General features: G+C 34.9%; 1 long non-coding RNA gene across 1 annotated transcript; it reads left to right on the top strand.

Moving 5' to 3' along the window:
- Positions 1–5,519: 5,519 nt before the first annotated feature.
- On the top strand, positions 5,520–175,848 carry LOC132352588 (uncharacterized). Its single transcript, XR_009498798.1, has 3 exons — positions 5,520–5,567; positions 14,986–15,095; positions 175,776–175,848. It is a non-coding gene; the product is annotated as an uncharacterized LOC132352588 (long non-coding RNA).
- Positions 175,849–243,793: the final 67,945 nt, after the last annotated feature.

Genomic DNA, 243,793 nt, shown 5'->3' with positions numbered 1-243,793 from the left:
GACTTCAGACTATACTACAAAGCTACAGTAATGAAGACAGTATGGTAGTGGCACAAAAACAGAAATATAGATCAAAGGAACAGGATAGAAAACCTTATCTTTGATAAAAGAGGCAAGAATATACAGTGGAGAAGAGAGAGCCTCTTCAATAAGTGGTGCTGGGAAAACTGGACAGCTGCATGTAAAAGAATGAAATTAGAACACTCCCTAACACCATACACAAAAATAAACTCAAAATGGATTAAAGACCTAAATGTAAGGCCAGACACTATCAAACTCTTAGAAGAAAACATAGGCAGAACACTCTATGACATAAATCACAGCAGGATCCTTTTGACCCACCTCCTAGAGAAATGGACATAAAAATTAAAATAAAAAATTGGGTCCTAATGAAACTTAAAAGCTTTTGCACAGCAAAGGAAACCATAAAGAAGATGAAAAGACAACCCTCAGAATGGGAGAAAATATTTGCAAATGAAGCAACTGACAAAGGATTAATCTCCAGTACAAACAAGCGGCTCATGCAGCTCAATATCAAAAAAACAAGAAACCCAATTGAAAAATGGGCAGAAGACCTAAATAGACATTTCTCCCAAGACGTTATACAGATTGCTAGCAAACACACAAAAAGATTCTCAACATCACTAATCATTAGAAAAATGCAAATCAAAACTACAATGAGGTATCACCTCACACTGGTCAGAATGGCCATTATCAAAAAATCTACAAACAATAAATGCTGGAGAGGGTGTGGAGAAAAGGGAACCCTCTTCCACTGTTGGTGGGAATGTAAATTGATACAACCACTATAGAGAACAGTATGGAGGTTCCTTAAAAATCTAAAAATAGAACTACCATATGACCCAGCAATTCCACTACTGGGCATGTACCCTGAGAAAACCATAATTCAAAAAGAGTCATGTACCACAATGTTCATTGCAACACTATTTACAATAGCCAGGACATGGAAGCAACTTGAGTGTCCATCAACAGATGAATGGATAAAGAAGATGTGGTGCATATGTACAGTGGAATATTACTCAGCCATCAAAAGAAATGAAATTGAGTTATTTGTAGTGAATTGGATGGACCTAGAATCTGTCATACAGAGTGAAGTCAGAAAGAGAAAAACAAATACCATATGCTAACACATATATATGGAATCTAAAAAAAAAAAAAAGGTTCTGAAGAACCTAGGGGCAGGATAGGAATAAAGACACAGATGTAGATAATGGACTGAGGACACGGGGAAGGGGAAGGGGAAGCTGGGACAAAGTGAGAGAGTGGCATGGACATATATACACTACCATATGTAAAATAGATAGCTAGTGGGAAGCAGCCGTATAGCACAGGTTGATCAGCTTTGTGCTTTGTGACCACCTAGAGAGGTGGGATAGGGAGGGTGGGAGGGAGATACAAGAGGGAGGGGATGTAGGGATATATGTATACGTATAGCTGATTCACTTTGTTATACAGCAGAAACGAACACAATATTGTAAAGCAATTATACTCCAATAAAGATGTTAAAAGAAATTTTAAAAAATAAAATATGAAGTCCTAAGTCATCCACATGACTCGCTATTAATAGTAAGTTCTCTCCCTTTAGGTTTCAGTTATGAAGGATGAATAAGTTTTGGATATGCAACAGACAACGTGGTTACTATAGTTAAGAATAATATATTTTATACTTGAGTGATATATGAAGCCACTGGAGGATTTTAATGGTAATATGATATATTGTGACTTATTTTGTTGTTCTTGTTGTTATGGCTGTCTTTAAGAGCTTAACTGAGGTATAATATACATATCATAAAATGTACTCATTTAAGTGTCAGTGTACATACTGGTATAACTATCAACACAATCATACCTATATTTGGAATATATATGGAATATTTACATCACCCCTAAACATTTCCTGCTGCCCATTTTCAATCAAATTTCTGCTCCCTACCTTTTGCCAAGAAACTACTGATCTATTTTTCTTTCTTTAGGCTTGTTGTTTTTAGAAATTTCATATATTTGTACCATTTTTTTTAGAATCCATATATAAGCAGTATCATATGATATTTGTCTTTCTCTGTCTGACATACTTCAATCAGTTTGACAATCTCTAAGTCCATCCATGTTGCTGCAACTGACATTATTTCATTTTTTTAATGGCTGAGTAATATTCCATTATATATATATATCACATCTTCTTTATCCATTCCTTTGTCTATGGACATTTAGGATGCTTCCATGTCCTGGCTATTGTAAATAGTGCTGCAATGAAAATTGCGGTGCATGTATCATTTCGAATTATGGTTTTCTCCAGATATATGCCCAGGAGTGGGATTGCTGGATCATATGGTAGTTCTATTTTTAGTGTTTTGAGAACCTCCATAGTGTTCTCCATAGTGGCTGTATCAATTTACATTCCCACCAACAGTGCAAGAGGGTTCCGTTTTCTCCACACCCTCTCCAGCATTTATTGTTTGTAGATTTTTTGATGATGGCCATTCTGACTCGTGTGAGGTGATACCTCACTGTAGTTTGACTTGCATCTCTAATAATTAGTGATGTTTAGCATCTTTTTATGTGCTTTTTGACCATCTGTATGTCTTCCTTGGAGAAATGTCTACTTAGATCTTCTGCCCATTTTTTGATTGAGTTGTTTGTTTTTTGATATTGAGCTGTGTGAGCTGTTTGTATATTAATAATTAATATAGAAATTAATTAATCCCTTGCCAGTCGCTTCATTTGCAAATGTTTTCTCCCATTCTGTGTGTTATCTTTTCGGTTTTTTTATGGTTTCCTTTGCTGTGTAAAAGCTTTTAAGTTTAATTAGGTCCCATTTGTTTAGTTTTGTTTTCATTTTCATTACTCTAGGAGTTGCATCATAAAGATCAAATGAACTTATTCACAAAACAGAAATAGAGTCACAGATGGTGACTCTTATGGTGACTAGGGGAGAATGGGAGGGGGAGGGATAAATTGGAAGATTGGGATTGACGTATACACACTACTATATATAAAATAGATAACTAATAAGGAGCTACTGTATAGCACAGGGAACTCTACTCAATACTCTCTAATGGCCTATATGGGAAAAGAATCTAAAAAAGAGTGGAGATATATATATATATTTATATATATATAACTGATTCACTTTGCTGTACACCTGAAGCTAACACATTATAAATCAACTATACTCCAATACAAAGTATAAAAAAAGAAATTTCATTTAAATGGGTCATACAATAATAATCTTTTGTGTCTGGCCTCTCTCTCTTAGAATGATGTTTTGAGATTTATCCGTGTGTTAATATTTCATTCCCTTTTTATTTCTCAGTAGTATTACAATTTTTTCATAGATATATAGCAAGAATCAGAAAGATAGACTGAGAAGTTTCAAGAGATCTATAAGTCTCATTCTCTAATATCACATAAGGTATTTGATATTCAGAAAAGTTGTGTCCAGACAAAACACTAGTTGGTTGCCAAGCCCTCTGACACTAGTAGCCAGTTCTCCTAACTTTTCAAAAAATGTCGCCATGACACTCTCTCTTTCTACATCTTCCTACCTTGTGTCCTTAATCTTATATCCATGAATCATTTTAAACAGGTTTTCGCTCTCTTTTCATGAGTCTAGATTTCCCATTTATTGAAAATACATTTTTTGGAATTGAATCACATCAACATTTATAATGAAGCCATATCCTTCTTTCTGTTTCTGTTTTACATTTTATCTAGTTCTTATTTCCATCAGCCCAGAAAAACATATCTCTTTAAGATTTTCAACTTATGAAACTATGATGGTTTTTATTATACATTTTTATATGATTTACATTTTTATTTCTCATCTATTTTGCTATTGTAATAACATTTACATTTTAAACCCTAGTACTCTATTTACTCCATTTGTTGAGGAAATTTATTTTTTATCACCTATTTAATTTGACTTGTCACTCTCCATCATTTAAACTTCCTACTTTATCATCATAATCTTCATTTTACAGACTAAATTTCTTTACTCAAGGATATCCCCTTTATTAAAATACCTACTGACATAAATAACTCTCGCACCAATAATACACAGATCTCAAAGTGGCAACGAGTAGTTTGAAATGAGGACGCTGACAGGTTTGATTTATCTATACAGTTTTCTTATTTTATTAAAGCAAATACATAAAGATTGATAGATTTCCTCTGTTAATAACAAATCTGACAGTACTTGGAGAAAAATAACTGCATAACAAATGTAACAGAGTCAGACATCAGTTTTTAATGTTTGAATGTTGTCAGATTTCAAGCTTCGCCATCCCTCTTCCCCTCCTCTGCTCCACATTTGCACAAGCAGAGAACAAAGTCTACACGCTCCCTCTCTCAGCCCTGGCAGGGATGTCACACCCACAATCCTCTGCCCACAGTTGGAAACGTGGCCCTACCCCACATCACAGTAAAACCTCCAAGCCAGTTTCCTTTCCCTGCTCTCTCAAACCATTTGAGACCAACTTGGGAGGACTACTCTGTTCTCCTCTGAAACACTTATTTTGCAACTCCAGGCATACCTCGTTTTATTGCACTTTGCAGATTAAGTGTTTTACAAATTGAAGGTTTGTGACATCCCTGCCCCAAGCAAGTCTATGGGCACCATTTTTCCAACAGCATTTGATCACTTTGTGTCTCTGTGTCACGTTTTGGTATTCTCAGAATATTTCAGACTTCTTCAATATTATTACTTTGTTATGGTGATCTGTGAGCAGTGATTTTTGATGTCACTATTGTAATTGCTTTGGGATGCAAACTGCACCCATAAAAGATGGTGATCTTAATTGATAAATGTTGTTTGTGTTCTAACGGCTCCACCAAATGGCCATTCCCCTACCTTTCTCCCTCTCCTCAGGCCTCCCTATTCCCTAAGACACAACAATAATGGAATTAGGCTGATTAATAACCCTACAGTGACCTCTAAGTGTTCAAGTAAAAGGGTCAATAGGGAGGGCAAACTTCACTGTTACCTGATTTTAAGAAATTAGCACAGTCACCCCAGCCTTCAGCACCACCACCCTGATCAGTCCGCAGCCATCAGCATGGGCAGGATATTCTACCAGCAAAACGATTATGACTTGCTGAAGGCTCAGATGATGGTTAGCATTTTTTACCAATAAAGTATTTTAAAATTAAGGTATGTACTTTGTTTTTGAGAAATAATGCTATTGCAGACTTAGTAGACTACAGTAAGTGTAAACTTATATGCATGTGAAGACAAAAAATTTGTGTGACTTGCTTTATTGCACTGGTCTGGAACCAAACCTGCAATAACTTTGAGGTATACTTGTAATAAACTTTGCACTCCTTCTTGGTGTGTATTTGGCATCATCATTTCTGACATACACACCAAATTTTGTGTGGGTTCTGTTCCACTTTTGTAGAATGTCCAAAAGTGGAAGAATCTACAGAAACTAGGAGACTGCTCCCTTAGTGCAATATACACATGGGTACTTACGAGTCTTCTCATTTATTCATTGTGTGCAGATCTCAATGGACACTGAATTTTGCAACAGATAACCATGAAACATATGGTAAGTAACTTCTTTATATTATATTTGTCATGATTATTGAAAATGATCTATGTATTTTCCAATGATATCAAATGGAACCACAAATCATTAACCAAAAAGTAATGCGTAGAAGAGAGGATAATGGTATTGATAAAAATGAAGAAGTTTGTTCCCTAAAAAGATAACTATTTAGCTTATATTTTTCTTTTAGAACAATTTTGAGGGCTCTGTCTAGGTAACATTTTAATTTGTAATTATTACACTGGTATTTTTGAAAACATTGAAAAGTATCAGAATTTTTTTTAAAAATCAGTATTTTGTACTCCAATTCTGCAAGAGAACTGGAAACTCTTTCATAGAAACATGTACATCCAAATCCAGGATCAGTGTTCTAGTATCTCAAAGTGGTAAAAAAGAGAAACATATTTGAAAGATTGGATAAATTTAATGTCCAAGTAAATTTCTGGGAAAAAATAATAGTAATTTCAGCATTACCTAATTACTGAGTTACTGAAAATATTTATGTTTTTATGAATTGTAACATATCTATTTTTTCCATTAATAGAGATGAGAATAAAACATAATTTTGAAGAAAAACATATTTGTATAAGAACAGGATGAAATATGGACCAAATAAAAGATCTTTTGATATCCTAGGTTATTATGAGAATGAATCAATGAATTAACATATATAAAGAGCACAGGATAATACCTGGCCCATAAAAAAACATTCAATGTTGCCTAATATTATTAGAATTTTTATTGATATTATTGCAATAAGCATGGGGATAGGCATCAGACACTTACTATTCCAGTTATATTTGAATTGTGAGGAATGTCTTTCACATTTTCTGGACATGTATTTCAATTCAATTTAATTTTTATAAAGTTTTTCACTACCAAAATGGGCCTTATAATACTAATTTTTAATTATGTATGAACTGTCTTCACACTTCTCTCTTTCCTTTTTTTCCTCTTCAATTAAAGTGCAGTGATTCCTTAGATGTTGCAATTGGCTTTGACAGTATTGCTGAAACACCCAGTTTTGAGGTAGTTAACAAATAAATCAAGAAAATAGTCAGTGCCAGCCACTGACCTTTGTGTCATCAGAGTCCAGGGAGACAAATCCTGCTTTTTTTTCAGTTTTTTGTTTGTTTGTTTGTTTTTAGATTCTGCATATAACAGTGAGATCATACAGTATTTGTCTTTTTCATCTGATTTATTTCACTTACCATAATACCCTCAAGGTTCATCCACTTTGTAGCAAAATGACAGGACTTTCTTCTCTTGTTATGGCTGAATAATATTTCATTGTAAATCCCTGCTCTTAATTGCCTTGTTGTCCAGTAGGTTAAGATAGTTAATAAAAATATTTTTTCTTAATTCTTTTTTTTTTTTTACACTCGACACTACAAGGAGCATTTATTTCAGACATGTGGCTACATCAGTTAAATGTAATGTGTATTCACAACATTAGTCATTTCACACAGCAGCTCATTATAATGCATGTGCCTTGCTAAAGCAGCCAAGATTCATTGAGGCATAAAACCACAAAGCATCATTATAGATCATACATCACTATTTTTAAAACACATGAAATTTTTACAATAGTTTTCTTCTGCAAATTACTAATAATGGTCCAAATAATCAAATATTTTCTTCACTTACTCCATTTGACCCTGCATCCTGATTATATAAATTAACCCATCACTACCTTAATTCAACAATAATTTTTTTTAACATCTTTATTGGAGTATAATTGCTTTACAATGGTGTGTTAGTTTCTGCTTTATAACAAAGTAAATCAGTTATACATATACATATGTTCCCATATCTCTTCCCTCTTGCAACTCCCTCCCTCCCACCCTCCCTATCCCACCCCTCTAGGTGGTCACAAAGCACAGAGCTGATCTCCCTGTGCTATGCGGTTGCTTCCCACTAGCTATCTATTTTACATTTGGTAGTGTATGTATGTCCATGCCACTCTATCACCCTGTCACATCTTACCCTTCCCCCTCTGCATATCCTCAAGTCCATTCTCTAGTAGGTCTGTGTCTTTATTCCCATCTTGCCACTAGGTTCTTCATGACCTTTTTTTGTTTTTTTTTCCTTAGATTCTATATAAATGTGTTAGCATACTGTATTTGTTTTTCTATTTCTGACTTACTTCACTCTGTATGACAGACTCTAACTCCATCCACCTCACTACAAAAAACTCCATTTTGTTTATTTTTATGGCTGAGTAATATTCCATTGTATATATGTGCTACATCTTCTTTATCCATTCATCTGATGATGGACACTAAGGTTGCTTCCATGTCCTGGCTATTGTAAATAGAGCTGCAATGAACATTTTGGTACATGACTCTTTTTGAATTATGGTTTTCTCAGGGTATATGCCCAGTAGTGGGATTGCTGGGTCGTATGGTAGTTCTATTTTTAGTTTTTTAAGGAACCTCCATACTGTTCTCCATAGTGGCTGTATCAATTTACATTCCCACCAACAGTGCAAGAGGGTTCCTTTTTCTCCACACCCTCTCCAGCATTTATTGTTTCTAGATTTTTTGGTGATGGCCATTCTGACTGGTGTGAGATGATATCTCATTGTAGTTTTGATTTGCATTTCTCTAATGATGAATGATGTTGAGCATTCTTTCATGTGTTTGTTGGCAATCTGTATATCTTCTTTGGAGAAATGTCTATTTAGGTCTTCTGCCCATTTTTGGATTGGGTTGTTTGTTTTTTTGTTATTGAGCTGCATGAGCTGTTTGTAAATCTTGGAGATTAATCCTTTGTCAGTTGCTTCATTTGCAAATATTTTCTCCCATTCTGAGGGTTGTCTTTTGGTCTTGTTTATGGTTTCCTTTGCTGTGCAAAAGCTTTTAAGTTTCATTAGGTCCCATTTGTTTATTTGTGTTTTTATTTCCATTTCTCTAGGAGCTGGGTCAAAAAGGATCTTGCTGTGATTTATGTCATAGAGTGTTCTGCCTATGTTTTCCTCTAAGAGTTTTATAGTGTCTGGCCTTACATTTAGGTCCTTAATCCATTTTGAGTTTATTTTTGTGTATGGTGTTAAGGAGTGTTCTAATTTCATACTTTTACATGTACCTGTCCAGTTTTCCCAGACCAGTTATTGAAGAGGCTATCTTTTCTCCACTGTATATGCTTGCCTCCTTTATCAAAGATAAGGTGACCATATGTGTGTGGGTTTATCTCTGGGCTTTCTATCCTGTTGCATTGATCTATATTTCTGTTTTTGTGCCAGTACCATACTGTCTTGATTACTGTGGCTTTGTAGTATAGTGTGAAGTCCGGGAGCCTGATTCCTCCAGCTCCATTTTTCGTTCTCAAGATTGCTTTGGCTATTCGGGGTCTTTTGTGTTTCCATACAAATTTTGAAATTTTTTGTTCTAGTTCTGTGAAAAATGCCAGTGGTAGTTTGATAGGGATTGTATTGAAACTGTAGATTGCTTTGGGTAGTATAGTCATTTTCACAATGTTGATACTTCCAATCCAAGAACATGGTATATCTCTCCATCTATTTGTATCATCTTTAATTTCTTTCATCAGTGTCTTATAGTTTTCTGCATACAGGTCTTTTGTCTCCCAAGGTAGGTTTATTCCTAGATATTTTATTCTTTTTCTTGCAATGGTAAATGGGAGTGTTTTCTTAATTTCACTTTCAGATTTTTCATCATTAGTGTATAGGAATGCAAGAGATTTCTGTGAATTAATTTTGTATCCTGCTACTTTACCAAATTCATTGATTAGCTCTAGTTGTTTTCTGGTAGCATCTTTAGGATTCTCTATGTATAGTATCATGTCATCCGCAAACAGTGACAGCTTTAATTCTTCTTTTCTGATTTGGATTCCTTTTATTTCTTTTTCTTCTCTGATTGCTGTGGCTAACACTTCCAAAACTATGTTTAATAATAGTGGTGAGAGTGAGCAACCTTGTCTTCTTCCTGATCTTAGTGGAAATGGTTTCAGTTTTTCACCATTGAGGACAATGTTGGCTGTGGGTTTTTCATATATGACCTATATTATGTTGAGGAAAGTTCCCTCTATGCCTACTTTCTGCAGCGCTTTTATCATAAATGGGTGTTGAATTTTGTCGAAAGCTTTCTCTGCATCTATTGAGATGATCATATGGTTTTTCTCCTTCAGTTTGTTAATATGGTGTATCACGTTGATTGATTTGCGTATATTGAGGAATCCTTGCATTCCTGGAATAAACCCCACTTGATCATGGTGTATGATCCTTTTAATGTGCTGTTGGATTCTGTTTGCTAGTATTTTGTTGAGGATTTTTGCATCTATGTTCATCAGTGATATTGGCCTGTAGTTTTCTTTCTTTGTGACATCTTTGTCTGGTTTTGGTATCAGGCTGATGGTGGTCTCAGAGAATGAGTTGGGGAGTGTTCCTCCCTCTGCAATATTTTGGAAGAGTTTGAGAAGGATAGGTGTTAGCTCTTCTCTAAATGTTTGATAGAATTTGCCTGTGAAGCCATGTGGTCCTGGGCTTTTGTTTGTTGGAAGATTTTTAATCACAGTTTCAATTTCAGTGCTTGTGATTGGTCTGTTCATATTTTCTATTTCTTCCTGGTTCAGTCTCGGCAGGTTGTGCATTTCTAAGAATTTTTCCATTTCTTCCAGGTTGTCCATTTTATTGGCATAGAGTTGCTTGTAGTAATCTCTCATGATCTTTTGTATTTCTGCAGTGTCAGTTGTTACTTCTCCTTTTTCGTTTCTAATTCTATTGATTTGAATCTTCTCCCTTTTTTTCTTGATGAGTCCAGCTAATGGTTTATCAATTTTGTTTATCTTCTCAAAGAACCAGTTTTTAGTTTTATTGATCTTTGCTATTGTTTCCTTCATTTCTTTTTCATTTATTTCTGATCTGATCTTTATGATTTCTTTCCTTCTGCTAACTTAGGGGTGTTTTTGTTCTTCTTTCTCTAATTCCTTTAGGTGCAAGGTTAGGTTGTTTATTTGAGATGTTTCCTGTTTCTTGAGGTAGGCTTATATTGCTATAAACTTCCCTCTTAGAACTGCTTTTGCTGCATCCCATAGGTTTTGGGTCATCATGTCTCCATTGTCATTTGTTATTAGGTATTTTTTGATTTCCCCTTTGATTTCTTCAGTGATCACTTTGTTATTAAGTAGTGTATTGTTTAGCCTCCATGTGTTTGTATTTTTTACAGATCTTTTCCTGTAATTGATATCTAGTCTCATAGCATTGTGGTCGGAAAAGATACTTTTGATCTTGATATGATTTCAATTTTCTTAAATTTACCAAGGCTTGATTTGTGACCCAAGATATGAGCTATCCTGGAGAATGTTCCACGAGCACTTGAGAAAAATGTGTATTCTGTTGTTGTAGGGTGCAATGTCCTATAAATATCAATTAAGTCCATCTAGTTTAATGTGTCATTTAAAGCTTGTGTTTCCTTATTTATTTTCATTTTGGATGATCTGTCCATTGGTAAAAGTGGGGTGTTAAAATCCCCTACTATGATTGTGTTACTGTCGATTTCCCCTTTTATGGCTGTTAGTATTTGCCTTATGTATTGAGGTGCTCCTATGTTGGGTGCATAAATATTTACAATTGTTTTATCTTCTTCTTGGATCGATCCCTTGATCATTATGTAGTGTCCTTCTTTGTCTCTTGTAATAGTCTTTATTTTAAAGTCTATTTTGTCTGATATAAGAATTGCTACTCCAGCTTTCTTTTGATTTGCATTTGCATGGAATATCTTTTTCCATGCCCTCACTTTCAGTCTGTATGTGTCTCTAGGTCTGAAGTGGGTCTCTTGTAGACAGCATATATACGGGTCTTGTTTTTTTATCCATTCAGCCAGTCTGTGTCTTTTGGTGGGAGCATTTAATCCAATTACATTTAAGGTAATTATCGATATGTATGTTCCTATTCCCATTTTCTTAAATGTTTTGGGTTTGTTATTGTAGGTCTTTTCCTTCTCTTGTGTTTCTTGCCTAGAGAAGTTCCTTTAGCATTTGTTGTAAAGCTGGTTTGGTGGTGCTGAACTCTCTCAGCTTTTGCTTGTCTGTAAAGGTTTTAATTTCTCCATCACATCTGAATGAGATCCTTGCTGGGTAGAGTAATCTTGGTTGTAGGTTTTTCTCCTTCATCACTTTAAATATGTCCTGCCACTCCCTTCTGGCTTGCAGAATTTCTGCTGAAAGATCAGCTGTTAACCTTATGGGGATTCCCTTGTGTGTTATTTGTTGTTTTTCCCTTGCTTCTTTTAATATGTTTTCTTTATATTTAATTTTTGATAGTTTGATTAATATGTGTCTTGGCGTGTTTCTCCTTAGATTTATCCTGTATGGAACTCTCTGTGCTTCCAGGACTTGATTGACTATTTCCTTTCCCATATTAGGGAAGTTTTCAACTATAATCTCTTCAAATATTTTCTCAGTCTCTTTCTTTTTCTCTTCTTCTTCTGGGACCCCTATAATTTGAATGTTGGTGCATTTAATGTTGTCCCAGAGGTCTCTGAGACTGTCCTCAGTTCTTTTCATTCTTTTTTCTTTATTCTGCTCTGCAGTAGTTATTTCCACTATTTTATCTTCCAGGTCACTTATCTGTTCTACTGCCTCAGTTATTCTGCTATTGATCCTGTCTAGAGTATTTTTAATTTCATTTATTGTGTTTTTCATCATTGCTTGGTTCCTCTTTAGTTCTTCTAGGTCCTTGTTAAATGTTTCTTGCATTTTGTCTATTCTATTTCCAAGATTTTGGTTCATCTTTACTATCATTATTCTGAATTCTTTTTCAGGTAGACTGCCTATTTCCTCTTCATTTGTTAGGTCTGGTGTGTTTTTACCTTGCTCCTTCATCTGCTGTGTGTTTTTCTGTCATCTCATTTTGCTTATCTTACTGTGTTTGGGATCTCCTTTTCGCAGGCTGCAGGTTCGTAGTTCCTGTTGGTTTTGGTGTCTGTCCCCAGTGGCTAAGGTTGGTTCAGTGGGTTGTGTAAGCTTCCTGGTGGAGGGGACTAGTGCCGCCTGTGTTCTGGTGGATGAGGCTGGATCTTGTCTTTCTGGTGGGCATGTCCACGTCTGGTGGTGTGTTTTGGGGTATCTGTGGCCTTATTATGATTTTAGGCAGCCTCTCTGCTAATGGATGGGGCTGTGTTCCTGTCTTGCTAGTTGTTTGGCATAGGGTGTCCAGCACTGTAGCTTGCTGGTCGTTGAGTGAAACTGGGTCCTGGTGTTGAGATGGAGATCTCTGGGAGATTTTCGCTGTTTGGTATTATGTGGAGCTGGGAGGTCTCTTGTGGACCAGTGTCCTGAAGTTGGCTCTCCCACCTCAGAGGCACAGCCCTGATGCCTGGCTGGAGCAGCAAGAGCCTCTCATCCACACGGCTCAGAATAAAAGGGAGAAAAAATAGAAAGAAAGAAAGAAAGAAGGAAGGGAAGGGAAGAAAGGAAGGAAGGAAGGAAGGAAGGGGAAAAAATAATATATCTTGCTCCCAAAGTCCACCTCCTCAATTTGGGATGATTCGTTGTCTGTTCAGGTATTCCACAGATGCAGGGTACATCAAGTTGTTTGTGGAGCTTTAATGCACTGCTTCTGAGGCTGCTGGGAGTGATTTCCCTTTCTCTTCTTTGTTCGCACAGCTCCTGGGTTTCAGCTTTGGATCTGGCCCCGCCTCTGCATGTAGGTCGCCTGAGGGCATCTGTTCTTAGCTCAGACAGGACGGGTTAAAGGAGCAGCTGGTTCGGGGGCTCTGACTCACTCAGGCCGGGGGGAGGGAGCGGTACGGAGGAGGCGGGGCGAGCCTGCAGCGGCAGAGGCGTCGTGATGTTGCAGCAGCCTGAGGCGCGCCGTGCGTTCTTCTGGGGAAGTTTTCCCTGGATCACGGGACCCTGGCCGTGGCGGGGCTGCACAGGCTCCCAGGAGGGGAGGTGTGGAGAGTGACCTGTGCTCGCACACAGGCTTTTTGGTGGCGGCAGCAGCAGCCTTAGCGTCTCATACTCATCTCTGGGGTCCGCGTTGATAGCCGTGGCTCGCGCCCATCTCTGGAGCTCATTTAGGCCGCGCTCTGAATCCCCTCTCCTCGCGCACCAGGAAACAAAGAGGTGAGAAAAAGTCTCTTGCCTGTTTGGCAGCTCCAGACCTTTTCCTGGACTCCCTACTGGCTAGCTGTAGTGCGCTAACCCCTTCAGGCTGTGTTCACGCCTCCAACCCCAGTCCTCTCCCTGCGATCCTACTGAAGCCCGAGCCTCATCTCCCAGCCCCGCCCGCCCCGGCAGGGGAGCAGACAAGCCTCTCAGGCTGGTGAGTGCTGCCCGGCGCCGAGCCTCTGTGCGGGAATCTCTCCGCTTTGCCCTCCGCACCCCTGTTGCTGCGCTCTCCTCCGTGGCTTCGAAGCTCCCCCCTCTGCCACTCGCAGTCTCCGCCCGCGAAGGGATTTCCTAGTGTGTGGAAACCTTTCCTCCTTCACAGCTCCCTCCCACTGGTGCAGGTCCCGACCCTATTCTTTTGTCTCTGTTAATTCTTTTTTCTTTTGCCCTACCCATGTACGTGGGGAGTTTCTTGCCTTTTGGGAGGTCTGACGTCTTCTGCCAGCGTTCAGTGGGTGTTCTATAGGAGCAGTTCCTCGTGTAGATGTATTTCTGATGTATCTTTGGGGAGGAAGGTGATCTCCGTGTCTTACTCTTCCACCATCTTCTCCTCCTTTTTTCTTAATTCTTAACTTGGATTCTCATTTTAGGAAGATTCAAATTTGTGCCATGAGGTATGAATCTAAGTATAGCGACTGTCTTTTTTTATTCTTCCAGTTGTATTCCTTTCCTCAAAAGAGAAAATTCAGGAAATAGATTGCACAGTTTCCTACTTTCTGATTCTCTAGTGGAAGCTCAACATCTCATACTGTAGGGATTTTCTACCAGGATGACACTCAGAACCTGCCAGCTGAATAGTTTACTATCTTATTTACAAGACAATAAATAAAATTATAAAGCTAATTATTTGTCTTTGAATAGTTTACCAAATTTTTTTCTCATCAGTTGAAAGAAGAATTGAAAAAGTATAATTAGTATAGATTAAGATACCCCATTGTTGTAGGTGAAATATTTAACAAATTCAGAAGTAGTTTTATATAAATCAATACCTAATCACAGAAAGCAGGCAGAGTAATTCATAGTGTTCAAAAACCTAGGATTATATAAAGACTTTGGAAAAATTATTTTCCACGTTTTATGGACTGAATATTTGTTTTCCCTGAAAATTCATGTGTTGAAGCCCTAACCCCCAGTGTGATGGTATTTGGAAGTGAGGACTTTGGAAGGAATTAGGTTTAAATGAGGTCATGAAAGTGGGGCCCTCATGATGGGATTAGTGTTCTTTTAAGAAGAGGAAGAGAGTTTAGAGCACTCTCTCTCATTTTCTCTTTCTCTCTCTCTTTCTCAGCCATGTAAGGACACAGCAAGAAGGCGGCAGTCTATAAGCCAGGAAGAAGTCCCTCACCAGGGACCAAATAGGCCAGCTCCTTGACCTTGGACTTCCTGGCCTCCAGAATGGTAAGATTTAAATTCCTGTTTAAACCATGCAGTCAATGGTATTTTGTTATAGCAGTCTGAACTTGAGAAAAGAGTATAGAAGGAATAAATAATCCAAAAAGTAATCAAATGCAATGTAGTTTTAATACATGTAATGTTATTAATGAAAATATGATGTCTTAATGTCTCAAACAAAACCCAAAAATCAAAAAGAAAAGGAAACTGATACATCACAACATTACAAGATAAAAAGTTAAAACTGATATTGTGTATTGTGGTATTTTATAATTAGTTTGTCAAAAGGAAAATACACATATCAGATATTTCTAGGCTACAATCTAAACTCAGGAATAACTAGAATATGTGATATTTTCTTCAATAACTAATTTTCAAAATTAACAAATATGTTTTAAAATTAAATATATATATTGTTTTCTTACATTAATTTTCTGATTACTAAATATATGTTCATTATAGCTATTTTAGAAAACATTAAAATAAAAGAAGAAAGGTTATTGTATTCTCTGTGTTTCTTTAGTTATATATATTCTTTAATACATCTTTTAATATATTCAAATTATATTTAATATTTTATTTACATAAATGTGAAAATGTCCAAAATTAAGAAATAGTATCATTTTTAAAAATCAACTAATTGACATTAAAAAACTTGATATTTCATTGCCTTAACTTGAATTTCTCATTAATAATATTAAAAATATGTGAATATAGAACTTTAGAGTTTCTAGTACTTCTATAAATTACCTAGTCTTGTTCTTGCCCATTTCCCCCCACACTGGGGATATTGTTTGTGCAGTTTTTAGTAAATTATAAGAAATTTTCATAATTAAATGTCATTTTCTTGCATTTATATAGCAATTTTTTCCAGTTCACTTGTGTGTCTTTTAAAATTTTCTTCATGGCATACTGTTGATGATTTCTAGATGTCAGTTTGTTATGAGCAAATCTATTTTCTTAAAACCTTTCTGAGAATACTTTTATTTTGATGATTTTATTGTTTTGAAATAAATGTAAGTATTAGCTATATAATTTATTTTTTGATGATACACCCCGTCCCCTAACACACACACACACACACACATACACACACACAAATACACACTCAAATAGATGCAAAATATGTCTTGAATTTCATCATTGGTGTATTTTGCTGATCTTTTCCTTTCTTCCTCTGGGTTCAGGTTTCTCTCCCCAATTCCTTTATTCCTTTGTTCTCGGGTAGAATATTAAAAAGGTTTTTCCTAACTGTCTCATAATGACTGTTAACACCAACCTGACTTAGAAATTAATCCTTAGTTTCTATTCAGTCTCTTTTAGTTGTAAACTAATTCCATATGCTCCTAAATCAAGCCCTGGAGCGCCAAACTCCAGACTGAATCACAGCCCCTGTAGCTTATCAGGGAGTTTTATTTAATGACCAATTTGGGTGGGGGGTATTTCTCTATGAAAGCAAGAGATTCCAAGTATTGTTTAAATAAAAATGGCTTTCTGTAGGGGGGTGGTTATCAGTGGGGAGTCTCAGTTGAGTCTTATCATGGGATTCACATTACGATCCTGTTAACTTTGGTAGTGTTGGTAACTTTTTTTTCTTTTTTGGTGTCTTTTTTATGAGATGATAATTATGAAGTGTATATTTGTATTTTTAATTTATTGTTTGTTTCCTTTAATTTTCAACTAACAGACAAACACTGTGATAAGATTTGTGATATGCATGTAAGACACTGGGTGGAGGCAACAAGGGATGGGAGTCAAGGGTGTTGTCACTTAGGTAGAACCATAGAATGCTGTTTGAAATCCTTGACTGAATGGTTATAGGAAAACAAAAAAAGCAGCTGCTTCCCTTCAGGCAACTGTAATTCTTGGCACACAAATGGTGCTTTTCCAAAGATGTGCAAAAATGCTAAAAGACTACAGGGAGAAAAGGAATCTCCTCATTTCTGATACAAAAATGTGAAGTTCTCTGTCATCTATGACAGTTGGAGAGAAAGCAGTATTTTTGTCACATTTTGAATGTCACAACTTTGGAAGACCCACAGCAATAAGTATTCCAGGAGGTTAATAGTGATAGAAGCCATGGAAGAATACCAGTTGGAGAAGCTGGTACTCAGCAAAGGGGCATTAGGAGAGCAAAACCAGCCATTGGGCAGGACATATGTGTGTTCTTATAAACAAGGAAGAAGCATGCTGAAAATTCCCAGTAGTCAGGGAAGTATAAGATGAGGTAAATATGTGTGGTTTGGGAAATTTTGGTTACATAGCTGGGTGACACAAAGGTAGTAACAGTTTATGTGCCCTGCAATGTTACTGATGTTTACTGAGTTTATATTACATTTTGATGGTGATAATAGAATTGTGCAGAGAAAAAAGTGAGATTAATACATGATTGCATTTGCGGATTTAGTTACACCTTTAAATTCAACATAAATGCAAAATATATAATTTCATTATTTCACAACTTCTTTCAGAACCTACTCATTTCTACTGGCTCTTACTTGTCCTGAAAGTGAATTCCAAACCACATTTAGTTTTAAGAGAAAATAGAAAGAATAGGGAGAAAAAACACTTTTAAAAAGAGATGAAAAGAAAGCATTGAGGAAAATAACAAGAATCACCAGGGACATGAATAAATAAAGTAATATTTTGGCTAATGTCTAAATCATCTTCAGGTTGAATTCCACACAAGATAAGCCATTCTTTCTGTTGCATAATCTCCAATATTCATTCTTTCTCTTGCCAATTATTTTGTTCTTGAAAACCATTCTTACTTTTAAAATGTAAGGCTACAATACCAGAAATTGAAGTCTTGGAAATACTACTTTTGGGAGAAAAAGATTTATGTTCTTCATTTTTCTAATTTCTTGAAAAAAATAAAATCAGTGTGTGTGTGTGTGTGTGTGTGTGTGTGTGTATGTGTGTGTTTGCAGAAAATAACTCATACACATCGCCTAGCATGTGCAATCCTATATGTTATGTTACCTCAAAAAAACCTTTAATTTGAAGGATCTTTGTCAAGATTGATACAGAGCAAAACTAATTTTTAAAAAATCTGAACATAGTGATGGAAAACCTTGACAGTCAAAGGCTGTGATAAGAATGTTCAAGGAACTGTGTGAAGGGTTCAAAATGAATAAAAATGTGATAGAAGAATTATCTTCCTGTTTCTTTAACTTGATACTGAGAAAAGTAATGGCCACAGACATAATAAAAGAAGCCCTGCTATGTGGAATAGAATGAATGACCTTAGATTTAGAAATGATATTGACCTCTCATCTTAGACATTGAAGAAACTGTATAAGGGTGGGGGAATGGGGAGGAAGAGAAGAAAACAGATTATTCTCTTAGAACTTCAGTTTGTCTGAAGTAATCACATAGTAGGGGAAAAAAAGTGGCAATGACTTCTAGTGATCATCAAAGCTAGAGATAAAAAAACAGACCACTAAGAATAGAAGAAGACATAACATAAGAGAATTACTGCTTCTCAATTTGATAATGACTTCAGTAATTCAATTTTTAATTCAAAATCTATATACTCTCTATTCTTTTAATGTTAAATATTTAAGAATATATTAAAATGTTTAAATTATAGATGGAAGATAAAAAATTTTTAAATAGCTGGGCAGGTTTAAAACTGAAAAGTAAATTTGTGGTGATATTGAATCACTTTATTACAATAGGATTAATACACCTAAAGTGGATTTCATATTTGAAAATTAATTGAGAATTTACAAGAAACATTTATAAAAATATTTATTGAAAAGTGATCAAGAAATACAAATAAAATGTGGAAGTATCATTGCATCACAGGCTGTACATGTAAAGTCAGTGCCAATACAATTCATATTTTAAAATATATAATTATCTACATGAAAAGATTTTACTCACCTTTGAGGCCAGTTTCAAGGCCTATTATCTCTGAGAATTTCTCCAATATTTCTCCTTCTTAGATAGGCTTTAAAACTCCTTATTGCATACTATTTACAATGATATCATAATGGCCAGTTTCTCCATTTATTTAATTAATAATCTTTGAATGCCGACATGTGAATAAATACATGTACAAATTACTTTCAGGTTGTGATAAATCTTTTGAATTAAATAATATAGTTAACCATGATAAAAAAAATATATGAACTACTACCCAAAGCAATCTACAGATTTAATGCAATCCCTATCAAATTACCCATGACAAATAATCCTAGAACAAATAATCCTAAAATAATATGGATCCATAAAAGACCCAGAATTGCCAAAGTAATCCCAAGGAAAAAGAACAAAGCTGGAGGCATGACCCTCCCAGCCTTCAGACAATACTACAAAGCTACAGTAATCAAAACAACATGGCATTGGCACAAAAACATATATATGGAGCAGTGGAACAGAAGAGAGAGCCCAGAAATAAACCCACACACCTACGGTCACTTAATCTTCACAAAAGAGACAAGAATATACAATGGAGGAAAAGTCTCTTCAGCAAGTGGTGTTGGGAAAGCTGGACAACTGCATGCAAATCAATGAAGTTAGAACACTGCCTTACACTATATACAAAAATAAACTCAAAATGGCTTAAAGACTTAAATATAAGACATGATACCATAAAACTTCCAGAAGAGAACATAGGCAAAACATTCTCTGACATAAATCATGGCAATGTTTTCTTAGGTCAGTCTCCCAAGTCAATAGAAATAAAAGCAAAGATAAACAAATAGGACCTAATGAAACTTATATAAGCTTTTGCACAGCAAAGGAAACCATAAACAAAATGAAAAAACAACATAAGGACTGGGAGAAAATATTTGCAAATGATGTGACCAACAAAGGCTTGATCTCCAAAATATACAAACAGCTCATACAACTCAATAACAAAAAAATCCACAAACAACCCAATCGAAAAATGGGCAGAAGACCTAAGTAGACATTTCTCCAAAGAAGACATACAGATGGCAAATAGCACATGAAAAGATGTTCAGCATCACTAATTATTAGAGAAGTGCAACTCAAAACTGCAGTGAGGTACCACCTCACACCAGTCAATGGCCATAATTAAAAAGTCTACAAATAACAAATGCTGGAGAGGGTGTGGAAAAAAGGGAATCCTCAGTGCCAGCATCCTGAGCCAGCCTCGTGGGCTTCCTCCCTGCACAGCCTGTGAGTGACAGCCCTTCCCTCGCACCTGACTGGGGATCTGGGGCGAGGAGCTGCTGCATGAAAGGAAATCTGAGGCACAGAGAAGTTAACTGCCTAGTCCAAGATCATAGAACTAAGCTGTGAGACTAGAGTTGGTGTCCTTCATGCATCACATCTTCCACATCACTTAAGAAGCCATTGAGATACTTGCATATTTAGCTGTCTCCTAGCAACCGTGAGGCTGACAGGGTGTTGGTGCTCTGGCCAGGTGTCAGACCTGAGCCTCTGAGGTGGGAGAGCCAAGTTCAGGACATTGGTGCACCAGAGACCTCCCAGCCCCTTGTAATATCAATTAGCGAGACCTACTTCCAGAGATCTCAGCCTCAGTGCTAAGACCCAGCTTCACTCAACGACCAGCAAGCTCCAATGCTGGACACCCCATGCCAAACACCTAGAAAGACAGAAACACAACCCCACTTATTAGCAGAGAGGCTGCCTAAAATCATAATAAGTTCACAGACACCCTAAAACAAACCACCAGACGCAGTCATGCCCACCAGAAACACAAGATCCAGCCTCATCCTCTGGAACACAGGTACCATCCCCCACCACCAGGAAGCTTAAACAACCCACTGAACCAACCTTACCCACGGGGGGCAGACACCAAAAAAAAAAAACGGAACTATGAACCTGCAGCCAGCAAAAAAGAGACCTCAAACACAGTAAGTTAAGCAAAATGAGAAGACAGAGAAATACGCAGCAGGTGAAGGAGCAAGGTAAAAACCCACCAGACCAAACAAATGAAGAGGAAATAGGCAGTCTACCTGAAAAACAATTCAGTGTAATGATAGTAAAGATGATCCAAAATCTTGGAAATAGAATGGAGAAAATAAAAGAAGCTTTTAAAAAGGACCTAGAAGAACTAAAGAGCAAACGATGAAAAACACAATAAAAGAAATTAAAAATTCCCTGGAAGGAATCAATAGCAGAATAACTGAAGAAGAAGAATGGATAAGTGACCTGGAAGATAAAATAGTGGAAATAACTACTGCAAAGCAGAATAAAGAAAAAAGAATGAAAAGAATTGAGGATAATCTCAGAGACTTCTGGGACAACATTAAAGGCACAAACATTGGAATGATAGGGGTCCCAGAAGAAGAGAAAAAGAAAGGGAATGAGAAAATATCTGAAGAGATTAGAGTGGAAAACTTCCCTAATATGGGAAAGGAAATAATCAAGTCCAAGAAGCACAGAGAGTCCCATATAGGATAAATCCAAGAAGAAACACGACAAGACATATTTTAATCAAACCCTCAAAAATTAAATACAAAGAAAAATATTAAAAGCAGCAAGGGAAAAGCAACAAATAACATACAAGGGAATCCCCATATGGTTAACAGCTGATCTTTCAGCAGAAACTCTGCAAGCCAGAAGGGTGTGGAAGGACATATTTAAAGTGATGAAAGGGAAAAACCTACCACCAAGATTACCCTACCCAGCAGGGATCTCATTCAGATTTGAAGGAGAAACTAAAACCTTTAGAGACAAGCAAAAGCTAAGAGAATTCAGCACCACCAAACCAGCTATATAGCAATTGCTAAAGAAACTTCTCTAGGCAGGAAACACAAGAGAAGGAAAAGACGTATAATAAAAAACCCAAAACAATTAAGAAAATGGTAATAGGAACATACATATCAATAATTACCTTAAATGTAAATGGATTAAATGCTCCAACCAAAAGACACAGGCTCACTGAATGCATACAAAAACAAGACATATATATGCTGTCTACAAGAGACCACTTCAGACCTAGGGACACATACAGACTGAAAGTGAGGGGATGGAAAAAGATATTCCATGCATATGGAAATCAAAAGAAAGCTGGAGTAGCAATTCTCATATCAGCCAAAACAGACTTTAAAATAAAGACTTTTACAACAGACAGAGAAGGACAACACATAATGATCAAGGTATCAGTCCAAGAAGAAGATCTAACAATTGTAAATAATTATGCATCCAACATAGGAGCACCTCAATACATAAGGGAAATGCTAACAGCCATAAAAGGGGAAATCGACAGTAACACAATAATACTAGGGGATTTTAACACCTCACTTTCACCGATGGACAGATCATCCAAAATGAAAATAAATAAGGAAACACAAGCTTCAAATGACACATTAAACAAGATGGACTTAGTTAATATTTAGAGGACATTCCATCCAAAAACAATAGAATACACTCTTTTCTCAAGTGCTCATGGAATGTTCTCCAGGTTAGACAATATCTTGGGTCACAAATCAAGCCTTGGTAAATTGAAGAAGATTGAAATCATATCAAGTAACTTTTGTGACCACAATGCTATGGGACTAGCTATCAGTTACAGAGAAAAAAAACTGTAAAAATTATAAACACATGGAGACTAAACAATACGCTACTAAATAACCAAGAGATCACTGAGGAAATCAAAAAATACCTAGAAACAAATGACAATGAAAACACAACGATCCAAAACCTATGAGATGCAGCAAAACAGTTCTAAGAGGGAAGTTTATAGCAATACAATCCTACCTCATGAAACAAGAAAAGTCTCAAATAAACAAGCTAATCTTACACCTAATACAATTAGAGAAAGAACAAAAAAACTCCAAAGTTAGCAGAAGGAGAGTAATCATAAAGATCAGATCAGAAATAAATGAATAAGAAATGAAGAAAATGATAGAAAAGATCAATAAAACTAAAAGCTGGTTCTTTGAGAAGATAAAAAAAAAAAAAAAAAATTGATAAACCATTAGGCAGAATCATCAAGAAAAACAGGGAAAAGACTCAAATCCACAGAATTAGAAATGAAAAAGGCGAAGTAACAAGTGACACTGCAGAAATACAAAGGATCATGAGAGATTACTATAAGCAAATATATGTCAATAAAATGGACAACCTGGAAGAAATAGACAAATTCTTAGAAAAGCACCACCTTCTGAGACTGAACCCAGAAGAAATAGGAAATATAAACAGACCAGTCACAAGCACTGAAATTGAAACTGTGATTAAAAATCTTCCAACATACAAAAGCCCAAGACCAGATGGCTTCACAGACAAATTCTATCAAACACTTAGAGAAGAGTTAATACCTATCCTTCTCAAACTTTTCCAAAATATAGCAGAGGGAGGAACACTGCCAAACTCATTCTATGGGGCCACCGTCTCCTGATACCAAAACCAGACAAAGATGTCACAAAAAAGAAAACTACAGGCCAATATCACTGATGAACATACATGCAAAAGTCCTCAACAAAATACCAGCAAACAGAATCCAACAGCACATTAAAAGGATCATACACCATGATCAAGTGGGGTTTATCCCGGAAATGCAAGGATTCTTCAATATACACAAATCAGTCAATGTGATACACCACATTGACAAATTGAAGGATGAAAACCACTTGATAATCTCAATAGATGCAGAAAAAACTGTCAACTTAATTCAACACCAATTTATGATAAAAACCCTCCAGAAAGCAGACATAGAGGGAAGTTACCTCAACAAAATATACGCCATATACGACAGACACACAGCCAACATCATTCTCAGTGGTGAAAAACTGAAACCATTTCCACTAAGATCAGGAACAAGACAAGGTTGCCCACTCTCACTGCTATTATTCAACATAGTTTTGGAAGTTTTAGCCACAGCAATAAGAGAATAAAAAGAAATAAAAGGAATCCAAATCAGAAAAGAAGAAGTAAAACTGTCACTGTTGGCAGATGACATGATACTATACATAGAGAATTCTAAAGATACTACCAGAAAACTACTAGAGCTAATCAATGAATTTCATAAAGTAGCAGGATACAAAATTGATGCACAGAAATCTCTTGCATTCCTATACACTAATGATGAAAAATCTGAAAGAGAAATTAAGAAAACACTCCCATTTACCATTACAACAAAAAGAATAAAATACCTAGGAATAAACCTACCTAAGGAGACAAAAGACCTGTATGAAGAAAACTATAAGAAACTGATGAAAGAAATTAAAGGTGATACAAACAGATGGAGAGATATACCATGTTCTTGGATTGGAAGAATCAGCATTGTGAAAATGACTATACTACCCAAAGCAATCCACAGATTCAATGCAATCCCTATCAAACTACTAATGGCATTTTTCACAGAACTAGAGCAAAAAAAATGCACAATTTGTATGGAAACACAAAAGACCCTGAATAGCTAAAGCAATCTTAAGAAAAACAGAGTTGGAGGAATCAGGCTCCCTGACTTCAGACTCTACTACAAAGCTACAGTAATTGAGACACTGGTACTGGCACAGAAACAGAAATATAAATCAATGGAGCAGGATAGAAAGCCCACAGAAAAACCCACACACATATGGTCACCTTATCTTTGATAAAGGAGGCAAGACTATACAATGGAGAAAAGACAACCTCTTCAATAGTGGTACTGGGAAAACAGGACAGCTACACGTAAAAGAATGAAATTAGAACACTCCCTAACACCATACACAAAAATAAACTCAAAATGGATTAAAGACCTAAATGTCAGGCCAGACACTATAAAACTCTTAGAGGAAAACATAGGCAGAACACTCTATGACATAAATCACAGCAAGATCATTTTTGACTCACCTCCTAGAGAAAGGGAAATAAAAACAAAAATAAACAAATGGGGCCTAATGAAACTTAAAAGCTTTTGCACAGAGAAGGAAACCATAAACAAGATGAAAAGACAACCCTCAGAATGGGAGAAAATATTTGCAAACGAAGCAACTGACAAAGGATTAATCTCTAAAATATACAAGCAGCTCATGCAGCTCAATATCAAAAAAATGAACAACTGAATCAAAAATTGGGCAGAAGACCTAAATAGACATTTCTCCAAAGAAGATATACAGATTGCCAACAAACACATGAAAGGATGCTCAACACCACTATTCTTTAGAGAAATGCAAATCAAAACTACAATGAGGTATCACACTGGTCAGAATGGCCATCATCAAAATTCTACAAACAATAAATGTTGGAGTGTGTGGAGAAAAGGGAATTCTCTTGCACTGTTGGTGGGAATGTAAACTGATACAGCCACTATGGAGAACAGTATGGAGGTTCCTTAAAAAGCTAAAAATAGAACTATCATATGACCCAGCAATCCCACTACTGGGCATATACCCTGAGAAAGCCATAATTCAAAAAGAGTCATGTACCACAATGTTCATTGCAGCTCTATTTACAATAGCCAGGACATGGTAGCAACCTAAGTGTCCATCAACAGATGAATGGATAAAGAAGATGTGGCACATATTACAATGGAATATTACTCAGGCATATAAAGAAATGAAATTCAGTTATTTGTAGTGAGGTGGGTGGACGTAGAGACTGTCATACCGAGTGAAGTAAGCCAGAAAGAGAAAAATAAATACTGTATGCTAACACATACATATGGAATCTAAAAAAAAAATAGTTCTGAAGAACCTAGGGGCAGGACAGGAATAAAGACGCAGACATAGAGAATGGACTTAAAACACGGGGAAGAAGAAGGGTAAGCTGGGACAAAGTGAGAGAATGTCATGGACATATATACACTACCAATTGTAAAATAGATAGCTAGTGAGAAGTAGCCGCATAGCACAGGGAGATCAGCTTTGTGCTATTTGACCACCTGGAGGGGTGGGATAGGGAGGTGAGAGGGAGACGCAAGAGGGAGGAGATATGGGGATATATGTATACATTTAGCTGATTCAGTTTGTTATACAGCAGAAACTAACACAACATTGTAAAGCAATTATACTCCAATAAAGATGTTAAAATAAATAAATAAATAAAAAAGGAATCCTCCTACTCTGTTGGTGGGAATGTGAATTGTTGCAGCCACTATGGAAAACAGTATGGATGTTCCCTAAGAAGTTAAAAATAGAGTTGCCATATGATCCAAAAATCCCAGTACTGGGCATATATACAGAGAAGACTCTAATTCAAAAAGATACATGTACCCCAATATTCATAGCATCATTATTTACAATAGCCAAGACATGGAATGAACCTAAATGTCTATTGACAAATGAATGGATAAAGATGTGGCATATAGATACAATGGAATATTTCTCAACCTTAAAAAATAATGAAATAATGCCATTTGCAGCAACATGGATGGACCTAGAGATTATCATAGTAAGTGAATTAAGTCATACAGACAAAGAAACATGTTATATGGTATTACTTATATGTGGAATCTAAAATACGACACAAATGAACTTATTTACAAACAGAAACAGACTCACAGACATAAAGAACAAATTTATGGTTACCAAAGGGTAAAGGGGTTGGCAGAGGGATAAATTAGGAGTTTTGGATTAGCAGATACCTACTATTTATAAAATAAATAAACAACAAGGGGGAAAAAAGCAAGAAACTAACCTGGTTCTGTTACGCCATTAAAATTAAATTTAGTTGTTAGAACAGTGTGTATAGGATACTAAACTTCATATATGAAGAGGCTAATTTTGTTAATAAAAAATATATACTAAAACAAAAAAGTATACGAGCAGGTTGTCTAGATGAAATTATCAGGGGAAACTCTTAGAGGGGGTGATAATTGAGTCCTGAATATGCAGTAGGAAGCAGATGAGTAGCACAGGGAATGGTGTTGGTGAAAATCATTTCAGTGACCGTTGTAAGGCGGTTATCAGTACTGTCTGTATGACTTTTTTCTATTGGCAGTTAATGATGGCAAGAGAAGTTCCAACTGAAAGAGAGAACAAACTATAGAGACTCAAATTGCAGAAAGTCCAGCGCGAGCGTTCATGGAGTATAGTCGATAAGCATACTAGTTTAGCTGAAAAGTATACTACAATTTAGAGGAACTATGATAGAAAAAACTGGAAGGACAGATATGAGGACATATTGCATCCAGCCTTGAATACCAAATGCATCATTTGTAATTAATTTGGTGAGCAACAGGGGAGCAAATGATGGTATTGAGCAAGAGAGTAACGTGAACAGAACTGAGGTTTAGAGGAGATTCACTTGGCAGCTGTGAGAAGTCTCCTTTGAATATTTGATATTAATGTTTCACTGCTTGTAATTAGCTGTCATTGTTGAAAGAGGATCATGTTCATTTTGACAAATTTCTCTTGCTGAAACATAGATTTAAAATAAAAAAAGACCTAACAATGGTGTATTGATTTTGTTTCTGATTTGCATGCTAATCATAGATTTATCATTTTTTTAAAAAATATGAATGAAAACAATAAAAGCATGCAGTATGGGTTGAAGATTTCTGGACATGTGGTTTTACAAAACCATAAAATGATAAGCATAGTATATAACTATATAAAACAGGAAACTTTTTTATGGAATTGTCTCAAGAGCTCATAAATCATATATTGGTAAAATATATGTTGATAATTGATCATAGAATTTGCTTAATAATTGGTCAATGAATACATTTCTTTGTTTATCTTATTTTTTAACTTCATTGAGGTATACTTGACAATTTTAAAATGTATATATTTAAGGTGTACATGATGATTTGATATTTGTATACATTGTGAAATATTCCCCACAATTAAGCTAATTAACCTAGCCATCGCTTCACAGAGCTACCTTTTTTGTAGGTGTGGTGAGAACACTTAAGATCTACCCTCTTAACAAATTTCAAATATATGATACAATATTGTTAACTCTAATCACATTGTTGTACATTATCGATCCAGAATTTATTTGCCTTGCATAATTGAAATTTCGTACCCCTAGGCCAACCTCTAGCCATACTCCTCTCCCATCCACTGCTGGTAAACAATATTCTACTCTTTGTTTCTATGAATTTGACATTTTTAGATTCCACATACAAATGAGATCATGCAGTATTTGTGTTTCTGCATCTGTCTTACTTCATTTAGGAGATGTCCTCAAAGTACATAGTGTCATTGTCTGTGGCAGAATTTCATTCTTTTTTTTAAATTGAAAACTGTTTTAGTGTGTTTGTGTTACATTTTCTTTATGCATTCATCCACTGACAGACATTTAGTTTGGTTCCATGTCTTGACTACTGTGAATAATGCTGAAATGAACATGGGAGTGCAAATATGTCTTCAAGATACTGATTTTCTTTCCTTAGGATATATACGCAGAAGTGGAATTGCTATATCATGTGGCAGCTCTATTTTAATTTTTGAGGAACCTCCATATTTTTTCCATAATAACTGTACCACTTTACATTTCTTCCAACAGTGTACAAGAATTTCTTTTTCTCTATATCCTCACCAACACTTGTTATCTCTTGTCTTTTTGATAATAGCCATCCTAACCTGTGTGCGGTGATATCTCGTTGTGATTTGGATTTGCATTTTCTTACTAGTGAAGTTGAGCATCTTTTAATATGCCTGTTGGTGATTTTTATGTCTTCTTTTGAGAAATGTCTATTTGGGTCTTGCCCATTTTAATTGGGTTATTTGGGCTTTTTGCTATTGAGTTGCATGAGTTCTTTATATATTTTGGATATTAATCCCTTATCAGATATATGGTTTGCATATATTTGTTCCCATTCTGTAAGTTACCATTTTCACTCTGTTGATTATTTCCTTTGCTGTGCAGAAGCTTTTTATGTTTGATCCAATTCATTTTGTCTATTTTTGCTTTTGTTATCTGTACTTTTGCTGTCATATACAAAAAATTATAGCCCAGATCAATATCAAGAAGTTTTTCCCTATATTTTTGGTAGAAGGTTTACAATTTCACTTTACATTTAATTTTTTAATCCATTTTGAGTTGTTTTTTTGTATGTGGTGTGAGCTGAGTCTAATTTCATCCTTTGGCATGTGGATACCCAGTTCTCCCAGCACCATTTATTGAAGAGACTTTCCTTTCCTTCATTGTGTGTTCTTGGCAGTCTAAAAGATAAGTAGGCCTTAGATGTATGGATCTATTTCTGGGCTCTATATTCTGTTCCATTGGTCTATATGCCTGTTTTTATACAAACACCATACTCTCTTGAGAGTAGGGAAAGGGGGAGAGCACATATGTCTCCAAAAGATTTGAGAAAATTCCTTTTAGTCTGCTGGAATGTTGATGCAGAGAGAAAGAGCTCAGACTCTTCTGCCGTTTTATAACATTGGGCTTCCATTTGGGGCCTTCAGCTGCACAAGAAAATTGCAATAGTGCCACTTGGTTTCCATGTTAAGATGCCTTAAAAAATCCATAATTTACTGAGTCACTGAATCCATAACTGCTGATGGACAGCTGTCTTGGAAATCTCCCAAGAAAAAGAGTTAAAAATTTTTGTAACACAATCCCCAACCAGAAAGGAGGAAAAAGCACATTTTTGCAGCTCATGATCATATTATAAATTATATATTAAATATCATACTCCACATTACAATATTGCATATCATGTATTATACATTTCATGTAACATTATATATTACATATTTAAACATGGAATATATACTGTAGATCATGCTATTTAGTATATACAGTATATTTTATACTACATATAATGCTATATATTATAAATTTCATACTCTATATACTAGACCCTTGCATAAGTGCTTTAATTCATTTAATTCTTACAATAATCTTATGAGTTGGAAAAGTTTATTGCCCAAATCCTATAGATGAAGACTGAAACTAGCTGTGAAATGCATATTATTCTCGTTTTCTAGTCTAGAGAAAGCTTAGAGTTAAAAATATGAGATAAGCTATATCCAAAGGGGAAATGTTATGACATCACTTGTGAATTTCTCTTATATGGCAAGTAGAACTACTGCCAGTGTTCCAGTGACATTCAGGTGACCTTGGCATGCCCTTTAGTTTTCGGTTCTACCCAAGGTACCTTAATTTTCTGCCGCTTGGAGGCACGCTTGCACCATAGGACAGAACTTTCTGGCTTTGAACTTGGCTTCTCGGGAACCTCAAAGGTTAAGACGGAGGCTTAAGCAACAATCTGTAAAATCTGCACACCTTAATCAATGAAGTTGGTGATCAGAACCTGGCTTTACCATCAGGTCACTATTTCAGCTGTGTGCTGAACACAGAAACTACTGATAGATCTCATGTTCTTCAAGTTTTGGGACTCTACCAATCCTTCCCTTCCAGACAGGTGGTAGGTGGCCTCGAGCATTCCAGGCTGTGGTGGGACCTGCCTTCAGACTGCAGAGCCTGGAGATGACTGCCTGCTAGGATGAGGCAACGTAGGTAGAAAGACCAAACACGGAATCAATCAGAAGGTCCTAGGTTTAAATACAGAAGGAATACGTAAGGGGTGAGAAAGTACCCATCTTCAGGGACTTTGACTGGACTGTGGGGAATTACACCTGGTTAGCTTCCTTGAAGGACTAAAGCTACAGGACTTTTTTTCAGGTTCCCCTGGCTGCTGATGGGGAGGTAGCAGTTAAGGGAGCTAATCTAGCTGAAACTGAATTAGAACTATGATTAAGAATTGGGAAAATTATTCAAGTTTTAGGGTTATTTACAATACTACCTGTACATATAATAGTAAAAACATATTAAATATTTGTTATATGGAATCATTTTTAGAATCATATACATTAAAACCAGTGATACACTATCATGTACTCTTAAGTTTTTAGTAAAAACTTTTCTTGTTAAAATTAATGGGAAACACCCAAGTACAATCTGCAAAAACAATAGAATATTGTTCTTCTGTTCCTTATCTGCCTGTGTGACCCTGAGTAGCCCAATTTATAATATTCTAACTGCAAAATGTGCTCAAGGATCTCTAATATCCTTGTAGCTTTAAATTCTTTGGTTTTTGTAAACCAGGCACAACCGCAAAATACGTTTTTTAATTGGCATGAGATTATATCTCCTCTAAATAAAATACAAGAAAGACCATTGCTCCTAAATGTTTGATATAGTGACTTCTCTTGTTTTTCCTCTTGCTGCAAGATCATGGCTTAACAACTGTGATGTTTGATGAAAACTGAAGGCTTTTTTAAGTCAAAAATAAATAAATTGGAGTGCTTACTCAGAACTGCAACAGCTGTGTTTCAATGTTTACAACCACAGATGTTAGATGTTTCCAAATGGCAACAAGGTTGTCAGTCTTCAATTTCCTCGAGAAAGAACTATATAATGATGGGTAGTTAAAAACCAGTTTCATAGTTTTTTAGTGATGCTAGTCATGAAATTCTACAGTTTGCTTGAAATATATGTCCAATGTAGCTTTCATCTAGTTGTACACATTTAGTTCAAACATTTAAAACAGTGTTCATTTAATTTTATTCCATACCAAATACTGACACGTAGGTTCACAACAGTTTTTTGATTAAGGTCACCATTTTAAAAATTCTTGAATATTACCTAGCTAAGTTATGGCTATGGACTCAAAATATTAGCAAATAGAATGGGGAAGATTTTTTTAAATTTATGCCCTTGAGTTATTTGATCAATCTCTGCCTAGACTGTGTTTCATAAATAACAGTATTTAATACCTGCTGTATTTTTACTTTGTACCCAGCCCTGTGCCAAATACTTTATATATGATTCTATTTCACATGCAAACCTGCAACAATGCTATGAACAAGTTACTGTTATTACCCTCATTTTACTGGTGAATAATTGAGGCTTAGGGAGGTTATATAACTTGCCAAACTTCATACCACCAAGCAAATGATAAAGTTGAGTCAAATCCAGAAATCCTGATTCCACAAGTCCAAGTTCTTAACCAAGATACCCTACAATGTCCAAGTATGCCATCTTTGTGGGACATATGATCTTATCTCATAATCATCACAATTGCATGAGATAAATAATGTTTTTCTAAATTATTAAAGAGAGGAAACTGAAACATGGAGATAATCGAATTAAGATCAACAAGGAGCACTTCAATGCTCCAGACCCAAAAGATTCTAGAAGTCTTGCCCCGAGTACTCTAAAGCTGCAAATCATGAGGAGTCCCAGAGGTCTCCATCATTTCCTATTACCCCATGAACAAGTAAAACCCCTTCCTAACATAATAGCTGGCCAGGCATGCTTAGCCTCGCCTGATCCACCCCAATTATATGCTTATAAACTAAATCATTGATGGAATATTACAGTTGAATGAATATAGTTTAGACATAAAAGTTCTCCAAAATTTACCTGCTATGCATCTTTTTTTTTTTTTTTTGGCTTTTTAGTTTTCTCACTTTTTCAGCTTTCTTGAGGTGTAGTAGACAAAATTTTAATATATATAAAGTCTACAATGTGATGATTTGAAATGCACATAAATTGTGAAAGGATTATCTCTCTTTATTCAGTTAACACATCCATCACCTTACATATTTACCTTTTTATTTTTTTAAGATTTCACTTATAAGTGATACCATGAAGTATTTGTCTTTCTCTGTCTGGCATAATGCCCACCAGGTTAATCTACGTTGTCAAGAATGGCAGGATTTCCTTCTTTTAAAAGGCTGAATATAATATTCCATTGTATATATGTACTGTATCTTCTTTAATCTGTAGACAGACACTTAGATTGTTTCCACACCTTGGCTACTGTAAATAATGTTGCAATAAGCATAGAAGTATAGATATCTCTTCAAGACAATGAATGATTTTGTTTTTTTCAGTTATACCCGGAAGTGGGATTGCTGGATCATATGGCAATTCTATTATTAATTTCTTGTGGAGCCTCCATGTGATGTGATATCTCATTGTGGTTTTGAATTTGCATTTCCATGATGATTAGTGATGTTGCGTACCTTTCCATGTACCTGTTGACCTTGTCAACATTTGACATTTTTGGAGAGGCTAAGTTCTTAAAATAAGTGTTAAGGAAATATCTATTTTTTAGATCATAAGCCTTTATACAGTATATTATGCTTGAAGTCCTAATATAGAACTTCTGTGAATAATTAAATAGTACACACCTTCACTACACAGTAATTACTAAAAGCTGAACTAACTGCTAAGTAGGAAAATAATTGTAACAGAGAGAACCAGTATTCAGGAACAGATGTCTTCTTTGGGTTATTTATTGGCTTTAGAGTGCCAAGAAAAGTATTGAGGCTGCTAAAAATACAAAACAAAAATATTGCATAAGTTTGAATCACCTGGGCTTCACTGAATGTACAGACGTGTAAAGAATGCGAACACAACCTTGGTAGAATTTCCTGATGGTATTAGTTGTTCTTTGATCCTACAGGAAAATAATGAAAGATTTGGAAGATATTTTTATGTCTTCATACTTCTAGTGTTAATTTCTGCAAAGTTTGTATCTGTTAACAGATGTGACTCAAGAACTTGGGTGGGAGAACCTTAAATTTGGGCATGTTGTAAGAATCAGAGACCTAATATTGGGCAATAAGTGAAGTGACTGAGTTTCATGAGTAACAAAATCTGAAAATGTTCTAGGGAAAGCTTAAGTATCCAACATTTGAAATTAATTTATTCTTACAGTATATGCAGTTTCAGTAACAATGGACAAATATTTGAGAATATTTGAGCTCATGAGGAAACTAGTCACTTCATAGTCTAGGTGAATAGCACCTCCTAGAATTGTGCCATTTCTAACTTGCATGGCTGTATGTGGCACCTTTTCATGCAGGGATGTCAGGATAAAGTGGTCTTTGTGCTTGCCCTAATCACTAATAAGAGAGTAGGAAAAAAAGGAATCCCCTTTCATTTTAAAGTGGAAGACACTGTAACAGAAGACAGGATAAAAGGTAAGGCTAGTTCAAGGAAACATTAATATTAAGAGCAGTACTCCTGAAAAGCACATTTTATTAAAAACAACAGTTACCAAATCACAAACAGCCTTTACGCTATCCATATTATAGAACGCAAAATGTGAAAGATGAAAACCAAGTCAGAGAAGATAAGGTGACTACATAGAGGCTCTGGTAACTTCTGCAAATATGGAGCTAGATGTGTATTTCTTGCAGAGATGTGAGTGTATGTGTGTGTGCATCTGTGTGTGTTCGTGTGGTTTGTCTCACATTTCTTCCATTTCTAATTCTGTTAAAAAATACAAACCTACTTCCCAAAGTCAGGAGATAAACATGACCCAAATCAGGACATCTGATTCATTCTCCAAGATTTTACTAACTAAAACTAGTGGGGAAGGTTTTACCTGACAGGCCATGGAATTATAAGCGTGAATCCAGAGCTACCAGCACACGTCCCTCATGTAGATAGTCCTGACTGCCCTAGAATATAGCTAAAATAATTTAGGAAGAAAATCAGAAAAGACTGATGTAGAGAGCATCCTGAAGACATTCAGTTCCCTGGTTCTATTCAACATCAGTTTCACCTTTGCCCTTCCTGGACATGTGAACCAATATATTTCATTTTGAAGTTGAGCTAGTTTGCATTGCTCATGGTACATTTCTGTCATGTAACACTGTTGACATTTATATTCATAATAGTGACTATTACAAAGGAATTAATACAGCAGTGGAAACTGTGACCATGGCTCTATAGGCTTCCAAGTAAAATACATGTATATGTGTGTGTGTGGGTGTGTGTGTGTGTTTTTTGCCAGTTCCAAGGCACAGAGAGCTGAGAAAAATATAAGTGGCCCAGAGAAACAAAAGACTATATGCAAAAAATATGGGAGTTAAAAAGAAATCATGCCAGGCTTCCTGAGTTGCAGAAAATTGCAGAAAGCTCAGGAAAAGGTGAAGAGGTCTGGTGCTCACAAGAATAAATTCATGCCAGGTAAATGTTCCAACCCTTAGGCCACATGGTTTGGTGAAGCATATGGCAGTGGTGTCATGTAGTGGATGTCAAATAATTGTGCTTGGAAATTCTTTATGGCTACTGTATTTAAACCATATTCCATTGTAATAATCGTGTGGATTGATATTATTCATTTCAAGTAGATAAATATGTATATATCTTGTTTGCAATTACATTTGTAAACTTGTAATTTTATGGATTACTATTATAAATATGAATATATGGATATAAAGGAACCCATGCATTCAGCCCTGAACAAGAACTGGGACTGGGTCCCAGACCCAAGGAGAATAGAATGGATGACCACACTGACAGCGCAACTCTGATATGTGTAAACTATTTCTCCAGACAAGTGGGCAAGAAGTTGGGACAGATATTCTGAATCCACATCCTTGATATTGAAACTAAAACAGCGGTAGGACACATTACCTATGTATTACACAGCCCTGAAATTGTTCTAATCTAATCCCTAATAAAAGTTAGAAAGCTGGCACTTCTAGAAGTCTCTCCAACGTATATGGTACCTAAAATATCCTGCAGAGGAGGAAGAACGAGTCTGAAAATATCTACCATTCTCAAGTCACCAGCTTGACAAATGAAAAAATTTCTTTTGGAGTTAGGTGCTTATCATAGTGTATTTATGAAAATCTACTTCAGGATTAGAAAGCCATAACTCTTAAATATTTGTTGATCAGGAATCCCATATTGAGAGAATGAAATAAATATAACATTCTAAGTAACATTCTAAGAGATAAAGGCTGAGAAGTTTTCAGAACTAAACAAAGGTGTGACCATTCATGTTCAAGTCACATAGGATCCTGAGCAGGAACCCTGAGCTAGGGCTAGTGCAAGAGCAACAAAAGTGCTAGAATATAAAGTTATAAACACACTTATAACATATATTTTTAATTATTTTAAACATAAATATAATATAGAGAGCTGTGTAGAAAATCTCATACATCTGGACAGCTCTACTGTTCCAAAATCTATCCACAGACCTAGTTTTCAAATCCTTCTTTCTATTATCTTCGTTCGCATTACCATCGACTCTCATCTGATTTTCTGCAACTGGTCTCCCTGCCTACATTCTTGCTAACTATAAACCTGTTTTCTACTTTACAACAAGAGTGATCTAGCTAATACACAAATATCATAGAGCTGTCGCCAGTGATTCTGTCTATCCTTGGAAAAAGGAAGTCCAAGGTCTTCACACATTATACTAGGTCCTCCTTGCCTGTCCATACTCATGTCCCTATTTATACTATTTATACTTCAGCTATACTTAAGTCCTATTATTTCTTGATATCTGAACCGTGTGATCTCTAGCCTCTTACTGTTTTCAAATACTCTTGCCTTTGCCAGGGACCTACATCTGTAGCTACCATAACACACACATAGAACTGACTCTGCTTAGATATATAAGTAACCAACATGCCGACGACAGGCATAGGATGTGCTCTCTGTCATTATTCTGATGCTACGTTGGGAATATCTCTTTCATAACATTAACGGAAAACATGGCAGTGCCCATGCCTTTGTCTGTTTACCTGTCTAACCTGAGAGCCTCTTTGGAAAAAGGATTTTATCATATATACTCTTATAATTTTTAATATTTTGTGTTTTTAGCGCATTCTACTACATGCTCAAAAGTCACTTATTGCATGGATAAACAAATGAGCATATTCTGTATGTTTATGCACCAATACCCATATCATACCTTAATTGATTCAGCAGACATCATTAAAAGTGTGATCTAAAAGTGATCTATATTAATGTTAAATCTGTCACTGTAGTATGAAGCTATTCCAAATGATGTTAGAAAAACTCATATACTGAAGCTCTTCTAATTTTGTTGGTGTTTCTACTGATAAAGTATTACATACATATGGATGAACTACTTAACATTTCTGAATCTCTATGGGTATGCAAAATGTATATACTCATAGACATCTCACTTACTATTTTGAGAATTAAACATGAAACACATGTAAAAGTTACTATCCTATCAACTCCCTATTTGTAGGTGCAGATAATTATCATTCTCTTTTCTTGATTGAAAAGTTATTATCCAACATCTCTCTCATCTCAGAGAAATAAAAATTGTGAATGAACGTGATGGAGTGATATGGTAGAACATTCCTGCCAAAGCCTATCACGCTAGATCAGCTTTACTGATCCTTAAAATTTGGCTTAGGAATACTTTTATTCTTGTTTTATATTGGTTTCAAGGGACCATAAAAGAAAAAACGTATCACAAATATTTAGCATAGAAAACCATAAGTTTCCTCTAAAGAATTTTATTCATTTGTGGTAAACATTATTAGCTGCTCTCTCTCCTTCCTTGCCAACAAAACCACTACCTTGTTTAAGGCCATCAAGTGCCTGGTCACAGGGATATATCCTGATTAATCTTAGCCAGTCATAGTAAGCACACTCTGCTCTGCCAGATATCCACTGGATACTCAAGTTTCCAGTTTCCTTTTAGTCAGGGCTGGCCATGTGACAAAGTTTCGGTCAATACAGCATAAAATGAAATCTTCAGGGTGTAGGTAGTCTTTGGTTGGAAAGCTTTTGCTTTCTGATAGCAGATGTATCATGAGTATAACTAACTCCTACAAACCCACTTTGCTTCTCCTCTTTGACCACAATGTATGGATGTGATACCAGGAGATAATTACAACATTCATGTGATCCTGAAGTAACAGGAAAAAATGCCAAGTCTCTGAGGATTTTAGAATAAATACATAAAGGGTGTTTGGTACCTTGACTGCTTCATGGAGCTGTTGCATCCAAACTAGAAGCACCTACCTGCAAACTTCATGTGAGTGAAGGGTAACAAAACATTCCATCCCCAGAATGGGCCCTTTAGTTATATTGATTATTTTGATCTGTACGTACTTGAAAAACAGCAAATTCAGGCAGGGATTCTCTCTGAACTCCCATTATCTGCCTAAAGACATTCTCCAAAAGGAACTCAGTTGTCATAAATCGCCTCCACAAAAGTTACATCAACCAGGGAAGGCTGACTCTTATTAAAGGAGAAGAGACTAGACGTCCACACCACACTCAGACCACTTTGTCACAATCTATCTTGCCTCACATCTGTTCTTCTATGGCCCATTCATCTTTCCTAAAAATCATTTACTCTCCCCTAATAGGCTTTCGTCCCTCCTCCTCTTTTCCTATTAAGATGGTATTTAAGCTTGAATTCTAAGCTTTCTGGAGAAGTTACTAATATTTCCATTGGTATCTCCCATGTATACATGCGGTATACACGTTAACAAACTTCTGAGTTTTTTTTTTTCTGTTGTCAAACTGTCTTTTATTATAGGAGTCTCATCTAAGAACTCAGAATGGTAGAGAGAAAATTACTTTTCCTCCCCTACATGTGAAAACTTAAGTTTCTGTTATTTAGTTTTCCTATGACTTGTGATTAAAAGCCTTCCTACCTGATATAACATCCAAATAAAGACAATACTGAAGTAGAAAAAGAACTGTGTCTGACACCAGTGTTGCAATACTGTCCTGAAGAAACTTTTTGGGTGTGTATGAATTAATTTGGCAAGTTATATAAAATTAATTTAGACATATTGGGTGCATCCGATGTCTGTTTTATTTTTGCCTTTCTGCTTATTTCTATAGTATTGACTTCACTGATTGCTCTTAAAAATGAATTAGAGTTTGGGGAAACTAGGAAATCTTTACTAAAACAATATTAAGATTATAGAAACATTATTCCTTATTTCCCTGTTCATACTTTCAGTTATTTCATGAGCCATGCAAATCAATTTCTTGTGGATTATTTTGTGGCTGATTTACACACCATAGCTTTCAAAGACACAACTGACTTTAAAAGAACTTCCAGCACCATTCTCCACATACGCAGGGCCTTCTAATTCTTATAAACAATACTTTTTCAGGAAAAAAGATCCATTGTTTCATACCAGTGGATAAATGACTTATAAATGTGCTCATCAGTCTTCATTTTTAGCGATGTGTAATTTGAGTAAATGATTTAGTGGAAGCCAAGCATTTGTCACAAGGAATAGGGAGGCTTTTGTTTTTAAATGAAGGTGGCCTGCCTGTTACCTTTCAAATAATTCTTAGGTGGCAGCTTACTCCTGAGGAAAGCCATGCCTAGAACAGGTGTCTAACTATGTGATAAAGGAACTGTCATGTCTGGAGGATGAAAGATGAAGACCACTAAACATTTTGGATAATGATCCAAAAAATCTGAAGAAGAGCAGATAATCCCAAAACATGAATATTTCTGAAAATAGTTTTAAAAATGTATGAAACTGTTGCTTCTGCATAATTTCCACACCTTTTGAAGTAACACAATCAAAGGGGTATCGTTCTTCCGGATTAAACATATTTTATTGATTTTTATCTTCAATGGAGTGAATACTATTGAGGTTTCATTTGTACAAGTTTGAAATATTTGATGAAAAGTTATATTTTGGCACTGTGGACTTCTCCCAAGGCTACATTGATCAAGTAATGCTTTTTTTTTTCCTTTTGATTTGCTCTGCTTTATCAGTCTGTTCATATGGGTACTACCAAAAAAAAAAATAGACTATTTTTTTGGCATGCACTCAAAATAGTGAAAGTTACCATGAATTTAAGTAAAGTGAATTAAACCAAAGAAAATTTTGAATAAACCAGAATCTGACTATAATAACAGGATGAGGGCTGGAGTAATATGAGCAAGAAACTAATAACCACATGACTTAACATTCTATTTCCGGCTGTATATCACTCATCTATATCCTGAATAAGTTCTAAACTCCTCTAAAATGCTACTTTCCCGTATGTAAAATGAGAATAATCTTACCATAACTGAACTATTTTAGAACCATAAAAAAGTGACTACAAGGTATTTCTTAAATATGTTTTAATAACTTCTGTTTTTAAATCCCTCTCAATAAGGTTCCTCTCTCTTTTGGCTGAAATTGCTTAAAATTTCAAAAATAACCTTCTACTTATTAGATTCATCTAAAACTTTGAGATATTTGCTATAGCTAATCGCTTCATATTTAAAGTTTTTATCCTGTTTTTGCCTTCTAATATTCTGTTTTCTTTCCTTGACCCTCCCTTCTTGCCTTCCTTCCTTCCTTCTAGTTTTTAAATTTTAAGTCACAGAAATACTTTGAGAAACATAATATCCTTGTATCCTCTTTCCCCAAAAAATATTTGTATTCATCTCCATGTATCTTTGAAAGTGTTCATGGACTGTCTGTATATCTATACCCTGTTTATGCTGACAAGATAAGGAACACTTGTCCTAGAAATGTATTTAAAAAGGGAGAGGCCCAAGACCAAAGGGGATGCAAAGGAACATCTGATTTCCAATTGTATTGCTCAGAGTGACTCTGACTCTATCACTTCTCTTTTCCCCGGCACCCCAAGAACATTTTCCAGAGCTATTGAACTTAATAAAAATTAGCAGTGTATTTGTTTAGACTGATGAGTCTCTGGCCTCACTGGGATGTCGATAAGTCTGTTCTTATAGACGATCATCTTTCCTTTCATTGAACTCCCGCACAAGCATGCTTACATTTTGAAACAGATAAGTTTAAGAAGTGTGACATCCTTGTAGAGCCAAAAAGAATAGTTGTCACAAAAGAAAATTGCAGTGCTATGTGAAGAACAGTCACTTTAATTATCTTAAAGGCAAATCCTTACAAAGAAAATTAACGAGTGCTTATCTCTACAAACTTATACCTGTAAAAACTCATGTAAGTAAAGTTATGAATGTAAAATTAAGTGGGTTATTTCAGGAACTGAAATGTTAGCTATTTTTATAAAATGTACTAGATAACAACTTAGCATAGTAATAATTCCAGAATTGATATGACATTATTTCTTCAAACTGTAGATACTGCTATCAAAGACATCAGGGCCATAATGATGAGGAATGTGGGAAAAGATATAAAATTAATTAGTTTAAAACTGCTTTTTAAACCTCAAGCAAACATTCAAAGAGTTGCCAAGCATGCATATTTTTATAAATAGCTATATCCAGAGTTATACCTGGCAATATAGTTGGTAATAGAATTTTGTAAAAAGAAATTTTACAAAGCAGATAATTTTAATTATTCTGTGCAATAAACAATAAAGGTTTTTAAAAATTTTGTACTTTAAGCTTTAATTTTGAAGATATTCAAATTGAGTTTCCCCCCCTAGTTTCTAGAGCCTTATGTTAATAAGGTAACTTCACACATATGCCTGCAGGAACCCAGGGAAAACAGAATAGAATTTTTAAAAATTAATGTGAGCTACATTTTAGAAATGAAGACAGGCTGAAATGGCTATGTGACTTGCCCAATGTCACATAGTTAATAATTACCAGGAGTGAAACCATCCTAATTGTTTTTTTCTATTATTACATAATGATATATCATCTCAGAGAAACATTATTATTATAGGATAATTGTTTGCATATTTGAAAATTTATTCATATACTTCTTACATTCAGCCAATAAATATTGAATGCCAACCTTGTCCCAGGTCTTCTGCATACGCAGACATAAATCCCTACCCTTCACAGAGATTATAGTCTAGTATTTCAAATGAAGTTGCATTTGTTCTAAGATATCACATTAGTCAGTTCTAAACAGTAAACACTTTTAGAAACATAATCTAGAATCCACATTTGAATTTGAAGAGCTAGACATGTCTCGGAGGGATCTCGGGTGGCCTCGGCCTGCAGCGGCTTGAAGCAGGATTTCGGTTCCCGACCAGAGAATGAGGTCGGGCAGTGGCAGAGCACGGAAGCCTAGCCACCAGACCACAGGAACCAGTGACCAGTGACAAGGCCCTGGCCCGTCAACTCTGAAGAAATGAATTTCCACATAGAGACGGAAAGTAGTGAAGCAAATAAAGTGTTTATTAGGAGGAAAAATAGTACAGTACGTGTGTATAGACACACGGGCGGGCTCAGAGAGAGAGAGAGTTGTGCCCTCGTGGTAGTTTGAATCACTTTTATGGGGCATTTCTTCCGGGTTTCCTTTGACTGATCATCTTGCTTTGCCTGGTTCTGAGTCTGTATTTGGTATATCTCAGGGTCCTCCCCTGTGTGCGTGCACATCTCTTAGCCAAGATGGATTCTAGCGAAGAGGCCTATGGGTAGTTGGCATCACTTACTCTGAGGTGGCGCCCCCCTCCCTCTTTGACCTCCAAGGAACCTTTCTGCGCATGTGTAGTCAGGGAGGTCTCCTTGACTTTGAGGAATGTGTGGTCTTTTATCTCTTATCTGGGCACGGCCCAGCCTCCTCCATCATCCTGCTTTTATGGAGTTTCTGCTATTACGGAGATTCTGTCCACATGGGAGAAACTGTTCAGCCTGGGGCCCATCTATCTCCTGCCTCAAGAGTGGTAAATACATTTGAAATCATATCTCTTGCCTCATGTAACAAAATAGAGAAACCCAATATTTGATATTTACGTTGTTCTATTTGCTGTTATCATTTAGGTAATGAATGTTTTCACAATTAGCTTTGCAGGTGCATTATGAAATAGACACCTATCATGAAAATTTTTCACTTCTGTTACTCATTTTTCCTTCTGATTTTTTTCCTGAGTAGGTATATTATTATGTATTTTACAACTAGAACTCGTTATTTTACCTTTTCCCTAGAATAAATTTTTAATGAATACTATTCCTTTCTGATAATTTGAAATACAGACTATCAATATATTTATTATCTGACAAAGCCCCAAAACAATTTTACATCATATATGTTTCTTAAAATAAATTATAGTTTGGGTAAATATATACATATATTTATTCATGGCAGGTTTTGTTCAAATTTGGAATTCAAAAAAGCTGATATAGTCTGTAATCACAAAATAAAATAAGATCTACAAAATGACTACTCTGCCAGGCAAAAATAATTGCCAACTGGCTGAATATAACCAGGTATTAAACTTAAAAAAAAAATCATATTATGCTCACCAGTGCAAGCTGACTGAATCTTTTCAGGCTAGATTCACTAGGCACAAGGTCATTTATAATGCTCTCCATTAAGTGTCCAAAGGGCAATTTTCTAATATTCTCCCATATGTTTTAGTCTTTCTAACATAACTGACCCTTTGGAAGACAGCTCTTTCCATCTACGTGTGAAAAGTGCCAAATGTTTCCTTTAGTGTGATTTAAATTGCTTTTAGCAGGTCAGGTCATCTCATTTAATAGTATCACATTACTTTATTCAACTTGCAACTCTTGGAAACGCAAAACATTTCACTCCAATTCCCCTTTCCAATGGAATTTAATATCATGTTTGTATGGTTAAAAAAAAATAGTCTCTGGTATATGTGTTTCATCTTATCATAGTCTTCACTGTCCCGTACACTCGGTTTTAAATACTGAATCAAACTTTAGAATTTTAGGTTTTAAATATGATTGATGGTATAGGGGAGGAAAAATTATTCTTCCTCTAGCTTTCTGAGTTCTTAGGTGAGATCCCTGTAATAAAAGATTGATTAACAAGAGAAAAAAAAACTAAGAAATTTGTTAACATGTATACCTCATGTATACATTGGAGAAACTGAGTAACTTCCTGAGGTGGCTTAGAAATCAGGCTTACATCCTATCTTCATAGGGAAAGAGGAGGGGATGTAGGCCTCCTAGGGGAGAGTAAATGATTTTTAGGAAAAATGAATGGGCCCTTACAAGAACGGATGGGAGGCGTGATAGATTGTGACAAAGTGTGTCTGGGTGTGGTGTGGACTTCCAGTCACCTCTTCCATGAGATGAGTCAATCTTTCCTCGTCGATGAAACTCCTAGGGAGGGGATTTATAACAACTGAGTTCCATTTGGAGTCTGTGTGATTAGGCAGATAAGGGGAGTTCTGAGAAAACCCCTGCCTGCATTTGCTGTTTCCCAAGTGCCTATAGTTCAAAATAATCAATATACCAAAGCAGCATATTTGGGGGTAGCATGTCCTGAACTATAGTCATAGAGGCGTATCCTTTTGGGGTGGCATATTCTGCTACTCTTCAATTGACAGATACCTTTTGTCTTTTTCCTACATGTTGTGATATCCCACGGAGATGCTGTGGAACTCATTTATTGCTATTTAATTATAAGCATACATTTAACAACAATCAGGGCAAGATTGTCTTGAATTAACTTTTAAAGTTTGAATTTCTGAATTGCCTTCTACAGTGCAGGCATTGCTTCCTGAATTTCCCCTTCTCCCATAGCGGTTTAGGAGCATTTGAATTAAATGCCTACCACTTTAGGCTTTAAAATACTTTTACATTTCATAGGAAATTCCTCCAGGAAGTACCTCAGGCCTGCCATAAAAGTGTACCTCTAGAGGCTCTCAGCCCAGGCCTGCCTATATTAAACAACATTTTCTGAAATCTCTCTCTCCAGGTATTATTTGAACCTGGCCTCAAGCACTGTTTACTTTCCACTTCATATTTTTATTATCAACTTGCCTCTTGTCTGCCAGTCACAAGCCTGTGGAACTTCTGCTATTAAGATCATTCTTTCACTTATTAAGAAAATAAAGTGAATAGTGATATGATAATAATAAAATATAATAATAAACCATCTTTCCTAATTCATGTAAAGTGTATGTGACATTTTACAAAGCTTTTCGAATTTGAACAATTCCTTTATATTCTTTTTAAAATGAATTTTTAAAAAATCTGGTTTGTAATAAAGAGGACTTAGCAAGCATCTACCACACGTGTTCTGAAAAAAAAAAAAACAGGTAAATTTCAAAACAAACTATAGCTAAGAAATACATAAAGTACAAATTCTATAATTGCAGCAGTGGTTGGAACTTTTTGCTATATCTATTGCATTAAAAATACTTGTTTTTTTTTTTTCATATTTAAAGACTATTTTTCAGACCAGTTTTAGGTTCACAGCAAAATTGAGAGACAGGTACTGAGATTCCCCATATACACCCTGCCCCCATACATGCATAGTGCCCCCCATAATCAAAATCCCCATCAGCGTGGTACATTGGTTAAAATTGATGAACCTATACATTAACATCATTATCACCCAAAACCCATAGTTCACCTTAGGGTTCACTCTTGATGTTGTATATTCTTTGGGTTTGGAAAAACGTATAATGACAAGTGTCCATCTTTATAGTATCATACAGAATAGTTTCAATGCCCTAAAAATCCTCTGTGCTCTGTATTCATCCTGCCTCTCCAGAAACCCCTGGCAACCACTGATCTTTTTAATGTCTCCATAGTTTGCCTTTTCCAGAATGTCATATAGTTGGAATCACATGTAGCCTTTTCAGATTGGCTTCTTTTACTTAGTAGTATGTGTTTAAGGTTCCTCCATGTATTTTTGTGGCTTGATAACTCATTTCTTTTTAGTGCTGAATAATATTCCATTGCCTGGATGTATCACAGTTATTTATCCAGTCACCTATTAAAGGACATCTTGGTTGCTTCCATGTTTTGGCAATCATGAATAAAGCTCCTATAAACATCCGTGTGCAGGTTTTTGCATGGATCTAAGTTTTCAGGTCTTTTGGGTAAATACAAAGGAGTTCAACTGCTGGATCATATGGTAAGAGTATGTTTAGTTTTGTAAGAAACCTCTGAAGGGTATCAGATTATGCCACATGAAAATATGCCTCTTTGGCATAAGGATTATTTTGAACAGATTTTTTTGAGAAACTACAGACACAGGAAAAGCTCTGTACACAGATTAGGAGTTACCCTTCTGTAAGGGAAATTTATATTTGAAGGGGGCCCTGTACCAGGAAAAGAGCTAATACCAGAGATAAATTTTTCATGTGAGAGACTTACCTGCAAGGCAGGACAACCTTTGTTTACTAAACATCTCTTCTCCTGTTCCCACAAATTGCCTTCCCCAGTTTAAAGCCCCAGATCCCTATCCCTTTCTTTAGCTCAGGATAGTATATAAGCCTCAATCGTCTGGCCACCTTCTGAGTCTCATATCTTTGTGGGGCTTCTGTATGTACATAGGTATGCAGTTGAATTTTTTTTTTCTTATTAATCTGTCTTTTTTACAGAGGGGTCCTCAGCCCAAAACAATGAAAGGTAGAGGGAAAATTATTTTTCCTCCCCTACACCGCCAAATTATCTTCCAAAGTAGCTGTTCCAATTTGCATTCCCACCATGAAAACCATTTTTAAAATTCCACAACATATATTTGTAAAACAATACCTAATATGTCCTTAAAAAAGGAAAAAGTAAAGTGCTATGATGTGGGAATATAGAAAATATAGTTAGGGGAGAAGCCACTGACATAAAGTTGTGTGGAAATGGAATTATCTAGGGCTGAGAGAGTCTATAATGTGTGAAGGTCACTGGCTGGAGAAACAGTCAGTGTGGAACTAAGGAATCAGCCAGAGAAGCAGGAAGAAAAAGAGAAGGGTATTATCAGATAAGTCCCAGGAATATGATACTTGCATTCAAAAAGAGTAGAGAGGAAAGAATTCACCCCTTCATAATTAAAAGATGGGCATGTCATATACCCAATCAAAAACTCAAAAACCCCAAATATTCTTTTTTTTTCATTAAAAAATTTCATTACTCTTTATAATATGCTTAAATAGCTAAAATATAATATCTTTTCTTCAGGCTTCCATCCATTTATACAGTTTAAAATATTTTTTTCAATTCCTTAAAAATGAACCATGAAAATTAATTTAGTTTATATAAAAAAGTTTACTTTCTTTGACATGTAGAATTATTTGATTTGTGCATTCTTAAAAATATACAATATGCAAGAATTCTTCATCCTAACAGATAGGGCTAAAAGAATGAGTGCTTAAATCACAACTTCATGTTATTCAAGAGTTGGGAGATTTCAATTCAAATACAAGAACAATCACATTGACTTATATTTCAGATATCAATGCCTGATTGCCAATGAAAATAATTGCGTCTACTTAGATTTGCTTATCTTTTAAGTCCTTCTCTTTAGATGGTCACAGCCATTTGGTTGAATGCAAATTAGGGTTTCAGGGTCAGAAAACTTAAAAGTAAATTTAAACAGTTTCTACATTCTTTCACAGTACTGGACAAAGAACATTGCCATAACTAAGCAGGCTTTTATGCAAGAGGGCGCACCTACTGCAGCTCTGATATATACGAAACAGTTCTTTCCACTCCTCGAGTTACAAATATTAGAATATCTTATAGGTAAAGCTGGATGTTGTGATTACCAGTAAGGATTTTAAAATGTGCAGTTCCTGTGGGTCAAGAGAACTTTGATAATTCCTAAGTATGTATTTTGGGGGAAAAATGTTTTCTTTTGTTTGAATGGAAGTGAAGGTAGGAGTAGGTGAAAGACTTAAAATCTAGTTGAGGAAATAGCTATTATTAGGGAAATGTAATGGTGAAAGTTAGGATGAAATATATACTAAGGGAAGATACTGTACACAAAAAATGCTGTGAGTTTCTATAGCACCTGTGCCAGTTAAATATAAACAACTATAGTCCCAGTACTAGAGTCTAGTTTTCATGTATTTCTTTTGTGGGAAGTGAACTGGTTGGGAAAAGGTAGTCTGCAAAATTCATATACATTGTGACCTGTTAAAAAATTTCTACTGAGAGTTAAGGGTAGAATCTGTAAACAGGAATAGCTTAAAAGGAAAGTTGGTATGACACAGAAGAAAAAGAGTAAATATGTTACCTCTAAAATCTTGACCATACATTTGTTTGTTATGTCAAATATAGCTCTACATGGACTGTTAAGTTTAAGGGAATATGGTAAATTTAATTTATGCTAGTTTTTTCTCAAAATCAAATATGACTAGAATAGCTGGGGCTTCTTTCCTCTATGTATGAGTAGGTTTCACACAAGTTTATAAAAGTATTTTCAGAATTATATTCTGTAACTTCAATTCCAGCATATGCTACAGATCAGATTTATGTTCCGTTTATAGGATTTTCAAATATAAAAATAACAGAAAAAAATAAGGGTGGGACAGGGAGCACAGGAGGGGGGAAGTCTCTTTTTATTTTTGTTTTTAATCATGGCTGTTAGAGACCCACGATTAAAAAAGAGTTGAAGGGACTGTTAGTGCCTCTCTTTGGGCTAAGAGCAAGGTAGAGCTCAGCTTTGTGGGAGTTGAAGTTTATACAATTATGGGAGTTACTTTTAAGAAAAATAATACAAAATTAGTTGTGAAAGTAAACATTTATTTAGACAGAGAAATCAAAACAAATTATACAATTAATTAAGCTGGAAATATCACACATGTCAATATCCAGAAAAGTAACATACTATATAATTTTAAATTCTATAAATTAATAGATTTGTATATAAATATAATTTATAATATGTTGACAATACTTATAATTAACTGCCTGATCTAGCTCTATATTATTTTTTCTATATAGTTTATGGCCACATACTCCTTCTTCACTTATTCAAATTTAAAATATTATGGTATTTTCTTGCAAGTTAGAAAATAATTTAGTCTTTTTCTAGTGTGGTTTATCAAAATTTATTTTTGTTTTTACTTGATAGTTTAGGAAAGTGTCTTTTGGTTTCACAGCATGTAAATGGTAGCGCCACGTAAGTTGAGATTACTATTGATTTTACGGAAAACATTTCCCAAGTTTCTTTCGTATCATCTCCCTGGTCAAAAGAATGGCAAGTGCAAAGGCCCTGGTTCAAGGGTTCACTGTGAACAGTCAAGGAAGAGAAAAGGGGTTACTATTCCTGGCATGTTGAAGGTAAGGGAATGTGTCACAGGAGGTGAGGTTAGAGATGTAGGTGGTCATGTGAGGCCTTGCAGGCCACCATAAAGTATTTGTTTTTACCTGAGCAGGATGAGAAGCCAGTGGAGGATTGTGCTCCAAGGCCACTCAAACAATTTAACTTAACATTTTAACGTTCTGGCTGCCGAGTTGTAAAGGACTATAAAGGGCATAAGTGGAATAGGAAGATCAGTCTAAATGTAAGGACAAAAAAATGATTGCAGCAACAAAACCACAAACATTTGAACTAGTTATTTTGAGAACACAGAATAGGGAGCATCTTAAACACAACAACAAATAAAACCTTTTTACTAACTGAAAATGGTAACCGGTCTTTGACCTCTCCTTATCCAATGGAGGTAATCTCTATACTATTATTAACTTGATACCTTGAATATTCAACTCCCTATGGTGATAATGGAAAACACAACACTACTTCAATATCTTTGTAGAAATTTAGAGCTGATTAATGAAAAATTTAAGAGTTGGGCTTTTCTTACAGTAAAACTAAATACTCAGCTTGATAGAGTAAAATTAATATCTGATATTGAAATAAAGAAATGACAATTTTATTTACTAAAATTCTGAATGTAAATTTTGGAAAGCAAAAATCTCCTTTGTATTAATTGGCACTTGTATTTATTCTATAAATTTTTGCTGGAATTATTTGTCTGTTCTTATCTGTGGACTGTGAGACCCTTAGGCAGAGAGCCAGGTTCATTCCGCTCCGTTATTCTCAGCTTTTACATAGTTATTGGCACATAGAAAATATTTCATGACTATTTTAAATAAAGGAAGGAAGAATGGTTTGGACAATCATTCAATCAGAAAACAAGCACTTACAGAAATGGAGTGAATGGATCTGCTGTGAGGTAGTCTGGCATCAACCTCTCAGCAAACTGACAAATTTCGCTAATTTCTTACCCTTTAAACTTGCTGTCAGTAACTCTAGAGGAATGGGACCTCCAAGCATAAAGGATAACATAAGAATCTTTCCCTACTTCTTACCATTCAAGGAGTTGACTTAACAATCAGGGATATCTATTATATTCCAAGAAGTTCATCAGGTAAGTCATTGATGCCAAAATGCTTCTAGTAAGCTGAATAATTCATTTAATAATGGCCTCCAGAGATTGCACTAATAAAAGATTGGAAGGCAAAAAATAAAAACAATTGAAGTTTCTTTACCATACTGCTGAGAGGTTTTAGGGAATAATAATTTCAAGAATTGGCTTTGTATATAGATCTACCCCTTTTTGAATCCTGGCTTTGCCAACTGACAAACAACTTACTAATCGATTTACGTAGTGTAGAAGAAACAAAAATCAATCAGTCAGTCAGCCAACCTTTTTCTCAGATGTAATAGACTTCTTAGGCACTATATTCTCGATGAATATTTTGGTATTCCTCTTTTCTTGAAAATCTTTAAAATGAAAAATTCTAAAGCTGACTCATTCAGAAAACATACTACAGGAAGCTTTCCTCCAATGACCCTTATAAACATCTCTTCACTCAGCTATGGTTTGCATGAGTAATCGTGTAGCAACTGAACATGCAATATTCCTTATCATCTCTGCACTTTGCTTGTTTCAGTTCTTCAAAGAGCCTTCTTAATTTTGTAGCAAGTATGTTCTAAATGTGTGCATGAGTCAAACCAATGCATCATCACAAGGGCAGCTTTTATTACAGTAGTTCTGATGAGGCATCATTATAGGATACCTTCACAGTGGTGTCCCAGTAATGATTTATTAGGATGCTACATCATAGTATTGATAGAGTAGAAATTGGCCAAAGAATGAATGGGTCATTTATAATGTTAAAACTATACATTATATCTGGAGCTTGTCCCTACTTTTAGGAATGGAAATATTCATTTATGCCATTTTTAAAATAATGTATTACCCACAGACAATAAGTTAAACTGTGTTTAATTCAAACCAGTATGATGTAATATTTTACTTTCCCTATATGTATATTACATAGCAAACTAAATAAAACATGACAAAAAAGTATATATAATTTCTCACCAAACTGAAAAGATGATAGTGTAAAAGAAGACAACACACTATTATTAAACTAATTATTTATGCTTTGTGACATGCACACTGAATTCTTTTATATTAAAGGATAACTTGCATGGATGTTACTATTTTTCCAGAAGAAATCATGGTATTGTATTTAAGCTTTTTTAAGAAATCAAGGTTTATTTTTCCTATAGTTACTCAGAAAGTAATAAAGCATTTACATATTGGAGCACCTGAATTTTTAATTTGTTCAAGTAAAAAAAAAAGTCAGATGTGACTAATAGAAATGTTGTATTAGATCTAATGTTCTACCCAAGGAGTCAGGGTATTTTTTGCCAATAATAAGATTCTCATGGTTACAATCTTGATGTCTAATTCAAGGTCAACTTGTAGTTTACTAATTGTACTCCCCAAACCAATTTTTCCTGGTTTAATGGCATTCTATCTTTGTGACTAAATTTGGGGTAAGGTTTAAGCAGAAATAATATGGACAACTCTCATGAGATCCACAACTTAAAACCAAGCCACTTAGGTAAATGTGGGAAGAATTAACATCTTTACAATATTGCCTCTCAGTTCATGAAAATAATATATTTTCATATATAAATTTTCCTTACTGTCTTTCAAAAAAACTAAATTTTCTCCAAAATTTCTTTCATAAATAGTTAAAAATTATTTCTAAATATTTATATTTATATTATGTAAATATGTATCTTTTTACTATACTTTCTAAATACAGTCATCCATTGGTGCCTACAGGGATTGGTTACAAGACCCACCCTGGACACCCAAGTCCGGGCATACTCAAGTACCATAGCAGGCCACCCGGGTCTGTGTTTCCATGGATTCAACCAACTATGGATCATGTAGTACTGCATGTATTTATTGAAAAACTATCCATGTATAAGTGGGCCTGGGCAGTTCAAACCCATGTTTTTCAAGGGTCAACCGTACTTCTGCCAATACCAAGAAAATAAATTGTTTATTTTTAATATCACATAACCAGCAAACTAAATTTATTAACTCTAGCAATTTGTAGGTTTTATCTTGGATGGTCTGTGAACAAAATTATATCATCCAGGATAAATGTTAATTTTGTTGCTTTTTAAAAATCTAATCTTTATGCCTTTCTTTATTTTGATTTACTCTTGCATGGACTAGAATATTCAGTTAGAAAGTAGGATCCTGGAGGTAGAAATCATGAAAAAGTTTTATTTATAGGTAATGACAAGTTTGAGGTTATGACCAAAGACATAAGTGGATGAACTATGAGAGGAGATGAGAGTATGATTATCCAGATGGTCAAAGAACTGAGAAGGCTGATTATTGCAGGAATCTAGATGAAAACTAAAATCACAAATGATGTTGACAGGCTTAGTAATTGAGAGAGTATCTATAAGCCAGAAGCTACGAGCTTTAGGGAATAAAAATGAATGGCTCTAGGGATAGTAAATTGCTTCTCTTAGAATATTCTAATGTCATACAATTCAAACCTGAAGGTTTTAGGGAGGAGAGAAGAAGAATAGCCTGGAAGCTGTAGTGAAGATTAAAGAGGACACCTGCCCCATTCTCAGTATATGAGGGTATATTGAGAAAACATCCAGCACTGGCAAGGCTCTGGGGAAGCAGTGTCCAGCGGAAAGCTACATTTCATTTAACACAAGAAAGTAAAGGAAATTTCCAAGTATGTGTTCCCAGTTATAATGGAATTTACTAAGTACCGACTTCAAGTTTCAGGAGGCACAGTGAAAAGGTTTCAAAGTTGATAGGGGGTGGAAAACAAGTTAAAAGAAGGAGATATGCAAAACCACATGATAATTAGAGTCTTAGTGATGAGCGTCCCAGTTTTTCTGTGGTTACTGACATCAAGAAATTAGTACTAAGGTCTCAATAGAGATGTCGCTGTGTATGTTAAGGGTAGAGAGGAGAAGAGATCTTATCACGATAAATCAGTGTTTGGGGGAATCCCATTTTTTTCCCTAGTGATCAATTCATGATTGGGGGATGTTGTCATATTTTGAAATAAAAAGTTCCTGAAATGCATATTGTCTCTAAAAGAGGAGGAAAACCAAAATACCCTAATTATAGAAAATTTGTTTCCTAAGTGTTTTAGATTAAATACAGATATATTAGCTCCTTTATACCACCAATTAAATACTATAAGTAGCGATAAGATAAATTTTAGTTACTTCTTTGATATACGTTATTATTTGGGGTACAATTTATTCTTAAATATATATTTTTTAAGATAGTGTATGGTTGATGTTTTAGTTCAGGTTCTTTAGAAAACAGAGCCTGAGGCAAAACTTACATGTTAAAACTCTATGGGGACCTGCAATCCCATGGAAGCAGGAGTATAAGGGCAAAAGGGAAGTCAAAAAAGCACAAAGAAAAAAGTATATTTGTCTTTTGTTTATCTTTTTTTTTTTTGTAACAAACATGACATTGCTTGGTCTCAGATGACATTTTCATAGATGTCAAATGATCTGACTGTGTCTTGGAATGTTTATCTAAATGGAAGAAGAAAAAGAAAAAATAAAAATTAACCCATAGATCCCTGGAAACTCTCATTTCCCAGTGGTTAACCTCCAACCCATGGAGAACTCACTCTTCCATGCTTGTGGGTTGCCTGAGCTTCTAAGTTCTTGCCCAGTAAGTAAGGAGGCACAGAGGTCTTTCCACTTAGGTTGGTGGCATGAAAGGCTCCTTGATTTGTAATTGAGATGGAGGCAGCAGTAGTAACCGGGCTCTTTAGACTCTGGAACTGTGAACGCTGGGTAATACCAGTTAGGCGAGATAGAGCAAGTGTCCAAGACCTGAGATGATGATCTCCTGAGTGAATCATAGCTTCTCTTTGGGCATGTGTCCACTCACATCCTTTTAGAATATATGGATGTTATATGAGAACAAAAGACACATTTCTTTCCTAAGAGGGTTGGTACAAGTGCAATCCTTCAACGTCAAGGCCAATTATATTCTCTTGAAAGATTAAAAAGGATGAGCAAAGCAAACTGCAGTCCTTTCCAAGGCAGGGATTAATGTTACTCATCACCTTACCTCTGCTGGTCTTTCAGTCCGGATGACCCAGACCTCCATCTGCCATACAGTTGTTGAGCCATGCTTGCTGCCATTGACCCTTTATCATTATTTCAAGATATAAAAAGCATCAAAACATACCCAAGAGCATTGTTTGGGTTCTGGAAATATTCCTCTCCGCTCCTACTATTTATCAGTAAACTTAATCACTGAAAGTATTTAAAGTTGTTTTCTCCGGCATGTACAATAATTCCTTTCTTTGCATGTTAGTCCCCTGGCTAAGAGAATTCAAAAAGGCTAGGTTGCATTTGTATCTTCCAGTTCCGTGAAATTTTCATGCTTTCCCTTGAAAAGACACTTTCGCAAAGTGAAACCGGGTTTCCTTCACTATAGGGCCTAAGACTGTGGAGGTGAGAAGCACACATTGCACAAGTGAGGCACTGGGAATGATGAAGAGATGAGTCAGTCTTACACTTTGGTTTCCAGAACCCAGAGTACTCCCAAATGCAGAAATGCTGGTCACTGCTCAGTGCTGGGATATTGGAGTAATTTGTAACAACAGTGAATTCTTTTGTCATGTACTCATTGTCTCTACTCCTTCTTTGCTCTAATGGGTTCCTCTGCCTGATGCCAACTTGCATGCTAAGTTGATGCATTAGTCATTCTACAAGTAGCAGTGTAGGTGGAGATCTATTGGGCAAAGAAGGTAAATCCATGTCTAGAGTATATATTTATTTTGTTGAGGAAAATTACTGACCCACCAAGGTGAAAGAATTCCCCTGTAATAAATCTGTCACAGGCTGCTGGCTGTTTTACATGAGGAATGGCAAATAATGAGGGCTCAGTATTAGCTTCTGCCTGCTGACAACTAGGTCTAGTTAGCTAGATGGAGCTTTAGTGGGAAAGCATTGACTCTTTGGGATCTAAACAGAGCATCATTTCTGCTATCATAGCCACTTTCTTCATGAGGACCTCATGCTGGCACTGCAGTTTTTAAGGAGAAAGGATGGTTGATTTCATAGAGTCAACCTGTCCACTGGGTTGACAAGACTAACCTCTGCAGTGGATATTTTCTGGAAAGCATTAATGTGAAACACAAAGTCCCACATGCTTTTTTCTCATTCCCATAGGTTTTATCCACATGGAACTTCCCCAGATGCCCTAGACATTGGATTTCTAGGCTTGTTCTTTTCAGACCCCGGAAGCATAGCCAGTCATTTTCCCCTGCATGGAAGTCAGTGTGTATCCCCAGGAAAGGCTACATTTCCTTTATATAAATTAAATGGTGATTGTACTGCTTGCAACTCTACCCACTGAGGGGATTCCTCTTTACCACATCTCTTTAGGTCTACCTCAGAAAATGACTGTGTTGTGACAACTGTATAGTTTCAGCTAATGCTAAGGATTTACATCAATCGTCTATAAGCCATGCTCAGTTTCTTTCCTCCTCCATGTTGCCAAAGGAAGTCACCTATGGGGACACAGAATTGAGTTGAGAGAAAGGTGCCAGTGTAACATAGATAGGGGTCAAGGCCATTTCTTCATGCAATTTACTTATGCCTTCTGGATCTGCTAAGGAAGATACCAAATTGACCTGACTAGACTGACTCATGGTCTTATCTCAACAATAACTGGATTTATAGTCACTTGGTATCCTATGACATTATGAAGTTGTTTTTCACATGAAGCACAGTTCTCTGCTGCAGAAGGCATAGCATTGTTTCAGAATCATTGGGGTCTATGCATATCCCTTCTGTTAGGACTTCCTAAAAACTCTACATTTTCATCTACCAGAGGCAACTTAAAAGATTGTATATGTTGGGCAAAATAGCAAAAGTGGAAAAATCTCTTTCTTCCTGTCCTAGATATGCTGCAAATCCTGCTTTGCAATCCTAGATTGCAAAACTATTTTCAAGTGTCATAATCCTCCCTTAAAGGTACAGGGTGATCCTTAAACAGTTGTGCCTCCTTCTTATAGAGGTATGAGATACAAAACTCTACCTTTACCCTTGTAAACATGTCCTGGCATGTTCCAGATCACTTGATTCCTAAAAACTTCACCATTGTGGAAAGCCCCTGAATCATGGTGGAATTTTTCTCCCACACTTTGGCACACATGTCTTACTGGGAAACCTAATGTACCTGCTACTTTCTAATCAATGAACATGGTAACATTGATACTGTGATGAGTATGCTGTTCAGAAGAATGCCAAGAAAATTAAGGGGGATGGGCAAGCCATGAGACTCAAATGCCAGTAAAGATTCCACGATAAGTTACCAGGTAGTAACTAAGATCAACATTACTGTTTTTATATTACCTCTCCAGATGACCTTGAGCTCATCTAAAGAAATGGAGATTATTGAGAAAGACAAGGTTTTGTCAGTCAAGTAGTTCTCAAACCTGGTTGTCCATTGGAACTACCTCTAAAACTTTTGATACCAAAGCCCTAATACTCTAGAGATTTTTATTTAACTGATTTGGAGTGAAGCAAAGGTATTATTTCTCATACACACACAAGAGCTGAGAACCACTTTAATTAGACTCTTGGAGAACAGAGACTAAGTATCAAGACCAAGAATATAATTTATACATTATCCATACGTACCTCTGCTTACAGACTGGAAAATTATACATTTTTAACAGTGATAGCCAATCACCTCCAACCCACCCTCTTCTAAGGGACAAGTAGTCAATTTAATTTTAAACTGTATTAATGGAGTAATGAGATTGGCCCTTAGGAAGTCAGAGACCTAGAAGCAGATAGAGCTCCTGGTAAAACTGTACCCCATTACCTCTATGTGGCTTTGTAGTTAAACATGGGAAGGGGGCTGGAAGAACCAATGTACATTTATATAAGTGATTTTTTAGTGTTTGCTGTTTTTTCAAGGCTTTATGGCATTTGGAGTTTATTCTGATTTGTTTACTTAGTTTTCAGTATTCTAATAATACACAAACCAAACTACAGTGAATAATTAAATTCAAAAATGCATACAGTGCATAATTAAATTCAAACAATTTCCATACTCAAGCTATGTTTTAGACACTGGAATAATAAAAGATCAAATATTTCCTATTTCAAGATATTCACAATCTAGTAAAGCCAACTGAAATTTGAGGAAACAAGGTCCTGTTTTATTATTATAGTTGCTATGTACAAGAGAGTTTTCTTATATAATCCTATATCACTTTAAGAGCTATGTATTACTGTCCCCAACTTACAGAAAGGCAAACTAAGTCTCAGTGAGTTTAGGTAAATCAATAATTTTATGTCTATTTCACAATAGACATGAAATTTGAATTCAGCTTCTTTTGGTTTCAAAGACCATTGTAATTTCACTGTGCTATACTGCTTCTAGTTATAGGGCAGTAGGGGCCTACAATATAGTAAATAATAATAAAGTAATAATTTTTATTGGCTGAATACATCTGAATCACTCAAAATATTCACATAAACCAGTTTTTCATTAGTCTTGGAATCATTCAAAATTTTGCCCCTAGAATCCATTAAATCATCTCCAATTTACTGAATTCAATTCTAGGACAATTGTTCTATAGACAGTTATGTGTTTATAGATGCATTTGTCTAAGCCTTTTAATTCATGTGAGAATTTATCTTTATTAATTCTTAAATTCAAAATTGCTTTTTAAAAATTTAATTTTTTTATTGAAGTAAAGTTGATTTACAATGTTGTGTTAGTTTCAGGTGTACAGCAAAGCAATTCAGTTATACATATAATATATATTGTTTTCAGATTCTTTTCCCTTATAGCTTATTACAGAATACTGAGTATAGTTCCCTGTGTTATACAGTAGATCATTGTTGGTTATCTATTTTATATAAAATAGTGTGTTTATGTTAATCCCAAACTCCTAATTTATCCCTCCCCCCTTTCTCTTTTGGTAACCATAAGTTTGTTTTCTATGTCTGCGGGTATATTTCTGTTTTCTATATAATTTATTTGTTATCATTTTTTTAGATTCCACATATAAGTGATATCATATGATATTTGTCTTTCTCTGTCTGGCCCACCCCACTCAGCATGATAATCTCTAGGTATGTCCATGCTGCTGTAAATGGCTTTATCTCATTTTCTTATGGCTGAGCATTATTCCATTGTATAAATATACCACATCTTCTTTATCCATTCATCTGTCGATAGATATTTAGGTTGCTTCCATGTCTTGACTATTGTAAATAGTGCTTCAGTGAACACTGGGTTGCATGTATCTTTTTGAATTATGGTTTTCTCTGGATATATGCCTAGTAAAAAATTACTTTTTAATGCTGTATCTCTGAAGCAGAATCTGATGGATTTTTTTTTTTTTTTCAGTTACCAAGTTAAAACTTTTTCCTTTTCGGATTTCATTGTTGAAACATTAAGTTCAAGGACAAGTATTTTTTAGCATCTCTCAAATATAGATTTTTCTTACAAAAGTACTTTGCTTTAATGAAACAGTTTTAAGAGAATATGACCTATGTCCATTTCTCCTTTATCATTTCCCCAGAGTCCCTTTAATTTACTCAGAATTCACTGTTTCCCTATCCTTAGTGCTCACATGGAGAACTGTGATGAGCTCTATCTACGGCTTGCCTTTAATTCAAATTTCACAACAGCGACCCAATTGGTCATTCTGTACTTTTAGGTTTGTTCTTATTAAGAAATAAACTTCCTAAAGTGTTTGTTATTTCAAGTATACGAATGGTAGAAACAAGCCACATTGTAGTTTATTTAAGCACACTAATTTTGTTCTACCTTGCTCTCCATTTTCCCCCAATTTTGCTTGATTTTTTATGTTAGGCCTTTAAGAGACTTTTTTAAAAATATATACTTATTGAATGACTCAAGATCTGTGAAAGAAGAGTATAAGTTTTATAAACTCTCTCTAAGTTTAAGGACATAAAGTCTAAGGCCACTACTTTTTTTTCTGAGGAAATGTCTCCTGAGATTCATAAAACTTGACTAAACTAGATCCTGAAACGTAAATGTAAAGCATTTTGACTTTCATATACCTATCTTGGAATGTCTTTTATTTTCTCCCCCATTTATCTCATATTTTCTGAAAGTCTAATAAAGATCTCTTCTCCTGTGGACTCACATTTGAAGACAATTATTTTCAAAAATAGAAAATTCTCAACATAGCAATAATGAGCTTTGTCATAAGATGTAAGATGGAACACATTTTAAAATTTATACAATTCTGATTCTTCTAAAAATCTCATGTACATTTTATATTTAACACTGTATCAGTGTAAATAAAAGAATTAACATTTCATATTTCATCTCATGTTCAAATTTTCAATTCATCTTTACTTTGTGCCTGCAGGATCTTTTTCAAAGATATTTCAAAATACTAACCTCTTTTGTCATTTTAATGCTAGAGTTTTATGATTATATTTTCAGTATCTATATATTGCCTAAATGGAAAAATTAGCATTAATGGTCTTAGTATCACTAGAGTAATGCAAAATAACAAAATCACAGTTATATTTATTTAATTTACATTTCTATGTTAACTCATACTAGAGCTTCAAATTCTGATGTTGAAAATGTTCATACAGATAATGAGTTTTGCTTAAAATAATTATTGTACAAATGATAGATCTATATTAGAGGGATTTGCTAACCCTGGTTCATATATGTGAGAATGCTGATTGTTTCTGTTTTAAACCATGAAGATCTTTGCAATTTTGATTTATTTTATTGACAGTCCTAGACTCCTTTTAAGAATGATTTATATACCTTATGCTAATGAGTTATTCTTTATTTCAGTCAGTATCTTTTGCTGCCTTTAAAACATTTGTCCTGTGTTTTAAGAAACTGTGATCTGCCATTCTGTAGACAACTAATTAATAATCAAACAAAATCAATTTTAAAGTTAGTATAATAATTTGAATGTCATATTGTTTTTTTATGTTTGATATTTCAGCTCACAATAGAATTCCTTAGTGTGTTGATAGCTGAACACTTGATAATTTCTGACAACTCTTTTCTTAAAGACTTTATAAAGTAAAATATTAAAAGTTCTGTCATGATAAGTGCACATCCATTAGTGGCAAATATACAGAATCTCCTTAGAGGATTTTTCAACATTGCTTCTTTATTAAAAAGAAATCTAATATAGGATGCCCCATTGTTGCAAGGAGAATTTATCAACTATCATTATTATAAGACTGCTTAATCTAAAATGTTTCAACAAAAAACTTGAACACTCAAGTTACTAATATACATTTGCAAAATGTTGAAATGAAGGAAAAATTCATATGATCATCTCAATAGATGCAGAGAAAAGTGTTTGACAAAACTTAACTTGCTTTCATAATAAAGGTTCTCAACGAATTGTGTATAGAAGAAACATACCTGAACATAATAAAGGTCGTATATGACAAGCCCACAACTAACATCATACTTGATGGTGAAAAGCTGAAAGCATTACCTCTAAAAGCAGGAACAAGAAAAGAGTGCCCACTCTTGCCACTCCTATTCAACATAGTACTGGAAGTTCTAGCCAGAGCAATCAGGCAATAAAATTAAATGAAAGGCATCCAAATCAGAAAGGTAGAAGTAAAACTGTCTCTGTTTGCACATAACATGATCTTTTATAAAGAAAACCCTATAGAATCCACCAAAAAAATATGAACTAATTTAAAAAATCAATAAAGTTGCAGGATACAAAATCAACATACAAAAACCAGTATGCAAACAAACTATCCAAAAAGAAAATTAGGAAAACAATCCCATTTACAATGGCATCAAAAACAATTAAATACTTAGGAATAAATTTAACCAAGGAAGTGAAATATCTGCACACTGAAGACTATAAAACACTGATGAAAGAAGTTAGATACAAATAAATGGAAAGATATTCCATGCTGACAGATTGGAAGAATTAATATTATTAAAATGTCCATACTACAAAAAGTGACCTACACATTCAATGCAATCCCTATCACATTTCCAATAGCATTTTTCACAGACATAGAAAAAAGATCTAAAAATTCATTTGTAACCACAGAAGATCTTGAATAGCCAAAGCAATCTTGATGAAGAACAAAACTGGTGGCATCACACTTCTTAATGTCAAACTATACTAAAAGCTATAGTAATTAAAACAGTATCATGATGACATGAAAACAGACAGAAAGATCAATTGAATAGAGTAGAGAGACCCAGATAAATCTATACTTATATTGTCAACTAATATTTGACAAAGGAGCCACAAGTACTCAATGGGTAAAAGATAGTTGCTTCAACGAATGGTGTTGGGAAAATTGGATAACCACATGCAAAAGAATGAAATTAGACCCCTATCTTATAACACTCACAAAAATTAACTAAAGATGTATTAAATACTTAAACATAAGAGCTGCAACAATCAAACTCCAGGAAAAAAATAAGAAAAAGCTCCTTGACATTGGTTTTGGCAGTAACTTTTGGGATATGACACCAAAAGCACAAGTAACAGGAGCAAGAATAAACAAGTGGGATTACATCAAAGTAAAATGCTTCATCACAGCATAAGAAGCAATCAACAGAATAAAGAGGCAACCCGTAAAATGGGAGAAAATATTTGCAAATCATATATCAGATAAGGGGTTAATATCCAAGATATGTTTATAAAATAACCCATTATTTTTAGCATTAGATATGAGCTGAGTATAAATGTAAATGTAATTACAAAATGAAGTTTATTTTGAATACCCTTGCTGTATTCTACGGTACAAATAAAGGTATTTAAAAATTCATGAACAAGGTTTTAAGAAACATTTTGATTTTAGCTGTACCAAATCTTATTATTATGAATAATATTTATTAAAGCATATTATTATTAAAGTAAAAAAGCAGAAAGTTTATTCTAAAAGTGTTCTGGAGACCAATTTATAGATTCTAAATCCTCAATCATGAATTTCTGTGAAGAGCTTTTGAAAATAATTGAATGACTCAGTAACAAAATTAATTTATTAAATAACTAAATAAATGTGAAAAATGTCATGTAACAAAAATTCCTCTGTATTTCCCATTAACATCCAAACTTTTTATTTCCTTAAAGGGGAATGGGAAAATAAATATGTCATGAAGAAAACAACTTGTAATCAAGATGAATAGGGCAATAGAATAAACCTCTTCTGAACTTAACACTTGAATTTGTTTATTCAACTGAACCAGATCCTATTTAAGAACATAGATACTAAAGAAACAAAACCCAAAAAATCAATGACACATCTTTACAGATGTGAAATTCACAAATGGGAGAGAAATATATACCCAGTGATTTAATTCTTAAAAGCATTTTTTTGAAAATAATATCAAAATACTTTCCACTGATTTAATTCTTATGAATGAATACAGCAGGAACAATGTAGAATGAAATATAAACCAACAACTTTGAGAAAAGAATTATGAGCTTAATACAGTGAAGATAGTCAATAATTAATTTTTTTCAGGCCGAAACCTTGAAAATTTGAAATTGGACTTGTTGTAAATTCTAAATTATTTAAAATAACAGCAATTTCTGCTGTTGGAATACTGATAAGTAACAGTTTTAAGTTGGATCTAGGCAGTTGAGTTTTACAGATTAGAAATATTTTGGGAAGGACAAATTAAGTGATCTATACAAATCATTGTCAGCATAGATAATGGTAATGAATTTGAAAAGTATAAACTTTGTAAGACTTTAAGCCACAAATAAAACAGCAAGGCAAACTTTGTTTGAAATTTAAAAGTTACAAGATACGAACATTTTATTTCAAACACACACACACACACACACACACACACACACAAATAATCAGGGAATCATTGAGTCTTATGATATGGTTCAAGCAACCCCAGAGCTCCCTGAGAGCTCCAAGATCATTTTCATACTAACTGTAAGACAGTATTTGTCTTTTTCATTATACTGATTCTTGCAAAGTTATTGTAAAATCCAGGTAGACAAAACTGCTTACATCTTGAAATTAATAAAGGCAGTCTTTCCAAAGTGAATTAGAGTTTATATTCTGCACTGCCATGGACTTGCTAGTAGGAGGATGGGGAGGAGTCATTTTCAATTAAGTATCTTCCTAATAGAGCAGGGAAATTATCCATTTTCTTACATCTCACATCTGGAGTACTTTACAAAAATATTCTATGTGACAAAAAGAGAAGTTCTTAGAAAATTGCAATGGTTGTTTTCAGGAAACGCATTTTTGTGATTGAGTCACAAGCTCAAGTAGCTGCTTTTTTCACAGAATACCCATTTTATTTAAAAGAACGAGTGACAAACTATAAGCTACCAGATTTGGGTACTGGGCAGTTTCTTGAAAATGAACCAAGTGAGACATCTACTTTAAGAAAATTGACAGTTCTGCTTCTGATTATAAAATTCAATCTTTGAGGAATAATGTAATTTTATGAAGCTTGTATCTGCCACTGTAACTTGGACAAATTTGCAATACTTAAGAATCTTCAGATGAGATTGGTCATATTTTTATATTAAATAACTAAATGTGTCAACTTTTAGAGCACTTCCGTAACTCAGTGAACCAATATATTCCAAACGACCAATGCATGAAGATACAAAAGCATTTATGAGAAAAAGATTCTTTTAAAGTTCAAATTAGGTCAATAAATTTTAATGTGTAAGTGCACTCGAAAAAGTTCAGTTATGTTCGAAGATTCCACATTACAGATAACTTTTGAGAAACTACCATCTATCATGTTTTGTTGTAGTACCAAAGAATATTAACAATTACCTGAAAAGTATTATAATAGTTTTAAATCTAGCTGACTTGTATTTTTCAGCTAAAATAAAGATATGTCTATAAAAATATATAGCAATATCACTCTTCTCACTAATTTCTTTTTGGTTTTAAAAATGTAGTTATATTACTGTAATTATTTTTCTTAAAAATATGTTCCTATGCTAACAAATAATGGGATTATTTTTTAAGTGAATAAAATATTTACAAATTTCTCAGTTTTATTTTCAATACAGAAAATATAGATTAAAAATAACTCATCAAATCAAAACTCATTATCTTCAAAACTTTTTTAAAGCTCTAGTGAATTTATAAGATGAAATGTTTGAGAATTGCTATGTACATACATACATTTAAGGAGCTATATCCATCTATCAATAGATAGATAGCTCCTTAAATATTTAAAGTGTTTCTGATTTTCTGATGGAATCCTATTAAAATGGTTTTCAAACAATATATTTTCCATTAAGCAGAACTTTAAAAATGAAAATTTCAGACTAGTTATAAGTTTAGATATGAGAGTCACAATGATTTAATCATCAGAAAAATGGGATTCCTACAGTGTTAGCTCATAGTAAGCCATGCAAAATATTTATTTAATCTATCACCTATTAATCCTGCTTAGAAAATAAAATGTATATCTAAATCTAAGTATACAGCTACAAAGATATGGATGTTCTAAATTTGATAAATAACATGTGCATGTACGCATTCACACATATATTAATGTACACACAAACATATGTACATGTAATATTAAAAATCAATGTTAACTATTAAAGTATATTGATATAATAGCAGTTTAATTTTAATATTAAAGCATAAATTTTAAAAATAAATAATTTTAAAATTATTATCATTTTTAAAATTTTAGGTAATCAGAATATAGGAAAGCAAATTAGAAATTAATCGAAATGGTTCCCTAATGTCATTGAGTGGAAACTGGGTGGAGAGAATAGGAATGGATGTAAGACTTCTAGTTTTTTGGGGTTTTTTTTTTTGTAATATTACCTTGATTTTGGACCATCCAAATAATTTATTTGAAAAAGAAACATTAATGAAGAGCAAAAGCAAATTCTAAAACTGTGCACAGAAGCAAATATACCTAATGCTAAATCAAATTGAAAATATAACCACATAGAAAATATTTTTTCAAATAACTTGAATACAGTAATCATCTAACCAGGATATATTTTATGCCCAATAGCAATTGCAGAGTAATATTGAATTTCACCAAGGAACTTTATTCTAGAATAATTGTATAATAATTTTTAAAATATTTATGCTTTTATAATATAAACAAATAAATACATGAATTAAAGCTGAGAAAAGGCTTTTTTGAAACTAAGATTTTTTTAATAATAGAAAAGAACTGTACACATAAAATTAAAGAAACTCAGAAAAGTTTTATAATGTTAATTTCAAAATGGACATTTCAGCTTGAAATTAAGAGTAATGACAATCCTACTCACAAAGAAGGATATAAGGAAGCCGACAGCAGTCACTGATTCATAGCAGTTTTGAATTTCAGCCCAGCAGATATTTCCATTTCCCTAATTTGGACCCAGTCCTGCTGCCTAGAAATGAGTTGCCATAGCTCTTAACTCTATTGTCTGTGAGAAATCCCACCCACTACAACTCATCCTTTTCTAAGAACAATTCCTTTTTTTTCTTTTTCTTTTTTCTTTTTGCAGCTACATAATTTTCTTAGTCTTATCTGTAACAGATAGTGGGTACAAAGTGCTATTTCCATTTTGAACAACCTTTGTCATTTTTCAGTCCAATTTTAGTTACTTCCTTTAAAAATATCAGTAGTTTCCTATTAATCAAATAATAATGGACTCCATTAGAAAAAAGCCAAACACACAAATCAACTCAGATAAAGCCCTTCTCAACCCTTTGATGCCTGAAAATCTATGATGATATGACACCTTTAAGATTCTTAGAAGGTTTATTATTTAACAGAGCTAGTCTATAATGTTTCACTGTTATGATACTGAGAAAGTTTAATGTAGCTAGAGGGACTATTACACACCACCTTAAATCTTTCTGTAGTCTCTGCACACCTTTGCATCCACCCTTGACTTCTTTACCTTTAAACTCTATGCTGTGGATTTGATATTTGCCCGATGCCATTACTTTCTTTGAGACGTTCTTGCTCTCTGACCAAACTGTCTTAGACTATCTTGTAATGCCAACACATTCTGTTTAAAAACTGAACATTTCCTTACAAGTTTCACCTTCAGTTCTCATGTTTTATCATAGGCAGTGAGAAGAATCCAGTAGATGATTTCAAGAAACTGCCCAGATTCAACAACCTGCCCAAGTCAATTAGGTACCCTTTCTATTTTCCAATAAAACATTTTGCTACTATAAGCATTGTCTTTCTCCACTCCAATAACATCTTGCCCACTGTCCTCCAAGTCCTTACCAACTGTCTCCTCAACACCCCTCCAGCTTCTGCCTGCTGTCTCATCCCAAAGTCAGTTCCACATTTTTTATGTTATGGGTATGGAAGTAGCTCACTTCCAGATACCAAATTTTGCTGTAGTCATCTATTGCTGCAAAGCAAGCTACCCCAAAACTTAAGGCTCAAAATGACTATTCTATTTTGCTCACAATTTTTGAATCAGAAATTCAGGAAGTTTCAGCTAGGTGGTTCATTTTTGACCCACATATCATTAGCATCACTTATCTTATTGAGCTAGAGTACTGTATTGGTTTCCTAAAGAAACTATACATAATAAATTACCACAAACTTGGTGGCTTAAAATGTCAGAAACTTATTCTCTCACAGTTCCAGAGGCTATGAGTCCAAAATCAAAGTGTCCATCTAGGCCGTGCTTCTTCTAAAGGCTCTAGGGAAGAATCCCTCATTGCCTCTTTCCAGCTACAGGTGACCCTCCGTCATCCATGCCATTCCTTGGGTTATAGCTATAACATTTTAATTTCTGCCTCCGTCTTCATATGGCATTCTTCTCTGTGTCCCCTCTTCTTATAATGCCAGTCATTGGATTTAAAGCCCATCTTAATCCAGGATGATTTAATCTTGAGTTTCTTAACTAATTACATCTTCAAAGACTCTCACAATGAACTATCACAATGTCTAAATCACTACTTTCACATGGTACAGCAACAACAATAAAATAAAAACAACATATAATTACATATAGTTGATTTATTAAATATAGGTAATTGATTAATCTATAAGTATATAATAAAGAGAGAGCAAAGATTATTAAAATCTGCTGAACCAGGTTAGGAAATATATGGTTATTCACTGTACTCAAATTTCAAATTCTGTATGTTTGAAAATTTTATTGGAAAAACATTGGAAAATAACTAAAACTTTAAAATAAAAATAGCACAGCTTAGTTGCATGACAGAAGATCAAATGGCTGTTTTAATATAATGTTAAGGTAGAAACAAACATTAATAAGGATTGTAGATGAATTGGTTGCTCACAGGAAGAAAATAAAGCTTCAAAATCTTTGATGAGGCCATACAGACTAACTCAATCATAAATTGCCCTAAAACTGTCTTTTATGTTATCCACCTGGAAGACCATTGTATTAATAAAATTAAATTCTTGTTTAAGCTTGCAACTTGAAAAATAACCATTCATTTACTTCATAGCCTCATTATTCCTCTTCTGTGAAAGGCTTCATTCAAGAGTGAAGATGAATTAAAGATATTTTCAGGATAACAGAGATAAGAGATTTCTGTCACCAGCAGAGCCATAGTAAAGAAAACACTGAAAGCTGTTCTTCAGGCAGAAGAAAAAGGGATCCAAAATGGAACATAGAGATGCAAAAAGTGACAAAGGGCAATGAAACATTTATGATAAATGTTATCGTAAATGGGTAAATCTAAGTAAATGTTTACTATATAATGAAAATAATTTTAATTTCTCATAGCATGTGTGTGGGAGGTGATTTTCATTTCTAATCATGGCAGGATAAGTGGCTATAAATGATTTGTAAACTGGAAAATCATATGGGATAACTATTTGCAAATCTGAAGAACAAGAAACAGAGAGCTATGATACCTAGGAGAAGGGAAACAGGCAATGCAAGAGCCATCATGCCTCTTCTTACAGGAAGCACTTTTCTGACAGCAATGCAGAGAGGGGAAGCATGGAAAAACACAATGGTCTCCTTGAGGTAAAGAGACAAAGACTGACGTTTGGAGTACTGAGGTGAGCAGAATTTGTATGGCAGAGCATAAGAGAAGAGGGAACTGCGTGGAAAAGGAGCTCTAGAAATCTGCATGTGGGTTCCTTTGAGTCTTTGGTCAAATATTAAACTGAATATACTCTGGGTAAAACTTCACGAGACCAGGCAAAAACAACTGCTGGGGAAGGAACAAATACCAGGGAGTAAAAAGCTGAAAATCTACAGGAGCTCACATGGGGCCAACAGGTTCAAAAAGCCACAGATTAGAGATATTATTGAACAACATAGGCATTCAGCAACATCTACAGAAAGGTTATGCTTTAGGAGTAGTGCTAATATAGGCTTAAAAGGATGCTTAAAACACGCAAGAACAAAGTTTTAATATATGCTACAAAAGTGTCAAGCTGATAACAGGGAGTCAGCTACCAGCTGGAACAAAACTGAATATTAAGGAAGACAGTAAAATCCAGACATTCAACAACATAATGTTCATAATGTCCAGCAAACTCTAAAATATAAAAGAACAGTAAATTTGAACAAGACATCAGAAAATGTCATTTGTAAGAGTGAGAAAAAGAACTGAACAAAAATAAAATAGTAAAATATATAGTAGGTTTAAAATGTAATGAGGTATAATATACAACAAAAATAATGCAAAGTATGGAAGGAGAAGAAATGGAGGTCTTGTTTTATAAACAAAATGCTATAATAATTTTTGAAGGTTGACTGTAATAAGATAAAAATACATGTAAATTCTAAATGTATAAGTTTTCTATTGCTCCTGTAAAAATTACAAATTTAGAGACTTAAAACTACACTCATCACCTCACACCAGTCAGAATGGCCATCATCAAAAAATCTACAAACAATAAATGCTGGAGAGGGTGTGGAGAAAAGGGAACCCTCTTGCACTGTTGGTGGGAATGTAAATTGATTCAGCCACTATGGAGAACAGTATGGAGGTTCCTTAAAAAACTAAAAATAGAACTACCATATGACCCAGCAATCCCACTACTGGGCATATACCCTAAGAATACCATAATTCAAAAAGAGTCATGTACCACAATGTTCATTGCAGCACTATTTACAATAGCCAGGACATGGAAGCAACCTAAGTGTCCATCGGCAGGTGAATGGATAAAGAAGATGTGGCACATATATACAATGGCATATTACTCAGCCATAAAAAGAAATGAAATTGAGTTATTTGCAGTGAGGTGGAGGAACCTAGAGTCTGTCATACGGAGTGAAGTAAGTCAGAAAGAGAAAAACAAATACCTTATGTTAACACATATATATGGAATCTAAAAAAGAAAAAAGGTTCTGAAGAACCTAGGAGCAGGACAGGAATAAAGACGCAGACATAGAGAATGGACTTGAGGACACGGGGAGGGGGAAGGGTAAGCTGGGATGATGTGAGAGAGTGGCATGGACATATATACACTACCAAATGTAAAATAGATAGCTAGTGGGAAGCAGCTGCATAGCACAGGGATATCAGCTCGGTGCTTTGTGACCACCTAGAGGGGTGGGATAGGGAGGGAGGAGGGAGGGAGATGCAAGAGGGAGGAGATATAGGGATATATGTATATGTATAGCTGATTCACTTTGTTATACAGCAGAAATTAACACACCATTGTAAAGCAATTATACTCCAATAAAGATGTTAAAAAAAAAAAAAAAAAACTGCACTCATTTATTATACTACATTTCTGTGAGCCAGAAGGCTGGGACAGGTATCACTGGACTAAAATCAAGGTGAAAGAAGGTCCTTGTTTTTGCTGTCATTTGAGGGTCATTCCCCGTTTCTAGGGGCCATCACATTCCTTGACTCAGGGCCCTCTTTCTGCATCCTTAAGTCAGCAAAGGAAGTCAAGGGCTTCTCATGCTGCGTCTCTCCAGCTCTCTTCTGTTGTTGCAGCTCTCTCTTTGACTCAGCTGGGGAAGTGTCTGGATATGAAGTTGCAGGTGTTTATATTGGCCCCACCTGAATAATCCAGGCTAACTTTCATATCTCTAGGTCCTTAACCTTAATCACATTAGCAAAATCCCTTTTACCATGTAAATTAACACATTCACAGGTTCTGGGGACTAAGGCATGGACATCTTTGGGGGCCAGTATTCTACTGTACTAGAATAATTATTAAAGTTCTAATAAAAATAACTACAGAAATAAAACAAATGATATAGCCATGGTCATACTTGTAACTTCAAAATACATGAAGCAAAAACAGAAAGAAATAAGGAGCACTAAATAAAACCACAGTTATAGTTGGAGATATTACCATTCTCATCTCAGTAGTTAAAAAAACAAGTAGACAGAAATCAGTAAGATAAAGAAGACATGAATAGTGCTATCATCCAACTTGGCCCATTTGACATTTATAAAACACCACACTCAACAAGAGCAAGATGCACATAATTTTCAAGTACATTGTGCTAAGTTTCAAGTGCACAAGATAGATCCTATGATGGGCCAATGCATCTCAAAAGTTTGAAAATATAAAGAGTATATTCCCTGACCACACTGGAATTGCATTAGAAATGTATAATCAAATGGTACCCAGAAAATCCTCAAATAATTGGAAATTAGACAACAAAATCCTTATGAATTAAGGAAGAAATTGCAAAGGAAATTAGGAAATAATTTAAACAGATAATTAAAAAGTTAATCAAAATCTGTGGGCTGCAGCTAATAAAATGATTAAAATAAATTTATAGCTTTAAATGCTTATATTAGAAAAGAAAGGTTAAAAATAATAACCCAGGGTTCTTTAAGAAGCTGGAAAAACATGAGTTTATTAAACGAAATTCAGTAGAAGGAAGGCAATAATAATGATAGAAGCAGAACTTAATGAACTAGAAAGCAGACAAATGAAAGAAATTTTAAAAACCACAAGCACTGAAAAGTTAGTTTTGAAAATAGTGGTTAAATTGACAAACTTTTAGCTAGACTGATCAAGGAAGAAGCAACAAAATACAATTTACCAAAACTGACACCAGGAAAATTAGAAAATCTGAATAGCCCTATATTGATTGAAGAAATTGAATTAACCATTAAAAACAACTTCTTTAGAAAACTCCATGTTCATATTGCTTCACTTCTATCAAACACTGAAGAAGGAAATATTACGTAAACTTTTTTCAGAAAAATAGAGGAAGAAGGAGCACGTCTAAACTTAACCCTGAAATAAAATTATACAGAAAGGCAAAATGTAACACACTGGTTCCAGTACATATAAAGGAGGTTTTACTAAGTGGGTTTATGCCTGAGATGCAAAGGCTGTTTTTTTAACATTTAAAAACCAATGAATGGGACTTCCCTGTGGTGCAGTGGTTAAGAATCCACCTGCCAATACAGGACACACGGGTTCGAGCCCTGGTCCGGGAAGATCCCACATGCCGCAGAGCAACTAAGCCCTTGAGCCCTAGAGCCCGTGCTCTGAAACAAGAGAAGCCACCGCAATGAGAAGCCTGCGCACTGCAGCGAAGAGTAGCTCCTGCTCACCGCAACTAGAGAAAGCCCACATGCAGCAATGAAGACCCAACACAACCAAAAATAAATAAGTAAATAAATAAATTTATTTTTTTTAAAAAAAACAGTGAATGTAATTTATCGCTTAGTAAATAAGGATGAAAAAATATATATGATATCTCAAAGAGACAGAAACAGTGTTTGACAAAATTTAAAAAGCATCCATGACTAAAAAATAAAAACAAAAACAATTCAGAAAACTGCAGATAGTAAGAAAATCTTTCAACCTGATAAAGACTATCAACAAAAAATCTAGTGTTACTATTGTATTAGGCCAACAACAACAAAAACCCAAAAGAAAGTACAAAGAAGATAGAAATATAAAACTGTTAAGAAGAAATCACTTAGTAAAAAAGTAAGTTGAAACCAAATAAATGTAATTTTCATCATCTAAACCCTTGGTATGAAACCTCAAAATTTTAAAAAATGTCAGATGAACTTTTGAGATATCTCTTGTCATTTTCATCTTCATTATCTGAACTCTCATCATTTATTATCTAAACTAAGTAGCTTATGCATTTAGATAGTGATGGATTCTTGTACATTAGTACTTTTTTATTTTATTTTATTGAAGTATAGTTGATTTACAATGTGTTAGTTTCTGGTGTACAACAAAGTGATTCAGTTATATATATATATATATATATATGTATATATATATATATACATATATATAATTTTACATTATGGTTTATTACAGGATATTGAATATAGTTCCCTGTGCTATACAGTAGGGTCTTGTTTATCCATTTTACATATAATAGATTTCATCTACTAGTCCCAAACTCCCAATCCCACCCTCCCCTACTTCCACTCCCCCTCGGCAACTGCAAGTCTGTTCTCTATGTCCGTGAGTCCATTTCTGTTTTGTGGTTAAGTTCATTTGTGTCATATTTTAGATTTCACACATAAGTGATATCATATGGTATTTATCTTTCTCTTTCTGACTTACTTCACTTAGTATGATAATCTCTAGGTCCATCCATGTAGCTGCAATTGGCATTATTTCATTCTTTTTATGGCTGAGTAATTTTCCATTGTATATGTATACCACATCTTTTTCCATTCATCTGTCTATAGACATTTAGACATCAGTACTTTTTTTAAAAAGATGCTTTAAATGCTCTGTAAAAAAAAAATTTTTAGACTGGAAATACATTTTCAACTATATGCACACCTCAGACATAAGAATGCACAAAGGTTGAAAGTATAAATGGAAAAATATATTCCATACAAATGCTAACTAAGAGAAACTGTTTTACTAAAATTTTTTAAAAATTAACAAAAAACTGAGGTATAATTCTTTCCAGATATTTTTAGGAGGTTAAATTCTAAATTAAAGCAAGGTTTTATTTCCATAAAAATTCAATATTGGTGACCTTGAGGGCCCAACAGAAGACATATGGAGTGTTTTGGTCATAAATGTTTTATTTTGGCCTGAATCTTGATTATTGGGTTGTTCTTTATGTAGTACTTGTGTTTTATTGTATAGTAAAAATGTTTACAACAATGATGCATGTATGGGATTCATCTTACATCCCCCTTTTGAGTCACTCATTTGACCCACTTATAAGACAGAGGAATCATAGAGTATGACAGATTATAATAAAGTTAATCCATAAGTGGTTTCCTTACGATAACAAATTAATGTAGCCCTGGTACCTAAGGCAACATCAACTCTCTGGCAATCTGTCATAATCTGGACACCTTGACTATCTCACAGTCCCATGGGACATTATGCCGGTTTACCATGGGACAGAAGTCAAGCTCTGTATGCTCAGAACCTGTGTCCAGTAGGTGGTGCTGTTTTTCACACAGCCAGGACACAGGAAAAGGAATGGGGTGGAGGCCTTGAGGAGGAAAGAGGAGGGACTCCTTTCAATTTTTACGTTAACACTGTTGCTTTCTGTTCTACACCCTGGGCTTTTCTGATTTCGAATTTTAGTTTCCAAATACTGACTGTTTCTTCAAGTAGTCACAATAATGGTTTCTTTGAACTAGAATTTGAAATTGCTATTTGCCACATTCATAATCCTCACAATACCGAAACAGCCAATGAAAGAGATTAATCTACCGGCTGGATGATTGATCTCAGTTAGAAAGGTAATAGAGACTTTTTTAAAAGGGGAAAAAGGATTCATGTCTGTTGATTTCAATAAATGAAAAAAAAGAATAGAAATAACATAATTTGAGCTCTTTCTGATTTCTTGAAAACCAGCTGTGATTATCCCTGACTTTTGCCCCTCAGCACTTCGCATAGTCTTCTAAGCTTCTGATTCCCTGTCACGAATCCCTTACTCATTAAATGCCTAGAGTCATTGCTGACTAATAAACCTCCAACAACACTGTAGGTTAGGTACCTATTGAAGATATTAATTATGCTGCAGATAAGAGCACACCACAGTCACTGCATATCCTCTCCATGGTTTTCATTGCATATTCAGATTTTTTTAATGCTTTGTTAAGTAATAAGTTCTATTTTTACCTTTATCATATAAGAATTATTTGGACTGTATGTAACCAAAAAACCAACTAGCAGTGGTTTACAGCATCATAAAGACATTTTTTGGCTTTATAAAAAAGAACTTTTAAGACGGGTTGACCTAGGATTCATTTAAAAGCTCTGTGATATCATCAAGCACTAGGCTATTTCAATCTTCAGCACTGCCATCCATAGTTATTGTACTCAGAATTGATATCATACATACGAGATAGTGGCCATAACTCTACACATCACATCTGCATGTAAGACAGAAAGGAAGAGAAGTGCATGTGGCCAGTGAGCTTTCCTCTTATGTTTATCCCTTTTATAAATGGATTTTGCATACCATCCTAAAAGATCCAAAATTAACTAAGATTCCCCCACACCCCGTTTTATAAATAAGTAAATTGATGATGGAAAGGAGAGGTTAGGCAAAACTTGTCAGAGTTAAGATGTGAAATCAAGTCTTGAAACCATAACTCATGTACATTGCAGTACAATTATATAAAATGTTATTGAGAGGCCATAGATGCAATGAACGTAGTATATAATAAGGGTAGCAATTTGATCAGGATATAATGATTGGAATTTGGGACTAAAACTAGAATAAAGGCATAAATATGGACAAAGTATGATGAATGATGGGAGGAAATACTTTACAAAAATATTTCCCTATCAATAGTGAAATACCACACTCTGTCCACTCAATAGTCCTTGTTTTCCCAACCAAGTTCAGACATGGGGGGCAAGAGCTGATTTGTATTCCGTGTTTCAAATCTTTAGTCTTTGAGTTGTGCTGGATGTATCAACCATGTATTTTTCTTGTCTTCCTTAAAAATATTTGTTATAATTCAGCACCATGAATGATGAAAAAAGGTTAAGAAATGAGAAGAACTCACCAAGTCAAGACTAGTCTCAGAATAAATGGCAAAGTCTCCATTCACATGGGGCCCAGATGACAGTGGTTGGTGATGATATTTGGAGATAAAATACAGTTGAGTAGTTTTAAGACCTAGGTATGAAAAGCAAAGACAGTAGGACTGAAGTGCAGTATGAAATTCATAGGTGGAGAATTCAAATATGACAGTGATATAGGAGTAGTGGAGAAAGAAGGGCCAATGTCCCTGTTTTTCTGTGACAGCTTAAGTGTCTTACTATTGCCTAACCTTCCACACCCAGATACTGAACAAAAACAAAATAAAATTGTAATACCCAAAACTGCAGGCTACACGTTATGTGTGGAATAATTCTAAACAGGAGTTCAGGGAATTCCTTCTTGTGCCTTCCTCTTTTTCTGCCCAGACCCTCCATGCTCCTGATCTGCCTTCAATTCCCAGCAGCTTTGCTTGCATTCCCCATCTGCAGACTACCCACTAGTGATGCTGACCCAGAAACTCCAGCTGCAGATCCTTGGTAAATATTTCTCTCCATATTCCCCTTGGGTTTATGTGCCCCTACTTCCTCTAACCCCCTCCACCAAGACAGATATTCCCTATTATTTTCTGGAAGTAGCATATTCTTCATTCTCTGACCTTGCATGTGTTCATTTGGTTCAGGCTGATATCTACCTTTTCTTTCTATGCTCCGTGTCACAATGACCCCCTTCAAACAAAATCTCAGCATTCACAATGCCAGAAACACAGCAGAGACCCAGCTTCCATTGTGGTTTTGCCTGTTGCTCTGCCAGTTTGGCCCTGTTCCTTGTGCCATTACCATTCTAACTTCTGCACAAAATTACCAGTTACCTTCCAGCACAACAAAGTAAACATGGATAATTTTAAATAACACAGATTTTGAGTGGCCACAGAGCAAAGTGAAGAGAGATCATAAGGTAGTAGCTATGAGAATGAAGTCTAGAACTAGACTATATTCTCTGTCATGTGTGAGGTTGGGAAATTTGTTTAATCTGTCTGTACTTCAGTTTTTCGTATTTCTAACGAGGGTTAATAGCAGTATCTACTTCGTAAGACATACATGAAAATTAAATGAATTAATCTTTATACAGTGTTTGGAAGCATGTGGTAAATCCTATACCTGTATTAACTAATACTTGAAGAAATAAATGGAATAAAAATTGTACCGATGACAAAATATCTGTGGCTGTCTTAGTCCACTACAGTCAAAAACCATATCTTTAGAGGTAGGAGCTTCCCTGAAGGAAACTGAACATTCTATTAGAATTCATTTTTAGAAAAAAGCAATCTTGGGGATATATTTTTTTTTTGCATAAAGTGGAAGGAGGGCTCTCAGGAACAGGGATTGGTCTCTTTTTTCCTAGAATTTCCAAGAATAGAGAAGGTCAGTTAAATTTAGAAGTGGTATCCGCAACTCCTGTACTATTTAAGGGCAGATAAAAATGAGAGAATAAGATGGTCTTAGAAGAGACATGAGGTTACAGCTCAGCCTGGACAGTAATTCTATAGATCCTTGTTCTATAGAGTAAGGTCCCTGGACTATAATTATCATCATTACTTGGGAGGTTATTAGAAATGTAATATGTTGAGGCCCACCCTAGCCCTACAGAATCAAAATTGCTGAAGTGGGGTCCAGCAATTTGTCTTAACAAGCTCTCCAGGTGATGCTATGCTTGCTAATGCTGGAGAACTAGTGCTTTTTTACTGCACTCTGCTTCATTATCATTGGATTGTCAGAAAATACTCATTAAAAGTTATATCCAGTTATCAGTTTGTGCTTTGTGGAATTAGGAGAGATTGTATTGAGTAGTATAGAAGAGAGAAATGGCCTCTCTGGGTTCTGATGGAGAAATACAAGTAGCCCTGACAGGGAGAGAGCGGCTGTGACTGGGCTGTTGGCTAACAACAAAAACATCAAGTTTGTAGAAAATAAGAAAGCCTGAGAACGACCTGAAAGACTTATTTTCTTTTCTTTTTTCTGGACACATATGAGGCTAAAGCTTTGAAAACTCTCACAAATTGCTGGGATAAAAATTGTTGCTGGAATTATTTTTGACAAGTAGGCTGTCTGAGGCTTAGGTATTTCTATCTTAGTTATGGAAGGAAATGGGACCTTGTTTTTCAGTCACAGAGGGATGAGGCCTGGTATAGACAGCATCTGTCTGTCCATCTGTCTGTCTGTATCTATGTATCTATGAATCTGTCTATCTTCATCATCATCGTCATCATCATTATCTATCTGGTATCTGGTCTATATACCATACTCTTTGTTCTCCTACTCTTAATCTTACCCCTACTCAGTTTACCTTTCACATGACAAAGAAACTTTTCTAAAATCCGTATCTCATGCACCTCCCTTTGTCCTTCAGATAGATTGAAAAATATCTTGTATGTTAAGTATGACATTTTTTGGTTCCTGATATTTTCCAGCTTCATATTTTACCATCCCCTTGTATTTATCACTTGTAGATTGTTTTCCAGGCCTACTGCACTACTCAGACTTCCCAAATGAGTATGTTCTCTCTGATTTTTAGGTCTTTTCACCAAGGTTGCATTCTCTAGTCCTTTCAAATAGAAAACTGATAATTTGCTTTCAAGACCTTGGTCAGGCTTCATCTCCAAATAACTTTGTCACCCCCAAAGACTGGACTGAGTACCCTTTCCCTGTGTCTTCCTTGAAATTGTGTTTAAATACATCACACTGTATTGTAATGGTCTGACCAAAGGTATTCTTCTTGAATATCTCACCTCATTAAATAAGCAGCTTCTTAAAAACAAGTATTGCATTTAATTCATTTACAGGCTCCTGGTGCATAAGTCAACACCTGGCTGAAAGAAGTTGCCCAATACATATTTTATATATAAACAAATGAAAAAATAATGGATGAATTTTGTGTCCTCTAATTAGTTAATCTTGTATGAGCACAAAGAGGAGTAGCGCCATAGGCAGGCTCAGGTTTCAGGCCAAACACTGGCTCCGGAAAGGGTAAATCAAGGAACTTTAACCAACCCCATATCTGCTCAGTTTACACTATGGCAATCTTATGCCCCATACTGCCAATGTATTTATGTCTCATTTGCCCATGTTCATGTTCCCTTCTTCATGCCAATGAAGTGCTCCCCGTTATTTATTTGTAGTACCTCCTTAATTCATGCTATTCTCCCTCAGGAAGATTATGTCCTCTACCATACAGTAAAACCCCTGCTAATATCTGAGAGGCTTTCCTAAACTCCAGATGCATAGTTGTCTTTTTGGATTTCTGATTTTATAATGGCCCCGGGATTTCCATCACAGATGACTCATATGTCAGGGAACACACTATCTCTGAATTGATCCTTCTAATTTCTTCAACTCCAATCCCCTTCCTGCTTCAACTGCCATGATCCTGTTTGTAAACACTATGCCCTGCGTATCTCATTTCCATGAGCCTGTCTCTGGGGCCTCCACCACTGTTGGAAGTGAGCTGCTTTCCAGATAATGCTCCCACAACTCCACCAAGCCACTCCAGTATAGCAGCAAACAAATTTACTGTCTTTATATTCCTCCATAACACTTAGAACTCAAAACATGGCCACTGTCCAATAGCACCTCAGCATATATCCTATGAAGATTTTTAATATATATATAATTTTATGTATAATGTATAATGTAATTGTACAAAATATATACAATGTTTCTTCATCTTCAAATTGCTATTTAATTTAAAATAATTAAAAATACCTCACCATGTGGAAATAGCATGGTACAGTTTGCCCTCTGTGTCCTTGAGTTCTGCATCCATGAATTCAACCAAACATAGATCAAAAATATTTGGAAAAAATAATTCCAGAAAGTTCCAAAAGTTGAATTTGCCACGGGCCAGTAACTATTTACGTAGCACTTACATTGTATTTACTACTATTTACACAGCATTTATATTGTATTAGGTAGTATAAGTAATATAGAGACGATGTAAAGTATATGGGAGGTTTAGATAGATTAGATGCTAATACTTTTTAATTTTTTTATTTATAAAATAATTTTATTTAAGGGACTTGAGCATCCTTGGATTTTGGTATCCTGGGGGGTGTCCTGGAATGAATCCCCCACGGATACTGAGGGAAAACTGTATTTTTAATACAGTATGGGTTTCAAAATCTGCTTTGTTATTTAATAGCTATGTGACATGCGGTACTCACTTTATCTTTCTGAGCTTCATCTGTGAAATGGTCATAATAACAAGTGTTTCTAAAGAGCAGCATTAAGATTGAACTTTAAATTCTGTAGGAACAGAATCACTTTTCCAAGTTTATACAGATAAATATTGGTGGAGAAAAGACTGGAGCAGAGGAATATCTGACATCAATACCTGTGCTAATTCTGGCTAACTGTTAAAAGCTAAGAGATTAAAATCAAAAGGTAGAAAAAAAGAGGAAAATGAACATGAAGGGAAGGGTGAGAAAGAAGGATAAAAAAGGAAGATCTCTTCTCCCCTGAAGAAAATTCAATCCATTAAAAAGTGTTACAGGAATAGTTTAATGTTATTATTTCTTCATTTTATATATGCGTAATATGCATGGATATACATAATTGCTGACTCAAATTGTGTATCAAATTATATCACATCATTTCTAAAAAGCAATTAATAATTAATTAATAAGCTTAATATCTTGTGGTAAAATTGCATCTTAATATGAAATTTCAGAAATTAATCACCAGTTAAACACATTAAGCTTTTGCAAAGTCTTTCCTGATCTCATCCACATACAATTTAGAATTTAAGTAATATAAAATGCATTGAGGGAAGAAATGTCAATGAATATAGTAAGGTAATGTTTGACTTAGATTATTTAAAAGAAAATAGCAAAAAATCAGAAGTCAAAAATATGGTAATATGATTTGCATTGAAATATGCAAAAACCATTTGCTTATGAAAAAAAATTTCAAAAATGCTTTAATACAAAATAAAAATGACATTTGTGTTGCTTATGGTGCATCAGAATTTATAATCCAAAACTATTTTCAAAGAAGACAAGTACTTAAAAGTAATACTTATGTACAATCATTTGGATCACAAATGATATAAGTAAATATAACTCCAAAAATATGAAATGATGTTTACTGAAAGTTTATTTCCACTTACTTATTTTCTTAACTTAAAATACAAAAGTTATTTTTAACTTACTGTGAAGATTTAATCTTTGTTAAGTCATTTTAGCTGTCAGAGCTGTGAGTTATTCAATTATATAGAGAAAATCTTTAGTTAATAAAAGTTTAATACAATTTAAGCTTCCCAAGACTATTAAATCTCCCACCCATAATGTATCAAAAGCACATGTCACTGTTAGATATTCAAAGGTAATCTGTAGGCATTCTACCATAAAAATGAATGCAAATCTCTGTAGGCATAAAAGGTAATACAAAAATCAGGTAGAGCACATTATAAGCCAGGATGTCCAAAGTTTATCTTCACAGAGCAGCTTCACGGCTACTAAAATAATACCAAAAAACTGAATTAAAAATACATAATGTCCAGGCACTTGCTCCTGATAATGGGTGGGAGCGAGCTTAGCCAGATAAAATAGAAGGATGCCAAATGTGCACTCTTGGCCTACTTAAATAATTGGCAAACAGCCTCTACTGAAATTCCAGGGTGTGTTTAAAGATAAATACATTGACAGTGTCATAACAAAAATTTGATAAATTATACTGAATGTTGCTGAGTAAAAATAAAATTTAACCTACTTAAACTTGATGATGATTTTATCATTGATTAACACTTCTGAAAGAATATCTATTCATTCATCTTACAAGACTCTTACATTCTTTAAGAGGAGAGGGCATTGATAAAATGAGTAAATTAAATATTAGACTTTGTAAAATTTGTATTTTGATCCTAGGAAAGATATATAGGAATTTCAAAATATAACCTATGGCATGGTCATAAAATGGATACAAAAACACTAATATTTTCTCAAATAACAAATTTATAAGAATTGATAATATGTTACTTGCAAACACAGTTGAGATGGTGATGAATTAAATTAAAGTTCTGGATTTTCATTATGCATAAAATTATTGGTAAAAACCATTTGACAAAAATGAAGAGGAATGTAACATGCCTTTTGATTAAATATGAAAAAAACTGAGGAAAAGTTTAGTACTTCTACTGCACCTTATCAACAATGCTAAAGAGATTGAAGCTCATTAATAATTGCAAATGTAAGTTCCCTCTTTTTTATTCTTGTTAAAAGGAAAGGTCTGAGACATAAGTAGAAGGTGAAGGAGAAAGAGAAAGAAAAGAAAGGAAGGGAGGAAAGAAGGAAGGAAGGGAGGGAAGAAAGAAGGGAGGAAGGAAGGAAGCAAGGAAGGAAGAGGAGGATGAGGAGGATGGGAAAGAAGGAAGAGAAAAGAAACTTTAATATTGCAATGTAGCACTATATAAAAACAAAGGCTTTGAAAAAATATAAACTCTAATTTGAATTCTAGATCAAGACTAAATTATGTGATGCAAAGAAACAAGAAAAAAAATACTTTCCTCATCTGAAAATACCTCATAGGTGTCTGTGAGAATTTTTAGATATTATGTCAGTAAACACATGGTACACTATCTCAAGGAGTAGAAGCTATGTAATAATGATAATAATAAAATCTTCATAACTAGAAGGCTGCATTTCAGCAGTGACAATAAAGATAAAAATCTTTGCCTTTAAGAACCTTACACCAAAGTATTAGTTTCTTAGGACTGCTGTGACAAAGTATGACAGTTTGGGTGGCTTAAAACAATAGAAGTTTATTCTGTCAAAGTTCAAAGAGCAGAAGACTGAAATCAAGGTGTTGACAGGGTGGATTCCTTCTTGGGGTCTCAGAGGGATACTGTGTTCCATGCCTCTCTCCTAGCTTCCCATGGTTGTCAGCGATGCTTAACATACCTTGGCTTATGGCAGTATAACTCCAATTTCTGCCTCCGTCTTCGGTTGGCATTCTACCCGTGTCTTTCCTCCTCTTACAAGATTATTTGCTTGGTGATCCTCCTTACTCCAATACAACTGAATCTTGATTTAACTAATTACATCAGGAATGACCCTATTTTCCAAATAAAGTCACATTCTAAGGTTCCAGGAAGGACATGAATCGTGGGAGCAGTATGCAACCTAGCAAAACTCTGAGCGGATGGAAAGAAATCATACAAAGAATGTCTGGAATATACAGTATATTGGATAATGCAAATTGCTGTGAAGAGAATAAAGCACAGAAGAGACAGGGTTGTTATCTTAAATAGAGAGGCCAGGCAAGTTACACTTATGGAAAACCATAGAGGATGTGGGAGAGGGGTGTTGTGTGAATACATATACAACCACTTAATATATTGATTTGTAAGTGTGCACATACTTAGAAATCAAACTATTACTTTTATATTTACAATAGCAAAATCCTAACTATTACTTCCACAGTTAAAATAGCAAAATCTTAACTATACTAACTAACTCAAAACTTGTTGCCTTTGCAATTTAATCAGAAAAATCTTTGAGCGGGGAAACCTTATACTGAGCGTCAGGCTTATTTCATTGCATTTCATTACCACCAATATCTTGGTCGCTCAAGACCTGGCTGTACTGACAGCCCTAAACTGCAACTTTTATCTCCGCTTGGATAGCCTAAACTATTCTGGCTTCTGTCTGCTAGAGCCCTTTTTCTACACAGATTCTCATCAGTCTCTTTCTCCATAGAAGAAAGAGCAAATGCCCAAGGGGAAGAGTGGTATGCAGAAGATTGCACTCAATGAGCTTCTGTTTTCATTGGCATCTGGCCCCTGAAGTCCAGGCTTTCTTGGAAGCTGTTTGTTGTATTCAAACAGTTGTTTCCTCTATTTACATCTGCTTCAACGGTGGAAACATTAGACTTCTCTGACTTTTTCCTATTAAGTGAAAGCTGAAGTGCTATTGAACTTTGAAAAATATCCACTATGATGGCTTTGTTATCATCTCACTCTGTTTTTTTTTAAACTTTTCCCTCCTTCCCCAAACTAATTTTGTGATACTCTTTTCAGCTTATTATTCTCTAGCTATATCTTCTTTCAGTTCTTTGAACATATTGGGCTTTTCCCATATTGTGATATTTGCCCATGTGTGGCTTCCTTTTCTGGAAATACCTCCCTACCTGGTTCTTCCTATAGCTTTTTACTTTTTATTCTTTAGATGTCAGCTGAAATACAAAATTTCACTGGAGACCTACCCTGGCATAAATTTTAAGTAAAGTAGACCCTCTCATCCACCAGTTGTCTTTCTCAGACCTTGGTACTTTCATTAATAAAGCTTCTTATGATTTTTATTGCATTATTGATGTTTTCTTACTTGTCCTTGCCATGACATGAAACTGCCATGAAGTAAGAAACTCTGTCTTCATTATTTTCCATTATATCACCAGTGCCAGGTACTCTGCTTGGTATAGGTATTAAATAAATATTTTTAGAATTAATTTTAAAAGCCTCATGAATGAATGAAACATAAGCCAATTCAGATATGTGAATATATCCTTGTTTTGCATAAAATTAAGTAATGTAATTCATCATTTAAGAAATGGAAGAGTTTGATTCAAACAATATAAGAACCTCCATTTCAGAAGCTAGAACAAATTCTTTCCCTTCTCAGGTTACCCCATGGAGTCATGCAATCTCTAAAATATTGTGAAATGATTGAGGAATTTTGAGGCAATAATAAGGAATTTTAAAGTGATGTGAGTAGAAATAATGATCTTAATTTCCTAATAATATTTTTCGAAAAGGCAGAGACATAAAATAATACAGACATTATATATGCATTATTTTTTAGGGAACATGATTTTATTTTCTTAACAAATTAAATATAGTTTAAGACCTCTTTTTCTGCACACTCCCCTAATTTTAGCTTTTACTCATCATGTCAACAATGTCTTCTAGAAACTCTGCTCTATAGAGTCTCAATTTCTAGTACTCAACACATTATCTCAAAAATATGTATCTTTCCTCTCACTCTTCTCTCCATCTGAGTAGTCTTTCATCCTCTTTAAACCTCCATAATGTGCACATTAATTCACTAAATAAATATTTATGTAGCAACTGCAATGTGTCAGGATGGTGCTAAATTTTAGTGATAGTATGTTGAAAAAAATATTACCTAATTTCCACCTTCATAGAGCTTATAGTTTGTTAGTTGAGGTGGACATTAATAGAAAATATGACTTAAAATAGGAAACTTCATTGTGAAAAGTAATATGAAGTGTATATGCGTATTATTATGCGATAACAGATAATTTCATTGTCAAAGATGTTGAGAAAATCTTCTTTAGGTAATTAACATGTTAGTTAATGTATTATTTAATGAACACTAAGATGCTATGAATATTAAGAGGCAGCATTGCTTTATACCCCAAGAAAGAAACTGTCTGTAAATTAAACTTTAACACTATTCTTTATTATTTAAAATTTTTATTTCATACTTATTGATAGAGTTGTTTATATATATAGACAGCTTTTAGCATATAGCTATTGTGCATATATGAAAAAGAAAGAAGTCTTTAAAATTTTTATATTGAGTCTAACTTTTCTAAATGATTGCCTGATTATTGTCATCAATAACATTTTTTCCTACACAATATAATATTTGTGTCATCAAGGGATAGTTGGCATAATCTTTTTGGCACAATCCAAAAATTGTTGGTAATGTAGCATTTCTTAAAATAGTGCTCCATCTATTTTTTTCCAGAATGGTTTTCCAAGACACTAACACCCTATGCTATAAATTTGGATACTGGTACTTCCTATATTCTAACACTTTTCACCTTTTTTCTCAATAGATTCGCATATATCTAAACTTTAAGCCCTTTCTGCTTAAGGCACAGGAAGTCTCTGACAAATTAATATTCAAGTTTTAATGATGATCCTGAGCAATATGTGACCAGCCTCTCATTACTTTGTGACAAGATTAGAACACATTGACTGGTTTCCCATCTGGTGTTTTCACCTTCGGAGATCTTGCTGAGTTCTCAAATAACACTGGTGGTTGGGGACTGAGTTGGGGATGCAGGGACAATTATCCAAAGTTCTGTCATCCCGACCTTTAAAACCACAGGTGAACTTAGGTCAATTAAATATACATCCCAGCCCTAGCCTAGATCAGTTCCAAATGGATCAAAGTATTTAGTACCTTTACTCTATTTTCCTAATAGAAGAAGCTTGCCCACTCTGTGGAAAGAAATAACAAAACCTTAGTTCCAAGGTTCTTTTACATGGAAAGGCTAACATACAGAGAAGAAGATAAATGCAATTCAGAATCAAGAGAAACAAATATGTCAACACAGGTAGGCTCCAAGATAGCCAAGTTGTTGGAATTAGTCAAAAGAACATTGACTGACTATTAGTTAGACTGAATGAATAAAAAGATAAATTTCAACAAAAAATATAATCTCTGAAAAAGAGCCAAAGGGGTATTCTTAACTGAAAAAATTAAATATTTGAAATCAAGAAGTCATTGTTGGGACTTAATAGAGTTCAGCAGAACATTGAATATAGAATCAATGAAATCAAAGGCAGGTTGATAAGAATTATATGAACTAATGCATAAAGAGGAACAAAGGAATGACAAAAGAGAACTGAACATAGGTTTATGGGACACTATAAAAAATTTATGAAGATTTGTATACCAAAAAAATTAGATAAGCCAAATGAAATGGCAGGTTTCAATTCTAAGAAACACAAATTACCCAAATGGACTCAAGAAGAAATAGAAAATAAATTTCAAATAGAACTTTGAAATTAAAAACATACTAAAACAAGTAAAGAGACTGAATAAGCAAAAGTCCCCAGCGAAAATAGGTGCATGATCCTATATATAGAAAATGAAAAAGAATCCATAGGAACACTCTAGAGCAAATAAATGAATTAAACAAAGTTGCATGGTACCATGTAAACACACAAAAATGAGTTGTGTTTTTTATTCCCTAGCAGAGAAACTTTACTGATTGATTGATTGTGAGGAAGTGGCTCACACAATATGGGGGCTGAAAAGTCCTACCATTTGCCTCTGGTAGCTGGAGATTCAATAAACCTCGTGGTGTAATTCAGTCTTGTCCAAAGGTCTGAGAACCAAGGGAGCCAATGGTGTAAATTCCAATCTGAAGGCAGGAGAAGATGAGATAAGATATTGCAGTTTAACAGTGAGACAGGCAAAGTTCTCCTTCCTCAGTTTTCTGTTCCATTTAGGCCCACAATGGATTGGATGATGCTCACCCACATTGGGGAGGGCAATCTTATGAGTCCACCCATTCAAATGCTACTCTCACATGGAAACAAGCTCACAGCCACACCCAGAGCTAATGTTTAATCTGGGTACCCCATGGCCAGTGAAGCTGACATGTAAAATCAACGACTGCACGGATCATTGTTGAGATTTATCACTTCCTGGTATAAATGCAAGGATCCTGGGAATAAGATGGGGGTTGGGGGGGAGACACAAGGATACATGGTGCACAGAACCAAACTGATAAAGAGTGTCAGAACCTAAAGTCATAATTATAGCAATTGCCTATTGTGGTCATGGTCATAAATTGTTTTCACACTTAAGTATATTTATTCAACTATAATCAAAAAGATGTTAGGCTTATGCCATTGTTTTGGAGCATAAATCAGTTTATGAAAAAATCTAATAGAAATTTAAATTAAATTTATTTTAAATGTTAAATGAGGACAGAATGAAAAATATATGTATATAAGACAAGAGGACAAGAGGACAAAAGAACAAGTGAATTTTTGAAAGAACCAAGCAGAATTCTAGAAATGTGAACAGATATAAATGCAAAGAGAGTAACTAAATTGGAATATAGGAATGAAGAACAAAGCAGCAGAATGAGACACAGAAAGGAAGAAAAAAAGGTTGAAAACTAAAAATAAGTTAAGAAATGTAGGTGTTATGCTAATAGTACGAAACCAAACTTGGGTGTGCTCCCCCTCGCGCAGTAAAGCCAATCTAGTGATATCAGGTTGTGGTGAAGGAAAGTGCAGTGTTTATTTCAGGGCGCCAAGCAAGGAGTTCTGGGCAGCTAGTGCTCAAAAGCCGGAACTTCCCACGGGTTTCAGCAAAGCATTTTTAAAGGCAAGGTGAGAGAGGGGAGTCCCAGGGTTTGTGATCAGCTTGTGCACAATTCTCTGAATGGTTGATGGTGAGGTAACAGGGTGGAGTCACAGGGGAGGACATTATCGGTCCTTAGGCTCTGGTAGGCCTGGGTCAGATTATACAAGACATTAAGACCACAGTGGAAAGTTTGAGTTTTTTCCTACGTGTAAGTTTGGGAGGTGCATAATTCAATTCACATTTTAAGAAACTCACTCAGACTTCTGAGTGGTAATGGATTAGCATAAGGATCAGGGAGGCTAATTACTAGCTGTTGTAAAAATCCTGGATCTATGTTATGTGGGCCAAGCCTAGGATGGCAGCAGTGAAGATAGATTTAAATAGCTTTAGATATATTTTGAATCAGGCTTTGATTAGAAAGTTAGGGAAATGGAGAAATCAAGGATGACTCTTGGATTTATGTCTTGAACAAAAGGGTACATTAAGATGCGCTTATAAAAATGGAAAACAAAATGGGTGGGAGGTGAACAAATTCTGTGAACAAATATTTGCATTTTGGACAACTACTGTTTGAGATTTGGCATATATGCAAGTGGAGGTGTTAAGAAAGCAGCAGGAATTTGAGTTCAGGGTTCAGAGAGGATTCAGTTAGATGGATTTAATTAGTACCATGTTGCAAAAGTCTGACGTTCAAGATAACCTAATTCTTTAAATGAAAGATATTACCTCAACACCATGAGAATATTAAACCATAGTGTTTAAAAAGCAGGTATCCTACAAAGATTAAAAACAAACAAACTGCATTTAAATAAAGATAGAGTCAGATACTGAATCTTGATTTCCTTTTCTCTAAAATCATCATATTAGTTTCCTATACACTAAGTAGTTTTGCTGTAAAAAATTGAGTAAATCAAAGTATTTAAAATATTTTTGGAAATTATAAAGCCATATATAAATAAGAATTATTTAGTAAATAGGGAAAATAAAGCAGCATAAGAAAATAAGAATGACTTATAGAAACTGCAGATAGGTCTCTCTGCATAAACGTGTTGAATTTTCCTAAATAGATGGTGGAACATCCCATGCTCCTAACATCATTCTTTGTAGCTTCAGCATCTACATAGTCAGTTTTTCCAAAACCCTGGGTTCTTAATTCTTTGACGCCCTCAACCTATCTATTCTTTCAGTGAACTTCAGCCAACAAATTATACCCTAGACCTTGTCAACACCCATAACTGCATTGTTACTGGTACTTAGATTACAATCATCTTATTCTCTGAATCCCAGCTTTCTGTCGCTATGAACTCCTCTCCCAAAATTCCTTGACCCTATTTGGACAACCTGTTAATTGACTTTCTACTCTCCGTGGCCTTGGTCTTTATCCTCTTGGCTCACCAGATTCCAAAGTCAATTACTATATAACCACTCTGGTACATATTCTAAGCTTTCTTGTCCTTACTGCCTTCCATACTCTCACCCCCAGCCGTGACTAAATCTACTTTCTGCCTGTAAATAGCTAAAAATGGCTAGAAAAAATTAACCATGTAGACTTGTCTTTTTTTTTTTTTTTTTTTGAATGATGATCCTCTTCACTCTCCTACACTCTTACTCACCTATTTGAAATATCTCTTAACTCCTTAACTCCTAACACTACCATGAAAGTCTCCCTCCATCACTCTCAGGGACAACCTTGCTTCTTATATCACCGAGAAAATAGGAATGGTCCTTTATCACCATCGTCATCCTCATCATCCTCATCACCATTTTTCTAAACCTACAAGGCTACTTAACTTTTATCCATCTGTGTTCATATATAAAATTATATTGTATATAACAGAGCAGGATGCGATGGCAATTTGCCTGAATTCAAATCCTATGTGAGATTATATATATATTTTTACCTGTGCAATATTTAGTGAGGAGATAAAGATAGATGGTTTATGTAGAAAACTCTTCTTTCATAGAACACTAAAAAATATTCATACATTGATAAAAATGACCTTTATATTTTAATGAAGCATCTTTCTTCACTGACTTCAGCTAAAGTAGGTCATAACAAAGATACATATTGATAAATATGAAATAATTACAGTTAATATTCATTTAAAATTTACTAAATAGACACTTTTCTATTTTATTGTACATGCATTATCTTATATAAATCTCCTAATGCATTATGAAGAAGTAATAAACTTTGCTGGTCATCTTTTATTTGTTCACAGCCTGTTACATTCCCTGAATTGCAATTTACGTAGATCATGATGAACAGTGTCATGAGATTGGGTTGATAGTTTTCTGAAAAGTCACTGTAGTGTTCGCCAGAAAAGGATTTTATTTTATACCAGCCTAATTCTTAACTATCAAACAGAAGCGATAACAGAATTAAATTAAAACATGCAGTGCAGTAGATTGGTTGATTTTCTGAAAGTACTATTTTCTGAAAGCACCATTAGGGAGTACAGACATCAGGTCTCCCTACTCAACTTCCAAGGAATCAAACTGAGATAAAAAGAAATTGAACTCCTAGAGCTTGCTGGCTCTGAGTCACCTAACCTAATCAGCTTTACAAGAATGGTAAATTATAATGACAACAAGTAACAAGAAAAACTGAAATTAGCAAATTAATATATGATAAAGTGGTATCTATCCCCTTAAAACAGACAGAATGACTTAGAAAAATACTGAAAAATTATTTTCAGTATTATATATTTATCTTAGCTCTTGGCAGCAGTAAAAACATTTCCTTGGAAAGTTAATTGGATGTTTTCCCTTTTTCGGCAATACTGTGACCAAAATACCTATTACTTGACAATTGCTGTGCTAAGACATAACAGATAAGCATGCCTGACAAACCACTCTCTTCAAAGTAAACTGCAATAGACATAGCTGATTTGATTTTTTAAACAAGTCTTAGGAATTCTGTGCTTAATAGTCAATTCTTAAAATCTTCGCTCAATGTATTTTCAGTGTAGTTTATTTTTTCAATCAAATATTAGACAAGGACTTTAAAAATTAGTATGCTGCTATTTATTAGTCAGGTAGGACATCATAGCATGTATTGCTGACAAGATTCACATAGTAATTGGATACAGTGAAATTTAAAAATGTTTTACTGTGAGTTTTGCTTCATTTTTTTCTAAGGATCATGTTAGCTACAGAAAATAGGTGTTTATTACCAAGGATAGACAGGTGTCTCACTGGAGCTTGAGGGTAGTGGTTGTGATTTTCCACTGGGCTTCACAGAGATTATAACTGAAATCAGGGCACCCCAGAGGACACTGCTAGAAGTTACTTGTAAATTATGATTATCTTGTATCACTATTAATATAGCTAAGTTACTGTTGCCTAATATCCCAGTACTATTTAGTAGATTCTCTTGCTGTGTCTTAATCAAAATTCCCAAGAAAGAGTTTTTCTGTGGTTATAAAGAGATTTTTTTATAATAATCTTTTTCATAAGCCACAGACAAGTCTAATAGCTATGGGTCTAACTTATAAACAACAGAAAGTAAAGTTTATATAAAGATGGTAGATGCAACAGAAATTGTAACTGAGAAGTATAGTACAAATAATTGGTCTTAAGAGTTCAAATTGCCACTCAGTATATCATTGCAACAAAACAGTCTTAATTTAAATTAACGGTTCAAGGAAAGCTCATACCAGAAAAGCACTAATTCATCGATTCAGCACTACTGGAGATATTCTTACATCATATATGGTGAAATATACATTAACGTGTTAAAACTATCATAGATATTATAGTGTTTGTAACTCCCTAAAGAGAGAATCATTAATGAGCTCATTGTGTTTTTAAATGGGATTTTCCTCCAAAGCAATTAAAGATATGCCTCTAGTTTGAAAAAAGTTACCATCAAATTCAGAAAGATGTTGAAACATCGAAATGGGACTGATATTTTATAAAAAATGAAAGAGGCAACCTGAAGGGAATTCCTACTTAAAACTATCTTTTACCCATCTTGTTGTCTGAAAATTTCACCATTAATATCTCTGTGTTTCAAAAGCCTGTATCTTTGGCCAGTCCTAAGAGATGGTTATGGTCATATATTGATTTTTGAAATCGTATTTATTTACGAGGGGAAATCTCAAATATATCAAAACTCGAAGAGGTCTAAAATGATTAATCAAGCAAATGAGGATATGATTCAACTTGTTATTTTAAATATTTGTTTGGACTCTGAGCTGAATCATTTTAGGTATATTTTACACAATAACAGAAACAGTATATTTTATTGAATTACCCTATTTTTAAACCTAAATTTGTTAAAATACTCTGTTGCACTATAGGAATATTGCTAGTATAGAAATACTTAGATTAATTTGCAATGTATGTATATGTAGAAAATGTGGGAAATAATATGTCATACTTTTATCATCAATATTCTGAAGTTTTAACACATGCACAACATAGTCCATGTCTTAATTGCATAGATGACCTTCATTAAATGTCACCAAATAAAAATGTATAGTTTTTATATAGCTTCAATGCACATGAGGGTATCTGTCTTATTTGGTTCTCTGTTGAATTAGGCAAACAGGATATAATACAATTTTTAAAATCTTTAAGATTTTCTGGAAATTTTGGAAAGTAGTTGTTCTACATTTATCTAGACAAAAGATTCTTCAGAAGTGTTTTGGGGATCTCTGGCTCTATGTAATATTAGGTGTTCTTTGAACAAAGCCTACTTTAGTTGAATAACTTTGAGAAATTAATATTCACAAGAGGTTATCCTTCTTGAGACACAGTCAAGGTTCACAGAGGTATGGAAGTAAAACAATCAAATACAGACGCACCTCAGAGATATTGCAGATTCGGTTCCAGACCACTGCAATAAAGTGAATATTGTAATAAAATGAGTCACATGAATTTTTTGGTTTCCCAGTGTATATAAAAATTATGTTTGCCCTATACTGTAGTCTATTAAGTGTACAATAGCATTATGTTTAAAAAAAGTTCATAACAATTATAAAATACTTTATTGCTAAAAAATGCTAACCATCATCTTAGCCTTCAGAGAGTTATAGTAGTAATATCAAAGTATCACAGATCACTGTAACAAATATAATAATAATGGAAAAGTTTGAAATATTGTGAGAATTACCAACATATGACACAGAGATACAAAGTGAGAATATGCTGTTGGAAAAATAGTGCCCATAGACTGGCTTGACACAGGATTGTGACAAATCTTCAATTTGTGAAAAACGCAATGAAGCAAAACACAGTAAAACAAAGTACAACTGTACATAATTCAACAACAACAAACAACCAAACACGAACAGAAACAGTTTAATCTAGTGTTGTCCACGTGTATTTGATCAGGGATTATTTTCTTTCTATATAAAATTTCATTTTGTAAAATGCAATTTGGGGACCAACTGAGATTGAATACATTAAATTTTATGTTGTAGAAAATGAAAAGCTGGTTTTCATGTACGTGCGCAAGCCTGTACCATGCCACAGTGAAAAAAAGAAATACTACAAAGCAGTTTTCTCAGAGCAAAATGAATACTGAATTGATTCCTGAACATAAAGAAAATAAATATTAAAGACAGTTGGTACCACTCGAGTTCATAATTAGGTTCTGAACAATGTGCTAAATAAGTTATATTTGTTTCATTTTACGTTATCTTAATTTAACATCATTTCAGATTCAATGGAGCCCTTAAATGTTCTCTTTTGATATAGTCTAAAAATTAACATTTTAATACAAAACACTGTATAATTACTCTATTACATTAACATATCATATATTGTATTTGAAAATATATTTGCTTTAACACAGGCTAAATATGCTTTAATTCCTTTTATTTCAAAAACATGAGTTAAATTATATGGTACTTTTTCTTGTAGCTCATTCCTTGAAAATGCAGAAATATTCAGAACTGTAGAATGCTCATGAGAAAGAGCTCAAGGGAAATAATTGCATGCATGGTATTGTAATGTTATGTAATGGCCGCGGTGATAGCCCATCTCTGCCAGAATCTATTGGTTAGAAGAAAGTCATATATTCTGCCCACACACAAAGATGGAGATTCTACAAGGGAATGAAAAAAGAATAACAAGAGGTCTCTCTGCCACACCCCAGTGTTACAGAGGAAGATTTCGGAGAGACCAACAAGTCCCCTGGCATTTTCTGCACTTTTGGGAAAACCAGAGCTCTTCAGACTTACTGGGACACAATAGGGAGCTGTAAAGATTAAATATCTTATCTCCCTCCCTCCAGGATCCTGATGAAATGACCTAGATGTTCCAGATGTTCTAGATGTTCAAATTTTCATTTCTCTCTTTAAAGAGAATTCACATGAAGCTGAAGAAGGTAATTGGAAAAGATAATACAGTGCTGAAGAGCTCATCCTATGACTCTACCCCAGGCTTTCTCAGCTTGGAAAGTAGACACTTCCAACACCTCACGTAACAGTAATTTTTATGTCAGTGAAATTCTTGCTATACCAGTTATTGTCTACTGACACTCAGCATTCATTCCCACCACTTTATCCCACTCTCACCATATTGCAAGAACAGACAGGCTAAAAGCTACAATCCCGGACTCTCTTTCCCCAAAAGTCTGAGATGTGATTTAGGTTGTTCCAAGTAAATGAGCCCATGCCAGATTGGGAAGGCAAAGGAGGCAGAATCTATTCATCCACCAGCTGCAGTGGAGACTGATATTAATTTGCACAACAGAAAGCCTCTGTGTTTCAATGTGTAAGGGCAAACTACATGGGTATAGGACAGCTATGAAATTAGCAATGGTTTCCTGCAGCGTCCTGAATGCTGAGTGGTTGCAACAGCTGCTTGTTGACTTCTGGATTGCGGCAGTAGCTGCAATAGCATGAACTTGAAGCCCAGTTGCAGGGCCCTGACTTCAAACCCAATCTTCCAGCAATTGTAATGTGTTTGAAATATCTGTAGTAGTTTTTGTTTCTTATGACAACTAAAGAATGTTTCTCACTATCTGATTCTACAAGAGTGAAGTCACTAGCCCCTGCAGTTACTGACCTTTGACACACCCTGAAAGGCGTTCAGGATGGAGATCAGGAATGAGGCTCTCTGTGCTCTGGGAAAAACTGGCAGAACAGGCCTTCAGATAGTTAGATGCATTTTATGAACCCAATTTCTTGCATCTTCTCATACCTAGAAAAACACTAAAATCATTAACAGAGACATCTGCTCCTTGTGACTAGCAGCAAACTTCTACTGAGATGTCTACTTGATTGTACATACCTCCTTCGCTAAAATCACATATTGACCTCCCTTCCTACCTCTTCGGAGCACTTCCTAAGAGCTATCTGAGAGGCTATCTCCTGGGCAGTAGTCCTCAGTAAGTTCCCAAATAAAACTGAACTCACAGCTGTCACATTGTGCATTTTTTTCAGTCAACACCTATATTAAAAGTTTTGTCAACATCTTCAAAACACAAGTCTAGCCTGAGATTTCCATAAGACTATTGGTCTTGCTTTGCGAGCTTCCTGGTTTATGAGTGAAGATGACTGTAAGTTTTCTGGTCTTTTGCTTGTTCAGTGGAACAAGTACTGAATTCCTTCTGAACCTAACACCTACACACTTAGTAGTAAAACACGTATCTTTGATTACAGTTATGTTTGAATATAGCATAATTTCCCACTTTCACTGCATTTCATGCATAGATTCATATTGTGTGGATGATTTCCATAAACAGTTGGCAAGAATTTCATAAACATGGGACTTAAGAAAAGTGAATATACTGTGTATGTTGTTAGTGGTTTAATATTTTTAATGAAAAGCTCATTTTAAAAGGTGTCAGACTATGACCAAAAATGGTTGCAAACCTCAAATCCATTCTGTAATGAAGTGTTTAGGAAATAACAACCTGCAATACAAAAAGGTCTATTTAATTAGTTTTAATAAGAGTAGTCAGAAGAGAAATGATCGTATAGCAGTTTTACCTAAACACAGATATATTGCAGTACATTTAAATTTGCTGAAGAAAAATTGATTGTGCAAAGGAGATTCTGCGTCAAATGACAAGGGGAAGAAAGCTGTAAGCACAGCACCACTGACGTTATTAATCTGAGTGACAGGGAAGAAGAAAAAAGATAACAATAGATGCTGACAGTGCATAGTGTGAGCCATGAATTAATTTGCTCTGACAATGACACCTTTGAAAGGACTCTCGTTGGTCACAAGCCATAAGATTTTGCTCAGAATATAAAATGCAAACATAACAGAATCATTTCTTTAAAAAAAGAGTCATGTTAGGACATATTTATTTTTCTGTTAGGTTTGGTAGTATATATGCCACTGTTGATAAAGAAAATACAATTTTCAATTCCTTGTGTTGTTACTGTTTCAGATTAACAAAATTTAGTAATACTGACCTCTAGAAAAATGATATAATGCTAAGATAGTCATCTCTATAAAACAATGGTTGAAGCAGTTTTTTTTTAAAACACCTCCCTCTGAGAAATCAATCCAGGATGAAGGCAGTTTCTGTATTTTTAAAACAGAATATGTCTATGTAAATAGGCATAGTGAATTCAGGAACAAATGTGTCCCAACCAAGATTAAAACAGTGTCATAAATTGGGAAGCCAGAAATGGGTTATTCATATCCGACATATACCAAATTATCCTAGGAGGTTTAGATTGACTAAAATCACCTGTATTCTTTCATATCTGGCAACAAAGTTGGAACAAGTGTTAACCTCACTCAGTTGTATCAGCACAAGTTTGAATGGGTGGGATTTACTAGCCTGATTATTTGCATATTTGCAACAGCTTTCAGAGTTGCAGTCTTTATGCTAATGGGTAAAGGGCTCCTTCACTTGTCTACTACTCTGCCTGGGAGTAATAGTCTCCCAACAAAAATATTTTTACTATCCAAAAGCATTGCTAGTGTCACCAGCAAGGTAAGGTGAGACAGATCAGCATCAAAGAAAGCAAGGGATTTCATCAGCCTCAGAACAACACAACCTAATGAAATACTTTATTGATTTAAAGTGAAATTCGCCACGCACAATGACCTTAATCTTAATTGAGTTTCCTTTATTTAGTCCTAGTGAGCAGAAAAAGGGAGAAGAGAAAAAGTAACTGTATACACACTTACAAAACATTAGAAAATACTTTCACATCAACATTTGTCACTGGAATTCCTCTTAAGAATCTGTGTATGTTTGCAAAATATCCTGAAAAGAGTTTGGGCGAATAAATTTATCTTGTATGAAGCCTAGATGTAGGAAGAGTTGATGGGGAAAAATGTGTGGTGGGTGGTGGGAATATGTTCTAAACTTGGAGACAATGAAGGAAGGAGAGGATGGTGAGACCTGCAAGATCACTAGCTACTTATATATCCATAGACATTTTTGATATTCATGTGCCATTTCTTTAGATGAAAATTGCAATAATCTTAGAAAAAATCTTAGATGGTATCTTGTTTGCATTGTGTTTTGTTGTTTTACTGATGTACTAGAAGGAACAGAACTAAAATTTACCATATATACACTCTTCTAGAAATAGAAGATAAAATATTTAGTGAAGATTTGGGACAAAGATCCTTAAATAAAGCTACATCTTAAAAGAAAAGTTAGATTTGGAGAAAAAGAATTGCCAAGTAGCACAAGGAACATTAACTACTTTTTCCAAATGCATGGGTAAAAAGTTAATTCACACTTAGAATTCATAACTAATGGGTTGAGCATCATAGGTGTTTGAGGTTGAAATATATACTAAATACTTAGTCTAGAAATCTTCCAAAAAGAAATCCACCTCCCCTCCTACCCATTGCCAAATTGGTTCCAGGGCAATAAGACTCTTAGCATATATGCAAACTCTAAGGAAAAAAATGTCAGTTCTATAGGGACACACATTCATCCCAGGCCTCTCAGTATTTCCACTTGAAAAAGCACTCTTAAACAGGAGCTCACTATTCAGAAGTAGAGGGTATATGGACAAGAGGTAGTATTAAGCACACAAATTAAAAGTACTCGTATGCCTGAACTCCAGAAAATGGCAATGTTAGTATACTGCCTAAATATCATATGCAAGTAGAGCTTAAGGCCATAGCATTTATGGGATTAAAAAGTCAGCAGATCATCAACAAAAGGGAAATTTCACAAGGAAGATTTTGCAATTGAAGAATCCTTTACTTTATTCACATAAACTCACAGTGAGGCTAACCCCCCATAATTTTGACCAGGGCATATCTTTGTCTTTTAGGACAAGTCTTCAAGAGTAATTTTTTTTATTTTAACTCTGTAAGATTACTTCTAGTCAAAACATGTTATTATTTCAAGCTGTAAAAAATAAATAATATAGAAAACAGTACAAGCAAATTGGAGAGTGAGCTCTTCTTTCATTATTTCAGACTGGTTTATTATTCTATTACTGGCTGGCTTAAGTTAAAAAAAATCATCTGTATTGCCTACATTAAGAAACCAAAATGAACACACACACACACATTCTTGTTTCTAACTAAGAAACAGAATTTAAAATTTTTTTGATACCTTCACATGCAATTTTGAACATAGATTTATTGTTGACTTATGCCTAACATTATTATATATGAATGCAACAGAGACTGGTATAAAATTCTTGCTTTATGATAATCTTAGCTCAAAATTCTGCAAGTATTGTCCCATTTTAAAAAGTTGATGCATGAAAAAAGTATGAAGCTAGTTTTATTGTTTTATAGTAATTTATAAATAGATATAATTATATTTGTTCACATACGTATGTATAGTGAAGTAGATTTAAAAGCAGATGTATATATATAAACATGAGAGTAGATACAGATATATAGATATAAATGAAGAGTGACAGAATACGCCACTCCAAAATATGCCATGTTGGCATAATAATTATTTTAAATTAGAGGCACTTTTAAAAAGCAACGCAAGAAAAACACTCTGACCTTCATTCTTTTTCTTAAAAGCAGGATATGAAATTCCCATGTTAAAATGTCCCCCCAGTCGAAGTAACATTATTATTATCAAGGGCAAGAAGTTGAGACACAGATAATTTCATACAAACAGACCCTGTGAAAATAATGTGTATCTCTCTTTACCCTCTCCACCTAGTTTAGTTACTTTCCACAGTGCCTCTCTGCTCAACATGCTATAAAAGCGTGTAGGTTCCACCGTTCCTTTGGGTCTTCATTCCTTATGAGGGCTCCCATGTCATGTAAAACATATAAATTTGGATGCTGTTTTCCTGTCAATCTGTCTTATGTCAGTTTAATTCTCAGATCCAGATGAAAAACCCTAAGAGGGTAAAGGGAAAACCTTGTTGCCCCTACATAGGTACAGATAAATAGTGATACATTGATTCTTACTAAATATAAAATTATATTCTCATTTCATCATTAAAATTGTCATCAAGGCAAGTTTATACATTTTTCCATTATAAGGAACAAGTGGTGTCACCTGTAATTTGTTCCTGTATCTGTTTATTTTAAATAAATTTTATCAGTTATTTAATTATTCACTACACAACAATATTATTGAAAGATTACCAGGTGCAAAACATCATAATAAATATGAAACCTTTCAATATAAGTGTGACAAGAGGGAAAATTATACACATGGGAAAATATTAGAATATTACTAATGGAATAATCTAAGCCTTAGATTCATTACCTATAAAATGGGGATTATTGTGATCTTAACCTACCTTGCAGAGTGGCTTTGAGGATTAAACAGAATATTGTATCCAGTGTATCATCTGGCCCAGACTACATGCTCACTATATGATGATTAGTACTATATTGATAATTAATAATCCTCAGGGCAAACACTGGAATCTCCTGCCATCCAAATGCATTAAATACATCTTGGTTTGGCTGCTTGTTTATTCCAATATCATCTTCTCTGGGAATCACTCTTAATACGCTAGAAAGTACCTCTAGCAGCTATTTCCATAGTTATATGGAAAAATAGAGATTCAGACAATTTAAAGGTAGAAATATATGCTGCATCATGACTACCATTCATTTTTTTCCTCCCCATTAATGTAGAATATTAATCCAAGACACTTAGAGCCTGGGCTTACATCACTTAATAGCCAGGCTTTAGGAGGAAATCTTCATGTCCTGTCTGGTCTTACAACAGGCCTGGTCTTCTAAGGTTTAGTTCTTCAGTCTGGCCTTAGACTCTTTCAGGTATTCTGGGAGCTATCCATTATATTTGTTGGTGCCTTTGCTACTGTCATTTCGGTTTTATTTATTCCTTTATTTTATTTTCTAAGGCAATACAGAATTTATTTATCTTATTTAAAACCAAAGGAAACTAACTAATAGAACTGACTTTATATTCAACAGAAATTTATTACATTTCATGAAATATGTTATGGTTTTTACTCTTCAGTAGCTTGGTGTCTAAATTAGTGGAGGAGGAAGATCCATTAACACATAATTTTAACACAGAATAAAGCCTGTTACCGCAGAGTGCAACTCAGCTTTTATTACATGACATAACATAATATCTGTGGGATAAAATGGGATAGAAGACTTAGAAACATATTAAAATGAGCCATAATTGTAAGACAAATAAGATTTTAAAAATATTTCTAAACTTTATGTGTAGTTTTCTCTAGGCATTCACTTGTCCAAACAAAAGTAGAAGATTTTTTATCATACTCAAGAAAAATCATGAAAAAAAAGAACATGAATATGCAGGTTAAAAAGTGATTAATGGTATGGAGGTGTCAGGTCAGGAATGATGTGAATTAGGAAGTGAGAAAACTAAATGTAAGGTCATTGTTTACATATGTTTTTATTCAAATAGATAGCAAGTAAAACAGATTTGTTTACAGTGCCAGCAAAATAGTTTACATAATTTTATGTGGAAAAAAATTAGGTATCAAAATGTGCTGGTTTGATTTAAATATTTAAATCTGTATGAAAAAAAATTAACATAAAATTTTAAAAAGCCACTTTTTCTTTATTCATATGAAATGAAAACAAATAATCATTGAGAAATTTGTACAGTAAACTCAATAAATATCCAATGCTTTTTAATGTTAATTTTAACAAAAGGCAAAGAGTTAGAAGCCTCTATATTATTTAAAGTCTGTAAGATATTTTAAATTAAAATGTAAGATGTATTTCTGGTGAAATGGGTAAAAACAATGAAAGTTGTGTTGCTAGTCATTGCAAGATTAAGGGGAAACATTCAGGAATTAATTCCTCTAAAACATCAACACTTTGGCTTATATAAGGAATGTCATCATATTATCTCTAGAGTTGATATATGTATATAAATATATAGTATATACAAAAATATATATGTATATGTAAAGAGAGACAGAAGATGGAGTTAATTTGTTTTCTCAGTTCTTTCTAGAGATAAACCAAGGCTCTTTTAACCAAATATGGGTGACCTTAGAATGAAAATGTAAGCATTTCATAATCAAGTTGTATGATTATTACAGAAGAAACCAGCACATTTTGATACTTAAATATTATTTATGTTGAAAAGGAGAAGAGAATAATTTCTTGCTATGTTCTATAGAAGTACATTTGTCCCCTCCAAAAATCTGGAAAACAGAGGTTGCCAATGATGATATTAAATTATGACCAAAATGCAGAAGCCATAAGGTAAATGATTAGTTAATATCAGTACATAAAATAATTAAAAATTCCTGTGTGAAGTAAAAACAAAAACTGCAAAGAAATATGACAAAGGGATAATTAATTTACAAAGTTATCTTAATACTCAGGAGGAAAGGGTCAACAACTCAGTTTTTAAAAATATAGGGAAAAGCTATTAACAGAGGTATCATAAACAGTGAAAATACATTGAAAAATAAGCATCTGAAAGCATGCCACATTCATTAGTAAATAAAGAATTTCAGAAACAAAACTCTTAAAGTTTGATGGTAGTATACTAAAAATTAGAGAGATGGGAGTATAATTAGGCAATATTTTGTGGGGCAGTATGACATCGATCAACCTTTGAAGTACACATTTTTTGCTTAAATTTATTATAGGGATATTATTACAAAAGCGTGTCATTTATAAGTGTGAAGCTCTTCACTGCAGCATTGTGTGTAATATCAAAAAGTCTGGAGGCAAAGTAAGTGTCCAAACACCATTTACATAAAGAACACAGTATTCATATAATGGAATATCAATATTAGCCTTAAAAAAGAATGAGAGCAATGTAAATGTGATAATGTCCCTACAGTCTCAAGGTATATTTTTACGTTAAAAAGAGGAACAGGGAGAGTAATACTTACAGTTTCACGGATGCCACTGTTACAGGCATTTTCCATTATACAAAAATGAAAGTATCCATACTGTGACTGAAATAATGATTACACTATAATACATGAACATTTGACTTATAGAAGGAAAAAAAAACAGAAAGATTATTTTATTTTTTCAAATTAATTTTCAGATAAATTTGGTTCTAGTGAAACAAGAGAAGTTGTTTTAAGGAAAAAATATATACACCTTCCATTCACACTCCAATGAAGTGACCAGTTAATCTCCTGGTGTTTTTCTCCACCCTACTTTTGAATAGATTTATAAAAACTTGTACACACAGAGATTTTGCTCTTGTTCCTTTGTTTCGTTTTGTTCCTGTCACTGTAATTCTTTGCTTGGCACATTCCTAAATCTCGATGTTCCGAGTCCTTGATAGGACTTCCTAACTGATGATAGACTTTGGTATTTAGTTCTTGTTTAGTGTCTGATCCTAATTTCATTAAAAATTTATGCATTTTATTTTAGTTATACTTTTACATTTTAAATTTGAGATACGTTTTACACAATGAGGATTCTACTTGTCTCAGATGATAATGCCAAAGGAAAATTGTTCTTGATTTGCACACATCCTAATAGGATTAAATTCCTTTGCCATTTGGTGGGAGCTAAGAATAAAAAACCATAGCTAGTCTCAAAAAAGACCATTCTCAAGAAGATTGTGCTGGCTGTCAATATTCTTTCTGCACTTTAAATTTGGAGAGCAGCACATTAATTTGAGTAATGGCATAATCAATTTGAAATAGGAAGAAGATACGGATAATTTAATCATTTTATCTACAATAAATGAAAGACTAGAGGGGGGTAAGAGACAAAGTGCCGATACAAAATTACTGAAATACTTGTTTAATATACGGTGCATGATGATTAAATCTATGAATACATGAAGCATGAAGTAAAAGAATTATCAGGATAAGCAATTTGCCAATTTGCATCATAAAATTTTTTAAAATATATGAAAGTATTAATTTATCAGTAATTTCTGAAGTACATGAGGTTCAAGGAGTCTTTTTAATTTTTCAATATTCAATAAAGCTGGAAACTTAATGTCTAATGTCTGTTCTTAATGCAGTGTTGACCCTAGATTATATAAATAATAAAGCAGAATTCATCGTTCCCACATTATTTCATTATCTTCCAAAGTATTTATTTATTTTTTTTTGTAAGGCCTTTCCATGCAGTGACATTATATAATCTAAGATGTATTATAGATCCTGGTTGTACCGTATATTCTGGAAAATATTGACAAAAAGTATTTCTCCAAATTTAAAAAAAAAATTCTCCTAATCCATCTTAGTAATGGTTTTTATTACTTTTGAAAACTTTGAAGTTAATAAAATGATTGCTTACTTGTTAGTTGTCATAAAGCTAAAATTTGGGCTTAGGTTACGGTTACCTGGTAAAATAAACAGTTAAATGAGTGTGTGTGTGTGTGTGTGTGTGTGTGTGTGTGTGTGTAATCTCTGTGTGTGGGTAGATGCTATTTAATTTGACACCTTAGAACTTCATATTTGTTTCTGTTTAAGCAATAATTACATTAATAGGTTTCTTCCCTTTAAATATTTAAGAAAACATAATAGAATTTTTGTTATTTGTATAACAGTTATCAGTACTATTTGGTATAGGAGTGGAGGATACCAACATGTGATTTGATCAAATGTTATCCTTAGCACACCAAATAAATAGTACATGCTCCCTAGCTTCTCTGTATTAATTGATTTAAAAAATTAAAAATTCAATCCCAGTTTGGACTCGTATCTAGAAATATCCAGTTATTGAAAAAAATCAAGCTTGTAAATTGTCACTTCAAATATATAATCATGTCTACTGAACCCATATAAATCAAGTTCACTATTTCCTTTACCTGAATGTAACTTTATATCCCTTTCATCATCTTGACTCTCAATGATTAAGAATTTATTTCACCATTTTAATGGAGTGCTTCAGAAATACTAATAAGCTTTCACTTTTTCAAACTTCACTAATTTCTAATATCTTATAATTTGAATAGTTTCAAGACCTTCATTTAGACCTGATTTGTGGATATTGTCAACAAAGATCAAAATTAATGTTTCTGTGAAGTTCTCTTCAAGCACATGCAAGCACATTAGAAATCCAATTATATCCAAATTGTTCATAGAATGTTGAAATTGAAAAGTATTAATGATATAAAATGGTCTCTGTCAATCTACCATGTTATTAATGAATAACTTTCATCTCAGGGAGCATAAGATCACAGAATTTATCAATGTCAAAACCAGAAATTGAACCCTGGCATATTTTATCTATTAAATAGAGTGAGTGTCTTACAGACGTTTTAGCAACATATCTTAGTTGCATTTGGTTATAATTATGTAAAAGTAGTAAAACATTATGAAAATATTTAATATATATAAGACTCACATTGCAGGCAACCATGTAACAGTCATCTAACTTTATGATATTCAATGTCTTCTGCATTCTTAGAATTAAAAAAAATAAAACAAACAAGAATAATGTGCTACTTGAAATCTATTTTAAATGGATATATTCCTCCCTTTGTATGAAAAAAATCTAGATTATTTTAAGTGGTGGGAATTCATCTTGAAAATAAAATTCATACTGCATATTCATTGTATTAAATGTATATTTTATTCTACCAAATGCTACTAGTGAACACATTTGATGAATCTTCTTATAATGTTCCATTTTTGCCCACTATATTTACTAAATGATTCATTTTTCTTAGGGCAAATGTAAATTGAATTAAAAAATTAATTTTTAAATTAAATTTCCCTGAATTATCATAAAAGCATACACATAAAAACTCTTATGTTTTGTAAATTATTTGATTTGAACACATTCACTGTGTTTATTATTTATTTTAGTAAAATATTCATAAGCTTAAAAATCCTAAATAACATTTGTTTCTTTAATATGGTTGTTATTTTAAAATATATCTCAAATGTTAGTTACTAATATTTTTCAAATTAGCTTATTGCATTATTAATAATACGGAGGTTAACTTTCCAAAGATTTATTTTTGTCTTACTTTTTTTTAATGCAAAACCATATTCCCCATAGAAAAATAGGATGCATTATGTTATAAAGATTTCATTTAAAAATTGGAAAAACTACATTCCTATTCTTCACAAAATCATATATTTTGCAGTTTATGTATTACATGACCTCTAACGAGTTGCAAATGCTAATTGTCAGTTTTAATTTTATACAATGAAGGACATAATTATATATCATTAGTAAAAGACTGATTCTAGTCGCTGTTGATTTCTAATCTTTTTTTTTATTAATTTCAAGATCCATATAGGTAAAACATTTAATGTCCAAGACTCTCAGTTTCTTGAGCTTCTCTCTTAAAACGATCTTTATCTTTACATTTTCACAGTGTCTTCTTCTCACAGTCACTACCCTCTCATTATCAGTACTCCAACCCTTCCATCGCTTCCAGTTGCAGATTTCTCACTCTCCATTCACCACCTCCTCTTTTTCATACCTCAACTTTAGCAACCCTTTGATTTTCACTTGGTTCTTCAATCCACTGATCCTGCTATTTTCACTCTCCATCAACTTTCTCTTAGCTTAAATTCCATGAAACATCACTGGACTCATTCTATTGCACACACATCAACTCTTTTGCTATCTTCCTACTTAAGTCCAGTTTTTCACTGAATCCAAACCTACAACAGTGCTGCTGAATATGACTGAAGACATACTTGAAATACAGCATTGCCATCTTAAATGAATCTTTACTGCTCCCAAGCATTGATGCTGAAATCTCCTAGCTCAATCTCTCCTGATTGCTTCCACAGCTATCTCATTTTTCACAGTAATTCTCATACTTCTTTCCTATTCCCCACTCTCAAATGGCAGCCTTAATTCTTTTTCCACTGAGGGTTTTATAGTAATCTGAAAGACCGTGAAGGATGTTTCTTTTTCTTCTTTTTTTTTTCTTTTCAGTAAATAGCATATATATTAGTTAATTCACTTTTAGAGAGTCTCAAAAGAGATATAACTGGAAGTCTTGCAAGCAGCTTGACTCTCCAGCTTTCTCAATTGTGAGACATTACAGACAGTTTATGGCGTTTCACTTTATGGCAAGCATAGGTAAATGAGTGTGCCTACCTTAAGAGTAATCACCTTAAAAAGCAGAGTGTTTGCAGCTATTGTGTGGAACATCCGTTTTCAGAGTTGCAGTAAACTTTGAAGATATCCTCAGTAATAGTAGGTTTTCATCCCTGAAAAGTAGATTTGTCATTTGCTTTAAGAATGACAAAATAGGTTTCCTCCTATGTAGTGAGAATTGGAGGATATCTACAGCATATTTATTTACTGATCAAGTATTCTCTTGTGTGTTTAGAAGTCATTGATTGACTTATCAGTGGACTGCTAGGCCCTTCTATAATATCATGGCTTGAAACTTAAAACTCTTCTTTTTCTTAATTACTTTATTTTATTTTTATTTTGACTGCTTTTGATCATTTGTGGTGCCTAATATTGTGCTAGAGGTAGGTGAATAATTAAGACACTATTTCAAATTCAAGAAATTTATTTTAACTTGAAGACTATTGGTCCCAGATGTAATTCATTTTTAGTAGTTTTGAGAGAACTAAGATGTAAATATATATCTGTGGGTCGATATGTGTGTGTTTGTTGTGGGGGAAGGATGCGTGTATAATCTCTATCTATCTATCGTCTATCTATCAATATATCTATCTATCATCTATATCTATCTATCTAATCTATCTATCTAATCTATCTAATCTATCTATCTATCTATCTATCTATCTATCATCTATCTATCATTATTTCTATACAGTCTGTCTATCCTCTGTTCTTGGAAGGATTTGAGGCAGGTATCAATAAAACAGAAGGGAAGTCAGTTAGCAACATAAAGTATTTTGCCCTTCACAGGGTGCTCTTGAAATTCTGTGGAGGTCAGGACATCTGTTAGGGTTGAATGCCAGTAGTTTGTGAAGCTCTCAGGACCCACAGGGAATACAAATCAAAATAGTTCAAAGAATACTTTTTTTATTGCTATTTACCAGGAGTTTTACAGAATATTGAGTGACTATTTAATCTGATGTGAAATGGGAAATTAGCAGTTGCTTTCTAACCACATGTGGTGATAAGTGAGGCCACAATGTACTCCAGATGCCGTTCATTGCTACATATTTCCTAGTACCCATTTTGTCTGACATCTGTAACTACTCCAGTATGGCACAGCAAAGACAAAATAGAGAGAGAGAAAGGGAAACTGTTGCAGCCATGATGAATAAAGGGAATAAGCAAGTCTATTTCCAGTGAAATAACATTTTCCATGATTTTAAAAAGTGAAATATGCTTCTTCCCTACCCCCAATCGACTCTCCATTTGGCTAGATTTGCTTTCTTGTTCCCTTAAGAATAAATCTGTGATTCAGCATTCATTTTCATAGTCCACGAAGAACTTCTTAAAATTATATTATTTTAAAGTTAGCATGACCGATACTAGATTTAACAGTTTAAGTGAATATTAGCTAATTTCTAAAACAGCAATTCTCCTCTCTATTGTTTGCTTTATTGTTAACTTTTTTAGCAATTCAATTCCAATTCTTACTTGCCTTTTGAATGTAGATATACATTTTGCTAAAGCCTTTTTTGATTCCTTCTTAGATAATGACTTAAAAATCTCAATTCTGTAGAGTATGTTATCCTGTAAAATTCAATTCATATCTCTTGCTTCTTACTTCCCAAAGCATGCCCTTTAGTATTTATAAGCTTTTTATTTTCTGTTTTTTAAAAGTACTTACAAGATTAATGTTCTGTTCATTCTGATTTTTTTTTTTTTTCAGAAGACACCCGGAACACATTCCATTTACTGTAGTTCCCTGTCTGTGATACTTGCTATATTATGTTTGAGCAAGAAACATTTTTGGAAGAACTCCATTTCTCATTAACGTCTGCTCACGTTTCACATTAATCCACACCTCTTTTTTTTTTTTTAATTAATTTATTTATTTATTTATGACTGTGTTGGGTCTTCGTTTCTGTGCAAGGGCTTTCTCTAGTTGTGGCAAGCGGGGGCCACTCTTCATCGCGGTGCGCGGGCCTTTCACTATCGCGGCCTCTCTTGTTGCGGAGCACAGGCTCCAGACGCGCAGGCTCAGTAATTGTGGCTCACGGGCCCAGCTGCTCCGCGGCATGTGGGATCTTCCCAGACCAGGGCTCGAACCCGTGTCCCCTGCATTGGCAGGCGGATTCTCAACCACTGCGCCACCAGGGAAGCCCTCACATTAATCCAAAATAAAAGTATAGAAGTTGAAAATATTTTGAGTGCTCCAATACTAGAACTCAGCGCATTCCTCCAATTTGATATTTATCATATTGAATTTTGAATATTGCATTGTACATCTTATTTCATGTACATGTCTTATTTATAGATATTTCATTTCCAGCATGCCCTCTTAATGCCAACAATGAAATATTTAGGGGGGATTATATGTACTGTTGACCTGAAACAAACAGACTGCCAGATACTTCTTCAACAAAGATAGGTTTACTCTGGATCAGCAGAGAACTGCAATTTGGGGTCTGCAATCATAGGGAGCCACGTGCAAGTCCCCACATGGCAAGGAAAGAACACTTTCATAGAGGGGAAAAGGAAGTTGGGAGGGCTATGGTAAACAGAGTCCATAGCTTTTCGTTGGCTGAATCCTTGCCAGGGGAGGAGTTTTTTTTCTTCCTGTTGGCCTCTGCTATTATTAACTGCAGGGTATAAGAGCTCTCCCTTCTAATGTCCCAACTCTATTTAATTGAGGTTTCTGTGTATTAATGTTCTTACATTTCTCCCTTTTGACCAAATTTTTCTCTGAAAGCATCGCTGATCAAGGGTCAGGATTTCCAGTTTCTGCAGCTTTTTGTCCCTTAATGTCAGGAAGGACCTTTTCTGGGGGCAAAGTCTCACATCGGAGGGAAAGTGCATGTTGGAAACCTATTCAGGTCACATTTGAGTAACAAGGAGAGGTAGGAGGGGGGAGTACTCAGGCACTTTCTATCTGAAGTCCACATGTTATCAAGATCATGGATGTTGGAGAGCCTCTGAAGTATTATGTTATCATCAAAGGTTTGGTGACAAACTTCCAACAGGCCTGGTCTCGAGATCTTGGGAAAGCTATCTCATCAGATGTCTTCTACTTCAGTTCCAGGAAATCTTTACTTTCAGGTCACCAGATGACATGCAGATCTAGTCAGGGTCTAGCACTTTCTTTAGGTGTGTCATGTGAACACATGGAGTCGCAGCACCAGGACTGTTCAGCAGTACTTGATGGGCTTTTCTAGCGACGTTGAAGAGAGTTCTTCTGGAGGGGTCCTTTTCAATAGATGAAGTCTCCACGTTGCACAGTGTGATGCTTAAGGTCTTCATGTCCCAAGGGCACACTGTGAAAAGATTGCTCTACCAAAACATGGTTATTTTTAATAGAAGCAATTAGGTATTTTCAGTATTGACCTTTGTAATATCTTTCCATTTATCAGCTGTGAGTCAAAAGGAACAAGAGCCAAGTCACTAGGCATCCTGTGACTATCTCAAAGGGTGCGAGTTTATGAGTTCCGAGAGGGGTGGATATGAGATTTAGAAGGACTAATGGCAGTGCTTTTGGCCAAAGTATTTGGAGGACCTTCACAATTTTGCCAAATGAGACTTAATGTCACTGGTGCATTCAACTAAACCAGAGGATTGAGAGTGGTTAGCACTGTGAAAATGTTATAAACGTGGCCAAACAGTGCAGACTTGTTGAAGCACCTGGCCAGTAAAACGGGGTCCTTGATCACTATGAAGTTCTCAGAAAGTTCCCCAAGTAGGGATAATCTTTTCCAAAAACGACTTTATCCACAGAAGAGGCAGTAGCCTGTCAGCAAGGGAAGGCTTCAGTCTAGTGTGAAAATATACAAACCATAACTAAAATATATTTATAGCCATTGATGGAAGGAGTTGTATGAAATCTATTTGCAAGACCTCAAACCGTCCATTAGGCAGTTTAAAATGTAGGGGAGCAGAAAAAACAGACCTCCCTAATGGACTGTGGGCAAGGGGACAAGTGAGGAAGGCACTTTTTTCAGCCTCGTTAATGTTTCCCTACCAGTATTGATTCATGAATGCTATCATTTTGTCAGTAGCCCAACCGTTTAATGCATGTACATTGGTGGTGAGTGGGAATTTAAAGCCTCTAGTAGAACTGGGTTGTTATTTGGTTCTAACCAGAGCTTTCTTTTTTTTATCAAGCCAAAAATTATTGAATTTCCAATCTTGTTTTTCCTTTTCTGAAGTTAACTGTTGGGTTTCTGTAGCCAGTTTTTCTAAGTTGTCATTGGGGAAATATCCCTTTAAACCATGACAGAGATTTGGCTGCTCTTGTTCCCTTTAGGGGCAGCACTCCTTGCAGAAATATTAGCAAGATGATTTCCCCTAGCTTCCAGACAGTCACGTTTAGCATGCCCAGAATGGTAAAATAATGCAGCAGGTAAAAGTATTGCATTTAGTAATGTCTTATACAGGGGGATTTTAAATTTTATTTCCACTGGAAGGAAGGAAGCCACATGGCAACATTCCAAAATCATGAGGTATTCCAAAAGCATATATATATATATATATATATATATATATATATATATATATATGCCAGTATAAATATTGATAGTTTTGTCCTTGGCTAAAGTACAAGCCCCTGTAAGAGGGTGTAACAGCCTATTGGACCAAAGTAACCATAGATAAAGATACTGCTTCAATAACATCAAAAGGAGTTGTAATATCATACCCAGAATATTTGCCATTATCACCTTTTAAATAAGACCATCAATAAACCATGAGAAGTCAATGTTATCCAATGGAATTTCACAATGGACCATCACAACGAGCCAGGAGGTGGTCCATCAGTGTTAAGCAATCTTGAGGTGACAAAGGAAAGAAGAGTAGTCGGGTCAAGATTATTACAAAGTAAAGAGGTATGTGAGGGACAGTTAACAAAAGGTTAGGCAGCTGGCTGAGAAACATCGAGTGATGAGAATTCAGGAGAGTTTCTACTGCATGAGGTACAAAAATGGTTAAAGGGGAATCCCACAGTGATTTCCTCATTGACCTTAACCAGAAGGGCAGTGGCCATAATGGCTTAAAGGCAAGGGGGTGGGGAGGATCTCCATGTCACAGGGTCCAGTTGATGGCTATAATATTGTATAGGTCAATGGTGGTCCCCGTGTTTTAGAGTGAGTACCCCAAGGTCATTCCCTTCCTTTTCATATACAAAAAGGAAAAACAAAATCTGATAACTGGGATTCCCAAGGGCAGGTGCGTTCATCAAGATCTCTTTTAAGGTATTGACGTCTATGTCATCCGGTTGTTCCCATTAAATTGGGTTGGGATTGTTACTGTTGAGTGAAACGTTTGGCCATGGAGAGAAATTTGGAAACTAAATTTGGCAGTAACCAACTAACCCAAGAAAACCTTGCAGTAGGCACTTAGTTTTGGGTTTGGGGAAACTTAGAACACCGTGAAATCTATCCGGATCTAGGTGTACCCCTTGTTATTATATTAGATGCCCTAAATATCCAACCTGGGTTTGGGCAAACTGCAGTTTTTTCCCTTTGGCCACTCTATGCCCCTTTAAGGCTAAAAGCTATACAAATGGATGCTGTGTTCCTGTGAGGAGGTTTGAGAAGGAGAGTAAAGAAGAAAATCATCCACAGAGTGCAACAAAGTAGAACCTCTAGGGAACTTTATGTCATCCAGATCAGACTTCAAGATTGGTAAGAAATAAGAAGGCTTCTAAGTATAACCCTGAGGCATTACTGTCCAGGTGAATTGTTTTTCTCCCCAAGAGAAGGCAAAAACATATAGGCTAGCTTCATCGACTGGAATACTAAAGAATGCACTGCATAAATCAATTACAGTGTTTACTTCCAGTAGAAATGGATGTTAGTAATGTATAAGGGTTAGGGACAACAGGGTATTGAGGGATAAAAATGTTGTTTATTGTTTGGAGGTCCTGGACAAAACTCTATCCTCAGCCCTTAGGTTTTTCTCACCAGTAAAATGGGAGTGTTACAGGGACTAGTACAAGGGATAATGAGACCTTGAGCTTTCAATCTTCTGTTATGGGCTTTATGTCTTGAAGGGTTTCTTTACTTACAAGGTATTGATTAATTCTAGGAGGAAGTTTTGATAAATGTATTTAAATTTTGATGGGAGATGCACTGTGGATTTTGCCAACATCAGTTGGGGATTTTTCCTGTAAGGAAAATGGTAGTTGATTCAACAGGGACAAATGATCAGTATTTCCAGAATCTGCTCTAGTACTATCAGAGACTGAACAAATACAAAATGTCAAAGGGTCATTTAATTCACCTGATGGATTACTTTGATGATTACTGTCAATTTCTAGAATTATTTCCCCCTTTGGAGAAAGAAATTCTGGCATGATACTTCTGTAAGAAGTCTCAAACTAATAAATTAATAGGGGCAGAAGAACTAAGGATAAAACAGTGTGTATCTCTCAAAGGACCTAAACAAAAGGGAATAGATTCAGAGAGATGAACCCCTTAAGGTTCATTAGAGATCCCCATTATTCAAACTATTTCAGTACTCTGGGGCAGGGTCTGTTTTATAGTAGTGGGGTTGGGCACCAAGAGTATGGTTCAAGTGTCAGTCAGGACTGGAAGAGATCCATCCCCAATCTGAAGAAACGTGTCCCCAAGCCAACTAAGAGAGAGGATTGGGAAGAATCCTTCTGGTTCCTCAGAGCCCTTTCATTGAGAATTAGGAGGTCATTGGAAAGGCTGATTGAGGGCTGAAGCCACTGAAAGCTCTTAAATTTGTAACAATCTCTTTTTCAATGTCCTGCCTCTTTACAATAATAGCAGAAACTGGGAGGGTTTTGGTTTTATTTAGGAGCCTTCATTTGCTGGAGCTGAAGATTAAGAATTTCAGCAGTCTTCCTTGGAAGTGACTCATCTAGAGTACAAGAGAGCTGGTTTGCCAAATTAACTAAATTTGTGGACATAGTGGACCATTCTATCCTGTCATTTTCACTAGAAGGGAAAGGTCCCAGTTCAGTCCATTAATAAACATAAAATTAAAAGCTACTAGGGTGCAATCAACATCTGAAGATCAGAATTTTCTTTTTTTCTTTTTTGGCCGCACCAGGTGGCATGTGGGATCTTAGTTCCCCAACCAGGGATCGAACCCATGCCCCCTGCAATGGGAATGTGGAGTCCTAACCACTGGAGCACCAGGGAAGTCCCAGAATTTTCTTTAAAAACAATCTGAAGTCGATTGTAACAATCATGAACTGGTTCGTCAGATTTCTGGGTGTAAGGCTGCATTTTGTTCCAATCAACAGGTTTTGGAAAAGCCCTAGGACTTGTTCAATGATATTGCCTAGTGATCACCTGAGTCTGATCATATAGTAAGTTAGAAGGCTGGTCTGCTGGTTGTAATTCTAGAAACCTTTCAGGACTTTCCTAATTGGTGGTTTTCATCCAATACTGGCCCTGGCCTTCACCAACAAGCATACGAACTAGCTGATGTAAGTGAGAGAAACCAGATTGATAAGTTTGAATGACTATATTAAATTCCTCAGCAAATCTGTGAGGATCTTCGGTTACATTGGGAAAATCTTTTACTATGCTTGCAGTTCAGCTTTAGTCCAGGGAGTAAAAGAAATTAAGGGTGTAGCCTCTAGATCCTCAGGAGGCTTAATTTTAAAGGGACAGGTTCTGAGGGAAAGGGAGTGGGGAGAGATTCAGAGAAAAGAGGAAGTTTGGTGACAGAACTAATATGGAGAAATTGAGGGTGTAGTGGAGGCACAGGCAGCGGAGAAGGGAGGGAAGAAGATGGTGCAGGAGGGCAGGGCTTGAGACAAAGAAGCCAAGGAAGAAGAGCCTGCAGTTTCCAGAGCCATTTTATTTTTCTTTAATCATTTGTTTGACTTAGTTAATCTTAAAATCTTATTTTGCAGAGCCAATTTTAGGCTTCTGATAATGCTGGGAAGTCTCAAAATACCAATTGAAATAAGCATCCCACTCAGTTCTGGAAATTTCTGAGTTATTGTAGTCCATTTCAGGTTTAAGGAAATTAAGTTTGGGGATTTCAACCGTTCCCCACAATGAACACTGATATTACAAATTGCCTTTGGTCAGGTCAGTCCATTTGGTTAGAAATGTGCATGAGGAAGGACCTCAGGATTTTAAACATAAAATTGGAGGAGGGGTCTCAAAATACTGTGATAACTGGAATTGCATTTCCTAGATGTTTTTCCTCTGGAGTAAAGAACAATCTTCAAACAGCTCAAACAGCTTACAATACAAAAGGCTTAGTTGAAACAGCTTTCAAGCCAATCCCAGCCACTCCTCTGAAGACAGCTTGGTCTTGGAGGAGCCATGCCAAAGGCTTTTTTTTATAGCCAGTCTCCAGAGGGCAGCCCTTGCAAAGGAATAGAATGAAGTCTGAAAAACCTGGCACTGTTTCAGAGAAACAATCCCTGTTACCCAAGGAATGGGTTGAAGGCTAGCCAGCTTCAGTGAAAGAGCCTGATCTCAAAATCAGACCAAAGAGCTAAATGAGTATTCACATACAGCGCAAGGCCTTAACCAGAAAGATCAAACCTTTGAATAAACCCTGAGTAGAGCCTGGAGAGCTTCAAACACAAAGAGGGCACAAGATCAGATCCAGAAGAAAGATGTACCTTCAGACTCCACGGTTGGCAGGAAAAGCAGGGAACGACAATGGGCTCAATTGTGGATGCTGCACCTGTTTGCTCACCAACCTTGAATCCATTGGGAGTCTTCTCTGGTCCCTGTATGGGCCACCAAAATGTTGACCTGAAACAAATAGACTACCAGATATTTCTCCAGCAAATATGGATTAATTCGAGATCAGGAGAGGATTGCAGTTCTGGGTCTGCAACCATGGCAAGCCACCAAGTCCCTGCATGGCCAGGGAAGGAGAATGCTTTTACAGAGGGGAAAAAGAAGTTGGAAGGACTGTAGTAAACAAAGAGTCCACGGTTTTTCATTGGCTGAGTCCCTGCCAGGGAAGAAGAGGGATCTTTCTTCTTCTTGTTGAGCTCTGCTATCCTTCCAGAGTGTGAGAGCTCCACTTCTGCTCTTTCAACTCTATTTAACTGAGGTTTCTGTTTATTAATTTCTTACAGTATATATATATCTGTGTATATATATATATAGTATATATTATATATGTATATATAATATATATTTTATATGTATATATTTAATATATATTATAGATACTATTGTATCTATTGCAGTTAATAAAATTGTGTTAATTATTAAAATATATATATATATATTTCCAATATATGCCAGTCAAACACACACCTTTTTCATGTGCTTCAGTAAGACGTGGGAGTATTTATACATATCCCAGCAAAATCTCATTTTCCTTTGTGCTTGACCCCAGAACTGCCTTAGTAGAGGCACTGCTGGCATTTTGCAGCAGTTCTGGCCCTTGAACATTAAGTAACAATGGTACTTTAAAGGCATTATGACAGTCAAAATGGTCCTTCAGGACTTCTACTTCCACTCAGGATATAGAAAGCTACACATGTAATGTTGTTCTCATCCTATAAAACCTTACAGCTAATTTCATATTTGATAGTGAAAGGCTGTGTGCTTTTCCTCTAAGCACTAGAACAAGGCAATAACATTCTGTTTAACATTTTACTGAAAGGCATACAGATTAGAAAGGAAAAAAACAAAAACTGTTGTATTCACAGACTGTGTAATTGGTTATATAGAAAATTCTGAAGATTCTCCAAAAATTCCTACTACAACTAATAAGTGAATTTAGTAAAATCCAAAAATATAAATTCAATATACAAAATTAAATTACATTTCTTTAAACTGGCAGTTTGAAAAATGCACTAAGCAATATGTACATATATATTTAATTTATATATATTTAATTTAAATACCGTTGATAAAAATGAAATACTTAGAAACAAATCTATGCACAAGATGTATATGCTAGAATCCAAAAAACTTGATGGAAAAAATAAAGAAACCCTAAAAAAATAAAGAAATCTATCAAGTGCATGAATCAGAGGACACAATGTTGTTAAGATGTCAACTGATCTATAGATTCAATGCAGTCTCAATCAAAATTTTAGCAGGTTTTTTTAGAAATCAACACTCTCTTTATAAAAAATAAATGGAAGAGCAAAAGACCTAGAATTATCAATACAGTCTGAAAATGAAGAAAAAAATGGGAGCATTTATACTATAAGATTAAAAAACTTGTTATAAAGTTATATAACCATGGCACTGTGGTATTGGCAAAAGAATGGAAATATCATTGGAAGAAAGAATCAGGATAAATGCTCACCTATTTAGAGACAATTGATTTTTTGAAAATGGCTTACAATTCAAGGGAGGAAACATTGTTTTCAACACATGGGATTGGATCAATTACATATGCATATAGAAAAAATGACATCAAACCATAATTTTCATCATATTTAAAAATGTGAAATAGATCATAGAACTAAATATAATAGCTAAGATATAAAACTATTGTAAAACATAGGAGAAAACATTTTTAATTTGTCTTTATGTAGAATTACTTAAGCAGGGCACAAAAATGAAATATAAAAGGAAAAATTATAGCTTGGACTATCAAAATTAAGATTCATTTTCTTCAAAAAACACTGTTAAGAAAATGAGAAGATAAGCTGTGGACTGACAAAATATTTGCAGTACACATTTCTGATAAGGGACTTGCATGCAGAATTTTTAAATAATTCTCATAATTCAAAACTAAGGAAATAGACAGTTCAGTTAAAAATAGATAAGTAATTTGACCACTTTACCTAAAAAGAAATATGAATATAAAATTGGTACATGAAGTGTGATTCAAAATTGTTCATTATTAAGGAAGTACAAATTAAAACCACAATGAGATACTACTACTCACCAACACCTATTAATATAGCAAAAATTTTTTAAAAGTAAAAATAGAGCAATGACTATACCAAGTACAGCCAAGGATGTGGAGCAACTACAACTCTGTCAAGACTGGTTGGGATGCAAAATCACACAGCAAAATTGGAATACAGTTTGAAGATTACTCATAAAGTTAAATTTGCTATATAACTCAGAAACGCCAATTCTAGGTATTTACCCAAAGATGCAAAAATTGCAGTACACACTAAGACCTTTATACATAGTGCCCCATATTTAATCCCTAATATCAGCCGCTTAAAATACTTTTTATCTACATACTTAAATATATGATTTTTTAAATGGCCAATACTAAAAAGAATACTGAAAAAATAAAGAGACGAAGTTTGAACTTAATGTACCAAAACCTTTAGGATATGGTTTAACGAACCACAAAAGAAGGACATTCATGAAAGAAAAATTCCAAGTAGTATATTCATATAAATATGGTATGCAGATGACTACTTCTGGAAGGAACAAAGCTGAGCCAATTGTTTGTGTAATGTCAACCTGAGGTACAGATGATCAATTTATTTATATATATATTGCAGTACATGATGATATATTTTGTGATGATGGATTTCATTAGCTTTGTAAAGAAGACATTCTATATTATTTTCCTTATTTTAGAATATTTTGATGTGCCTTTGTTTGTGACAAAATAGCCGCTGGAATTACAGAATACCAACTCTTCTACGTGAACTTGGGAAAGTTAATTAAGCTTATCAGGTGCCTTATGGGCTGAATTGTGTCTCCCAGAATTCATCTGTTAAAAGTCCTAACCCCCAGTAGTTGAGATTGTGACTGTTTTGGAGATAGGGTCTTTAAAGAGGGAATTAAGTTAAAATGAAGTCATTAGGGCCCTAATACAATTATAATTGGTGTCCTTATTAGAAGAGGAAATTTGGACAGAGACATTCACAGAGGGAAAACCAGGTGAAGACACAGGAAGAAGATAGCCATCTACAAACCAAGGAGAGAGGCCTCAGAAGAACAAATACTACTGACACCTTGATCTCAGACTTCTAGCCTCCAGCACTATGAGAGAATAAATTTCTGTTTTATAAGCCACCCAGTCTTTGGTACTTTGATATGGCAACCCTAGCAAGCTATTATAAGATATTAGTATTTTCAACAATGAAATGGGGATGAAAATAATTTATCTCATAAGGGATATAAGCTAAAATGATATTTTCTTTCCCATCTTTATTTCTCTACCACTTAAACCTGTATTCTAGGCACGGATAAAACAAAGTTGAGTTAATTACATATTACATTTATGCTCACCAAATATATCACAGACTACTAACTACTACTAAAAACAATGAACGAATAATATTGCATATAACAAAACATAGTTCTCCTTTAGAAAATCTCTTTCATAATTTTGTAATGACCATATAATGGTATGCAACGTTTTTCTCCCCCTTTTACCCTTTGAATAGGATTAGGAAGTTAAAATAGTTTCTCTATGGAAACTAATACTTGATTGTCTTAAGCTACCAGGATAAATTTCAGGACACAGTCATTAATTGTGTGAGTGTAGTAATTAAAGTTTCTTTGCTCTGTAAAAAAACAAACAAACAAAACCACTAATTTCCCTAATTCTATGGAATGAAATATAAATCAAGCTTGAGTTTCTGCAATCCTACATAAGTATCTTTTTCGTATTAATAATAATTTAAATATAGTAACATGAAATTATACAGAAGAGGAAAATATATTCATATGCTCACTTATTCAGCATAAGTTTTTAATTTTTTTTAGATTCTACTATTTTTTCTATTTGTTCATATTTTCATATAAATTTAAACTGTTTATATACTCATACTGTCTCATTATTGCCATTATTGTTATTCAAAGCAGTCTTTTCACATGTCATTAAATAGTTATCTAATTAAAAAAATATTCAATCAATTGAACAAACTATATTTTATTTAACTATTTTTACTATTGAATATTTATGCAAATTAATTGACTAAATACAATTAATTATTTTTCAACTTTTCAAGGTTCTTGTAATAAAGCATTTCGTGAAGTTTTCTTATTAATTATATAATGCTGCAACATGTCTTCTGTGAAGCAGTTTGCTAAGCTAATACCTAAAACATTAATTCTTAATAGCTTTGGAGCTATAATTGATTTTAATTACAGGTCATATTTTAGAGTAAACAGTATGCTGTACAGAGAGCTTAGAACAATCACTGATGATTGATGGCATTGGCACTATTTTTTCTAGAGTACAAGTAGAAGATCTTCCTTTAAATTTTTGACACACAAAATTTTCTTTATCTAACACATCATGAAACACACCATTACAAATTCAAATTTTCTATAGGAGCACATTAACTTGTATCTCAAATCACTAAGGTAAAAATCACTGCACAGAAAATAAATTATTTTTTTAAAGTTAGAAGTATATATGTAGTAGCCATCTAGTGTATATACAAGGGGAAATTGTAGTGCTGAAACCTGCAATAAATATGTACACTAAAGTGCATTAGTTTTTGATTATCTCTTTGAAAGCAACTTCTGTTCTATAAGAAAGGCTCTGCTTAATTATAAACTCAATTTCATGCAAGTCACTATGATTTTGATTCAATGTTCAATCCCACCTGAAAATTTGCAATTATAAATTAACTCTCAAGGCTTGTGTATTTTACCCTGAGATATTAACCACTAGGTTCATAGACACAAGTGCCTCCAGTATGATGTTTTGTTCACAGTATCAGTAGCATGCATTTGTATACTACTATTAATTCTTAATAACACAGGACTGCTGAGATTTTGGCAGTTTCTCTTTTTATGTGTCTCCTATAATGGTTTGTCAATGGGAAATATAAAGAAAATTAAAATAATCTTTAATTCACTAGACAAGGCAAGAGTTATTCATCTTTTCTGTTAGATACAGGGACATATCTTTTGCTCTTGTATACATTTAGTGGCATGTCTGTGCCAGTCTTGAACCTTATATCTGTTTTTAATGTTCCCCAATATGAATGCTACTGTTATTTTGAACAGTGGTCTGAGGATACATACACATGACATATGTCAAATCATTAATTTAAATTAAGTCATTTGCTGAACAAAATGAGTTTTTAGTTCAGTGGTGCTAAATGGTCATAGGACTGATGAAACTATCATAGTGACTTCAGCAATGGTGAAAGCAGCTTAGCCAATATATTCCAATTAGACTGATTTATATTTCAAATGAGGTGTCTAAAACCATATTATTAACAACTAGATTGCACAAAGGAATATTATAAAATGTTGAATTAACACAAAAATACTACTGACATATTAACAAGAATACAATTGGAAATTCATACATAATATATTTAAATATTATAAATCCAATCAGAAACTGTTAAGTAAAATATGTCATGCTGCCTTACCACAACATATATATCTTATAAGGAGAAAAGTTTAAAGCAAAGGCCATATGTAAAACTACGGCTTTTATTATATATGAGTGAAAGTATGCAAAATATCAAAGATGACTGAATTTGATTATTGGAAACATCTGGATGTTCTGTTGATGAGCAGGGAACATTTGAATGAGCAAGTTCTTTTAAAAACATAACTGACGTTTAAATCTTTTCTATAAAGTTTAAAAGTTTTATTCCAGAAAAAAATTAAGTTGTTAGAATCAAGATTTTAACATATTTTACATTTTAATGTCAGTAATGATTATTGGGAGACTACCTTCCATGGATCTCTCAATTTTCTGTACATTCTGGAAGCAGAGGCACTGACTGTCCTTTGCTCCAGACTATGTTTTCAAGAATATTTGTAGAGAGAATAGCCTTGGAAAATTGTGTTGTTCACTAAGTAGTGTTGCAAAGGTCAGGAGTGCTCACTCTCATTGTTAATGATTTTCTGTGCTAAGTTTAGGGCTCCTTCCTTCTAATACAGCTCACTGGCCCTCTTTGGGTCACCCTGTGGGAAACTGGGTTTGGGTAACCAGCACAGAAATGCTGATACTCTGACTACCACCAGTGTTATGAGTAACAAAACACTTTTTGTCTCTGACCCAGGAGTCTCCTTACAGAAACTATGAGACTTTGGCCACGTAGCAGTTCACCAGTAAGGTAAAATCTCTTGAGCTTTCAGAGGCATGGGGCAGTGATCTAAAGTACTGAATAATAATAGATAAAATATATTTGAAATTCTTAAATAATGAAATATAAAATGGAAATGTGTTAGGGTTCATTCTGAATAATTATTAACTATATTGCTATAATCAATATTTTAATGTAATATATAATTATTGGCAATCACCAAAAGTATTACATAATAAATAATGAAATATATACTGTTAATAACTATGTTATCAAACATGTAAATTAAAATAAAACTCAAAATTAAAACTTTTAATTATTTCCATATTTGAGCAAATATTATCTTGCCCCCAAATTTTAAAGTATCTATTAAAAGTTTAAATACAAATTCTAATTAGTAAAATTAAATTATAATATTCTAAATCATTCTGAATAATATTTTTTAAAAAAATTAAAGCTTAATAACTGTCAAATTCATTTTTATAATTCTGTGGCCTGATTTCTATTAATTTCCAGTATGAAATCCATCTTAGACTTTATGCAATTTATGTTTACCCATGTATACAAATTTAAGCATATAATGTATTGATTACTAAAATATTCCTCTCTACTGGAGGAAAAGGGGAGAAGAATAAACAGTATAGAGCACCTCTGAAATATTCACAATCACCAGAATTAAGCATCCAAGAAATTAAAGGTAAACACTGGAAGGAAAACGTAAATCTATGTCCCCTTTCTCCTAATTCAGCTGCCGTGACAGCATCTGTGCTTTTCTTCAGCCTAACCTATGAAACCCAACACTGATTCAAAGTTCCTAGATTCAAAGTTTTTCAAGCAGAAAAAGGATGCCAATGTATTTAAGTTCTAATGGAACAAATGATGTATGTTGAAATTTATCATGTCTCCCTACTTATTTAATATTAGAGAAAGGGCTCATAAGGGAGAGGTAGAGAGAAGTGACCAATCTGTGTTATGATCTTAGCTGTACTCAGAATAATTTCACAATAGCGCTGACACTATTCAGCTACCCTTTTCTCCTAACCTGCTTATTCAGCAGGTTTGACTATTAAACGTATAAAGACCTGGCCCCCTTGCCTTAATTTGGGACCACTCTAAAGGACCATCTGAGCTCCAGGCTGTCTGTGAAATTGACTAAGACCTTGGTTATGACTGCACTGCTGTCAGTGCCTCGCTCTGATTGGTCCTACTTCTTTCACTCCCTCACAGAAGCTGATCCCAAGAGTATTCTCCAGTTAATTCCCTGTGCGCAAACATCAGTCTCTGAGTCTGTTCCCCAGAAAACCCTTCCTAAGAGATAGGTGCCTGACAAGGTCTAAGGAAACAGATTCTAAAATGGGATTTTTGGAGGTGATATATACTGGGAGCTGGTAATACTTATTCTGTCACTGGTGGTAGGTGTCACAATGACTTTAGCATATCACATGGTACAATTGTTAAACTTTTTTTTTCAAGTGGTGAAGTTGGATGGAATACCAAGGAAAGAGAACGCACTGGTGGTTGATGGGTAGCTTTAGAGAGGTTCAACTGCATTAGGTATTGCAAGGACAATAACATTGATGCACTGGAGACAGACAGTAAAATGCTGATAGTGATTAACTAATTAAATGAGAGTTAATTATGAAAGTCAGAGGGCCTCTTTTGCAGTATATAAAAAGACTCTTATTTCCTGTAGCAGGAAGGCAGAAAGAGCTGATGATAAAACCTCACACTTAAAGTTAAGAGTAGAAGAGCTCTAGAGAAGGTGGAATTCTCATTTTTAGCTAGGGCCCTACACAAACATAGGGCTTGATTGGAAGAAGCAAGATCCTGAGACGGGATGGCAATGTTGGGTCATTCCACTTGAAAGGTCTTAAAACCCCCTCACGTATGAACCCTCTGAATCTGTAGCAGTGTCCTACTCCTTTCTGTCGGAGACTTAAAGATGACACAGAACATCATGCTTCAGAAAGGCACCCCACTCCATCATTTATTCCTTATCTTGGCCACCTGTAAGAAAAGTCCTATCACAGCATAATCCAGCCAGTTCTCTACTACTATTATCCTAGTGCTAAATTAGCTGTTCTAAACTCTATTAAAATATAGTCCAAAGGGACTTGAACTCTCTGGACATTCAAAAGAATATTATGGAAATTAAATTGCATAAGCAAGAAGTGGCAAGTAAGTTAGAGGACTTGGTAAGGCATATGTGCTCCAAATAATGGGAGATAAATTTATGAAGGCTTCAGAGTCTGAGTCAGAAGTAGTTTTTAGAAGTAGACTGTAGTCTGGGGAATACCAGTACATCTGCTCCAAAGCAAAGGACATATTATTGTATTTCACACCTCCTACCACTAAGAAGGAAACATAATACCTGGTAGGCCTTTTATGGAGATAGCCTATCTCACATCTTAGAACATTCCTCCTCCTAGTCTGTTGGTAACACACAAAACGCTGTTAGCTTTGAATTCGGCTAAGAGAAGTAGGCTTAGGCAACAGTGCAAGTGTCACTGCCAATTGGCCCAAACACTCTGCAGTCCCTATGGTATTAGAGGTATCTTGGAAAATACAGTGTATGGAGTTCATAGCAAGCTCCAATTGGACAATCTAGAGTTTGACCAATTGGGCCTCTAGAGTTTTTGAGCCTTGGTAAAGATGGAATACCTGAAATGGAATATCAGTGATGATCCCATCAGAAATATCTCTCAGTGGTTTCATTCTGTCAGATCCACAGATTCATAAAGTAGGGCCAGCGCACACAGTCCGTCATAATTTGGAAGTGGTACAGCTGGGATTAGGCAAGAACAGACACAAAAATCACAATCACCAGCATGAGTTGGTGGCCCTGACTCTAAAGTCAACTTCTGGCCCTCCCACAGCTCACATCAATCCCCATCTAAAGGAGTCTTTTTTGACTTGATGGTAGAAGAGAAAAATGGAAGTCTGTTTCATGGTAAATATATGGGTGCATGCCAAAAATGGAATGCTTTGCATTACAGTCTTCTCTCTCATGGATGGCTGTGAAAGGCAGAAGAGAGGAGAATTCCTACTAGTGAGCAGAGCTTTGGAATGAACACCTAGACATCTACTATGCGTGGAAAGAGAAAAGGCTGATAGAAATACATATGGGCTCAGGAACAGTGATAAATGAGTTGTTTATTTGGTCAGAAGCTCAGAAAGGGAAAGATTGAGGTCAAGTCCATCTGTGGAAGCAGGACTTGGTGGACCTGTGGGAATGGGCACAAAGTGTAAAGACCTTTGTCTCACATGTCAGCATCCACCAGAGGATATACATTATAAAAGGCAATACACAAACAAATGGTAGAAGAAGAAGTCTACTATCATCTATGTCCCACTTGACTTTGAAGAATTTGTGCTTTCTTTTCCCATTACTCTGGGTTATAGAAAGTCTGAGGTCCTGATTTTCAGAGAGGAAATGTTTCCACAAGAGAATACAGTAAGAGTAAAGTTAAAATTTAAGCTAAGGCTTCCACTTAGTCACTTTGGGCTAAGAAATCAGGAGACAAGGAAAGGAGTCCCAGTCATGTTAGGTGTAACTGACCATGCTGATCTGAAGGATGGAAGAGTGTTGATAAAGAGGAGGGCAGACTTGTTTCACCTGGCATAATGTCCTCAAGGTTTTTCGATGTTGTCTCATATGGCAGGATTCCTTTCATTTTTAAAACTCAGTAATATCCCATGTTTGTTAATACCACATTTTTTTATCCATTCATCCATAAATGGATATTTAGATTTTTTTCTACATCTTGAGTATTGTGAATAATGCTGTAATGAACAATGAACAAATAATGCTGCAAATATCTCTTTGACACTCTGAACTCTTTTTTTTTTTTTTTTGATAAATACCCAGAAGTAGGATAGCTGGACAATATGGTATTTATATTTTTAATTTTTTGAGGAACCTCCATACTGTTTTCCACAGTAGCTGAGTTATATTAAGTAAAATAAGTCAGTCACAAATGGACAAATATTGCATGATTCCAATCATACGAGGTAGGTAAAATAGTCAAATGAATAGAAGCAGAGAATAGAATGGTGGTTACTAGGGGCTAGGAGAAGGGGGAGATGGGGAGTTGATATTCAACCGGCATAAAGTTTCAATTATGCGAGATGATTACATTCTACAGATCTGCTGTACAACATTGTGCCTATAGGTAACAGTACTGTAGTGTATACATAAAAATTCATTAAAAGGGTAGATCTCATGTGAAGTGTTCTTACCACAATAAAAAAAGAATAAAGCAGAGTGTGAAATTTTTTTAAAATGAGAGCAGTTAATATCTTTGGCATTTAGGTGATTTACAGAGGTGCCCTTGATATTACTTTGTTCAATTTTGATAATAAATGAACAAGTGTAGCATTCATAGATTGAGAGGTCATAGTGATCATAGTGACCCAGATCTCTCAAAGTTGAGGATTCTGGGTCTCCCCACCAGGGAAGCCACCTAGGAGGTGATGGAAGTCTGAAAAGAGCAGAAGAGAGAGACAATGAGTATCAGTTGCAGCCTCTAGTTTGTTTCCACTGACTGTCCTCCTGTAATTCTCCCCAAGAAAAGAGAGCAACAATTCTGAAGAAGCTCCTTCCAGAATTATGTACATAAGGGATATAGAGTACAGCAGCAGAGGAATGGATTATAATGTGTGTTGCAGTACTATTGAGCTCTGCTCTTGAAGACTGAGGTTGTCTTTTCCCCAACTGCTGGAAGCACTGGCAACTGAGAGCTCAGCAGAGATGATCTGGAAGGATTGACTTTGGCTAAAGAGAGCCTCCTTATCCAAGTTTATCCTGTCGCCCTGGGACAGTGCACATTCAAAGACTGGATGCTTTGCCTGAAGGCAGACTAACTCCGTAGGGCCATCCCAGCCACAGAAGCTCCCCAGGGATTGACTGACTGGTCCCTCTGCCATGACCATGTTGAAGTTCAAATCCTCCCTCTGAGCAATTCTATGTCCTTCACTCTCCAATTAACTTGCCTGCTTGCAAACCTCCCTCCCATAGTCTGTTTCTGGAGAAGCCAACCTAAGACAACTAATTTTATATAAGATTAGATGTTAGATGATTTCGTTAGTTTTAACTCTTTATTTCAGAAGTCTTATTACATATACTCATTGTTTGTAGTATTTTCCTTTGCAAAAAGCTTTTATGTGGAAAAGACCTCAGAGACATAATCCTTTATGTTTTAGGACCTATGCTAATTCTACAGCATTTGTACTGTATTTCTACTTACATAATTACTGGGTAACTTGCCTTTGGGGATTTAGTACACTTTATCTCAATTTCTGTTCAACTGCTCAGCTTAAATTCTAATTGTAATTCCAAAGGATAAATGAAGTCTGTTGCTTGACAGTGAAGATTACTGTATATATTATTACTGTTCCCTGACCAGAAATAGACTGGATGAAATACCCTTGACTTTATGTTGATTAATAATCACTCTTCCAGGTGTTCATATTACAGTATACTTTGAATATAGGGCAAGGGATTCTTGAAGAGTATTTTTCAGTTTAGGAGCCTAGTTACAAGCAAAACAAAATAATTCTGCATGTATAATCAGAAAAGGAATTTATCAAAAAGGCATGAAGTATTAAACACACACACACACACATAAATATATATATATAAAACACACACACATATATCTGTATATCTATACATACACATATATCTATATATATTTCCTTATTCTCAATTAATACTTCTAAAAAAGAGGTCCACACTGAATTTTTTTTTTAAATGCACACTGAAAATATTTTAGTCTTTGTGGGCCATACAATCTATACACTTGTCCAAATCTGCCTTTGTAGCATGAAAGAAGTATAGACAATATGTAGACAAATTAACATGGCTGCGTTCCAACAAAAGTTTATTTATAAAAATAAGCAGCAAGTTGGACTTCCCTGGTGGTGCAGTGGTTAAGAATCCACCTGCCAGTGCAGGGGACACAGGTTCAATCCCTGGTCCAGGAAGATCCCCCATGCCTTGGAGCAACTAAGCCCGTGTGCCACAACTACTGAGCCTGCATACTGCAACTACTGAAGCCTGTGCATCTAGAGCCCCTGCTCTGCAATAAGAGAGGCCACTGCAATGAGAAGCCCACGCACCGCAATGAAGAGAAGCCCCCGCTCGCTGCAACTAGAGAAAGCCCACGCAGAGCAACAAAGACCCAACACAGCCAAAAAAAAAAAAAAAATTTTGATAGTTAGGATTATTTAAAAAAAAAAAAAAATGCAGCAAGCTGAATTTGTCCCAAGGCCTAGTTTACCAACTCCTGCCTAAAACAGTGAATTTATTCAACTTTCCAAGTATTCTCATTCCCTCCTACCCATCATATTTCAAAATAAGTCTATCAGATCTAGGTTGCCAAGAACATGAATCAATTATATACTCTTCAATTACCATTATGTCTACCTTCTGAGTTCTAAAAAAATATTTATATAATACCCCTCTGGTCCCTTTGAGAAATCTTCTCCAATCATATTTTGGTTCCCTGAGTTTCTGCATGATGGTAAATGTTGTTCTGTGGCCTTTATATTTGAAGGTCTATTTGATTACACATAACATCCATGGTTCACATTTTCTTTCCTATTTACTCCAGTTTTTGGCACCATATGTTGCCTTCAAAATGCCTGACACTAATCTGATATTTTATTCCGTAAAAGCTCCCAGGTCTTTTTGCCTGTATGGCCGAATTATTTTTTTTTTCCTTTTTTCTGTAGTCCAGTATTTTTACTAGATTTGACTCAGTGTTATCCATTTGGTATCAATTTGCTCGGTAAACAATGTGCCTTTTTAAAAAGTTGGTCAATTTTTTTTTACTTTGATTTTTTTGATTATGGTTTTAAGTAGATTTCTTATATTGCTTTGATTTGTCTTCTTTGGGAATTGCTGTCATCTGTAGAATAGGTTTTCTTTGCTTCTATATCTAAAATCTTCACTCAAAAAATTTTATATCTCTTTTTAAATTTTTGCTGGAATTTTAAAAGATTTCCTTTATCTCATATTTTTTTCTTCAAATACTGTATTTGAAGTATTTGCTCAAACTGCCATAACAAAATACCACACACTGGGTTACTTAACCAACAGAAATTTATTTTCTCACAGCTCTGCAATCTGGAAGTCCAAGATGAAATGCTGGCAGGGTTGGTTTCTCCTGAGGCCTCTCTCTTTGGTCACAGGTGGTGCTCTTCTCCTTGTACCCTCACCTGGCCTTTCCTCTGTGCAAGGGTACCCTGGTGACCCTTCCTTTTCTTACAAGGACACCAATCCTCCTGGATTAGGGCCCCACCTTTATGACCTCATTTAATCTTAATTAACTCCTTAAATGCCATATCTCTAAAGATAGTCACATGGGGGGTAGGACTTCAACATATAAATCTTTAATTAACAACAACAACAACAAGAACTCATGCCAACAACCTAAATACATGGGAATATATGAATTCAGAATGCATTTCCAAGTGTGCTGCACTTGTTAAATCAGGTGGAAAAAAAAGCATCATTACTTAATTTGGAACTATTTAGTATTTTTCTTAATGCAGCTTTTTGTGAGTGTTGTTCAGAGCAAGATGTGTGGTATATCAATTGCTCAGTACCTACTGTTACTTGTGATTAAGAGACAGATACTGTTCAAAGAAAATTGTCTTGTAATTACAACAAAAAGCAGGCAATCAACACAAGTATTGTCTTTTTATATTTTAAAGAGAGAGAACTAAAGTAAACCAGAAACTTTATTTGAACATCACAACTCATTTAACTTAAAATTGTTTTCACAAAATATCTACCACCCATGGTGTTGTCTCCCCGGGATGTTAGCCATCCTTATGTTTATAAGAATCTAACCTGACCTTTTAAAACTTTTCATCATTCTGAAAAATAGCCAAAAAAAGAATATAGAGGATTTTAAAGATTAACAATCTCTGGATTAATGTTTTTCGATAATTAACATATTAGTAGATTTAATCATCTTCAATGTTAAAGTTTTAATCTTGGTTTTGTTTTCCTAAATCTCCTAAATTTCTATCTGTACACTTACATCTTTGAAAGAGTGGTAGAAATCATCCTGGAAACAAAAGCACAGGTTTCTGAAAATGAAAAAAAATCATTATGATTATTGTCTATATGTATTTTTTAATATGCTAACAGGAACACATTTTAGGGAAAAGAAACTAGAAAATTTTTTGTTTCTGTGCTTTTAATGTTTATATGGGAGAGTCCCAAAGGATAAAGGTAATATGTTATTCTGTTTATTGTAGGGAAGATAGACAGCGCTTGTGGAATCTAGCAACAACTAGAATAAGAGGCTGTATTTTATATTCAGATAGGTGGACCAATTAGTAGCTTTAATGCAAGCATTCAATAACAGTTAACCATTATTTTTGTTATATTAGTCTCTGAGACTATGCGTAAAAAGAGACAGAGTTCTTTCCTCAAGGACAGGGCAATGAGAAAAGGCACAGGCAACATGGTAAATATCATAATTAAAGAATATAAGGGAAGGCCTTGATTGCATAGATTAGTAATTAAGGATTCTAGGAGAATCAAGGAGATTCAAGACAACCATCACTAATGAAATTCTACCTTAGTGCATTAATGTTTAAAAGAATTAGCCTGATTTTTCACAGAACTAGAACAAAAAATTTCACAATTTGTATGGAAACACAAAAGACCCCGAATAGCCAAAGCAATCTTGAGAACGAAAAATGGAGCTGGGGGAATCAGGCTCCCTGACTTCAGACTATACTACAAAGCTTCAGTAATCAAGACAGTTTGGTACTGGCACAAAAACAGAAATATAGATCAATGGAACAGGATAGAAAGCCCAGAGATAAACCCACACACATATGGTCACCTTATCTTTGATAAAGGAGGCAAGCATATACAGTGGAGAAAAGACAGCCTCTTCAATAAGTGGTGCTGGGAAAATTGGACAGGTACATGTAAAAGTATGAAATTAGAACACTCCCTGACACCATGCACAAAAATAAACTCCAAATGGATTAAAGACCTAAGTGTAAGGCCAGACACTATCAAACTCTTAGAGGAAAACATAGGCAGAACACTCTATGACATACATCACAGCAAGATTCTTTTTGACCCAGCTCCCAGAGAAATGGAAATAAGAACACAAATAAACAAATATGACCTAATGAAACTTAAAAGCTTTTGCACAGCAAAGGAAACCATAAACAAGACCAAAAGACAACCCTTAGAATGGGAGAAAATATTTGCAAATGAAGCAACTGACAAAGGATTAATCTCCAAGATTTACAAGCAGCTCATGCAGCTCAATAACAAAAAAACGAACAACCCAATCCAAAAATGGGCAGAAGACCTAAATAGACATTTCTCCAAAGAAGATATACAGATGGCCTACAGACACATGAAAGAATGCTCAACATCATTAATCATTAGAGAAATGCAAATCAAAACTACAATGAGATATCATCTCACACCGGTCAGAATGGCCATGATCAAAAAATCTAGAAACAATAAATGCTGGAGAGGGTGTGGAGGAAAGGGAACACTCTTGCACTGTTGGTGGGAATGTAAATTGATACAGCCACTATGGAGAACAGTATGGAGGTTCCTTAAAAAACTACAAATAGAACTACCATACGACCCAGCAATTCCACTACTGGGCATATACCCTGAGAAAACCATAGGTCAAAAAGTGTCATGTACCACAATGTTCATTGCAGCTCTATTTACAATAGCCAGGACATGGAAGCAACCTAAATGTCCATCGACAGACGAATGGATAAAGAAGATGTGGTACATATATACAATGGAATATTACTCAGCCATAAAAAGAAATGAAATGGAGGTATTTGTAATGAGGTGGATGGAGTTAGAGTCTGTCATACAGAGTGAAGTAAGTCAGAAAGAGAAAAACAAATACAGTATGCTAACACATATATACGGAATCTAAGGAAAAAAAAAAAAAAAGGCCATGAAGAACCTAGTGGCAAGACGGGAATAAAGACACAGACCTACTAGAGAATGGACTTGAGGATATGGGGAGGGGGTGGGGTGAGATGTGACAGGGTAAGAGAGTGTCATGGACATATATACACTACCAAATGTAAAATAGATAGCTAATGGGAAGCAGCCGCATAGCCCAGGGAGATCAGCTCGGTGCTTTGTGACCACCTAGAGGGGTGGGATGGGGAGGGTGGGAGGGAGGGAGATGCAAAAGGGAAGAGAAATGGGAACATATTGTATATGTATAACTGATTCACTTTGTTATAAAGCAGAAGCTAACACACTATTGTAAGGCAATTATACTTCAATAAAGATGTTTAAAAAAAAAAAAAAAAAAGAAAAAAAAAAAAAAGAATTAGCCTGATCTCACTAGAGTCACTAGTTGATCTTTAAATTTCCACTATGTTTAGAAATTTTAAAAATCTGATTTTATGTATTTAGAGATCAAAAAATATATGTAGTAACTTTTAAATTAACATTGCTTTTTTTTTACTTAGTTGAATAACTGAGTACCAATTTGTTCCATATTTTTATATGTATTTTAAAACTTGGCCTCATTTCATATCTGCTACACAATTTTCATAATGCTATAATCTGAAAATTTACATATTCATGTTAACATACTACAGGGGAGGAAAAAGTTTTCCTTGACACTCTAGGGTGTCTGGCTGGGTCTGAAAATTAAACTGACAAGGACAGATTAACAAGAGAGAAGTATAGAAATTTATTTAATTTAAATTTTACATGACACAGGAGCCTTTGTAAGGAGTTGAAAACCCAAAGAAACAGTTCAACCTGAGTATTTTGATGCCAGGTTTGATGAAGAGTGGGCAGTCAGGGAGGAATATGATTGGCTAAAGAGTAGGAGGTAAGTGTAGAAAACAGAGAAAAACAGCAAAGACTATTTGTTTGGATTCTTCTTGGGGCCCAGGTATAGGGAAGGCACATTTCACCATGAGAGTTTTATGACCTATTTCAGGGAAGAAGGGCTGGAAGAATGTCAGAATAACCTTCCTGCTTCTGCTAGTTTCTCAGACTCCTTCAGCTTAAAGTATTTAATATGCCAAAGTGCCATTTTGTGGCAGTGTGTCTTGAACCCATTCAACACACACACACACACACACACACACACACACACAGGAGTCTAATATTCATGTAAAGTTTGCTGAGCAACATGCATTTTTTGTTGTTAACTTTACTGCCAGAAGTTGTTGACAAAACAAAGCAGGCTGTGAAGCTTTCTATTGTTTGTCTAAAGTTAAGTTATATATCTATCTTTTTGTTTCTTTTGCCAGCAGGCATTTTATGGTTTCTCTTCTAAGGATGATTGCAAACTCATTTTCTACTGCAAATGAGGGAATGAAACCTCCTATTTTCACACAGTAGGGTGAGGTTTCGACATTACAGCAGCCCTGGGCTTTATCAAAAACAGCACTTAAAAAGTCAAACATTTATAAAACTCAACAATGTTTAAATACACTAAAATATTACATATTCGGTACATGCAAGAGATTGAGAATTTCTAGACAAGAGTTTTCTTGGTAGTGGTTACCCCTCTGATATCATACACACATTAAAACTTACAAACACACTATTTCTTTAATAATTTAGATGAGAATTTTAGATGAATGATTTCACAGACTTTCTTGCATCCATAAGTAAGGTTTTCTCTATTTTTTTTTTTTAATTTTTATTTATTTATATATTTTTAATTTTTTGGCTGTGTTTGGGTCTTCATTTCTGTGCGAGGGCTTTCTCTAGTTGCGGCAAGCGGGGGCCACTCTTCATGGCAGTGCGCGGGCCTTTCACTGTCGTGGCCTCTCTTGTTGCGGAGCATGAGCTCCAGACGCGCAGGCTCAGTAGTTGTGGCTCACGGGCCTAGTTGCTCCACGGCATGTGGGATCTTCCCAGACCAGGGCTCGAACCCTTGTCCCCTGCATTGGCAGGCAGATTCTCAACCGCTGTGCCACCAGGGAAGCCCAGGTTTTCTCTATTTTTATGACTTGACGCGAGGTACAATTGTTTGGTGGTGTCTTGAGATTTCATTATCAGGTCTAGACTTTTAATAGACCTGCATTAAATATTCTCTCCATGTCTTGGTCACAGAATACTGTTTGTTTTTTCTCAAGTTAATGTGCCCACTTTCTTTTTCTTTTTTTTTTTTTTATATTACTTTTTTGTCTTTTCTTGCTGCCATTTCCTTTAATATCTTATATGTAGTATATATGTAAGCATTTTATGTTTTCATATGCTTAATTTTATTGTTTTTAATGTAAACATCAGGAGTCTGTACATAGTCTTTGATGAATAAAATCCCTAAAGTCCAATGTCGACTATTGTCAAGCATATTTCAGGGTTTAGTAATATTTTTACTTTATTATTAGTTTTTAGATATATTCAGGATATAAAATATCCACATAATGAATTCCAAAAAGGAAATGACATATTTTAGAATATAGACTATAACTAACCCCTGGTCAAATTATGTTTCAGATGGTTGAAAATAAATGAATAAATTTGGTCAAAATATTTCTGCATATCATTGCATCATTCTCATTTATTTGGTTTTAGGTAGTAATTCACTGAGTTCACTTTTATACCAAATAGTATGCTAAGGTACTTATGTATATAATCACATGGATTCCACAAGAGTCTAAAGATCTTTAAAATATATTTGAAAAAAAAAAAGATTATCTTGTCAATGTCATGCAACAAGGAAGTGAAAAACTGGTATGTGAATTTTTGCTAACTACAGACTTAAACATGTTTCCTTAAGAGGTGCCCTACATGATCATTTTATGTGCTTGAAATGTGTATGTAGTAAGTGATAACAATTGCAATAACAAATAATTTAGATTTTTGGCAAATCTTAACTAATGACTATTCTTTTTTCATTATAACTATATCTGGTTTAAAATAACCGAACTCATACGTACAATCTTTTAAATACGAACCAATACCTAGATTAAATCCAGTTGGTGCTAAGTCAATGCAATTAACGGTGATTAAAAATAAAAGCGTTTTTAGTTAAAATGTAAGGTGAATAAACTAAACTAAACCAAACTTTATAAGTCACAGAAAAATAAGCTTACATATCAAGAAAAGAAAAAAATTACAATTGAGAATATTACAGAGATGTTTTATTATGTAGGAAGTGTACACGTTAACAAGGTACATTGGAATGTGATACTAATTTTGATTCAAAATCATTAGCTATTTTTCCAGAAAAGTTAGTTGAAAAGTTTGAAGGTGCAGATTTGTGATAAATATTTAACTTAAATGAAATGAGGATTAAAAACTCCCTGAAGAGGAAGAAACTTCCTCTCACTCATGGTTTACCATTTAAAGACATTCAGAAGCATTTTTGAACAAAAATTTTACACTGGGTCAGATAATTCAAATGTTGAGCTTTTTAAAATGCTTTTGGAAAAATTAAGAGTATCAGTGCTTGTTTAAGGGGCACTAATATGAATAAAAATCATAATTCCAAACTCACTGTATTTGTACTTTAAGATATTTCATGCAGAAAAATCACCCAAAATGAACATGCATGGTGCATTGTTTCCATTGTGTTTAAATGTTGCTAAATATGTGTACCTTTTTGGTTTTACTTTCTTTTCCTTGATCTTCATGAACAAAAACTGGTCTTTGGTGTATGGAATGCATTCACAGATCTGAAAGCCTGGGTTATTGTTTTCTTGTCTTATTGGTAGACCAATATACATTATTTAAAACAAATTAAGACAAAAGTTATGAGTAATTCATATTATAATAAAAAGCCATCTTTTCAGCAACAAGCATTCTACACATGTAAACTTAATATCAAAATTTATTTTGAAAAATTGTAAGAGGCGGAAATTAGAACATTTAGCAAAAGAAGTTACTTGATTTTAGAGATAATTTTAAAAGGCAAGCATTTATATTTCTATACAACTTAACTAAACATTTTCAAAGCAAAGAAACTTAGCAGATGGGCATTCTTATACAGATAAGAGTTTTGTATTATAGCATTTCAGCGACTCGTGTAAATGATTCTCTTAAAATAATTGAAAACATGAATATTTTGAGGATAATAAGATTTCTCTATTCAAGTTTTTTCCCCTTAGAAAACTCTTTCTTTGAGAGGGGGAGTGGGACAGGACGACAAAAGTATTCTTCAGTCCAGCTTGAATATCATGCATTCGAAATGAGCAGATCTGAATTAATAAGGTCATGAGGTCTAAGTGAAATACAAAGATTTTCTGTGAATTTAAAACTGGATAAAAAACAATTGCTAGGCCATTTTTCCTCTTAACATACATTCTCTGACATAGGAACATAAAATGTGGTCTAGATGATTTTTTTTAAATAGACCTTATTTTTTAGATCATTTTTAGGTTTACAGAAAAATTGAGTATAAGGTGCAGAAGTTTCCCATATACCCCTCTCTCCTTACCCTCCCCCACCCCAGCCTGCCCTACTATCAGCATCCTATACCAGAGTGGAACATTTGTTACAACTGATGAACCTACGTTGACACATCATTATCACCCAAAGTCCGTGACATTAGAGTTCACTCTTGGTGTTGTATACTCTATGAGTTTTGATAAAAGTACAACGACAAGTATCCACCATTATAGAATCACACAGAAAAACTACACTGCCCTAAAAATCCTCTGTGCTCTATTTTCCCCTCCCTTTTCCCCAATCCCTGGTAACCAATGCTCTTTATACTGTCTACATAGTCTCACCCTTTCCAGAATGTCATAGAGTTGGACTCATACATTATGTAGCTTTTCAGATTAACTTCTTTCACTGAGCAATATTAATTTAAGATTCTTCCATATCTTTTCATGGCTTGATAGCTCATTTCTTTTTACCACTGAATAATATTCCATAATCTGGATGTACCACAGTTCATTTATCCATCCACCTGCTGTCTTGGTTGTTTCCAAGTTTTGACAGTTATGAACAAAAATGCATCCATGTGCAGATTTTTACATGGACATAAATTTTCAACTCCTTTGGGTAAAACCAAGGGGCATGATTGCTGGATCATATGGTAAGAGTATGTTCAGTTCTGTAAGAAACTGCCAAATGTCTTCCAAAGTGGCTGTGCTATTTTACAATACATCCCCACCAGCAATGAATGAGAATTTTTGTTGCTACATATCCTTGTCATCATTTAGTGTTGTCAGTGTTCTGGATTTTGACCTTTCTTATAGATACGTATTGGTATCTCATTGTTTTAATTTATATTTCTCTGATAGTGTATGATGTGGAGCATCTTTTCATATGCTTATTTGCCATCTGTATATCATCTTTGTTGAGGTCTTTTGCTCATTATTTAGCTGAGTTATTCATTTCCTTATTATTGAATTTTAAGAGTTCTTTGTATATTTGGATAGCAGTCCTTTATTATCAGATACGTCTTTTGCAAATAGTTTCTCCCAGCCTATCAGCCCTCTATTTTTAACAGGAACAAAACTCGTCTGCAAACTCCATGATGTTCTAGCTCTGAAGACAACTCATTCTAGCTCTGGGTATTGTGTATGTTTCATTTCACAGCACTGAACTCCTTAAACTGTTCCAAAAATCTGTGTACATTCTGAGAACCCACAATCTTTATTCTGTCAATTACTTTATGCTTTACAATTTCTGTTGTTAAATTTCCTTTATCAATTGTCCGAGGAATTTTAGAAGCTCTAGGAGTCTCTAATGTGACCATGGAGTAAGTGGAGATCTTTCTCTAGAGGGGGACTGAAATTATCAGTAGGTTAAAGAACCTAAGTGGCCAGGTCTTGAATGACTTGAATGGATTATGTTAAACTAAGTAATCTGTTGCATTATATTTCTAATACCAACTGATAAAATTTCCTGAAATACTAACTATGAGCATGCCAAGTATGTGGCATAAAGGCTGTTGCTCATCTGATAACCCCCACCCCAGACCCAAAGGCAGGTATTTTAATTAATTAAAGTCTTTCCATCTTAGCCAGGATGACAAGTTTCTTCTGTGTAGCACTCCAGCTGCTACCGAGAGTAAGAACAGCATGACAAAAATAACATTTGTCATTATTGCTGGGTCGCTAAAATTCTCGATGCTTTCTTTAATTAATACCCTTCACTTTCACCTTATAAGCATATAAAAATAAAGAGGAGCAGTTATTTACTTAAAAAAATAATTTTTTCATTTTAATTATCAGAAAATTTAGCACCCCTAGAGTATTAATTCATTTATGGTTAAAATATTGAGCCTTTACAATGTCATAGGGACTTCTCTGAGAACTGGGTTCTGACAGACAACAGATACACAAAATCTACTATTTTCATGGAGTTTACATTCAAACTGGGGAGACAGTGAACTAGATGAATAAATAAAATATTAATATATTAAAGAGAAGTAAATTCTAAAATAAAAAGAAAGCATGAAAGGAAAATAGCAAATATGGGGTGGTGGAGGTGAAATCTTAGATAAAGTGACCAAAAAAGGCAATACTGTGTAAATGACTTTGGAGTAAGACTTGAAGAATGAACATTTGTTTGAGGCTGAAGGAATATCTAGTGCTAAAGCCCTGCTCTCTATTACCTGGGATATTCAAGGAACAGTAAGGAGGCCCGTGTGATTGCAGAAGAGTTAGCAAGAAAACAGTGTGAGATAATAGGATATAACACTTCACATTTCCTGCATTGAAGTATTTCAGCAGCCTTTTAGCACAATAGGTATTAATACACCATTTGATACAGGTGAAGACAGAATCAAAATTTATATGATTTATCTAATGTCTAATAATTAGTAAATCACACCATTCCCTCTGAGATCCAGGTCTTTGAAATACAAATTTATCACAAATTCTGTTACAGCACAGATGCCATTTAATTTTGTTGTAGTTTATTGTTTGTTTGTTTTGTTTTCTATTGCATTCTTTTATTTTTAACATCTTTATTGGAGTATAATTACTTTACAATGGTGTGTTAGTTTCTGCTTTATAACAAAGTGAATCAGCTATACATATACATATATCCCCATATATCCTCCCTCTTGCATCTCCCTCCCACCCTCCCTATCCCACCCCTCTAGGTGGTCACAAAGCACAGAGCTGATCTCCCTGTGCTATGCGGCTGCTTCCCACTAGCAATCTGTTTTACATTTGATAGTGTATATATATCCATGCCACTCTCTCACTTTGTCCCAGCTTACCCTTCCCCCTCCCCATGTCCTCAAGTCCATTCTCTACGTCTGCGTCTTTATTCCTGTCCTGCCCCTAGGTTCTTCAGAACTTTTTTTTAGATTCCATATATATGTGTTAGCATATGGTATTTGTTTTTCTCTTCCTGACTTACTTCACTCTGTATGACAGTCTCTAGGTCCATCCACCTCACTACAAATAACTAAATTTTGTTTCTTTTTTGGCTGAATAATATTCCATTGTACATATGTGCCACATCTTCTTTATCCATTCATCTGTCAATGGACACTTAGGTTGCTTCCATGTCCTGGCTATTGTAAATAGAGCTGCAATGAACATTGTGGTACATGACTCTTTTGGAATTATGGTTTTCTCAGGGTATATGCCCAGTAGTGGGATTGCTGGGTTGTATGGTAGTTGTATTTTTAGTTTTTTAAGGAACCTCCATACTGTTCTCCATAGTGGCTGTATCAACTTACATTCCCACCAACAGCGCAAGAGGGTTCCCTTTTCTCCACACCCTCTCCATCATTTATTGTTTGTAGATTTTTTGATGATGGCCATTCTGACTGGTGTAAGGTGATATCTCATTGCAGTTTTGATTTGCAATTCTCTAATGATTAGTAAAGTTGAGCATCCTTTCATGTGTTTGTTGGCAATCTGTATATCTTCTTTGGAGAAATGTCTATTTAGGTCTTCTGCCCATTTTTGGATTGGGTTGTTTGTTTTTTTTGATATTGAGCTGCATGAGCTGCTTGTAAATTTTGGAGATTAATCCTTTGTCAGTCGCTTTATTTGCAAATATTTTCTCCCATTCTGAGGGTTGTCTTTTCATCTTGTTTATGGTTTCCTTTGCTGTGCAAAAGCTTTTAAGTTTCATTAAGTCCCATTTGTTTATTTTTGCTTTTATTTCCATTTCTTTAGGAGGTGGGTCAAAAAGGATCTTGCTGTGATTTATGTCATAGAGTGTTCTGCCTATGTTTTCCTCTAAGCGTTTTATAGTGTCTGGCCTTACATTTAGGTCTTTAATCCATTTTGAGTTTATTTTTGTGATGCCATTTTATAATTAAAGGAATAGCTGATGTTTAAAATGGAAACTGCCCTGCCACAGAATATCTTTGGCACCTGACTCAAAACAGCATGCAGACCATGTCTTGCCAGTAAAATTACTATTCCAGCAGCTTAAATCAAGCTGGGCGTCTTATTTGTGGCTTTGTTCATCCATGCCACATCTGCTTGATATGTATGTCAGTGAACCTGAGTCAAATTTTTACTAGTGTACACAGTATGTTCCTAAAAATACATTTTTAAAAATGGAATGAATGTTTGTCAAGTTGTAGATGTTCTTTCTCTAAGGGGAATGTGAGTCACAATTACAAAATTAAGAGAATTTATAGTTTAGGAATTGTCTTTAATTTTTGTCTTCTTATTGCTTGAATACATAGCAGATGGGCTGAATCCCATGCACGCTTAATCTGCAGATAGAATTTAACAGCTTTTTTCACATTTAATTATTTACAAATTGTTTCAACTGAATTAGATTTGTAATACTTATTATATTGCTCTTCAACAGAATCAATAATTTTAATTTTCTACTTATTTAAACAAAATAACTAGGAACTCTTCTCTAGGGTTGCCTATAGGGAATAATTTAAAACTTTTGGATCCATAGTCCTTGGGTAAAAATATTTTTAAAAGTAGATTATTTTTATATCAGAGATTAACTTATGAAACTGACAAAACTGTCCTCCTGACCATGCAATCTCTCTCAAGTCATTCTGCACCATTTAAAAAATCAGATGTTGACAGACTCTGGGAGGCCTCACACCAAGGAGTACTTCCCAGAACTTCTGCTGCCAGTGTCCTTGTCCCCACGGTGAAACAGAGCCACCCCCCGCCTCTGCAGGAGACCTTCAAACACTAGCAGATCATAGGTCTTCAGATTGTGAGGAACTGTACTCGAGAAGCAGTTCTCTAGGACACCTGAGGAGTCTCCTCCGCACTTGTACCTGATTTAGTACCAAGATCATGGACTTCAAGCTGATGCTGGAAGAAGCTGATTGATGCTGAAGTCAGAATCCATCCAATTTTGTGATGGTCTAAGTACTCCATCCAATTTTGTGATGGTCTAAGTACTCCAGGCAATCGCCCTGCAGCTGCCAGTGGCTATCTTAAGCCCACACCAGAACAACCACGGTTTCAGCAGGCTCATTTAGAGCTGCAAGGAGGTCGGAGGTGTGTGCTAGGTGTGCATGTAGGAGGTTGTATGCACCACGTGTCTTGAACAAATGCCAAGGTCAGGAAATCTACAGAGAGTAGTCCTAATACTTCCTCTTTGATCTGTGTCAACCTGCCTTTGTGCCACCTGGGGAGGTGCTGCTCCTGCCTGTTGGCATCGCTCCCTCATACCGTCTGTCTTGACTCAATGCTTGTTTATTATTCAATTATTAGAGTTATTGGATGTGTTCATGGCTTATTACCCTCTGGGTGCATTTACAAGCAGGATAGGAAAAACCCACCGCAGCTTAATTTCTGTTGTAACCACGAAGTGTGTACTTACTGTGAAACATAGTCTTTGTTTCAAAAAGCTTTTATGGCATATTCAGCCTCTCAAACCTTGATTTTCCTTTTAGGGGCTACCTAAAATGTATATATGCATCTTCTGTACAAAGTAGGTTAGAAGCAGGCGCTACTGATCAACAGGCTGGGCTAAGAGCCAAGAGCCACAGTTACTGGGAAGAGGACCCCATGAAATAAAACCTGCTCCCTGAAGGTGAAAAAAAAAACAAAAAAAAATAAAATAAAATAAAAAATCAGATGTTGAGGAAATAACATTGACACTAGTTTGATTTGGTTTAATAAGACAATTTAGACATTTTCTTTATTGATAGAAATTTAGAAAAAAGGTTAAATAATAAATAAAATAAGCTTTTCATAATTCCTTAGAACATGCAATTATATCTTACCTCTGGATTCTTGTGCTTTAATCTACCTGGGAGTTTTTCTTTTTTCCTTGTCTGACTTTCTTAAGTCATAGTTTAGAAATTATTTTTCTGTGACATTTTAAAAGATTGTCCTAGGATTGGGTTTGTTGTCATTCCTATGTATTCCTTTAGGAATCTGTATGCTAGAACCTGTCAGAGCAGTCACCTGATTGAAAATGATCCATTTTTCTGACTCAACCACTAGATTCTTGAAACTGGTTTCATGTTCACCAAGGTACTCCCAAAGTAAAAAAAAAAAAAGAATCTTTAATATATAGTAGTTTAAAAAAATATTCTAATCAAATAGCATAAATTAAAAAATATTATCTAGACAGATGTTTTAAAGTGATAGAAATAGTTATAAAATCTTTTTATAGACTTGACATTATAAAATGTCATTAGTAATGCAACATATTCCATTGTACTTTACAACATACAAAACGCTGATGTAAAATGGGATGTTCCAAGAAAAATGGGCTGTTTCTTTGTTTTTAAAATATAATGGAACACTGATATTTTTAAAATGATTTTTTCTTAATAAAAATAATTTTATTTAAGAATGCAAATCATAAGTATTCCCTCATACATCCTCCTAAATAGTAGAAATATATGAACATTTATTTTTATGTAATTATAATTAAATCACATCCCTGATTTAATATCGATTCCTCTAAGCACATTTTATATATTAACTCATATTCTTATGAATCTATTATTTCTAAAATTGCAACAATTAAAATAGTCCCGTTGCATAATCTATGTTCCTAGGCCTATAATTTGCTAAAAAATTAAACTAGAATTTATTATCATTATTAAACTTAGCAGTAAGTGGTCAGAAAGGCAAAGTGTCAGTCATATGAGTGAGCTTGTGTAAATGTGCCAATTGAGAATCAGGCAAACAAAGAATTCAGCCCCATCCTTTTACAGATACTGTTCTTAAGAACAGAGAGTGTGGTATGCTCAGCGTTAAAGTATAGTTCCTATCACATTTCCCATCATGTTACAGGTATTCATTTGGTGTTTGTTAAAATAATTCATAAAAATTAAATTCATTGCTTTTCTTAAGGCCTCAGGTTGTCTGTGGTATGAACTCATACTGATTCCCAGTTCAAGCTGTTTTGGCATTCTGTTCTTGGTATTTGAAGTGAGTCTTCTTCCAAGGAATAAAGATAGAAACAGAATGAGCAAATTATAGCTAATATTCAAGGAAGTATCATGAACTAAAACCATGTAAACTAACCAAAAAGAGCTCCTGCATCTGTCAGACTTGATTGAGATGTGGCAAATACTGCTGTTACTGTTCAAGAGAGCCTGGACAGTAATAGAAAACTGCAGAGATAAAGGGACTATGGCAGATTTGGGAATGAAAGGCTATCCATATGTAAAAGAAAAGTTTCTTCATACTAACTCCATGCCAAACAACCTAAGAAGACTCCCATTCCCAAGTAAAATAGACTACAGATTGAGAATGTGCTAGATATGCCAGCAAAAGTAGTCAGGTAATTTTAACGGTTACACAATTCAATACAAATGGGTTGTAATATAAGTTAATACTGGCACGCAGGTTTTAGATATCTGTTTTTTTACTTTGATGCCTCTGGCCCTGAGGAATTTCTTCTTTATAGGCTGTCAAATCGTGTTCTGACACTACATGATTGAGAGATAGACCCTGCCGTGTGGCACATTCTCTAAGTTAAAGAAGACCACCTAAGTCCACTTAAGGTACAACCAAGCCATATTCTCCCAAATTAGAAGCAAATCACATTTCCTGTGTGAAATGTCAAACTATCATCAATGTGAACTCTTCCTGGCTTTCTGTATTCAGTCTGTTGTCCAGAAGGTCCATGGTTTAATCAGTTAAGTCTCTTGCCTAGAACTTTTCTGGCGCCCAATTGGTACAACATTGGGACATAAAGGATAGTACACCATAAGAGAAATGAGATCTCTTCTGACAAATATCCTTCTTCTGCCTTAAACCCAGGACAGATAAGCTTCCGTATTGTACTTCCTCTCTAGAGGAAAATATGAATGCTCATAAAATTATAATATTCAAAAAGTTAAAGACATGACTCACACAAATTATAAAATATAAGTTAAAATATGCCAAATATTTTATTCAACCCATTAATAATTGGGGAAAACTGATTCCAACATCATTTCTGTAACTGGGTTTTTATAGACAGGAAAAAAATTGTTAAATTAAGTTTGCTCACTACATTAGAACCCAGACTAGTAATGTCCTTCAGGGCAATAAAATCATAGATTATCCTACCATATATTTGATTCTCTGACAATATTCTACAAGCTAACATTAAACTTCGTAATGACTGACATCCTAGAAAATGAAATAATCCTTAGGTTGGTCTATTAAATCACTATGACAACTAAAGAAAATGCTTTCATCTTCCTTGCTTATTTACACGTCTTAAGAAAATAAATGCACTTTAATGTGGTAATTAAGATACCATATATCTTTGTCTGGAGATAATTTTGCTAAGGATAAGTCCTTTCAGCCTTTTTAATTGACATAACAGTTAGTCCAAACCAGCTTAATTCCTTGCTTTTCAACATGTATGCCCTGTGCTTTCTCTCTCTGTGCCTTTTATTTTCCTGATTTCACTGGAACTATTGAAATGCCCTTTTAAAAACTTGTCTAAACCCTTTCTTCAAGTTTCCTACAAACACAGTATTGTAAACTTTTTCTTACACTATCATAAATCTGGGCTATAATAAAATTCTTAATCCTCATTTAATAATGCCTAGAATGACTATTTAACATAAATATTTCTAAAGACATATACAAATAAATGAAAATGACAAATCATATATACAATGTTAAGCATGAATCTTTTCTGGATAACAATACATAAAAAGCAGAGAGCAACTGAATAAAATTATTATATAAATTCCCAAACTTCTTATTTTTGATATTTAAGAACACTTAGCCAGCAGTGTCTTTTTGTATTCTGGTCTGGCATCATTTTGCTGATTCTTATTCTAAGGATATTCTTCAATAAAACTTGTGCTGCCTTTATCCCAAACCATTCTCATTTGTGTCACTTCCTTAGGCTAAATGCTTGCTAGAAACTGGAGAAAATTCTTAATCTATGCATAAGATCAAGTCAAAGTTCACTTTCTCTACAGAGTCTTTGTTGATCATGTTCCTCAGAGAGTTTGTTTTCCTCTAACGCAGTATTCTACTTCTTTACAACCTGTGACCATCATCTCCCTCTATTTTCTTCTGGATTCAGCACTGCTGAATTTTGGTTTGTTGCCTACTATCTCCATATTTTGCTCTTTTTACTTATTTTGCATTCAAATGGGATTATGCAGGGAACATTATTATTTTTGTTGGACAGAGGCTTTTTTGATCTGGGTACCAAATGGGAACATACTTCTTTAGAAACATGAAACTATATACCATTTAATTTCCTCGGGAAAATTCTATTTTAATGTATCTGAATTTTATTTGAATAATATGAGTGACAGTGTTTCTGTTCTAGAAGATAATAAAACCTCAAAAATACCTAGGAGGAATTATGTTTTTAAATAAAATTAACTTTTGTGCAATAATGTAATAATATATAAATGATTTCTTACGTTATTCTGCTTTTTTCTGACTTCTAAGGAACTTTATTATTACTTGATTGAACTAATTGGTTTGAGAAAAGAATATGAGAAAGCAAGAAGATTAATATTTTCTGAGGATTTATGATGTACAAGGCATGGGCTAGATCTATGATATACAAGGCATATCTATTTACTCAATTAATTTCCCCCCAAATCTCTCAGGGGAGGAATTTTTGTCTACCTTTTATAAAAATGTCATATTTTGTAAATAATATCCTGATACAGGACTTAATTCTCTAAACATAGGCTTATGTTAAAGGTAGGTTTAGAGTAGTGGGAAGGGAGTGAACACACTTAGTTCTCTGCTATCCCATGAGGGAGCCAGCCAAAAATATATTCCTATATACACATTACCTAGTTTCTTTGATTTGAGAGAGTTTGATATAATTATAAAACATGAATGCTTTGATGTAGCTCATAAATCTTAATAAATGAAGCCTACTGATTAATTTATAGAATGTACAGCCTATCTTCTTAAATCAACAATACTGGACTATTTCATGAGTTGTGAACACTCATCTTCACATCTGGAACTTCATTAGTCAACAAAAGCATCCACTTACCAAGATGCCTTAGATTTGCAAGAGGTGTTCATTGTTTACATTCCTAAGTGCTCAGCCTCTCTGAAAGCACCTGACAAGCCAAATAAGGAGGCTATTCCTCATGCAGGAGAGTGTGCAAGCATGGCTTTTGTTCTTTCAATTGCAAGAGATAAATGAAAAAAAAGGGTTCTTGAAAGATTTGTTGAGGTGCAGGTTTTATTTGATAATCAGGCAGCATCTTACCTGAATAGAAAGAAAATGTACAGCACCTTATATCCTTTATGGGATGAGAATATTTTTTGTCTTCCTCATCCTGAAATGGCCAGTCAAGTTAATTAAAGAATTCATAAAGACAGAATGGTATTAGTTTTTAAGTTTATTTCTTTTAAACTCTGGTGTAATAAGTAGTTTTACGATATAAAACACTTTATTTTAGTGGTGATCATTATTGGTATTTATGTATGTCTAAAAGTTTATTCTTTTCATGTTTTATGGCTGGATTATAAGGGCATGTTTTTGTCCGTGATCATGAGTTTATAGAGTTCTGGGAACTAGGCTATATAATTTGGTTTATGGAATGCCAGCAGGGCACCACATATTTATGGACGCTCGATGTGTTATTGTGTTGATGGATATTATGGTGATGGCTGATGTCTTTTTTATTATCTGTACAGCAATAATCATCTCTTCTTTAATCCCTCAATGAAACAAAATGACTGTAACAGGAAACTATATGGAATATACATGCTTGCTTAACATGAATATTCATTATATTTTGTAGAATATGAGCAAAAATATTTATAAATTATCCTCAGGGGTTAAAACAATAACAAAATAATACGTAAATCTGACAGCACACTGAAAAATATACTGTCAAAGCCTAAACTTTATGTTTTATGATATATTTATTAACAGAATATCTGTACCTCGGTTCGCTGAGAATCCACTGTGATAAAATAGTAAGTGAAAGAAAATGAGTAGCATGTAACTAACTTTTTCAAATAAACCTAATTAGAAGTAAAATAGCCACAGAGTAATGCATATGAATGCTGTAATTAAAAAGAATAGTGCAGATAATCCTACAAAAGTTACAGAGAGATTTGGTCAGAAATTTATTGTTGGTGAAATGAGGATCCCTGACTAAATTTCAATTCCTGACTCTACTAACAGCAGAACAATACAAACTATGTTTCTTTTGACAATTTTAAAAATCATTACGCAAATGTGTACATAAAGTACTTAACAAAAGTTACAAAAATATTGATAACAAAATTATTAATAATTTGCTCTACTTGAGTAAGCATGCAGGATTATCTTTATCAATTAGAAAAACAGACAAGAAAGTGTTTTTTCAAAACAACTAATGTCCTACCCAAGCTAATATCCACCATTTTATATGATGAATACCTACAAATATTTTTTCCTCAGCTTTTTTTTTTTTTTTAAACATCTTTATTGAAGTATAATTGCCTTACAATAGTGTGTTAGCTTCTGCTTTATAACAAAGTGAATCAGTTATACATATACAATATGTTCCCATTTCTCTTCCCTCTTGCATCTCCCTCCCTCCCACCCTCCCCATCCCACCCCTCTAGGTGGTCACAAAGCACCGAGCTGATCTCCCTGGGCTATGCGGCTGCTTCCCACTAGCTATCTATTTTACATTTGGTAGTGTATATATGTCCATGACACTCTCTTACCCTGTCACATCTCACCCCACCCCCTCCCCATATCCTCAAGTCCATTCTCTAGTAGGTCTGTGTCTTTATTCCCGTCTTGCCACTAGGTTCTTCATGGCCTTTTTTTTTTTTTTTTCCTTAGATTCCGTATATATGTGTTAGCATACTGTATTTGTTTTTCTCTTTCTGACTTACTTCACTCTGTATGACAGACTCTAACTCCATCCACCTCATTACAAATACCTCCATTTCATTTCTTTTTATGGCTGAGTAATATTCCATTGTATATATGTACCACATCTTCTTTATCCATTCGTCTGTCGATGGACATTTAGGTTGCTTCCATGTCCTGGCTATTGTAAATAGAGCTGCAATGAACATTGTGGTACATGACACTTTTTGACCTATGGTTTTCTCAGGGTATATGCCCAGTAGTGGAATTGCTGGGTCATATGGTAGTTCTATTTGTAGTTTTTTAAGGAACCTCCATACTGTTCTCCATAGTGGCTGTATCAATTTACATTCCCACCAACAGTGCAAGAGTGTTCCCTTTCCTCCACACCCTCTCCAGCATTTATTGTTTCTAGATTTTTTGATCATGGCCATTCTGACCGGTGTGAGATGATATCTCATTGTAGTTTTGATTTGCATTTCTCTAATGATTAATGATGTTGAGCATTCTTTCATGTGTCTGTAGGCCATCTGTATATCTTCTTTGGAGAAATGTCTATTTAGGTCTTCTGCCCATTTTTGGATTGGGTTGTTCGTTTTTTTGTTATTGAGCTGCATGAGCTGCTTGTAAATCTTGGAGATTAATCCTTTGTCAGTTGCTTCATTTGCAAATATTTTCTCCCATTCTAAGGGTTGTCTTTTGGTCTTGTTTATGGTTTCCTTTGCTGTGCAAAAGCTTTTAAGTTTCATTAGGTCATATTTGTTTATTTGTGTTCTTATTTCCATTTCTCTGGGAGCTGGGTCAAAAAGAATCTTGCTGTGATGTATGTCATAGAGTGTTCTGCCTATGTTTTCCTCTAAGAGTTTGATAGTGTCTGGCCTTACACTTAGGTCTTTAATCCATTTGGAGTTTATTTTTGTGCATGGTGTCAGGGAGTGTTCTAATTTCATACTTTTACATGTACCTGTCCAATTTTCCCAGCACCACTTATTGAAGAGGCTGTCTTTTCTCCACTGTATATGCTTGCCTCCTTTATCAAAGATAAGGTGACCATATGTGTGTGGGTTTATCTCTGGGCTTTCTATCCTGTTCCATTGATCTATATTTCTGTTTTTGTGCCAGTACCAAACTGTCTTGATTACTGAAGCTTTGTAGTATAGTCTGAAGTCAGGGAGCCTGATTCCCCCAGCTCCATTTTTCGTTCTCAAGATTGCTTTGGCTATTCGGGGTCTTTTGTGTTTCCATACAAATTGTGAAATTTTTTGTTCTAGTTCTGTGAAAAATGCCAGTGGTAGTTTGATAGGGATTGCATTGAATCTGTAGATTGCTTTGGGTAGTAGAGTCATTTTCACAATGTTGATTCTTCCAATCCAGGAACATGGTATATCTCTCCATCTACTTGTATCATCTTTAATTTCTTTCATCAGTGTCTTATAATTTTCTGCATACAGGTCTTTTGTCTCCTTAGGTAGGTTTATTCCTAGATATCTTATTCTTTTTGTTGCAATGGTAAACGGGAGTGTTTTCTTAATTTCCCTTTCAGATTTTTCGTCATTAGTGTATAGAAATGCAAGCGATTTCTGTGCATTAATTTTGTATCCTGCTACTTTACCAAATTCATTGATTAGCTCTAGGAGTTTTCTGGTAGCCTCTTTAGGATTCTCTATGTATAGCATCATGTCATCTGCAAATAGTGACAGCTTTACTTCTTCTTTTCCGATTTGGATTCCTTTTATTTCTTTGTCTTCTCTGATTGCTGTGGCTAACACTTCCAAAACTATGTTGAATAATAGTGGTGAGAGTGGGCAACCTTGTCTTGTTCCTGATCTTAGTGGAAATGGTTTCAGTTTTTCACCATTGAGGACAATGTTGGCTGTGGGTTTGTCATATATGGCCTTTATTATGTTGAGGAAAGTTCCCTCTATGCCTACTTTCTGCAGGGCTTTTATCATAAATGGGTGTTGAATTTTGTCGAAAGCTTTCTCTGCATCTATTGAGATGATCATATGGTTTTTCTCCTTCAATTTGTTAATATGGTGTATCACATTGATTGATTTGCGTATATTGAAGAATCCTTGCATTCCTGGGATAAACCCCACTTGATCATGGTGTATGATCCTTTTAATGTGCTGTTGGATTCTGTTTGCTAGTATTTTGTTGAGGATTTTTGCATCTATGTTCATCAGTGATATTGGCCTGTAGTTTTCTTTCTTTGTGACATCTTTGTCTGGTTTTGGTATCAGGGTGATGGTGGCCTCGTAGAATGAGTTTGGGAGTGTTCCTCCCTCTGCAATATTTTGGAAGAGTTTGAGAAGGATAGGTGTTAGCTCTTCTCTAAATGTTTGATAGAATTCACCTGTGAAGCCATCTGGTCCTGGGCTTTTGTTTGTTGGAAGGTTTTTAATCACAGTTTCAATTTCAGTGCTTGTGATTGGTCTGTTCATATTTTCTATTTCTTCCTGGTTCAGTCTCGGCAGTTTGTGCATTTCTAAGAATCTGTCCATTTCTTCCAGGTTGTCCATTTTATTGGCATAGAGTTGCTTGTAGTAATCTCTCATGATCGTTTGTATTTCTGCAGTGTCAGTGGTTATTTCTCCTTTTTCATTTCTAATTCTATTGATCTGAGTCTTCTCCCTTTTTCTCTTGATGAGTCTGGCTAATGGTTTATCAATTTTGTTTATCTTCTCAAAGAACCAGCTTTTAGTTTCATTGATTTTTGCTATTGTTTCCTTCATTTCTTTTTCATTTATTTCTGACCTGATCTTTATAATTTCTTTCCTTCTGCTGGCTTTGGGGTTTTTTTGTTCTTCTTTCTCTAATTGCTTTAGGTGCAAGGTTAGGTTGTTTATTCGAGATGTTTCCTGTTTCTTGAGGTAGGCTTGTATTGCTATAAACTTCCCTCTTAGCACTGCTTTTGCTGCGTCCCATAGGTTTTGGGTCGTCGTATCTCCATTGTCATTTATTTCTAGGTATTTTTTGATTTCCCCTTTGATTTCTTCAGTAATCACTTCATTATTAAGTAATGTATTGTGTAGCCTCCATGTGTTTGTATTTTTTACAGATCTTTTCCTGTAATTGATATCTAGTCTCATAGCGTTGTGGTCGGAAAAGATACTTGATACGATTTCAATTTTCTTAAATTTACCAAGGTTTGATTTGTGACCCAAGATATGATCTATCCTGGAGAATGTTCCATGAGCACTTGAGAAAAATGTGTATTCTGTTGTTTTTGGGTGGAATGTCCTATAAATATCAATTAAGTCCATCTTGTTTAATGTATCATTTAAAGCTTGTTTCCTTATTTATTTTCATTTTGGATGATCTGTCCATTGGTGAAAGTGGGGTGTTAAAGTCCCCTACTATGATTGTGTTGCTGTCGATTTCCCCTTTTATGGCTGTTAGTACTTGCCTTATGTATTGAGGTGCTCCTATGTTGGGTGCATAAATATTTACAATTGTTATACCTTCCTCTTGGATCGATCCCTTGATCATTATATAGTGTCCTTCTTTGTCTCTTGTAATAGTCTTTATTTTAAAGTCTATTTTGTCTGATATGAGAATTGCTACTCCAGCTTTCTTTTGATTTCCATTTGCATGGAATATCTTTTTCCATCCCTTCACTTTCAGTCTGTATGTGTCTCTAGGTCTGAAGTGGGTCTCTTGTAGACAGCATATATATGGGTCTTGTTTTTGTATCCATTCAGCCAGCCTGTGTCTTTTGGTGGGAGCATTTAATCCATTTACATTCAAGGTAATTATCGATATGTATGTTCCTATTCCCATTTTCTTAAATGTTTTGGGTTTGTTATTGTAGGTGTTTTCCTTCTCTTGTGTTTCTTGCCTAGAGAAGTTCCTTTAGCATTTGTTGTAAAGCTGGTTTGGTAGTGCTGAACTCTCTCAGCTTTTGCTTGTCTGTAAAGGTTTTAATTTCTCCATCACATTTGAATGAGATCCTTGCTGGGTAGAGTAATCTTGGTTGTAGGTTCTTCTCCTTCATGACTTTAAGTATATCTTGCCACTCCCTTCTGGCTTGCAGAGTTTCTGCTGAAAGATCAGATGTTAACCTTATGGGGATTCCCTTGTGTGTTATTTGTTTTTTTTCCCTTGCTGCCTTTAATATGTTTTCCTTATATTTAATTTTTGACAGTTTGATTAATATGTGTCTTGGCGTGTTTCTCCTTGGGTTTATCCTGTATGGGACTCTCTGTGCTTCCAGGACTTGATTAACTATTTCCTTTCCCATATTAGGGAAGTTTTCAACTATAATCTCTTCAAATATTTTCTCAGTCCCTTTCTTTTTCTCTTCTTCTTCTGGGACCCCTATAATTCGAATGTTGGTGCGTTTAATGCTGTCCCAGAGGTCTCTGAGACTGTCCTCAGTTCTTTTCATTCTTTTTTCTTTATCCTGCTCTGCAGTAGTTATTTCCACCATTTTATCTTCCAGGTCACTTATCCTTTCTTCTGCCTCAGTTATTCTGCTATTGATCCCATCTAGAGTATTTTTAATTTCATTTATTGTGTTTTTCATCATTGCTTGATTCCTCTTTAGTTCTTCTACGTCCTTGTTAAATGCTTCTTGCATTTTGTCTATTCTATTTCCAAGATTTTGGATCATCCTTACTATCATTATTCTGAATTCTTTTTCAGGTAGACTACCTATTTCCTCTTCATTTGTTAAGTCTAGTGTGTTTTGACCCTGCTCCTTCATCTGCTGTGTGTTTTTCTGTCGTCTCATTTTGCTTATCTTACTGTGTTTGGGGTCTCCTTATCACAGGTTGCAGGTTTGTAGTTCCCGTTGTTTTTGGTATGTGTCCCCAGTGGCTAAGGTTGGTTCAGTGGGTTGTGTAGGCTTCCTGGTGGAGGGAACTAGTGCCTGAGCTCTGGTGGATGAGGCTGGATCTTGTCTTTCTGGTGGGCACGTCCACGTCTGGTGGTGTATTTTGGGGTGTCTGTGGCCTTATTATGATTTTAGGCAGCCTCTCTGCTAATGGATGAGGCTGTGTTCCTGTCTTGCTAGTTGTTTGGCATAGGGTGTTCAGCACTGTAGCTTGCTGGTCATTGAGTGATGCTGGGTCTTGATGTTGAGATGGAGATCTCTGAGAGATTTTTGCCGTTTGGTATTACGTGGAGCTGGGAGGTCTCTTGTGGACCAGTGTCCTGAAGTTGGCTCTCCCACCTCCGAGGTACGGCCCTGATGCCTGGCTGAAGCACCAAGAGCCTTTCGTCCACACGGCTCAGAGTAAGAGGGAGAAAAAATAGAAAGAAAGAAAGGAAGGAAGGAAGGAAGGAAGGAAGGAGGAAGGAAGGAAGGAAGGAAGGAAGGAAAGAAAGAAAGAAAGAAAGGAAAGAAAGAAGCTATAATATAGTGAAGTAAAATAAAGCTATTGTAAAGCAAAGCTATACAGACAAAATCTCCCCCAGAAGCATATACATATACACTCACAAAAAAAAAGGAAAAGGGGAAAAATTAATATATCCTGCTCCCAAAGTCCACCTCCTGAATTTGGGATGATTCGTTGTCTATTCAGGTATTCAACAGATGCAGGCACATCAAGTTGTTTGTGGAGTTTTAATCCGCTTCTTCTGAGGCTGCTGGGACAGATTTCCCCTCCTCTTCTCTGTTCGCACAGCTCCTGGGGATCAGCTTTGGATTTGGACCCGCCTCTGCGTGTAGGTCGCCTGAGGGCGTCTGTTCCCCGCCCAGACAGGACGGGGTTAAAGGAGCAGCTGCTTCGGGGACTCTGGCTCACCCAAGCCGCGGGGAGGGAGGGGTACAGAGGAGGCGGGGCAAGCCTGCGGCTTCAGAGGCCGGCGTGACGTTGCAGCAGCCTGAGGCGCGCAGTGCGTTCTCCCGGGGGATGTTGTCCCTGGATCACGGGACCCTGGCAGTGGCGGGCTTCACGGGCTCCCGGGAGGGGCGGTGTGGAGAGTGACCTGTGCTCGCACACAGGCTTCTTGGAGGCGGCAGCAGCAGCCCCAGCGTCTCACGCCCGTCTCTGGGGTCCGCGCTGATCGCCGCGGCTCGCGCCAGTTTCTGGAGTTCGTTTAGGCGGCGCTCTGAATCCCCTCTCCTTGCGCGCCGCGAAACAAAGAGGCAAGAAAAAGTCTCTTGCCTCTTCGGCAGCTGCAGACTTTTTCCCGGTCTCCCTCCCAGCCAGCTGTGGTGCGCCAACCCCTTCAGGCTGTGTTCACGCCGCCAACCCCAGTCCTCTCCCTGCCACCAACCCCAGTCCTCTCCCTGCGATCCGACCGAAGCCCGAGCCTCCGCTCCCAGCCCCGCCCGCCCCGGCGGGGGAGCAGACAAGCCTCTCGGGCTGGTGAGCGCTGCTCGGCGCCGAGCCTCTGTGCGGGAGTCTCTCCGTTTTTTCCTCTGCGCCCCTGTTGCTATGGGATCCGCGCTGTTAGCTGCGGCTCGCGCCCGTCTCTGAAGTTCGTTTAGGCGGCGCTCTGAATCCCCTCTCCTCGCGCACCAGGAAACAGGGAAGAAAAAGTCTCTTGCCTCTTCGGCAGCTGCAGACTTTTTCCCGGACTCCCTCCCGGCTAGCTGTGGTGCACTAACCCCTTCAGGCTGTGTTCACGCCGCTAACCCCAGTCCTCTCCCTGCGATCTGACCGAAGCCGGAGCCTCAGCTCCCAGCCCCGCCCGCCCCGGCGGCTGAGCAGACAAGCCTCTCGGGCTGGTGAGTGCTGGTCAGCGCCGAGCCTCCGTGCGGGAAGTGCGGGAATCTCTCCGCTTTGCCCTCCGCACCTCTGTGGCTGCGCTCTCCTCCGTGGCTCCGAAGCTTCCCCCCTCTGCCACCCGCAGTCTCTGCCCGCGAAGGGGCTCCTAGTGCGTGGAAATCTTTCCTCCTTCACAGCTCCCTCCCACTGGTGCAGGTGCCGTCCCTATTCTTTTGTCTCTGTTATTTCTTTTTTCTTTTGCCCTACCCAAGTACGGGGGGAGTTTCTTGCCCTTTGGGAGGTCTGACGTTTTCTGCCAGCGTTCAGTGGGTGTTCTATAGGAGCAGTTCCACGTGTAGATGTATTTCTACTGTATCTGTGGGAAGGAAGGTGATCTCCGCGTCTTACTCTTCCGCCATCTTCTCTCCTCCCCTTTCCTCAGCTTTTTAACTCTGCAGTACTGATCATCTTTTATCAGCTTAGCTTTTTGGAAATACATTTTGGATACCCAGACACTAGTCTCTGAAGGCCACCTTATGTGGAGCTAAGTTATTTTAGAATATTTAAAAGGTACCTTAAAATCATAATATTGTATTTTTAATAGTTTATTGAAGGCTCTTTTAAATGAAATGGTGTTAAACTTACATTTAATTTTAGCTTAGGAATTAGCTTTAGGAAGTTCCTGGACTGGGTCCTGGAAAGGATTAATTAACTCCTCTCCCTGACACCCCACAGGGCAATTTCTAACAATTCTAACTATACAGATGCGATTTGGAAATGCACAAGGAGAAAGAATAGAGCAGAAAGAACCCTTCCCTGAGCACCTCCAACCTGAGGACCTCTTATACCAAAAGCCTATTTTTGATAATTGGGGGGAAAAAATAGAGGGGAGTGACTGGACTTCAGCTGTAGAAACCTCTTGTTCACTGCTGTCAGGAGGAAGTACAGGCCTTGTACTGCTGCCTGCATGTGTCGCTTCATTTCTTTCGAAATTCCCTTTACCCGATCTGACTTTTTAAATATATAAACATATCTATAGGAAATGTATTAAGCATTATTCTTTTCTTCTCATATATTCATATACCTAATATTTTTTGGTAATTTTATTCTAGTTCAGCATTCAACTTTGTTTCATTCTTTTATCTGTCTTTTGCTGATACTTTACACTTTTATATTATTTATTGTGGATTCATATTATATACTTAATTTAAACCTATATTTAATATTTAACATAGTAATAAAATTATTTTGATTCATATTGATATCTGATCAAATATAAAGTAGGAGACTATGAGATAAGAAAATAGCCCATAGTCTATGTGAGAGAGGCAAAGACTGCTCCTGCTCAAGTCTTTTTTATAACCCATAAGGCAGATTTCTGTAAATGAGAAAACAGTTGTCTTTCTGGATGGGTGCAGCCCTGCCCTGGATGACTTGGTGAATAGACAGTATTTTGCATCCAGGTAAATGGTACCGGGGGCAAGCCTCACAATGCAGAGCACACGCTTGATTCTTCCTCTTTCATCCCCCTTGGTCAGGAACCCCTGTAATGCACAAGCTGCATAAATGTGCATGATCATCAGGCTTGCAGAACCTGCACCAATTTCTTCCTCAGAGACCTCCCTCCTTGTCTAAGCATAATCTAAAAGTAAAAGCTAGCAATGTTATGAAATTACTTAGACTGCAAACTGTATTAGTTTATCAGGTCAAAATTTCTACTTCCATTCAAACTCCACATACACCTTCTTAGGATTTCCCTTTCCAACTGCAGGAGAACTCTATGCTTCTCTTGGTATCAGTACCTCAGACCCGAGGGAACAATTTTGTCACCGTATGTCTCATTTACTGAACGTCCTTGTAGGGTCTGTAGTAGCACTTAGGACCTAGAATGTAAGCTCTCTGAAAAGACCTTAGCACAGAATGAAATAGAAGGCAGATGTGTTCAAGAGATGAGTTCTCAATGTAAGCTCAGTTGTAATCACTGTAAGCCATTAGATAGTTGAACTTTCTGAGTGGAATTCCCAGGAGAAAGATATGAGGGTGGCATAATGAAAACTGAAATCTGCTCTCTAATTTTGTTAATTTCCTTTTTTCTTTGTCACTTCCTTTTTACTAAGAAAAAGTTCAGTTCACTTGCAACAAAATAAATTAAGGAAATACATTTTCCCCAGACTTTGCTTCATTTTGTTCTACCAAGCTCTTCCAAAATAGGACACCTCTTATGGCAGATGCGTGCCCTCTTATTTAAATGTTCTTACACTTGGAAGTCTGTAACTTTCTCTGATCCTCACTATCAACTTAATAAATTCCTCACTTATATTGCTCACCTTTCCTTAAACTTTTGCAGTCCTCTGAACACATTTTTTTCCTACTCTTCTAAGAACTTGCTGTATTGTTTGTCCTTGTTCCGTTGATATAGTTCAAAACCCCCCTCTCCTGTAGCTGCCTCTGTCAGGCTGGAACTGCTAGTTCCAGTAACATTAATGGAGAACTTGCAAAGTAGCTGCCTTCTGCCAAAGTCTCTTCCACCTTTAACAACAAAAACAACAACATCATACATGATAAATATTACTTTTATCCTTCCTGGAGGTAATGTTCCACTTCCTTTGACCATGCCAACCTTACTGAAAGAGAAATTAACTCTCCCCGTTCCAGTTCCTTTCTACTCTCAATACCACGTGTAAAATTCACCTAACTCTCGAATATTTTTATATCCGGAGGTTGCATTTCATTCTTTATTTGGTTCATTTGCTTGGGGTATTTATAACAGAATCTCTCTTTTTTTGAAATGCCCTTCTTTTCTGGTTTTTATGAGGCCAGACTCTCTCTGGGTCATCTTTGTATAACGTGACTATACAACCTCACTCTCCAACGGGCAATTTTTGCCTTTGTTCAACTGTAAAGCATTTCTGCATTATGTTTTCTCTTAGACCTTATTCTCTTCAAACTGTGTTCTTTCCTTGCATGCTCCAGAAAGTGTCAATAATCATGAAGTAAAGAAAACTCTGTATTCTCTCTCTTTGCACACTTCAAAAAGAGTGAGAATAAGCATGTCTTAGTATAAAGTAGTAATTTTTATTTTAGTGGTTAATATTTGAAATGTTTAATAAGGATCATTTAAAATGATTACTCACATCTGTATGCCTTTAAGGTTATGTATGGGAATGACACTAATGATGAAGGCTTTATAAAGATTAACTTTTCTCTCGTTTTTAAAGAGTTCTTGTCTTTCCTACCAGTTCTATTGGCAGTGACTAATTTTAAATCCTATATTAAATATAGACTGTGTAGTTCAAAAAGGAAATGCTTAGTATCTCAGATATTGGTCACTCACCCTTAGGTACGCATTTATTTTCTGCTTCTGCAGATTACTGAACTGGCTAGTTACCTACAAAACACTGTGTCAAGAATTCATTTCTGCTAAAAGCTGATAATGTTTGAGTAGGAATAAGTGTTTATCTACAAGATGATTTTGAAGAATCAAAATGCCCTGTATATGTCTTTTCATAACAAATAAAAGAAAGGAATACAAATCACAAACAAAAGCTTCTAGTAGCAGTGCTTCCTCTGTCCACAAGTGGCCTTGCTCATGACAGCATGGATTAACAGTCACCAAAGCCGGATGTAAACTTCATTTGATGAAATAAAGAGCTGGTTTATGAATATAAGAATGTAAAAGTCGAGCATTAACTGAATGGAATGGAGTTATCTTCTAGATAAGAAAGAATTATAAAATTTTTACTTTGCTTCAAGAAAAAGAGAAAAAGTTTGTTTTTTTTTTTAATCTTAAGACATTCTTCAAAATTCTGACATTAGTAAAAAACGCACCTGCTTGGAAAACAGTGACATGTTGGTCAATGGTTAAATAATATTTCTTTTGATATGATTTTGCAGGTTAAATCAATACTTATCTGAAGCTTGAAGTTCATGTTTATTAGAAGTGTATTTGAAGCCTGCAAGAGCCAGAAGGACTCTGTCATATACTGCCTTCTGTGGCTTATGTTTTTTTTTGAACTAGGGAGAGACGTGAGCACATAGTCTGTTATGGTAGCTTGTGCACAAAGACTCTAACAGGAAAGATGTGGGTGCCTGTGTGGGGAAAGGTTTAGAAAATTTGGCATATTTTCTGTGAATGTTAAGAACTTATATTATTGGAGTTTTGTATTTCCAAATTCAATTTAAGAGACAGATATATCTCTACATATTATGAGAGTGATTGAAACATAGTTGAAATAAATAGGAAATTTTTAAAAAACGAATCAAGTTAATAAGAAATAATGCTGTTCTTTCTAATGAAGACATGATATTATCCTCTCATTTTTAAGTGAAGAAAGTAGGATCTCCAGTGTAGTACCTATACAACTGATTCTATCGTTTCATTACCTGATATGAAGCTTATAGCATAAAACTATTGAGATCTCATATACATAACTAATTAAACCCATCTCCTCAACAAATTAGTTTTTGATATTGAACATCTAAATAGATGTAACTTTGACAATGTAAATGCCCATTTAGATATGGAGTATGGTCATTCATGGTGGTGATGAATGCAGGAAAACCAAAGGCCTAGATGGAGTAGAAGGGCAGAGTTATGAGTGTCTCTTCAGGGGAGGTACACTATGGTTCTTAGAAAAATGAAGGGAAGCACAAAAGTCCATCTTGGGGGAACACTTAGAGATGCTGTCATTATCATACCAGCTTCCTTTAACGACTTTCAGCTCAAATTTTAAAGATGTGAAAACCATTGCTAGTTTTAATGGGTTCAGCATCATTAGTGAGCCAAGTATAACATAGTTTATGGCTCAGTGCCAAAAGCATGTGTTATAGTTGGTTTGTACATTCTCACTACTGAGGAGGTTCTTTAAAGTCAAACCTACAGCTGGAGACATCCACATTGATGTAGAAAATTTCATTAAATGAAGCTCTTTCTCTATCACCAGAACAAACAAATACACGATACCATCAGTGAGAACACTGAGACTGTTGATCTCCTCTATGTTTCTTGTGAATTTGATAAACTCACCGTTTCTTACAGTATCTAGGCCACAATAGCTACTGAGCACCTCTGTGAAGGGATTTACTTTATCATTCTACCATTATCCACTCTTATGCAATTCTTCCACTTCCCCTCAAAATCTGGATAAAAATATGCTAGTTTTGGTAACATTTCACTGAAAAAAAATACAATATTTAGGTTTCCTTATATTCTAAATATAAGCTGCATGAATATAACTTCACAAACTAGAAGAATAAAATGAGATGCATTTTCCATTTAAATTAGAGTTATTTTCTGTGGCAGCAACTAAGAATGTTAAGAAATATAGAGTTTTACAATCAGATATTCATGAGAAAATTTTTTTCCACAGAAATGCACTACACTCCAAGCCTAGATATAGTGCCAGTATTTAATATAAATACATGCTAGAATGAACAAAAGTGAATGCAAAGATGCTTAATAATGGTTAAAGAGAAACCCTTCCACAATAATGTGTATGTGTGTGTTTGGGTGAGAAAGAATATCCTTTCTGGGGCTGCATTGAACCGTCTACCCTCATATGGTTTTCCAGTACCAACTTCATAAGAGATTATTTTTTTCTTTTTATCTTGGAGAATTATTTGACACATTGTCTCAAATAACCAGTAACCTCTAAACACTTTTAATTACCTTACATTCAGGGTTAGGAAACGTGAGGAGGCATATTTTTTGAATGTTATTTGTAGATTTTTGAGCTATTATGGACCCAACATACTTCATTAAGATATGACGAAATTGAAAACTATTATGTACCAATTTAGAATCTGTTTTTTTCCCAAATTCATTGATCATGCTTTTCCAAATCCCTTTAAATTCAATTAAGCTGTCAAGATTTACCTGCTTCTCGAGGTAATTTATACTCCTGAATACACTAAAACATCCTCAAACATCAGTGTTTGCAAGGAGGCTTGGGTTTCAGAGGTTTTCCAAGGCATCTTTACATTTTAAAAATATCCCATTGGCCAGATGAATGTGTTTATCCACTTCCCTAAGCTAAAAGTATCTTCTAATCTGAAACTAAACTAGCTTGCTACTAAGCAATCCAGGACATTCTGTACACAGTAGAATTTAAATAAACCAATCTGTTGCGATAATCGGCACACATGTTAATTTTCTCTGATTTCTTCTGCCCTAAAACAGTTCACAATTAACATGAACTTGGTTCTTTGAGATAATGCTATTAATTAGTAATTCTTTAATCAGGTCCTTCATATAATTGACTTTCCTTGGCAAAAATAATTACTGTAGAACATTGCCCCATCATTCTGGGGCCTTGGAAATATTAGATGTTACCTACCACTCTGGCAAAGTCTATATCACATCACAATAATAAAAGATAAAAATGGCCCTCAGCTAAATTTTTGTAGGCATTGCAAAATCATAAGAACTAAAGCTGCTCAAATCAGTCCCTTTTTCTTTTACCTGTGTGGCCTAATCAGCTAGTGTAAGAGAGAAATTCCTCTTCCCACCCTGCAGCCTCTATGTCTTGCTTTGCCAGCATACACTATATGTGTAGCTCAGTTTGAAGTACTTACCAATCACTGGCATAATAGCAGGCCAAAACTTTATACATTCCCAATTCTATCAGATTATACAATGGAACATATGCACATGTATCCATTTCCACAAAGCAATTTTATAAGTTGGTTCTAGGTTCTCTTTTACCTTTGTTAGTTGGGGGTAACCTAAGCCCATAACACATCTACAATCTCTAAATAATTTTACTTATTCAAAATTTTACTAGAATGTAAATTCCTGAACTTTCAGAGAATGTCCCATTTGGACGTTTTCTCCTTTCCTAATACTGCTTCTTCATTATCTCCATAGAGTCCTTCTTTTATTTTTCCTTCTACTCCAATATATCCATCTCCTATTAAAAGAAAACAAAATAAGAACCAAACAAACAAAAAACAAAACTTGAAAATATCTTAAAGAACTCAGCAGTTTCCAAGATTCCTCTTTGATCTTATAAATTATACAGGACTGACAATCTTCCATAAATTTCGTCCTGACAGATTCTGCTCCCAGAGAGAAGGAAATGGTAACTTTAGGTCCCAGGGGCATACAGGGTCAGAAAACTTGGAGTTGCAGTTTGCTGTTTCTCCCAAATAACTAAAAGACTCAAATACATTTATCATTACTAAGCTACTTTTTGAGGCAAAGTTCTTTAAGGATTCACAAACAAAAAATGATTTATACTCCTCTTGTTACATAATCTTAAACTCCTACCAAAAAATGTCCTTCACCCTTTCTACCAAGGTCACTCTGAAAGGTGCTGTGCTGATTAGTTCTCTCCATTTATAAATTCACCTTTGGATTGCAGGTTTTTGGTCAGGGAAAAGACCAGGGAAGGTCAATAGGATTCACACCACATTACTACAAGTGAGGGGGGTATTAGTGATAGTTGCAAATGTTACCAGAATGGGAAACCAAAAATTTGTCTTTATTTATAGGTGAGTATCTAGTATATCAATATTCTGCACTTGCTAAAAGTAAAAACAAAAATGAAATAAAAACTAACAACTAAAGTTCAGAATTTTTTTTCAGATGAGTGGATTTTTCCATTTTCTTTGACTATATCTAGATTATTCATTGTATTGTGTTTTTATTTCTCTCCTGCTGTGTGGCAGGCCTCAAAACTAACAGACTTCCCCAAACGTATTTTCTCTGATGAGAGGCATAACATTTTAGTTCACACAGGAATTAGGCACAATGAAGTTTGAAAACAATAAAAAATGTGAATATAGGCAGTTTTCTGAATGAAAGATATTGGATTCTGTTCAAGCTAAATATGAGGTCATTAACCAACTAACAGAGTTCTTAAGTGAGATGAGGCTGTGAGCAGTTATAAGATGTACAGGAGAATAATTATTAGTGTTTTTTAATTAAACAATTTTATTTTCTCCAGAAAAGTTTTTTTAAAAATCACATATGTATTATTTTTTAAGCTGTTTCAATCCCTTGTGAGAGTTTTAAGTCAAGACTCAAATTCTTTCTTTTCTGGGATTAAACTTTCAGCACAGAATACGTTCAGTAGGCAAACAAGAGGTACAAACATAATGGCTTAGTTTTATTTTAAAAAAGACAACAAACTAACATATATTTTAAGCTAGATGTATAAATAAGATAATGATTGATATGCTTTATCATCTATTTGTTTTTTATCATCAAAGATGAAATGACTTTTCTCTCATAATTTTCTTGCATGTTTCTGTGATAATAAAAATATTCATGTCATTAGTTGTTAAAGATGACATAATCATAGTGAAAATTAAAAGAACTGGAACTCAACATCAAATGTGTATATTCTACTTGATAAAAATTTTTCCCATGGAGAAAAGAAAGGAAATGAAGTTCTGCCTGCATTTTAAGATGCCCCTATATATACTATACATATATACTAGAATTAAATAATTAAGTTATATTTATAAATTTCTTTATACCATCTATATAAACATATATATATCCTTTCTTTATACTTATATATACGTGTGTGTGTATTTATATGTATATATAACTGGTATAAAGAAATTTGTCAAGAAGGATGTGGAATCCAAAACCCATAAAAACACAATAGTTATATGTGGACAGAGGGTTAACACATGTCTTTCCTCTACTGTAAGCACAATTGATCTGGTTAACTACTTAGCTTTGCTCCTCTGATAACCTCATAAGGTGCTATATGACTAAGAAACTAAGTGGAATTATTTTCGTAAAAAGACACTTAATGGGGAAGTTGCAGCTGGCCTGGGAGAACCACAGATACCTAAGAGTAAGCCACAGCTTTGAGATTTTCTGAGCATGGTGATACTTGTAACTGGGTCTGCCCCTCAAGGGAGCCCAAAACTGGTTTTCAGGCATAGTGACTCCTTTCAAAAATAAGACAACTAAGCCAAGGCTTCTCCTGAGAAAGATTTATTATAAAAGTTTAAGAGGATATTGAAAAATATCATATACTTATCATTTAGTTAAAAATAAATCTTAGCTCCAAAACAAGTCGCAGTGGAGAATAATGCAAACATGCTTTCAACAAATATTTACTGAATTTCTGCATCATGTGCTAGGGGAAAGATATATACATTAATATTTAAAATATGCAATTAAAACATAGAAAAGAAAGGCAATATTTTTTCCAAAGGTAGCAACCTAAATTTACAGACAGAGGTAGGTTACTGCATTCTTGCACACCAGAATATCATGAAGCTTATAACAGCATTTATAGCAAATATTTTATAGCATGAGGAATTGTTCAGTTAAGAAATAGAGGAATCTTTTTAATTTAAATATACATAAACCTGATACCTTCATTTTGAAAAGACAAAATGGAAATATAGAAATGTGTCAACAATATTATTCCCCGGTGAGTGAGATTAAAAATAGGTTCATTTTTTTTTTTTGCTTATATATTTCTCTTATTTATATGACAGTATGTGCATAATTGTTCAAAATAAATCGATTTCAGTTATACCGTATGCCAGTGTATATTAGAGTTGTATAGTTTAGTGTTGAGCAATATGACAAATATTACATATATTTGACAATGGAATTGAAAACTGAGTAATTCTACATTTTATTATTAATTGAAGTGTTTCACAAGAGGTGTTTGAGTATAGTGTTACATGGTCTTAATGAGTATGATGGCAAGCTTAGCAGCTGTCTCCAAAGGACAGTAAAAACTTATACATTAATTCAAATGCAATCTTATAGAAATAATTGGAGTCTGAGTTGGAGTATTAAAATTTCACAAAATGTCAAGCTCTCTTAGAAGTAAGTCTTTAAGTTCTTTGTATTTTTGACAATTAATAAATACTAAAATAAAATCAAGGTATAAATGAAAACAGTTTAAACATTCAAATTTTCATTTCTACTACAATTTGTGGTGTTATGGATTGGAAATATGACATTTATGAGTCATAATAATTTAACAGATAATTGTACTACATATTAAGTTCATTAGCATGTTACAAATTCATTGAGATTTATAATGTAGATTTAATATTGTGACCCTCAATTTAGAGCTATTCATGTACTTAGGCTTAATGTGTATTCTGGAGACTATTAATTATAAAAAGGATGGTTAAATTCAATACATAGTTCATAGACTCTTAGTATCACTCCCGTATGACACTTCCCTGTCATTAAATTAATGATCACATGGATAGATAACTTATTTTACTCATTTTTGGAAAACTGCATTAGTACATGGGATAAACACAATGTCTTTTTCTTTTTGGTCCACGTTTTTCTAATATACTTTATGTTTGATTTTTTATTTGTTAAATTTATGAACATCTGGTTAGAGAAGTAGGATTTATTTTCTTTGTGTCTGTCCCACCAGAAAGGTTGTGAGCATGTGTCTAAATCTAGATACACTTAGAGTCCATGCTTTAATTCTGATAAAACAAACACACAAATAAAATAACATACTGAGTCCCTCCCATCAGGAAATGTCCACAAGCCTCTTAGATAGCCTCATCCACCAGAGGGCAACAGCAGAAGCAAGAAGAAATACAATCCTGCAGCCTGTGGAACAAAAACCACATTCACAGAAAGATAGACAAGATGAAAAGGCAGAGGGCTATGTACCAGATGAAGGAACAAGATAAAACCCCAGAAAAACAACTAAATGCAATGGAGATAGGCAAGCTTCCAGAAAAAGAAATCAGAATAATGATAGTGAAGATGATCCAGGACCTCGGAAAAAGAATGGAGGCAAAGATCGAGAAGATGCAACAAATGTTTACCAAAGACCTAGAATAATTAAACAACAAACAAAAAGAGATGAACAATACAATAACTGAAATGAAGAATACACTAGAAGGAATTAATAGCAGAATAACTGAGACAGAAGAACGGATAAGTGACCTGGAAGACAGAATGGTGGAATTCACTGCTGCGGAACAGAATAAAGAAAAAAGAATGAAAAGAAATGGAGACAGCCTAAGAGACCTCTGGGACAACATTAAATGCAGCAACATTCACGTTTTAGGGGTCCCAGAAGGAGAAGAGAGAGGGTAAGGACCTGAGAAAATATTTGAAGAGATTATAGTTGAAAACTTCCCTAACATGGGAAAGGAAATAGCCACCCAAGTCCAGGAAGCACAGAGAGTCCCATACAGTGTAAACCCAAGGAGAAACACGCCGAGACACATAGTAATCAAATTGGCAAAAATTAAAGACAAAGAAAAATTATTGAAAGCAGCAAAGGAAAGACGACAAATAACATACAAGGGAACTCCCATAAGGTTAACAGCTGATTTCTCAGCAGAAACTCTACAGGCCAGAAGGGAGTGGCATGATATACTTACAGTGATGAAAGGGAAGAACCTACAACCAAGATTACTCTACCCAGCAAGGATCTCATTCAGATTTGATGGAGAAATCAAAAGCTTTACAGACAAGCAAAAGCTAAGAGAACTCAGCACCACCAAACAAGCTCTACAACAAACGCTAAAGGAACTTCTCTAAGTAGGAAACACAAGAGAAGAAAAGGACCTAAAAAAGCAATCCCAAAACAATTAAGAATATGGTCATAGGAACATACATATCGATAATTACCTTAAACGTGAATGGATTAAATGCTCCAACCAAAAGACACAGGCTTGCTGAATGGATACAAAAAGAAGACCCATATATATGCTGTCTACAAGAGACCCACTTCAGACCTAGGGACACATACAGACTTAAAGTGAGGGAATGGAAAAAGATATTCCATGCAAATGGAAATCAAAAGAAAGCTGGAGTAGCAATGCATATATCAGATAAAATAGACTTTAAAATAAAGAATATTACAAGAAACAAGGAAGGACACTGCATAATGATCAAGGGATCAATCCAAGAAGAAGATATAACAATTATAAATATATATGCACCCAACATAGGAGCACCTCAATACATAAGGCAACTGCTAACAGCTGTAAAAGAGGAAATCGACAGCAACACAATAATAGTGGGGGACTTTAACACCTCACTTACACAATGGACAGATCATCCAAACAAAAAATTATTAAGGAAACACAAGCTTTAAATGACACAATAGACCAGATACATTTAATTGATATTTATAGGACATTCCATCCAAAAACAGCAGATTAAACTTCCTTCTCAAGTGCGCATGGAACATTCTCCAGGATAGATCACAACTTGGGTCACAAATCAAGCCTCAGTAAATTTAAGAACATTGAAATCATATCAAGCATGTTTTCTGACCAAAACGCTATGAGATTAGAAATCAGTTACAGGGAAAAATACGTAAAAAACACAAACACATGGAGATTAAACAATACATTACTAAATAAACAAGAGATCACTGAGGAAATCAAACAGGAAATCAAAAAATACCTAGAGACAAATGACAATGAAAACACGACAATCCAAAACCTATGGGATGCAGCAAGAGCAGTTCTAAGAGGGAAGTTTATAGCTATACAAGCCTACCTCAAGAAACAAGAAAAATCTCAAATAAACAATCTAACCTTACACCTAAAGGAACTAGAGAAAGAAGAACAAACAAAACCCAAAGTTAGCAGAAGGAAAGAAACCATAAAGATCAGAGCAGAAATAAATGAAATAGAAACAAAGAAAGCAATAACAAAGATCAATAAAACTAAAAGCTGATTCTTTGAGCAGATAAACAAAATTAATAAACCATTAGCCAGACTCATCAAGAAAAAGAGGGAGAGGACTCAAATCATTAAAATCAGAAATGAAAAAGGAGAAGTTACAACAGACACTGCAGAAATACAAAGCATCCTAAGAGACTACTACAAGCAACTCTATGCCAATAAAATGGACAACCTGGAAAAAATGGACAAATTCTTAGAAGGGTATAGCCTTCCAAGACTGAACCAGGAAGAAATAGAAAATATGAACAGACCAATCACAAGTAATGAAATTGAAACTGATTAAAAATCTTCCAACAAACAAAAGTCCAGGACCAGATGGTTTCTCAGGTGAATTCTATCAAACATTTAGAGAAGAGCTAACACTCATCCTTCTCAAACTCTTCCAAAAAATTACAGAGGAAGGAAAACTCCCAAACTCATTCTATGAGGCCACCATCAACCTGATACCAAACCCAGACAAAGATACTACAAAAGAAGAAAATTACAGACCAATATCACTGATGAATATAGATGCAACAATCCTCAACAAAATATTAGCAAACAGAATCCAACGACACATTAAAAGGATCATACACCCTCACCAAGTGGGATTTATCCCAGGGATGCAAGGATTCTTCAATATATGCAAATCAATCAATGTGATACACCATATTAACAAATTGAAGAATAAAAACCATATGATCACCTCAATAGATGCAGAAAAAGCTTTTGACAAAATTCAACACCGTTTATGATAAAAACTCTCCAGAAAGTGGGCATAGAGGGAACCTTATTCAACATAATAAAGCCCATATACAACAAACCCACAGCAAACATCATTCTCAATCGTGAAAAACTGAAAGCATTTCCTCTAAGATCAGGAACAGGACAAGGATGTCACTCTCACCACTGTTATTCAACATAGTTTTGGAAGTCTTAGCCATGGCAGTCAGAGAAGAAAAAGAAATAAAAGGAATACAAATTGGAAAAGAAGAAGTAAAACTGTCACTGTTTGCAGATGACATGGTACTATACATAGAGAATCCTAAAGATGCCACCATCCAGGCTGCCACGCACTTCCCTGGTGGTCCATTGGTTAAGGATCCGCCTTTCAGTGCAGGGGACGTGGGTTCGAACCCTGGTTGGGGAGCTAAGATTCCCACATGCTGCAGTGCAACTAAAGATGCCACCAGAAAACTACTAGAGCTAATCAATGAATTTGGTAAAGTTGCAGGATAGAAAAGTAATGCACAGAAATCTCTTGCATTCCTATACACTAATGATGAAAAATCTGAAAGAGAAATTATGGAAACACTCCCATTTACCATGGCAACAAAAAGAATAAAATACCTAGGAATAAACCTACCTAGGGAGACAAAAGACCTGTATGCAGAAAACTATAAGACACTGATGAAAGAAATTTAAGATGATACCAACAGATGGAGAGATATGCCATGTTCTTGGATTGGAAGAACTAATATTGTGCAAATGACTATACTACCCAAAGCAATCTACCGATTCAGTGCAATCCCTATCAAATTACCAATGGCATTTTTTACAGAACTAGAACAAAAAATCTTAAAATTTGTATGGAGACACAAAAGACCCTGAATAGCCAAAGCAGTCTTGAGGGAAAAAAGCAGAACTGGAGGAATCAGACTCCCTGACTTCAGACTACTACAAAGCTACAGTAATCAAGACAATATGGTACTGGCACAAATACAGAAATATACATCAATGGAACAGGATAGAAAGTCCAGAGATAAACCCACTCATCTATGGTCAACTAATCTATGACAAAGGAGGCAAGGATATACAATGGAGAAAAGGCAGTCTCTTCAATAAGTGGTGCTGGGAAAACTGGACAGCTACATGTAAAAGAATGAAATTAGAGCATTCCCTAACATCATACACAAAAGTAAACTCAAGATGGATTAGAGACCTAAATGTAAGACCGGGCACTATAAAACTCTTAGAGGAAACATAGGAAGAACACTCTTTGACATAAACCACAGCAAGATCATTTTTGATCCATCTCCTAGAGTAATGGAAATGAAAACAAAAATAAACAAATGGGACTTAACGAAACTGAAAAGCTTTTACACAGCAAAGGAAACCATAAACAAGACGAAAAGACAACCCCCAGAATGGGAGAAAATATTTGCAAACGAATCAACAAACAAAGGATTAATCTCCAAACTATATAAACAGCTCAATATTAAAAAAACAAACAACCCAATCCAAAAATGGGCAGAAGACCTAAATAGACATTTCTCCAAAGAAGACATACAGATGGCCAAGAAACACATGAAAAGCTGCTCAGCATCACTAATTATTAGAGAAATGCAAATCAAAACTACAGTGAGGTATCACCTCACACCAGTTAGAATGGGCTTCATCAGAAAATCTACAAACAACAAATGCTGGAGAGGGTGTGGAGAAAAGGGAACCCTCTTGCACTGTTGGTGGGAATGTAAATTGATAACAGCCACTATGGAGAACAGTATGGAGGTTCCTTAAAAAACTAAAAATAGAACTACCATATGACCCAGCAATCCCACTACTGGGCATATACCCAGAGAAAACCATCATTCAAAAAGACACATGCACCCCAATGTTCATTGCAGCATTATTTACAATAGCCAGGTCATGGAAGCAACCTAAATGCCCATCGACAGACGAATGGGTAAAGAAGATGTGGTATGTATATACAATGGAATATTACTCAGTCATTAAAGGGAACGAACTTGGGTAATTTGTAGAGACGTGGATGCATCTAGAAACTGTCATACAGAGTGAGGTAAGTCAGAAAGCGAAAAACAAGTATCGTATATTAACACATATATGTGGAACCTAGAAAATGGTACAGATGAACCGGTTTGCAGAGCAGAAATTGAGACACAGAATTTGAGAATAAATGTATGGACACCAAGGGGGGAAAGCAGCAAGGGGGTGGTGGTGGTGTGATGAATTGGGAGATTGGGATTGACATGTATACACTGATGTGTATAAAATGGATGACTAATAAGAACCTACTGTATAAAAAAATAAATAAAATTAAAATTAAAAAAAATAAAAGGCATACACGTAGGAAAATTAGAAACAAAACTTTCTCTATTTGCATGTGAAAACAACAACAAAAAATTAGTATTCATTAAAATGTCATTACATTTGGAAATTAATTTCTCAGATTATCTCTTTTTGCAAGAATTCTCGAATATGTATGATTGCCAAGAAATCATTGCGAGTCATAAATTAAATGAGTTGCAAATAATTTCCATTGGAAACTTACAAAAATCCTTTAATTCAATTAATATTAAATTAATGTGGGGTATATGTTTATGTCAATGTGTTTGATAGGAAGTAGAAGATGGTCTCGAAAAGTTTGAAAACTTACAGGCAACAAAGGACTTAAATGCTGAACAAAGATTTGGTCGCCCAAAGTCCTCTGGGCCATGAAGGGGTAGGTGCTTTCTGAGATATTGAAGCATGCCAGTTGTTAAGTAAGGAGGGGTATTAGCAAGGGTCCACCAGGGTCACTTTAAACCCATACACTACCTCTGTGTGATTTAGAAAAAGGTGACCCTCCCAAGCAGTTGCAGTCACAGCCAAAGCACAGAGCATGATAAACTGGGAGTGGACTCGATTTCAACCTCTATGCACCTCCTGGGCTAGATGCTCTTATTCAGGACACAACGCGCACATGCACTCAGGGCAGCCATGAATACTCTGCTGTGGAAGTGTCTGAGTTTGTGTAGTAATTGTTGGCTACTCCATGGCTCACCTTCCCGCCCATAGTTCTGAAACCTTAACCAAGTGTTCATGGAAAGTTTTGGCCTGGTCCCTGTTTTGCTGTAGGAAACTGATGGAAAGAACTAAAAAAAATACTGAAAACCTACAGCAATTTCAGATATTTTAAAAATTAACAAAGAGGTTGCTGCTCTTAACAAAGTAAGGCCCAATCTGTTTCAGTTGTGGAATAGAACACACAAGTAATTTACAGTCAAAAATGAAGTCACAGCCTGTGGAACATTAGCACAAGATACAGGAAATGGTGTTAGACTTCAGGCAACAAGAATAGCTGATAAATAGCAAGAGAATTAAACTTTGAGTAAAGAGGGCCAGAAATAGCTGATTGTCACACACAGGGTATATAAAGTTGTGTATTTGCACAGAGAGATGATAGGAGGAAGAGAGAAACCAGGTAGACTTGAGTCTAGCCACTAGGCTCTGTAAGTATAATATAATTACAGGATGAAATTTTGAGTTACTAATAGAAACCATGGTTCTGAATTGGGCTCTTAGGGGACAAGGGGAAGGGAATCAATAAACGAACAAAGAAAATAACTATAAAACATATTATATCTATAACAGTAAGCCACAGTTTATTCTTATATATGAAAAGGTAAATCCTTAAGATAAAATAGCCAATTCTATTAAGGATAATAATACTAAGAAAGACACAACGGTATAGATAGGTAGGATATAAATTCATTCTTAAATGCAAGTATTAGCTGCAGCTCAAAATGAATTTTAAAAATATGCTTTAGATTTTAAAAGCTGTAAAGAAATAAACTATATAATAAAGAAATAAATTAATAAGAACATAGGCACATGAGACAAGAACATTTGAATACACACACACACAAAACAATTAGATGAGGACAAAAACAAATACATTTATTAAATGGAAGCAAAATAAAACAAAATGTATTCAATAGGATAATTTCTATATTGGACACAGTAAAGGAAAGAAATCTTAAGACAGTGCCTATAAAACATCAATAAATCTGCACAGAGAACCAGAACCAAGTATGAAGTTAAGGGATATACAGTGAGTGACTTTAACATATGCCTGGCAGCATTTCAAGGAAACTTCAAGAAGATGGTGGAGAAGTGATATTTAAATAATTTCAGAAGGTCACTTCTACATGTATTAAATAATATCAACAAGAAAGACCAAATGATATTTCAGTTTATCTGAACAGAAGAACAGTCACATTGCTGGAGGTATTTCTACATTCAAATGCAAAATCATTCAAGAGTGAATGATATATTTTCTGAATACAAAAAAAACAAACTGAGGAAATTTCCTTTTGTGAACACTTGTAGAAGAAATAAGTACTAAAGGAATTATGTCAGAAAAAAACAAATTATACTCAGATATAAGGATGGATGAAGGAAACAATTTTAAGCAGATGAATTAGTAAGATTAACTCAATTGACAAGAGTTAATAATAATAACTGCAATGGTATATTAGTGGGCTTATGCTGCCATAACAAAATGCCATAGACTGGGTGACCTAAACAACAGAAATTTATCTTCTCACAGTTTTGGAAGCTAGAAGTCCAAGATCTAGATTCTGACTTATCAGTTTTTGGTGAAGTCTCCCTTCCTGGTTTGTAGACAGCCACCTTCTTGCTGTGTCTTCACATGGCCTTTCCTCAGTGCACATGTGAGGATACAGCAAGCTAGCAGACTTCTTATAAGGACACAAATGCTATCATTTTCAGACCCCATTCTTATGACCTCATTAAACCTTAATTACTTCCCTAGATGCCTGTCACCAAAAACTGCCACAATTGGGGTTAGGACTTTACCATCTGAATTTTGGGGGAACATAAACATTAAAACTGTAATAACCGGTATTTAGAGAAGGGTTAAAATGAAAACACTAACCATAGAGAAAAGGAATGAACAGTCGGAGAAGACAATGTAATTCAGTGGGGAGACAGGACTTGATAAGGTTCTTCTCTTAGAAATTGAGGGTGAATAGAAAATAATAAATAAATATTTATAAATAAATATTAGGGTTAGGAGAGTCAGTTCCATTGAAGAAGATAAAGGTACTGAGATTTTTCAGACTAGACAATCCCTTTTCTCTACACTTCCTATTTGTGTTCTTTCCATTCTTTTGGCTATTAAGTCTGAAAATACTAAAAATGGAATGAAAAGCAGATGCAGTAGTTACTGGTGGAAAATTATTTAGGACTCTAATTCATACTGAGTTAGATAAGAGTGTAATAATTACCTCCTTGTTATCTGTAACAACTTAATAAAAAGAAGAAATGGTCAGTGAAAGGATTCCAAGCAATGTGCCAGAATGATGCTGGAGATATTTGGACACATTTTGGGGGGCAATTCCTAGTAACTTTATTTTTCTTATAATTGATTTACAATATCACGTTAGTTTCACATGTATAGCACAGCAATTCAATGTATGTATTCCTTTTCAAATTCTTTTCTCTTATAGGTTATTACAAAATATTAATAGCTCCCTGTGCTATACAGTGGGTCCTAGTTGGTTATCTGTTTTTTATATAATAGTGTTTATATACTAATCCCAACCTCCTAATTTATCCCTCCCCCATCCCCCTTTCCCCTTTAATAACCATAAGTTTGTTTTCTATGTCTGAGGGTCTCTTTCTGTTTTGGAAATAAGTTCATTTGTATCTTTTATTTTATTTTATTTTTTTGATTCCACATATAAGTGATATCATATGATATTTGTCTTTCTCTCTCTGGCTTACTTCACTTAGTTTTTTAATGTGGGCCATTTTTAAAGTCTTTATTGAATTTGTTACAATATTGCTTCTGTCTTATGTTTAAGTTTTTTGGTCCCAATGCATGTGGGATCTTAGCTCCCCAACCAGGGATCGAACACACACTCCCTGCATTGGAAGGCGAAGTCTTAACCACTGGACGCCAGGGAAGTCCTGTGTGCTGACATTTTAAAAATTACTTTTTGCATTGCTCTTTCATTGGCACGTCTCTCACAAAGATTATTGAAGTATTTGGCCATGACCTGTCTACTTAGTGACTGATGGAAATTTTTTTGAAACTTGCTTGTTTGTGTAGAAAATAAATCTCTTTAATTAAAAGAAGGACTTGTTTCATTATATCAAATAAGATAGATAGAAATGGTAAATTCAAAATTTCCTGAATTAAAAAATTTACCTTTGAAAATAAAAAGAACTTATAAATTAACTTTGAAAAAGGATGGGTACATTCTTTTTTGATGTTTCTAATCCATACAAATAACATATAGAAATATTTGATTTTCTGAGTTTAGAATAATTAATACTAAATTTTAAACTTTTATTATAGTGCTTTTGTTGAAGATGGCTAAAATGATGAAAAATTAAAACTGAAAATTTATTTTTCAACCTTCACAAAGCTAAATAAGTTTTGAAAAATTTTTAAATGTTTTTAAATTTTAAAATTTTAAATTTTTAAGAAGACATTTTCAAATGATTTTTTGTTACTTTGTAGTATTTATACTTGTGAAGTTATTAAAACTGAACAGTTAAAAATAGTTTATATGGTATATATCAATAATATAGGACCAACGTCTATACATTTAGGAGTTATTATTTGAAAATTCTTTCTCAGAAATAGAAAAAATAATTCTAAAATTCACATGGAATCCCAGAAGACCTTAAATAGTCAAAGCAGTCTTGAGAAAGAAAAATAGGCATCACTTTTTCTGATTTCAAGTTACATTACAAATCTATAGTAATCAAAACAGTATGGAACTGGCATAAAAACAGACACATAAAGCAATGGAACTGAACCAGGAGCCATAAAATAACCCAAGTATATACAGTCAATTAATTTCAACACGGGCACCAAGAATACACAATGGGAAAATGATAGTCTCTTTAATAAATGGTAATGGGAAAACTAAATATCTACATCCAAAAGAATGAAATTGGACCAAAAATAAAAAAGTAGAACTACATCAAAGTAAAAGACTTCCACATAGTAAAGGAAACAATCAACTACAGGAAAAGGTAACATTTGGATTGGGAGAAAATATTTACAAACCATATATCTGAAAAGGGGTTAATATACAAAATAAATAAAGAAACTAATACAACTCAATAGCAAAAACACAAGAAACCTAATTTAAAAATGGGCAGAGGACCTGAATAGACATTTTTCCAAGGAAGATATACAGATGGCCAACAGATACGTGAAAAGGTGCTGAACATCTGTAATCATTGGGAAAATGCAAATCAAAACCACCATGACATATCACCTCACACCTGTTATTATGACTGTTATCAAAAAGATAAAAGATAAAAGTGTTAGCAAGGATGTGGAGAAAAGGGAACCCTAAAACACTTGGTGGGAATGTAAAATTTCACAGCTGCTTTGCAAAAAACAGTATAGAAGTTCCTCAAAAGATTAAAAATAGAACTACCACATGACCCAGCAATGGCTCTTCTGGGTATATACCCCCACAAAAGATGAAATAAGTACCTCAAAGAGATACCTGTACATCTGTACCCCCTGTAGATTGCAGCATTATTTACAATAGCCAAGATATGGAAAATTCTAAGTGTCCATCAGCGGATGAATGGATAAAAAAAATTATGGTGTATATAAGCAATGGAATATTATTCATCCATAAAAATGATCCTGCCATTTCTAACAACATGGATGAAGCTTGAGGACATTATGCTAAGTTAAGCCAGACACAGAAAGAAAAAAACTGTGTGATATAATTTATATGTAGAATCCAAAAATGTTGAATACACAGAAGCAAAGAATAGCAGTTACCAGGGGCAGAGAGGTGGGAGACATGGGGAGATGTTGATCAAAGGGTACAAAGTTTCAGTTATGTAGGATGAATAAGTCTAGAGATCTATGTACAGCATGATGACTATCCTCAATAATACTGAACTGAATACAGGCCAACCTTATTTTTTGGCACTTCACTTTATTGCCCTTGACAGATATTGCATTTTGTACAAGTTGAAAGTTTGTAGCAACCCTGCATCAAGCAAGTCTACTGGCTCCATTTTTCAAACAGCGTTGGCTCACTTCATGTCTCTGTGTCACATTTTGGTAATTCTCACAATATTTCAAACTCTTCATTTAATATATTTGTCATGGTGATCTGTGATCAGTAATCTTTGATGTTACCACTGTAATTGTTTTGGGACTCCACGAACCCTGCCCGTAAAAGATGTTGGACATAATAGATAAATGTGTGTATTCTGACTGCTCCACTGGCCTCCCTATTCCCTGAGACACAAGAATGTTGAAATTGGGCCAGTTAATGATACCACAATGGTCTCTAAGAGTTCAAGGTAAAATTTTAAGTTGAAGCCAAAGTTTATTTAAATTCTAGGGTCTGAAAATTCTAGGATTCTTAACAATTATGCTCAATCTACTCTGCCTGTGCTCTATAAATAGAATATGTTGTAAAACATGTTTTACTGAATATTTTAAGCCCACAGAGGAGAACTGCTGCTCAGAAAAAAAGGTTTCTTTCAAAATATTACTGCTCATTGACAATACACTGAGTCATCCAAGAGCACGATGTAGATGGACAAAAAGATGAATGCTGTCTTTTTTTTTTTTTTTTGACAACACCACACTGGCATGCAGGATCTTAGTTCCCTGACCAGGGATCCAATCTGTGCCCCCTGCAGTGGAAACGCAGAGTCCTAACCACTGGACTGCCAGGGAAGTCCCTGAATGTTGTCTTCATGCCTGGTAACACAACATCCATTCTGCAGCTTATGGATCAAGAAGTAATTTCAACTTTCAAGTCTTATTTAAGCAATACATTTCATAAGTCTCTAGCTGTGATAGATAGTGATTCCTCTGAGGGATCTGGGCTAAGTAAATTGAAAACCTTCTGGAAAGTATGCACCATTCTAGATGCCATTAAGAACATTTGTGTTCTTGCTGGAAACAGCAAGAGAACTAGAATTAGAAGTGGAGCCTAAAGATGTGACTGAATTACTACAATCTCATGATTAAACTTTAGTGGTTGAGGAGTTGCTTCTTATGGATGAACAAAGGAAGTGGATTCTTGAGATGGTGAAGGTGCTGTGAAGATTGTTGAAATGAGAGCAAAGGATTTAGAATACACACAAACTTAGTTGATAAAGCAGGGGTGGGGTTTGAGGGGACTGATTCCAATTTTGAAAGAAGTTCCACTGTGGGTAAAATGCTAGCAAGCATCATTGCATGCTACAGAGAAATTGTTCATGAAAGGAAGAGCCAGTTGATGTGGCAAACTTGACTGTTGTTTTATTTTAATAAACTGCCACAGCATCACCCCAACGTTCCGCAGCCACCACCCTGATCAGTTAGCAGCCATCAACATCAAGGCAAGACCCTCCACCAGCAAAAAGATTACAACTAGCTAAAGGCTCAGATGATGCTTATTATTTTTTAGCAATAAAATGTTTTTTAGCTAAGGTATGTACATTGTTTTCTTAGACATATTGCTATTACACACTTAATAGACTACAATATAGTGTAAACATAACTTTTACATGCACTGGGAAACCAGAAACTTCATGATGACTCATTTTATTGTGGTATTCACTTTATTGCAGTGGTCTGGAAGAGAACCCAAAAAATCTACATGGTGTGCCTATACCAGAAATTTGCTAAGAGAACAGATTTCAGGTACTCTTTTTTTTTTAAATTTATTATTTATTTATTATTTATTTTTGGCTGTGTTGGGTCTTCGTTTCTGGGCGAGGGCTTTCTCTAGTTGCGGCAAGCGGGGGCCGCTCTTCATCACGGTGCGCGGGCCTCTCACTATCGCGGCCTCTCTTGTTGCGGAGCACAGGTTCCAGACACGCAGGCTCAGTAGTTGTGGCTCACGGGCCTAGTTGCTCAGCGGCATGTGGGATCTTCCCAGACCAGGGCTCGAACCCGTGTGCCCTGCAATGGCAGGCAGATTCTCAACCACTGCGCCACCAGGGAAGCCCTCAGGTACTCTTACCACACACACACACACACAAACACACACACACACACACACACACACGGGTAACAAAGTGAAGTTATGGATATATTAATTAGTTTGACTGTAGTAATCATTTCACTATATATATATATATATATATATATATATATATATATATATATATAATCATCTTGTGTACACCTTAAATACATGTAATTTTTATTCCAAGAAACCTCTAATTTGCAAAGATTATTCTTCTAACTAAATATTTTGATTATATTGTGGATTTCTGTTTTTAAGAAATCAGTTTTTTTTATGGATTTTAAAACTTATGATAGATAAACAGAGAGTATGGTTATAGAGGAAAAAAATCTTGGTTTTAAACTTTTTCTACTTTAAAATATTCTATTATCCTTGCTTCTATTTTATTCATTTCTGAAAATATATAAAAGTGTTATCTAATTGAATGTTGAAAATATTTTTGATCAAACTTCTACTTTTCCTATCATCTAATAATGTGGAGGTAGAAAATAAAATTTAAAAATAAGCTGTCTTTGGCCATAAACTTGGATCCTATTACTGGTATGTGTCTAACTATTCTGTAATTATGATTTTAATCTTACTTGAAAATTTTACTATTAGATTTTAAAGTATTAGTAAAATTCAGAAAGCAATTATGTTTTGCTCTAAATGATATATTGTGTAGTAATAATCACAGTAAAATATTATTAAAACTTTTACTCTGATTGGGAAGAAAAATCACAGAGTATACCAGCAAGATTGAGAGGGGGAGCAAATGACAGACGTAAGAAAAAAGTATAATTGTACTTCTTTTAAATGTATTTTAAATGAAAACTTGTCATTTCCAATATTGATAGCTTGAGAGTTCTAGAATATTCAAAGAATTGAAGTTGTATTAAATAATCATGGATTGTACATCTTCCAATTTTTTCAGAGTGAAAATTATCTAAGGAAACAAACGACATTGAAATATTCAAAATGGAAAAAATTAAAATATGTATTTACAAATATTTAGAAATAAAAAACATTCTCAACGGTAGCTTTTGAGTCAATGAGAAAATAAAGTTGTCTTAACAGTATATTTAGAAATACCAATCATGAGAAAAGTACACAGAAAAATCTATGCAATTTGGCCAAATCTATACTTGCAGGGTAGCACATTGCCTTGTAATTCCATTACTGAAAATAACTAATAAAAAATGCACTAATCATTTCACTCAAAAAGTTGAAAGTTATAATGACAACATAGCAAATGTAGGGAAAGAAAAATAATTAATACAGACAAAAATCAGAAAATAAAAGAAACTCCAAAAAGAATATTACAAATTTTTTTCAGTGTAAAGCTGAAAGCCTTCCATGAATCACTGTAATATGCTGCTCTGCAGCGGGGAATGGGGTCCCCGGAAAAGAGATTCCCATTTTTCCATGGCTGGCCCATACATTCGATTTTGAAATTTTATGAGATATCAATAATGTTTGTCAGAATTCCTTCTACTTTCTTCCTGAGATAGGTCACTGTTATTTCAGGCAAGAAATTATCTTTACTTCTTGCTAACTTTTTCTGATTTGTACTGTAGTCAACAAAATCATTTGTGTTCCTTGGAGGATATATTTTGCTCTAATTCCTACTTTCAACCAAAGTGTTTTGTGTTATCATTGCTCTTTTGTGTTTATTAAAATAGTGGAAGATGTGAAATCTTCTCCTTATGCTTTTGCTGGTGTCCTTCCCAGATAAACCTACAATGTGGATTTAGTAAAAATTAATTATATAAGTTAGGAAAAAGTAGATTCTGTCCTTGAAATCAGTATAATCAGGTCAGAACTCATCCTCAAGTCCATAGAAACTCATATTCCATCAATCTTCAAATCCTGTTCATCTCACCTTTGAATTACATCTCTGATGCATCCTAATTTTTCTATCTCTGCAGTTTTATTAAAGTCACTATCACTTCTTGTTTAGGAGAGTGCACTGGCTTCTTTATCCGGCTTCCCTGCTTTCTATCTCCAGCTTCTCCATTTAGCAGATAAATCTTTTTTAAAAATGAAATTATGGTATACCCAGCTTAAAGTTAATGATTTCTCATTACACTTAGAATGCAATTAAAGCCTTTTCCAAGACCTATAAATCCTTACACAATCTAGCCCATTTTGCTGACTTTATCTCTTAGAACTACTTAACTCATTCACTCTCATAATCATAACAGCTTTTGTCAATTCCAAGAACAAACATGCCGCATTCTTCCCATTTCATAGCCTTTGTGTTTATTATTCCCTCTTTTCCCCTGCCACCTGGCATTACTGGCCCCTAGCATCTTGCAGGTCTCCGCTGAAATATCATTACTTCCTGGAGGCCATCCTCCTGGTTGTTCTGTATCACAGAATCACAAATTTCCTTTATAGCACTTAAATACTCTGTATTTATTTGAGTCAGTTGTTTTATTATTTTCTGTTTCCTACACTAAAGTATAATTCCACTGTGGCAGGTGTCCTATCTGTCCTGCTCATTCTATTACTCGGAATGTGAGCACTGAGTCTAGTATTTACATAATGTTGGATAAGTAAGTAAAGAGTGAAGGGATGTTTAATATCTCCTCTGTACTTTATATCTTATATTAGAAAATCTGTCTCTTTCATGTATAAAAAAGAGATGAACCATTAGGAAGGAAACAATTTTAAAATATTTTCAATCTGGGACAGAACGCCAGAGATAGAGAAACAAGCTTAGCCAAAGATGAAAAGCAAATAAATGAGCTTCTCCTTTCCTATTTGGGCCCAATAAATCTATTCTATTGGCAAATATGGCCCAGGACTGTTTGAAAATGATCATGTATTTCCTAGAATATCAAAAGTTTTAATAAAACTTGTTTAACTAGGAGGTTTATTATGCAGATGTTAATAGGAATTAAATCACAAAGATCCTCAATATGTTTATGACAGTTATGACAGTCTTAAGCATACTCTATTGTAAGGAAAAGCCTCTTAGAATTTTTTGGCCTGGCTTGAGAATTAAACTGACATAAAACAGATTAACAGGACAAAAGGATACAAATTTATATAAGTTTTATATGACACAGGAGGCTTCATAAGGAATGAAGTCCCCCCAAAAATGGTGGAAACTACATGATTTTATATCAGGCTGAACAAAGAGAGTCAATTGTGGAAAAGTAACTAAAATATATGAGAGGCTAAAGGAAATTAAGAAATATTTTAACAAAGTCTGTTTGTACAGAATATCTTAGTTTTCATTCCCTGTGGAAGGCTATTTATTTTTTCCTGGTACAGGAAGGGCATCTTTCATGTGGGAGTTTTTATTTCCTATTTTCAGGAAGAAAAGGGAAGATCAGAATGACCTTCTTGTATCTGCTGTTTTTTAAGCGCCTTTAACTCAAAATAATCCTTATGCCAAAGTGTCATATTTGGATGGCATATTCTGCCACCCTTCACTATTATTTTGTGCTTTTCCCTTTACTTAAAAATATAACCTCATAGTGCTTTGCATATTATAGTCTCTCAACAAATATCAGTTACAAAAAGTGAATTTATTAAATGCCATAGTTAAACCCAAACCTGATTTCATTATTCCACTATTTAATACTTTTCAATAAATTGAGATTGAATAATACCTAAACTCCTATGGTATTGACTATCTTACAATATATGAGCTGGGATTTCCTCTTAAATACCTGATTCAGATTTATTTCTCTGTGTATCTGTCCCACAAAGTTATCTATTATCTTAGCTACTCCCTTCCTTTGTGTCTGTTTGCAAGCTTTCTGCTCATGATTCAAGATTCAGCACTTGTGTAATCTGCTTTGTCCCAACGTCTTGTAACTATTCAGGTGAGTTAGACACTCTTTCCCTGAACCCTCAGTTGTACTTTGAATTCCACTCTATTCCTAACATCCCAGGGCTTTCTTATTTTTTCATATTTCTCTTCCTGCAATATGTTAATCTCTTTTAAAACAGAGACCAATTCTTTGTTATCCTTGCATAATACTCAGGAAAGTATATGTTGTAGAACAGGTTTTGGAGTCTCAAAATATTGAATTCAAAACTAGCTCCAGTGCTAAAAAATACTAAAAGAACTCTTTTTTATTCCTTATATTTTCCTGGGTTTTTTTTCTACTGTATTTACTATGGCATGATTCTTCTGTTTGGAACAATATATTGTTCTTTCTAAACTTTAACCTATTTCCTCTCAAATGATTGTGATGACAAAGTGTCTACACAATGATTCAGAACTATATGTTTATCATTCATGTAAATTCTCACATGATTTTAATTTCAAAAGGAATAATAAATAATAGAGTGTTAATCTTTAGCTATGGTTTTAAAGTCCTGACATCAAACACTTTTCTCAGAGCTCAAAAAATTTAAAAAATATGTCCCTCTCTCTCCTGCTTATCCTTTGCTGGCTGATAGAACTGATTGTTTTAAAAAGCCAAAATATTTTTTAAATGAAGATAAAGCCATTTAGATAATTCAAAAGATTGGTAGAGCCGAAGACTTGTTAATTTATTTTAAAGTATGTTGTTCATATTTTTTTTTAAATAGGCACTTCTTGAAGTTTTCTTCTGGTTACATTAAAAGTAGCTATTTCAACTAAAGACCAAATGAAGAAAAACTTTGTAAATCTTCATGATGTAATCAAAAGTGAACGTTAACAGATATTAAGTTGATTTAAAATGGGTAATTAAAAGAATAAGGAAGGTTGCAATATGACATTTTACTTCTCATCTTGAAGTTTGCTATCAGGTATGCAAGCTAAAAAGTTATAGATGATAAATAAATTGAAAAATAGGCAGGAACATACTAGGGGCTGGGTATGGTAGGTACTAGATTACAAACAAACATCTGATATTCCATTATTGTCTGAAGGCTTCATTATTTAGAAGGGGAAATAATTAACTCAAGTATCTCAAATCCAGTCTTGGTTTAAATGAAAAGAAACAATAGATCACAATATTTGTTTAGTCTTTGGCAGAAAGAATCTTAAGAAAATTCCATTGTATTTTCAAAGTACTATACTAGTACCTTTTATGTTCTCTGATAAAGGGGCAAAAATAACAAATTACTTTTATTTTCCACGACTTATAAGAGCAAGGTTTGCAAGCAGTGCATATAAACACGCTGATGATATAAAATGATTTAATAGAATTTTATTGTATGCAAGCTCATTCTTCTATATTGTGCCTTTATAAGATGCAAGAAACTTCTCGAGATGAGAAATAACTATGAAATAGCTATGTTTTTCTCTTTTACATCTATTTAGAAGAGTAAACATTTAACATTTAAATTTTACACTATTCGTTTAACCTATTTAACTTTTGTTTTTGTTGTTTTAGGAAATGAAATGTGTTCACTAAATTTGTAGAGATATTACTAGATCTTTCAAATGGTGCCACTATTTACTTAAGAACAAAACCTCAGATTATTCTTAAATTATCATTTTATCTCACACCCTCACCCAGTTCATCAGTTAAGCATATTAGCTCTACTTTCAAATACGTCACATATCATAAGCTAAAGGTAACTTGAGGCTATATCTAACATATTACTCAACATTTTTTATAGTCAAACTAGAACATGAAATCTCTTTTATACTGAATTTTTTTAAAAGTCTATCATCTCATAAAAATAAAGACATTATAATTGTCTGGAAGAGAATATAATATCAATCGTATTGAAAATCCAAAAACAATCATCGTATTGTTAAATCATCATCATTTCTCCCACAGACAAAAGCACTAACTTTATAGACCATTCTCATTACTACTAATTTTGCCCCCAATTCTTCTCCCTTACTCCAACTGCTTCTCATAGAGAGTTACAATGATATAGAAAATGATAATAATCTCTAAGCATTTATTAAAACCCATTGAACTGTATATCATAAAGAGTGAACTTTACTGTATGCAAAATTTTTTTTTAAAATCAACCAAGATATCAGGGGAAGCCAGGAAGAAATGCAGAGTGTGACAAATGAAACTAGCTGTATTACAAAGGTATGACATAACCTCACCCAAAGGGGTGGGAGAAAAAAGAAGAGCTGATTTTAGTAACTTTGGAAAAGAACATTTTGACTGAATACTGAAAAGTTAAAATACAAAAGAACATAAAGGCTATAACTGATTAATTTGTTTCTCACAGGGAAGGAATTAACAGTTTTGAAAGTACTTTACATGAATACTGGAGTTGAACAGTTAAGTTATTAACAGTGGGAGCCAGGTTTTGTGCTGTCCAAGAAAGAGGTTACAAATATCCAAGAAGGCTAGAGTGAACAATGGTACTGAATTATGGTTGGTGATATCAGTATGAATTCATGTTTACTTTAATATAAATATAGATAGATAGAAGTAGAAGTAATTATAACTACATGTATATACACAGGATAATATACAATACATTTATGTTTTAGCTCAGTGTACTGAGATGGCTCAGAAACAGCTACAGTCCAGTAGCCAGGAGCACACCTAACACTCTTATCTTAGTGTCTGAATACAATTCCTCAATAAAAGGAGCCTGGGATAGCTGAAGAAATGGCTGATTCTAAGGCTTTAGCTGGGAAAATATAAGATGAGTTTGTGGCAGATTGTAGTGCCAGAAAATAAGAAAGTACTCAAAAAGTAAAAGACATAGGGCCAGATCAAAGGGTTACAGGGACCAACCTGAAAGCTCTCCTCATAGCTAAATCTGGAACAATTTGAGCAACAATGTAAATAATGATAGTATTGGACTCACTCAAAGAATAAAATACATATCTATAAGCCCATAAAGATATAAATAAATGATTTATTAGATAAATAAATGGAGGCGAAGGGACAAATCTTCCTTACAAAAGAATTCCAAATAATAAATTTCGAGGAAATGAAGAAGCAGAAAATCATCATTAGAACAATACAATAATAATTGCTAGAGGCAACATCCATGGGTGAGTGGTAATATTAGTGGGCAAAACTTTAAGGAAAAGCAGTATATTTACATAGACACAGAGTATCACCCCAAAATATTTATTAAATTCTGTGGTGGTTTGCAAATATCCAGAAAGTCTTTGATGCTCCTCCCTCCAGAGAGGTAGACCCCAATTTTACTCCCTTTTAGGATGGAATGGACTTAGTGACTTGCTTCGAATAACTAGAATATGGATGGACAAACCTGACACCAGCTTAACCAAGTAATCAAAGTTAACATAACCAGTAGTTAGTCATGTTGATATTATGACCTCCCTTCCCATATGATGCCATGAGAAGCCCTTCATCTCCTCAATTAAAAAGTAAATATAAATAAATAAATAAATTAATTAATATAAAAAATGTAAAAGTACTGAGGGAAAAACATTAGTTGGATATTTTATCATAACAATATTAAATTACCCTTCCTAACTTGTCATTTGCACAAAAACTTAGGATATAATCAACTTAATTAAAATATATTTTTCAGTTTTAATGTAAAAAAATATGTGTTTGGTGATGGCTTACAAAACTAATTCAGAACATGACAGAACTCATTTTATGTGCCTTCTGTAACAGCTTAAAAATTTTCCTCAACTAGATTATTTAAAATAGATTTTTAATTTTTAATGGATGAAACATAGCTCAGTCTACTGGGGGCTCTTTATTTTACAGATGAAGATGGGAGGGAGATGCAAGAGGGAAGAGGTATGGGGATATATGTATACGTATAGCTGATTCACTTTGTTATAAAGCAGAAACTAATACACCACTGTAAAGCAATTATACTCCAGTAAAGATGTTAAAAAGAAAAAGAAAAAGAAACAAACGCTCAAAGAGAGTGTGGTATGGGGTAGATAATACAACACAGGCAATTTGCAGGAGTCCTGGAGCTTAGGTTTAGCTCCATAGATTGTCAAGTTAATTTATGATTGATAGATTCTCCTAGCTTCCTTTAAATATCATCTTCTTTGTAAGTATAAACTATACTGTATGCAAATTTCACATTTGGGGGCTAAGGGATGAAAAAGTATTGACTGAGAAAAGTCATAGTAAGTCAAGCTTCACAAAGAGGTAAGACTAATCTGTATCAGGCACATTTTTTTAACTGAGATAAATGAATATAAGTACTTTTAACTTCTTAAGCAAAGAAGTTTCACTAAAGTAAGATAACCCTTTCAGTGAAGAACATGTAAGAGTATTCATGAAATATTAGAAATGGTAAAGTTGGTAACAAAGTATGTGACAAAAGCTTAGTATTGATTAAACACAAAAGCAATGACTGCGTCTTTCAAATATTAATAACTTTTTAAATTGCACATTAAAATCCCATCACATGAATTTATTATTTAAAACTCCAGTAAATTTACTATTATATCTAAAGCAACTATTATAGAGACTTAATGGATTTCTTAATTAGGATATAGTATTAATGGTTATAGAACCCTAATTAAAATGGAGAGTTTGAAAAACAGCCAAAATGTGAAGTAATTTTTCAAGCAATGATTTTATTTAAAAAGAAATGGATGCAAGTTTTATTCAAAACGTTAAAAGGAAATGTACAAATCACATACTTCATTTAATCATTATAATGTTTTCCACAAGGATTAATATATATTGTTCCCTTCTAAATATATGTTCTGTTTTACTTTAATATCTTGGAAGTAATCTAATTCGTCTTGTTTTATAATTGGGTTGTATTAATTTTACAGAGAAATGAAAGTGCATCTATCATGATATTGGCCAAATTTGTTTGCACTTCTGGAATTTATTTCATAACTTTTCTTATTTGAATACAGATTCTCACTATAAATGTATCACTGCCTTAAGAATTTATCTGGATAAATTTGTTTAGAAATGTTCTTTTCTGTAAAGAGTTGATGTGATGATTTTGAAATTAAATAATAGAGTATAACGTTTGACTTCAAATAATATAATTTTATTCAAATAAAAATTACCTTCAGTTATTTTTTATCCATTATTATCCATGTTAATAATATTATTTTTAGGATTCTTTGTTAGATAACAATTCCTTCCATATCCTTTAGTCTCTGATTGGATAGTCAAGATGCTTTGTTCCATGTGACAGCAAATCATTTTCAAATAGCAGAAGCAGAAAATAAAATTGAACATAGGGATTCAGGAGTATTTTTTGGACCAAGAAGCACCAGCAGGATTCTTATGGGCTGGCACCTGGAACAGGGAAATTTTCAGGAACTTGAGAGACATTCTTTGTTTAACTTTTTGAATTTAACTTGCATGGATTCACATCTCTGCTTCTTTGCGACTCTAATTCATTCCTCTCTTTCTTTGAACTGAATTTTACTTCCTTAGTACTCCTGTTGAAAACATGTCAATTTCATCATTCCAGAATTACCAAGTCCTGGATTCAAGTAAATTGAAATTATTGAAATGAATTATTTTTCCCAATTTCAAATTCTGGCAAAAAGAATCTGATTGTCCTGACCTGGATCAATGTCCATTTCTGGTACAGTCAACTATTGTCTGGGGTTTAGATCCTGTATAAAGTTAACGTCTAGTCCTATTGAAGGCAAATATAAGATCAGGAAAAGAGAAGTCACAGGCTACTAATTTTCCTTAGAAGGTATAAAACTACATGTAATGAATTAACTATCTCTTGTAAGTTATACTATTAAAATATTTATTTTTATTAAAATCAAGTCTTCATCAATCTTGAATTGGCATTATTAATTTTAAAGATATAAAGATAACATTTTGGTGACTTATACTAAGCTGACATTTTAATGCTCATAATAAAATGTAATTGGAATTGTTTTTGGTGAAGACTAGAATTATTTTAGATGGAGCCTAGATTCAATTCTACAATATTTTAAAGTGTTTAATTAATGCACTCCTAGAATTGACAGAATATATACTAATTCTTAAAAAGTTGCCAGTTTGTCTCATTACTGTATAGGTATAAGTTCACCTTTAATCTCCAGATTCAGGCAAGGCTTTATTGGGAATCGTGCTGCAGCACGGGGGAGTGAAAACAAGTAACAGGTTCCCCCGCTCGCTCCCTGGAGGTGCGGGGGCGAGCTGGTCCCTTAAATTGGGTGACAATAGGGGCAGGTTCAGGGGTTCTGCCCGAGGGATGGCTTGGGTGGGCGCCCACCCCCTTGGTGGTGCTGTGTGCAGGGATCACGTGCAGGACCCTACTTTTGCTCCCAATACCTCAGAAGCGGCAGTTGGGTTTTTGGTCTTTTTGTATCTTTCATAATTTGCCCCAATTGCCCATGCATGCAGTTATTTTGGCCCTTATAGTTTCTTTATATTCTGTTGCTCAATTTGAAAGAAGAAAACCAAGCACAAAATTTATCACCCATAAAGAATCATTGTTAATAATCCCAATCCTTTTTATATTCATATGTAAATGTAGATATTCGGTACATAGTAGTTAATATACAGTCCATAGATAGACAGTATTTTATAAAATTTGATCGAACACAATTCAAAATAAAATATGTTACATTAAATTTTATTTATCATGAGGAAAAGAGACACAAATCTAAAGATATCTGTGAATATCCAGTAAATATTTCTTCATAACAAGAGATGATAGTTTCTAAAATCCACTTGAATTTATGAAAAATTATCAATAAAAATATTAAATGGATGAATTAGTGTTTTTTTTTTTAGTATGTTTCAGCAGTATCTAGTGATTCTCTGCTACAAAAAAGCTAAAATCTAGTAATTCTACCTGCCTTCCATCTCTCATTGCTATATTATTAACATTACAGTGTCAACTTTTATAGTATTTATGTCAGTTGTATTACCACGGGCCTTATAGCCATCTTATTTTAGTAGATAATACTTACTTTAGTAGGTAAATACTTACCACTACTCCTTTGGTATCTTCTCCATTTCTGAGTTTGTTGGTTTATACTCATATTGTTTTGTGAGAACTTTGTCTAATATCTTTTTTTTTTTTTCCAGAAAGCCTGAAGCAATCATGGGTCCTGTACTGTCAGAGTACTTGCAGGTTTGTTTACAATACCTTAGAGAATGCTTAATTACAGCCAAGAATTGTTAAGTCCCTTTATACATTATCTAATGTATTGTCTGGAAGGCACATTTAAGTAGGTACTTTCCTTAAGTACCATTTAAAAATTAGAAAAGAGCATTTAAGGTAGAGAGGCTGATCCTGTTAGCCAAGTTAGTAATAGAAGCTGGAACTTGAACTCTTGTACTCCCAGAACTTGGATCCTCATCTATGACTATTAACTAATACTACATACTACAATTTAGCATATGACTTCCTCTTTATGTTCGAGACCCATATCATAAATCATGTCCATACACTTGAGTTAATAAATTCACTTGGAAATGTTTTTGTAGTAACTGATTTGAAACACAGTCTCTCGGAGACTTCCTTCTTGTCGCTTTGAGGATATTTTTCAATTTTAATTGTTCTCTTTGCTATTCCGGGAACATGAATTACTCACGAAGATATTCTGTCTTCTTAACTCTTTATCTTTTCTTCCATCAGTTTTATAATTTTGTTCTCATTTTGCTTTTGTGTGACTTCCTCAATCATGTTTCCTATTTCTTCCATGGGTTTTATATCATGTTTATTCTATTTCTGTTTGTTCTAATATAGCTTCTATCTCTGTATTTTATTTTTCTCCACATTGAATTCTGAACCGTGCTAGCCATATGGTCGCTAATTTTTAAGCTTATGGAGATCTATCTGTCTGAACTGAGTCAGTGTTCTTAGGCCATACATCATTTAATATTCTTTTTTTTTCTATATTTTTTGTATTGGAGTATAATTGCTGACAATGTTGTGTTAGTTTCTGCTGTACAGTGAAGTGAATCAGCTATATGTATACATATATCCCTTTCCTCTTGGACCTCCCTCCCACCCATCCCACCTATCTGGGTCTTCACAGACACGGAGCTGAGCTCCCTGTGCTACACAGCAGGTTCCCACTACCTATCTGTTTTACACATGGTAGTGTATTTATGTCAAACCTAATCTCCCAGTTCATCCCACCCTCCCCTTCCCCCAGTATGTCTACATGTCCGTTCTCTACATCTGCCTTTCTATTCCTGCCCTGCAAATAGGTTCATCTGTACCATTTTTCTAGATTCCCATAAATATGTTAATATACGATATTTGTTTTTCTCTTTCTGACTTACTTCACTCTGTATGACAGACTCTAGGTCCATCCACATCTCTACAAATGACCCAATTTCATTTCTTTTTATAGCTGAGTAATAATTCCATTATATATATGTACCACATCTTCTTTATAGGACCATACTAATTACTTTTTTATTATTACTTATCCTTAAAATATAGTTTGGGGGGAGTTGACAATGAAAAAGTTAAATAATTCTATTAGTGTTTCACTGTCTGAAACAATTATCAAATTCTATTTTTTAAAAAAAGTAAAGAGTGTGGAAACTCAATATCTGAATATATGTTAATACATATGTATATGTCATTATAAAATATAAACAATCACAATATGATATTAATATGTTCCCACAGAACATACCCACATGCATTTATAAATGACATGCAAAAATGTATATTGAGTAGTTAAACTATCCAGTGCATTAGACAGACATGTCTATATATGCGTACTTTTATGGTAAAAAGTATGTTTGTCTCATCATTATTCTTTAATAACTACTCAAAGACATGTTATAATGCTATCAAAGCAGGAAATAGAAAACTATCTCTGTATTTTTTGAAAGAACTTTTTGAATAACAGTAACATTAAATGCAGCCTCTGGGAAAGAAGAAGAACATTAAACACAAGAAAAATGACAAGTTCAGCTTAAGCTTCTTTGTGGCTATAAGCCCTGAATTCATGTATAGTGACTCTGACAGAATCAGAACTTTCTTTATATTTTGAAATGAAGTGCTGAAGTATGGAAAACTACTTTCTGATACAAAGTGTATGATAACACAATAAACCCAGAATATCTAAAGTAATCTTATACCTTCATCTGTACTATTGACATATTAAATAAATCAATCTAAAATATAGCTATCCTCCACATTAAATATATTATTCAACATATGAAATTATTTTGTAATAGTATGTAGTTTTTCACAAAATCAGAAGCCCAAGCTTTGGAAATGCTGAGAGTGAAAAAGGAAATTTGCTGGGGCAAGCAACTGCAACAAAGGGACATTTGAGCCAGTAAGAACTTTAACACAAATAGCAGCAATGATAATAGGACCTATTATAAACTTTACTAAGTTCTTGCCATATGCCATCCATTGCCCTGATTTTCCATATGCAAGACCTATTTAATATTTACAACAAACTTTAAAAATTGATACTATTAGTGTTGAGTTTTTGAATATTGATTTCTATCATTATTTATTCATATTATTTTTATTTTTGAAACATTTGTGTAACTTTTATAATAGAATAATGTAGGATGAATAAAAGCAGACACATAATCATTGGATTTGTGCTCAAAATTATTTATGATAGGTTCTGTGATTTTAAAAAAAATGTTTGCAGGTCACAGTCACAAGCAATGGGAGATATTAAATTTCTTAAGTAAGAAAATAATTTGTATTTTAGAATTTTCTGACTTCAAGGTTATTTTCTGTACTGTCATTTTTTGTTGACTACAACATTTCTTTTATAGAAAGAAAGATCTGTCAACCCAAAATATCTTCTGGCTTAATAGTAAGATGTAGTTTCATTATTTTAATTTCTAATTAAATAATTTTAATAGTATAAACATATCTACCTTCTTAAAATTACTTTTTTAGCAATTTGAAGGAGTGCTAAAGTCAATTTCCTTGATACGAATTTTAGTGGTTTTCATAACTGAAGCAGTTAGCTTATAAAACATGCGGTTTCAAGTGGAAGACTTAACTGTAGCCTTGATCTGCAAGTTCAGTTAAAACAAGTTAAAATAATACCTAAAACAATTTAACCCAGCATAACTAAAATGCAATACATCCCAATACACTGAAAGCAAAGGGATATTGGAGGACAATCTCTTCTCTGAGGATATCTTATACACTAAACTGTGTGTAATACATGTAATAGACTGTGATATTTGGGTGAAGAACAATAATCACTAATGAGGCTGCAGAGAACAAAGAATTTTATTTGTATGTCTTAGGAATTACAATTAGGGAGACAGATTTGAGTAAAACTAAAAGAGTGTTTTGGGGGAAGAGAAAAAAGTCAGGGGCTTATAAAGACAAAAGCCACAAGGTCGATTAAGACGTCTGGTGAGAATTGTAATTGACTATGATGCAAGTGAGGAAATATTTGTCCTTAAAGAATAGGTTGTCATGAGTTATTTTAGGGTGAGGCTTAGATAAATATCTTGAGTTTCTGAGACATTGGGCAGATGATCTGGATGCCTCCATTAAGACAATAACCGGTCAAAGCTTTAGATTCCATCCAGGCTGAGACATGCAGGCATGAGACACTTCCTGGCTCCATTTTTGAGAGCTCTCTTAGCAATACTGACTCCATTTTGACTTTCCTTTCACATGGGCTAAATGAAGGATACTTTATCTACCTGCACATTTAGCCACACCAGAAAAAAATCTCTCTTTCTCCCTCTTTCTCTCTCTCCCTCCTTCTCCTTTTTCTCCTCTCTTGATAAATAATAGCTAAACAGAGTTTTTAATATGTCATTCACCACTGTATCATCTTGGGCTATGCATGGGGTATGCATATTTCACATTAGATTCCACTGATAGAAAATGGAGCTCAAAGTTTATTGGGCATAAGATCAAGGAATTTTTTAAAGTGTAGATTCCTGGACCACACCCAGAGGGCTTATGATTCTGTAAATCTCTGGCAGGCCTTGGATTCTGAAAATTTAACAAGCCCCTCAGGTGGCTCTGATGCAGGTGGTCTTTAGCCTACAGGACATCACATTTTGGGATTAAAATTTTAATTTTTCACCATCTACTTGAGTTCAGTGCAATCTGTCTACAAGTTACCATTTTTGGACCCATTTCCAGACTTGCCCTCGTGTGAACTTTAGTTTGTAGTTCACTCCCACACCATTTTTTCTCACACCTGCCTTTGTCCTTTCTATTTTCTCTACTGGAATATTCTTACCTTACCAATCTAATAAACCTACCCAGTATTCAATGTCAACTCAAGTGTCAATTCCTTTGTAAAGATGAATGGTGATTCTCTCAACCCCACTTATTTTATATTGCTAGAATACCCCTCAAATCACATTTTATTTCTCTAACATTTCTAATGTCTGTCCTTCTAGGCTCGGTTCTTTGTATTCTCACATAAACACAAAGTGCTCAATAGATGCTCACTGTCATGTTCACAAGAAACACTTAAATTATCAAAAACCATATTATGAAAACAATGGTTCAGTGTGGAAAAGTAGATTGGCAACTATAGATTTTCAGACTCCCAATTACTTTCCCTAAAGGCATTCTATATGAAAGGTTTGTTTTTCTTTTTTCTTTTGTTGTGCTTAAAGTGGACAGCTTACTTGGCGACATTGAGCCAATCCAGAATTTGATCATATCTAGGTTTACCCAAGAGTAATGTTCTGTCTTTTCTTATCACCGCCATTAGCAGTGCACACTTCTTATTACCCTTATCACCCTTTGTTATGATAAACAAAGCACAAAACCATTCAACCAAAGCTGCTGTCTTTAGAGGGTAATAGCTTCTTTATCTACTGGTAACAAAACTCCTGACTTTCTTAGTTGAAGAGTGAAATTTTATTCTAACCACTATCAAACTAGGCAAGTACAAAGGTGTTCCTTAATTGATTTTTTTTTCAACTTCCAAATTCCCTTAAGAAAAAACTCACTTTTCAGAAAAATGCCAATATTTAATACTCTGGGTAGCTGAATCTTAAAACCCTCACAAAATATTTAAATTATTTATAGGTGTTATGCTTGTTTTGCTCATGTTGTAGTGTGACTCTGTCAAGCTTTTTATTGAAATTGATTAAAAAATGAACACATAGGAAGTGTTAACATAGAAAGTTGTTAAACTGAAATTAAAGCTTTTATTTCTGGTTATATGTCCATGTATGTTTATTTTAATATATTCATTTAGAATCTGACTTGTTCCAAATAAATTTTTTGAAGTGGTAATATACTTAATTTTCAAACATATGCTTATATATGTGTTTTGGATATACAGAATCATTTTTTAGACCCCTGACAAAAATAATATATTTTGAAGATAATATTTAAAGAAAGGGAAACTTTACCTTTTTCTCACATAAGAAAAATATAGAGCTGTGATTACAAAGCATGGTATAAAGATGCAAAATATTCTGGTGATTGTTGTACTCTTCTATTTGTATATTTCATGATTCTCACATGAATTAATGCAAATTTTAGCAGGCAAAAAAATGTGTTATAAGCTGGAAGAGATGTGAATGTTACAAAGAACTCTATGATATCCATGACAACACGTATTTCTTTTGTTGTTGTTGTTGTTGAGGTATAGTTGTTTTACAATATTGTGTTACTTTCTACTGTACAGCAAAGTGAAGTAGAGTTCCATGTGCTATACAGCAGGTTCTTATTATTTATCTATTTTATACATATTAGTGTATACATGTCAATCCCAATCTCCCAGTTCATCGCACCAACCCCCGGCCGCTTTCCCCCCTTGGTGTCCATACATTTGTTCTCTACATCTGTGTCTCTATTTCTGCCTTGCAAACCGGTTCATCTGTACCATTTTTCTACATTCCACATATATGCATTAATATATGATACGTGTTTCCCTCTTTCTGACTTACTTCACTCTGTATGACAGTCTCTAGATCCATCCACGTCCCTACAATTGACCCAATTTCGTTCCTTTTAATGGCTGAGTAACATTCCATTGTATATATGTACCACATATTCTTTATCCATTCATCTGTCAATGGGCATTTAGGTTGCTTCCATGTTCTGGCTATGGTACATAGAGCTGCAATGAACATTGGGGTGCATGTAGCTTTTTGAATTATGGTTTTCTCCAGGTATATGCCCAGCAGTGGGATTGCTGGGTCATATGGTAGTTCTAATTTTAGTTTTTTAAGGAACCTCCATACTGTTCTCCATAGTGGCTGTATCAATTTATATTCCCACCAACAGTGCAAGAGGGTTCCCTTTTCTCCACACTGTCTCCAGCATTTGTTGTTTGTAGATTTTCTGATGATACCCATTCTAGCAGGTTTGAGGTGATAACTCATTGTAGTTTTGATTTGCATTTCTCTGATAATTAGTGATGTTGAGCAGCTTTTCATGTGCCTTTTGGACATCTGTATGTGTTCTTTAGAGAAATGGCTATTAGGTCTTCTGCCCATTTTTTTTTTTTTTTAAACTTTTGTTAGCATTTTTTTTTAAATTTATTTATTTATTTTTGGCTGTGTTGGATCCTCGTTTCTGTGCGAGGGCTTTCTCCAGTTGTGGCAAGCGGGGGCCACTCTTCATCGCGGTGCGCGGGCCTCTCACTGTCACGGCCTCTCCCGTTGCAGAGCACAGGCTCCAGACGCACAGGCTCAGCAGCTGTGGCTCACGTGCCCAGCCACTCCGCGGCATGTGGGATCTTCCCAGACCGGGGCACGAACCCGTGTCCCCTGCATTGGCAGGCGGACTCCCAACCACTGCGCCACCAGGGAAGCCCTGCCCATTTTTTGATTGAGTTGTTTTTTTAATATTGAGCTGCATGAGCTGTTTATATATTTTGGAGGTTAATCCTTTGTCCGTTGATTCATTTGCAAATATTTTCTCCCATTCTGAGGGTTGTCTTTTCATCTGGTTTATAGTGTCCTTTGCTGTGCAAAAGCTTTTAAGTTTCATTAGGTCCAGTTTGTTTATTTTTGTTTTTATTTCCCTTACTCTAGGAGGTGGGTCAAAAAAGCTCTTGCTGTGATTTATGTCAAAGAGTGTTCTTCCTATGTTCTCCTCTAAGAGTTTTATAGTGTCCGGTCTTACATTTAGGTCTCGAATCCATTTTGAGTTTATTTTTGAGTATGGTGTCAGGAAGTGTTCTAATTTCATTCTTTTTCATGTAGCTGTCCAGTTTTCCCAGCACCACTTATTGAAGACACTGCCTTTTCTCCATTGTATATCCTTGCCTCCTTTGTCATAGATTAGTTGACCATAGGTGCATGGATTTATCTCTGGGCTTTCTATCCTGTTCCATTGATCTATATTTCTGTTTTTGTGCCAGTACCATATTGTCTTGATTACTGTAGCTTTGTAGTATAGTCTGAGGTCAGGGAGTCTGATTCCTCTAGCTCTGATTTTTCCCTCAAGATTGCTTTGGCTATTCGGGGTCTTTTGTGTTTCCATACAAATTGTGAAATTTTTTTGTTCTAGTTCTGTAAAAAATACCATTGGTAAATTGGTAGGGATTGCATTGAATCTGTAGATTGCTTTGGGTATTATAGTCATTTTCACAATATTGATTCTTCCAACCCAAGAACATGGTATATCTCTCCATCTGTTTGTGTCATCTTTGATTTATTTCATCAGTGTCTTATAGTTTTCTGAGTACAGGTTTTTTACCTCCTTAAGTAGATTTACTCCTAGGTATTTTATTCTTTTTGTTGCAATGGTGAATGGGATTGTTTCCTTAATTTCTCTTTCTGATCTTTCGTTGTTAGTGTATAGGAATGCAAGAGATTTCTGTGCATTAATTTTGTATCCTGCAACTTTACCAAATTCATTGATTAGCTCTAGTAGTTTTCTGGTGGCATCTTTAGGATTATCTATGTATAGTATCATGCCATCTGCATGACAGTTTTACTTCGTCTTTTCCAATTTATATTAGTTTTATTTCTTTTTCTTCTCTGATTGCCATGGCTAGGACTTCCAAACTATGTTGAATAATAGTGGCGAGAGTAGACATCCTTGTCTTGTTCCTGATTTTAGAGGAAATGCTTTCAGTTTTTCATGATTGAAAATGATGTTTGCTGTGGGTTTGTCATATATGGCCTTTATTATGTTGAGGTAGGTTCCCTCTATGCCTACTTTCTGGAGAGTTTTTATCATAAATGGTGTTGAATTTTGTCAAAAGCTTTTTCTGCATCTATAGAGATGATCATAGTGGTTTTTATTCTTCAATTTATTAATATGGTGTATCACATTGATCGATTTACATATATTGAAGAATCCTTGCATCTCTGGGATAAATCCCACTTGACCATGGTGTATGATCCTTTGAATGTGTTGTTGGATTCTGTTTGCTAGTATTTTGTTGAGGATTTTTGCATCTATATTAATCAGTGATATTGGTCTGTAATTTTTTTCTTTTGTAGTATCTTTGTCTGGGTTTGCTATCAGCATGATGGTGGCCTCATAGTATGAGTTTGGGAGTGTTTCTTCCTCTTCAGTTTTTTGGAAGAGTTTGAGAAGGATGAGTGTTAGCTCTTCTCTAAATGTTTTGTAGACTTCACCTGTGAAGCCATCTAGTCCTAGACTTTTGTTTGTTGGAATATTTTAAATCACAGTTTCAATTTCATTACTTGTGATTTGTCTGTTCATGTTTCCTGTTTCTTCCTCGTTCAGTCTTGGAAGGTTATACCTTTCTAAGATTTTGTCCATTTCTTCCAGGTTGTCCATTTTATTGGCATAGAGTTGCTTGTAGTAGTCTCTTAGGATGCTTTGTATTTCTGCGGTGTCTGTTGTAACTTCTCCGTTTTCATTTCTAATTTTATTTATTTTAGTCTTCTCCCTTTTTTTCTTGATGAGTCTGGCTAAAGGTTTATGAATTTTGTTTATCTTCCCAAAGAACCAGCTCTTAGTTTTATTGATCTTTGCTATTGTTTTCTTTGTGTCTATTTCATTTATTTCTGCTCTGATCTTTATGGTTTCTTTCCTTCTACTAACTTTGGGTTTTGTTTGTTCTTCTTTCTCTAGTTCCTTTAGGTGTAAGGTTAGATTGTTTATTTGAGATTTTTCTTGTTTCTTGAGGTAGGATTGTATTGCTATAAACTTCCCTCTTAGAACTGCTTTTGCTGCATCCCATAGGTTTTGGATTATCGTGCTTTCATTGTCATTTGTCTTTAGGAATTTTTTGATTTCCTCTTTGATTTCTTCAGTGAGCTCTTGGTTATTTAGTAATGTATTGTTTAGCCTCCATGTGTTCGTGTTTTTTACGTTTATTTCCCTGTAATTTATTTCTAATCTCATAGCATTGTGGTCAGAAAAGTTGCTTGATATGACTTCAATTTTCTTAAGTTTACCAAGGCTTGATTTGTGACCCAAGATATGATCTAATCTGGAGAATGTTCCATGTGCACTTGAGAAGAAAGTGTAATGTGTAGTTTTTGGGTGGAATGTCCTATAAATATCAATTAAATCTATCTGGTCTATTGTGTCACTTATAGTTTGTGTTACCCTATTAATTTTCTGTTTGGATGATTTGTCCGTTGGTGTAAGTGAGGTGTTAAAGTCTCCCACTATTGTTGCGTTACCGTTGATTTCCTCCTTTATAGCTGTTAGCATTTGCCTTATGTATTGAGGTGCTCCTATGTTGGGGGCATATATATTTATAATTGTTATATCTTCTTCTTGGATTAACCCCTTGATCAATATGTACTGTCCTTCCTTGTCTCTTGTAACATTCTTTATTTTAAAGTCTATTTTATCTGATATGAGTATTGCTACTCCAGCTTTCTTTTGATTTCCATTTACATGGAATATCTTTTTCCATCCCTTCACTTTCAGCCTGTATGTGTCCCTAGGTCTGAAGTGCGTCTTTTGTAGGCAGCATATATCTTTGTCTTGTTTTTGTATCCATTCAACAAGCCTGTGTCTTTTGGTTGGAGCATTTAATCCATTCACGTTTAAGGTAATTATTGATATGTATGTTCCTATGACCATTTTCTTAATTGTTTTGGGTTTGTTTTTGTAGGTCCTTTTCTTCTCTTGTGTTTCCCACTTAGAGAAGTTCCTTTAGCATTTGTTGTAGAGCTTGTTTGGTGGTGCTGAATTCTCTTAGCTTTTGCTTATCTGTAAAGCTTTTGATTTCTCTGATCTGAATGAGATCCTGGGCAGGTAGAGTAATCCTGTTGTAGGTTCTTCCTTTTCAGCACTTTAAATATATCGTGCCACACCCTTTTGGATTGTAGAGTTTATGCTGAGAAGTCAGTTGTTAACCTTATGGGAGTTCCCTTGTATGTTATTTTTTGTTTTCCCCTTGTTGCTTTTAATAATTTTTCTTTGTCTTTTAATTTTTGTCAATTTGATTACTATGTGTCTTGGCATGTTTTTCCTTGGGTTTATCCTGCCTGGAGCTCTCTGCACTTCCTGGATGTGGGTGGCTATTTCCTTTCCCATGTTAGGGAAGTTTTGTACTATAATCTCTTCAATATTTTCTTGTGTCCTTTCTCTCACTCTTCTCCTTCTGGGACCTCTGTAATGCAAATGTTGGTGCCTTTAATGCTGTCCCAGAGGTCTCTGAGGCTGCCTTCATCTCTTTTCCTTCTTTTTTCTTTATTCTGTTCTGTGGCAGTGATTTCCACCATTCTGTCTTCCAGGTCACTTATCTGTTCTTCTCCCTCAGTTATTCTGCTATTGATTCCTTCCAGTGTATTTTTCATTTCAGTTATTGTATTGTTCATCTCTGTTTGTTTGTTCTTTAATTTTTCTAGGTCTTTGTTAAACAGTTCTTGCATCTTCTCGAACTTTGCCTCCATTCTTTTTCCGAGGTCCTGGATCATCTTCACTATCATTATTCTGAATTCTTTTTCTGGAAGGTTGCCTATCTCCACTTCATTTAGTTGTTTTTCTGGGGTTTTATCTTGTTCCTTCATCTGGTACATAGCCCTCTGCCATTTCATCTCGTCTATCTTTCTGTGAATGTGGTTTTTGTTCCACAGGCTGCAGGATTGTAGTTCTTTTTGCTTCTGCTGTCTGCCCTCTGGTGGGTGATGCTATCTAAGAGGTTTGTGCAAGTTTCCTGCTGGGAGGGACTGGTGGTAGGTAAAGCCAGGTGTTGCTCTGGTGGGCAAACCTCAGTAAAACTTTAAACCCCTTGTCTGGTAATGGGTGGGGCTGAGTTCCCTCCCTGTTGGTTGTTTGGCCTAAGTCAACCCAGCACTGGAGGCCACAAGCTCTTTGCTGGGGCCAATGGTGGACTCTGGGAGGGCTCACGCTAAGGAGTACTTCCCAGAACTTCTGCTGCTAGTGTCTTTGCCCCCACAGTGAGCCACAGCTGCTACCACCACCCCCCACCCCCTGCCAGGGGCCCTCCAACACTAGCAGGTAGGTCTGGTTCAGTCTCCTATGGGGTGACTGCTCCTCCCCCGTGGGTCCTGATGCACACACTACTTTGTGTGTGCCCTCCGAGAGTGGAGTCTCTGTTTCCCCTGGTCCTGTTGAAGTCCTGCAATCAAATCCCTGATTCTCTGGGAATTCCTCCTCCCATTGCTGGACCCCCAGTTTCAGAAGCCTGACATGGGGCTCAGAACCTTCACTCCAGTGGGTGGACTTCTGTGGTATAAGTGTTCTATGGTTTGTGAGTCACCCACCCAGCAGTTATGAGATTTGATTTTATTGTGATTGCACCCCTCCTACCATCTCATTGCAGCTTCTCCTTTGTCTTTGGATGTGGGGTATCTTTTTTGGTGAGTTCCAGTGTCTTCCTGTTGATGATTCTTCAGCAGTTAGCTGTGATTCTGGTGCTCTTACAAGAGAGAGTGAGCACATGTCCTTCTCTGCCATCTTGAACCAATCTCCTCATACTTTTAAATATCAACATATTTTATATTCTGTTCACATAATGTTAAAATGTCAGAGTAATGAAATGATGACAAAACGTAGTTGCAAACTAGAAAGTGATTCAAAACTTTGGAAATGATTCCAGGTTTGGAAAACAGAGTATGTACTTGTAAAGATGAGCAACACAATTTTTACACTTTTTTTAAAGAGATAAAAATAATGAAAACAATAGCTTTACACAGAGAAGGCAATATTTTTAGTAGTTGATGATGGAAAGTGGGAAAAAGTGGTTAAGTCAATGAAAAAAGATTTTTAAATAAATATATTTTCTCATTTGTAAAATATTCAGGGGTATTTTGGAGACCACATAAAGAATTTAAGACAGACTCTGACATAGTAGCTCTGAAATGAAAATTTATTTTCCCTCTTCCTTTCCAGTGTTTTTGGGGGAGATATTTATAAAGTAATCAGCTAATTTTAAATAATAGATACCATAATTACATAGCTGAAAGCTCTCATTCACCTCATGAAGAAAAAGATGTATTCCATTAAAGATACAGATGCTCAAAAAATTCCAAAACTTCTTTTTGCAAGATGATTTGAGTCCATTTTTATTTTTTACTTTTTTATTTAATATTGTGCACAAATAAAATTATATGTATGTCATAAATATATTGTGTAAGGAAAATAAAGTTAACACCAGGAAACTCAGAGGTGATTATTTTGGGGATGTGTGTGTGTGTGTGTGTATATATATATATATATATATATATATATATATGCATACACATATGATATAGTATTGCTATGATATTGAAAGCATATATATATGATAAAGTATTTAGATTTTTTTCATGGTGGAGTATCCATGTTTTAGAACATGTAACTCTTCTTTCAATTGTACCAATAATTGGCTATTTCCAGTGAAAAGAAAGTATTTGTTGTATTCCAAAACTTAAAAAAAAAAAGTTGTTACAGTATTTCTATACTGTAACAATCCATAATAGAGTGGCACACAAAATTATGTTAATTTTTTAAAAATCAGAAAAAACATGCCATAAAATATAATAAACAATATGCTATATTAGAAGTAAATTACTGCATTTATGCTATATTTTAATTATTTGAACTTAGTATTTAGTTAATTTAATATATATAATAGATACAACAGCAGATCTACATATTAAATGTCATTATCTGGAATTAAAAAATGCTTGCTGACGTTATTCACTCCTACTCTGTCCACTAGAATAGTAAATTAAGATTACTCTTGGCTTTTATCACAGCCTGTGTATCATGTCAATATGATTCAGAACTTAAATTTTAAAAAAGAAATGTGATTTTACGTTTCCTTAAAACGATACACATACAGTTATTGACCTAAACTCCACTTATTTTATTTTATGCATTTACAAGTGGCAGATATTTTTTGAAGCTTTGAAATATATTGCCTTTAGCCTGAATTATGACTTCTATTAAAAAGCCTCCAAATGCCTTCAAGCAAAGCAAAATAATTACCTTGAACAGCACATCCCCAGGCATCAGTTCACATATTTGAGAAAGGAAAAGTGCCCTGATTTTTGTATTTCTAATTGTCAGAGTATCAGAGGACTATGAGGAAGGGACGGTGCTGAAATGGGTATCACATCTATTTAGACTATGGTATATTAAGTCAGTCTTACCTTCCCTGAGTTGGTTTTATTGCTTAGGGTCTTGCCTACATGAAAAACTATCAAAAACTCAGAAGATATATCATGAAGAAGCATGTAGTTGCCATTTTCTACATTTTACCTGTGAACAATTTGGTGGTTCTGTATAGTAGTGTTGACCTTTGACTCTTTGCAACTTGAATACTGCACCCGAATAGAGCATTACAAACAAATTTACCTCTGGAAAGAGGAAGGGAAAAATCTATCGTTAGTCTGAATCATATTTTGTCAGCTAAAGCAACAAGCTGGAAAGTCAGAAGGAAGGTTAAGCAAATTATTATTTTGAGGATTAAAATTGCTAATAGAGACAACCAAACCAGGGATTTCTGCAGTGCCTGCCGTCATGAATCCCTACTCTATTTGTTTGTTTTCAGACCTTAGACCTGCAGGAGAAAATCCTTGCGAAAGATGGCTTTTGTAAGGAATCAACGATGTTCTTGTTTGAAACAAAAAGGGAAAGAAGTCAAGGTCCGAAGGCATGGAGAAAAGATATCTATGAAATTGTAACTGAAAATAAGTTGATGGTTATTCCTAAAAGGATGCAGTGATCTCTCAGTATTTCTAAGACAATATAGAGAAATCTGAAATAGCTGCAAAATCAACTAGCATGTGGCTAAATCTAGAGCCTAAGTCTAAACATACTTAGTTTGGGCTACAGATAGCAGGAAATTTAAAGGAATTAAAAATGAGTTAGAGAAATAGAAAACAAAGCAAAGCACCAGGGGTGAATGTAAGTAAAGAACTACTTAAAATGTTCAATTAGGAACACGCAAACAATTTAAAGAATTCATAAATAGAACACATTGAAAGAATTAAAACTGATTTTAGATATTATTATCTCAAGTTAGATTATATTGCAAGATTCAACCATAGTTTTACCGGAATATTTATTGTAGCTGAATTAAAATGTACTGTTTAGAGAACAACAGGGTAAAAAAACTTGTGCTTCCAGGTACTATATATGTGGATATGAGCATAGCTACATCACTTACAGAGCTGGTATTAGACTCACCATGTCACACTTTCTCTGTCAATAAAAGTGAAGTAAATTAACCTCATATGTATGATTGCTTTGTGGAATAAAATACCTTTTTTTAAGCTGGAGTATAATTGCTTTACAATGTTGTGTTAGTTTCTGCTGTACAGCAAAGTGAATCAGCTATACATATACATATATTCCCTCTTTTTTGGATTTCCTTCCCATTTAGGTCACCACAGAGCATTGAGTTGAGTTCCCTGTGCTATACAGTCAGTTCTCATTAGTTATCTATTTTATACATAGTAATGTATATATGTCAATCCCAGAAATAGAGACACAGATGTGGAATAAAGTACTTTTAAATAAATATAAACACTTGGCATAGTGAATATCACATAGGCAGCACATAGGTTGGTTGCTCTTTATTATTCTTCTCATTAATTCTATTTTACTGTTACAATAGTGATTATAATAATTGATAACACTAGTTAACAACATAGTTTACCAAATTGCAGTTGCATTTACATTTGGAATTATTTCAAATTAGATTGATGAAAGTCATAGTATATACTGAAAAATGACTTAAAACTGAAAAAAAATGCTAAGTTTGAAAGTGCCACCTGTTCACCCTGTCTTCAGTCTTGAAATCACAGCACCCTCATGTTGAGTCCCAGGTGCATATCCAGAAGCAGGACTCATGCAAGTCCCCAGGTACCCTGTCTTTTCCATCTAGACCTAATCAATTCAGATTCTTTGGTTCTATAACTCTAAGCTTGATTCCTCGTGCAGGAAATATGTCCTGAGCGAACCCTTGTTGGAGTCATCTATTCCCCTTCCATTCCCATAGAATGCAAATCTAACTCCAAGCATTTAACAAAGAGCCTAGGTTAGGTCAGTCCTACTCCAATCATGACCCATGAAGCGAGTATAGAGCAGGAACCCATATTTTCATTGGAATATAGAGTCTATCTTTCCAAATCAGTTTTCTCTGGCATATAGAACATTAGGTGATGTAATATAAAATACACATATGTGTCTATATATTTAATAAATATAAACCCCAGTGTCATGATTATATAAATAACAGGTAAAATTTCGCAAAACTAATCAAGTTAGAAGCTTTATTTTGTTAATTTTCTGAAATCCAAGACATTAAGAAAAAGAAAGAAAACTTGGAAAGATGTTTAGTACTCATTGTGTTATGTTTGATTAAAATGTTTTAGCGTTTCACTTATTTGTGTTTTTGTGATTTGTTTTTCTGTAGAGATAAATTATTTTCCTAACTTTGAATTCTTATAAAAAATATAGCACATGGGTCATTTTATAAAAGTCATAATGTAACATAATAAACAGTCTCCTTAATTTTCTTTCTGCAGTGCATGCATAAAATAGACACGCTTTATAATGAATCTCATCAATTCAAATGCATATTATACAGAATCATAGCCATGTTAATGGATTGCTATAGGAAGCTAGAGAATATTAAACCAAATATAGAGTTTTAGGGGAGTTAACTTGATAGAAATATAATAGTTAAAAACATTTTAAAAATTGAAAAATGTCCCTTGCATCATCTCTTATATCTAGTAGATAGCTTTTAAGTGGATTTAAGAATTGTAATGATGAATTTTAATTCTACCTTATGCATTTGCACAGGCTAATTATGTTTAACATTTCACTCTGGTAGCAGTATGGGGAAAATTAAAAGGAAAAATAGATATTTACTATAGTTCTGGCTCCTTCTCCCATCCCAAGCCACAGGGCCCCATATTTTTATGTTCCTGTCATGTCATTTTTAGAATGGAAGTGGTTGTCAATGTATGCATAGTTTGTTACTATTATTAAATTATTAATTGAGTCTTATGATTCCCTTTTATGGGGTCTCACCAGGAAATAAAATGGGCATGAGCAAATCAGGAATAATATGCAAGCTGCTGTTAATTCTACCTCTTATACAATGATCTTACACATCTCTTACATTGTTTTTTACAGAATAAATTTGATCTTACGAGCTACTAAGGTTCTTTAGTAGTTCCAAAGGTAATTCAATTATATTGTTTTCAAATATATAATTTGACCTGTCTTAAAAAAATTATGGGAAAGACCTTCCTACAGTAGATTATATTTAAGAGGCTATGTTAAACAGACGTGTCTGAGGTATAAATATCCTTTACTGTAGGCTGACAAATTTATATATGCTTAAGAAATAAATGATCAAGGTTCATGGTTACGATCTTCTATTGAAAGCTAACTGAGTTGACTTATCTTTGTTTTGGTAGATAGTCAACGTATCTTCTCTGGGATATAAACTAAATATTTCTTTAAAAATGATTTAAAAATCTGTGTATATGCTCAAGAACTTATGCTAATACTGATTTGAAACTTGCAATTAAATTTGACAAGAAAAGAGTAAATAATGGTAATACCAACTATGGTCTTAGCCATTAAAGACTTCACTTACAATATCAGATTTTGAATAGGATTACCACCATTTATAGAGTTGGCTGAAAAATATAGACCTGCTGGCTATAAATATTTTATATCATTTATTAAAAAACAATAACAACTAATAACATTTACCAATAACCACAGTTAAGATTTTTAGACAATTTATGACTATGATAATTAAATCATATCAAAGAATACATTTGTAAATTTGTCCATTCTGTTTAATTTATCCAATTGTATAAACACTGATGGCTTGTCCTAGTGGGGACACAAAGAGTATAAAATGAAAGGAGGCTGCTAGACCTTCAAAGTTCTACTGGCAAGAAAATAGTCTGAGGAAACTACTCAGGTATGAACATGTGCTGTCTTCCATGATAAAGAAAGGAGGCTCAGAGAGCTGAACCAATAGCTCAGAGGGTGTGACAGAAACTCACAGGTCATTAATGTCAGAACTTGAAACTGAATCAAGATCTGGCCAGAGTTTGCCTGGCTGGATTTCAGAACTGCCTTGGACCAATGACTTATTTTTACCATCTTTTTCCTGCTTTTTGCAGGAAAAAGACCTATAGTGTTTATTTTGTTCCTGTCCCACCATAGTATGTTAGGTGGGTTGAAAGAAGATAACTTGTCCTCTTTAATTTCATGAGTCATGGTGAGAGATTGTGTCCCAGGAGCTGTATCTAATAGATTACATTTACCAGCCTCATCTGAACTTGGACATGATGTAGGTGATGAGATTTTGGACTTTGAGCTGATGCTGTAATGGGATGAGATCTTAGGATGTGATAAATGTGTCCTGAATGTGGTAGGGAAATGAAGAATCACCGGGATCCAGATTGCTCAGTATACTGGATACACCATAAGGTGAACCCTAATGGGTCATGTTGTTCTGTAATTCCCTTTCTTTAAGCACAAGCAGAACACTTCTTCTAGCCAACAGATCATGGAAAAGGTCAAGGGTTTTGGCAGACAAAATTAATATCCTAAATCAGTTGTTCTTGAGTTAATCAAAAGGGAGATTATTATGGGTGAACCTCAGTTAATCAGGAGAAAGCCTTTAAATGAGGGACTGGACCCCTTCCTGAGGTGATAAAGTCTCTTTCCTGCTGACCGTAAAGAAGCTAGTTAGTCACCATGAGATCCACATCTGCAACAAAAGGTATTCTGCCACAATCATCTGTAGCTCGGATGCAGATCTTTCCCCAAGTGATCCTCTGATGAAAATGCAGTCCCACTGATATTTTGTGAAACCCTAAGCAGATGATCCACCTATACTTCACTGACACCTGACCCATAGAAATTGTGAGATAATAAATGGTTGTTGTTTTAAACTGGTAAGTTTGTGCTAATTTGTTATGTAGCAGTAGAAAACTAATGCAGTGACAATGTTTTTCTTTTATTTTTCTGAGCATTTCCATTTCATTTTTTTATAGTTCCATTATTCTGCTGAAATTTCCTATATGTTCTTCCATGTTTTAAACCTTTTCCACTGGAACTTTTAACACATTAAGTATTGCTATTTTAAATTCCCTCTTTGATGTTTCCAATATCTAGATCATGTCTAACTCAGCTTCTGTTGGGTTTTTTTGTTTCTTGACAACATGTTGTTTTTGTTGTTCTGTTTTTGTGACTCACAATTGCTGATGAATTACTGAACTTTTTATCTAGAAAAGGAGAACAGTAGAGATGAAGGTAAGTAATTTTTATGCTTGAAGATGAGAATGCTGCTTCTAGTGTTAGGTTGTTATTGTGTGTTTGGGGAGAAAGTTGTGATAAGCTCATCAAAAATTAAGCGGGTTTAGGTTTTACTTTTGGTATGACTACTTTTAGTGCACCACTGAATTCAAGCCCTCTAATGTTATCCTTCTGATTGGGTTAGATGATGAGATGCTAAAGAGTTTTCTTCAATGTTCATTTTCTACCTTCAGCTTTCTGCCTTCCTTTTATGCCTGAACCTCAAATAGGAACTGCGTCCATCTCTTTACCTTTTGATTAGAGGTATACATACTGCTGTTGCTTGTCACTCAGTTCTTATAAGCTTGGTGGTAGAATGGAGGAAAGTTTCTCTGTTGATCTGATCCAGCCTCTTTCTTAGGCAGGCCTGTGTTCCTGAGCTTGAAAGGGGGATTATTTCAGTAACCCTGCCTCTACCAACTTCTGCCTGTACGTCTTGTGGGCATTATGCAATAGAATGTTTTGTCTGTCCCTCAAAGTAGGAGACTTCTAATGGCATGAGCCCTGGCCTCCTAAAGTAGAGGGTTTTTTTGGTTTGATTTTTGTTTTTTTGTTTTTTTCCTTTTTCCAGACTCAATAGGTCTTCACCTGTGCCCTGGAGGGTGTCAGAGAATTTCCTTAATAGTTTTGTTGTTATTGCATTTTATGGCTTTCTCACAGTGGTGGCCACTCCCCTCCATCACAGGTGGGATGAAAAATTGTTACAGGTATTTGGAAAACAGTTTTCCAGATTCTTATAAATTTATCCAAAAACTTTACATGTGCCACAGTAATTCCAATCTTAGGTATTTACTCAAGGGAAATTAAAGCATTTGTTCAGACAAAAATCTGTGCTTGAATGTCTATAGCACTGTAATTCATAATCACCCCACACTTGGAACAACTCAAATGTCCTTCAACTGGAAAATGGAAAAACAAATATTTTATATCCGTACAATAGAATGTTACTTAGAAATAGAAAGGAAAAATTAGTGATGCACAAAACTATATGGATGAACCTTGATTACATTATGCTAAGTGAAAGAAGCCAAATTTAAAATGTAACATATTGTACAATTCATTTACATGACATTCTGGAAATGATAAAAACTATAGGGACTGAAAATAGATCATTGGTTGCAAGATGGGAGTTGGGGGAGGAGTTGACAATAAAAGGGTACAGGAAATTTTGGGGGCTGATAATATTCTATATCTTGATTTGTTGTTGGTTGCATGACTATGCATTTGTCAATATTCATAAACTCTATCAAAAAAAGTAAGTTTTACTGTGAGTAAATTATACCTCAATGAAACAGTTTTTTAAAAGTTTGCAAATATTTTACTCAAGTATTTAAAAATTAAAATAGCAAAAAAAATGAAAATTGGAAATAAGGTGGACAATAATATAAACTAATTAACTGAAAAAATACAGATGCAATCTAAAATTCACCTAGAACTTTGCAGTTTCTTTGGAAATGCAAATTAAGTAGACAAATGTCTAGCAAGATTAATTTTTAAAAGACAAAAAATATTAATAAAATCAAAATACAAGATTTATCTATAGCATTAGTAGAAATTTTAAAAATGAGATTATTATAAAAAATTGTATGTCAATTCCCTTGTAAGCTTTTATAGAATGAGTAATTCCCTAAAGGTCATGCCTTTGTGTAATCTCCTCATCCTGAGAGAATATGGCAAAAATGATGGAATAGCATTTTCATGATAAGATTATACTAAATGCAAAGTTAAAGAGATTCTGCAGATGTAAATACATCATCAGTTGATTTTAAGTAAATAAAAAATGAGATTATCTTGTTTGAGTCTGACCTAATCAGGTGAGCCCTTTAAACATGAGGTCAGAGACTTCTAGTAGAAACCCTGTTGCTGGCTTTGAAGATGCAAACTGCCATAAATTCTACAACCACAAAATCAGTTTTGCCAACAACCCGATGGAGCTTAGAAGCAAATCTTTCTCTTGTTGAGTCTCCTGATGAAAATGCTGCCTCACCTACCTTTGCAGAATTGGAGACCTTGAACAGAGAACGCAGCTAGACAGTGTCTGGTCTCTGACCTGCAGAAACTGGGAGATAATAAATGGTTTGTTGTTTTAAGCGACTTTGTGTTAGATAATTTGCTACACAGCATAGAAAACTGGTGTAGATTTTGGTAACAGGGCTATTTCTATTTCTCCCAAAATCCATTTCCTAGAAATCCAGTATATTTACAGTAACCAATTGAGACTAACTAGATGTATCCTGCTAAAAATCTGTTTTTTTTTTCTTTTTTAGATAGGGATCTCATTATATTTCTACTAAATACCTTATTACCTCTCTTTTTTGCTCTGTTTTCCTATAGGATACTATCATGTTAAAACACTCCTCACCCTATAAACCCAATTTAGACATTATACCTTTAATATACAAGGAGGTCAGGTCAAAGTCAATCATTTACCAGGGGTTTCCTAAATATAACTTAGTGATCAATGCAATTATAACAGCGTAAAAAAACTCACATAAAAAGCAACACTAGACAGAGACAATTTTATAGGTGATTTCAAATACAATTTCAAAAGTTAGAGTTCCTGCTTATACATAGTGTTCTAAAAAACAGAATGAAAGTAAAGTACTCCAACTTATCTATGAAGCAAATTTTAACCATGATATTTAAAACAGTGATTATAAGAAAGAAAAACTATTAATCATTCTGAATTATGTCTAGATATCCAAAATTAAAGCAACCCCAAAGAAAAAATATATGCATTTTCTACTATGTAACTGATGAGTTATAGAATTGAGGAACCCCAAATCCAAAATTCCTGAGTATACTGTTTATATACATGTTGTTCAAAACTCATCTGGTAACCTGATATTGCATCCAAACACTGGAGAAAAGGAAGTTATTTTGGACGCTGAATCTGACAGATTCAGTACCCTCCATTGAGGAATACTTTATCTCTGCCTAGTTCTTGCCTGTATCCTTTGAATCACTAGTAAATTTAGTGTTGGTAAGATCTATGTGTTAGTTTTCTATTGGTGCCATAAAAAAATTATCACAGATTTAGCAGATTGAACAACACAAATTTTATTATTTTACAGTTCTATAGGTCACAAGTCAGACATGGGTCTCATTGGGCTGAAATCAAGCTGTTGGCAGGCTGTGTTCCTTTCTGAAGGCTCTAGAGGGGGACCAATTCCTTTGTTCATTCAGGTTGTTGGTAGAATCTGATTCCTTGCAAATACAGAATTGAGGTCCCATTTCCTTTACATCTTTCAGCTGTTCTAGAGACATCCCACATGGCCTGGCTAGTGGCTCGTTTCTACACTTTCAACGCCAGCAATGGTGGGTGGGGTGCTTCTCACACTTTGAATCTTTCCTACCTGTTTTTCTATTGTCACATCTATCTGACTTATCTTTCTGCCTTCTTGTTCCATTTCAGGGCCCATGTAATTACTTTGGTACCATCAGTTAATCCAGAATAACCTCCCTATTATAAAATCTGTAACCTAATTTTACTTGCAATGTTCTTTTTCCATGTAACATAACATGTTCACAGATTCCAAGGATTAGGGCATGGATATCTTTAGAGGCCTTTATTCTGCCTATCACAATCTATAATCCAGTGGAGGCTGCCTTGATAATTAATTCCACCATGTAAACAAAGCAGGAGGATCTTACATGACAATGTTTTGCCATGGCCTTCAAGATCCTACATGATCTGACTTTCTGCTTCTTCCTTGACTTCATCTCAGGCATTTTTTCCTCACACCCTGTTCCTCCAAAACAGCAAATGTGTTTGTAATTCAGTCTTTATACTCTTGCTCTTCCCTCTATCTCAAACATTTTCTCCATTTTTGCACAAATAATGTCCCCATCTCTGCATAATTCAGCTCTTAATGTAAATGGGTTTTAAACCCATGATATCTAAATTAACCACTTTCCTCATTCAATCTCTATCATATTACCCCAACTTATTGTCTTCACAACATTTATTACTTTCTTAAATTAACTAGTAAAGTGAGGATTAATCTAGAAAATATCATTATTTCAAGAAAGAAATAACACGAACAACTACAATGCATACAATTCTTGTTTGAATTGAACAAACAAGAAAGCTATTTGGTATTCTTCTTACAGGAGATGGAATAGAAGAGGGCTTCATGGAAAAATCAATCTCTGTGAGAAAACAAAATCCAATATAAAATACGTTATACAAGTGATCTATTGCAATAAATGCATAATAAAATAGCAATGCTATTTTCTAATAGAGTTATGTTAGAAGAGACAGGCAACTAACCAGATGTCTGCTTTTAAAGATGTAGTTGGGACAGCAGGTCCATGTATCTCTCATATAGTGTTACCATGTATGCAGAGAAGTGGAAACTTCCCACTGACACGCCTTTTATTTTTAACTGTTTGATATTATCGTTTAAATGTAAATTCTAACTTTATAGAATAAACTTTCCAAGTGGAAAAAAAAATTACTTCCAAATTTGCCTCTTATGTACAAAAGAAGCAGGTATATTGTGAGTAAAATGTTCTATTTGCCTCTGGCTAGCTGTAAATTCTCCAGTCTGGCTCCCAGGAGTTCTTTGCTCCTCACACTAGGCCATACTGAACACTGAATAATTTGTTAAAATTTTCTATATATAGATATTGAGAAATATGTCATCCTAATTACATAAAGGAGAAAAATAAGTGCTAGCCAAACAACATATTATCAATTTTATGAAATGGTAGGGTTATAGACTATTTAATATGCTAGAAAATAAGATGCTGTTTTAATAAACATTCATAAGTGCATTGTTCATATTATCTCTTCATTTATTATTTAAAATGTCCAATATTTTACAATGAATAAGAAAATTGTTACTTTGTAATTTAAATTTCAATTCAGATTTCCATAAAATGATTCAGACTGTTCGATGCATATTTTGAATTAATCAAGCTGTATCTTTTAACCTTTCTTAAAGACAATAGGAATGTACTTGTTGAAAGATTAACCATTACCTACTATAATTTAATTTTTTAAAACTAATGCTCTAATGGCATTGTTGAATCCATACTCATATATTTATTCACCAAAAGAGTTGGCCATTTGTCATAGTTTGATTAAATGGAATTACATCATGATTTATTCTGGTTACTACATTCTGATACATTACATAGGGTTTTACATTTTTCATTTAATTTTAAGGAATGATCTGAAAAATAATATTGGAAATATATTATAATATTGAAATAAATTAAATGTTGCTTTAAAATAACATTTTAACATAAAAAGGTCTGGTATTTGAATATCTGAGATTTACTTAAAGTAGAATCAAGTAAAATGTACAAATACTCAAGAATAGGAAGGACAAATATATGGGACAGATAACAACTGACAACTAATTGGAAAAAATGTTCTTATCTATCCATTAGATGTTCTCAGAGTTTATAGAGCTGAAAAATTTCAAGCATTTAAAAGAATTGATGGCCAAATTTTTAGGATATAGTCACTAATGTTCCAAAACATTCTCAATTGACATAATTCGATATCTTAAAATACAATACAACAACCAGTAATAAAATCATTGCCACCATCACAAACTATTTTTGGTAGTCTGGGGTGTTCAATTTGTGTCTCTGGTCTTTTATGCACCTTCCTATTTCCTTGCCCTCTACACTGAGAAGCACAGAAACTCCTGGCAACATTCTCAATGTATTTGCCTTAGATAACTGTCTTGTTTAATTGGCTGATCACTGTGCCCTGTTCGTATTACTATCTTTCAGGCCTTGCCTCTCTATCTGTGTATTTTTTTTTCCAATTTTAATTAAAAATGGCATACATAGGTATGTATGCATAATATATTCCAGACAAACAAAAATTGTTTTGGATTGCCATTTCTTTTTAAGTGTCTAACGGAGTTCTAAGACCAAGCTTGAGAACAGATTGCTGCATGTCTTGCTTGTAAGTAGAACAAAATTTATAAGTTGTGTTTTATTCTTTACATCAGTTTAGGTGTCAGGAATGATGTATGTAGTAATTTGTAGAGTAGCAGACCAAACATTGATGAGCTGACAGGTGTTAGATATGTGCTATCTTTTTAAAGATGCTATATTGCATCTGATTAAGCTCACACTTCTGCTTTAGCGAGGTATCTGTCTGTACATACAGGAATGAAAAAAAAAAAAAAAAAAGGATGTAATGAGAATCTTAAATCTGTGCACCGTGAGGGTGTCATTAGAAAGATAGAGTAAGATTGGTTTTAAAAAATAATTCATAAAAATCTGAGCCTATAATCAGCAGTGCTGTAGTTGCAAAATTTAATGCTGGGATATGTGAATCAAAACATATATATTATTTTTCATGCTTCCATGAAATTGGTATATTATTTACTGCAAAAATTCTCTATAAATAAAGTAGGATGTGGAAGGTACTCAATTTCAATGTATAATGGAACAATGCCCTTCCCTGATGCCTTCAGCTGGTGCCCTTTTAGCACTAAACCCCAGCTCCCTTCCAAGTAATGGCATGAGGGTCAAACTACTTGTTACAGTAAATGAAACGCTTTCCTCCCCATGGCCCACTTTTCAGGAACTTCTCTCTCATATCTATGCACTGATTGTTGTGCAAAAAACATCTTCACAGCTTGTATTTCAGATTGGAATTGTAATCTGCTAATATCTCCCAGACTGATACATGCAATCTTACTGTTATTTAGTATGATGTGTATGTTCATTTACCAGGTGGTCAGACAGAACACAAATAATGTTGGGATTATTAATTTAATATGAATAATGAATACATTTTTTTAAATGGATGTAAACACAAACTTTTTGAGTCTCACCTCATTCACTTAGGTATAGATTCATTGGTAACTGATTATAATCAATATATTTCTTTTTGAAGTTATTGGTATTTATTACATTTTAAATATTTTCTTTTGATATGGATTTATTTATTTTTATGGATCTATAGGTTTTCATGAAGTTTTACCTTAAAATTGATGGTAAGCATGTGAATAAAATATATCTTATTTGGTATCTTAATCACTATAGTGATTAGTGATTAGTAAGATTTTTAGAAAAACAATGGCCTACCTTCAACTTCGGATATATCTCTCAAGGCCTCACTAGCCATATTGTCATAATTTAAGTCCCAGAGTCAAGTTTTAACCCAGGTCCCAGACTCAACTTTTAACTCAGTCTCAACTTTTAACCCAGCAAATTTCAATAAAATTTGCTCAGAAAGCCCTAACTGGACAGAAACATAAATTTTTTGCCACAGGTCAACATCTATGATCATTGTCTCCCTTTATTGAATATAATTCCTAAATAATATTATTAATTCATGTATATTATCTCATTATGTTGTATATGACATTTACCTATACCATTTAATTGGACATTTAATTTGCTTTTAATTTGTTGCAATTTTAATAAAATAGAAGAATTGCAAATGATATCTATTTTAGGTGTTTTCCCCAAAATAAATTTAAAGCAGTAGAACTATTGGGTTTAGATTATTTCTTCAGATTAAATTCATATAAGTGAAATTGTTTTGTCAAAGAAACCTTAAATTATAAAAGCATCCCCCAAAATAGTGATGGCAATTTATACCTTTGAAAGGACAACATATGAACCTTAGAATACCAAGACTGATTTACTGCATATTGCAATTATTACTTTGTATTTTTTCAATTTTATTTAATTTTATAGTTTATTGAGCACTTTGATCTGTAGACATTTTGAATTATATATTATTTATGCCATTTCTCATCATATATATCCTTCTCATTTGTATTTTAAAGTGTAATGAGAGAACAATCTAGATTAAAAATGACATGTAATTTTTATAGTTGTCTTATTTTTTAAATAATATATGATTATTTATTACCTTTGATAATATCAAAAATAATAAAAATACAAAATGGGAACTTAACAATAAAACTTTGTCTTTATACATAAATCCTGCTTGACTACTTCAGTGACAATGAACCAAAATGGCTTTCTTGTCATTGTTTTAAATGCAGTAAAAATCCAAACCACATTGTATATAGTAATTTCCATGCATTAATAATTTGCATTGTATTGTATGGAGTAATTTGAATGCAGTAATAACCCACAAAAGAATTTAAATGTAGTTATTGAAATGCAGTACAATAAAATTAAATTAAAAAGAAGTGACCTTCTTTTTAATAAAATTAAAAATAAGAAATATGACTGATTTCCAGATAAGAGAAAAGATGGAGAGACATAAAAGATATGAAAGGAGCTTGAAATAGTGGCCCAGGCTCTTGTGGCCCCAGGGGCTCTATCTATATTTCTAGAAGGGGCTTCAACTCTTACATGAGAGAAAAGGAAATGAGGAGACGCCACAGATGTGGAAGGAGAGTCAGGTAAACCCTCAAGACTCTTATCTGGGGCCCGTACATGGGAAGAAAAGCAGCATTTCGTACAGTCTGGTGTGTGGGAGAGGCTGCTTGACTCAGAGGAGGAACATTCTAGCCCTTTAATAAGGTCAACAAGCCAGTAGTTAAATTCAGAAAACATAGACAAAATCATACCAGGAAACTGAAAATTCACAAATAGAAATTTGTGCCTTTAGAAGGAGACTGTCTTTCCAGGCCAAGCAATGGGAGGTATTTTTTACCAGGTGAGGCAATATTAAAATGAGGTTTTAGTTATCACAGCCTCATTAGTGTGCAGTGAAGCAGACAAAACTCCAGGTGTGCGAGAAAGGAGGAAGCAAAGGATAACTCTACCTTTACTCTAGCAAGATATGGGGCTAATATTTGTTATCTATTATTTTAAAAGGCCATATTTTTACTAGAAGTAAATGTTCAGGAAATATTCGATGACATAGATATAACAATAAAATTTAAATAAATGAATAGGAGTCTTTTTATAGATGAGATGATGAGAATGAGAAGGCAGGCAGAGAGAGACGAAGAACAAGAAGGGAAGAAAAATTTAGTCATAAAGAAAATGAATTAGGGCAAAATGAAGTAAGATTGGACTTCAGTGAATTACTCAATATGTGTATCTCAAGAGGATACATTTTAAGTGATTAAAATGAATTCACATAAATGGATTTATGCACTTAAACACATTATTTTTGTTAAAGAAAAGATGGGCATTTTTTGATTGGGTTGTTTGTTTTTTTGATATTGAGCTGCATGAGCTGTTTTTATATGTTGGAGATTAATGCCTTGTCACTTGCTTCATTTGCAAATATTTTCTCCCATTCTGAGGGTTTTCTTTTTATCTTGTTTATGGTTTCCTTTGGTGTGCAAAAGCTTTTAAGTTTAATTAGGTCCCATTTGTTTATTTTTGTTTTTATTTTCATTACTCTAGGAGGTGGGTCAAAAAAGATCTTGCTGCAATTATATGTCAAAAAGTTCTGCCTATGTTTTCCTCTAAGAGTTTTACAGTGTCTGGCCTTACATTTAGGTCTTTAATCCATTTTGAGTTTATTTTTATGTATGGTGTTAGGGAGTGTTCTAATTTCATTCTTTTACATGCAGCATGGGCAAAAGACCTAAATAGACACTTCTCCAAAGAAGACATACAGATGGCCAACAAACACATGAAAAGATGCTCAACATCACTAATTATTAGAGAAATGCAAATCAAAACTACAATGAGGTATCACCTCACACAGGTCAGAATGACCATTGTCAAAAAATCTACATACAATAAATGCTGGAGAGGGTGTGAAGAAAAGGGAACCCTCTTACACTGTTGGTGGGAATGTAAATTGATACAGCCACTCTGGAGAACAGTATGGAGGTTCCTTAAAAAAACTAAGAATAGAACTACCATATGACCCAGCAATCCCACTCCTGGGCATATACCTGGAGAAAACCATAATTCGAAAAGATACATGCACCCCAATGCTCATTGCAGCACTATTTACAATAGCCAAGACATGGAAGCAACCTAAATGTCCATCAACAGAGGAATGGATAAAGGAGATGTGGTACATATATGCAATAGAATATTACTCAGCCATAAAAAGGAACAAAATTGTGCCATTGGCAGAGACGTGGATAGACCTAGAGACTGTCATACAGAGTGAAGTAAGTCAGAAAGAGAAAAACAAATATCGTATATTATCACTTATATATGGAATCTAGAAATACGATACAGATGAACTTATTTGAAAAGCAGAATAGAGACACAGACATAGAGAAAAAATGTATGGACACCAAGGGGGAAGAGTGGGTGGGATGAATTGAGAGATTGGGTTTGACTTATATATACTACTATCTATAAATAATTAACTAATGAGAACCTACTGTATAGCACAAGGAACTCTACTCAGTGCTCTGTGTTAACTTAAATGGGAAGGAAATCCAAAAAAGAGGGGATATATGTATACATATAGCTAATTCACTTTACTGTACAGCAGAAACTAACACAACATTTTAAAGCAAGTATACTCCAATAAAAATTAATTAAAAAAAAAAGATGGGCAAAAGTGGCAATGAAGTTTGGATATTGGAATATAGAGAAAAACAACATTTTTTAAACTTAAAGAGACTTATTTCTTAAATCTATTCCTAAAAAATGTGTTACCTGTAAATCCTTAACTGTAACTGAAATCTGCAGTGTATCATGCCATTCATTCTATTCTCTTTATATACGTATGTGTGTATATAAAGAGAGGGAGAGAGAGTGGAATGGGGGGGAGGAAGAGTGGACTTATAACCACTCTGATCATGGCTCAAAGTATCTTTTTCAACAATACTCATTTTCCTCACTCACAGGGTGAGGATTTTACTCATATTGAGTTGTTCCGTCTCAGACGCCAGCACAACTGCATGGGGTGTTGGAAGGTCTCGCCTCTCATGAATAGGGAGTTATGTTATACTGCTTCCCACTGTGCCTCACTGTGTCCTCAGTACTTTTCTTCAAGCTCCTTGCTTGCATCAGCCTCACTTTCATCTTTCTGAGGTTTTGTACTGTTACCCATTCTTTCTCCACACCCAAGCCAGATCAACTATTACAAGGGCATCTTTGATGCCAGTGGATTGAGTATGCTAGAAAGCAATCTAGAAGTAATCCTTACCATTGATTCATTCATTTAAAAAATTAGCATATTTTCTTCATAAGAACTTCAGGATTTTGATATATGTCCTCAAGGGAATATAATGAAAGCGAGATAAACTTGGTCTGACATTTTACCCCTATTTTGAATCCTATCAGTTTTACTCCATATTTTTGTTTTGTACTTGGCCTCTTCCTAAAATATTTTTTTTTCAGACCGTTGTGTTTATTTTATTTTTTCTTTGAATTTTATTTTATTTATTTTTTTATACAGCAGGTTCTTATTAGTCATCCATTTTATACACATCAGTGAATACATGTCAATCCCAATCGCCCAATTCATCACACCACCACCACCACCCGCCGTCGCTTTCCCCCCTTGGTGTCCATACGTTTGTTCTCTACATCTGTGTCTCAGTTTCGGTCCTGCAAACCGGTTCATCTGTGCCATTTTTCCCAGTTCCACATATATGTGTTAATATACGATACTTGTTTTTCTCTTTCTGACTTACTTCACTCTGTATGACAGTCTCTAGATCCATCCATGTCTCTAGAAATGACCCAATTTCATTCCTTTTTATGGCTGAGTAAAATTCCATTGTATATATGTACCACATCTTCTTTACCCATTCGTCTGTCGATGGGCATTTAGGTTGCTTCCATGACCTGGCTATTGTAAATAGTGCTGCAATGAACATTGGGGTGCACGTGTCTTTTTGAATGATGGTTTTCTCTGGGTATATGCCCAGTAGTGGGATTGCTGGGTCATATGGTAGTTCTATTTTTAGTTTTTTAAGGAACCTCCATACTGTTCTCCATAGTGGCTGTATCAATTCACATTCCCACTAACAGTGCAAGAGGGTTCCCATTTCTCCACACCCTCTCCAGCATTTGTTGTTTGTAGATTTTCTGATGATGCCCATTCTAACTGGTGTGAGGTGATACCTCATTGTAGTTTTGATTTGCATTTCTCTAATAATTAGTGATGTTGAGCAGTTTTCATGTGCTTCTTGGCCAGCTGTATGTCTTCTTTGGAGAAATGTCTATCTGCCCATTTTTGGATTGGGTTGTTTGTTTTTTTAATATTGAGCTGCATGAGCTGTTTATATAGTTTGGAGATTAATCCTTTGTCCAATGATTCGTTTGCAAATATTTTCTCCCATTCTGGGGATTGTCTTTTTGTCTTATGATTTCCTTTGCTGTGCAAAAGCTTTTAAGTTTCATTAGGTCCCATTTGTATATTCTTGTTTTTATTTCCATTACTCTAGGAGGTGGGTCTAAAGAGATCTTGCTGTGATTTATGGCAAAGAGTGTTCTTCCTATGGTCTTATATTTAATACTTTAATCCATCTTTAGCTTATTTTTGTGTATGGTGTTAGGGAGTGTTCTAATTTCATTCTTTTACATGTAGCTGTCTAGTTTTCCCAGCACCACTTATTGAAGAGACTGTCTTTTCTCCATTGTATATCCTTGCCTCCTTTGTCATATATTAGTTGACCATAGGTGTGTGGGTTTATCTCTGGGCTTTCTATCTTTTTCCAGTGATCTATATTTCTGTGTTTGTACCAGTACCATATTGTCTTGATTACTGTAGCTTTGTAGAAGAGTCTGAAGTCAGGGAGTCCGATTCCTCCAGCTCCGCTTTTTTCCCGCAAGACTACTTTGGCTTTTTGTGGTCTTTTGTGTCTCCATACAAATTTTAAGATTTTTTTTGCTTTAGTTCTGTAAAAAATGCCATTGGTAATTTGATAGGGATTGCATTGAATCTGTAGATTGCTTTGGGTAGTATAGTCATTTTCAATATTGATTCTTCCAATCCAAGAACATGGTATATCTCTCCATCTGTTGGTATCATCTATAATTTCTTTCATCAGTGTCTTACAGTTTTCTGAGTACAGGTGTTTACCTCCTTAGGTAGGTTTGTTCCTAGGTATTTTATTCTTCTTGTTGCAATGGTAAATGGGAGTGTTTCCATAATTTCTCTTTCAGATTTTTCATGATTAGTATATAGGAATGAAAGATATTTCTGTGCATTAATTTTGTGTCCTGCAAGTTTACCAAATTCATTGATTAGCTCTAGTAGTTTTCTGGTGGCATCTTTAAGATTATCTATCTATAGTATCATGTCATCTGCAAACAGTGACAGTTTTACTTCTTCTTTTCCAGTTTGTATTACTTTTATTTCTTTTTCTTCTCTGATTGCCATGGCTAGGACTTCCAAAACTATGTTGAATAATAGTGGTGAGAGTGGACATCCTTGTCTTGTTCCTGATCTTAGAGGAAATGCTTTCAGTTTTTCACCATTGAGAATGATGTTTGCTGTGGGTTTGTTGTATATGACCTTTATTATGTTGAGGTAACCTCCCTCTTTGCCCACTTTCTGGAGAGTTTTTATCATAAATGGGTGTTGAATTTTGTCAAAAGCTTTTTCTGCATCTATTGAGATGATCATATGGTTTTTACTCTTTAGTTTGTTAATATGGTGTATCACATTAATTGATTTGCATATATTGAAGAATCCTTGCATCTCTGGGGTAAATAGTACATGATAATGGTGTATGATCCTTTTCATGTGTTGTTGGATTCTGTTTGCTGGTATTTTGGTGAGGATTTTTGCATCTATATTCATCAATGATATTGGTCTGTAATTTTCTTTTTTTGTAGTATCTTTCTCTGGTTTTGGTATCAGGGTGATGGTGGCCTCATAGAATGAGTTTGGGAGTGTTCCTTCCTCTGCAACTTTTTGGAAGAGTTTGAGAAGGATGGGTGTTAGCTCTTCTCTAAATGTTTGATAGAATTCACCTGTGAAGCCATCTGGTCCTGGACTTTTGTTTGTTGGAAGATTTTTAATCACAGTTTCAATTTCATTACTTGTGATTGATCTGTTCATATTTTCTATTTCTTCCTGGTTCAGTCTTGGATGGTTATACCTTTCTAAGAATTTGTCCATTTCTTCCAGGTTGTCCATTTTATTTGCATAGAGTTGCTTGTAGTAGTCTCTCAGGATGCTTTGATTTTCTGCAGTGTCTGTTGTAACTTCTCCTTTTTCATTTTTAATTTTATTGATTTGAGTTCTCTCCCTCTTTTTCTTGATGAGTCTGGCTAATGGTTTATCAGCTTTTTTCCACTTCTCAATGAACCATCTTTTAGTTTTATTGATCTTTGCTATTGTTTTCTTTGTTTCTATTTCATTTATTTCTGCTCTGATCTGTATGATTTCTCTCCTTCTGCTAACTTTGGGTTTTGTTTGTTCTTCTTTCCCTATCTCCTTTAGGTGTAAGGTTAGATTATTTGAGATTTTTCTTGTTTCTTGAGGTAGGCTTGTATAGCTATAAACTTCCCTCTTAGAACTGCTTTTGCTGCATCCCATAGGTTAGGATCATCACGTTTTCATTGTCATTTGTCTCTAGGTATTTTTTTATTTCCTCTTTGATTTCTTCAGTGATCTCTTGGTTATTTAGTAACGTATTGTTTAATCTCCATGTGTTGTGTATTTTACGTTTTTCTCCCTGTAATTGATTTCTAATCTCATTGTGTTGTGGTCAGAAAAGATGCTTGATATGATTTCAATTTTCTTAAATTTACTGAGGCTTGATATGTGACCCAGGTTGTGATCTATCCTGGAGAATGTTCCATGCACACTTGAGAAGAAAGTGTAATCTGCTATTTTTGGATGGAATGTCCTATAAATATCAATTAAATCTATCTGGTCTATTGTGTAATTTAAAGCTCGTGTTTCTTTATTAATTTTCTGTTTGGATGATCTGTCCATGGGTGTAAGTGAGGTGTTAAAGTCCTCCACTATTATTGTGTTACTGTTGATTTCCTCTTTTATAGCTGTTAGCAGTTGCCTTATGTATTGAGATACTCCTATGTTGGGTGCATATATATTTATAATTGTTATATTTTCTTCTTGGACTGATCCCTTTATCATTATATAGTGTCCTTCCTTGTCTCTTGTAACATTCTTTATTTTAAAGTCTATTTTATCTGATATGAGTATTGCTACTCCAGCTTTCTTTTGACTTCCATTTGCATGGAATATCTTTTTCCATCCCCTCACTTTCAGTCTGTATGTGTCCTTAGGTCTAAGGTGGGTCTCTTGTAGAAAACATATATATGGGTGTTGTTTTTGTGTCTTTTCAGCAAACCTGTGTCTTTTGGTTGCAGCATTTAATCCATTCACGTTTAAGGTAATTATCGATATGTATGTTCCTATGACCATTTTCTTATTTGTTTTGAGTTTGTTTTTGTAGGTCCTTTTCTTCTCTTGTGTTTCCCACTTAGAGAAGTTTCTTTAGCATTTGTTGTAGAGCTGGTTTGGTGGTGCTGAATTCTCTTAGCTTTTGTTTGTCTGTAAAGCTTTTGATTTCTCCATCAAATCTAAATGATTTCCTTGCCGGTTAGAGTAATCTTGGTTGTAAGTTCTTCCCTTCCATCACTTTAAGTATATCATGCCACTCCCTTCTGGCTTGTAGAATTTCTGCTGAGAAATCAGCTGCTAACCTTATGGGAGTTCCCTTGTATGTTATTTGTCGTTTTTCCCTTGCTGCTTTCAATAATTTTTCTTTGTCTTTAATTTTTGCCAATTTGATTACTATGTGTCTCGGCATATTTCTCCTTGGGTTTTTCCTGTATGGGACTCTGCAGTTCCTGGACTTGGGTGGCTATTTCCTTTCCCATGTTAGGGAAGTTTTCAACTATAATCTCTTCAAATATTTTCTCGGGTCCTTTCTCTCTCTCTTTTCTTTCTGGGACCCCTAAAATGCGAATGTTGTTGTGTTTAATGTTGTCCCAGAGGTCTCTTAGGCTGTCCTCATCTCTTTTCATTCTTATTCTGTTCCGCAGCAGTGAATTCCACCATTCTGTCTTCCAGGTCACTTATCCATTCTTCTGCCTCAGTTATTCTGCTATTGATTCCTTCTAGTGTATTTTTCATTTCAGTTATTGTATTGTTCATCTGTTTGTTTGTTCTTTAATTCTTCTAGGTCTTTGTTAAACATTTTCTGCATCTTCTTGATCTTTGCCTCCATTCTTTTTCTGAGGTCCTGGATCATCTTCACTATCATTATTCTGAATTCTTTTTCTGGAAGGTTGCCTATCTCCACTTCATTTAGTTGTTTTTCCGGGGGTTTATCTTGTTCCTTCATCTGGTACATAGCCCTCTGCCTTTTCATCTTGTCTGTCTTTCTGTGAATGTGGTTTTTGTTCCACAGGCTGCAGGATTGTAGTTCTTCTTGCTTCTGCTGTCTGCCCTGTAGTGGATAAGGCTATCTATGAGGGTTGTGCCAGCCTCCCTTCCTGATGGCAGGGACTGGTGGTGGGTAGAGCTGGCTGTTGCTCTGGAGGGCAGAGCTCAGTAAAACTTTAATCAGCTTTTGCTGATGGGTGGGGCTGGGTTCCCTCCCTGTTGGTTGTTTGGCCTGAGGCGACCCAACACTGGAGCCTACCAGGCTCTTTGGTGGGGCTAATGGCAGACTCTAGGAAGGCTCACGCCAGGGAGTACTTACCAGAACTTCTGCTGCCAGTGTCCTTGTCCTCTCAGTGAGACAGAGCCACCCCCCCCCCCCCGCCTCTGCAGGAGACCCTCCAACACTAGCAGGTAGGTCTGGTTCAGTCTCCTATGGGGTCACTGCTCCTTCCCCTGGGTCCAGATGCACACACTACTTTGTGTGTGCCCTCCAAGAGTGGAGTCTCTGTTTCCCCTAGTCCTGTCGAAGTCCTCTAATCAAATCCCGCTAGCCTTCAAAGTCTGATTTTCTAGGAATTCCTCCTCCCGTTACCAGACCCCCAGGTTCAGAAGCCTGACATGGGGCTCGGAACTTTCACTCCAGTGGGTGGACTTCTGTGGTATAAGTGTTCTCTAGTTTGTGAGTCACCCACCCAGCAGTTATGGGATTTGATTTTATTGTGATTGCGCCCTTCCTACCATCTCATTGTGGCTTCTCCTTTGTCTTTGGATGTGGGGTATCTTTTTTGGTGAGTTCCAGTGTCTTCCTGTCAATGATTCTTCAGCAGTTAGTTGTGATTCCAGTGTTCTTGCAAGAGGAAGTGAGAGCACGTCCTTCTACTCCTCCATCTTGAACCAATCCCCCCTAAAACATTTTTAAGAGGTTTTAATAGGATCAAAATAGGAAATAGTCTCCTTAGAGCAGTTGGATGCTAGACTTCTGCATTAACCTTGCTTCATCTTTGGTCCCACACTCTTGCTACTCTAGTTGGTCTTCATATTTAGCCGACCTGCCCATTATATGTGCAATATGTATGTGAATGAGGAAAATGAGTGTCTCTCTCAAGCAAATGATATTTCACTCACCTCTCTTCTCCTTTACAAGATAAAGTTATTCAGATTCTAAGCATTCTGTATTCATCCTCTAGTTGTATTAAATTATTAGCTGTGTGATCTTAAACTAGTGATTTAATTCCTTATTTTGTCAAATGTATCAAATTTATAATTTCTCAAATATTAATAAGCAATGATAGTAATAACACCTAATCAATAAGATGAAGATTAGAATTGTGATTTACTTTAATAATTTAACTTAAAATTCTGACACATGGTAAGTGCTCCAGAAACAGTACTTTTTATTGTTTTCACTGTATCCTTTTTCCTCTGCCTACGGTATCAGTATGTCCTCCTGTCTTTTAAACTTAATTTTTTAGCCATTCTTTTTTTACACCAACATCCTAGCTTTCTACTCTCTCAGTAAGCAAGCACCTTGAAGTAACACTGTACATTCTGTCTTTTTAACTCTGGATATTCCTCATAAACAATTTCAAGATGGTTTTAACACATATAACTCTCTTGAAAATTCACCTATGACCTAATAAGTTCTAAATCAAATTTTACAAAATCTTTGAAGCGTTTAATAAGGCATTTTTATCTAACACCGTCACCTCTGACTTAACCCTCAAGCCAGATAAAAGTACCTGATGAGAGGGTAAGCCTGGAGGCCAAGTTCCTCCTCAGACATGGGAGATGGTTGAGGTCCCCAGCTTATGAAGTGAGATTTCATATGAGATTTCACATGAAACACTGTAACATTACTGCCTGTCTGAGGATGTTTTTACATAAAGATGAAAGTCTCCCACCTACCCCCGAAAAACCAAACCAAAATACAAAACAAAACAAAAAAGCAATGCTGGACAGAGCAAAGAAAACTACATGGGCCGATCTGTTGGGTTGATGACTGACTCTGCTGTTCTTTGTATTACCACAGGGCAGGTGTCTGGAGTTACAAATTAAATAATTTCTTCAATATTGCAGAGCACCTAAACTGCACGAAGGCAACTTCAAAATCTGCTGAACATGGAGAAGTGAGGAAAGAAACAAAGATGGTGAAAGAGGAAATCAAATCAAGATAAGCTTATGAAACAGAAAAAATAAAGAAAAAGGTAAGTTAAAAAACTAAATATAAAAAGTCACATAAATCCGTCTTGAGAAGGATTTATTCCAGGTGAAAAAAATTGAATAATGTACAAAATGAGTGCAAAATAATTGCATGTAGAATATTTGAGAAAGTAAAGGGGGAAGCAGTGCCCTGTTCCAAAATTGTTTTTTAAAAAAATAATTTAAGTTTTCCTTCCTGACTGCCTGCCCTACTGATTTCAAGCTCCAACATCAGATAAGATGACAACAACCTTAAAAAAACAGCTTTTCTCTTCCTTCTGGTGGTTCTACTCTTCTGATTGAACATGAACTGATAGTGAATTTGCTATCAAAAATGTTTCCAGAAACAACCTTGATGGAAAAATTCTTTCAATTGATTCTTAGGTATCTGGAGTTGTTTTTCTAATCTGATTAGATTTAAAGGTGTTATTGACCCTGTTTCTACTACTTAGGGGGCATTCAGTGGCAATATGTTTATGCAGATAATCACATAGTAATCAACTGGCAAAATGTTCATTCCGTATTCCTGCAATGTTGGCGTCTGGTGATGTAGAGTTATTAACCCCAAGTCAGGGATACTTCCACAGCCCTGGACCCATTCACATAGAAGTTGAGACTACCACATAAACACTTTGAGTTCCCCATGTCAGTAAATTAATTGGCAAAGAAGGGGATTATTGTGCTTGTGATTGATTTTGATAACTGAAGTAGAACTGGTGTTGCTACTATGCAGGAGGGGTAATGAGGAGTATGTCTGGAATGTTGGAAGTCTTCTAGGTCTGTTACTTAATGCTCCCATGTCCTGTGATTGAAGTCAAGGGAAAGCTACAAAGACCCAACTAGACAGTGTGACTCTTGCTCTAGGGATTAAGGCTTAGGGTCATCCCAGCTGGCAAAAACCCACAGCCGGCTGAGGTGCTTGGGCCAAAGACACAGAATGGGTAGTGGGAGAAGGTAGTTATAAATACCAGCTATAACTATGAGAATAGTTGCAGACACAAAAACTACAATAGTTACCAGTAGTTCTTTCTTATTTTGATATGAATATGTTTGCTTCTGCATATATGTGTTATGACTTTGTTAAATTAACATTTGTTAAGTAAAATCCCCAGGTGTCAGATGGTAAACCAAGGTTCAACAAAGATCACAAGAGAAATTGAAATAGAGATATTTATTGCTCACAGGTCCTGGAGGAAGTACACAACACGCCTTGAGAGGCCACAAGGGTAGGTGAAGGCAGGGTGCAGACAGAGTGGGAGACAGGACCTAGAACAAACACCTTTATCAGGGTCTGCAGGTGGAGTGTTTTGGGGTTCCAGCACTAAGGTCAGATCGCTCAATTCAAACCAAAAAGAGTAGGGCTTCAGAAAACTTCGCAGGACACACCAGGAGAAGACCCTGGAAGACAGAGGAGACCATTTATCACAAAGGCTTTTGGCAATGTCATTTCCGGAACTTGCATTTGCTTGTGACTCTACAGGCTGTCTTCTAGGGCATGCTTGAGCATGAGGGGCTAGTGTCAGTGCAAAGCTCCCACAGTTTGCTTGGTCAAGCAGAATGGATGCTGAGGCAGCAATACGGTGGAGTAGCTTAAATTCTCAACAGTATGTATATGTAAGAATTTCCCTCTTATCATACCCTACCAACAACAATAAAGTATGTTAATAGTAGTTAACCTTATATCTCAGTATTTACTGAGACTCAAGTAGAAAAATAATGAACACCAACTAAAGGTGGAAAAGAGCTTTAGTACCTTCTTTTGGGGAAAGAGTAAGCTTGTTTGCAGTTACACGTAGGACAGCTGCATCAGGTCTGATGGAACATGCCTACATTACTGTCTTATTCAGAGGCTACACGTGGTTCTAGGAGTCCTGTTTGGATGCTGGGGTTATGAGCTGTACTGTGGTGGCTTTACTATACATCCACATGGCTCTGCTAAATTATGTTTCCTCAGATTTCCTTCCCGATATATTCTGGTTAAGGTAGGCTATGAGAGAGAATTTGTGTGCCATTTGGAAGGTGAAAGCGAAGCAGCACCCATGCTGCTTTCATAATCAGAAGGCTGGTGAAGAAGCTCCACGTGCTCTTTCAGGTCAGCCACATTGATACTTCTCTGCTGGCTCACCTCGTTGGCATAGAGCAGCAGCTTAACAGAAACTGTTCCACCTTCCCCAACTCTTGAGATGCATATTTAGGCCCGTGATGAAGTTTGCCAACTTTCCTGCAGGACCCAAACACCATCAGATTTGGAGATGGTGAGACACAAACATAGTTTCCAGTTTACTTGCAGCTTGCACTTTGTTGCAATTTGTCCTTGTCCTCCCCCACTTTATGTCCATGTTCCTTATTTGACTGCCTGCCCTTCATACTTGAAGGTGCAGCATCAAATGAAAAGACAAAAGATGCACAGAGTCTTTTTACTCATCTCTCACACTCACAGGTAGTCAAATTTCTGCAACATTGCATATAAATGTTCTGCTTCTCTGATAGAATTCTGACTGATACACAGGCTTACCAGATATTAAAACTTACTCTAAAATCTCTATATTTTAAATAATAATTTGCTGGAAGATGAGACATTGAAACACAATAGAAAGTTTATATATGGAATCATTTCATATGGAAATATGGGCTAAAAGCAGCATCTCAAATCAGTGGAGAAATGATGAACCAAAAATATATGGTGTTGAGATGACTGGATAGCTATTTGGGAAAGAAGATAAAATTGGATCCATATGTCATCCTGTATACAGGGCTAAATCCCAAATGGATCCAGAATCTCAATTTTAAAAAGTGAATTACATAAATACTAAAAAGGAAAACATGCATGCACTATCCAGGTGACTTCTATCATATCCCAGGAATAGGAAAAATCTTCCTAACTCTACACTAAAAAATCCAGAATCTAGGAAAGGCTGTATACATAAATTCAACTGGTTATTGTCAACCAGTTATTATCTGTGTGAATGTGGGAAATTACAGTTCACCATGTATAAAATATGATTAATATAATTATGACTAATACATAGCATGTTATAAATATGAAGTACATTATCTCAGGTCAAGTGTATATGGTCATATATCATGGCCAGAGAAAGAATGGAAAAATATGTTGCTGTTATTATGATTGTCGTTATTATTGGTAGTAGTAATAACAGCAGCATTAGCATTAGTAGGAGTACAAGTATCAGTATTTTATTACATCAGTGTAGGTTTAAGACAATTTGAGTCTAAGGAGAAATAAGAACTAAAACTTGAATATGTGCATGATAAAAATATGGCTTAAAAACATGATTGTGAAATATATAAACATTTCTGGGTTGAAATATGACTGCCATCTGATTAGTCTGGATGGCTTGTCAAATAAAATTCAAAAGATTTAAAAGAAACTGTGAAAACATTTTGAAAGACATGTTGAATAGTTTTTATGAAAAGTAGTTACTAAAGTAGTAATTAAAAGTCACTCTTAATGGAAGATCCAAAATTTTCAAAACATTATTCAAATTCTCTAGTAATAGCTGAGACACTAATAAAAACACAAGAGATACAAAAATCACTTTTGTATTTAATTCTCTTAACTGTTTAAAAGAAACCAAGCATTATTTTTCTCTTCTAATTTCAAAAGTTTCATACACCCATGACAAAACAAGTTAATACGCTTTGCTGCTTTTCTTTCTAGCTTAACAATATGCTTACAAATTTGAAATCATTGTACTTTCCTCAACAATCTTTAATGAAGATATATTGCTGCTAATCTCACATGAAGCTGTCTTCCGTATCATAAAATTGCATTAAAGTCTAATACATGAAGCTCTGTGATTAAAGATGCAGTTTGTTTCTCCTAAACATCCTATTATTACAGGAAAAAATAAGCACACTTTAATTAATAAAATAATTTACAAATTAGGTAAAATTTAATTAAGAGGAGTAAGAAATATGGGAAAATGGCACTTTGAATCAAGATCAAAGTCTGGGTAAACAAATACAGTATTCTGATGCATTGAAATAAAGCACAGGATACAGGATTAGTGAAATGTTTAGTGAAATGTTTTACTTGTTTTTTTTCCCCCATTTTTAGAAAAAGGAAGGTGTATAATTTACTGGGGTATGCACTATTTTCTCGTGCTTATTGTATGGGGATACAACTTCTATGAAATATCAAACATTTCTCTTGGGAGTAGTGTATTAAACCATTATAAACACGAGTATCTTACTTGAATTAAGGAATCAGTTTGTCTCTTTTCCCTCAAGATATTATAGGCACTGTGGAGGAGGATAAATCCCTTAGATCTGGAGTCATAGAACATAGTTCACGTGGCAGCAAGAGTGTCTTTATTACTTTTCCATCTTTTGGAATATGACTGAGGTTGAATCTGTTCATTTGAAAAAGTGACATAATATCATTATATAAATCATATATTTGGACTATGATTAAATCAGAGATATATGTCAAAATCACAATGTAGATCATAAAGTAACAGCCAAATATTCTCTATTACTAATATGTTGCTACCTCAAAGTTGTGTTTATTAGATCTTTAACTTCCTGGATCCTAGACAGCCCTACACAGAGTTTTAAATTTTGATTTCAATTCTCCATGAGTATACGGTTGAGATTTTTTTTCATGCCCATTATAACCAATTTTAAACACTTAGACATTATCTAAGCTAAAATACATATTTCTATGACCAACTTACTGAAAATGTGTGACATTTTATTTTTATTTTTTAATATTTTTGAGCTGAATCTTAAAAATTTTATTCTGCTTCAGGTGTATCTTACGTTCATATTTCTTCGTAACCAGAGTGGAAATCCATCTAGGTGAGGGTCTAAAAATGTTCTCTGTGCTTTATCCAAGGATGCCAGGTTTATTATCTGTTCATCTTATTTTCACATTCTTTTTTGAAATCATCTGGTTAGCAGACCTCAAGCCATTCTCTTCCAATTTTTCAAATATTACTTTTGGGAAGAAAAATATGAGCATTCACATTTACACTAACATTAACTCAACATTGCATCTCTACCACTACATGAGAAGTGTACTGTTGTATCTCCATTTTTCATACAAAAGAACATGGAGAAGGTACACACAAATTGTCCAGTATTGTCCCACTAGTAAGTGGTAGAGTGGCCTTGCAAACACAAGCAGTCAGATTGAAGAGATTAAATCTATATCGCTATACCTCTCCAATCTATAAGGCAGATGAAGTGGAGTTGAGAAAAATATTCTAAACATAATTTTTCTCAGTACACAAACACACACACACACACACACACACACATCTTGAAACAAAATAAGAAGACACTGTGAACCTTCTGGTTGGGCAAGTTGTCAACTTGCCATAAAATATGAGGCCAATATGGCTCTCTATTTGACATGCCTAAATCGGGATTTTGTTTGAATCCCACTTAAATAGGTTCATAAATAGGTTTGATCACAGAGGGAGACACTTCAATGCAAGCTAAAGTTCAGCAAGGAAGGGAAGGCATAGATTCTCCTGATCTGCCCATCATACCACAGAAAAGCAGAGAAGTAGGTTGACTTTATGGCAGCCCTCAAGAAGCCTTCCTGCTTGTGTTCAGACCAGTGTAATCCCCTCTACTTGAACTTGGGTGGGAGTCTGTGATTACAATGAAATGTTACTCCAGTGATTAGGTTATGTTACATGAGAAAGGGCGAGGTTTCAGATGTAATTAGGAGCCCAAATCAGTTGATTCTGAGTTAACCAAAAGGGAGTTTCCAGTAGAACTGACTTAGTTAGGTGAAAGCCCTCTAAAGAGGGCATGGGCTCTTCCTGAGGTGAAAGGCACTTTATTCTTGGTCTTGGAAAATCAAACAGCATATTGTGAACTGCCTATGGAGAGGTCTGGTCTCTAGGAGTTGAAGCACAAGGGGATTAATTCTGGCAACAAACAGAGAGAGTCTGGAAGTAGCTTTTTCCCTGATCAAACCTCCAAATGAGACGGCAGCCCTCCTACACCTGGATATCAGACTTGTGAGACCTTGAGCAGAGAACACAGCTAAGGAGTGCCCAGTCTTTTGACCAGTGGAAATTGTGAGATAATAAATGTGTGTTGTTTTAAGCCATCAAGTTTGTGAATCTGTGCAGCATAGAAAACTAATGGGAGAGTGGTATGGTCAGGTCTTTGCTGGGCCAGTGTAGATCTGAATTCCTGTGCTGGGACCCTTTTCTCTCTTATGGCTCCTACTTTTAATAGGATAAGACTTGCCTGTGAGGAATGTAAAGGCTGCTTGGCACAAGGTTATCTGGAATTGGTGTGCCAGCTACTTATGGTACTGATCTGGGAAAGCCAGCTTCCCTGTGCCTGGGAACCTTGAGAACCCTGAGACATGCAGTTTTCTCTGATGCAGGAAGCATTTCCTTATTCTGGTGGGTAATTGAGATGAGGTGCAGTCCTCCCTCTGGGAGCTGGAGAAAGCAAGTGCCAGATACATCATTGTCCAAGAAAACCTGTATGACTGCCTGAATGATTTTCAGATAATTCTACTTCTTTCATCTCTTTCCCCCACTATTTATCCCAATCAACTGGGACCCACCCTGTGTGCCCTTTACAAAATAAGACAGTTATTTCTCTTACTCAGTGCTGGTCAAGTCCTATTCTTCCTTTGCTCCTGAGATCTCTGTAAGCATTGAGAGGCAGTAATTCTCCCAAAGGACGGAAGCAAGGATGGAGGTGGAGTGGCGTAGGTAACAGCCTACATGGAGAGGATGTGTACAGTCCCTCTAATAAAGGTCTGTCATTACTATGGCTCTACAGGATAGAAGATTGGTTATCACTTAATCTCACTCCTACCACAATAAATAGAATATTTCGCCTTCCCATATCATTGTTTGCACACTGGTACAGAGATGTCATTAACTTTTGTTTTCATTGTGCTACCACCTGCTTATGGTGACTATTTCAGTTGTCACCTCTCAGAAGAATATTTACATTTAAGTAAAATAGAGTCTGCGCTCAGTAACAGAACAGGAACCAAGAAAGTTATAAATTTAATTACCTTGACCCTTGAACAAAGAAGAGGTCAGGGACACTGAAAACTGCACATTCGAAAATTCACCTACAGTCTTTCCTCAGTATCCACAGAGGATTGGTTCTAGGACCTGCCTCTGACACCAAAATATGGGGATGATCGAGTCCTATGGTCTGCCCTCTGTATCTGTGGTTCAACATCTTTGGATTCAACAGTGGATCATGTTGTAGTGTGTGTAATTGAAAAAAACCTGTGTACAAGTGGACTCATGAAGTTCAAATCCATGTTGTTCAAGGGTCAACCATATGTTGATTTTGAACTGAATAGCTAGGTGGAAGGGAAAGTAGTTAATACATTTTATTACTTATTTTCAAATTTTAAAACATGTCTGTTGTGTTGTTGTCCCATATGATATTTCTATTTTTTTATATTTAATTTGTACATTTTTTATGAGTGCCAAGAATTGTTAAAATTTAAAAAATGATATATTTAATGCAACTGTAAATATTTGTAAAGAATCCTTAAAATATTCTTATTTCACTATTTTTTTGAAATGCACATTTCATTCCCCACACAATTTTATTTACTTATTTTCTATCCTGTAATAAGCAGAAGCTTTATGAATTAAGATTTGTATGTAATTATCTAAAGTAAGAAACAGAAGCCATTGCTGATTTGTGCCTCCAGATGTTTCATGTCAGATGAAAAACATTATATAATGCCTTGCTAAATATAGTACACATCCAATGTGATTATAATCATTTCTGGAAAATATTTTCTCCAGTGTTAAAACTATGAACAAATCAGAAAACTAAAACATCTATGAGTCATCATTTCAATTCATAAAACTTCAAGTAAAAATAGTAAGTTATCTCTTGCATTTATATAAATCAAAAACAAATATGTTAATTATACATAATAAATATAATCTACACATGCTCTTTTAACCTAAATTATCTTATATTTTTTGTCTATAATTCAAAAATTCTTTATTTTAGATTTATAGGTTTTCATTTTTCCTAATTCTTTCCAAATACATCTTAGATCCCTTTTAATATTTTTATCATATCTAACATGTGGCTACAAGATTATTTCCTTTTGTTGGTTTATTTTAGGACATAAACAATCTGTGTTATATTGTCTCCTCTAAGTTAAAGATCTATAGATTTTTAAGGTACAATTTATGCAGTTAAATATAATTTATGCAATTATAATTTTAGGAAAATACAGAAAATGATGGTCAAATTGGTGAAAAGTTTTGGTTCTTTCCCTAAGTCATGTTAACATGAATGGTTGATTACCTAATATGTGCAGAACTGGCAGTTTTTGAGGGTAGCCTTTCAGACTTGTTCTGAATCCAGGAGGGATTCTTGTCTTTCTCACTGGTTTTCACTATTAAATTAGCTGGCCACCTTTAGCTTGTTGCTCATGTGGAACTACCAGCTCTTAATTGCTTGCCACCAAATCTCCACTGTTTTTGAGAGCACCCTTAGGCTGGAACTTCCCTGTGTTCTGTCCCAAAAAAGTTGGGTCACTTGGGGAGAGCTTCAGACCTCTCTGTTTTATGGCCTGCCTCTCCCCCTGGGAAAAATGTCTGAGTCACTATTCCAGAGCTGGGTGCAGGGACAGAGGACCACGTCTCTCAGAGTGATGCCCCCGTTCTGTGAGGAAGGAGCTGGTCAGGAGCGGTAGTCTCTGTTCAAGGCTTCCTTCTCAGGGTGTGGAACCTCCCACCCCACAAGCGAGTTGAAGTGAGGTGACTGGGGTCCCAGTCTCTTGGCCTGCTATGTCTGGTGTAGAAGTTCCATCCTGTGAGTGGGGACTGGATGGAAAAGGGAGTCCCTAAACCCTGGGCTGCTCTCGCCCATAATTTAGTCTCCGAAATGTGGACATGTGGAGGTGAGACCTGCAGGTACCCTGCCTCCCCTGGGGAGGCACTGCTGCCCTTGACTGGAATCTGTAGGAAGAGATTCTTGGTCACCCACTCAGAATGTAGCTTCTGTCTAATTCACTGGGGCAGAGGGGTCATGGCTCAAATGCCACAGACTCACAGTTTTACAAGATTTAGTAAATTTTCTTCAATACAGGCTTCACATTTATTGTATGCCCTTAGGTCAATTTACAGATACTTTAAATGGCTGGTTGGTTAGTTGTTCATTTATTTATATATTTTTCTAATTTTTACCACTTACGTTTGTTTTAGTTGGGTGAGGGTCCACAGAATTCCCCAAGCCACGATTCCAGAAGTCATGCGTCCCAAGTATTTCTTTGAATGCATGTTTTAAGTAAGCTTCAGAACTGAGATAAAATAAAGAAGACTGGAAACACACTTCAGGCTGTGTAAAGAGCGTAAGCAAAGTTTCAAATGAGATTGTAAATACAGGGCATATTTAAGGAACAGCAGATTGTCCCATTTTGTAGAAACATTACGTATATAGGGAAGTATTGAAAGAAGAGACTGGGAAGACTTAGGATCACAGTTTCTGCTGAGGATTATAGAAGGATGCATATTTCATTTTGTAGACAGTGTAGTATTGTTGGTGACTTTAACATATAGATTAACATTTTGTCAGGCAAGATAATGACAGCTGCCATAAAAGGTAGAAGGAACTAATGCTTTATCGTAATTGAATATTAACATCATTGTATATATGATTCTGAATTAATTGTATGTATATATGAACTTTATTTATGTATATGATTCTGAATTTTATGAACACACAAAGGCTACAAGAGATCCCCTTCTTGAAAGCAAGTTAAGAACTTTGGTATTATTTAAAGCTTGAAAAGAAGAGGGTTATGAACTTAAAACTCAAAGAGATCTCATCTTCGTGATGAGAACTGAATTCCTTAGTGAACAGTAGTCTTCTTTTTTTTCACATTCACAGGTCTTATTCAACATGTAGGGATGTAGCATGAGCATGGGTGGTGGGAGATCTCAGGTAGAAGTACCACTCTGGGTGTCAGCTTAATCCAAGAGTAGAAAAGCCCATTTCCCTATTCAACAGTCTATCAACTCAGTGTCTTCCAGTTCTCATTAGGGAAGCCTCTGTTAGATTCAAGTCCAAATGGGAGTGTAAGAGTAGATTTCTGCCTTAGGCCATAGCCCCAGAGACTGTGAACTTATATAAATGAAGAATTGCAAAGGGCACATGGCCAGTCTTGAGAAAATCATAACGGAATTCCCATGAATGATTGTTTTCCATAGGAAAACATGATTAACAACTAGATACACCTAAATATATGTAACACATCATTAAGTTTTAACACTCTGGTTGAAAAAGTGATGCAAATGTTGTCAAAAATAATTACTTAATCTGTTCACACTCTTTTGACATGACCCTCTTGTGTGAGGAGTGATGACATTCCCACTGAAAAAATTTAACGACTTCATACCAGAGCACAAGAAAAAAGAACAAGAAAGATGCCAGACTGTTTGCTGTCCTGTCACTGTTTTCTTTCCCTAACGCTGTTGCTAACAGCCGAAACTGAAAACGTGCTGAGTTTCCTCAGCACCTGATGTTCCTAGATACTTCATGTCAGAGGCGCAGATCCTGAGATAGGTTAGCCAATCATAGCAAGGGAAATAGAAGGGCATTGAAACATCTGAGGCCAAGACCACATGCCTATTGCCAGGAAAATTGAGGAAAGAGTGCTCAAGATTGCTCCTCCCTCCTCTGTTACGGATTGCGGTCTAAGAATCTCTTCCAATGACTGCTACGTCATGTAGGAGGAACACACTTTCAAGGTATGAGAACGTTTAGATTTTGAATATGCTAAAGAAATGCTGAGGGTTTATTTTATTGTAAATTGACGACCAAAAAAACAAAAAGTAGCCATAGGGAGATCTTTTTGGAACATGAGTGATTCTAGATATATGAAGACAAGGACTAGATATATGATCTTTTCATTGATGTTTGCTTGGACTGTGAAGAATATTAATTCATATGATATTTTTGCTTACTTAAATTATAATTTCTGGAAAATTTTTGTGGGACATGGTTTCTTGGATTTTGATTAAAATATATAATAAAATCAAATAAGCTTAGTAAGGGTAGTGGGGTCTCATTATGTATTTGTTCGCTGGGGAGATGGATGATCTTTGTAGGGAGAGCAATAGAAATACTCATTCATAACATACTTTATCAGGTCTTTACCAACACAAGGTGGCACCACGTATAAACATACCTTCAAACAAAGTGATGGAAATGAAAATAGGAAGGGGCAGAATTGGAGAGAATGTAACAGAAGATAAAATGAAAAGTATACCACCAATTCCATGTTCCTGAATTACTTAAGACAGAAGAGGCAATTGTTCTCTTGGTCAGGGGAAATAAGAACTAACTTACCTAAGATCAGTGACAGTCGAGGAATTGGAAATATTCTTCAATGCCCAAATTTGCCCATCCAGCTTGTTTATGGTATTTCTGCTGATGCTTTATATATATATATACATATAATACATACATTTGTTTATATGTATGTTCTTCCTGTGAAGGTTTTTAAGGAGTTGAATTTTTAGCAGTAAAAATTGCTTCTTTTCCCTATTTTAATATGAAAAAAGTAAGCATACATAATACCTAACTCTTCTATCGTTCACATAGTTCAAATTCACATACCATTTTATCCACCCTCACATTAATTCTAATCCAAACTAACTTTAATTTATCTTTTCAATAGAATAATTTGTCTATTAACAGTTTTAAAAAGGGAATGATTCAGAATTCACCTTAGATATCATGAGACACACAGTTAAAAAAACTATTTACTGTAATTATTATATACAGTAAGTCAATATTTACAATAAAAGTGATTCTTATCTCTTGGAGGTCACCTTTTCTCAAATGTCCTAAGTAAACCAATGCAAAAATAGCACACGGAAAAAGAGTTTCAGATAAAGTAATACTATGGGATAAAACATATGATTAAAATTAGACTGATGAATTAGGAACTTTGAGGCCGTTTACTTTCATAATTAACTTACTCTCACTGGTTACAATAAAAATTCATGTTGTTAGACGCTTATTCTCCATTAATCCTTCGATTAACTTCTCACAGACTCCTCATCACTCTCCAGCAACTGTTACCAACATTTATTGTGCTTGATAAGCCTGGAATCCAAGGTAGGCAAATTAAAGTCCACAGGCCAAATTTGGCCAACCAGCTGTTTTTACATGGCCCTTAAGCTAAGAATTATTTTTTACATTTTATAACAGTTGAATAGGAAAAAAAAAAATGCTGTCTGTGCCTGAAAAATATGCTCCCTGAAAGCTTTTATCATGACTGCTTTAATTCTAACATCTCTATTTTCTTGAGTTTTGCATCTATTGTTTGTCATTTTTCATTTGATTTGAAATCTCCCTGGTTCTTGGTATGACAGGTGATTTTTTAATTGGAAGTTAGACATTTTTATACTATGTTATAAGACATCGGATTTTATTTATTTAAAGCTTTTGCTTTAGCTAGATTTTTCCACCACCATTCCTTCAGAGTAAGGGGGCAGTGTGATGCCTCATTACTTCCAGGTGAAGGAAGAATTCTAGGGTCCCCACTTGGCATGAGTACATTGACAGGAATTCTGGTTTCCCCCATTTTCTCCACTGACACCAAGGTGGGGCTTGCCTTGTTCAAGAGTGAAAGTCTTCTTCACCCACCACTATGCTTCCCCTGGCTCTGCCCCAGATGGGAGGAGGGCTACAGAAGGACCTCATTATTGTCAGGTGTGGGTATAAGTCCAGGCTACCCTTGTGGTTTCCAATGCCCACCATTCTCCCCATTTCCCCCCAGTCGCAGCCTCTGGCAACTACCATTCAACTCTCTTTCTCTATGAGTTCATCTTTTTTATTTTTTTTTCAGATTCCACATATAAGTGAGATCACACAGTATTTGTCTTTCTCTGTCTGACTTATTTCATTTAGTGTAATGCCCTTGAAGTCCATCCATATCATAAATGGCAGGGTTTCCTTTTTTCTCATGGCTAAATAATATTCCATTGTGTGTGTGTGTGTATATATATATATATATATATATATATATATATATATATATATATATATATACCAACCACATCTTCTTTTCCATTCATCCATGGATGGGCACTTAGGTTGTTTCCATATCTTGGCTATTGTGAATAATGCTGCAATGAATATGGGAGTGCAGAAATCTCTTTGAGATCCTGAATTCATTTCCTTTGGATGTATACCCAGAATTGGGATTGCTGGACCATATGCTACTATGTTCATTTTTTGAGAGACCTCCATACTGCTTTCTACAGTGGCTGTACCAATTTACATTCCCATCAATAGTGCAAACAGATTCCCTTTCCTCCACATCCTCTCCAACACTTATTGCTTGTCTTTTTGCTAACAGACATCCTAACACGTATGAGGTGATATCTCATTGTGGTCTTGATTTGCATTTTCCTGATGATTAGTGATATTGATCATCTTTTCATGTATCTGTTGGCCATTTGGAGGCCTTCTTTGGACAAATGTCTATTCGGTTTCTTGCCCCACCCTTTCTTAAAATTAAATTGTTTGTTTTAAGATAGATCTGCTGGTGACGAATCCTTCATCTGCAAATATATTGATTTCCCCTTCATTTTTGGAGTACATTTTGTTGAGTATAAGATTCTGGGTGAACAGTTTTTATTCTTCAGCCCTTAAAAAAAGTTTTTGCTATTAAATTGTATGAATTACTTTTGATATTAACCCCTTATCAGATAGGCCATACACTTTCTATTAATCAATATTTTCAGATAGTATTAAATCTCCTCCACTGCACAAATATTTTCCTTCTTTGTCTCATCTTTCCTCTTACTCGCCTTACCACATTCCATCACTCCCTCCAATAAATATTCACAAAACTTTTATTTCCACACATTCCAGTATAGTAGCTACTGGTCACATGTGTCTACTGAGTGCTTGAAGTGTGGCTAGTCCAAAATGCGAAGTATCATAAATGTAAGATGCACACTGCATTTCAAGTACTTAATTTGAAAACTAGAATGTGAAAGATAGCATTAATATTTTTTAAATACTAAGATTCAAATACTCCAAGTCAATGCTTTTCAGGTAGATGTAACAGGTTTTTTCTCCCTCTCTCCTTTCCTTCCTCCATTCTTTCCAACTTTAAAAAAATAAACTTGTAAAGCAGTTGTAAGAAATAATATGGAGAGCTCCTATATACATTTTATCCAGATTCTCATGATGGTAACATCTTAATAAACTACAGTACAATATCCTAATCTGAATATTGACTTTGATACAGTCAAGATTCTCTACCATCACAATGATTTTTCCCTTTGATAGCCACATCTTACTTCTCTTCCCACAGTCCTCCTACTCAATTCCCGTCAACTACTAGTTTGTTTTGTATTCTTATAATTTGTCATTTCAAGAGCATTATATAAATGGAATGATACGGTATGTAACGTTTGGGGATTGGCTTTTCTCACTCAGTATAGTTCTCTGGCTATTCTTCTAGGTTGTTGGAGGTATCACTAACTCATTCCTTTTATTATTAAGCAATACTCCATGCTATGGATGTATCAGTTCATTTAACCATTTACTCATTCAAGTGAATCTGAGTTATTTCAAGGTTTGTTGTTACTGTAAAACTGCTATAAACATTTGTGAGCAGGTTTTTGTGTGAACATAAGTCTTCATTTCTCTCGGATAAGTGTTCAGGAGTATAATTGCTGTGCTATATGGTAAATGCATGTTTAGTTTAAAAAAGAAACAAACTCTATCACTGTTTTTAGGAGGGATTATACCATTTTACATTCCCAACAGCAAGTTATGAGTTACCCACTTTCTCCACATCCTCAACAGCAATTCGAGTTGTCATGATTTTTTATTTTTGCCATAGATAGGTATATAGTGCTATCTCCTGGTGGTTCTAATTTGCATTTCCCAAATGGTTAATAATGTAGAACTTCTTTTCCTGTGCTAATTTGCCATATGTTTATCCTCTTAAGTAAAATGTTTGTCTTTTGCTCATATTCAAATTGAATTGGTTTTCACTATTGAGTTTTGAGGATTCTTTATATATTTGAGATACAAGTCTGTGGCTAGATATGTGTTTTGCAAACATTTTCTCCCACTCTGGAGCTTGTCTTTTCATTCTCTTAATATCGTCTTTTGAAGAACAAAATTTTAAATTTTGATGCAGTCCAATTTATCAATTTTTCCTTTTATGGATAGTGTTTTTGGTATCAAGTCTAAACTCTTTGCTTACCCCTGGACTTTCTCCTATATTGTTTTAAAGACTTTTATAATTTCACGTTTTGTATTTAAGTCCATAATCCATTCTGAGTTAAATTTTGAATAAGGTGTGAGACTTCCATATAGGTGAAGATTATTGATTGAATGATTGATTGATTGATTTTTTTCCCAAGAATGTTTGGTGCATATTTCTATGTCTTCTTGTTGGATTGGCACTTTTACCATTATATAATGTCTCTCTTTGTCTCTGGTAATTTTATTTGCCCTGAAGTCTACTTTATCTTATATAATATAGCCACTTCTACTTTCCTTTAATTAATATTTTTGTGATATATGTTTTTCCATGCTTTCAAACTGCCTATATCATTATATTTGAAGTGAATTCCTTGTAGACAGAGTATAGTTGGGTCATGATTCTTAATCTCCTCTGACAATTTCTGTCTTTTAATTGTTGTGTTAAACCATCTGTGTTTAATGATCTGTTAGGACTTAAGTCTGCCACTTTACTTTTCCAGTTTCTATTATTTCCCCTACATATTTTTTCTGTTTTTATTTTTAATTTTCCTGTCTTCCCATAGGTTACATGAACATTTTGGGGTTCCATTTTTACTTAGCTATAGTATTTCTGTGGTTGTTCTAGGTATTACATTATTTTTACACATAACTGAGGTGATCATTTCAGCAGTGTGAGTATAGAAATTTTATCTCACTTTACAGTCCTTCACTCCCCTCCTCCCTTTGAGAATATAATTGATCCAAGTATTTCCTAGCCATATATTTAGGAATGCATCATATAGTGTTAAAGTTTTACTTCCACTACCAAACATAATTTACAGCCTCAAGAGAGAGAACTCCTTTTGTATTTATTCATATTTTTGAATATCGTGTTCTTTCTTCCATTCTGACTTTCCAATGTACCTTTTATTAAAAAATAATCATTTTCTTTCCTTTTAGACAGCTTCTTTCTTAAGCGATACTTTGGCAGGTATGTGTAGACATGACTTGGGGGTGACTTGGAGAGTGAACAGCAAAGGATGAATGAAGTCCATGGGTCATATGTAAGTAACTCTCTAAATTCTTGTGTGAGAAGGAGAGCCCAAAATAATTCAATAGCTAGAATGAAGGAAGGTAAGTGTTTAAGGCAGTTTTGTTTGTTTTTAAAATGGTAGAATGTGTGTTTGTTAATTGAAATGATACAGTACAGAAGGAGAGGATAAAGTGCACAAAAGAAAATACTAACTGTAGGTGTTAAATATGTGACAAGTCATGAGAAATCTCACTTCAAGCAGTAAAAGTACACGCCTTTGGCAGGAATGATCTTTTCCTTGCTTTAACAGGAAGGAAATAGAAGATCACATAGGAGACAAACATTATTTGATATCACTTAAATATGGAATCTAAAAAAAAGGACAAATGAACTTATTTACAAAACAGAAACAGACTCACAGACATAGAAAAAAAAACTTATGGTTACAAAGGGGAAGGGGGGGGTAAATTGGGAGTATGAGAACAACAACGCTCACTATCATATATAAGATAGATAAACAACAAGGTTTTAATGTATAGCACAGGGAACTATATTCAATATCTTGTAAAAAGCTATAATGGAAAAGAATCGAAAAAAACATAGATATATATAGTACATATGTATAACTGAATCACTTTGCTGTACACCTGAAGCTAACAACTAATAAAATATTGTAAATCAACTACACTTCAATTAAAAATAAATAAATAAAATAGGGATGTTTGGATATCTCATGATGGGGAGATACATAGGTTTCCAACTGTCATATTTTTTTTCTCAAAAAACCATAAGACATTTCACTTCCTGAAAGGATGGGCAAAGGAGAAAGTATATTATAAGGTCTGATGTAAATTAGAAAGATGTGAAATGGGGCAAATAGATAAATGAAGACGAAGTTATTAAGGAAACATAGTAAGAGACTCAGACATGTCGAGGGCCCATTTTCACTTCAAAGCTTTAGGGGAAAGTTATTAACTATGATTTATCAATCTTGTACTTAAAGCTTTTTGTATTTTTTAAACTTATTTTTATCATATGGTTTTCTTGTATATCCTGACTGTTTCTTGCTCAAGGAATTCTGGCTTTGTAAACGGGGATCTGAAAATATTAAATGGATTCCTTAATTATATATTCAAACATAATTACATTTTTATGTTTAGAACAGATAGTAAGTAGCAAAATACCTGAATGTAGATTTTTTTTAAAATGCTTACTTGGCTTGAGATTATTGCAGCATCTGGCTTATGGTTCTTCAACAGTATCAATAGAAAAATAAATACGATATGCTACTTTGAGCTATAAATCATATTTAAATGTCCTCTAAGGATATATAAATGCTTGTGTGCATAAAATCACACTCTCGTAAATAATTTCTCCTTACTCAGGGATGTAGTAATATGTGCTAATATATTTTAAAAATTCTGGCTTCAATTTAGGAAGTTTGTTGTTTTAAGATCTTGCTTGAGCAACTACAACAGGCATTTGTAAATCCCTGTATGCAGCTTTGTATTTTTCGTGAGGCTTTCTATTCCAATAAGAACAGCTGGTGAAATTAAGGTTACTGTCCTAAATTTCAATTAGAAGCCATTGGTGTAAAGCTATTTTGAGGATCATTTACTTGGCTCTGGAATAAACTCCTTTTAGTTGTTAGAAATGTAATCTCACTTTGCTAATGTTCAGTTTACAGATGGATATCATCAAGAAGCTCTGAAAAGTGAGTTTACGTTGGTGGATAAAATGTATATAGTAGATTTTTTAATAACTTGGCCTGGACATCAATAACTTTGTTGGCATTATTTGTTAAAATATATTTTTTTATTTTTATAATTATTTGTTTATTCCCTTTTGTTTGCAATGGGGAGTTTGTTTTTCTTTCAGTTGTTTAAGAAAGGACCTCATGAGCTTTATAAAGGACTTCAGAGTTTAAAACCCCAAAGGTCGGACTTCCCTGGTGGCGCAGTGGTTAAGAATCCGCCTGCCAATGCAGGGGACACAGGTTTGAGCCCTAGTCCAGGAAGATCCCACAAGCCGTGGAGCAACTAAGCCCGTGTGCCACAACTACTGAGCCTGCGCTCTAGAGCCCACGAGCCACAACTACTGAGCCCGTGTGCCCCAACTACTGAAGCCTGTACGCCTAGAGCCCGTGCGCCACAACAAAGAGAAGCCCCGCAATGAGAAGCCCACGCACCGCACTGAAGAGTAGTCCCCGCTCACCGCAACTAGAGAAAGCTCGCACGCAGCAGCGAAAACCCAACACAGCCAAAAATTAATTAATTAATTAATTAAAAAAAAAAAAAAACCCGAAGGTCATCTGGTCTAACCCGATTATTTTACAACTAAAATCATTGGAGAACATAATAATCAGAGAACATAAATAATATGTACCAAGAGGTAACACTACAAAGTGACAGACCTCCAAATTGCCTTCGATATTCACCTTTTCCAACAGAGTACTACTCCTTTTATTTTCTGATGTAACTATACTTATCGATTGTATATTCTTATAGTAAAAGGGACTGTAAGAAAAGAGAACAAATTTCCTATTCTAAAATTGAATGCCTTGCGTTGGCGGTCTGAGGGTTTGATAGATAACATCTTCTTCCTTTTCCCCCCACCCAGTTTGAAATTGAATGGTACATTGAAAGAACAGTTAGAAATGAAAAGAGCACTTTATGATAATAAAAAAATTGGAAAATGTGACTTAGGTCTATGGTTATCTTCAAATTAAAATTATACCCCTAGTCATTGGTCAATCCACTTTGGTGACCATAGGCTATGAAAATCAGAGTATGGAACTGCAGAATGGTTTGCAGAAGACAGATCCTAAAGAGAATCAGAAGGGCTTGAACATTAATTCTCTGGTCATCTTACCAAATTCATCCATCAGATAATTTATTTCTTCCCCACAGGAAGTGAGGGAAGAGGCATGGCAATGCCAGGGGTAATGCTCTAATGGAAGCTCCTCTCCATGCAAAAGTGAGGAGCAGAAAAGAAATATCCCACACAAACACACCAGGTAGTGTGAAAAAATTGTGTCATTAATTGAGCCCCTTTAAATCCCAACAGTATTGTACTAAGCATGACTGTGGCTGTGATGTAAATATTTTGGAAGTATAACTTCTATACCTCTAGATTCTGGAAAACTATTAGACCAGGCATTGAAAGTTAAGGAAATAATCATATCACACACACACAAAGTCTCATTCATCTTCCATCTTTGCCAAACATTGGATTTATTTTAGACATGATAGAAGTTAGTCTATGGTTAAAAATCTGATCAATATCAACTAACAATTTGTTAAGTAATAACAATTAGTACTTTTAAAAATAAAAATTATAACTAAATAACTACTATTGCTATTTTAAGTTGAAAAATATTCCAAACAATTATATCATGGACTGATTCTAAAACATATTATAAGAATAAAATTTGGAACAAAATTATACTTTATTACCTAAATAATATAAAGCCCCACTGGCTTTTTAAATCATTGAC

This window comes from Balaenoptera ricei, chromosome 18 (assembly GCF_028023285.1).
Source record: "Balaenoptera ricei isolate mBalRic1 chromosome 18, mBalRic1.hap2, whole genome shotgun sequence".
NCBI classification, from domain to species: Eukaryota; Metazoa; Chordata; class Mammalia; order Artiodactyla; family Balaenopteridae; genus Balaenoptera; species Balaenoptera ricei.
The sequence above is the reverse complement of the archived record's forward strand: the minus strand, read 5'-3'. Positions and strand labels throughout refer to the sequence as shown.